Consider the following 219,554-nt stretch of genomic DNA (forward strand, 5'->3'; position numbering starts at 1 on the left):
TGAATCACGTCAGTGAGACAGACTCAGCTGGTCCGTCACAAATGTTTAGCAAATATGTGTCTCCTTTAATAGACTCAATTTATGTAACGATATTATTCTGCACTTTTCATGCCAGTAGTTTTAAAGGGACAGTTCACAGCAAAATCAAAAATAGATATTGTTCCTTTTACCTGTAGTGCTGTTTATCCATCTAGATTGTTTGGGTGCAAGTTGCTGAGTTTTGGAAATACTGGCCGTAGAGATGTCTGCTTTCTCTTGAATATAATGGAACTATATGAAATACATTTGAAAAATGCAGCACCAGTGTCTCTTTCCAGAAATCATGACCCAGTTACTCAAGATAATCCACAGACCTTGTTATGAGAGGTGTCATGGAGGAGCAGCTTTCTATCTGTTGTAGAGTCTACCAGAACAATTTCCTTTCTAGTAGAAAGAAAGTAGTTCTGGCAGATTCTATACAGCAGAAAGAAAGTAGTTCTGGTAAAGAGAGTTTTTTAAATATATTTTTTGGCGCTTTTAGCACCACATTATTTAGTGCTATTATATTTGGGAGAAGGCAGACATCTCTTCAACCGATAACTCCAACTCTTTCCAAGTCACACCAAAATAATCAAAAATGGATAAATACCACTACAGGCTAGAGGAAAAATATCTATTTTTGACTTGGGAGTGAATTGTCCCTTTAAACAACAATATTGACAATCAGACTTATGTTTCTGTCATTGCCATTTTTGGCAGAAAACACGTGTTTAAGAGACACAATTTGCCTTTGATGCATCTGATAATTTCATATTAACCTTTTACAGACAGTAAACTGCCTCTTTTCAACGATCAGTTATGACCAGCACTTAGTGAAAAAAGACTCAGACTTTGTATAATTATCCCACTCAATATCTTTCAGGCCATATCTGGGCATAAAGCTCTGGTAGTCAAACTGGGTGTATATCTTTTTCTTTCTTTTTTTGTCTCATCAGGGGTGATTACCTAATGCTTTAAGGAAAGTGGACACTTCTGCATGTTAATCCCTGCCCCCACAACCAACCTTCCTGTCGTTGTCTTTCTCTCCGTGCCTCTTTTTGGATTAACTGTCAGGAAAAATCCAGGGAGAACGACTTTCCGACATTCTTTCTTATTTCAGTGTGAGAGATTATGATGGTGCGATTTATGAGATTAAGGAAGAGTTAGTAATCCAAAGACTTCCACAACACTGCAAAGTCTAACACAAGTGTACATCCTAATGTATGTACTGACACAGAGAAACAGGGTTTTAACCAGGGCTGAGTGATATAATCAAATGACCAAATACCTTGATGAATAGTCTATATTGAAGATTGAGAGGAAATGGTAGGAAAACTTTATATAGTGACTAAAATGATCTTGGTTATGATTATTATCGAGACACTGTTAAAAAAAATGATACACACTCTGAAATCATTGCACCATCTTTTATATTGAAAATGGCATCATGTCCTTTGTAGTGTTTCCAGTGACACACAACAAACCCATGTTGGATGCTGCGCCTGCATCTGGGAGACTGTTGCTGACTTTGGTTGATGCTGAACAGTATTTACTGTGAGTTTGTTAAGGGGTTGCAGTCAAACACGGTTATCATGATAGTTACATTTTAAACAGCAATACTAATCATTGGGAATTTTACTGCTGTTTATCGTCATCCCTAATTGTAGGGATGGCTATTGGAAATTTCACAAAATATTATTATTAAGATTTTTAATAATTTATATAATCATCAGTAATGTGGATATAATGATTAAGCGGGTAAAGAAAAATAACAGAACAGCTAGAATAGTCTAAGTTCAGAAAATTACATCACTTTGCTGTAATGCAGCTTTTAAAATCAGGAAAAGACAACACTTACGTCATGTCACAAAATAACAATATCCAAAATATCTAGCGTCATATCACAATATCTATATAATACAAAATCATTCATTTTAATGAATTATTTTTAAGGACTAATACTGACTGCTTTCTTGTTTTTGTTTTGCAGTTGCACATCCATATATCAACATTCAGTACCAAAGACAATTCATGCCAACTTTTTACACATGCTTACAGGAGGTCACAGCTGGCTACTTTTATTTTATTTTATTAAAGAAATAAGGCAGAAAAACTTTCAGTTAAATTTTATACAAACAAGAAAAGGACGTTTTTTCAAGTTGAGTTTTTGGTATCATTACATTCCATTCCTCAATATGCTGCCAAACCCTGTAACTAATTATTTTCATATCAATTACTCTGAAGATAACTTTTTCAATCAGTAAAATGGCAGAAAAATGTGACAAATTACTGAGCAACAACAATCCAAAATTAGGAGATATTCAATGTACCTTGAAAAGAAGCAAAAAATCTCATCTTCCCATCATAGAAGCAATTCCTGGCTGTGATGGCTGTGGCCTGTCTCTGAGACCTATATTAACTTAAGAAATACTAACTAGAGCTGTAAACTTAATTCATCAATCAGCACTTGTCCTGTCATGCCTGCATCTGTGTTTAGAATGTAAACTCTATCCATGATGGATAGCTGCTATAATTGACAAGAAAAGACGGACATTCAATTTTAGGAAGTTTTCTTACTATTTGTTGGTGCAACATGTTAATCAACGTTAAAATAAATTGTCCTTGTAGTCGATATATACCCATTAATACGTGGTCAAGGGAATTTAAAGCCCCCATTTCAATGTTCACGTTGTTCCCCATCATTTCCATACAGACCTAACAACATTTGAATATATGAAAGGGTCTATGCCATCCTAACTTAGGATTCGTGACATCGGAAATTCTTCAGTTAGGAAGGTTTTGTAATAGTTAACTTCCTATCCTAATAGGATATGACAGGATTTCTTCCCAAATGCAGTTAGGAAACATGTTCCTTTAATACTAAAAAAATCTTAAATGCGACCCGAAGCCAAAATAAGAAAGGATTTCAGATTTAGGAAGTTTCTGTAATGAAGCCCCAGAAGCTAAAAACAGAAGCTAAAAAACAGTATATGGCACTTAAATTTGATTCATTTGTCAGTAGATTAATTGACTAGTTCTTATTAGCAGAGACACAGTTCTATAGGAATGAATATTTGCTCCACACAAATACAAGACTCAACACACTTTCTTCATCTATTTAATATTGTTTTTCTGCCTCTCCTTACATCTCCAAGTTAAAAATTATCAAATTTTGTGAAAAAATCTTTGATTTCTTAAATACATTTCTGGATTATTATATAATAAGCTATTACAATTACTGTAAATGCTTTTTCTCTCAGTGGAGTGAGCTTAGGGCAAAACATTAGGGAAATATGTGGGATAAAGCCAAACATAAAAGCTTTTTGAAAGTACTTTTTGACCCCAAGTGTTCGACTACAGATTTCTCCCTTCCTCACGCAGTATTACGGATCAGAAAAGTCTCCACTAAGAGTCACCTCTTACACCTTATTTAGAATCTACTTAAAATCAAATGTAGATGTTGCTTTGCTGCCCTTATGGCCTTACTCTCATCCCATCTCTCCCTCCCTCTCTGACTCATGTTATGAGAGCACTTAATACTGTACACTAGCCCCCCCACACCAGCGTGTCTGTGGTGACTCTCTCCACTTCTCTCCGTCCCCCAAATGCCACAGGAGATGTGTTCCTATGGAAACTGGCTTCAGTGAAAGGCCCCAGTTTTACCTGGTGACCACTAACTGGGTTGTATTGTGCGTGTCTCATCTCTGCTGTAACACACTGGTCGTACCGGCACTCTAACTCTCCCGCCCTCCGCTTCATTAGACGTTATAAAATCTTTGCACCAAAAGGGAGACGCCGTCGATGATGGATTGTTGGCTTGTTGCACCTTCCTTTTATAGACACGGCTCGAAGGTGGAGGAACTTATTTCACAGCTGGGTTGTAGGTTGGAAGCCACGGACATCTGTGTGAAGACAGACAAAACACTGACATATAATTCTCCAATATCCATATATATCTGTATGAGTCTCATTGCAGAGAAACAACAATATATTATCTCTTAATTATATGCAGTTATTTTAAATATAGTCCATTTCTTTAAATGGTAATGAAATGCAGAGATTCAGATTTCATTCTGGATACTTTATGTCACTGTGAGATGTGCTGCATGAGGCGTTTTAGAGTGATGGTTTAAAGACAATCTGATGAGGAAAAAACTTGAGTTTATGTTTTGAAGAACAGGACAAGTACACCTAATACTAAACCATGTTGATGCCAGCGTAGTGGATTCATCAGAAAACTTGCTGATGACTATGCCACTGATGTAAAAAACAGCTACAACTACAACTTCAGCCTGGATTTGCTATCTGCTTTGTATGACAGGTATTATGATGGAAAGATTAGTGACAGGATTTTCTCAGTATTTCTGGACAAACAGTTTTATGTAATCACATAAAAGAAGACTTAAGATTGTCCTACAGGTTGAGGTGGAGTTGCTGAGTGTCTGCCTTGTCAAAAAAAGGGAAAGTCGTTGCTTCGACTGACCAGTTCGTTTTTGTTACACCATGTGAGCATTTCAATAAAACCCGTCATAGTAGAGTGTATTGTTTACAGTGAGCGTGTGAGTGCTGGATGGATGACTGATCGAGAGCATGTTGCTTAACTATGTAACCTACATTACCTGCCTTATCAGTAATTACACCACTTACACCCACAGACAGCATTACAAGTCTGTTGTCAAGAGCGGGGTCAGACAGAATCACTGCTCCTCAAGACATTTCACAGAATCAAATGAGGATGAAGTCTAAATCCACATCTAAAGCTCACTCAAAGAAAACACACACAAAGCCTGAGTAGAAACACAGGCCTGCATGTTTAAATATAAAGAGATGAAACGTGATTATAAAGAAAAGTTAAAGAAAGTGTGTGTTTTGAGTTTTGTTGAAGTCTGTTCTCTGTGCTTTTTAACTGCAACAAGTGACATAAATAAAGATGGATGCTGCTGCTCCACATCCTCCCAGTGTACAGAGAGTAAACATACAGCTATACATACAGTTATCAGGCATACAGGTATCACTTTAAGAGAATGAACCGTGGCATTGAGGATTAAACCTCCACTTTAGAGTTTCATGTGTACTCTGATTTGATTATGGTGATCTTACATGAAGTGACACAGGCTGATTCTGCTACTCTCTGTCTCTCCTGCAGTGGTCTTCTCAGTGGTCCAAGCACCACCTCCATGGTGGAGATAGACCTGATCTTTGGGAGCAGGACAGAGCCTGGCCTCCCACGCAGGCCCCACATCAGTGATCACTGGTGCCATGGGAACAAACAGATCTAACAGGTGAGGAGTTTTATCTGGGAGCAGCCGCTCGTACACGTCGAGGACTCCACTTGGGCTGTAGCGCAATTAATTTTTCATTTTATTAGTTGGTTCTGGTGAGTATTATTATTATGCCTGCTCTTGACCCACTGGCAGATGCAGACATAAAATACAGTGCCTTTCAAAATGAACATATTCACTGGGAAAAATAAGAAAACTACTGCTGGTGTCTGTTTCTCTTCATTCTTCATGAATTTGTTGTACTGATTGGGATGGCAGCTCTTAAGATGGGTGATAAATGTGTAGCATCGAAGGATTGTGATTTGGCTCCTCCACACATGACCAACACTGAGCAACTCCACAGACATACTCATGTCACATGTAAATAATTAAAGAGTCGTCTTATCAGCCTCGAAGATCATCAGAAATGTTTATTTTGGCCTGACACAATATTTCATTTTAAAGTCTATATCAGCCAAAAGCGATGCATATTATTGTGAATCCCTAATTATATCTTTGCCACAAACTTAAAAAAAAAAAGTTGACTTGATTTGAAAAGACAAGTAATTTTGTAATGATACAAAAAAATCTTTTCTGGTGAAATAAAGTTGATATTTATTCAGTTGATGATGATGGGAAGTCTAATAACTAACTAATGTTATTTAGGCACATTCATTAAGATCATCATATAACTCATCTTTTCAAGCAAAAAGACTCTGAATAATTGAATATTTATGTTAATGAGAAAAGATTAGCTGATTCCACTAAATTCGCGTATGATTTTTTTTTACAGCACATAGATCATTGTGTATTATAGAAGTTCCCACATGAGAAAGAAATAAGAAATAAGGGTGTCAAAGATTGAATTCATAGCACCTTTTATCATTTTGATTATATATTTGTTTATTTTCACTTGATTTACACAAATTTGTCTGGAAACTGTGACTGTTTTAAAAATGGTTCTGAATGGACTGTTTTCATATTTTATCTTAATTATTAGTTCCTTTGATTTGGACAGGAGTGTCTTGTGATGACTCTGCTTTACAGAAATATTTTATCCCTTTGCAACGTTGTCTTGTCCGGAAGTCTCAACACAGGCTTACGGGCTGTAAGAATGGGCCTGTTAATTTGGTGAAGTAGTCTGGGTGAGTCAGACGCAGCTCAGGGATATTTACAGTGAGCAGATCCTTAAAAAGGCCAAGGCCATCCTACACTGTCCTGACGAGCACAAAGAGCTCTTCCCTTCAGACAGCTGCAACATGAGTACAGGAAGACTGAAAGCAGTCTTACTCTATTAAAGTTCATTAATATGAATATTATGTCACTTTAACACAGTATTTTAATGATATCCCACTTCATTTTTGGTATGGCCTTTGGTTTGTTTAACTGCTTTTTAGGTCTCCAGGCTTCTCATAGTTATTTTACAGCTGTGGTTGTCCCAGCTGTCTAACTGTCTTCTTAAAACTTTTGTGGCACAATAAAAGTGACTTCATGGACAAATCTTAGGCACTGCAAGAACCCAAACACCTAAAAATTTAATAACAGATTGTTCTGTCATAAAAGGAGCAAACTTCCACCCAAAAACATCTGATCTCTCTATGACCAGCGGGCTAATGAATGATTACAAGACAGCGTTAACGACCATTTACATATAATCAGTAACATATATGTTGGCCAATCTCAAAATGGGTTGTCTGACTGACACTGACTCAGATATAATCCTATAATCTGTGATGACAGCAATCCTTCTCACATAGCTAAACTGAACTCACCTTCCCAGGTGGTAATCCTCCATGTAAAGGAGAGAGACAGGTTAGGATCACTGATACACTCAAGAGTTCAGTCAGTTTCAGTAGACTGATACAGATTTTATAGTCCTAGAGATTGCTTGTGTTTTGGGGTTAAATTGGTCTTTCATCATAGTATTCAACAACAAATTTCCCCTTTAACTACATGACTGGCTGTTTCTTATACCATTCGCATCCTTGCGTTCCTAATGAGTCATGCATTATCTTCCTATCTCTCTGACTACGAGAGGGTGCGATTTAAAATGGTACACTGGAAAGAACACCAGGATCAATAAGATTACTGACTCTAATAGCTGTCTTCCTGCTCTTTGTTCCTCTTTTCCATGTTATGCACACCACAATCTGAATTATTCCAAAACCAATCATGCACTTCAATTCTTCACAAATATTTAAGGGGTTTCTTAAAGTTGTCATCCACTCAGACAAATAAATTGGAAGCCAATCCTGGCCCAGTCTACAACTTGTACAAGTTTGATGTAGAAACCTGAAACGATGAGTGCCCATACACTATGAAAAAAACAGAAAAACTTTGGAAGTGAACACAATTTGCATATTTGTAGAATCTCAAATTTTTAATAAAGTAGAGAGAGAGTAGATCCTTTTTAAGGATTTGAATGTGGAAATTGTACTTAATTGCTGTAAGGAAATAGCAAAAACACATTATTTGTATATATGTTAATACATGTATGGGGATGATCTCTCAGTGAAACACAACCTCTGTCATGTCAGCAGTGGAAGACAAGACTGGCAGATGTCTAGTAAAAGGCCAGCATTGCCTGTGCAAATCAGCCTTAATCAAGCATGCACTTTATATAACCATATTCATTTTTAAACTTTGGAAAAAAAGTATCTCATAATCTTATTTAAATGTAATTGTGTCACTGTCACCAAACTCTTTTACCAATATTTTTATCCTCATCTTCCTCTCTCTGTTAACCTGACAGGTACAGCATTGTGTCAGACATTTTACCAGAAGACGAACAACAGAAAATCTCTAGCTTAAGACTCCATAACGGCCACAGTTCTCCCAACGTAAAGCTGCACTCAACCTGCAACACAGAGACAGAAGACAGGAGGAGGTCAAGAGCCTCTGCTGCTGTGCCCAGCACAAGGGGACAAGAAGGCATGAACAACTACAACGGGAAGATCTTGACAAGGGGCTCCAACCAAGTACGGAGCCGCTTTGTAAAGAAAAATGGACAATGTAATGTTTTATTCACTAACATGGAAGAAAAGAGGCAGCGCTACCTAGCTGACATCTTCACCACCTGCGTGGACATCCGCTGGAGATACCTGCTGCTTATTTTCTGCACGAGCTTCATGGTCTCATGGCTTTTCTTTGGCATTATCTTTTACACTGTCTCCCTGGCACATGGCGACTTTGCGGAGCACCCAATGATGAAGGGTGATGTGCTGGCAGTGGGAGGGCTGCATGGACCCACCTCTGCACACACAGCTGGAGGGCAGACACAAAGGATGCCCTGCATACTTCATGTCCAGGGCTTTCTGGGGGCACTTCTGTTCTCCATGGAGACCCAGACCACCATTGGTTATGGTTGGCGTTGTGTTACAGAGGAGTGCCCTGTTGCTGTGTTAACAGTGGTTGTCCAGTCCATCGTGGGCTGCATCATTGACTCCTTCATGATCGGCACCATCATGGCCAAGATGGCACGTCCAAAGAAGAGGAACCAGACCCTTGTGTTCTCCAAAAATGCTGTCATTGCCATGCGCGATGGCAAGCTGTGCCTCATGTGGAGGGTGGGCAACCTGCGGAAGAGCCACATCGTGGAGGCTCACGTCCGTGCCCAGCTGATACGTTCATATGTCACAGCTGAGGGTGAGTTCATCCCCTTAGAGCAGATGGACCTCAATGTGGGCTACGATGAGGGCACAGACAGGCTGTTTCTAGTATCCCCTCTGGTTATAGTCCATGAGATAGATAAAGATAGCCCCTTGTATACGTTAAGCCGAGCTGATCTGGAGAAAGATGACTTTGAGATAGTTGTGATCTTGGAGGGAATGGTGGAGGCCACAGCCATGACCACCCAGTTCCGTAGCTCCTACCTTGCCAGAGAGGTCTTCTGGGGTCACAGGTTTGAGCCTGTGATCTATGAGGACCGGGACCGCTACAAGGTAGACTATGCTCGCTTCCACAATACCTACGAGGTGCCGTCAACTCCCCATCTCAGCGCCAAAGAGCTCGATGAAGCCGCAAGCCGGGCCTCTTCCCCTGCTTCTCCCGTCTCCGCATGTAGAACCACACAAGACTTGATTCCCAGGTCGCTGAGCGCCTTCTGTTACGAGAATGAGGTAGCACTGAGCTGTGGAGAGGAAGAGGACGACATCTTCGACGCCTCTCAGACTGTAGGGAAGGAGAGGGCAGAGGAGAGGAGGACTTCGGTTTCTAAAGATTTCCAAAATATGTTCCAGGACAATGCAACCATGACATCAGGCAGTCACAGTGTCATGTGTGTTCTGGACATGGACAATAACCAGATGGAGTTTGACATCCTACAGACTGCCATCCCTCTTGATCCAGTGACCTATAAGAGTGAGCAAGAGATCTAACAAGAGCGGGCAGAGCGGACTGTCACGTGTTCAACTTTGGATTGCATGTACAGAAATGTAAACCCCCTTTGCCTTGCCAGTGTTCTTTTATATTTCGATGTTTGTTTTTTCTTCTCATTGAGATTATAAATGAAGGAAAAGAAGAAACGTTTTTTCCCAAATAACTTTTGGCACATACAACTGCATTCCTTGAAGAGCCATAAAGATCAGCCCAACCAGACTGATTCTGCAGGAGGACAAAGAGTCTCCAACAAAGCACTGACAGGCTTTTGGCTCCCTTTTATTATGATTTCATAACCAAAGGAAAGCACAATAGCAGAAAAAAATCCAGAAACTTGAGTCATGTGTTAGTCTGTATGTACATTTTGCATAGTTAAAAATTAACTTTATCTAAGAATTTCTTTTTTTTTCTGTGAATGTAAACAAGAGATTCTATGACAGCAATAGCAGTTTTGATGTAACTCTCTTCCTTTTTGAAGAAGACTGAGCTCAAGACTTACATGGCCAGTTTTTAAGATGTACTGTTTTATCAAAGTGTGGTGGATTTATGCTCGATAATCTCCATGTTGTTCATGGATTTAAATGCTCGTCATGCCTGCAATAGTTCCCTACAAAGTCTGCTCTTTGCACTTCTGTGAGACTGCCTATTTTCTTAAATCCCTTCCTGTAAAATGTGAAAAATCTCCCTTTATTTATGCGCTTTAGTGTACATTAGTGATAATCTACTGTTGTTGATTTTGCTGTGTAGTATACCAACAAGACCATTCCAAGTGCAATCACTAAGTGTAGCAGCAAATTTAGGAGGACATCACTACATTTTAAATCTTACGTCAAAACATAGCTTTTTCTTATGAAAACAAAGCTGATTTTAAAGGAATATATTGAAAACAAAACAGAATGTTTAACTTAGCAGTAGCCTAACAAAGTTTTATTTGATACTTGAAACTAAATAGCGGCTTAACTATTATAAGTTATTAATGCTGGAAATACAAAGCAAAGTATATATTTTGTTCCATTTATGGATCACTTTACAACTCTGCAAGACTTTACAATAAGGGTCCATTAATTAACATTAACATTAGTAATGCAGTAAAAAGCATTACCTAACAGTAAATAAGACTATGATAAGATTAAGTAACTGTTGACAAATTTCTCTTGTTCACATTTATTAAAGCTTTACATGTTAATTAGATTACTAACTAATATTAATATATTGTCAATAAAAATGTTACAATGTGTATCATGAAATTCACAGATAAACCATTTCATCAAGAGAAAAATGTTTTTAGAAATGTTTATTTAAGGGTAATGATTGTTCACTCACTTGTCCATCCTCAAACTTGTGACTTATATTTGGTTGAGGTTGAGATCAATGGACACAATCCATCCATCTAGATTTAAAGTTTGCTTGTTCCTTTATCTTCATGTAGATGTTTATTGATTTATAGCCTAACCTATCATTTTCTGCATGTTATATAAGCTTTACTTAACCGTAATTAACCATGTATTAATGCATAATAAGCACTACTTAACTATTATTAACCACATATTAATGTTTTTTGTTGCCCTTAATGTGAAGTTAAAAACATGTATTCCTTAAGTAACACTTCATGAATACATAAAGATGCTGAGTCAGCATTACCTAACCATAATTAACAATGTATTAGAGCTGAATAAGTGTTACTTAACCATACTTACCGCATTACTAATGTTAATTAATGGACCGTTATTGTAAAGTGTCACCAAAACATTTTTCTCAATTTGTTTCTTGTGGAGGCTGCAGCCAGTGATAACAGAAACAATACTGAGAAGTGGCTTTAATTCATGTTTGTGCTGTTGTTGTTCGCCAAAGGTCTGGAGTTGAAAAGTAAAACAGAGAGCGCCTCTGATCTATGATTTGCAAACTGGGGTGCATGCAGCCTAAGTGTACTCATTGTCTTCGATGACAGACACTGTAGAGCACAGCAGGAGACAAAGGGATGGAGGTTGAGGAGCGTCTGGAGATGTGCAATAAGTGATTGGTTTGGGACAGTGAGGATAAAGTTAAGTGTAACTGTATGTCAGGTAAAATACATGACATTTAAAAAACAAAAAACAACTTTTCCTCCTTTTTGTGGGGACAGCAAGACAGCAGGTTCAGCATACCGGGAGAAGCAGGTGGAGTTAAAGAGAGAAAGTAGAGAAAGTATATCGAATTGATTTTGACATACCTGTAACTGAAGTTCATTGAGTGTGTTATCAAATGTGGCAAATTTCTCCCATCTGGTGCTTCAAGCAAACTGAAATAACAAATGTTTAAATACCATTTAGTCATGATGTGGACAGCAACAATTGACCCTTCCTATGTGCACCGATAACAGTTGAGTTATTGGTCAACTCTCTCCTTTTTGTGTAAAAGCGACATATATGGTCAGATTTTAAATTAGCTAATGCCAGCACAACTCTAGCTAACTGGCTAGCTAATGTTAGCAAAATGCTATCTAACTAGCTAACTAATGATTGATGTAGATTAGCTAGCTACTTAGCTAGCAAGGTAGCTAGCATTTTGCTAACATTTTGCTAACATTTGCTAACTTGAGGTGTGAATATATATCTCTTTTACAGGTACCTCAGACAACTCACCATCTTCAAAATGTGGTTTTTGTTCAACATAGATATGAACCTCTGTATGCACAGGAAACAGAAAACACAAACCCAAGTACCAGACTTGCTCAACTGTCACTGGAGCACAGAGTGAAAAGGGGCGGGACTTAGGAACAGTCAATTGGGATGTTAAATTAAATTGTGAGTATACCTGCTGCACTTGATGATAGTGCAACTCTCATTCTTGAAACATTTTTTTTTCATTTGTGAATCTGTTTCTGCTGATTATATTGCTTAAACAGGCGTTTTTGTATCAGTATGGCTGAGTGTGTGTGTGAGAGAGAAACTGACTGAAGAGATTATGTACATCTGAGCAACAAGCGTTCACTAGTATTAGAATTTAAATGTTAAGTATTTTCATTGCAAAACTTGCTAAATATCAAGGAACATGTGTAACCATTTTATTGACATACACTGCCAGCCAAAACAAAAATATTATATTGCATTTATTGTCCAGTCTAAAGCAATGTATTAATACTATAAATAACTGTATATGTGCATGTAACCTGCAAGTAACCCAGCTAACTCCAATTAGGCCCCTGTGACAGACAGCTGCATGAATGTGTACAATACAAAAATATAAAATTTGATGGTTATAACAGTACACTAAATTTACCAGAACATTTTCAATTGAGTTCTGGCCAGATTCCAGATGTTTAACTGTTCAAAGACACCTTAGTTTTCTTTGTATTTTCCTTGTATGGAGTGCACCAAACACTTTACGGGTCGAGTGTGTAAGATTTATATGGATTTTCTGGTAGAATGTGGCATAAATGTAATATAATAACAACGAGTATGTCGTGATTATGTTATTTGATCCCAAAATGCTCAGCAACTGAGCTAAAGTAGCCTAATATTGGTGCTATTACATAACTTCAGACTACACCAAACACATAAAAAAAAAGGTTTGCCCAGAGGCATTTGTTAGTTTGTGACTTTGGGAAAATGTGAAAAACAGTCAAATTCCTCAATACTGTATATCTGAATCTTTAACCAAATCACTCACATTTAGGCTATTACTATAAATGTGGCCTCCTTTTGATAACTAATGTAATAACAGATGTAACATTTTTTCATTTCCTTTTCACTGCCCCCTGCAAACTGCTTGTAGCAACCCTGTCGAGGCCAATCTCCCACTTTGAAAACCACAGTCCTACATGCTAAGGGGAGAGTGGGATGAGGTGTTTGCAATCTGTAAGCTCACCACTAAATCCTGCATACTGGTCCTTTAATGTTTATTTCTATTCTCCTGAAAATTCCCTTCAAATTCTACGTGTTCTTTTGAAATGTCTGTATGCCCTGAGCTCTGGTATTGTGCATACTGGCTCACTGAGATAAATGGAACTGAGCCATCATTAATGTCATTAGTTCCACCTGTGCTGCTCCTGATAGGAGGACCTATGGAGGGCTCTCAGACTCTAATTAGGACTTGTAATGAGCGCTTTATGGTGTTAAAACATGGAGATGATTTTAGTATTAAAAGTAACAATTAAACAACGCAATTTGTTTTCTGGTGACTGGTGAGTGAGTCACAAAGTGAGTGAGTCATAAAGCTGTTATAGTTACACTTGAGCTGAAAGTCGCTCTCATTTTATGATCTCACTTTAGGTTATTCATCATGAAGTTAAACTGTTTAAGAACAACCCAAAAATGTGGAAAAAATACAGTGTTTGAAGGTATTTGGCTGGCAGTGTATGGCTGTCTGTAACACTGGTTTTGAATTGTGTATTGAATTCATATTTCAACAGAAGTGCAGAAGGGGAGCCAACTTGAATACAGGAAAACTAACCACTGTAAATGCCATTTTGTGTAACAGTCAAAGTATTTTGTTTCCTTTGCTTCCTGCTTAATATTGCCTAAATCTAATGATTTTCCATCCCCTGCTTGGAGTTAGCAAACTATTGAACTAATTGAAATAAGCTGAAAAGAAAAAAATTCTCAAGTACAAAGCACTTTATTCTACCTTGTATACATTTTGATGTTGCAAATAAATATTTATACAAATAAAATGGTTTCTCCTTTTCGAAACTTGATCCTGGTAGAACATAATGCCAGACTGCAGACTGAACCTTAGAGGGAAAGTGTTTCTTTTCTTTTGCAAGTGTGTATGAGTGTTGAAGCTCCATAGCTGCTACATAGCTCTGCAGCCATGACTGTCACAGAGGGCCTCAGCAGAAAACACTGAGGCGTGTGTTCCCTCTAGTGGTGAACTGTAGGAGCAGCAGAGACGTTCCAACCTGGATCATGAAACCTAAATTCAAGAATGTTTTGAGAAAAAAGACAATAAGATGCACTGTGAAATAAAATTTAATAAAATGAAACACACAACTGAGAAAACTCATAATTTTAAGGCAATGGCTTCACTAAATTAATCAAACTCCTATGTTTTGAAATGAACTAAAACAAGTTTTGCCAAGCTATGATATATTTAATTTACTTCTCTTCTTTAGATTAATTTGAATCTTTCAGTTTTAGAAACTGCAAAAAAAAAAAAATTCACAGTGAGTTGTGAACCTGATTTGTCATTATTTGGGATTGCACTTGAAAATACTGAATTATTAAACTTTATTCACTTTCACTTTAAAGAATTTACTCAACAATTTTTTAAATACATTTTTTTGCTTCTAAAACTCACAGATTCATTTTTTTAAAAAGAAGAAAAGTAAATCATCTCAACAAAACATTATTGGGAAAGTTTGCAAAGTTTTTTTCATAGTTTGATTTTTTTTTTTTTTTTTTAACAGTGAACGTTATTGTCTTGTTCTCAAAACATTCTTCAGACTGTATGATCCAGGTTGGAACAGCTCTGCCGCTCCTACACTTCACCACCAGAGGGAACACATGCTTCAGTGTTTTCATCTGAAAACATCTGTGACAGATCTCATGGCTCTGTAACTTCTTTTTTTTTTTAGTTTATTTCAAAGCTTTGAGGAAAGGGTTAAAGTTTGATTCAAAACTCAAAAAATAATGAAGACAGTTGCCTTGAAATTTTGAGTTTTCAGCTCACAGTATGAGGACAAAGGGCTGACTTCAAGGGCGCAGCTCTCATTACAACTTAGTGGGCGACAGCGGTGTCCATTCTTACCACAGGTGTTTTATGGTAGGGCCACATGGACTCTTGGATTGACTTCGATCTACAGATACAATCGGCACACATCATTTACTTAACATCATTAACTAACCTGTGATGCAGTGTTTGATATATTAATTATTTCAAAAGTGGAGTATTCTTCTATTAAATACATTTTAAATTACATAATTTATTTAGAAATTAATTTTTAGGGGGCCCTTTAATAAGTGCATGTGTGACTGGAGGGCACTGCAGTGTGTGTGACTGCTCACAAGAGACAGCTTAATGTTGCTGCCCTTGATGAATTCACAACAAATTCTGGCTGATGTTGGAGTCATGAAAAAAATACCTCTCTTCATATCAAACCAGTTGATAATCGTGCACACGAGATAATCTGAACCCTGAATGTATTCAGATTATGTTGGTGAAACAATGTGAGTTTGACTGGTCCTGGTGTTTAGATTTACAGCATAATTCTAAGATGTTTTTCAGATCCATCAAAAAATACTGACTGAAAAAAAAATCAAAATTTCAAACGAGGGAACAGAACTAATGGTTTCTGCAAATATCACAACTTGCCACAAATCACGATGTCAGTGACTGATGAGTCTTCAAAAGGCTCTAAAGTCAGCGATGAGTCACAGTCAGGCGTCTCTTCTGATTTGTTGCTCAGATGGATCATCTGCACTGAGATGGAGGAAAATCAGCTGATATTGTGAATGGAGGCTGATGATTACCTTTATATGTTAACTAAGCATTTTAATCCCTATGAGGGGAACGTTAAATACTGTGCTCATCTTTCAGTCTTTGTGATCTAAAGTTATGATTTTTAAGGAGGTATTTGTGAAAACATCACACCTGGTGCCAGTGAGCTATTGCGTGCACTTTGACATCACATTTCTGTTCAAGCTAACTGCATCACAGCCACAGTTACAGTTACTTCATATATTGTACAACTTTCAAACATCAGACTGACTTTACTTATTTCAGTCGTACTTTATTTTCTAGTGCAATAATGAGTAATAGCAAGCCATACTTTGTGTCAAATTAGTCAAAAACTAGAAATAATATCTTTTATCTTTTATATATCATCTTTTTTATTAGACGGTAGGTATTAGACTCTTTATTAGACCCTTATTCTAATAAGGGTCTAATAAAGAGACACAGGGGTGTCAAACGTACGGCCCGCGGGCCAAAGCCGGCCCACCAGAGGGTCCAGTCCGGCCTGCGGGATGACTTTGCAAAGTGTGAAAATTACAGATGCATCTCCTTAATTAATCAAAGAGAGCCTTGATTCAAACTGCTGCATGCTTGCTCCAAGCCGGGGTATCCATCTCATGCCTTGCCTCAAACCGGGGTATCTTTCTTGTTAGTGTGTTAGTGTTAGCTCTTCCTGTTAGTGTAGGCTGATAGCCTATCTATCCTTCCACGCATTCGTCTCATGCAGCAGCACTCCACGTGCACTGCCTTGCCTTCGTATCAATATGTCTGCTGGAAAAAGGAGCAAAAGTATTAATTTGCAATTAATATGACATTGCAAATCTATAGGGTGCTCCTTGAAATTAAGGAAATAGGATTTCAACCTATTTAATATACAGTCTGTGGCTCCACATCAACATTTGCGCCGTAATTCTCATTTTTGGACATGCAATTGCTACATATTGCGCCTCAGAATTCTGACTTTATTCTCATAACTCAAATAAATTTTCCCATGTGGCCCTAATCTTCCTCCAGACAGAGCAGCTTGTGGGGAAACAGCTCACTGCATGAACTCTGACACTGGGCATTGTGGGGATATCAAGTCTACATTTTGACAGGAAACAGCCACAGTTGTTTTCTCGGGGGTACGTTCCTTACATCAGTTTCAAGTATCTCAGTTTTTTCAGTCATTACATATTCCTCCTCCATAATTAAATCATGTCTGTCCAGATTTTAATTAAGTTAAAATCAGCCTAATAAGAGACTTCCCCTTTCGGGCATCATGGTTGTCCTGTCTTGACGTTCCTTCAATTATATATCCTCTAACTCTGTCTGTCTGTTGCTGTTCCCATGCGCAAGAACCCTGACAGCAAAACAGCCCACCCATCAGACCTCTGAACCTCAGGAGAACTGCAGAGGCATTTCTGTCAATGGAGAAAAGATGAAAAGAGGGAAATGAGGAGCAAGGGGCAAGCTGCTCAGTAAGCGCAGGCCTCCAGGCCATCGGCTTTTCATTAGCCAGTCAGTGAGTGAGTGAATGAGCGTGATCGGTGGGATGGTAAAACAGGAGAAGCCATGCTGGGCCACGTCGGCTATTAGGGTGATTTGGTGACTCCTATTGTGCATTGTCTCCGAAGTGAGCAACCGAGGTTCAACAGTGAGCCTTTGTGTGGGACGTTTAAATGCCTGTTAGCATGCTAATTATAGGATGTGTGTGTCTGTGTGTGCCCATGTGTGTCCATTATCATCTCATCCTCTCCATCTCTCTCCTGGGACTTACACCACCTACAACTCCTCTTCCTCTGTCGCTTCTTTTCTATCATTCCCCAGGGCACTGATACACCACTGATCTTTGTTACTGCTGTCTATGACCCCCTTTCACGCTCCTTCCTGTTGTCCTCACTCCTGTTTTTATTACGAAATCTGAGTGCTTGCAGTGTCTTATTTGGTCCCTTTTGTTTGTTAATCAGCTGCTTCTGATTCTGCTGTGCTTGGATCAGTTTCACTTTCACACTGAGGCTCTCTCACATTTAGCTGCGGGAAAATTCATTTCAGACATGAAAACTCCTCCTGCAAACTCTTCAGCCACCTTAAGCCTGAGCTTCATTTTTACTTGTCTCCATGTTGCTGGATTAGGGGTGTACAGTTACAGATTCACCAAACATTTCTGGCCAAAGAGAGCCATCGAGGGGAGCAGAATGAGGCTGGCAACCTGCTTTCCAAGAGGTAGATACAACAACATGAAAATCTGTCAAATACGTTACTGGCACGCTCAACTCAAACAATGGCAACAGCGATGGGTGTCGACACCGAAATGTCACAAACTATCAAATAAAATCATCAGTATTCACTTCTAAGTTGGCCTATTTAACACTTTTAGGCTGGGTTACACCAACAAAGATTCATTTAATCTAAGATCTAATCAGAGTTTAGACTAGGTTTAAAATGAATAAATCCAGATTTAATGAAGCAGAGCTCTGTTGCACAATTAAAAACTAATCACAGCTTAAGTTTCGTGATGTAAACCGAAAATAAAGAGTTTAATCAACATGATGCATGTTTACACAAATTTAAAAATAGCCAGCTGCTCTGTATTTCTTAGCAAAATGTTGCAATGTTTGCGAACTAGTAAGTAAGTAAGTTTGTTTGTTTGTTTGTTTTTATTTGTATATTGATTATGTTGTTTTGAAGGAGGTATACGTGTTTGTATGTTTCATATTTTACAATATGAGGAGTTGACATATACATATGTATACATTTCTCGTTGTCACACTGAGGGGTAAATGTTCACTGACCTGGTTGTTGCAAGAACACAGTATGATATTTCTTATATTTACTATTTTTCTGTGTTTGGTGTTTGATTTTGTTGTTTAGACAATAAGTATCAACTGGATCTTAATCACCAGCAGGTGTTTAATTATGGTTACTCCCACAAATGTCTTAGAAATGCAGAAAAAAGCCTAACACTGAAACATGTCTGCTGACAACTTAATTTGCTATTTAATTCTTTATATTTCACAAGTTTCTTTTATTGTATTTTGATTGTATTCTGGACTGAGAAGACATCCAACAACACACACATACAAATTTATGCCAGACGAAATTCAAATATCTTGATTTAAAAAAAACAAAAAAAACACTTACTTACCACTTGTCTATTTTAAAAACTGGGGTAAAATCATTCCACTACCTGAAATACAAGCTCCACAGTCATCCAGCCATCTAATTAAATTAATCTTATTGTTGAAGTGTATTTTCAGATCGAACATTTTTCACCAGTGAGCTGTGCTTAATAGTCTCTTTCTCTTAACAATGAATACATTAGACCTGTGAACTGAGAGGCCAGTTAGCAAAAGTTGTATGAAAGCATTCCTCATCTTAAATCTCGATCTCTTCTACTGCAGTAACATTAGACTGATTATTCATACCCATATGGAAAAAAAAATAATTTCTCATTGCTTCCAATAGTGAAGGTTTACGTTTTCGATGTATTGTATGTCTTATACATGAAAGAGGCCACTTTTGCATTTTGGTCAAATAAGATCAGTACAAGAATATTTTTGTTTCTGAAATTCAAAGATTCATTTTTTTAAAGACGAAAAGTAAATTATCTCAACAAAATATTATAGGTTGAGAAGCTATTTTTCAAAACTTAAGAGTCTGAGTTTGATTCAAAACTCAAAAAAATTAGTGAAGAGAGTTGCCTGAAATTTTCATTTTTACACATAACTACTAAGAACATCGTATGTGGATTTACTGTCATGTACAGTCCACATCCCGATCAGATGTTAAATCACACTTTTGGTATGTGGACCAAAGGAATCAACAGGCTCTACTGTAACTTGATGTTGGTTAAATAGAATTATCTCAAGTAATCAAGAGGAAATACAACTGAACACAACACTGCAGTAACAAGCATCTCTCACTGACCACAACAAGGGTGGCTTTGTCTGTTGAGCCTGATTATTTGAACCCTTTTACACTGATGTTATTTCTTATCTGGATGCTCTGGACTGCATGCGAACAATAGGCTTATCGATGATGACATGATTGACAACCAATGAAAAACCAATCAGTCTTCTGCAGTGTAAATGTCTGCACCCCCTCTGCATCATGCTGCAGTGTTTTCATGTTGGTATTTATTTATGTATGAGTGCGTGTCCTTCACTTAGCAGGTAGGGCTCTGATTTAAAAGATCATTTGTTGGTGTCATAACTTTTCTCACTTTAACTGAAATTAACTCATATTATCATATGTTTGTCCATTTTAATGGCTATTAGTCTGAAAACTTTTGAATTTATGATGTTTGTAAATGATCATGTGTGAGAAGATAATTTATCATAGTTATTAAAAGTACTTTGTTGTCATGTCCACAGGGCAATAACCTTAAGATCTGTTATACTATATATGAAGTGTAGCAATTCTTTCTTGACCTTTAGGAAGAGATATGGCACTTCCTTAGGCCACCACCTCCTTCCATATGCACCCAGAACCAGAGATGAATTTTCATCATCAATGGCTTTCATAGGCAATAAAGGTTGTGAATCTTTGACTCTTGATTTGTCGTCTACAAAATGTTTGATATTTTTGTGTGTGATTGACAAGTGTTTTCTTGTGTCCATCTATGAAAGGTTCATACAGCTTTTTAAGAGTGAAATTCAAGCACTTTTCAAGCACTTTCAAAGTATCTAAACCTAAATATTCCCAGACTCTTGAAGCCTTTATCATTACATCTAAATTGTTACTATTAATGTGATTATAAATTCCTTAATGCCAACAGCAATGAGAGTATATTAGGAATCTAACAATATATCGAGCCATATATATGCAATATATATGGAGCCATAGACTGTATATTAAATAGATTAAATCCCTATTTAATATGCTACCTATGGTTGAAGCGAGTCCCCCCATCCAGACGCAGAGAAGCTCATGCTGCAGGCTGCAGAAACACTGCAAGAGCACAAGATGAGCGCAATATTGGAAACTGACAACAAGCAACAACAAGCCCTACATTGTAAATTGATCAGCTGTTTATAACTGTCAGTTGTCTGTCAGTGTAAAGTTCAGTCTGTTATGGTGAAAACAAAAGCCCGCTGCTCTGAAAATACTCACTTTAAAGTTGGAGTTCTGTGACTGCCTGTTTCACTGCCTCCAGACTCTATTAACATATTATTCAATTTAACCGTTATAAACATCTACTCCTTCTAAAAGACTTTTATTAATGATTTTTTACAACTCATAAACGGACACAAACTCATTCTGCAAACATTCAGCTTCAGTTTGAAGTCTAATTAATGTGAAATGAGCAAACAAAAACAGCTATTAGTGTCTGGAATGGAAATTTCAAAGGAGAACACCGCGGCTAGTGTTGTTGTCTCCAATAGCATATCATCATAATTTTATGATAAATGACAGGAAATATATTATGAATTTCACCTTTAATACAACAGTAAATATCGTATTGTGGGCTTTTTATCATGGCATTATCATACCTTGAGTTTTTTGTATGATTACATATTAACTTTGATTGTATGTTTTAATCACGATGATTTACAACTCACTAATTTCAAGAGTAAGGGGGATCAACAGTGGACTTATCTAGTTATGAATGTCAAATATGACACCAGTGATGACATTTCCTTACAAATATCAAAACATTTTTGTTTGATATGAGTGATTGATTGATGAAACACCAGATTATGTTAAAAATCAAGCATCTTCAATAGAATATATATAGTATATTCAAATTCAAGCTTATTTCTAACATTGAAAACATTTCAAATTTTCCATTCTCAAAATTCTCTTGCATAACTTTGTATGAAGCATACTAATAGGAACCAAAGGGACATGTGACTCTGTGTGTGTGCGTGTGTGTGTGTTTGTCTGTATAAAGTTGAACAGACACCACACATGTGCAGATCCACATTTCTGCATGTAGTTTGTGTTTCTGCCTGTTTGCTGTAGTTGAGTGTGTATTTGTGTGCATGTGGACCCATGTTTTTATTCAAGTATGTACTTCAGTGTGTGTGTGTGTGTGTGTGTGTGTGTGTGTGTGTGTGTGTGTGTGTGTGTGTGTGTGTGTGTGTGTCTGTGTGTGAGCAGCTGTGGGCCCTGTGTTTGAACTCTAGCTCACATGGGCAGAGTGAGGGAGGGCCGCAGGGTGAGGAGGCGATGGGAGAGGGGACTGATGCCCGACAAACTCGCCATCTCCCTCTCCCCTTTCATCTCCCTCTCCCAGCATCAAACAACAAACTCTTTCATTCAGGCATCTTTGCGGCCAGCCACCCCCAGACCCTCGAGGCCCCCACCCGTTCACGCTGCTTAATTCAATGTTCCGAGAAAAACTCATGATTGGAAAGTGACTTTTTATCCTCGTCGTTTTTCCATATCTCCTCCTAAGAAGCATCACCCCGCTTCCTGTTCTCCCCGACTCTGTTTTTCCCTCACACATCAAAACAGCTTCTGTCCTGTAAACACAAAGGAAGTAACAGCCAGGTCAGTCCACTCTCAGATACACTGTGATGGAGAAAAGCATTCAGTGATTGAATCCACTAAGCATTCAATTATTGATACAATCAAGATGCCAGACCGTCACTGGAAAATGATATTACAGTGCTTATTGTAGTACTTAAAATGTAACGCTGGTCTTTTTTGAAGGACCAGTATTCACTCATATACTGCAAAAATAAACTAGTTTTTTAATTAAAAACAGTTAGTGTCCAGGCTGCCTTACAATTTTAAGTTTACTGAATTTGAAAAGACAAGTTGAGGTGATTACTGTATGTAATGATTCAAAACAAATAAATTTTTCCAGCCAACTTGATATTAATTCAGTTGTTCTTGAGAAAATGTTTTGTAAGCTGAAGATATTAGGTTGAACTTTTCAGTTACATTGATTAACGTTACAATCAAATTTGATTTCCTCGGTTTGAAGAGTCACTTCTTCATTTCACGCAAAAAAAAATTAAAAAAAACAAACTCACAACTGCAGTGATGGAGCAACTTTGTTTTAGCATCGGCACAAAGACAATATGTGAAACTACTGCGAGTGAAGGGGATAGTGACCGGATTAAATGCTAACCTTCATCATGGTTCAGTGTTTTCACTGTTGTCAAAATAAACAACCACAACTGATATCAAAGTGTATTTGAAAGACTACTGAGTTGATTGAACTCTGTACAGTTCATTCATTCAACTCATCATTTCAAGTCAAAAGACTCAGAGGTAGAAGAAGAGATGTTTATAAAACTAACAAACACCTACTAACATCTGGCTTTTGTCTTTCATGGGAAAGGGTACAACTGTCATTCACTCACAGGTCAAATGACTCTGCAATAGTCACGGGTTTTTTTCATCTCCACCTCCGATCAATAGCAATGGAAACATGACACCTGGGTGGACATGCTAACTTTTGCCCTCTTTGGTGGAGGCAATAGAGGCTTGTTGCATTCATGGGTAATTCTGATTCTTTCTATCTTTTTTAATACACATGTCCTCATCTTGAGTCAAGCAGCTGTAAAACAGTGGATAAACAAATGGTTTCCTATAGATTCTTCATAATAAAAGTTTCAATTTAAAAGCTTTTATTATGAATCAGCAAAATGAGGAAATGTTTGGGTTTCATCAGCAGTAACTTAACTTTGTTGAAAGTGAGCATGAAACAGTAAAATAAGGCAGAAGCATGAAAACACAAACAGCAATACATCAGAGAAACTAAACTTAAAACCACAGAGACTCAGTCAGAAGCTACAAAGTACAGAGTTGACCACAAAAACACTTTTAAAAACGCTGTTCTCTCTGCTGTCTCTGCTTTCAGCTGCACACGAGCTGAATCACAGCTTTCCAGCGCACATAAACACAGAAAAAAAAGCAGAAAGGCAAATGGTTCTATCAGCAATGGATTAAGGACCAATCGCCTATTTGAAACTGGTTTAGCTGTGTTTAAATCTCTATATATGTGGAAATTTTGGTGTTAAAAACTGTATATGGTTTGAAGTATTCTGAAAATAAATAATAGAAATTTTAAGTTTAAATACGTTGATCAGATAAAACTTTTATATTTACATTAAGCTAATGAGAAATGATGAGTTGATTCCACTAAATTCCTGAGTGATAAGGATGTGAATGACTCAGATCAGCTCTGCATTTGCACAATGACATAAATCAGATGTACCCAACCACTACTGCACGTGTACGACTTGTCAGAGTAGCTGTTTCAAAACAGTGATTATATCAATACTAACTTAAATATTATGTAAACAAAGTAATCATACTCTCCAAGACACATAACCAAAAGAAGTACAATGCAGGCAAAATGACACAATATTTACCATCCAAGTCCATCGCTCAGGATTCTACTTCTTCAAAACAACTCATAAGATACAAGATACAAAGATAAAAAGAACCATTGTCAAACCTTCTGCTGAATGGCAATGACCTCAGTTAGAAATTTGTTCACTCTTTGGAAAAAGCTCTTTCATGAACACAATCTTGGCTGTAAAGAGGCCATTAATACTCATTTACCGGCTTATTAGGTACAGCTATCTAAAAGTACTGCAATCTTATACAACAGTTGTGTAACACTTTCAAGAAAAGTTATAATGTTCAATTGATAGGAAAGCATCATATTCTATTATGTAATAAATTGTTTTGTGTGTAAAGCTTTATTTGAATGGGTATTACAGACTGTAAAGCTCACAGTGGTGGCTCTAACATTCACAATCTTGGCAGTGCCTCACTCCTTCTAACTCCCAGATAATCCAAAAAATGGGCAAAGAGGCAGAGCTGAGGCAACTGAATGAAGCGGCCACCTAGCAGCTAGCCACCGAAGCAACTAACCCTTCGCTAAGCCCTGCCCTCCTTAGTTACTGTTGCTAAGTCTGCCAAACTTTCCATTCTCGCACTGCATTTATGTAGTTTACGGTGATAACGGTGGCAAATATAACATTGAAATCGGGTGTAACTGTTGAAACACGACGTCTTTAAATCCTTAGAGACATAAAGCAGCTTCTCATTTCTAGTTTACGATGGTGGATATAGCCGACTAAAATAACTCACAAGCAGATTTTATAAGTGTAGCTGGCAGATGTGAGAAACTGCTAATTCCTCAACGTGGCCGAAAAGTCCATTTCAATGTTAACATCTCACACGTTTTAAAACAAGAACCCTGTGAAAATGTAAATGTAAAGTTACCTGAGAGCTGTGCACATGGTGTAATGCTAAAAGACTGAGGCTAAAGCTAGCTTACATCCCAACAAACATTGGTTTGACAGTTTAATCCATTCACCACATGTGTGCTCTTGTGTTTCATGTTTTTGAGACTACAGAAAAGACGTCACCGTTCAGACTCATGAAACACCTAGTATCGCTCCTCTCTGAGTCTCCTGCACACCTTCAACATGAAGAGAAATGGAAAGCTTGTCAGCTCTAGTTACAGTTGCTAAGCTATGATTGGACAGTTGCTGGACTTAAGTTCTTGAGCAAATGTACTTTTTCCAGCACTATTTTCAAGTAACTGAAATGCATATTATTGTGCTCAGCTACCAGGAAGTCAAGCTAAATTAGATATTTAAAGAGAATTTTGTTTTGTGTCCGGGAGGGAAAACAGCCTGTGAGGGATTCATTAAAATCGAACATTTTTAGAGAGGCACATCATTGCTGTGTGATGATGTCCCAAACAGCAACCAGCCAGACATGCAGAAGAAACATCCTAACAAAGGATGCCCTTGTTCCCAGCTGAATTCTTGAACATCATTTTCTGCATTTTCCTGCAAATGACTCAATCTCCACGTCCCTCGCCTCTCATTCCGTCCAATTATCATTTTTCAAGCATGTCCCCTCATCCTACAGAGATGGGTTGTTTGGGAGTTTCCAAAACTGAGTATGAAATCTGTCAATATGTGTAGAGATGTGCCAAAAAAAACATACACATTCAAACTGCATGAAGAGAGGTGGACACAAAAAATGTGACTGATTTTGCCCGGAGAGGAAGACAGGAGACCGAGGGACACAAGGCAGCACTGAGGATTTTCTTTCTCTTGTTCTTTTCATTTGCCTTTGTCGCCTTCACAACTGCAGCAAGACTCAGCAACCCCGCAGCTTTAAGGGACAGTGTTTTAGACAGTGATTTAAAAGGGTGCGATGGTTGTCAGTGCATTACTTGCTGTGCCTGCAATTAAATGTGTGTCAAAAAAAAAGTAATCATTGTAAACCTGGATTGATGGTGCAAAAGGTTAAAGGTCACATCTAGCAGAGGTATCTCAACAGAGTATTCACGCCCAGCCAACTACTGTGCGCAGGAGACTCAACTCATGTGCAGGAGAGCAGAGAAAAGTCTGTTTTTAAAAGTCTCTGTGTGTTGAGCTCTCACTACTTTTGTAGCTTCTCACTGAATCTCTGTGGTTTGAAGTTTAGTTTCTCTCCTGCAAACTTTCAGATGTCTGCTTTTATTTACTGTTTTGTGTTCAGTATTCAGGTGTGTAGATGAAAACCCAAAATTTTCTGATTTTGCTACTTCATAATAAAAGCTTTTTAAGTAACAGGGGACTTTAATTGTGAAGAATTTATAGTAATTAAAGTGTTTATACACCGTTCAGTCGTGTTCAGACTAAATACGAGCACTTCATCTGAATACATACCGTCAAGCAAGTGCAAACTCTGTTCTGCTGTGCTGTGCTGAATCACCAAGTTAAAGGGGAAGTTCACCCAAAAATGTCCAGTCATTATCTATTCACAATCATGCTGATTGAAGGTCGGCTTTAGTTTTTCAGTCCACAAACTCTGCTGGGGTTTTACAGGAAAGGAGCATTACAGAATCTCCCAAACAAATGAAGTGAATGGTAACCAGTTTATCGGGCTGATAGGGCTACCAGATGATAGATTTAGCAAAAAAAAAGTAATCTACAAATCAATTCTTATTCATGTAAAATGTATCTTTCCATAAACTTACTGACACAGTAACACAACAAATGCATTTCTAACAAAACACTGTGACTCCAAAGTATGATAAACAATAAATGTGCATCACATGAACGCTGCTGCCTTTTGAGAGTGAAAACAGGAAATATGAGCCAGGTTCTCAAAAACAAGTAAAGGGATGATTGCAGAATACCGGCAGGGATCAGCCACAGGTAACTAAACTCATTCTCTCTCTCTCTCTCTCTCTCTCTCTCTCTCTCTCTCTCTCTCTCTCTCTCTCTCTCTCTCTCTCTCTCTCTCTCTCTCTCTCTCTCTCTCTCTCTCTCTCTCTCTCTCTCTCTCTCTCTCTCTCTCTCTCTCTCTCTCTGGCTCACCTGGGACCCTTACCCTAATACCCCCTCCAACACCAGCACTCTTCCCCAGCACAACCCCCATATATCAATTTCCTTTAGATGTTCCCCCTCACACAATTGAAGTAACTAGATTCTTTCCTTTGGCCGGCCAGTGAAGATATGAAGCAGAGCACACAATGGGCTATTCATTAAGGTAGCAACACACACGCATGCATGCGCACACACACAGGCACACGCACACACACACAGGCACATGCAAATACATTCACATACCCACATATAGCACACTCATACTCACACAACATCCCACTTCAGTCCCCAGCTGCAGTGAAAACCCGTCCAAGTTCTTGCCAACCCCTCACACACACACGTGCACATGCATGCACACATGCACACATGCACGTACATACAAATACACGCATGCACAAGCATCCCCCTACCCCTCCTCCCTAACCAGTAACTCAGAAAAAGACAAGACGAACACAAAAGAGTAGGAACTTTGGTGGTATGAGCACAAAGGCAGGATTCACAGACATTTAAGAGGGGGGACCTATTTAAATGTAACACAGCTGCATGAATTTATTAAGAAAGATGGATGAGGAGAAAAGATCAGGAGGATCTTGTTGAGGGTGGACTTATTTTTATTACCCTTTTGAAGATTCCCTGACATTTTAATAGGGGATGTTACTGATATTTATCACTTTTATGTTTTTCAATGCACAATTGCTGGAATTTAGAGATCTCAGATTCAGACAATGTGGAGAAACCTCTGCATGTGTGGAACAAGGCTAAACACCAACACTGAATGCTTGTGACCTTTGACCCCTCAGGCAACACTGCCTTAAAAACTGACGTGATTCTATACAAGATATTGCTACATGGTGCACTTTGTGCATGTTACAAACTAAAAGAGTTTGGGCACTACACAGGTCTGGCTGCAGTCCACACCTCTCCCAAAATGTGTGCGTAAAATAGTGCAAAATACAACAGCAGGAACTTTGGACTGTTGAGCACCTTTAGTCGTATTTCAAGAAACAACAGGAAAGAAATTCACTTTCAAAACTCAACTCAGCAATTAATGTACTCAGTTTCCAAATGTTTACTGTTGTACTCATCATAGTCAGGATGAGTGTATATTAACCAAAAAAACAACTGGGTTTATCAGCTGGAACATTAAATATCTTGTCTTTGTTCTGTGTTCAGTTGAATAAAGATAAAAACAGATTTGCAAATCACTGCATTCTTACTTGTGTTTAACACAGCATCCCAACTTTTTTGGAATTTGGGTTTTAGTATATAAATTAAAGATGCTGGGTACTTGCTTTTCATTTTGTATTAGAGTAGGCTACTTTTAAAATGGAGGAGCTGTCTGGTGCTTAAAAAGAACAAGGGCTTTGGATTCTTTAGCAAGATCCTACCAGCTCTGACTGTGTCGTTCTGTGGCTGACTCTGACCTCCCTGTAGGGTCAGAAAGTAAATGGGAGTCCATCAATATTTCATTATTACTGGCATTATTCCAGAGGAACTCAAGCCTGAATGCTGCTTTTATCACAAAATATAAGACAGAGTTGATTACATTTGTAATAACTTAATAACTGCAATAACTGTAGCCCACCGGATCCCTCTACATGGTTGACTGATCCACTTCAATGGGGGGGGATACTGACACACCTGCTCTGTCCTGCACAGGTGCAAGCAAGAGGAGAGAAAGAGTGAAGGCCGAGAGAAAATAAGATTCTGTGAGTAAGCTGGGATGTAAACAGTTTTCAAATGATACAGTGACTCAGGACGCGTGTTGCATCGACCTACGCACACACTGTGTGTTGAAATCTTTGTTTACTTCTCTTACTAACTCTTACTTCACTGACTAATATCATTACCAGGTCAGTTGGACATATTCCTGTGTCTTGTGAATCAGCAGGAATGTGTTTGTTTGAAAAAGAAAACAGGCTAAAGGGCACTCAGTTAAACACAGTTAAATATACTTAAATTTTAATTTCTGGATTTTTTATTTTCTTCTTACACACACGATATTTAAGTTCTGCCACTAGTGCTCACTCTCACATCAAAACAATAACAAAAGACGCATTTCAATATTAAATTGAAAATCAATTAAAATGAGCTTTCAGTTTCAATAATCCAAATCAACAGCAGAATCAGAGATGCCCACCTACAAGAAATACTTCAAAGATGACACACCGTAGCTTACAGGCTGTTATATCACCATATGGATGTAAATGACATTTGTCAGGGCAGCCTGTTGTCTTCATTGTTAAACAACCATCATTACCAGTGAAAATCTATCTAATGTGACTTAAGCAGAAATCATGATAGAGTAATGTATTTAAGTTTTATTCACGTTACGTTTTGTTTGCGACTTCCTTCGTCAATCTCTGACTTGTCTGACCATAATAGAACTAGATATGGCCTCACCTCTCAGCCTTGCTTCCTGTTCTTCATGGGAGTTTTATATTTGTAAAACTTTCCTAGAGCCAATAAAAGTCATCAAAATCAGTGGCGTCATCACAACATCTATGGGCCCAACAGGAACTCTTGGGTGAGGCCAGTGGCAGAAACATTACTGCACATATTCTGTCGTCTGCATACTGCAGAAGTAAACCTGGAAGATAGAAAACTTTTTTGTTGTATGTGTCAGGAGAGCAATTCTCCCTGGACTGAAGTGGCATCATCTTGGCATCTGGTATCTTGTGCATCACACATCCATGTATCTGCTGTTTATCAATAAGTTATAGTAACTAGTGGCTGGTGGGAAACACACCATTACCTTGAATAAATTACAGATTTCTCTGGGTTTGACCATTGTTTGAAAAATTTGGCATAATGTAAGCACATAACTCAAAAAACAATATAACATGTTTTTAGTGTTTTTAGACATTTTAATGTGGACATTTTATATAGTATGGCTTTAAACTTAAAACACCCTACCAGCTGCAACACAGTCTCACTGAAAAAAATGATATTTAAAAAATGTTCACTGAAAAGAGCTCTTACAAACTTACATTTAATCATGATAAAGAGCTTTTTTCCTCATCTCACAGACTCTCTCCTGGCTATTCTAAAAGTTTCACATGTGAACAGCCAACTCAGACTTTGTGCATCATCCATATTCACAAGATCAACACATGCTGTTATATTACTGAACACAGTGCTGCACAACTCCCAGTAAAGAGGGCAGGAGAAAACAAAGTGAAACTCATTTTCGGTATAGGCAACACCGCCCGCTACAAAACCCCCCTCTTTTCTTCTTCCAGACCGACATATCATCCAGTTTCAACTGTAAGTGGTGAAATATCAGATCTCAGCTGGGAACATAAGGATCTTTGTTTTTTGAATACATTATATACAACATCATTCTCAACGTCATCTTCATATTTAATCATCCTAAATGTACAGTGTTGTTGTTTTATTCAATATATCAGTAGCCCACTGCTCTCTAAACTGAGTAAGCACAGATTCTCTGAACATACGATGCTGACATTTTCAATGCTAAGAAATGCATCACCAGTCCCAAAGTTATAAAACAATGTGCACACATCTCCTGACCAAGAGTCAGACATTTGTTTATCCCATATAAACATCTGTCACTATTCACATGCCTCATCCAAGTGCCTTTATTTATAACAGACTGATAGCGGATGCTACCTCTCTATATTTATCTTGTTTATTCATCTTATTTTTATCTTGTTCTCTATTGCTGCGGGTCTCTGGAAATTACCAAACCTAATTTTGCTGTATGCCAACTAGGACAAATAAAGTGTCTTTTGTCTAGTTGGATTTTAACGTTAATAAATCAAAGCCAATTAATTTCTAATAATACAGCTATTTTATGTTCTTATCGAGCTGTGCCATTCCTCTGGCATTTTTTCATCTAAATCCAGTGTGTCCCACAAATCCTTTTATACATGTTGTATATTTGTGTATTGGTTACTTCTTGTTTATACGTCACCCAGCAGTGGTGTGTGTGCGCAGCTCCGAGGTGCCTGGCCCTGCACTCCAGGGGTGGTGCCCCCAGACCTTATGGTCACAGGACCACATGGCTTCTGCTTTGAAGCTGCCATCAGCCTGCTGACTTTTAAAGGCAGAATCAGCAGGATTTGTCTGAGCTGTTTGTTACTGGACCAGAAGATCTCAGGATGTCAAGTACCAATGTTTTGGATTGGTGAAATGTCCTGAGCACAGCAAAATTACGAGGAAAAATAAGGAAATACAAGCATACGACGGTCTCTGTAGATGAAACACCCATAATTGGTGGTAGTGTGTCATAAGTGATGATTAAAAGGGATTTCTTGGCAATTGCTGCATATTATACCTTTAACTGTCACCATGCATGTGTTCTTCACAACAAACTACACCACCTCTCTGTCACATGCTAGGACAGGTTTGTGTCATTCTGACTGCCTGCTTGTGTGTTCATGATAATTATCTTCATATTTCTTTCTTTCTTTCTTTCTTTCTTTCTTTACAGAGTTAGCCTCAGCCGTGGTTTGTATGAGTACAGTGAAACCAAATCATTTCTTGTGCGTAAAGGAGATCCATTATTGTTTTGAGCTTTCTCTCTCTCTCTCTCTCTCTCTCTATGTATACATATATATATATATATATATATGTATATACATATATATATATATATATATATACAGTTCTGTTATCACTTCACTATAAATTCACTATGATTGTACTGCATCAATCACATAACATCTCAAAGTGGCACTCTTACTAAAAGTAACCTTGTACCCATCAAAGTTTATTCATACCACAATCTAAAAGGTTATGCATTGCTCAGTGGTGCAGGTCACACAGTGACTGATTATTATCTCTTAAAAATCTACCAAAAGTCTTAGGTTACCATTTTACTGAGATCAGTTTATTTTAATTTAGGGTTTTGGAAGTTACTTCATTTTTGAAAAATGGAAAGCTATTTCGATAAAATGTAATTAGAATTTTTAAAGCACAACTGAACATTTTATTATGAAGAAGCAAACGTTTCAGCCAGCTGCAAGACAGGACTATATATTTTCTTCGATGTTATAATTAAGCCTAACGGAAAAAATAATAGGGCAGGCTGAGAAAAAAAAAACTTTGGTATTATACCATACACATTCATAATATTTTGGCTCATTAATGTTTAAAATTTTACTTTTCAATGTCAGCCTTTTCTAAAATATAGAAAACAGCACTGAAGCGGCAGCATCTACATGAAATTACACAATTAATATTTTTGTAGCAATTTCATTTAGATCTTTTCATTTAAATCAATGTCTCTCAACCTGAAAAAGTCTGCAAATTGTTTTTTCCGGACATTTTTTGTAAATTATGAAACATGAATAAATTGTCTTCTGTTTTCTAAAGACAGACCGCTAGGAAGGTTTCTCACTGATAGTTTTAAGAAATAACTTTCTTTCTTTTTTCAACTAGAAAATACCGTTTTGATGCATTTTGTCACAGCGCCGGACATCTAAATTATACGGTCACTGTTAGATAAATTCCGGCTTCATTCTCTCAAATATTTTGAAACTTGTGTTACATTAATTTGGTCTCATCTAAACGTCATCGTTTCACATAGTACTGTCAGTTTGTCGGGCCTGTTCATTTCCCTTCATCATTTGTGCCCAAACACTCACACACACACACGCCAAAACAAACACTCACGTCAAACCGAGGCCGGGCCGCAAGTCCTCCGCTCCACAGCGGGAGAGAAATCCCCGGAGTGGCTCTGTTAAGGTCCCCGGTTTGAAGCTCCAGGAGGCGGGCAGTCCCACCACAGCTCCCCGGGCTGAGTCCCCGCGCTCCTGGAGCATTTTTCTCTACATGTCAGAGTTTGTTGAGACGCGGACAAAGAGTGGCAGAAAAGGGGAAGACACAAGCTTTTTCATTCCTTTCTTTTCTTTTTTCATATGCACAGAACTGCTTTTTGTTCCCCACTTTTTTTTTCCATTTCAGGGAGAAGGGGGTGCTCGTTTTGATCACATGATTACAATTCACCTGAGATAAAACAAAGGACGCAAAGAAAGGAGGGCAGAGGAGGGATGAAAGAGGCACAGGATAAGACAGAGAGATGCACTCATGGTTAGGATTCCCTTATCACAGTCAACATTAATGGATGAGGGGGGGGAAAAGTGGTGATTTTTGCACTGGGTGCCAGTGTCGCATGGCGGGGATACAAGGGGTCATTGTTGGGAAGAACAGCGCTGGTGTTTGTATCCGCGCGGCCCGTGGTGTCTTCTCTCCTCTCTCCTCTCTGCGTTTTCTGCTGTTTGGTTTTAAATGATAAAACTCACGAACTGTTCACAACACACAGTCTTTTTAAGAGCCTTTGAATGTTGTCTACACCTGTGATGAGATGGATGAATGTATAAGCGTGCAGGGGAAATTGGGGCAGGTTGAGACCAGGGTAAAATGAACCACCCCTTGTAGGGCTATTCCACCAAATCAGTCCTTCCACAGGACATCTACTGACCACTGCATTGTTTTTGTGTGGCTGGCTATTTCTATTTTATTTCAATCAAGAAGAAGTGCAGAGGCATTTCAAGTTAAAGTTAAAAGGCATTTTACACAAATGTAAAAAAATGTTCCATACATCAGATGTATCATTTATCATCATCCTTAGTGAAAAGTGTAGAATACATTACATTATAAAGGAAAGTGTCCTGAACTTTGTTATAATTTCAACTTGAGGACACATCATGAAAAACTGATAAAAAAAAAAAAAAAAAAAAAAAACTACCTATAACACTGAAAAAAAAAAGGATTTTAACCCATCCCCACTTCTAACACTTTCCTGTGAAATAAAACTTTTGTTGTTATTAAGACATTTAAAACTATATATGTTGGTTAAAATACACGTCTTGGTTGGTTGGTAGGTTTTCACTCAGTCCTGCCGCCCTGACAACAATAAATAGCATCATTTGAGACTCCTGAAAGGCACGGGGAGACCAAAAGTAAATTTTCTTGCTCTATATTCTATATTTCAGTTCATAATGCGAGTGTGACCATGAATGTCAATCTCAACGTTCAGTCCTGTTACCTAAATCATTTAGATGTATGGTTTTAGTAAACTGCTTGACCATGATTAATGTTCTCATGCTATTAGTACTGATACCATATGGTTACATGTCATGTATTTGCTAATGATATGTTAAAAACTGTTCAGTCTCTCAGTCCTGTTATGTAAAATAATCCTCATTTAGAGACCATATAAAAATAAATAAAATGGCCTGAGATTGACCATTATAAGATTTGAATAGTTAAACATGTGCATTATTAGATATGTTTTGAAAAAAGATGATGAATGAAGTTACAACATGCAAATGGAACTGGTTCAGTGGAATGGCCCAAACACAAAGGTAATCATGTGACCACAATTTGAGGAAGTGTAGTTCACGTTACGAAATCCAGAGCACAAAAAAAGACTTTTGTTATGTCAAATGATTCATTATCTTGTATCTTAATTAAATAGATGTTTTAGACATTAAAATGTTAATTTATGTCAGTGTAAGCTACAAAACAGACTTAGCATAACTGCTTATCTGAGCCACTGTTCTCTTAAAATGGAGGTTGTGGGTAAAATGTGCCAGTGATGGTGGGGAAAGTTGAATCAGTGGCTCAATTTACTTCCAGAGTTTACAAGTAAGTATGCACAGAATAACCTGTGTGTCTAGGTATCTTTTTCTAATATTTCATGGATTAGATCAAGGTAGCAAGACAGTATAAGGGAAAGACAAACAGAGGCTCACCTTGGAAGAGAGCAGAAAGGCAAGTGTCTGAGGGAAGGTCCATTCAGTCTGTGGCAAAGGACCACAAGATAAACAGAAGGACACTGAAGAGGTGCATCAACAAAACAAGCAGAGTTAGCAAGCCCTTCCTGGACCGAGCATCCATGCTCGCTTTACCCACCTTGGAACAAGCTGTGCCATAGGACTAACTTTTCTGATCTGTCCTTGTTCTAAAAACATTAACAAATATACTTTTATTTTGCAGTTAAATTATGAAATGCAAAAAAACAGCTCAGATTCCCCTGTATCCCCAACAAAATCAGTATAAAACTAAATTGCACCTTCAGCTGTGCATGAATTCATGCTTTCAATCATACCCTTTTAAAGAGCAATTTAGCAGCGTGATTTAGGATGATGTGTAATTAATTTGAGTCTCGGCAATTCCTGATGCAAATTCAGTAACTTTGACCTCCATAAATGACACAACAAATGTTCTTTTATGTTTGTGAGGGATGGTTTTCCCCCTTTTCTGCTCTCAAGAAAAGATCAGGCCTCTGATAAGGCTTAATTTGTGGATCTGTTAGTGACAAAGTGGTGCTGCCTCCAAGCATGTTCTCAAATCTGAAATGCAACTGCGTCAGATTCATCAAATATCAGACTCGTGATGAGCTGTCCATGAAACTCCTGCAGCAGTTCATGTTAAGATCCAATTTGTACTCATGTGCTGGATTATTGCCCAGTTTGAATTTTAATAGGCCCACAGTAATGTTTCTCCTTTAGTTACTAGAGGATGTGTGTAAATCAAATGTTTTTTTTTGTTTTCTGAAATATTTCAAATGTCATTAAACACAACAAGGCCCGTGTAATGAGGTGAATCATACACCTGTAAAATACAGAATATTAGTATTAGGGCTGGGCAGTCAATATATTGATATGGTGATATGAGACAAGACATTGTCTTAGATTTTAGATATTGTGGTATGACATGAGCATTGTCTTTTTCTGTTTTTAAAGGCTGAGTTACAGTGAAATGATGCAATCATCTGAATTTTCCAGCCGTTCTGTTATTTGTCTTTACCACCTCAGTCATTATATCTACATTACTGAGGATTATTTAGCAAAAATCTCATGAAAATATATGAAAAACATATGGTATTTGATTTTGTTCATATCTCCCAGCCCTACTGTTGCCACATTTTTTAACTATACCATCAAAATCATGGAGCTGACTTTTTCTGAATAATAACAAGCAACTTTGGACAGAAGAAATATCAGTTTCCATTGCAATATTTGTGCTTTCCCAAATAATGTCTTCAGATTCCGATGCATCTCTAGACAGACAGACAGACAGACAGACAGACAGACAGATAGACAGATAGATAGATAGATAGATAGATAGACAGATAGACAGATAGACAGATAGATAGATAGATAGATAGATAGATAGATAGATAGATAGATAGTAGAAGTGCACAGAGACATCATTATTTGTATCTGTTCAACCAACAAAATTATCTGTATCGGTATTTGGATAGAAGACCAGAGGTCAGTGTGGTTTATAACAGAAATCATGTTAAATCAGACAAATGTTTTATTTTCTAGCCTAATATTGTCACTGGCAATGCAACTGTTCTGCCTACAAACCATCAAGATAAATTAATACAGGCAAATAATTAATTATGGTATATATACCCACATTTATATAAAAATATAATTCAGTTGAAGGGAATAATCTTGGTGCATTAAATAGGTGATTGATTACAATGCTGAGGTAACCATGGAGCTGACTTTTCCAAAATGATGACAACTTGGGGTTGAAGAAATATTTCCATCACTTTAGCTGTTGTACCCAAATAAACTGGGATTCAGGTGCATCCCTAATAGAAAGATGGATGGATAGATGGATGGATGGAGGAACTGTTACTTCAACCAATCACAGACATCCGAGCTCGCATCTGTGCTGTTTTGCTGCTCCTTTAAGACTTGTCCCCCCCAGTATCTTTTTTTTCTTTTTTTTTCTCTCAGCCTCATACAAGGAGCTCTTTAAGCCCCGGTACCGACACACAGAGCAGGCATTCATACTCGGGCAGCGAGCGAGGGGGCAGGGGAGCGAGGCGAGCGTCACTTTGGAAACTCGGGAACTCACGGATTCTCGTGCTAAACCGGCGACCTCCTTTTCTCATTACTGAAGTAAGACGCTTAGCATTTCCAACTCTTTCTCCTCTCTGCTGCTGCTGGCTGCTCTCACTCTGCGATGTGACCGGTTCTTCTCATTGGAATCATAGAAAAGAACCGCGACTCAGATTTACGGAGATATAGTCTTAAATTGTAGTTTTCTAAAAATCGTTAACGATTATTTTCACATTTTTTTCAGGATTCCTGAGCTCGGACTGATTCTATATTAATCTGAAACTTTAATAATGTAACATTTGGGGCATTTCAGCTGTCCAGGTTTATATGTAGAACCACCTGCTCTTAAAACGTATATTTTCAGCTCCAAAAACAGTTTGGTATAAGCCTTAGGAATATTTTCTGACAGTTTTTTAAAAGGGTGATGATCATAAACATCATAATCAATGACATGGCGAATCTTTTAATAATAGTATTGTGTCGGTGCAACAGGTGTTTCTGCTTTGAATTGATTTCTGGGCCTCATTTTTATAATCATCATCATTTGTTTGGACAGCGTTTCTCGACACGGAATTCAAAATTCAAGCTTTTTCTGTTCGACTAACAACTTTTCATTGGAAGAAAAGTGAATTAGTTAAGAAAGGAAAGTTTTAAGGTAGTAAGAGACTATGACACAACTTCACGCACATTATTGAAAGAGTATTTTAACATCGGCGTGGTTTTTAGTGTAGATGAAAAAATGTTTTTACAAAAGTACATTTATTTTTCTGTTACGATTAGTGCTCTCATGTGAACTACATGTTGTGCCGGTTGTCCTGTATTTTGCTACTGTAAAACTAACTGAAAAAATAGTTTCCAAACAGGCAAATGAGGGCCAACTTACTGGCAAGTCAAGCAGCGATAATGAGTTCACACAGCCCAAATGTATTAAACGCGCTCAGTAACAGCCATGATTTGAGGGTGTGTCGAAAACAATTTATATATTATTAGATAATAAATCAAATTGTCTTTGCTTCTGTAGGTTTTTGGCGAGTATGACCATTGAATAGACGGTCTGTCTGTCTGTCTGAGCTCATTATTCGCTTATTTATTTTATTGTTTTTACCTCATTTGAGACGCTTTCTGCTTAAATAAAACTGTTAGGTGACAAAATAGATTTATCATCGCATCTTAAATTTTATTAGAGTGACACTATAAGCAAGAACGTTGCGTGCAAACAGGTAACACGTGCGCAACGAGGCATTTGATGTGCCTTACGCACGATGTTTACGCATTGTGTCTCTGCAGCGGGGACGCTTTCGAGCTTTGGAGACGTGATGAGGGTCTGTGAAGTGGCTTTGCAGACCAGGTGGCAGGCGAATGTCATTATTAATGTGCCTCGGACAGATGGTAACGCTGAAAGTGGACCCTGACGTCCACTCTGATGTTAATTAAAAGCTGCTTTTCGGTCAAACCTTTATTAAGAGCCGCGCGACCAGTCATCTGTAATTTAACGCTGCACTCAGCCAACAGACACAAATGCCATTTAAAAATGATTGATTTGTTCAAGAACAATAGATGATCAACAAAAGTCTAAGTAGAAATTCACAGGTCCATATTTTATCAGAAAGGCATAAATCTTGGTTAACGTTTAAAAAGTGGCGAACCCTTTTCAAATGTAAAGGCGAGGTAACCTGAGTATTAAGCAAGGGTGAAAGTACCTAATAACAACTAATCAAGTACTGTCATTATTTGGGTACTAGTAGAATCATCATAGTACAATCATTCAAGCGATTAATTTTACTTACTATGCATTACACTATGTGATCTTTTTAGTCACTTTTAAAAATCATAATTAAGTGCCAAGTACAATTTAAATTAATATGCAAACCTTTCATCTGCATTTTTAAGTCTATCCGATCGCAACTGCAAATGAGAACCAGTAAACACATCGAAACATCGAAAAACAACAACAAACAAACAACAAACTAAGCAGCAGGCAAAGGTTTTTAAGAGATGAAAGTGACCCACGGAGCGGAGCAGCGCAAGATTTGGGAGTCATTTAGAGTGAAGATTTGGAGAAACACAAACTTTTGATTGAAAGCTCGATTAAGTCTAAGAGACACACTCTGAGTAGATTTTAAGAAGCATACTTTGTACTTCTGTTTAAGTCTTTTTAACACCAGTATTTTTACTTGCACTTGACCATTATTTTAGTGATGGAACAGTAGTTGCACTTGAGTACAGATTTTACTTTCTCCACCCTTGTGTTAAGTTGGTATATCCCCCCACTTAACCTATGAACACACAGTTTGTTAAATTAACAAGCTGTTTCATAATACCACTTGACGTGAGCGAGATCACTAATTTTCCTGCAACATGACACTGAGGAAGAAAACAGAGCAGCGGGCTGTGCGCTACTGGTTCACAGGAAGTTCGCTGATTTAGGACGTAAAGTTGGAGGCAGGGTGTTGATTTAATGGACAAAAAAAGGACACATTTTGCTCCCGCCGATAGACCTGACCCTGTTCGACAAACAGACTGTGTCTAATTCACACACGCGTACCGGCACGACGCACGCACGCGGGGTTTATATTTCCAGCGCCGGGCCATGTTTATCCAAGTAGTGCAGAGTATAAATCCGAGGTCTGTGCTGCTGCGGCCTCATATCGTTCCAACACTTTCTCTCCGGGGACCTTGGAATAACTGCAAAACCTTAAACAGTAGCTCGTTTGGCGGAGGGGGGGGCGAGGTCCAGGCCTAAAGAGAGGCACTGCGCTAGGAGCCGCAAGGAGGTCCCTATCATACATATATATATATCTTTATCATGAAAATGACTTTATGTAGATTGCAAACTCACCTTACAGGAACAGTTCACAAAACCTGAAAAGAGATACTCAATTTTCCATAAAATGTAATGGAACCAAATGGCACAAGTTATGTGGTGCTCCAAGCGCCAAAACCAGTGTCTCTTCCTAAAAATCGTGACCCGGTTGCTCAAATTCATCCACAGATCTTGTTGTGAGCAGTTTCAGGTATGAACTAGTTTCGATAGATTCTACTGCAGAAAGAAAGTAGTTCCTACATGAAACTGCTCACAACAAGGTCTGTGGATTATCCTAAGTAATCTGGTCATGGTTTTGAGGAAAAGTCACTGATTTTGGATTTGTGAAATAATTTTTTTTTTCCAGGCGCTTTAAGTACCACAAGACTTGTGCCATTTAGTCACATTATAGTGGGGAGAAGGCAGAAATCTCTATGGCTGCCATCTCTGAAACTCTGCAACTCACACCAAAAAAAAAAAAAATCTAGATGGATTAACAGCACAGAAATCCATCTTGAATTTGGAGAGGATTGTGTATTATCATGGTAACGCTGGACCTTTTGATAAATACTGAATAGGTGCGAGATTATTTTAGCTCACCTGTGTTTCTCACAAAAAATTTGACGAATATGAAGTCATTTTATTCCTGCCTCCCTGAAATTGCCTTTAACATTAAATGAATCACTTGATGAACATCATGTCTGTGTGTTACTGATTGTGGAGTGAAAGGTGCAGAGAATATGGGGACAAAAGGACTATTTCACTGAGGAAACTTGGAGCAAGACAATCCTTTCAGGACCAGTCTTATAGGTTTTATGGCCCCACTTCACAATAAGCATACCCTTATGAATAACTTATAATTTATTAATTAGGTTGTAAACACCTTTATAAAGGAGCCTTGTTGTTAAATGTAGAATACATTAGGGCTGCAACTAGATTATTTTCATTTCATTATTTTAACTTTATCAGTGATCAAATTAGTTCAATAGATCAATGCACAAATTAGTTGGTGATTACTAATAATAATTAATAAGAATTCATAACCGATTACTGTGAAGTGTAAAATACAGACAATTAATTAACGAATTACGTCATACTAACACCCGTGATAATCATTTGAAAGGCTGCTGATAGTATGCAAAAATGATAAACAATATTATTGCCAATTCATTAAGGTTTGAGTCTGGAAATGTGGTAGGCCTGTGTTAATTAGACATGCCAAGTGATTTTTATTTTACTTTTATAACTAATATATGCTGACGGTGGTAAAATGCTAGAAATTAATTAATCTGATGAAGCTGCTGCTGATGGGAGAGACAAAGTAAGGGAAGAAAGCCATGACTTCTGAGGCTTAACAACAGAGATAAATATGGGCACAGTTTTTTGGCAAGCAACTGGTCATTGTGTATTTTACCAATACTGACTGACACTCTCCTCGTCTTCAGGTCCTCGCTGTTGGATTTGAGTCGTGGGACAGACGGAGGAGAGAGTGAAGGGGAAGTCAGAAGGGAAGTGAGACTGGGTGTGTTTGGCGCAGACAGCTGTGCATTAGCAGGTAAACTGGGGTCCAAGGTGCGCACTGAGCCGCCTATGATACCAACAACGCGGATGGAAAGAACTTTAATGTGGAACCCTCACAGAGTTTTGCAACGGAGGCTGAGAGTAGAGACAGACTGGCAGTTTATATTATAACTTAGAGGAGGGCCAGAGGACACATCAGATCAATCAGCCGACACTCCGTCACTGTAGGGACAAACAGCAACAAGGACCCAACAGGTAGAGCTCAGCGTTTAGGTACAGGTCAAACACCATCCGCGCACCTGGAGGCTTGTGTGTGTAGGAAGATGTCCAGAGAGGAGAGCTTATCGGAGGTTGAGCTCAGTCCTGGGATGTCGGACGACAGTCGCTCCCTGTCACCGGGCCATTCCTCTGGTGCGCCTGGCGGGGGGGACTCGCCTCTGCACGGGCAGCAGCAGCCGCAGCTGGCGGGGCTGGACGACTCGGCGGCGGGCTGCTCGTCAGTCAAATCCGACGATGAGGACGAGCGCTTCCCCGCAGGGATCCGTGAGGCGGTGAGCCAGGTGCTCAACTGCTATGACTGGACCCTCGTGCCAATGCCGGTGCGCGTGAACTCCGGAAGCAAGACCAAGCCGCACGTAAAGAGGCCCATGAACGCATTCATGGTGTGGGCGCAGGCGGCGCGGAGGAAACTGGCCGACCAACACCCCCACCTGCACAACGCGGAGCTCAGCAAGACCCTGGGGAAGCTTTGGAGGTAAGAGAGCCACTTCAAATAGAAAAATAGACACAATATGTTATTTATTAGGGAATATTAGACCCTTTATTAGACTCTTATTAGATTTCATTAGATGGCAATTTGGTACACATTATAAAAGAACTATACTGTACACTAAAGTTAAATGTGTCCCTAATTACCCTCTAATAAAGCCTATTAAGGGTCTAATAAAGAGTCCACTATACTGTCTTCAAAAGAACATTAAATGTAGTGTTTGCCTGACTGCTTCAGGGCTCGTTGTCAAATCACTTCAATGTGCTCATGATGATGCTCATATTCACAGCATAGGAGCTGTGACATGTCGAGACAGCAGGGAGTATGACTGATTTATTTTAACAAAGTAGTGCTAAATAAAAATGTTCACAATAAACCTTCAGCTTCTATCTGGGGAAATGTTGCTGCTATAGATAAGAGCCAAGTCTGGATAGAATAAAACAACTTTGTTTTCTAAAGGCTGACTTGCAGTTTCATTTACATCCTGCACTCAAATTCCCCATCATTTTTTATTTTATTATTATTTTTTTGAATCCTCACTACTTCAGACGACCTATAAGAGCACATATGCTGATATTAAGAAACAAGAGTGGCAAAGAATGTAACTTGTAAGTGGATTTTATAGATGAAAATGTATATTATTGTGCACATCCAGACACGTCTACATCTAGTATCTTTTTAGGTTTGCCTCATAATTAAAGTACTTGCCTTTTGTCAGACCATGCAGACCGGTTTTGTTTGCTTGTTTGTCTTTTTTTTCTTATGAACAAGAACATAACTGTGACCTTATTTGGGAGAAAATGTCCAAAGACAACATTTCTTTACATGAGCTGATCTGTGGTATTATGTAGGGCCAAAAATATATATTTATAAGCCATATTGCCTCATAAATAATATTGTTTTGGCCTGTTGTGACATGCAACATGTAGACACATTCTCTTCAAAATAATAAACCATACATTCAAAAATCAGATATCACAATATTTTCGACCAAATACCTTAACATCCATATTGTGACAATAGGAATGACTATTGGTGCTTTCACCACATTTTAACACATTCAGATTTTTGATAAATAATCATCAGAAATGTGGATATAATGACTAAGTGGCTCATAGAACAGTGAGACCAGTCTGGTGAGTTCAGAAAATTACACCAATTTACTGTAATGCAGCCTGTAAAACCAGGAAAAGATAACACTTATTCCATATCACAATATAATGATATCCAAAATGTAAGACGATATCACAATGTCAATATATTGCTCAGCACTAATATTATGCTTTTTGCCAAACTGTATTTGCTGTAAATGAGTTGTTGTGAATATGAATGTGACACGTTTTAGGAGACATGGTTGCCCTAAATCTCTGCCACTTTGTCTCACTGCCCACTCTGGGATAAAACTCACCAGCTGAGAAGCACTTGTATGTGGTTACTTTGTGTGTCATGGTCACATGTTCCCTAATCCATGCTAATTTCATACACTGTTTAATCACTGGCCATGCAGCTGGAGTAAATGGCTCCTGAAGGAATCAGAGGGTGTTTTCACAACCTTTAAGCCTATATTTAAAGTACAAGTTTCCAAATTTAAATATATTGTGAGATTTTCTCTGTTACTTCAATTAGAATTTTATATTTTATATTGCCCCTACTCCTGTTGCCTAATATATTTGATTGTTCATTAATTTATGTAAATTGTGCTTTGAGATTGGTAATATCGCTGGGCCAGAGTAAAGTGATTTTTATGGTCAGCCCCCTAAAAACCGTCTACTATGTCTGATAGCTAGTTGTAAAAATTACTGCCTCTTGATCACAGAACCCCGGTAATTCTTTAAGTTTAAAGTTCTGTAAAATCATCCATCCAGTATCTGTGTTCTCACACAGAATATTCACTATTTGCTGACAAGAAAGTCAGAGAGGTTAAATTCATTAACCTTGTGCTGACTGAACATTAATTAGATGAAGATTTGACCTTGGGCTCAGGCATGATTGGTTAATTGGCCCAGAAATACGATGAACAGCAAGTCTGAGGAAGGTCAGGGATTTCTCATGGCATTCCTGCCAGGAGCTCAGCTTCATGTTTGAAGACAGGATGCATGTTTGGCCTGTATTATTTCATTACTGTCCAGCAGCCATAAGCCCCTCGCAGGCATGACATTAGATGCAGCTGCACAGATGTAGTGAATGAAGCATAGTATATTAATATGCACTGAAAATGGATCACACTTGTTACTGGAAAGTATGTTGCCGAGCATATCACTGTTATCTGTGAAAGATAATTTTGATCCATGTGTGTGTTGACATTCTTTTATGCCCATTAATCCAGATTCCTGACTTCTTCCAGAATATTATGGCCATGATGGGGCCTAACATCATCACACATGAATGAAATTGGACTCATTGAATTCACAAGAGTCTCAGCTTTCCAATCAGACGCAATGTATGCAATTCCAATACTGTCCAATGCTGAGGAGACTCTTGGGTATCCATTGAATCCATTTTTATGTGGATATCTTGAGGTGAGACGTCAAGCAACTGCTCTGAAAATGGCCGTGCAAGTTTTTCTTCCATGGTCAATATTTACCACTCAATTCTGTAGCTTCATATGATGCCAGTATCATCACTGCAGCTTTAAAACTGAGCCAGCTACACCTCTGAAAGAGAGCAATACTGGCCAAGGATGTGAACGTCCCCATGGAGTTGAAGAGGTTGTGCAATTTTTAGTATTCACTATTTAGTAGCCACTGTTAACACATGCTCAAAATGCTCTCAGACAACTATCATTTCCCTGTGTCAAAAGAAAAACTACAAAAAATTTCACATTTTCACACATCATCGTGTAGAATATATACCACCACAAAAAAGAGTGAACTAATTCTGATAGGGCTGAGAGATTTCTTCTGTTCTTCATAACTTAGAGGGATGATTCATGTCATTATCTACTCACCCTCATGCCCATTAAAGGTCAGGTTTAGTTTTTTAGTCCTCAAAACACTGCTGGAGTTTCACAAGAAAACAGCATTGCATAATTTCCCAAACAATGCAAGTGAATGGTGACCAGTTTTCAAATGGAAAAAAACAATCAAAAAAACAACCATAAAACGCCTCCATTCTGCTCATCTGGTTTACTCAAAGTCAACTGAAGCCCAACATGCCAATTTGACTTGAAAGATGTCATTTACACCATGTTTTTATCCTAAGTCTTCTCTGTAGATCCTTAGCTTAGAGCCTCATTGATATGTGCTTGCACACCGTCTGAACTACGTACAAGTGGTGTGACTGTGTCCACACACAAGTAAAAGGCACGTAAGGGCTTTAGAAGACTTGGATTATGTCTGCAATGATGTTTTCCTGTTAAACTCCAGCAGTGTTTTATGGACTAAAAAACTAAACTCGCCCTTCAGTCGGCAAGAGGCTGAGTGTCTGACTGAAATTTTATTTCTGGCTGAACTACTAACAAACTACCAACGCATTTTCTTTTTATCCAAGGCTTCTTAATGAGAGTGACAAGCGACCATTTATCGAGGAGGCAGAGAGGCTGAGGAAGCAGCACAAGAAGGACTATCCCGACTACAAATACCAGCCACGGCGTCGCAAGAACGGAAAGCCGAGTTCTGGATCAGGAAGTGAGGCTGACGGCCATTCGGAGGGTGAGGTCAGCCACAGCCAATCCCACTACAAAGGCCTCCACCTGGAAGTGGTCCACAGTGGGGGAGCTCGGTCCCCTTTGGCAGAGGGGCACCACCCTCATGCTGCAGGTGGGCTGCCGGCTCCCGCCCACTACTCCACTAACTCCCTGTCCCGCTATTAGATTAGTCTGGTTACAACTGGACAGTGTGTCACACCAACCTGTCCTCATTCCAGGTCGTTAAATACAGACGCTGCTTTGTCATGTCCCTCGGCGTCTCATACTGATGCACAAAGTACCTTTTACCATCTGTTTTGAGACACTGTTAGAAAGTCTTTTTAACACTATGGTTAGGTTTAGGAACCAAAAATGCTGGTTAGGTGTAAACTAAGTGAGGTAAGCCATGTAACATGCAATCTTGTAAAACTAGATACTGTTGACAATGTTACCTTTTAGTTTAACACAGGACATGACCTCTGGTCTCCTGGGAAAGAGTGCTGTGTTTGTTACCTTCTCCTTTGTACTATGTCACCTGACACAGATGGGTTTACACTGACATTACTTGAAAACACAGCGCATCTCATATGGACACTACCCTTATATGTCTGTATGAGACACCAACAGCCATAACAAGACATATTTTGACAACCTGGGAATGAGAACGGGCTAGTCACAGAAAAAGATAATTGCTTGGATCTGCCAAGAAAACTACTTGAACTACCTGTTTTGTTCTGTTTGTACAGGTCAGACTCACAGTCCTCCCACACCTCCCACGACTCCTAAGACTGAACCTCAGTCTGGTAAGGCAGGGGACGGAAAACGCGAAGGTGTTGGGAATGGGGGCTCACGTGGCGCAATCGGAGCAGAGGGAGGCTCAGGTGCTCCAGGATCTGGGAAACCTCACATTGACTTTGGTAATGTGGACATTGGTGAGATGAGCCACGAGGTGATGGTCAACATGGAACCTTTTGATGTCAATGAATTTGACCAGTACCTTCCCCCCAATGGGCACCCGGGGGTCGGGCAGGGTGCCGGGGCAGTAGCAGCTGCAACAGCTTCCCCAGCCTCTCCGTACACTTATGGCATCTCCTCAGCTCTGGCAGCGGCCAGTGGACATTCAGCAGCCTGGCTATCCAAGCAGCAGCAGCAGCCGCAGCAACATCATGGCTCCCCTCTGGGCTCAGATCCCTCCAAGGCCCAGATCAAGAGCGAGGCTGGAGGTGCTGGGGGTCACTTTGCAGAGGCAGCCTCAGCTGGTTCCCATGTCACCTACACTTCCCTCAGCCTCCCTCACTACAGCTCTGCTTTCCCCTCACTTGCCTCCAGGGCTCAGTTTGCTGAATATGCTGACCACCAGACCTCAGGGTCATACTATGCCCACTCCAGCCAAGCCTCGGGGTTGTACTCTGCCTTCTCTTACATGGGGCCCTCCCAAAGGCCCCTGTACACTGCCATCACTGACCCAGCCAACGTGCCACAGTCACACAGCCCCACGCACTGGGAACAGCCTGTCTACACTACACTGTCGCGACCATGACAGACAACGAGACCAGAGGTCACAGGTGCAGGTCCAGCCCCCATGCCAGACCCAAGGAGCAGCAGCAACGTCAGCAGTGTTGGTGGTCGCATTGGTGAAAGTGGTCTGGGCCAGGGGGAGTGGGCAGGCACTGGGGGAGTCGGCTGGGGAAGCAGGAGGGGAGAAACCCCATTCTGCTCTCACCCAGAGGCAGAAGTGCTGTCACAGCTCAAAGATGGGCTTGGAGCATGGCACTTTTAAAGCATGGTTGATTATTTGGGGCACACAGTGTTGTAGTGAAAGAATGTATTTGGTAGCACAGAGGAAAATTACCCATACACCACCACAGCAGAGCGCCAGGTTAGATTTACAGCAGCAAAACCTCTGGTGTTCATAAGTGGTAAAGGATCATGACCCTGTCATTTTGGTGACCCCATGGGTGTGTTCCAATACCCACAGTACCATACTATTTAGTATGCCAGAAAAAGATTCAGTATATCCCAGTACATAGTATGTCAAATCCAGTATGCCAAAATACCAGGATGTCCTACTGCATCTGGTCGCAGTTTGCAGTATGCAAGACAGAATGTTTTTCTGACCCACAATCCTCTGCACAGCGGAAGATGCGTTGACTGAGTTGCCAAAAGAGCACAGACAGATGGCAGCTTGTTAGCTGCATTCCAAGTCAAAGTCTTTTTAGTTCAAATTTTGTGCTACAAACTGTGATGGATGTATGAGCAAGAGAGTCAATGCGCACCGTTACGACAAAGTAGTATGTCCCAATTGTTGACATACTGCATGCAGCAGTACACATTTTATATGTGCAACAGCAGTATGTACCGATGAAAAGAAAAAGTATGTGATTTGGAACGTAGCTCATGTGTATCAGAGGAGGCACACTGTACTCTACATCCCCTCCCAAAAGCCACAAGGGGTCACTGAGAGGGAGCCAGATTCATTCTATATGAAATGGGGTTTGTTTTGGACCAGAAGAATGGAGTGCCAAATTACTTGGCTGTGGCCCATTCACTTCTCAGGCAAGACTGACCTTTTATCAAACAGATGTTAATTTTGTATTGTTTTTGAAAATCACACATACTGATAACGTTCTGTTGGTTTCTGAGGCACATTTGTGCCCATTTAATTACAACAATAATTATGCTGTGCTGTTCACTTAAAATGCCTTCTGTACACACAAAGAATGTGTGTGAAAGACAAATGCCATAAAATCAAGTTGAGGTTTTGTTGAATTAAATGTATATTTAGTCGAAAAAAAAAAAATTTCATGATGACTGACTATTATCAGGATAGTTTATACCATGTACTTGAAATTACAAATGTGTGTATATTTATGCATGCAGATTTGAGATATTTGTGAAACGACCAAAGTTTTGAGACCAAAACTTGTAAAGAAGAAACAGACTGTAAAGCTGTTTCTCCCAACGTGACACTCAAAACTACCTTACATTTTGTTGCAAATGAGTTATCTCTTAGCTTTTTCCAATGTGAGTTATTGTAAAGTACTTAAAAACGTATTGATGTCAAAAGCTACTTTTGCCTTTGTCACAATGGCACTGATGAGTGTGATGTTCTTCATTAGTGTTTGACGTATTTCATCACAAACATTCATGACATATTTATATTTGGATAATTGATTTTCATTGACCATGCTCGCAATGTCTTGTAGAGCACATGATAGAAGCTTTTTTGTTTTAACAATTTACTGTATTAATGCTGTTGAATGCTTTTTGCCATTATTATCTCCACTGAAAGTCTGCACCACTGCCTTTTCTTTTCCTTAATGTGTCATTCAAATTGTGTAAATAGAACAGTATTCAATGTGAATGGTCAGATCTTTCGATTGTAGTTGTGTAACTTTTGGAAAATATTCTGGGACATTTTCAAAGTGGGAGATGCCAATGCTGAGAAACAGTTGCCAGAGATCGAGCGAGCAAAACCTCCAGGAGATAAAAAGTTTTAACACAGCTTAACATTAAATATAAAATGTGCCTCTTCCTTTATAACTGATACTCACACATGAACGAGAACAACCTGTATTTTTTTCTTCAATCATGTTTCTTTCCTCTTTTTACTATTAATCAATGCTTTTTTCATGTTGTGTCTTTTTCTCATTTCTTTGGTCTTTATGGTTTACTGTGTTTTCACATGTCAATTCTTTTCCTTAACTCCTGAACAGACCTGTACTTAAAGTATGTTATTCTCCATCCGGGTAAGTGAAAAAAAAAAAAGAAATTGATTTTCATTTGTGTTGTTTTTATGTATATCACTTAAATATTCTTTATCTGTTCTATTCTTTTAAATATTCTTTATCACTACTGGACGCAGGTCCAAACCATATGCATGCAGCACTGCTTGTTTTTAATTCTTGGCCCATTGAAGCTTAAAGGCCATTTTTATTTAACCATTTACCTCCAGCATTCATTTTACATCCTTGTTGCTTTGTGTGAAATATCTGTAATTTTGCTATGAATTTTACATTTCTTATTTATATTTGCTTTATGTTTTTGTGCGCTGTTATTGGTTTCTCTCTATTATGAAGAAAACTTTTGACTGTTACTGCCATTTTAATATTTCATAGTCTTGTCATACTTGTTTAACTGTTGCCAACACAACACAGCAACACAACTTCTAAATGACAGCAGGAGCGAAAGCCTGAACATGTGATGATGACTAATGATCTTTTACTCTCACTTGAAATAAAGCTGTATTATTCCTGCCTTAATACAAGTCTACCTTTTGAAGTATTTTTAGAGTGGAAATAATGAGTAATTATCAGTTCAGCTAATGGATAATTCACTTTAGCTGGCTGCAGCAATTTACAACCCTTCCAAAAAAAAAACTGGGACACTGTGTAAAATGTAAATAAATACAGAATGCAATGATTTCTAAAAACTTTTCGACCTGTATTCAAGTGATTACAGTACATAGACAAGATATTTTTCATATACTTTTGGAACTTTTTAACATAGGACAGGTGAAGATACAAGGCAAGGGAAGAGAGAGTGGGGAGACAACATGCAGCAAAGACCCACAGGTGGGAGTCAAACCCACAGCCACTGCAGAGGACTCACAACTCTGACACGAGGCGCACACTCCAACTGCCTCTGGGGCAGCCCCACAGACAAGATAGTCAATAATTTAATATTCAGACAGACAAATTTTTGTTGTTTTTTGCAAACATACAGTCATTCTGAACTTGATGCCTGTGATATGTTTGAAAAAACATGTGGGACAGGGTAATGTTTACCACTGAAATACACGATCTTGTCTTTTAACAATACTCAGTAAGCGTTTGGAAACTGAGGACACTAATTGTTGAAGTTCTGAAAGTGAAATTCTTTTCCAGTCTTGCTTGATATATGACAAGATCACAGGCATTAGATGTTGGTTTTCAGCCTTGCCTCTTTGGGGAGAGATTTCTCCAGATTCTTTTAATGTTATGGATCATAGATGGCAAAATACCTAAATTTCCTGCAGTTTTGTGTTGAGAAACATTGTTAAAATCACTGAATATCTGCCAAATAACGGTGAACCTAATCCCACCTCTGCTTGTGAGGGACTTCAGTGTTTTTCAAGGATGTCCCTTTCATACCTAATCATGAAACTATCACCTGTTAACCTGTGCAATGTTCCAAACAGGTGAGTTTCCAAGTCTTTTGTTTTGTTTGCGTCATTAAATATAATCTCTTTGTATTGAGTTCAATTGAATACAAGTCAAAAAAGCTTTTGAATATCATTGCATTCTGTTTTTATTTATGTTTTCCACAGCATTCCAACTTTTGTGTAGTGGGGGTTGTACAGCCGACCATTAGCAGTGGCAGTCTGAACATGAGTGACGGGGCCTTGCATGTGCAGGCAGTGTCGATGTGTTACAACAGTAGCAGAAGTGTGGAGAGCCACTTTCATGTCCTGCAGTTTGTAGCTGATTTCCTTGAACTTGAACTAACCCAGCCCCAGATGGGGGTACGATTGGTTATGCATGCCTATATGCATATTTCAAGTTTGTTATAGTGTGCGTGTATGTGTGTGCGTGTGCGTGTCTCTGTGTGTTGCAGGTTAAGCCTGACTCCTAATTCCCTCTCTTTAATCGGCTGTGTGATACTTTGGAAAGACAAAGAGGGCCATTGAAGGGGAGCTCTGGGAGGAGGGAAGCAGGGCAATGAGTGAGCCTTACCCATAACTGCCTGGCCTGTAGCTTCACCAGGATACAAAGGGACTCTCATACTCTCTCTGCACATAGACCCTGCCACCCCCTGCAACCCACCCTCCTCCTCCCGTCCCCCACACTCACCCCATCCACTGAAAAAAAGCTGTAATGGGATTAAAACATTCCAAAAGTTAAGAGAGTTAACCAGAAAAAAAATATAGGTAGTTATTTATCTGTTAGACTTTTAAAAGAAGAGCAATTCCTTCTACTCTAGATGTCGTTGCTCTTCTTTTAAAGGGACAGTTCACCCCTAAAATCAAAATACACATTTTTGATTTTATTTCTGTTGTTTTGTATCCATGTACATAGTTTTGCTGTGAATTGCTGAGTTTTGGAGGTGTTGTCTGTTGTTGCTTGAAGTACTCCACTTGTGGTGCCCAAAGCGCCAAAAAAAATGCATTTGTAAACAATTCTACAGTAATGAAGCTTTCCAGAAATCAAGATAATCCACAGAAAATGTTGTGAGCAGTTTCATGTGGGAACTTCTTTCTTTCTACAGTAGAATCTACTGGAACTACTTTCTGTCTACTAGAAAGAGTTCTATTTGTACTCTGTTGCTTATTTTAATCATTTATTGTTTTGTCTGTTTGTATGGTACTGACCTGAGCAAAATGAATTCCTTTGTGGATGATAAAGCAATATCACATGAGAGGGAGTGCTGTTGTACTGAAAATCAGCACAGCTGTGATTCAGTTGTAGGCACAAGGCTGCAGGACCAGTGCCGATGATCACAGCTGTTATGATAATTAGTACTACAGCACGACCTCGAGTGTGATATCGTATTTATACAACAGTTTCACAAGTGCCATTTATTAGTTAACAGTAATATATGACAACAGATTAAAAGTGAATCTAAAAATAGTTATGCAACTGGATTGAAACTGGAATGTGTCAAGCAACACAAACATTTTCCTGCATTAGTATTAGCTTGCTAGCTACGCTGTGCAGGTCGACATGTTACTGCAGATGAGCTCTCATTCAGTCGTAAAAATGCATCCATAATACAGCCTCAACGGACTGAATGTCCATGTTTATATTTTTGAGACTCACCCTGGTATGGACCAAACAAATGGACCAAGACCGCTTGAAACGGTAGGACTCGACCTGCCTCCAAATGGACTTGGTGCAGTTCGCTTGTGGCCTGAAGGCAAATCACAGGATTTTATGATAGCGGATATTTGACATTAGCATGATTTATAAAGCTTAACTGCAAATACATCCATCTGCTGATCATGAAATCTGTTCAGGAAGCACTCTTACAATCAATCTGTATAATCCATGTATATATTTAGCAAATCATTTTGTAACAATGGTAACATGTATGTATGTAAGTGTGGTTACAAAGCTAATCTAAATATGCTCAAGATTTTACATTTGGTGAACATCGGATTGAAGTAACAAAAGGTTGAGAACCTCTGATGTAGGGTGACTTGTTCGAGAGAAGATCTGCAAAATAACACACAAGATTCTAAGAATTAAATAACACTATCTGATTTAACATAATTCACCATCCCTTGATGCAATAATCCAATCAAGAAATTCAGTCAACAGATGTGAGGAATGATATACTACTGAGCCCAGATGCCATGTAATCACATGGGTTAATGGGGAATAGTCAGAATTGTCGGATGCACAACAGGTAAAACATTATGAACTGTACAGAAACGAGCGAAAGAATAAGTCAAAACATTTTAGTCATACTCTCAGCTGGGTTGAGGACGACCTGATGGTGGCCTCACTGCGGCTTGTGCTGCTGAGTGTCACATGGGCTGCCCTGTCCCCACCCTGAGGCGCTGTCTCCTCAACTCAAAAGACTCACAGACGAAAGCAGTTTTACACAAATTAATATCATGACTGTGGCAATACAAAATTATAGACACCAGTACAAACTGGCTTCTCCCTGATGATGTTAAAATGTGTGTGAGACTGTCATGAATATGACAGCTCACACACACACCTTGCTTTGCTTTCACATGCAGGAAGACCTGCTACTTCATCTCTTTGTATTGTGGTTGTTTTAGTCCCCATCTGCATTTTTATTATGTAGTATATTGCACACTGAACATATAATCCACTCATCCACAGGCTGGAGTATCATCATACAACGTCTCCTACAACAAAGCTGTTAGTCCTCTCATTCTGAAAAACTTAGAGCCCCGTCAATCTTCCAGCATGCACTGACCCTCTTTCTGCCTGGGCAACAACCCATTTTCACTAAACAATAGAGTGGCTGCTTTGTGAGTATGTGTTTGTATGGGGGAAGGGTACAGAGAGCATAATCACATCACGACAGTCACAACATGGTTACACACGACTGCAGGAGTAAACCTGCTTTATCTCTTTAAGACAGCTCCTGAACTTTTAAGCAGACGAGAATCTGTCAGGCTTCCAAACAAGTTATCACAGGCATGGTGGAAAAATAACTGAATAACGACACGCAAAGACCACTTTGGGACTTTCCCTATTGCTTAAATTCAATTTTCCAGTGTTTGATGTGATGGATGTACTATGGGGTTTCACAGAATAGTCGAGAAATCAATTATCAAAACCAGTGGTCGACCCTGTGCATCACTGTAGACAGAATTACAGACATTTAGAAAAGGAAAGGCCCCCACTATCCTGTCAAGAGAGCAGTCGCATTGTTACTACAATCAAACAGTATCTCCAGCTCAGACAAGCATGCTGGGGGGGGGGGGGGGGGGTTTGTCCAATCAGATCGCAGCTCATTTGTAATTTGTGTATTTGATCATCGTTATTGGGTTGGATTGAATTAGAGATGTCACAAAAACAGAAGACATTTGATAAAATACTAAGCACGTAAATCATGGTAAGGGTCACTGAACATTATCTGGTTTATCTGCTCCAAACCAAATTTCAGGCAGGACAACAAAGACTGAAAGTGTTCGATGAGCACCTGAAATATTTTTTGTAGAACCTCTGTACTTTCAATACCATAATTAATCTACTACTAAAACTAAAGCTATATCAACAGCTCTGACAGTTAATAAAAGTACTGATCATTGTGAGCTTTACCAAACTGGTACTAGGTACTAAGTTGCTGCATTGTGTTGTAGTCAGTCTAACTCAGCTCTGCATCTGGTGTGAGACATCAGGAGACAACAAACAAATACAATAATGGGATTGTTTGATCTTAAATATTAAACAATTTGTGGCACTTGTGTAGATGAAACACCAGATTAAATCAAGCATTTTTCAATAAGCATATTGAGATTCAAATGAATCCTAACCTTGAAAAGATAACGGTTAAAATTAACCCAGGAAGCAGTGACGGATATGTCAGTTGAAGGGATGTACAGTATGATGGGACGAATAAGGCTGTTAGTGACAGAGAATGCTGCTCTTTGTGTGACAGCCTTTCAGGTTTTACAGGGGAAGAGAAGTATTAGCCAAAGAGAGGCAAAATTTATGTAGAAATGAGGATAAATCTGATCCCATTCATGTATATTTTAAACTAAAAGAGCTTCTTCATTCTGTCTCTGGTAGGGGGATTTCATGTTTCCAGTTTACATATCATTCCAACATTTCAGTAATTGTATAATTGAACAATGTTCCAAGTATGTGTTGTTCAAACTCTTTCAAATGTTACCAAAGCATTTACAACTAAAATGCAGTTTTAGTTATTAAATGCAGCAAAACTCATTTAATTAATAAGTTAAGATAATAAGTCAGTTAATTTAAAAATAAAGAATTTCAAAAACAGATGAGCTATGGGTTAGTTATTTTTTTTTATTTTATTTTTTATTTTTTTTTAAGTTAGTAATTTTACCTGATAATAAATAAAATAAAAATAGATAATGTTATTATTAATGTTTGTTTATTAACTTGCTCCTGGCTGCCTGTCATTTTGTAATGTCAGAAGTGCCCCCCAGGAAAATAAAGTTGAGTATCCCAGCTGTAGGTTCATGGAAAGTAAATAACACTCTTGCAATTCCTTCACTGTACCTGGACTTCCCACTTCTCAGGTGTTAAGTGGCTTACTGTTTAATTATACCGTTAAATCCCTGTGACAGCGATATTAACCCGTGGTAAGCCAACTTCAACCTCATAAACTTTGCCAATAGTGTTATTATAAGTGTTATGAATGAGACGTGGTAATTTATACAAAAGAGTTTATTAATATCTATAAAACAGTTCTTTCACACTAATCACCTCTCTCCTTCAAAAACAACAAATGGAATAATTACAACACAGGATTATTTTGTAAAACAAAGTAAATGTTTGACTTAAGTTACATTTCCCCCTTGTGGCTCTAAGTTATAATGCAGCTGATAAAATAAGAAATACTGCAGATTCTAACTTTGAATTTTACTTTTGTTGTGTGACATCCAACGACACCATGAGACTGACAAAGTAAGATGTCAGGTCACACATTTATAACATTGTTTTGATTTGGATGTGTCTTCTAGTGTCAGTAAAGTACAAGTCATGTATTCATTATTTCACCCAATGTGATGGGTGTCTGTGATTCAAACTGAGGTATGGACAGGTGGGTGATGGTTGTATCCGTCTCAGGAGTCCTCTGGGTTTGTGTAGCTGACTGACCTGAGCTGCCGGTTGGTGTGAACCAGGATTGTTTTGTCAGTGCATAGTAGACAAGTTTAATCAGTTATGATGAGTTCGTCACAGCCCCAGTCCTCATAACTGCCATCAGGAAGGTATCTGCGGATGATGATGGGGATCTTTCTGCTCCTGTTGGAGGGCACAAACAAAATTCACAGTAAGACACTGGGAAATACAGAGAAGCTCTACATCACAGAATACTGACCCACTCCTTAAATAATGACAAAAAGAAAGTAGGGATGCAGTCGTAACATAAATTTACAAAGCATTAATGATTATATAAACTATAATATTGTTACTTACTTAAGCTCTTTCATTGCTATTTGTAAGGGATCAGTTTCTCCCTCAAGCTCTACCATGACTGGGGCACACATCCTGTTGGAAACAGAGACAGATTCAGTAAATGCTGAATTACAGTGAATCCACAAGTGGCTAACAAATAAAGATGCCTCAAACCATCCAAACTCTCCTACAATATACAGTAGTCTTTACATTAAAGGTATTGACTACAGCCACTCAGACAAATCCCACGCTCCATCCTTACCTCACTCCTGCAAAAAGCAAGTATCTGTAAGCTTCATTAACTGATTGATATAGAATTGATTTCACTTCAATCTAGTGATTCTACTCTAACTAGATTTACAAGTCAGTCTCTCAATATTTCAGTTGAGACTGTGGAGGATCTTACAGCTTTTCTTATCAAAACTAGGTAGAAACAGTTAGAGAGTTTAGAATAAACCTGCAGTGCAAAAAAAAAACAATCCAAAGTCTGAGTTCGAGTGACTACCTTGCATTTAGAATCGATCATCGTTAGTTCAGTTTTTGGCCAAATCAAAATGAAATGCATTTTACTGATTGAATATTATCCAAGATAAATAGGATAGGCTGATCAATTTCCTAATCTTTCTAATCAGCTGTGTGAAACAGACTTGAAAGTCAAGCAGGATCAAGTTTAAAACATCTAAGTGTCTGCTCTTGCTTTATTATTCTTTTAGTGTGTGGATGATCTGCTGTGTGAGGCAAACAGGAGAAAATACTTTCTGCATCACAAAACTGACTCTGTAATACTATAATACAGTTTTGTTTGATGGCATTACTAACGTACAGCTCAGTAACTCTGCATATATAACGTCTTCCCTCCAACTTTGTGACTTTCAACTCAACATACCTCGCTAACTCATTAGTCTGGCTTCGTAGCACACCCGTCAGATCTGAAGGGTAGATTCACACATATGACAATACTCACGCGATCTGTAGAGCTCGTGTCCCAAGCACTCTGGCCCTCTCATATTTGGTCATGTAGGGCGTTGTGATCCTCTTCTGGTTTGCCTGCTGCCCCTCACCTGCAGGCAGGATCTGCACATTCTCCTGATCCTCCTGATCACAGGAGCAAACAGGTTTAAACTCATCAAATCACCAAATTACAAGAACACATGGAAGAGATTGGGCACGCTAGAAACAAATAAGATTACTTTGCAAATGGCTTGATAAATTACCAGTTAAAGTCTATTTTAACCATTTTAAAGCCAATTATCTAATAACTAAACAGTGAACTTACATCTTCTACGTTTTCCAAGTCATCTAATCCCTCATCTTCTTCGGCATCATCAAAATCTCCGTCGTCGAAGCTACAAATGTGACATTAAGACAGTTATCACAAAGAAAACCGATCCACAATAAACATATAATGGCCAGTTCTGCTGCTAACTATCTGGCTAAACGTTAGTTAGCCACACCGCTAACGTTAGCCCACGTTGTGTTGTGTTAAAAGTTACAGGCAATACGCAGCTTAAGCTAAAGTGTCAAAGCTGTGTGTCGTTACTTACTTATCTTCGTTGTCGGACATGTTTTATTTTGAAGCTCGTATGAGTGAGTATTTAGTATTACAGATTTTCAGAATCCTTTTTTCTCAACATGAACCCACATGAATGATGGAACGTTACGATAGTTCGACTTCCGTCTTACTTAGTTGGTGCGTCGGGAAATGTTCCGGGTGGATAAGAGGAAGGCTTGTTCTTCGTTCCGCTTGTGGCGGTTTAATAAATAGAAGTTGAAAAGTTTCACCCACACGTCACGCCACGATTTGTATCTATTATTAACAATGATGAGAGAAGTAATAAAATAAAAAAAAAAAGGCCCCAAGCTGAATTTTAGTGAAATCTCTTGTTTTTTCCCCAGCATAAATTATACTCATTTGCCCCTGTTTCACTCCATATTTTCCCCCTGGTCATCCATGACCCCCTCCAGTGGCTCTATGCCCCACCATTTTTTTTTTTTTTTTTGAAAATAGCACATGAAGAGAGATTGCACCCTGCATCATTTTTTCAGCTCTATGAGGATTTCTAAACTCTGCTCTCCAGTGTTTCTACCTCAAAAGCATAACATTAGAGCAAAAACAATTAAAATTCTCATGGAAATAACATCTATACTGTATGAATGTTCTTATTCAATCAACTCATGACAAGTTGTTTTACTAACTACTTTCTTCAGCATAGTTGATAACTAACATTTCAAAAACAGTTGCATAATCAGAAAGCATACAATTCTTCCCCATGGACAGGACATAAAACTTTGCAAAATAAATATTTATTGCATACTTCTGCTAATACAAGTTTGTAATACAATAAAAAAAACATAAATACTGTTTGCATATGGAAGACAGAGCAAGTAATGAAATACGAGAAACGCATGTGATGACAACACTGAATCATTTGTACTGAGAAAATTACTCATTTTGTCTATGCTACTGAGATGCTCTTCAACATGAAATCAATAACTATGTACTATGATCATCAGTATCATCTCAAAGTATAAATAAGTGTGTTGTCTATACATATTTCTGCAGTCATTATTGTACATCAGCTCTTTTTGTCCATAGAGTCTTTGGTGCTCTCTGCTTTATGGTTCAGCATCTTAAAAACTTTGGTGGGCTTGAACTTTCCTTTTGACTTCTTCAGCTCTTTTAGTCCTTCTTTCTGTAGCTCTGTGGAGAGATGTCACAGTTACTATTTTCAGTCCTTTTTGTAAGCAAGCATGAGTGTTTTTCTAGGCAGAGATAGGAGTAAGACTTGGACAGGAGAAGACACATAGTAGTATGAAAAAGGCTATTTTTTTAAGGGTGACTTTTTGATATAAAAAGTAATTTTCTCACCTTTGTTCTTCATCATGGTTTCCAAGAGCATATCTTCTTCTCTTTCCCTGTTCAGAAAAGCAAAATTGCATTTACAGTTTAACACAAAAATCTATAAATGTGAAAGCACCATGTGTTGTTGTTTCTTTTCTGTGCACCTCTGTCTGTCCTGGTCCAAGCAGCTGATGATCTGGTTCCTCTGTTCGATGATGGCGATCAGCTCATCCATCAGCTGCTGCTCTTGACTTCGGTCCTCCTGACTCCAGTCACTCTCTGAATGTGAAGATGACGGTGTGTAACATGTTAATAAAACAAAGCACCTCAGTTCACTCCTCTGCACTGCGTCGCATTCACCACATCCAGGACACTAAACCCAGTGTCTTTTCTGATTTATTTGACATTTCCTTTATATTCAAATGCGTTTCAGACCGGAAGGTAAAACTCACAGTTTGTGATTGCTTAATGTCCCGCAGTTAAAGTTAATAGTTAGTATGAGATTAATACAATATGAGGGTGTGGAAATATTTCAAAATCATTAAATGTCAATATTAACTCAACTTGACACTTTGAAGGCAAAACAAACGCATTGCAAATATTAATATATTATTAATATATTATAATATTATTAAATATTAAATTCAAATATAAAACATTAGCCTGGTTTAAAGTGACTTCCAGTATAAACCACACACACCTCTGGTCCTCTCTCCAAGTACAGATACAGATACTGATGTTTCTGTGCATCTATGATATACTTAAGAGATGAACAATAAATATCAGGGCACGTAAATCATTGGCCCATAATGGGAATTTTTTTTATTATTTATCATTTATTATTTCTGCAATAAAATATATCTGATTTGACAGATTATATAAAACATTTAAAGGGACAGTTCACTCCAAATTCAAAAATACATGTTTTTTTCTTACCTGTAGTGTTATATAACCATCTAGACCGTTTTACGGCGAGTTGCTGAGGTTTGGAGATATGAGCCATGGAGATGTGCACTCTACAGGTTATGAACTTTTTTTTAAAATCCAAAAATATGAAATTATAGGTTGGCTGAAAAAAATACATATCATGCAACTCTAATATATGTTGTGTATGTCTGATTTTAATTATGGATCTCTTTAAACCCACATCAGAAAAGTGATATGGTTAGGGGTGAAACTAGAAATATTGGGCCTATTGATTATGTTTTTAGCCCCCCAGGTTTCCTAAAAGGAATAACTGGTTATCACTGAGATACATAACTGTTATTAGGTGACACAGTGATGCACACTTTAACACACTGACCTGGTTTGTTAAGGAGGCATCTGATCTCATACTCCACATCTGCCTGTCTCTCCTCTAACTTCTGCTGCTTTGTCCTGAGAAAAGGCATAACACAAAATGTCAGTAAAATTCAGGAAACGTGCCATCACAACACTGAATGGATATGGAGTAAACTACAGTGGAAACACATACAACAAAATCATTGTCCGGGTCCATTCTACTTACAGATAAACCAGCTCTGTTTCTCTGCGCACCAGAACATGTCTCTCATGGATGAGAGAGAACCACTCCATTAGCATTTGCTCCTGATCTTTATCTGAAAAAAAAAAAAAAAAAAAGACATACCAGAGATATAAACATCCCTGTTATACTGTTAGTATAGTATTTGTGCACGTTGCATTCACAGAGACTGATTTTGTGACAGTAAATCATGTTATCTAGAACCAGTAGGAACAATTTGGTGAACCATTCTTGCAGTCTCTCAGATTCCTCTCCACTTCGACTCCTCGCTGTTCTATTTCCTCCAGATGTTTATCCAGTTCTCTCATCTCCAGTTGCAGGTCTTCTGTAGAAACGTTCTGGTCTGTCTGCACCTGTCAAGTAATAATTTACATGTAATCCCTTACAATTGAACCCGATGAGGGCTAAAACCTAAAGGGACAGTTCAGCCTAGAATTAAAAGTACATATCTTTACTCAAGATTATCAACAGACCTTGGTGTGCGTAGTTTCATGGAGGAACAACTTTCTTTCTACGGTATAATCTAACAGAACTACTTTTTTATCCTAAAAAGTGTATTATCTTGAGTAACTGTGTCATGATTTCTGGAAAGAGATACTGTTGCAGAGTTTTTTGAATGTACTTTTCTTTTTTTTTTTTAATTGTTAAAAATTTGTTATTTTGGGGTGAACTGTCCCTTTAACAATGCATCTAATAATCCAATCCATTAATCTACTAAAGTTAAAGATGATGACATGGAGGCAAACACAAAAGTTATTCAGATTTAAAACTTAATGACTATTGGTGCACTGCTTTCACAAAACATTAACACAATGAGATTTTTGATAAACAATCATCAGTAATGATCTAGGGATGGACAGATTTATAAAGAAGGTTTCTTTGTTTTGCTGGCACAAAAGGGGAAATAAATAACAACAAAACAAAATAAACAACACACATACAAAAAAACATAACACATTAGTATAAGAATCAGCCAAATTGTTATTTTAGACATCATTATTGGCTCAGAATTTCACCTTCATCTCTGCATCCATAGGAAAGGCAAATAACAGAATAGCTGGATCAATCAGAAAATTACATCGCTTTACTGTAATGCAGCTTTTAAAACCAGAAGATGCCAAAAAGAAGAACTATAAACACACAAATAGATTAAACATTATTTTAGTTATTCTTTTTATCATTAGTTGCCTTTTGAGATCTAAATCCAGTCATTGTACCTTCCTCTTGATGAGTGGGAAGCCATGTCCAGGAGCAGCGGCCCGTCTAGATGGCAGGGCCTGACAAGTTTTTGATCTGGGCATTACAGGTTTGCGATCAAAGGGGTTCTCTTTGCAGGCCAGCTAGAAATTGAAAGAAAATGGAAAATCACAACAGATGATGACGTGATGGTTAACCTAGTGTGATATGTTTATGTAGCATTAGCACCCATAAAAACATGCTTTTCAGAGGAGTGAAGTTAGATTTCATTATTTTTAGTTAACCATTATATTTATTCTTACCTTACTTTGACATGACGCGACCTGATTACATTCATCTGCCTCTCTAATGTCAACAGCCACAAAGGAGCTTTGACAGTGGGCGGATGCGATAGCTGGCACAGAGAGACTCCTATTTAAAATGTAGCTCTGTGCTTCATCTGAAGTGGCATGTGGCCCTGCTGCTGCTGCTGCCACTGCTGCCTCGGTCACATCGGGTAGTGAACCTCCTGTGTTTCCAGTTTCTTTCAACTCTGATATGCCGATTTGACCAGTTTCTCCAACTGGTTCACTTGAAGTGTCCACTGTGTTAGTAACTCCACCCAGATTGTCTCCATTCCCTGAATGGGTAGCTGCCACTGAGGGTTGAGTTTGGTCTGCAGGCTCTGGTTTAGTGCCCTCTTCATCTTCATCCTCTCCGAACGGATTGGGAGCAGGCACTTTGGGTCTGTAGCCACACCTATATAGGTTAGAGACAGATTTGGATCGAGGGATGGGCACTGGAGGTGGAGCAGGAGGCAGCTGCGTCCAGGGTCCAGGATGGACAATGGCCATCCATGGATGGTTGGTTATTACTTTTGGGCTGCTGCTGGCTGGGCTGGTGCAACGAGGAGAAAGACAAAAGATGACTCCAAAAGTGAGGAAGAACTTCTGAGGAAATCAGTCATTATTTCTAATTATTATATTTATCATTCTGGGACTGTGTAACTCTTAACAGTTCATTCATCCAATCAGGCCTTTCTGTAAGAGCTGCTCAACTGTGGAAGAACCTCCAACGGAAATTAGAAACTGCCACCTAGCGTACTTTCATGCAGTCTCAATGCCTTTCTCTTGCAAAGTCAAATCTAACATACATTATTAATTTTATTATCAGTGTGGTTACTACTCGCTAACTTAATTTGTCCCTTGTCCTATGCTTGTTGCAAGATGACCAGCTTTGCATGGCTTGGTTTTTCTTCATCCCTATCAAGACCTATAATCCATAATTTATGAGTAATTTACTTAATTCATGCAATAGTGACCTACTAATAAAACAATGTAACACATCCACTGTGCAATAATAATTCAGTTGTGCATTACTCTGTATACTGCATCAACAAAGCATTTAGACTGTACACTTCAAAAAATAATCTTATTTATAATATTCTTGCATTTTAATACACTTTTATAGACCCATTTTTTCCTCTTTATTATTTCCACCAAGCAAAAGTGATCACTTGCACATGTATGTGTGACCACAACTAATCTCAAATACTACTGGACCAATCAGCATAATTTTATACACATCCATGACTGTATGCTCAGGGACCTCTGGGATTCAAAATTTTTGAAAAACATTTTTTATGGCTCCACACCAGCAACAGCCTTGGCCAAACGTTTTCAGTTCCTTCCATTCTTCTGAATGAGATTTCTCAAGAATGCCTGCAGGGAATTTCTTCAAATTTGGCACAAATGTCCACATGGACCCAAGGATGAATCGATTATAATTTGGAGCTCAAAGGTCACTGTAATTACATCATGAAACATTTTATTAACATCATCATCCTGATTGTCAAAAAGGGTTATAATATCAGTGCTGCTTATATGGCTACATGTATGGAATAGTGGACACTGATCCTTTAATTGGTTCATCCTTGAGTCCAAGTGAGTTCATGTGTGTCAAGGTTGAAGAGGTTCCATCAAGGCATTCATGAGATATCACACTCACAAGAATGGGATGGATGGACAGACATATGAACAGACATATGGACGCACAGACAACCTACAAACAGAAAGCCTCTGGCCACAGCTGTTGCCGGTGCAGAGGCATAAAAAGGTAAAAATGAAATAGATGTTTGAAAATATAACATATTCAAAAGAAATAAAAGTGAGATCTTTGTGCCAAAGAGAAGCAGAGAGCAGACTGTACACTTACATGTGAGATGAACTGGGTGGCCATTTGTTCTGGCTGGATGACTTGCCTGTGAGCAATATATATAAAAAAATAAAAATGTCTTAAAAGAGAAGAGATGGTCATGGACTTACCATCAGCATACATACTAAGAAATAAATAACTCACAGTGAAATGTTATAGTGTGAATTTACCTGCAGCAGTGGGGCTGTTGGTTGCCTGAGAAGTTTTGGTCCTGGGTGCAGGAACAGGGACGACCGAGGAGCTTAACATTCGCCTTGGGGCTGGAACTGGCCGACTATTTCCTTCTGTCCCTTGTTTACACGGTGAAGAGAGCTCAGATGACTCCTGCTGCGTCGTGCTGTCGGCCAGGACGGGTGCAGCTCCAGCTTTTCCAGTTCTTTCGATGCTCCTGTCATTAACAGTGGGTGGGTGAACATAAGGAGGAGGTGCTGGCTTCTTTGCCATGCTTGTCAGTCCAACAGTGGTGTCTCTGTGGTCTCTGTCTTTTACCTCTCCACTCCTCTCCTGCCTGTCTTTCCCCTCCATCTCCACAATTTTACAAACCAGTTTGTCCTGTGACTCTGTTTTCTTAGTATAATGAGGGACGCTGGTAACAGCCAATCCACCCAGAGAAATATAACCTGCCTGAAACGTACATTTGGGGTGATTCTCACTAGACCCAATCTGCTGATTAAGATCGACACGAGGACTTTCACTGTCTGTTGAGTGGTGAGTGCAGATCAAGGAGCAAGCATCACTTCCCTGTGTGTAAGACCCTGGTAAAAGAGCGCTGCGGCACACTTTGCACCTGAAAGACAAAAAATGTGTTCCTGTAAAGTCATCCTTAACACATGTTAACAAAAAAGATATGTCTAAAAAACTAAAAAAAACAATTCTCAAGCTGTGTGACCAAGTGCAGATAATCACATGTGAGTAGAGACATCAAATATGATCACAGCGGTCACTTGAAACACATTTGAAACGCATTCTTATGAGTGAACTGCAGTCTTAACCAGATCTACACACAGTCTGGACGAATCCACATCTGCACCCTGATAGAAGCAAAACTAACATTTTACTTCATAATAACCATCAATAATACATGGTAAACTGCTGGTTAATTACACTTTTGTTAATAGTTATTTCACTGTTAAAAACTGACATTGTTTGAAATATTTTCTATGTGTGCAATAATAAAAGTTTACTAATGTAATCAGGACTGTTATTGTCTCCTATCAGCTATGATGCAAATAACATTTACACAAACTAATGATAAAATCACATAAATGACAGCATTACTAATATTTAACATTAACTATTATGATTTCATTATTAATTAATAGTGAAATAACTAACCTTAAGTTAATGGTCAGTTTACCATTTATTAATAAAGTGTTCCCTGCTGTTACCTGAAACAGCTGCGATGGTAGACCTTTCCATCAATCAAATGTCTCTGTATGAGGTGGACAGGCTTAAAACACGAGTGACACACCGTTCGCGGCCTTGTGTTGGACAAACGATCTTGTCTCCTGGTTTCGAGATCAGTCGAACTCTGAAAAGAGAAGAGAAACCAGCAACTAAGACCCTACAGCTGAGTTGAGACAGAGCAGGAGAAAGCAGAGCATATGTGCATTAAAACGACGGAGAGTAATTACCTTACTTGATTTCAGACCATCAGGAGCTTTACGCTTTGTGAAGTTGTTTAAGACAGCGACATGTGATGACCTCAAACTGGCAAGACCTGCTGCTAAGTCAAGAGAAGACATGCAAATGGAGCAGAATTTGGATGAAAGATGAAAGTGTGTTTTGAGTAGAGGAGTGGTGTGGGCTGTCTGAAGATTTCATTCAAATGATGTGACGAGTAAAGAAGAGTCGTGCACCCAAAACACTCTGTCTCTACAGATCCCAGAACACCACATATAAACCTAGGAACCTCTTAGTGTCCTTCAATAATCATGTTTCTCCCCCCTTTTTCTGCGAACAAAAAAAGAACGAAGCTAGCTTTAAAGCTGGAGGTATGTTTCAAAGAGTGACAAACTGAATAAATGTATTGCTTGAATTCCTTATTGTATGCAACAAAGCATGGCCTCCTACATGTAAATGTACATTTATGGATATGGAATTTTGACATCATTGTAACTGTTATTATTATAATAGTATCCACGTGTCCGTCTGTGCACCATCTTCCAGGAGACCAAACAATATTTTCTTCCAAAGCATGATAAATACCTCATCAATATTTCAAGCAACAAAAACACAGAGATTCTGACAGAAATTCTTCTCAAGTGGGCAAAAACAAATGCACAACAGATTCTGGACATTCATAACAGAAATTACAATTCACATCAATCTCTCTCTCTCTCTCTCTCTCTCTCTCTCTCTCTCTCTCTCTCTCTCTCTCTCTCTCTCACTCTTTACATAGTCTTAAAATGTATAGAATTCATGACTGTAAAAGAAATATCCTTAACTTTACTTGTGAGTATTAGGTGAGTATTGATTAGGTAAAAGCCAAGCCATCTTCCAATTAAACCATCAACATATTGATTCCAATATGAAATCATATATGGTAATGGTGTAATATTACTTTAGGTATTGCATTTGCATTTTATATTCTGTCAGAAACTATTCAAAAGTAAAATAACTGATCTGATTTGTGTTTGTATAACATTCTGTATAAAATAGTTAGAAGCAAGAAATCCTGACTGGGGAATTCAGACATATTTAAAGGTGTAACAGTTAATCAAATAATCAATTACTTGTCAATTAATTGCCAGCTATGTTGATAATTAATTAATTGGTATGAGACATTTTTTAAGAGAAAAAAAAAGTCTAATTCTCTGATCCAAGCCTCTTAAATGTGCATGTTTTCTGGTTTCTTTACTCTTCTATGACAGTAAACTGAATGTCTTTGGGTTTGGTGGCAAAACAAGACATTTGAGGACGTCATCTTGGGTTTTGGGAAACATTGATGGATGTTTTTCACAATCTTCTGATACTTTATAGAACAAATACCAAATCAATTAATCAAGAAAATAATCAACACATTATTTGACAATGAAAATAATCATTAGTTGCAGCCATTTTACAGGGATTCCATCAAGAATCAATAATATATACACTATTCCAAATGAGGTCGGCCTTTGATCATCATGTACCTTGATAAATTGGCTCTGAGCAAGACCATTAAACTCTGCTTTCTGATTTGCTGTGAATGAACATGAATAACAGCATCCGATAAAGAGATATAGAACAGGGAAGAGAGATTCTACTCAACACACCATAAGACTTCCTGTTGAAGAAGTAGTAGTACTGGGAAAGGTAGGTGATGACGCTCAAACAATCAGGCACCTTAGTGGACGCCAAGTCATATGGGTCCAGCAGTGCAGGGATGCCCAACTTCATCTCTGCTGTCTCAAACGCCTATAGACAAGAAAGATAGAGAATGAAGGTAGACCACCGTAAAGAAAGAGTTGCACAAAAACAAATTACCCACAAGTTGTGTTAAATAGTGTTTTGTGTTAGTAAATAAATCACAAACACAGTTTAGAGTGGCTTCTGTGCAAACATAGGAGGAAACTCACCAGTTTGTTATTTTGATAAACATTATCTTTGGAGAGGGAGCTGAAATCTCTGGAGCAATATGAGGGAAAATGGAGAGACTGATTTTACTGATAATGAAAAAACAAAAATCAAACAAACACAACAGTTGCTTAGACCAGTTGTTAACCAGACACTCGACAGACTTAAGCTGTGTTTCCACTGCAGGAACTTTCCAAAGGGACTGGGAACCTTAGAATGAACTTAAGCCAAGTTTCTATCTATCTAATCTGCAGCCCCAAACCAATTTGTTTTCTGATGTTTGTGTTGTGCCATAAAACCAACATGGAGTTACAGAAGAAAGCATGAAACATCAGTTGTTGTATGCAACAATGATGTGTAAAAACAGAAGTCACGTTTTCATGTCAGCAAACTAATTTCCCTAATCTTTGCAGGTCTTTAGACGATGGTGGAAACCTTTTAGTTCCTTGAACAGCAGTTCCTGGGACTAAAAGTTCCAGACACTCTGGGTGGAAATGCAGCTATACAGTATTGCACAAACAAAATGCAGCTTTCAAGATCAGAAATTAGATGTGATGATTCCAGTTGTACCGCTGTATGTAAGAGGTAAAAACAAACCAACTAATCCCATTAAAGTGGACAAGAAAAGGTTAAGGCAGAGAGAGAGAGAGGGAGATTAAGCAAAGGATTAGTCCAAGACACAGTGTGCAGTCCTGTTCTGCTCCAGATTAGACTGCACGTTAGTCAATCTGGCGCATCCCCAGTCAAGAAGACAATTGACCATGTGTTTAGAATGAAATAATGAATGAAATGTCCTTATCATGCACGTGCAGATTAGGCCAGCATCTCACTGTCCTTGTCCAACTGGTTGAGCCTGACTGTGCACGGCCAACACAACTGTATGAAACTATCTACTCTACTTACATCAAGTCAGGTCGGTGCTTGTGGATGATGGCACAAAACGCAAGTCCATCTTTGAATGAGGCTGACATGTCCTTTATTTCCACATTTGGGTAATTGGCGCATGTTAGGAGGCACCACTCTCGCAAAGCCTTCGGTGATGCCATTTCTGGTGTGAGACTTGACATGTGGGCTGGGTGATCATGGCACTTTATAAGTTACAGGAGATCAAATAAAGTTGGGCAGGTTTGCCTCTGTGGAGGAAACAGGAAGCGAGCATCTATTATTCGTGCGACTACCTGTTTCTTTGCAGAAAAGCTGCGGCCAGACTTGTGCATCAAGTTTGTGAAGCAGCAGGAAGGAAGTTATTTCCCTCACTGTTATGTCGCTTTGTCAGAAACCAATGTGTCTGCGCACTTCAAGAGATTTTACAGCCATAACTTAAGCCTCAGTCTGTTTCTTTCGCTCACAGCAACACAACAAACACTTTCCCACGCAAACCACCGACGAGCTTCTGAATGTAGTGAACTGTCGTCCAAACAGCTGCAGTGTCCCGATCACAATGGTCGACTTGATAGAAGCCACAGGTGTAAAGTTAAGTATAAAATCCCGTTACTTGCCGTAGAGTCCAGCTTGTTGTGCTCCACATTGAGTGAAATGCACAATAGCTGCCGCTAGAGGGAGACATAGAGCTGCTGCTTCTCTATAATTAGGAAAGGGAGGTTTCTGGTTACAAGTTTATTTCTCAGATGTAGACATACTTTTTTCTCTTTACTGCATGACAGTCAGATATAATACGTGATTTATTTTTCATTAAAACAGGCATTGGGTCATTCCAATCCTTCCTCCCATTTCTTGCCATTTTGACCAATAAACAAATATCCTTTTAAACAAAATAAAAATTTAAATTTTTTTTATTTTTATATCAACATATTCAGTTTCAGGTTTCAATGTTATATTGTAACGTGGATTAGACTGGACAGCACATCCATTTTTTTTTTTTTTTTTTTTAATTTCATGAAGCTTTTTTATGAATTGCCAGTAAAGTAAGCTATTGTATAAAAGCTACTTCCGGTCAAACAGGAAAATAAAACAATTGCAGCTTACCAATAACTTATCGAGTTTGATCTGAGAGACGAAATGCTGTTTAATTTAAAAAATCGTAATACAACTATGACAGAGATTGTGTTTTGTCTCATTGTTTCTTTATAGGTATATGTTTATGCGTTGAAGGCGACGCTAACCAAATGATCTAATTGAAGAGTGAAAATAAGTTACTTCCGGTATCATTCTGTTTTTGCACTTGACGCACCTCTCTGGTGGTAGAATTAATGTACTAGAATGGTTATTCCCATTCAAACTTCAACTTTATAATCGCTCATTTGTGGCTAGAATGCAATATTTGATGATGTTGTCACGAATACTCAAAAATAATCAGTATTAATTAGCAACTGTGAAGAAGACGCTAGATTAAAAAATAATGTTTTCTCATGGTAATTTCATTAATTTCAATTAACACATGCACATGCAGTATTTGAGGCATGAAATAAAAATAAGGCGGGGCGTTTACATGGTGTACATAACGTTAAATATTCCAGAAATGTCTAGAAATCGATCGTTTTCATTTGTCGTTTCTATCCACTCCAGTTCTACGTCTCTTCTGCCTGTACGTGCCTGTGTGCGTCCCTCGCGAGACCGACGCACCACATAAATCTCGCAGTGATGGCTGCGCCGCCCGATGCTGAGAGTTTGGAGTCTCGTATCAGTGAGTATTTTAAACTTATCCTACCGAGCCAGTGTTGTCTGGAGACCCGGACACTCGCAAATTATTACCCGCGAGTTGCTGTCGATGACATGACAGCTCGTCACAGCAGTGCGTGTCCCAGCAGAGGGGACTGAGACCCCGCCGTCACAACCAGGATGCTAACCTAGCTCCGGAGCTGCTGTGCTTGCCAGCTGTCAACACACAACACAGCCAGGCATAGCATTAGCTTCACGGCACCATAGCCCAACCAGGAAACGTTAGTGGGCGACAAGATCATGAGGCCCCCATTTTTAGTCACAGAGGTAAAATTATGATTTTAGGAAAGCTGTGGCCTCATGAAGAAAGTTCTAGACGAAGCAGCGACACAGTGCGACTAGCGACAGCAAGCTAGCTAACATGACAGTGCTAGCACCTGCCCTGTATATGTCTGAGCACGGTGGTATGCTGGCGTTATGTGGCAGAGACTCAACACATTTTAATCATTGAGTTCTTGGGAAGCCTTTAGGCCTTCTTGGGCTTTCTTAGGTGCATAACATTATGTGAAAAACTCTAAGCATTTTATTCGAGATCTCTAGCCATTATGTGAAGATATTTTTTGAGCATGAATATTGATGCTTCTCTTATTATTTCTTAATCTAAATGCGAAAATTAACAACATGCCATTTGCCAGTTTATTAGCAAATCCTAACTAAAAACAATACATCACTAAAATTGGGCAATAAGGTCACACTATTTAGTCTGATGTAAAGAAGTGCTAAAGGGACAGTTGACCCCAAAATTAAAAATACAGGTTTTTCCTCTTACCTGTAATGCAATTTATCCGTCTAAATTGTTTTGGTGAGAGTTGCTGAGTTTTGGAGATTTTGGAATAGAGATGTCTGTCTTCTCATGAATATAATGCAACTAGGACTGCAAGCAACTTTTATTTTTGTAAATGATTAGTTTTTTGATCATTTTCTTGATTATTCAATTAGTTTTTTGGGCTATGAAATATCAGAATCTTGTGAAAAATGTTAGTGATTCCCAAAGCTCAAGATGACATCCTCAAATGTCTTGTTTTGTCCATAAACCAAATATAATTATATTACTGTCATAAAGGAGTAAAGAAACCAGAAAATATTCACATGAAGCTTAAATTAGAGAATTGTGACTCTCTTTTAAAATCAACTGATTAGTCAATTATGAAAATAGTTTGTGCTTAATGTATTGACCGATTGATAATTGATTAACCTGTGCTGTCACCAGTATTAGCCTCTCATCCATGAGTAGATGCATACTAAATTCTGCATTGTAATACGGTTGGTAGAAAGAAAATAGCTTCTACATGAAGCTGCTGACAACAAGGTCTGTGAGTAATCTTGACTGCCAGACAATACCAATTGCATTTTTCCCCCAATCAAAGCTTTATTTCCACAGCAACATAATCTGTCAATAATGCATAACCTATGAAACATATAAACATGTTGAGGCCTACATATTAAAGACATATAAATGAATATCAGATAACACACTCAGTCATGAAAGTGATCTCTATCTATATTTGATAGCAGATGGATTCAGTTTACCATGACTGGTCAAATTCTTAATGACTGATTCATTGACAGTTGATTAATTGTATTTGCTAACATTTCAGACAGAGCCACAAACCCACTCAACAGAGACACAGACTGGAGCAGCATCCATGCCTTCTGTGACCAGCTCAACAATGATTTGGAAGGGTAAGAGGACTTTGTTTTGTGCTTCATACTCTGTCTTCTTGTTGATGTTGATTCAAGTTTATTAATCCTAGCTGTGGCAGCGGAGTTGCATAATAATGAGAAATTAAACAGATTTATCACATTTCACAAGTCTTTCTCAATTATTTACATTTTTATGGGTGTAATCTGATATAAATTATACCAGTGTGAATTTAGCATTAAATGCTGTAAACACTAAAAAACACAATACTATAACAGTAAAATAAATATTAATATCTTGCTCAGCACTACTTGAAACACACTTAGCAATGTTTGCATTTGCTCATTTTCCCTAAACTGCTGTGTGCAGTCCTCTGGACGTTCATCATTGTTTGCAACTTGTGTTACAGACCTCAGCTGGCCACCAGGCTCTTGGCCCACAAGATCCAGTCTCCACAGGAGTGGGAAGCCATGCAGGCCCTGCTGGTGAGTCCAGATCTGAACTAGGTTCTCTTGTCGGCTGCCCTCTTCACTGATGCTGATTTTCAGTGCAAAATTATTTGTGTCAGCAGTTTTTTCTACTCATATACAGGGTTGTTACGGGTGCTGGAAATCCTTAAAAGCACAGAACACTACAGAACAGTTTTAATGTAATGTTTTCAAGGGTTCGAAAAGGCTTGGATTTTGTATAAACTGCTTGAAACTGCTTGAAGGGGGAACTGCATTACTTTCATAATAAATCACCCTCTGACTAAATGATAACCTTTTTAAATTAAGAAATAAAAGATGTCAGAGAGAGTCAGTTGCATTTTCCCTTTGTGCAAAATAAAGACAACTCTGCTTGAGTCTCGCTTGCCACTCTACACATTTGACTACATTTGTGGTGTTTTCACATCTGCTTCATTTGGTCCAGTTAAAACAGACCGTGGTTTGTTTGCCCCTTCAGTGCAGTTTGTTTGGACTGATGTGAAAGCTGTCAATCGAACCCGGGTGTGGACCAAAGAGCTGGACTGAGTCCACCTGAAAAGGTGGGTCTCGGTGCAGTTCCAAACAAACTCTGGTGTGGTTCATTTGTGATGTGAAAGCAAATAAACCAACCACAGGATTTAATGAGAGCAGATGTGACTTTAGCACGATTTCAAAAGCTTGATAAATAATAGATCCATCTGCTGATAATTAAGTCTGTTCAGGAGGTGATCGTATAATTCATATGTGTATAACCTGTATTTATGAAATTCGTTCAGTAACAGTTAAGTACTGTAGCGCAGGGAATTTTCCCTGATTAACAGGCCAAAAGCTGTGCAGATTGCTGTGCTTGTATCCTGCTCTGTGTGCTTTGTCAGATTAAAAAGTGTGTGACAGTGATCCTACACTAATACAGCTGTATGTCACACACATGAAAAAGTCATGTGAAAGGCAAATGAGCTCCCTCCCTCCCTCTTTGAATGATGGAAAATAAAAAAAACGGTAATGTCTTCTTTTTCTTTTCTTTTCCTCAAAACACTTCTGCAAACTCAAAATATAAAGATATATGGTCGGTCTGGCAGACATAGTGCTGCAGTGCACTCTCTGCATGGACATGACGCACATACGAGTCACAGCAGGTCAACAAGATGTGCATAAGTGTGCAGTGTGCTGTAGGCTACAAGACGCCTCCTTTTCATCCTGTTTCTGTCTGTCAGTCATTATTCACCACATGCCACAATTTGCTTATAATTGGATATTTCTTTGTGAGCTTAAATATACATATCTGAAGCATTAAAGTGCTGTGTAAATCTCTGACAGTCATGGGAATTTGATTTTCCCACACAGGTCCTGATGACGCACTGATGAGGCAGGATGACAGTTGCCAAAAACTGTCCAATCACAGAGATACCTGTCAGTCTGTAAAACTGTGTAATTACTTGTCTTGGTTCATTTGTAAAGAGTCAATGTGAACAGTTTGGTCCACACCAAATAAACCCAAACTATGGATGTGAAAGCACCCCTAGTGTGATCTGTCAGTCTTTGTCAGTCTTTGTTGATTTGTGCCCTCTGGATCAGTGAGTGGGAAGTTGCAGACAATAACATGCTGGGAAGTTGTTGTTTCAATGAGTGTTGGTTTGCCATCACGAAATTCCCTTTTCTTCTGTAGAATGTCATCACAAAGTATAATTTTGGAGCATATAGAAATATTTCTTTTATTACAGCTGTAAGGTGTTGGAAAAGCTTGAAAATGCTTGAAAAGTACTTAAATCTGACTTTGGAAACGGTGAAGGTACCTTCAGTATACATTTATTCACACTGAAGATGTTTTGCTGCTATAAGGTTACAACTCTGGGCAGACTTGAGGCAAAATTTTATAAGGGCTTCCAAAAAAAACTGTTATGCATCAAACGGTAAATCAGAAGTATGTCATAGATGCAGTTTTCAAATGAGTTTGTACCTGATTGTATTCACAGGAATATACAGAAATGTAACAAAAAGAAACAGTCCTTTAAATCTACTGCCACCTTGACTGTGTTTCATAATGTATAGTATAGTATAGTTTAGTATAGTTTGAAGTGGTATGCATTTAAGAGCATGGTGTTCCTGTTTTCAGATTTTGTTTTATTTTTGGCATTGTATTTCTTCTCTAGGTTCTGGAGACATGCATGAAAAACTGCGGGAAAAGGTTTCATAGTGAAGTGGGCAAGTTCCGTTTCCTCAACGAACTCATCAAAGTAGTTTCTCCAAAGGTAAGACTTTACGAGTATATTTCTGAGTGTATCTATGTTTTTCATACAGTGTTTTTTTTTTTCTAATAACTTCTTTGTTATCCTCACTTCCCCCACTCAGTACCTGGGCTCAAGGTCACCAGAGCCAGTAAAAAAGAAGGTTTTGGAGTTGATCTATAGCTGGACTTTGGGATTACCCGATGAGGCCAAGATCTCAGATGCCTATCAGATGCTGAAGAAACAAGGTGAGAGGCTATCTGCCATCACGTGAATGTAAACTATAACTTCTAGAGTTATTGTAAGACAGTAAAAGTTGCAGCCTAAGTTCATTTTAAGGGCTAAAACAACTTATAACTAAAGTGATTAAGTAATCATTGGATGCAGTTAATACCTTGTCTTGTTCATATTCTTTTTATAAATCAGGTATTATTAAACAAGACCCAGAGCTGCCACCTGACAAACTATTGAATCTTCCTCCACCTCGACCCAAGAATGCCATTTTTGAAGACGAGGAGAAGTCAAAAGTAAGAACTTGTCAGTTAAAATAATCAGTTATTTGAAAGGATGCTTTCCAACATGAGCATGTCCTGAGCCAGTTTCTCACTGACTGTGCACGCTCATTATTGTGCTCGCCTCTCCTTTGGGCTTTATGAACCCTGTTCACTCCTTTCCTCCCATGTGAACTCTGGCTGTCTGCTTTGTCAGATGTTGTCTCGGCTGTTGAATAGCTCGCACCCCGAGGACCTTAAAGCCGCCAACAAGCTCATCAAGGAAATGGTCCAAGAGGTAAACGTCTTTCCTTCTCCTTTCTCCTCCTTTTATAAATCACACTTTTCAGTTATACATTAACTGCACCACCACATTTAAGTGCTGCGGATTAAGTCTTGTGCGTGTGTGTCTGATTTAAAAAAAAAGAAAAAAAAAAAAAGGAAAAGACAGTAAAATACCAGAGTGCTGAACTCAAGGCAGGAGCATTAACTGAATGAGGAATTGGTTTGGTTGCCTGGGGGGGTTGTGTGTCACTGGCAGAGTGATTCAGCAAGAATTCAGAGAAAATTTGACCTGATTTCTGGGGTTATCGGAGCTGCTCTTTGCTCTTATCCTCAGACTTTTCTAATGGCCTCTCCCTGACCTTGCTGAACTGCCGCATTCTTGCTTTTAGCTACATGTTTGTGTTTCCACTTACAGTTTATTAACTTTTCAGCATTATCATAGGTTCATGAAGACACCTGTCATAAAAGCACTGAATTATTTTGATGTTTAAATAAAACATCAAAACCAAGCAAACCACAAAATTTAAAATAGATTTACAAAATAGTCTTGAGCTAAAATGTTTGTCACAAATCTGATACTGATATGTGATTTTAGCTTTGATCTCCACTCGCCAACAAATCATGAATATCGCAGACAAACCCCCTCTGATCAGTGGGAAATTGTGGCATGCCCCCAGAGAGCGAGGATAGCGATGTGTGAACCGTTCAGAGACATGATCCATAGCCCTATCAGAGCTCACTAGTGTCTTGCCTATATCGAGACAGATATTAAGCAGGTTTAATATCTGGCCGTGTCTGAGAACAGACACAGCACACTGACTGTGAGGTGCAGACGCGGGCTGAGAGATGAGTGCAGCAAAAAGTAATCATAAAGCCACAGTCGCTGTAAAGTTCTAAAGTAGCTAAAATGAGCTCCACCTCCAGCAGGTCTGACTGAGCAAAACAACAGTAACATGCTGCACACTGACACTAAAGTATTATTAGTCTATTGTTACTTCCTGTGTGTTTTCATGACAAAAGGGGGGGGATTCTTCTTGGTGAAAAATCTTGTAGTTGGTGGCTTCCTGTCTCTGATCAGTCATGTAGTCAGCAGAGCACGGCAACTCCAAGACTCGTGATTACAGGGCAGAGAGTGGTGTAGTGTGAATGGTAATGTGACAACATTGAAAGTCTAGTAGTGTGGCCAAGGCATTTCAGTCACTGAATTAGACTTGAGCAGCTTTCTGGTAAAGTCAAGACAGAATTAGTGTCTGAGCTAGAAAACACAATCCAAAAGTGCAGTGAGCCTCTGATACCGGTTCATTTACACAGTACTCTGAAGATGTCAGTTGTGCACTTCTCTATGAACAAATAGATAGCAGCCATTGTGGGGAACATCTTTCTTTTGCATGTATGATCATTTCATACATGTGCACATGTTTGTGCTCACTGTGTTATTTGTGCCGTTCCTGAATTTGTCTCCTCTTTGTTTTAGGATCAGAAGCGAGCAGAGAAAGTGTCAAAGCGAGTGAACGCTATTCAGGAGGTGAAGGAGAGTGTTTCTCTGCTGACTCAGCTTCTGCAGGACTATGACAGCAACGCCAGCAATCAGAGCAACGCTGAACTCATACAGGTGAGCTGGAAGACAAATGAGTTTTCAATGTATACACAACTATAAAGAAGTGATAAATCAGACAGAAATTTTATTTCAAGTCTGTAAAGCTTCTACAAGGAAGTCTCATATTGTGTTGATGTCGGAGCCCCCTGTGGACAAAAGAGGTAGTGTTTCCACTGCTGCAATCACAAAATATAACAAGTTTGCTTATGTAGGTCATATAGAGGCATCAGTGATAAATTGAGACTGTTTCATAACCAGTTAGAAACTCTTTGTAGTATGTTTCATGTAGTGTATTTTGTGTGGTCAGGACCTGTACCAGCGCTGTGAGAAAATGAGACCAACACTGTTCAGACTGGCAAGTGATACCGAGGACAACGATGAGGCTCTGGGTGAGTGTTATTTTTATTTATCTGCCATTAAATATCATGTAAATCGATAAAGAATTAAATGATCCTTCCTTGTGTATCTGCTGCAGAAATATTTTTAGTTCTATTAGTCCTCGTCAGGAAGAGTGAAAAACAATCCCACAAATGTTGACTACTCAGGTGTCTTTTTTCCTCTGTTGTAGAGAACAATGAACTCAGGCCTCCTTTTTCTTTGAACGTTTTGCCTGACAATAGAACACCAGAGACACGCCCTAAATATAGAAAACATGGGAGCTAATATTTGAAAGCTGATACCAACCAGTGTTACTACACAGCATACTGCTCTTCACATACAAATTAAGTGATGCACTTCAAACAAAAAGAACTTAAACTTCAGCACTGTGTGTGCTCTGCAGGAGTGGATATGATAGAAATGGGATAGTTCCGATTTTTTTGAAGTGGCGTGGTATGCGGTACTTATCTATAGTCAGTGTATTACCTACAGTAGATGGCGGTCGCCACACCCCCAATTTGGAGAAGCAGCTGGAGTCCTGTGTAGACAGGGCAAGCAACAAAACATTTTTTTCCACCTATAAAATTTATTTCAGTTTAACTATTCGCTATATTTTGCCTTGCTGTCAGACAGCCTTTTCAGATGGAAAACATTCTGCGTCTGTCCCGTCACTTCAGCTGACACATTTTTTGTGCTCTGATCCACCAGCTTGTAAACTGTGTTGTTTAAGCAGATATATCAGTTCTTAATGATCAACACTGAAAACAATAAGGAGCATTGTCTTACGTCTGTCCACAGCGGAGATCCTGCAGGCCAACGACAGCCTGACTCATGTCATCAACCTATACAAACAGCAGGTGAAGGGGGAGATAGTAAACGGCAACAACACATTAAACACACAGAAACAAACGGGATCAGGTAAGTGAAGCATTGAGCACAGAAATGTGTGAAGTGTTTAATAGATTGGCATCAGAATCAGCAGTCTGCAGAAACCTTTAAAGACTCTGGAGTGGCTTGTTTTTTTAAATGGCCTGAATCTGTGTTTCACAGGAGGAGGGACGGCGCTGTTAGATCTGTCAGGACTGGACACATCACCACAGTCGCCTCCGTCCTTCCCAGAGTTTCCCACTCCAACAGACAGCCTCAACGCCCCCTCACAAGAGATGGGGATCAGTCTCCTCGACGACGAGCTCATGTCACTCGGTAACAGCATGTTAGACACCCCACGCACATACACCAATAGGATGGACTGGTTTAAAACTGAAGCAAAGAAAACTTGTGAAAACGGTCTGAAGGTGTTTAATTTTATTCCTAAATGGCACTGCCACTCTGTGCATCTCACAGGTTTGAGTGAAGGAACTCACACCTCCAACCCTCCCTCACAACCTGAGGACTCCACAGCCTGGGACTCCTTCCAGGTGAGCAGAGAAAGGACTGATTTATTTTGATATTTGTGACACTTAGTATGATTTACACAAACGTCATTTGTCAAACTCAGACAACTTAAGTTGAAATTCATGATAATGGGCATCATTGCTCTTAATACTGCTCCAGTACACTCAACGAGTCCTCTGCACCACCGTTTTTCTCCCACACTCTCACTTTCTTCTTAAGTCCTCTGACAGCATAGACGCAGACATCCCAGCAGCACCCAGTCTCCTTCTCAGTCCAGACCCACCCTCCCACTCCCAGCCCCTGTCGTCTGGCTCCACCCCCGGGAACTCAGCCCTGGACGAGCTGGATCTGCTGGGAAAGACGCTGCTGCAGCAGTCGCTGCCTCCAGAGGGCCTGCAGGTCAAATGGTATTTAACTCTTCTAACACTGTCACGTTACTGTTAAAGCTGTGAGAAAAGTCCTCAAGATAGCCCTTGTCTTTTGTAAGTTTTAGTTTGATATACTTGTCTGCTTGGTGCACATGTTTACTGAAGTAGATTAGTAAAGTAGCTGTTGCTGTCACTGTCTAGTTGTGTTTTTGTTTACTCTGGGTTGCCTGCATGCCCCGAAAAGGCCCCATGTTCATTTTCACAAAAGTTGTAAATTTAGTTTTAGTCTTACTGAAAATTGCACTTGTAGTCACATTTTAGTCTTTTGTTTTGTTTCAGCAATGATTAAGTCAGTGGAACTGAAACTTAAAAAAAAAAAAAAAGATTTTATTTTAAATTCATCATCGTTGTAGGCCTAAAATGCAACAAAAATGCAGAGATGACTTTTTCAGTTTTATGCTTTTAGGGACAAGCAGCAGTCCAAACCAACTCTGCGAGATCTCCAGAGCAAGTCTGGGTCCAACATCGCCCCAAACCCCATCCCAGCCTTCTCTGCAGAACCTCCTGCTCCTCTCCTCAACTCTCAACCCAGCGTTGGAGCCACTTTGCTGGATATGTCGCCGACTCACACTGAGCCTCCTCCTGCAGAAGTCACCCTGACTGATGTTTTTGTACCGCTAGAATCCATTAAGCCCAGTGAGTGAACATGCTGACTTTATGTTTCCGCCCACCTGGAGGTACAGATTTGATGATTTGATGTGCTCTCCTCCTCTCTTCACCTTTCTGTCCCTTGCCTCTACAGGTAGTCTGTTACCTGTGACTGTGTTTGATGGACACAGTCTGCGGGTTCTCTTTCACTTTGCTCGTGACTCGCCTCCGTCTCGTCCTGATGTGTTGGTGGTGATCATCTCCATGTTGTCGTCCGCTCCCGTCCCCGTCACCAACATCAGCTTTCAGACCACGGCTCCTAAGGTCAGCAGTGACAAGTCGATTAGGTCACTCTCAGTTTGTAAACCACTGCAGCTGGTTTTCTGACTCAGAAAATAAATAATAGTTTGTTTTTGTGTATCAACTACAGTCTATGGCAGTGAAGCTGCAGCCCCCATCAGGAACAGAGCTCCCAGCTTTCAACCCCATCCTTCCTCCCGCTGCTGTCACACAGATTCTGTTGCTGGCAAACCCAAACAAGGTAAGCCGAGACGTTTAACTGTCCAGACATTGGGAGGGTCCCTTTTAAAATAAATCTTTTACTTTCTCCTTATGTCTAAACCATTGACATGCAGTATATAAAGGTGGACAACTTGACAGCTCCCTAAAATTTTAGTCAAAACACCTCTATCGCCCCTGATGGCTGGCTGCAGTACAGGTCATAAAACCCGCCCCCTCCATGTTAGCAGAGGGGACATGGGCCAAACTAAAACATCTAAGTACACATCAAATTATTTTTTTTCCAAAAGATGGTTTCTGTCATTTTAGATAGTCACACTGATGTTTGTTCAAGTGTTAATTTTTTGATTTGTTTGGTTTTTATTAGTTTTTTGATGCCATAAAAAAGACTATGACTCTGCCTCAAAATTATTTTTGTACAGTGGGAGAAAATGGAGACCCTTTGTCCATGTTTATACACACTCTGGCGGGAATATTTATCTTAATTTGCTCAGGGGCCACTTCTGCAAAATGACAGGAGGCTGGAGAAACACTCATTTAGGTCCAGCTGACTTCTTTATTATATTAATTTTGGATTCTAATAGCTTTGATTAACAAGTTGCAATTTACTGTTTGTTTGTATTTTACCATGAGCCTCTTCTTCAGCTTAAAACAGTGCGTGCATGATGATAGTAATTTTACAATTAAAATGTCTGAACACTTTTGTTTATTTTGCCATTGAGCAGTTATGCAACTAATGTCAGATGCCCCAGATCATGTTTTAAAAAATATGGAATGGAATTTCCTGCAGTAATGCATATGATCACACATGTTTTTTCCACCATTTACTCTTTTGGTTATCCTACTTTGTGCACAACAAAGTGACTGTTACGTGTGTTGTTTTTTTAGGAGAAAGTACAGCTGCAGTACACATTGACCTTCACCATGGGAGAGCAAGAGCACAGTGAGAGCGGCAGTCTAGAACAGTTTCCCCCTCCGGAGACATGGGGGAACCTATAGCATTTGAACACCGACACAACATGACGGACTCTCTCTGCTTTCAGACTCTGCTTCCTCCCTAAACCGACTCTCTGACTCAACACGCTGCATAAGCCTGTTTTCCTTTGATAATCACATTGTACTTTCTTTGATCGATATTGATTGCTTTCCTCGGATTACGTTCATGCTCAGTCAGTGTAATGTGTGTATGCTTTGCTTTAAATGAGTCACGTGTGTTTAGGTCTAGTCTGCTTTATGTGGCTGCTTTAAAACGAACCTGCAACTGCTTCTCCCAAAGCTGTTGCAGTCAGTCTCATCTTGTTTTTAACAGACAGTGCTATGAAGGAAGAAAACAACATCAGATGTGTGCATATTAGCTCATTTGGTGTGCTCGATTTTTCTTTTCACCCAAAGTCAGTTTAAATCCGTTATCGGTTGCATTTACCTTCACCTCTGCATGCTCTGCCAACACAGGACACAATGCTTGCAAAATCCAGCACACCAACAGAGAAAGGACATAAGCATTACATAGATGTAGCTCATCTTAGTTTGCAAGAGGAAGCTATATTTAATCAACTTTTTGTGGTGTCCAGTTTGTGACGGATGAGTATCACTTATTAATTTCTTTCACGACTGAGTCCACTTTTTGATTTGCACAGAGAATGGTTTTCTGACCGTACTGTTTTCCTGTCTTTTCTCCATCTTGTGTAAAGAACAGAATTTTACTGTGACATCAGACTTGTGTATCTGCCATATGTGCCTATTTTGCAGTTCTAACATTTAAATTCTTGTGCGTTTGGATGGATTTGTCTAACTCATCTGTTACATGTCAGTCAGATAAGGTCTGCAGTTTGAGATGCAGATCAGCTACATTATAACTTTAAATTCTTAATATATTCATAGCATTTTCAGTAGGGTATAAGTTAATTTTGAAAAAATCTTTTCTGTAGCTTGTGTTTTAATTTCAGCATTTGATTAAAAATGAATATCAAAAACTTGAGCACATGCAAACTGAGCTGCACCCAGGGTGCCCTCGGCACAGTGTCTGTCTCAAACATGTCAAACTTGTTTCTACGGTCTGCAGTGCATGTCTTGCCATGCTGAACACTTCCTCCTCCCCACAGGCTCTCGATCACATTCCTCTGCACTCATCTCCAATACGACTGCTCTGTAAATACCAATGATGGCAGTTCTGTTATGTACATTTGACTTGTGCAATGTGCAAGAGCATAACACTGGTAAAATATTCCTAATGGGTAATAAAGTTTTTTTTTTCTTGGTGACCTGATGGCACATTTGTGTTGAAGATGACTTCACTTTCACCACATGAAAATTCCCCCTCAAGCTAATATTCACCTCCACAATTTTAGTGTCAGTGATTCAAACAGCACACAGTGATACATTGAAGAGCTTTATTAAACAAACTGTAAAAAGGGAATTGCTATTTGCTAGGAAAATCTGCAAAGACTTGACCACACTGCTAAATACGGTAAGCTACGGTGGGTCTCAAGATTTGTCAGTAAACACAAACTTGTGAAAGAAAAGTTCATTTACATGCACGTGATTTAAACTGCTGCCACGGCCACACAAAGCCCCTGCACAGTTGCCTCTGTAAGGCCTAAAATAATAATCTATGTAATGAAATCAAACATTTCAAGATGTTCTGAAGAAGGAAAAAAAACCTTAATACAAAAACAGTTTAGCTCAAGATACACAAGATTTTTTCTTTAGTCAGTTCAAACACAAAAATATAGATATTGAACCTATAACAGAAACATAAATGTTATATACAAAAAATGTACTTCAGCACCTACCTTTTGACACACCTAAAGGGAAAAGCAGATACTCTATAAATCCTCTGAAGCAGCTCACAGAGGATCACAATACAAAAACAGCACGTTTGTACAAAATCTTTCTGTCAAACTAAACAATGAATGCTGATTCATTTGACTTAAGAGCTGACCATTTAAAAAAACAAGCTCCAGTCCAAATCTTGCAGAAATGAAGAATTCTAAAAGCACAATGCACTCATGTCGTGACCAAAACAAGCTTGGTGGGCAACTGGCAGGGACCAAACCCCTGCAGAATCATCATGTCTCACTAATGTTGAGACGGTGTACAGTGTGTGTTGTGCTGTGTGTGTGACTGATGCATAGATCACATTACTTTCTGCCTGATGGAGGCGCAAACTGGAACGGCGAGTGCCCCATCAGGCCCATCATGGGCTGGGGAGGGTTGAACTGCTGGGCCATTAGAGGCTGGGGACCAGATGATGGCGTTTGGTTCTGCCCCACTCCGCCGGCCCCCGACCCAGAACTGGCCCTGGAGCCGCTGTACTGACTGCTGCTGCTGCTGCTGCTGTTGTTGTTATTCTGGTACTGGCTGTATGAGTTGGAGCTGGAGCCATAGCTGCGTCCTCCGTCCCTGCTACTGCGATCTCTGTAAGAGGAGGAGGACGTGGAGGAACGCTCCCCATCCCGGCCGCTTCCACCGCGGTTATCTCTGCTGTCACGGCTGTAGCTGCTGCTGCTGCTGCCACGGCCGTCCTTGGCACCACCGCCCCCACCCACAGAACGCATTCGCCTGTCACACTCGTCCTGGTACATCAGGTTGGGATTGTTAGAATTGGAGCCACCACGGAAACGAGGACGGCCACCTGGAAGTAAAGGAGGAGAGAGGGAGGAAAAATTACCATCAAACTACAAGGCTGGCCCGTCACGCTGGAAACTTTATGGCCAATGGTTATAAAACTCAGAGTGATGAACGTCACCCCATCCATGCTGTGAGAGACGGAGGCTTTTGAGGATGGCGCTTTTAATATCTGATCATGATACTATCACCTGTCAAATGTTCACAACAGGTGTTTTTCTGAGCACTCAACAACTTTCAGAGTCATTTGTCACCTCTGTCTCAGCTTTTTTGGAAACGTGTTGCAGGCATCCAACTCAGTATCAGTTTAAACATTACATAACTTGTCTTTGTATTGTATTGAACTGAATACAAAGTTATTTACAAATCATATGTGTATGTCTGTATATAATTTGTATTTGAACTTTGGTCATAATAGTGGTAGTGGGAGGGCTTAATATTTTGAGATGGTACACTGTAAAAAAAAAAATTTGCAAAATACCTCTCAAACGCAGTCAAGTGTTTTTAATGTTATGTCAGACTGTTTTGTCTCATCTTTCACAACATGCTCATGCTAGAGTCATGAAGACAGACAAATGCTAGGATTCTGACAAACCAGATCATCTCTTTACAAAGTCAAAACGGATTCCCTCACCTCCTCCGCCTCCTCCACGTCCAGTGTCAACCAGCTGCAGCAGTTTGGGATTGATTGCCTGTCGGGCCTCCTCCAGCACCCGGATCAGCTCGCGGGCCTGGCGGAGGTTCCCTGGAGTGAAGAAGGTGTAGGCAGTGCCTTTATTGGTGCTGCGGGCCGTACGACCGATGCGATGGATGTAGTCCTCTGAGGAGTTGGGATAGTCATAGTTGATAACAAACTTGACATCCTCCACATCTTGACATTTGAGGCGGTGGTAGGGTCGGATTATGGGATGTATTACAGGGACGGAAAAGATAAAAACTGAGTCAGAACAAAACCGACACTGGTTGACAAATGAATCAATCAAGCTACACCATTCATGAATTTTAGGTTTTGTGCTTCTGGAACTGGGAACATTCAAACAGACAATACCTGTGAGACACCCATCACTTACCTGACAAATTATCAACTATTTGTACACAATTAAAAAATTAATTTACTTACCATGCCAATTACAAAAAAGAGCTCAATAATTTAGTATAGTAATAATAAAGTATTTGCACACATGCAAATAAGTTAAGTGCAGCCAAAGCTACAGATCTGAATTAAGTGATGAAAAAAGTTAGTGGTTTGCTGAATAATTTGGACAACATTAAGTGAAATTTGTGAAGGGAAAAACAAATTGTCGACACAAACTAAAATTAAATCCCTTAAATTATCCCTAGCAGATGATCCTTGTATAAAAGACAGATTCAGCAGCTAAATGGATTGCATTGCTTATTGATGGCTTAAGTATAAAATCAAATGAGATCAAGTTAAATTCTTTTAAGAAAAAAAATCTGTTCGAAACATATCAGAAGTCTGTTTCTCATTACAATTGACAAAGGGCTCAGAAAACACTGCTGATTAGAGGCAAAAACAAGTCTGGTTTTGGCAGCAAAATGATGAAGGCTGGTGGAGGAAAAAATGGGGAAGGCGTACGGGGTTGAGGTACAGTACTTACCCTGTATCAGAGATTTTTGTGGTGGCTTACAAAGTTACCCCTCTGCCCCCCTTACCCACCACCAGTCCTGGGAGGTCTGCAGGGGTAGGAGGAGAGCGCACAGGACAAAAGCAGTCCCGTCTCCTACCTCGCCACTCCTCCACACCACTCCCAAAGCTGGAAACTGGGCCAGAGATCCAGCTGGACTATGCTGGGATGCGGTCCTAGCCTAGTCTTATCTGTGTCTCTTCATGTCATCCAGCCTTTTTATGACCTGGAGACGTCACTGCTGGGTTTATGCGGTTCCTAGCACAAAGTAACGGGTAGAGAGGCGTTAACTGGATTCTCTCATGTGAACTACTGTATAGGGCTGTCCCCCACTAAGATTTTCTTTCAACTGAATCAGATTTGGCCATTCAATATTCAACAATTTGTTCTTTCTTTCACTTCAGTGCGCCACGCTAAATTCCTTTATTAGCCTACATGAATATGTTTTAGCAGTGCTCTTCATCATCTATAATGTGAAAGCATGAGACCTCCACACCGTCAGAGAAGGTTATAGTGTGCGTCCTCCTAAAGTTCAGTTAAAATATCAGTGAACCTTGAAGCATGTCTCTCTCAGCCGCTGTCCAGTATCACCTGCCCTGCTCTCTCTACACTCCTTCACACCATGAATTCAGGGTTTATTTTGACCAAACCAAGCCACCCTTTATTTTGACCTCCACCTTCTGGTTAAACAAAACCCATCTTGATATTTGAAAGGTCTCACACTGTAGTGATCCTTTCCATAATGTTGTCAGATACTTGTAATAACAATCCGAGCCTGTCGGTGCTCTGGTGAAGTTGCTGACAATGCATCACCTGCACTGTGTATCTATCACTCTTCTCTGCTTCTATCACTGTAAATTTTGTGGTTTGTAGTAAATTTACTACAAAAAAAATGTTAAATTGCAATGCACTGATGCAGCTAAAAAAACACGAGTTGAAGCTTATTTACCAACCACTCATGTTGCCATGAGGATTTTTTTAACTCGTCATTCCAGTGTTCTCCCTTTGCATGTTTGTGAGCTTCTGTTTTATCCTGTTACTGTAATGTACACCGACTGACCAAAACAACTTCTCTACTAGAAGAATCTCAGTCAACTGAGGGGTCTCTGACTGACGATTTGAATCTTAGACTTTCAGGGGGCAGCCCTAGTTAAGTTCAGGGATCATTAGTCCTTGTAAGAACTCTCACATTAATGAGTGACTAAAAATTCAATTCTTATTGTGACGTACCGCAGTGGAAGTGGTAGATTTTCTTTGATTGGTGTGGCTTGTTCTAGTTCACTTCCAATGGCAGTGATACCAATGAGCCCAGCTTTTCAGGGTAGTAACAAGAAACAGACACTAAGGGGAGGCGGTGTGGATGTATTCTGTAAGAGAGATCTGACAGTGGGCTCAGCCAGTGAATATTAGTCCTGACAGTTTGTGCTAGTCCTTATGGTGAGATCTAGCAAGTCGTCAAGAGCTGGTGGGTTATTTATGGATTTGACTAGTGGTCATGTATGTATGTACACAGAAAAAAGTGTTAAAACAACTGGAGTTTGAAAGCAGGACACAGATTTGGGGATAGGGGGCAAAGGGACAAAAAGGACAGGGGTTGGAAATGGCTCAAAGAAAACAAGATAAACAGAGATAAGGACAGCAGGGAGAAGGGTAAGAGAGAAGAAAGATTAATGAAAGAAAGGAGGAAGGAAACATTGAAGAAATGAGCAACAGAGGGAGAGAAGGTCAGAGCAGGAAAAACAGAGGTGGTGTGTGAGGAAGGCAGAGAAAATGAGTCAAAGTGAAAGAAAGGACAGAAAGGGAGGGAAATCGATTATAGAGAGGTGGCTCCTCCAGGCCAGGACTCCTGCCAGCCAGGACCAGACATGACGTCCGCAGAGGGAGAGGCCGGCCGGCAACAGCCAGTGGTGGGGGGTGTCAGGGGCTGGCATCAGGGGGCAGTTCAGAGGGGAGCCTCCAGCATAGCCGTCCATGCCCGGCTTTGGCTGCTTTCCACCCTCACTTCCTGGCAGGTGTCTCTTTCTCTGTCTTCTTGTGACGCACCACTGTTTCTCAGCTTCACAAAACTATCATCGATCAATCTGTATGACAAATTTAGGCTAAAATTTTGCCATTTGTTGTTGGGAATGGAAATGTATCTCCTCAAGGACTGTGCAGGAAAGTTTTCTTAATCCCATCAGAATAAATTCTTTGTTAAAAAAGTCTCTGAGTTAATTTAATCAGCAAATGGTGTGGTGCGTCACTGTGACGATGGCATGGCCGTGGGGAGCCCACCCTCCTCCATACCCCCCTCTTCGCCCTCTCACCTGACAGCCGCCCCCGACACTACGATCAAATTTGGAAGCCCAGCAGCACCCCGCGCTCATGCCCCCCCCCTCACACCTGTCGCCCAGGCAGCCAGTGTCCTGGAAGGGGGGGAGTTTTGTTTGTGGGCTCTGTTCTAGGTTTTCAGTGGAGATGGCTGTGTGGGACTGATTAATCAGGCCGTCTCTCTCCCCAAGTCAGCTTTCGATTTGTCATGCCTAGGTCCGGCTGCAGGCTCCCGAGGGCCTGTGTGCTTCTAGTTGCCGGAGGAGAGACTTGGAAACAACAAACAAAAACAAAATGAAAAGAAAACAAATGAACATAGAATTAGGTTAAAGGTTGATTGCCATCCTGTAAGGGGTTGCTTCACGAGCCTGACCCCTTACATCGTCACACTTTATTCAACATCATTCCTATGTTCAGTGTCTTTCTGTGTTATTCAATAGAGCAAAGTGGCCTAAATCTTCACAGGAAACCCTGCTTCACATATGATATACTCCTTAGATACATATTTTATCTGAGAAGCATCATACACTGCTAATCTGTATGTGTTTGTGGTTGACTTTTGATCCTAAATCCATTGTAGCTGGACATGCAGTGAAGAGTCTGATCATTCTAGAGTGACCAGTGCTGTTGTTATTACGTCATTATACTATTGATACTATCCTACACATCAAATGGTCAAATATCTTGTGTATGGGTGTGTGTGTGTGTGTGTGCTTATACTGAGGACACAATTAGCTTTGCACTTGAGCACACAGGACATACCCAAACCACGCGAAGCCACATCAGTTGCGATAAGGATGGGAGCTTTGCCGCTACGAAACTCTGCAACACGAGACAAAACAATAGATGATTAGGAGCTGAACATCTTCAAAAAAGACAACAACAAAGAAAAGAAAAGCTTATATATGTAACTGTTTTACAAAAGTCACTGTTTTTGTTGTACCTGATAACACCCAGTCTCTCTCTGGCTGGCTCTTGTCACCATGAATACACATCGCTGGCCACCTGTCAATTGACAATCAATATCACTATGAGTTTTTTTTATTTTTTTTTTTTATTATCCACTGAAACTTGGAAATGCAATCCTTGTTCCCACAGACTTCTTGGATGAACATGGCCACGCATGAGATCTTGCATCATAAAAAAGGCATAAAATAACAGACCAAACTGTACAGAACCCTATTAAATCAATTGAGCCAGTTAAGTTGCAAAAAAAGTATTTTGTGGTGTGTGCAGGAGTGTATTCACATCAGATACATGCACTCACCCATCACGTCTCATCCTGCGCGTGAGATCGTCACATCGTTTCTTGGTCTCCACAAATATGATGGTCTTGTTCTCTTTCTCAGCCATAATCTCCTCCATCAGCTGGATCAACCTGAGGACAGAAAACACATATTAATTAACACATACAGAATATTTACATGTATTTTTTTCTTTCAAGTTTTACCAGTATATAATATATGTTGACCTCACAGTTTTTGCTTTAAAAAACAAAGGCCACAACTGTGAATTTAAGCTGCGGAGATGAAATACAGAAACATGTAGAAAGCAAGAGGAATAAAGAAAAGAATGTCAAAAAGAAAAAGCATCCAAACCAATACAAATAAAATAACATGTAATAAACCAAAGCAGGACAAGAAAAATGTGCATCCATAAAGCCTCTTACTTGTGGTCTTTCTCACTTTCCATACAGACGTCAACTATCTGAAGGATGTTGTGATTGGCGCTGAGTTCCAGCGCTCCAACATTGATTTGGACATAGTCTTTCAGGAAGTCCTCTGCCAGCTGGCGAACCTCTTTGGGCCAGGTAGCGCTCCACATCAGGGTCTGTCTGTCAGGCTGGGCGGGGAGAACACCAGATAAAGAAAAACAAGTAATTGCAAACATTGAAATGACTGCTTAATTTAATGAAAACTCTATGCTTTTTTTTTTTTTTTACAAAAACATATATAATTTTATTAGCTTTACCCTGATCTGGTCCACAATCTTGCGAATCTGTGGTTCAAAACCCATGTCCAGCATGCGGTCTGCTTCATCCAGGACTAAATATGTGCAGCGTCGCAGGTTGGTCTTTCCAGCCTCAAGAAAGTCAATCAGACGACCCGGAGTGGCGATGCAGATCTCAACACCTAAGCGAGACACATGTAGTATGTTTGATTCAACTCACATAATAATAATTACAGACTAATCCAAGGTAGATCTGAATGGGAAAACAATTCTTCACCTGACTCGGACAATAAAAACAAATTAATTAATTAGCAATGTGACATGAAAACTAGGGGTGTCATGATTCTTTAAATCCATGATTCAATATGATTTTTAATGTTAAGGTCACGATTCCATTTGATTTTTCTATTTAAACATATTTGTATTTTGCACTGACAGCTATACCATTGTTAAGATTATTGAGTCTTGGTTAGTAAAAATCAGCATGTCATTGGTTTTATGTCCTGACAGCTGTCATTCATATTTTCAATATCAATTTCATATGTTCTTCAAAAAAAACAGCCTTCAGGTTATCAAAGTGTGACAATGGATGCTAATCTCTGTTGCGTCATCTCTTAAGTGTTATTTTCTTTGTCCACATGCCAGATGCCACAGGTTTGGCGGAAGTGCAAAAAAAAAAATACTGGGAGAATCAGCTGATTCTGCCTTTTCATTCCATTCTTGAAAGTGAAAGCTCATTTTGATAGATTTTTTATTTAATTTTGAAAGCACTAATGCAAACAGTAAATATCCCTCACCTCTCTCTAGGTCTCGGATTTGAGGTCCCTTAGGGGCACCACCGTAGACACAAGTGCTTTTGATGCGGGATGACTTTCCATAGTCGTATGCCACCTGCTGGACCTGCTGCGCCAGTTCTCTTGTAGGGGCCAGAACCAAACACTACAGAATACACAAATAATGCCATAAAAATCCACTGCTTGCTGTTTTGGACAATTCAGTGTTGTGTTAAAGTTGCTTTAATATCTTTATTGTAAACTCTGATATCCCAAAGCAGACTAGTCTAGTGTATTCCTGTTCTCCTCACGTACAATGGGTCCATCTCCACGCTCCAAGTAGGGCTGATGATTGATGTGCACAATGGCAGGCAGAAGATACTGAAGACAGAAAAGGGGGACAGGTCAGGGGATTACCTGTATCCTTCATCAGTACGCATTCATCTTTGAAAGTAAAGGGGTAGAGGAGGACATGCGTCTCACCGATAAGGTCTTCCCAGAGCCAGTTTGAGCAATGCCCACCATGTCTCTACCGCTGAGGGCCAGGGGGAAACCCTGTGCCTGAATGGCTGTGGGCTCCTTGAAATTCTGCTGCATCAGGACATCCATTACATATTCTAGATGGAGAGGCAGAAAAAATACTCTGGATATTTCTGAAGTAACATATTTAGTTTTGTATTTGTCATTGTAATGTAGTTCCACAGCTTTGCTTACGGGGATACTGGGCCTGATGGAAGTTGGTGATGGGCTTTGGACAGCCTGAGCCTCGAACAGTGATTTCTTTCTTCCTGCGATACTCCTCAACATCATACTGAAAGGAAAAAACAATAGGAGAGTGTGAAACCAACACAGACTAAACACCAGCCTCATGTATAGGGATACATGTTACTGAAATCTTTTTTGGCCAATATCAGTAACCAATAGTTACATGCCTCTAATTATCGGTACAGATAACAATTTATTTTGCATTTTTGTATTTTAAAAAGATATTCATATAACCTGTAGCTTATGCACCGCTGAGGACAAGAAAGGCAAAGATGTAGTGAGCAAAGATAGATGATTTAATATTCTACAGCTCTGACTGACATCAGTAACTGACATCATGTCAGTGACAACAAAAACAATAAAAACAGCTCTGACTCTTCAAATGTTCATTTATTCTTTATAGCAAAGTACATCAAAAAGCTTTATAAACATAATTTCCTATTAGATATATATCTTGCATCATTGTAATAATACTTTTACTACACTCTACAATCTTTCTTTTCACACCAAAACCGGTTAACGTGAGTATCAGGCAAGACTTTGGTATTTCATTTCTACCTGGCTCATTCGCTGCACTTCTGGATGCTCAGTATAAAAGTTCTTCTCAAATTTAGGAAGTTCATCCAGGTCCCATCTCTTCTTTCGTAAACGGTCCCCGGGGTTTCCAAACTTTCTGCCCGGTGGTGGGCCCCCTCTGCTGGACCCGAACCGAGGGCTGCTACAAAATGACCAGACAAACATATGTAGACACGTGTGTTTCTTGTGACTGTTAATAGCAATAAACTCATCAAAGTTCTTTTCAATGTTAACTACCGTCAGAATAACGGTTAAGGCTAACATTAGCTAGTATGCTAACAAATTTTAGCTGCTTACCCCCTGTCACGGCCACGGTCTCTATCTCTGTCTCCGTACGAACCTCTCATTTTGTGGACACACCTTCTTCTATGAGCGGTGAAGCAGTTATTTTATGTTTCCTTTAATCAATGGGCCCTTGTCTCGGAGAGGTTTCCTAGCTTTTGCTTATCGTCACCGTGTCTCAGGCCTTGCTTGAAATACCGTGGCTATATCCAACGCTCCCTCTATTTCAGCCAGATGCTAACGTTATCTCGGAACGTTGACTGGGTGAAGAAACTGTCACTTCCTTACACGCTTGTGAAAAGTCAAATATCAGTTCAGGTGAATAAGTTCAATCGACAAAATAACAAGTTGCAGCAAGTGGCGCTGTGTTGTTGTTGTTAGCATAGTGCTCAGCCGGCGAACGGAAGCTACTGTCACTGGCTAGCTCCTGAGGAAGCCCCGCCCCCAAAGTATGATTGACGTTCTCATGGTCTAATGGCACATGTCCATAGGATCCGTAATTTCCATTCATTGGCTTAAAATCATTTGGAGCACTTTAGCTTGCAAAACAACCGGCTAACAAACATTTTCCAGGCAAAGGTGCATTTCTAATAGTTTGTAATGAGGTAACTGCTCAGCAAATGTAAATGTGTTACGTTACTCTTGCTATTCTACCACCCAATTTCCAAAAAAGTTGTGACCCTGTGTAAAACATAAATAAAAACAGAATGCAATGATTTGTATAATATTTTTGATATATATTCAATCAAATACAGTACAAAAACAAGATATATAATGTTCAAACATATTTATTGTTATTTATAAATATACACTTATTCTGAATTTGATGGCTGCAACACACCTTTTTGGACCACACCACAGGTAAACAGGTTAATTGCAACAGCTGATAGTATGATAGGGCATGACAGAGGCATTCTTGGGTGGCTCGGAAGGTCACAACCAAGGATTGGGTGAGGTTCACCATTTTGTGAAAAACTGCCAAACAAATAGTCCAACAGTTTAAGAACGTATGTCAATGCAAAACTGCAAGGAATTTAGGGATTTCACCATGAAATCATTAAAAGATTCAGAGAATCTGGAGAAATCTGCACATAAGAGGCAAGGCTGAAAACCAACATTGAATGCCTGTGACCTTTGACCCCTAAAGTGGCATATATAAAGTTTATATGTTTATATAAAGGATAATACTATATGGGCTCTGGAACACATTGAAAAAACTATCAGTAACCAGCACTAAATTCAAAAGCCAGCATGTGTCATGGTATGGGGATGTGATAGTGCCCATGGCATTGCTAACTGTCACATCTGTGAAGGCCTCATTAATGCTGATACAGATCCAGACGGGTTTTGGAGCTACATATGCTGCCATCCAGACATGTCTTTTTCAGAGACAACCCTGCTTCTTTCAGCAAGACAATGCAAAGACACATTCTGCATGTGTCACAACAGCATGGCCTTTTAGTTAAAGAGTTCAGGTATTAGACTGGCCTGCCTGCAGTCCAGACCTGTCTCCCATTGAAAATGTGTGGCGCATTATGAAGTGCAGCGACCCTGGACTGTTGAGCACATGATTTTGTGTATCAAGCAACAATAAGAAAGAATTTTACTTACAAAGCTTAAACAATTGGTGTCCTCAGTTCCCAAATGTTTACTGGGTGTTGTGATGTAAACATGCAGGCATCAAATTCAGAATGAGTGTATATTTATAAAAAACAATAGTTTATTAGTTTGAACCTACTGCATTCAAGTGATTATGCACTGAAAATGTTTTTGCAAATAATTGGATTTACATTTTATTTGTCCTACACAACTTAAAATAAAATGCAAAAGTACTCTGCAGGCAAATGACACCTGTTATACTATTAGATTATTTCAGTTATTGATCTTTTAACATATAAAAAGCATTTTAATGTAGTAAATGAAGATGGAAGCGATCTTTACTATTTCATATAGTGTTGACTAGTTTGACACTTAAATGTTCATCATATGTTACAAGCAGATTTTAGGTTTACAAAATGCCTGCAGTCACTGTTTGCTGTAACTGTAAATATAAGTGCAGGACTTTCTTAAATGCAGTTCTACCACAGCTGACTACAGGGATTTCTATTTCTGTGGATGATTCTTGCTATTTTTGTATTCATTTCATAAACATAGATCTACGTACAGTGTCACACAATAAGAAATATTGTTGTAATGATTATGTCTACAAGCTTATACAAACCTGGCAGAAATGTCTCATTTGCATTTGTCTTTTATTTCCTTTTCAACACCAATAGGAACCAATATAGCATCAAAACATGAGATAATATTACCAATATACAAATTAAAAAGTATACAACAAAAATAAAACCAGAGAATATATGAAAATTAAAATATTAAACTAAAGCACTATACCAAGCAATGCCATTACAGTCATCATCATGAATGTTTTGCAGTGCCTAGTTTAAATCTATTTACAACATTCTTTCCTTTCTGGTATAATATTTCCTCATTTAATATATTCAGCTTTGTGATTACCATCCAGCTTTTAAATCACACAGTATCAAAACATATCATTTGAAAGTGTTTCGAATCAAGATGCTTGAATCTGAGTATAGCTTATAGCTTGAGTATAAGGCAGTGAATTTCACTTTTTAAATACCACTAAGTTAATGCTGCATTAATAAGACAGTTTCACCCAACCTTGCCTTTAACTGAAGCACTGCCGGATCTGTGGAAAGACGGATACAAAAGAGATGTGTGTGTGTAGGAGGTGGTCAGTAGGGATATGTGTTAGCAGTCACAGCTGGAAACCAACTTTGCAACAATTCAACAAACACTTTCCTTATTCTGCTAAGTGAACATGGTTTTCTCATTAGGACGTTGACTGTGCTCTGTTGAGGATGCACATCAACTTGGCTGCTTTCTTCATCCTGACTACATTCTTTACTCACATGTTGTGTTTGTTAACCTGAAGTCAATAGGCTTGAGTCAGTCTATAAAATCTCTCCACAAGAGGAAAATGATGATCGCACATTTAGAGGCAGCACTGGGCCTAACATCACCTGTCAAAAGGATCTACTCAGCTTCTATGCAGCTGTGCTCCGGCCTTACACATTTACGATCACGACCACAAGCAACTTCCATACTGGCTCTGCTTAAATGCATATTTAACATTGGCCAACAATGTATGAACAATTAAAAACAATTCCTATGTCTTTTATGAGACAGCAGGAACCAGAGGATGAAAGGCTGGCCTGAAGACTTTGAGTCACTTCAGGTTTTTTCTACCATGCATCACAGTCTTCTGGTATAGTGTGCTATGCAAGGGATAATGTAAAAAAAGCGGGTCAATATTGTGAAATAAACTCATCCTGAAGGGGTTTATTTCACAATAATGACCTGCCCACTGTACATTATCATAATTATCACACAGTTACTTACCAAAAATATAAATTTTCAAATTATTTAATGGTCCTCCACAGTCTACGATCAGAACTGCACCCAAAGCATCAATCTGTTATTCATAGCAACGATCTGCTATAGAGAACAAAGCCCTGTAATAAGTAAGGTATAATGTACACTGAGCAGGTCATTATTGTGAAATTAACCCTGACAGAGTGATTCAGGACAAATACTTGATTCTGATTGGTCAATTAGAGCATTTTAAGGTTAGTTATTTCTGTATAGCAGATCATTACTATGAAAACAGACCACTGCTAGAGATCATAGAATCTGGAGGAGCAATAAAACCCTTTTTAAATCCATAAATAATTTTTCAAATGAATATTTTGAGTTAAACTATAGATTTTTTGGGTAAGTAACTATGTCATGAGATTATGTACTGCAAGCAGGTTGGTATTGTGAAAGAAACCTGTATCACCCTGTCAGGGTTTATTTCACAATAATGACCTGTTCACTGTACATGATCCCTTACATATTCCCCAACAGTGCCTGAACTTTCTATCATTTTACACCAACCTTTAATGCCAAATAATTCCTTATTTCAGGTCTAAGTCCAGTCAGATTTAAAGCCTTGTTTGCACTCCTCACTCACTACAATAGTGGTGAGGCCATTAAAAACAATACCAGCACAGTCAGGCCTGTTCTGTGCTACGTGTAATGCCCTTAATTATGGGATTACAATCCACAGCACATCATAGCTGGGCCCGCTCTGCAGGGAAGTGTTGCTTCTTCAGTAATCTGTAATCTGTGTGGGTGTTGTCCTTCCATCAGTCTCTCTTCCCACACACAAATCTCTCCTACAGCTGTTCCCTCAGTGTTCCACAAACAGTAACGTTGCACGAGGAGCCCAAGTCAGGCCGACAGCTGGACTCGTACAGTTAATCTTTTGAGTCACTTGTTCATATGAACCCACAACAAAATGAAAACAAACACAGAATATTTAGAACATTTCTGGAATAACAATTTTCCAACAAACTAGTCTTTAAACAAGTTATACCTTCAAAGTCATACAACAATATTTAAATAAAAAAAATATTTGCGATTAAATTCTTATATATTAAAATGAAGCCGGCAATTCAAAGGCTCCTTAGTTTTTCTTGACTAGAAATCAATTCTAAAATCTTAAGACAGTGTGTCTTGTTAAGTGGAGCACAGAGTGCTGCTCCCTCTATTTGGCAATGTTCTGTTAAGAGGCAGAGTTGGCAGAGGGGTGAGGAGGAGTCTGTACTGAGAATCGATATAAAAACTAAAAGATGATGGAGGCCATGAGTTTGAGATGAAGATGGCACTTATTTGCTCTAGGATACACCTTGTAACTGCCATATTTTTTTGCTGTGGTGTTTAAAGTGCAGCATAGCAGGCATGGTTATTTGTACCAATCTATATTCAATGGATGAATATAGATGTGGTATTTCTGTCAGTAATGGCCTCTAAAACATCCACACAATTGACAACTTGACCAGTTAATAAACCAAATGTCTAAACATCCCGATTCCTCTTCTCCACAACTACATTTGTAACGTCTCCATCCTCTTCTTGCTCCCTCTTTTCCTACTGTACCAATTATTCCCTCGTTCTCCTTGTAAAGACACTCAGTCCCTTCCATAAGTCTGACATGAATCAGATATTTTCACTGTTGTCTAAATGTGAAAAAAAAAGAAGAAAACGCAACCTGATCTTCCATGTTTAGGTAGCAACAAAAGATCTGATTTGTCTGACATAGCTGATAGAAATTCAGTATGGGCTACAGGGGTAAAGTGAGCCTCAGAGTGTGTGTTTCGGTCTCAGAACTCGTCATCAGAGCTGAGCAGCAGGGTCTTTTCGTTATCCCCGCGGGTACTGAGGTTACTGTGGCTGCGGGAGAGGGGTGGCCCCCCGCTTCGCTCCAGCGTGGACTGCTGGGTGTACTGCTGATAAGCTGGGGAGAAGTTGTGGATTGCATCCTGGACCATGTCCCCTGGATTCATGGTCTCCTTCAAGCTGCTGGAGATGCTCTTCATTGGGGCACAGCGACCTGTAGGTGGGGTAGGATTGTTAAAATATTAATAAAAAGACACAGGAATACAGGAAGGAAGATATGAAATTTTGCAAAATTTAACTAACAGGATGGAATAAAAAAAACTGTTTTTCTGTTGGGAGAAAGAAGGATAAAAGGAATGCCTGAGTAGCAACTTAGGCTTTTGATCAGACTGCACAGAAACCAGATTTCTTTCTTAAATCATATTTTTAAGATGTGTACTGTCCACACTGTTACTTGCAAGTGGCCAGATTGGATTGCATGTGTTGCTCTGGTAACGGTGTAGGTGTCAGTAACTTTGTATGCTGGTGATGCGGCCTTCCAATGTAGAAGAATGAGAAATGGAGATCCATTGTGTAGCTCTCCAAGCAATCGCTCTGTCAAATCTGATGCAGGTCCATCATTCAGATTTGACGGTGTCGTTGTGTGTTGCCTTGCAAGGGACATATAAGACACTTTGCCTGGGAGGCTGGACTAAGACAAACCTATAGAAATCAAATTGGAACTGAATTTCAGACATGTCAAAATGGGGCTTGGATCCAATTAGCAAAAATCACATTTCATGTGTTTTTGCTGTAAAGACTCATTAACATCAATCTGTATATGCCAGGAAATGGATTTGGGCTGACAGTCTGAACAAGGCCATAGACTAAACAATTTTGTGCCAGGAGAAATAAAAAGACAATATGTTCACTTGCAGCCATGATTTTAAATGCAGAAAGTAAAATTATGCTGAACTGAAAATGATAAAACAATGGACATTAAACCACAATCAAACACAAAAAAGCAATCAAACAACACTATAATGGGAGTAAACATAGAGAACTGTTGTAGATACAGACGAAACACAGCTAACATCAGACCTACCGTACTGTCCATAGATTGGAAATGAGCCTTTAGTGCAGCACAGAGAAGAAGAGAGAAGAAAGGAGACAAGGGGAGACAAGGAGAGAAAAGGAACACAAGAAAGTCAAGATGAAAATGAAGGAATAGAGAACAAAGCAGAAGAAAAGTGAAAGACTCAATATAGTAAGAGAGTGTCAAAGATAGGAATCAAAGTAAAAAGGCTGGGACATGAAGAACAAAGTCAGATCAGTTCTGTAAGACAACAGAAATCAGTCTGTATTGAGACTCATTTCAAAACACACTATAACATAGAGGCTCTCTTTCTCTAGACATTTTGCTTTATTTTCTCAAATCTCAAACCCATCAGAATTACAAACTTCTCTTACCATATGAGTCCAGTCTTTTATCCATGTAAACCTTGTAAGTAAAGGCATGGCGCAAAGCAACAGCAGCAAAGAACATCTCGATGCAGATGATGAAGTTTTGGTAACCGGCAGCAACTGTTCCCTCGCCCACAGAGAAGTCAGCTGAGCTGATCTGAGGAATGGCTCCACACTTCTCCAGAATGGCCAGCAGCATCCCTGAATCACACAAAGAGAAACAGAGTGAGAAAACAGAAATCGTAAACTGAGAACAGGCACAAAGTGAGTGCATTTTAAAAAGCTGGCTGGAGACTCAGAAAATGAACAAAGACCTGTTACAAAAAGTACAAAAGCTGGCATATTAACAGTCATGATCCACAAAAGGGTGATGGAAGCTGATGTGAACTTAAATCTGATTTTACTTCTGGCAGTGTGATTCAGCATCAGAGAAATCACACCACTTTAGACTTTATATAATCAAACTACTACAAAATTTCAAATGAAAATGCTTGAGATCACTGAAATATAATTTAAAATGGGTTTTCTTTCCTCTATTATGTTTGTTTCAATATCAACCAGCTATGTGGTCATGTTCATGCACATGAACCGTGCAAACATCATTAGTGAATAGTTAGGAACTAAACTGTGATGACAGTAAGCCACTGCCTTACTGTGAAGGAAAAAAATAATGACTTAGCACAAAGGGTTTGTATGTGTCTGTGTGTTAACAAGCTCAGACGGTGGTTTTCTTACCTTGCCAAAAGGAGAGAAAGATGACCGACTTGACCATGAAGAACTTGAGCACGGGGTTGTACGGGACAAGCAGTTCACGTGTGGCAAAGTAGAAGAGGAAGAGAGCGTAGAGCGACAGACTGACAGAGATGTTGTAGATAATGGTCACATACAGGTAGCCACTAGCCACGCTGGAGGACAGAAACAGAAAAAAAGAATTTTAGCTATAAAACACACAGCAAATGTCTGAGTGGAGAAACAAAGGAATTAAAAGGATTAAAATGCCGCATCAAAAAGGTGAAACTGATTTATTATCAACCTGAAGCTGCATAAGGAAACTTTATGTTTGCAAATTTTATTCAAAACCCTTTAGACTGGGTTGCACAAACACGATTAATTTGATCTAAGATAAGCTATAATTAAACAGGTTTAAATTGACTAAACCCAGATTTAGCAAGAAAAGTTAGCTAGCCAACACTGTTTGATTAACTTTTTTTGGCAGAACTAATACTGGATCACATTTTAAACTGGAGTTAAATATTTTAGTGTAATATAAATAAATATAATCTATATAACAAAATGCATATAATAAACTTAATAAAATAATAAATAAATTTAATATAGGTTTACAGCTCAAACTTAACTGAGGTGATAAGAGAGGTTTAACTTCAGTCTTTCTTCATTTAATAGTTTAAATTGTGTTGCACCAGACTTTTAAAGTTAAACCATGATTTAACAAGGCTTAAAAATTAATCCTTGTTCATGCAGACCGGTGCGGTGTCTTAGTTCTGGGGAAGATGCAGCTCTTTCTTGTGAAGGGTGAGTATATTTTTACATAAATATGGAGTCATTAAATTTGTAAGTTCATCAAAAGATGTAGATTTGGACTATAGTACAGCTCGCTTGATGTTTTTTTTAATACTGGCTCCCATTACAGATTCTACAGTAATGGCCTGAAAACAACACAGAAGAGATAACTAGTGACTTGAATTTATATATTTTGATCATATTTATATCTTCTGATCACTCATTACAGATGTGAATTATATGTATTCAGATAGTACGTTCAACCATTCCTGTTCAGACATTCGAGTCAGAAATCACTGCTCAGGAGGATGACCATCCTGTGAATGAACGTGTGGTAAGTTGTTGTGGAAACATACTTGAAGTCTCCGTCTCTGTATTTCCCAAAGGCCTGAAGAATGACAGTGATCACTGCCATCAGCGGTTTCACCACACAGAACTGGAGAGTTGCCTGAGAAAGCAAGAGTGAGAGAGAGAGAGAGTTAGAGGAGGGGAAGTAAACATGGCTGGAGAAGAACCAGGTCAGTAGATTGCTGCAGGAATAAGTCCTAAAACCAAGAAATAAGTTTTTTAATGTTTTTTTGGTTAGATGTCCAAAGTAAGGTCTGTGGTCAACACCAAGAGATTTTCACTTTTTGTTCTGCAACATTAAATGTATCAGTAAATACCACACTCATGAATTATGAAGCTTTTACATGTCTTAAAAAAGGCAGTTGTTAACAAGTGGCTAATGGAGATTAGAGTGGTTGGTGGGAACATTAAATGTCCTCATGCCAAACACTAGAGTTGAAGTCACATGACTGTGGTATTGTTTGTTTATACAGTAGCTTGACATTTGTTTTTTACTTCTTGGGATTGCATTTGTGCTTCAAACTCATAAAAGGAGTGTTAATTTGTGAAGATTATCTTGCTCAACAAAACATGTCAGCATCATAAACTTTTGTTCACCTCAGAGCTTATTTTCTAAACAAATTCAAAATCAAATAGAAATTTGTTTTTTGCTACTATAGTTTGTTGTCCTCATAAATTCCATTTACAAATTTTCTAAACTAAGTATGAAGTTTGTGACAGGGAGAAATTCTCAGTGGTAAACACATTAAAAAGACATGACAGTTACTGTGTTCAGATTCCTACAGTAAGTAATTAAAATAAGTTTAAATTCTCTGCAAGAACATTTTTGTACCATATTAAAATTAATATCTTATTGAATTTGTTTTACATGATAAAACATGCATTAACACTGGTATGACAATATCAGTCTACAGTATTTGTGCGTTTATCAATATAACGCAACACTAAAATGTAACTATAAGACACTTTGACTGGTACCTGTTTGCAAAACCTGAGGAAACCAATGGAGTACGTCTTGCCCCACAGACAACAGGTCCCATACACACAGCTTGACCTAAAGTGAACATTCATACAGGTCAGAAGTGGTAAGTAGTAAAGTATATAGGCTACTTTAACATGAAATTACACAAGTAAATATTCATACCAGAAAGAGAACACAATAATAATAATAATAATAATAATAATAATAATCATAATAATAATAATAATAATAATAATAATAAAAAGAAATAGAAAGATGAGAGCAAACAGGACTTACTCGATGGGTTTTCCTCTGATCTCAGCCATAATGGCACTCTCTCCTCCCAGATACTCATAACACAGACTCAGGAAGTTGTAGATGACAAAGGCTGCAGAGTGTCACACAGAAAAAAACTTAACTTGTTTTTCAGGATAACCACTGGCATTGGTAAAATCATTCCCAGTTTCCGATAAACAACTATAAATAATTTGTATTCTGCAACTGGAGTGAGTGCTTGACGTATCAGATAAATAGACTTGCCCATTTGTTAGGATTTGTGTACTTTTCCTCAAAGTACACATCATATCATCACCAATCAAGAAACATCAGTGAATGCCAGAGTCTTTGTGAAAACTACTTAAGTGGGTTTTAGGAACAAATTTATTCTTAACAACAGTTGGAGAATGAGACCCATTTTGTATCAGACATGGTTTTGGTTGTTTCTACCAGCCTCCTAAATAATCCTCGGTGGTGTTTTTTCAGGTCTTCCTGATATCTCAGTGGAGAAAATCATAACTTCAAAATTTCTAAACACCATCGTATATACCTGATACCACCCAGGCCTACTCCAAAAACATACCGATGCCTATAGGCAAAGCAACAGTCAGTTGGTTGTCAACACTGTGTTTAACTCTCATAATTACAGTTTTGTTTTGCTGATGCAGTTTCAGAATGGCTGAGCTTGCCATTTCAGGGATGAAAGGTGGGTCATCCCATCAGCAGGCTTAGAAATGACTGGTTAATGTTGTGGGTGAGGTATAAGCCTAAGTATAATTGTAAGCTATAGTGCTCTAGTGCCGGGAGCAGAAATGGATCAGTGTGATAATGGGACGCCTATGGAGGCGTAGAAAGCAAACACTGAAGAAAGCTCACGGTCACACTGCCACACAATAGTGTCAAATAAGACTTTACAGAGACAATACAGATCTTACACAAGAAAGCTGCACATATTTCAGGCTCGGATAGTCACTCATGTAATGTCTTACATAACTAACACAAAACATCAAGTTAGAATATGATTTTAATGTTTATTAACAGTATTCTTCCACAGTATCATGGGTCTAAATGCAAAGCTACACCGGTGCTACACAGGTGTGTCTCCAATCCCTTTCTTTTCTATCCACTGGTCAGCTCTGATATGTAATCAACCTAATTAAAGAAGCCACCTACACTGGTTGCTTTTACAGATTTCTAATGTTTTATTTATGCATACTTGTTGCTTGTTTCATTCCTCAACTCTGCATGAACGCCCTGAGAATTAGATGCATTATAGGCTGGTAAGATAAAGAACAAGCTTAGGATTCATCTGCTCGCAAGTGAGATGCCTTTTAAAAGTCTTCACAAGGATTTGCTCGTTTTCATACAGTTGCTAGGTAACAGGTTTCCCCCTCCCCTGCAATCCCGAGAGGCCATGGAGACATGAGAACAAAGATGGCAACCTTTGTAAATGAAGACATTGCAAAGGCCATCTGCCACTGAGGTATCACAACACATAAATTCTCACACCCTTATTCCTACTGGGAGTCAAAAGACACATTAGAACACAAAACACTCGGTCCCACCGCTGTGGTGAACATTGGCCTGCTGTATAAATGCCAAATATGGCAGCATATAATCCAGCCGGCAGCAGAAAATGCAAGTGTACCAGTAGACTGCACTGTGTTCTTCTATCCACTCACCTTCGTAGCAGTCTCGGACTGTGTCAAAGTACACATAATACTCCTCGTTGGTGAAGAAAAGGAGGCTGAGCCAGGAGTCGAAGGCATAGATGGGGACAATGAAGAGGATCCGAACTATGTGTCTCTGTTCATTTGGAGAACTGTAGTAACGAAGGTGCATGTAGATCTAAAAAGAAATAAAGAAAAGAGGTGGAGTCACCAAATAAATAAAGTACTAATGTCCATTCTACAGCAGAATTTATATTATTCCCAGTGGTCCACATTAACCATGGCCCTATGGTCCGTGGTCACCACAGATGCCATGTAGATGCTTCCTTGTGGCCCGCAAGTTTTATCTGCATACTTCTCACAATACAAGGTTACAGTTCAACAAACACTCTACAAAAATAGCAAAGAGCAATCGTCACTGACTAGCTTCTGATATTTAGGGGCTAGTGTAATCTGGGTTTACTAAAGCTTACTCAGAATGCTTACGGGATCATTACAGAAGCACCAGAAACACATAAGGTGAACTACGAGAAAACCAAAATGCAACAAAAATTTAGGAGTGACTGGAGGCAGGAGTTTAAGTGTCTAGAATATGAAACATCTAAGGACATGATATACTGTGGGGTGTGCCACCAGTTTCCTCAACTAGCTGTGAAGGCTAGCTCATTTTTCAATGGAAACAAAGAATTTAAAAAAAACACACAGACACACACATCACAATTAATGGGAAAAATGTCACAGTTCTGTGAATTGCCATTTCTGTATTGTTTTTACAAAAGTTGACAATTGGGTCGACAAAAATGTTCTTTGGCCACCACACTTAGGGGCTTAAGGACCCATGGGGCTTAAAAATATTAGCATCTATCCCCAGATTCCTATCAATCTTTTTATGATTCTGTCACAGATTTGGTGCACAAATGAGTCACTCTTGGAGCCTAAAACTGACATCAGTCATCACACACTCAGTTTCAGTTGGTAATAATTGTGTCCATATGTGTGGATGTTGACTGAAGTACAACCATATTTTGTGCATCAGCATTAGAACAACCACAGGTTTTAACTTTTGAATTGTCTAACACATCAGCCTTTCATAAGTTGCTAAGGGAGCAGCTGGAACATTTTTTTTGTATGGCATCATACTGAATCATCTGAACTCTGGATTTGCACATGAGTTACTCATGGTACAAGTACTGCATAAGCTAAAAGTGAGATTAAATCATCAATGGTGGGAAAGGAAGACAAGAAAATACACTGGAACACAGGCATGGTTGCACATACATATTTACAGGAGAACACCTGCAAATTCACAGTAAAAGCTTCCTAAAACGTTTGTGTCTGTTAATGAATAGCAGATAAGATCATATACATTTATAACTGTGTGAAATATGCACAATGTCCCAAGAATTAGGTCATGTGCATTCAGAACTGTTATACCATAGATGTAAATGTTTGAAAAAGCAATCTTCGTCACATTTTTGTCACATTTAAAAAAAAGAAAAAGACACTGAGTGGAAGATTCATTAGCCTCATTGTCAAACCACAAGCCATGATGTGGTGGATAAATGGGTTAGCTGCATAATTGCTGCCTCATGAAACCTGCATGTGCGCTCTCATCAGGCTGTCTGTACAGGTCAGAATACAGCCAGTATACATTTGCTTAGGCTGTATACTGGAGTACTGTGTGTTTGAAAGGTGTGGTGTGTGTGCAGTGTGCAATGACACATAGGCTTGTTTTGGGTAACTGATACTGGGCTTTTATCACTCCTATTGAGTGCTCCAGACAGCAGGAAGAACAGGGTGGGCCTGTGTCACTGGCACCTCTGTCTGCTCCATCCGGCTCTGTTCCACTTACACAATGCCCCCCCTATCACCTTTCCGGCCCTGTAAACAGACACACACCTTTGGTAAAATAACAAACAGTGGGTGACAACAAACCAAGCGAGACTCCACTCATAGGGCTTGTTGCTAGGTGACCTTCCTCCCCCTCTCTGCACACACACACACACACGCACACACACTCTCACACCCATCCCCTGCTCTTTGATGTCATAGTTGAGCCAGGAGCACCTGTTGCCAGAGTGACAGAGGGATCTTCTTTAACGGTGTATTTGAAGAACAGCGGTAATACCACAGATCTCACTTACATACAAGGGACACTGCACTGTAACATGAGGGCTAATGAACTGACACAAACAAGGCAAAGAGCACTTATGCACTGCACTGCAGTTATCTGCATCACTAACACTCAACACCTCCAATCTACAGAGATTTTCAGCACTATTCTGAATTGCAATAACACAGCAAACTAAAACATTCAAAACTCATTGCTCATTTTTTCATTTTCCTCACATCATTTACTCCTGATTAATATTTTCTAAACCTAATGTACATCCTTATACAGGCTACAGACAAGCAGTGGTTAAGGCAGCACACACTGAGGTCTTGCTCTATATCTCATTTCCACTGCATGGCTCAGCTCAGCTCGCTTAAAAGGCTTGGTTTTCAGAGTGTAGACAGTGGATCACTGATTAATCAGAGAGAATTGACACTTGCATGACAAGGAGGAGTCATATCATCGTCTGTGCTTTGAAGTAGGATTTCCCTCTCCTTTTTTTCCAGCAGTCTTTTATCTTGCAGCAATCAACCTTTTCTCAAACAAAGTTTGTCTCCATACTGTGACAAACAGCTGCATGCAGAGAATCGAGAACACCAGCCAAGAACCCCTCCACTGTTACTGTGTTTGTGTCACGTTAAAGATGATGTCACGACAGTTTAATTTGGTGTCCACCATGACTGAAAAACAAAACTGAGAGGAGTACCAAATGTGAGTTGAATTGGGCCAAGTGGTTCCATGCAGTGGAAAAATTGTGTGTGTTTAAAGCGGCACAGTCAACGTCAGTCAATTAACAATTGTTACATGTCGAAAAAAAAAAAAAAAAAAAAAAAAAAATATACAATCAATATATAATAGGCACACATTTAAAAGGCACTCCTTATATCATTTGTTATTAATGCTTTATGCTTGTAACTATCTCAGGGGGATGGCTTGAGCAGATCTTAGGTAAAAAATCATACTTTTTCTTTTGGTAAATCATTAAAATGGTATAGTCAATCCAGCTTTTGTCATTCATAAGAAATTGATTAGTAAAAAACTGTATTTTTGTGTCATTAGCTGTTAACTAGTGTAAGTGCTCAGCATTTAACCAGTGTACAACAAGCAGTGTTGCTGAAGCCATCTTCTTCCCACAGGGAGTGAAACTTTCTAAATCCATGTGTTTGGTGTGTGAACATGCACACACAGAGCCTTAGAGTAACAGGGGCTCATGGAAAAATGCTCCTGGATGTGAATGTGTGTAGTGTTTTTTTTTCTTTTGCTGAAAGGGGCTGTTTGTACTCAACAACCCTACCTTTAATACATGACGGTTAAAGAAAAAGGGAGAGCAGTGTATAGACTTGATTATAGATTCAGGTTTTATCCCAGTAACCTAGCTCCTTAGCAAGAAAGCAGATGCTACCACTTATTTGCACCCTGGATTAGGGCGCTGCACTTATCCAAAGCGACACATACTGAGTGTTAGCAGATAGGGATACTTAGGCCACATTTGAAATGATAATAATAATAACAGCATTGCACCATTGCAACTAAGTGTCAGACGACATATGGCTCCAGAAAAAATATAGTTTAAACTCATGAAAGTATCATCATTCTTATTTCCTCCTGGATCATATATTTTACCCTCTCACCAGTACTTAGACAGTACACATACAAAATAAATGGTTGTGGAGACAGAAAATGAAATCTTTAAGTTTCACATTTAGTTTCAACCCTCTCACCACTAGATCATCTACAACCTCGAACTGCCAGGCTCTCCTTACCTGGTGACATGTGATGAGAAGAGCTGTCCAAACAAAAAAGCCTGATATAGTTTGGGCAGTGGAGGTCATGAGGAAAAAGGGCTCTTCTGGTGTGACCACTGGCGTATCCGGTACCCAGGAGGAGTTGGATCCTTGTGGGGCCACAGTGGCTGGAGGCCCTGGGGCAACGCCGACAGGAGAGTCATTCCCCAGCCTCTCTGAGAGGGTGATGTCTCGCCGCCAAAGTTGACTCATCTGGACGACAAAAGGATGTCAATGAGACTTAATCAATGAAGATGGTCTTTAGATAATACAAACTAATTTAGTCTGTACATTTTAAATGTAGTAGCATATGGTCAGCAACACTCAGCTGCACAGTAGGGTTGCACAATGTGTTACAAAAAAAATAAACATACTGTAGTTTTCCTGACAGATATTGTCACTGTGATATGATACATGATTTGTGAAAATGGTAGTTTTTGTATTGCAACTTATAATTTCACTAAAAAAATAAAATAAAATCAGGATGATGTGACATTTGTTGGGGTCTGTAGTAAACAAACTTACATTTGGGGAACAAGATTTATGGGCCAGGACATCTCTGCAGCACTACAGTACTTCATTATAATGCTGTTTTCTCACACATTTTTCCCTTACAAAAACACTGCAGCTTGCACTTACTGCAATTTCAATAAAATTTGGATTAATTTTGCAGCTCAACTGCACATCTTTTTCACATTCCAGGTTACAGAGCCTGAATGAAACACTGACATGTGTAAATGTATCGCAACAGGCCCACACAGTCTAAGACCTAAATCTGAAGCCAACATCTGCTGATGTTAAACAGAAAAAGATACAGAGCAGAGCAAAGTAGGACACTGCACGGATCTACAGTACAAAAGAGATTGTGTGGATAGACAGACAGATGAAGCGAGATCAAAACAGAGGGAGCAAAAAGGGGAGGCATAAGGTAGGTGGGTGAGGAGAGGCTGATAAAGACTGTAAAAACCACACACGCCAACACATTGGGGAGGGGAGGCTGATTCACTCAAACACAGCGAATCAGTGTGACAGCAATGAGCTGAGGGCTGCTGACCCAATTTCTCCCCTTCTTTTACTCTGTGCTTTGCTGGGAGCAGGGCAAAGTGTAGCGTAACTAGAAATGGCGTTAAATACGAACATATTTCTTTAGCGTAATGGAACACCTTCCCACAAATCAGCACCAAAGTTCAGGCTGAACAGACAAACGCCTGTGTGCCAGGTAGATGCAGCAATAAGAGTTTCACGACATAAAACTGAAAAAGAGTAAAATTATAATGTAACCTTGTCCAAGTGTATACTGTCAAAAATGGATAAAGATGTTCTTGTTTCCATTTTGCAAATCTTTGTTAGGCCTACAGGCCTCCTCACCAGCATTGTAGCTGGGAAAGACGGGAGACAGATATACTTTTTTCCCATTTTTCACTACAGCCAATATCTCCAAAACTTGGCAACTCACACCTAAACATTCTAAATTGCTAAATAGCAGTACAGGTACGAGGAAAAATATGTACTTTTTATTTTGAGGCGAAGGGTCCCTTTCATTATCATAGTCACATAGTCACTAGTTTTTCTCAACACTCATTGTCAAAAAACTAAGACAAACATGCAGCACGTCAAACTCCAAAACCAACTCAATTGTCTTTTTTGGGTTTGTATCAGTCCTAATATTTAGACTGCATTTGTGCCACATCAGCAGAATGGGAATATATCAAATCAATTGGAAATTCCCCACAACTAAAAACATAAATACTGATATACAAAAAGCAAAAATAAGACAAGTGGTATCAGTGTATTGCATAATTATGCAGCACCAATTTGGACAAATGAAAACAAGACAGACCAAACCAGAGCTTGCAACATCAAAAGCATCCAGAAAGATGCTCTGTGCGCCACCACCCTCATGATCAAATCACTGCAGATCTCTGAGTCCTGTCATCTCACCAACTACGTCAGTGTCTTGGTGTGGATTCCAGGAAGGTGATAATCTAATCATTCACAGTGAAAACTAATTTCATAATGACTGTCCAACCCCGTGTGCACTGGCTAAATATAGGTTGGTGCTCAGTGTGGTCATGGATGACTCATACTGCTTGCAAAAGCCTCAATCAGCATGTGGCAATGCAGTAACTAGGAACACATCAGCATGTCTCACACACACACAAGAATATGTTTAAAGGGAAAATTTCATGTGGATGTCCAGTGAGTGTTGATGGTAAAAGTAGTCAGTTGAAGCAATATATTCCTCAGTGTTTGATATCTTGACTGAGAAAGCTGAGTTCTCTTGCTGCAGCATCTGTTGTTCTTCCTTATATCCAGTGATGTCACTGATATAAGGATAAACAACAGGTTATATCAGCTCAGATTTCTAATCTCCACCTCTGAGTAGCCAGAGGGCATGCTATATGAGTATTTTCGTCACCTAATGCTGTGTTTTGGTTGATAAAGTAACAGCTATAGGATAGGGTGGTGACACAAGACAGAAAGGGGCATGGGTGTCAGAAGCTTATGCACAATGCATGCTGGTACATGTAAGCACTGCCAACACAGCTCCTCAAGCAGGAGAACTAAGCTTTCTTGGTCTGTATAGGACACACAGAGGAATTTATTGCTTCAATTTACCACAATTTAGCATTACAACTAAAGATTATTTTCACTGTTGATTAATCTGTCAATTATTTTCTTGATTAGTTGTTTAGTCTATAAAATGTCAGAAAACAGTGAAAAATAATGACATCCTCAAATGCCTTGTTTTGTCCCCAACCCAAACAAAATCAGTTTACGGTCTAAACTTTACTGTAAAGGACTATTAAGAACTAAAAAAAACAGAATATATATATTTAAGAGGCAGAAATAAGAGAATTTTGACTTTTTTCAGAAAAAAATACTCCAACCATTTAATCAATTATCAAAATAGTTGGTGATGAATTTACAAATCAATTAATTGGTGCAGCTCTACTACAGTTACTATCAAATTGTGAGGAAAGCTAATTTAGGACAATACAGGAAAAACTGGCCAACATTTTTAAACTGGTGTGATCAAGGGCTTTATCATTTATTATTTCAACTTATTTATTACAAATAACTTACTTAGTAAAACTTCTGACAATGATTTCTGATAGAACCAACAGTTCACTTTGATCTTTCATATTAACAACGCATTTCAATGTGATCAACAAGTAGATTACTCAATGACTTAATGTCAGTGTCCAAACAGATATGATGTACTATATATATATATTTATACTGAAGGGAAGGTCTTTAGCAAAACCAACAAAATCCATCTAATTCAAACAGATAGTATCTATCATGGTATCTATTTGCCATTCTGCCTAGCAATAAGAAGAGTAGTCTGAATGATTGTCATATTAACAAAAAGTAAATAAAAATACCTACAGATGACCTGAGGAAAATTAATATGGAGGAATGATTGTAAGCTAGTGAGCACTAGCCTGCACCTATAACAACAAAGCTCGATGGTTCCCAGTGGGCCACAGACCAGAGAGAGGCAACTCATCAATCCTGCTGACTGCACCCGCGGGTAGGTTTCAAAACATGCATTGTACTTCGACCTCAATCGAATCAGCAGTCTTTGTGACAGGCCATCATAAGTCCTAAGGCGAGATGAGCCGTCTGAAACATACTGTGAAGCATCCGGCCATTGAGGTTGTGTTCAATCAGAGGCACTGAAGACCGCAGGGCTACTTAGCAGTGACCACAACTACAACAAATGCCACAAAGACCCACGGAGCAGGTCTCACAGGTTTTAGCCTTCAAAACAGTATTCACATAGTCGTGCTGCACTTTAGACAAAACGATGACATCATATTTAAAGGAAATCCAGCAAGGTTAAAATTTACCTCAGTGTTACTGATTCTGATTGTATTACAACACTCTGCGAGTTGAGTACAACACACTAAACTGAAGGACGGTAGCTGTTGTTCAGTGCTCATGACTCCATCCTGCTGCTTTACTTACCTCCTCTGCAGTTGTTTGATCTGCGCTGGTTTCAATCAAAGCATCAGTTTAGCTCATCATCTCAAGTCGACTGCAAACCATTTGGAGTACAAAAAGTTAATTGGCCAGGCGCTATCGTTTACACGACACTGCTAGCCAACATTAGCCAGCCTTCCTAACGGTAGCCTGGCGCTAGCTTACCGTTTCTTCTCCTCCCGTAAAGTAAAAACAAAGCAGGCGAATACAACAGACTTTTAAGAAGCGACTTTTACAGTATTACGCCACAATGTCTATAAAAACAGCTGGTTTATCTCGCCATTTCCTGTCCAAAGCTGCTGAAGTGGACACCGTTATTTCATCCACATCACCATCGACAGTTCACTGTACCAACAGCAGGCAGCTGCCAGCAAAAACTCCGCTCTCCACGCATGCGCAGTCACGCTTTCCTCTTTCTCCGGGTCTATTCCATTGAACATGATGTAACTTTGTATAGGCTGGACTTTACTGCATGTGCTGTTCTGTCAAAAAAAACACACCCCCTTAAAAACTTATACAGCAAAGGAAAGATGAGCAAGAAAAGTCAGTAAAAAGTTGTGAGCAACGTTATTCATTTTTATTACTTCATAAAATATACACAAATACTGTTGTAAATAAAGTGTGTTAAAGAACTGTACAAGATATCAGTACACAATACATAAAGTGAAATACCCATCACCTCAACCTCTTCTATACCATTCCCAACCCAACAGTTACAATACCACTGGGTCATGGTGGCCTGTACAAAGGTAATTACACACACAGTACACTGCTATTTACACATCCCTGCAATTGCATCAGTTGTTTTCTTTTGAATGACATCATCAAGGTTGCTGGAGGTTAAAATCCAAAAGTGACATCAAACTATTAGCATATAATTTTTGCAGAAGGAATAGTGAAAGCCCTATGTATGACATGAGGTGGACAAACTTAAAACATAGGAACAGAAGCACAAAGTGACAAGAAATAAATTGAACATGCTACTTCTAATAAGTTACAGGAAGATGAAATGAAACAAATAAGAATAAAATGACAGTTACTTTAGACAAATTAAAAAAATGACATAAATAGTAGAGATAAAAACAATCTGCACACAAAAACAAAATGGATCTTGTATTCTCAGCAGGGATTCACTGCATCTCACTCACGCATATGCTCTCAAACACAAACACACACACACACACACACACACACAATATGTTGGATGACCCAGCTGGCAGAGTAACATTAGCCAATCCCACAGTTTAGTACTTTAAATACCTAAATTCCTGAACCCAGCCCCAATTTATGTCATTAGTATGTTTTTTTCTACTTTACACCTTAAAACAAATAACCACATTTTGGCTTTACATCAAAATAAAAAAATATTTACAGTGAAGTAAACATTTAAAAAAAGAAAAAAAAAAGGATCATTGGATGTCCCATCCCTGTAAGAGTCATCCCTAACAGAGCTGGCCCACTGCCCTATGACTTCCAATAACAAAAGCATAAAAAAGGTAACATTAAGAACTATCATAAAAATTGCAGCCACTATTTGTTAGCCAAAATGGGCAGCTGTGGTCTCTGGTCAAATACACTGAGAATTTCCTGAGGAGCTTTCCCTCAAGATTTGGGAGTGTGTCTTTGCAATATCTATGGTCATTCTTCACCTTACCCGCTCATATTGAAACCAAAGAAAACACGCAAGTCAAAACAGGCAAAAAAAAGAGGAGTGGTGGAGGTTTTGGTAGCCGAGTTTTGAGGGAGAGTAAATCATCACGACATGGGTGAAGGGCAAGCAACAACCAATTGCTACTTCACCAGAAACATTACTCTACAACAGCTAAAACATCACTTACTTATCCTTTTTTCAAAAGTTGCCTTTTTTGTCCACTGCCCTCTCACCTACATCTCCCCATTTCTTCGTCTTCCAGCTGTTATTTCTCTCAAAAAAAGCAAAGAAATGAAACTCATAACAAGCTCCAATTTAAGATGTTTGCATGAAAGATAAAAGAGGCGACATTTACTGAAAAGTTGTTTTTGTGGTGTTAAAACGGAAAAATCTTTTACTAAGCGTATATCAGTCACAAAGCTGACCAATGACAAGAAACATGCGTGTGTCCCTGATACCTTTTTGCTTCTTTGATGCCAACAGTTCCTCACATTTGTCAGACAGAAGGTACTGAGGGAATGTTTTGAGGAGGGGTATGAGTAACCATGGAGCAACAGTGGCGTAGGACTGTCATTTATTTGCTTTTTGTACTGTGGTGGTGGTGGTCCACGGTTCAGCAAGAAGGTTCATGAGAGCATGTTGGATACTCTGATGTACCTCTCTGGATCCTTTTAAGATTTACTGTCCTTTTCCAAAGACCCATGTGTCCATTGGCAATCGTCTGTTCATAAGACAAGGTAAAAACAAAAGGAAAATAATCCGGAGCGATGAATATACTATGCAGCCCTGCAACAACAAATGGAGTGATGGTCATTAGAGAGATTCATGTATTGGTCAGTGGTGTATTTCTGCAGTCAGCCTGTGAATAAATGACACATTAAACCTCACCTGTCAGTTTCATGTGCATGCAGAGCCAACGAATTCTACTTCCCCATGTGCTCAAATGGCACGCTGACCTGCAAAAGAAAGAGAATCGAGATTAGGAGGAGGAATTACAGTGTAGCTCTCACATACAGCAAGATTATCATGAATTGTTTGACCACACCTCCAAAAAAATGATACTGCATTTCACTATGGACTGATTTAGACCAGTAATATCCAAATTAAAAGTTGTTGTCCGTAAGAGATGTGGAGTTCGTCCTTGTTTCAAAAGCCATGTGCTGGAGTACACAGTCAACACAACAAAAATGTTTTAAAAATACCTGCATACTGCAATGTACAGTATGTGCAATATAGCCATGCAAGAAACACTACATTTGATAAGCTTGTATTACGCATTTTTTGTGACCACATCAAAGAAATGCTGAATGAATGCTAAGGTTTTTATTTTATTTTAGGTGCTGTTGTATTGGTTTGGATTTTATTGCAAATGAGCTCCTGGCATTTTATCACCTTCTTATTTACTGTGCATAAATCATGGATAAAAGAAGGACTGGGTGATAGTTTACAATTATCACTTTTAGCGCTGGAAAAAAAATAATATAACGACAATGACTATTGCATCGCAGTATAGATACTCTGGTACCAGCAGCACTTTCTCGTTATTTCTTCTCTCCAACAGTGAATTGACATACACCATGGCAAAACCCACATAGCCCTGTCTCCTCTCTCTTGCTCACAGTGGTGTCTTCCTCTCATCACTTGTCTTATTTTCTATGTCTGTTGTCATGTTACAGCCTATATTTATCCTTTAATAAAAATCTAAAATTTTATGCCCTCAATGTTGAGTAAATTTTTCCAGTTGGTATTGAAAATCATATTGAATACTGATATTTTTACAGAACTGTATCAAAATAAGATATTCCAGTATTGTGACAATACAAATCCCTTAAAGTCTATATTCATATTGTTACAATATTTTCATATCACGTATCGTGGCTCACACTGAACACCACATGAGATCTAGGTAAAATTAAACACTTCAATGAATACTGACACAAAATTAAAAAGACAATGCTGTGATGACTGCCGCAATGTTGATTCAGTCCCTATCACCCATGCCTAGATGGAGTCGGTCTTTGCTAGTCTCACAAAGCCCGACCTCAGCGCTGGAGAAACTCCTGGCTCCACACATACACATTTTGCTATAAGGGAAAACACGCCCTGCCTTGTTTGCATTTCTTTGAACCAATCACAAACGTCTTGGGGCTGCACCATGCCCAGGATACAGCAACAGTGTTGTACATCGGGATTTGAGCTCTTGTCTTACAATGACTACATCTCCGCAAAAGAAAAGGTAACAGCTGTTAGCTTGTTTAGTGTCCCGGGTGCTGATTTGTAATTTTCAGCATGTATGTTGCAAGTAGGACGTTGTCCTTGTTTCCCAGGGACTTCTAAAACATAGATGGTGGATGCCACAATGCTTGAAGCAAGCAACAAATAGCAACTTAGACTTATACCTGCAGTGTGTGTCTGGTGAGCCAAACCAGTCTTTGCCGACCAAACTTTACACCTACAGTTGAATCACATCACTCAAAAAGATGACCAGGGTCCCAAGAACTAAAGGCTCAAGGAGCTTTCACTCAACTACTCAACTCAACTCAACTATTTTCTGGAAGTCCTGCTGTATGTAAAATGTTAAAATGGTGGATCATCCCCTCATTCCACTTCAACACACAGCATTCTCATTGTTTTTTTTCAAACATTGTGTCACATGTTTGACCAAAAGAGCTGTGAAAGAGCTTTCACCTGTGATGTGGAAATTCTGGACTGGTCATGACGGGCTGTGAGGTCAGAGGACGATACGTTGGCAGGAGCCCCACGGTGGAGCCGCATGCTCACTTTCCTCTCCCTCTCTGCACGAGAAATTGCTCGAGGCGATGTGTTCCCTGAAATTGGGTATATAATTCAGACTTGACGACATTTGATGCAGCCTCATCTTAGCATTATTCAGTTATTAACAGACATAGCAGGAGTTCAAGACTTGAGCAATTTAGCAGTACACTCACCAGACTGCTGGACCCGTGAGGCAGGGTTAGAGATGGCCTGCTCCGGCCCGTTCCTGACTCTGTTGGCAGCTCCAGGGTTGGGACCAGGGGGGAGACCCCGTGATGCAGACCCCCTGGGGGCTCCTCCGATCCGCTCATCCCTCTCATCCCCTGTCCTCCTCTCCCGATCCCCATCTTCAGCTGTCCGACTGGCACCCTGATAGACGAGATCAGCCACTTTAAAGCTTTTCCATCAATAAAAAGTAGCTTTGAATTAGCTGTATATGTGATGAGAGAGTTGAGTGGCACCAAAACAAACATCAATATTTCAGTCTCAAACACAATGTAAACTTACAAATTTGAGCATGTTCCAATCGAAGACGTAATCATAGGAGAAACCCTGACGGTGGAAAAGATTCCTGAAGAGCTGTCGTAGGTAGGAGTAGTCTGGCTTGTCATCAAAACGGAGTGAACGGCAAAAATTCAGGTACGTGGAGAACTCAGCTGTAGAAGAAAAAATTAGCAAAATGTTAACGAGGAGAAAATCAATACAACATTAATAGCAGGAAAATCACACAATCACTGACATAGTGTTGAGCTTCAACTATAGAGATTAAATAATGTTTGCATTGTTAGTGTTCATTCCCATACTGAGATGTGCCAATACTGCGTGATGATTTCAGAACAGCAGAACAAAGTTGCTGCCCCAATACACAGAGACACCAAAGACACACTTACAAGGGTATCCTTTGCAAAGAACTTCGATGGGTGTGGACATTTTCTTCTCACTGATTCGTTCATACTTTTGTCTCTTGGTAGCAGCCTTGAGGCCTTGCCAGGGGAGGGAGCCCAGGTTGAAGTACATGAGGACATAGCCAAGAGACTCCAGGTCATCACGTCTGGACTGCTCTGCAGACAGAAAGTGCAAAAGAGCACACAAGAGTTACAAAACTGAATGATGGACGCCTAATGCTAATAATCTAGTTAATCTAGGCCCTATTTACAGGCTTGAAGTAATTAACTACTGCCTTCTTTAATCACCTGTGACCAGTCACAGCTCATTGTGGCTTGTAGTAGCATAATGCAACTTTCACTTTAAGATTCAATCCATTATTTTTCATCAGATGCCACAGGCATGTAGTGTAGCCATACTTTCAAACAATTTGGACGATTTAATGCAGGTATCATGTGAATGGTGAAGTTCTGATACTACTTGGTACTGGGTTATTTTGGTTGATACCTTAAAAGGAGAAATCTAGTATATTTACTGTAACAAAATTATAAAATGACCATGATATGTCAGAGATCAAGGAAACATGTTAAGCTGAATACCTGCTTCTCTGACAGCGCTATAGCCATGGTGTCTTCCTTTGAAATTTCTACTTCGGCCCAGAATAACTGTTTTCGTTTGCCCCTAATTACAGTTCAAATTCATGCAGAATGTTTGCCGAATGAGCAAATATCTGCTTATGAGTCTTAGGAAACCATAGAGCTTATGTTAAATAGGATTTCAACAAATTTACTGTACAGTCTATGGCTTTAATTCGCTATTTGGAAGCGCACACTCACACACACACACACACACTCAAAGATGGAGGGGCTGTGTAATACATATGGATACCCATTTGTCAAAATAATGAAATAATAGTAATGTAATGTGAGTTCTGGTTTTTGTTTTTCAATCAAGTGTGGGCAGTTTCAATGCCTAGAATGATTTCCCTGACCTGATAACCCAACAAAATAAGGTGTTCATGTGGCACTTCTAGAGAAACTTGTGTAGCCTGTTAATCAGACAACCACTCAAAGTGTGGTTCTTTTGTGTATTCAAAGACAACAAAATCCTTTCCTGAACAACTTGTTTGTATGTGTTTTTTACAGTAGAAACAAGGTAAAGATATCACAACATTTACATTCTACCAATACTGATTGATTGAGCTCCACATTCAATGCATACTTCTAAAGTTAAAACTACAAGGGGAAAAAAAAAAACTTAATTGTCCTATCAGTACTACTTAAACATTTGTCCATCTAATAGATATCCATCGACAAGTCAATGATATCTCACTAAAATACAGACATAAATAACTTGTTGGGGCTGCAACCAACTGCTAATACACTGCAGTGATATGGGAATGTGTTTAAATGGTTAGCCATATAAAAATGCTCCGCAACACCACAACAGGGCTGTTTTCCATCCCAGATGGCATTTCCTTCTTTTTCTCTTTTTTCTTTCTCATGAGCCCTCTGCCCTCATATCCTCTGTATGAGCTGATAGGGTGTGTATAAACAAAAAGACGATGCAGAGAGGAGGCGCCTCAAGGGGATGGGGGTGACAGTGAGGAACAAACTGTTTATGGAATGTAGAGTTAGAATTGGCAGCTTCCTGGCTGAAAAAAACTAAGCACCACTAAGAAGTCCAGTTTTACAAACCACCAAGTTATTCGGAGATATTACATTCGGACACAGGCACCAAAGCATGGTGAGAAGGGATGTGACTCATTATAAAAGACTGCAAAGGGAAAATCTGACCCATAGTAACGGTACTTTTCACCTCCAGACTAGGGATGAATGTCATGTGGAGGAGATAGCATCATAAACCTGCTGAATCACATTTAACAGGGTGTTTAGTGAGGGTGTGATCCGTTGAAGCAGAATTTTCATAAGCCACACAACTAGGGCTACCTGTCACTGGCAGCACCATCATCATAAACAATGCGATTCTTATCAAAACCATGGAGGAAGACACTCTGGTGGTGTCAATCGTAGTGCATGCAGATGCTACGACTGGTAGCTCCTTTGAATTTCACTACATTTTTGTTTAAATCTGTTATTTTGGTGATTTTATTGCTGAAGCTGTTATGAACTATGGCACTCACAGGCACTGGAAAAGGAAGCCTGGGTTGTGGATTAAAGAGAAGCAGACCATTAAATGATCAACAATACACACAGCATCATTCAAACACCCAGTGCAACAGGCACCCCAGGAAAAGAGGAGAGCTGAGAGAAGCGCCATGCTAACCCAGCTTGGTTGCTCTTGACTAATGTCAGGCCAGGAAAATGAAACTGACAAAAAGGGACTAAGGCCGGCCAAGCAACGGGAAATCAGACACCAACTTGTGGCTGCATATTACCTGCTCCACCACAACATCCAATGAGCTGTTGCACTTGATAGGCAAACTGTCAGTAGCCAAACACACAGGACCGGCAAGGTGGACTCTATGGCTGAACGATTTGGAAAAAAAACACCTAATGGGATTATTTTAACTGTTGCTGAAATTGTGATACGATTTACAAGACTGTAAGGAATGATCATTTTTGCATCATTATTTTCATTTTCATTGAAAAATATATATAAATGATCATGGTGTGTTTTTTTTGCAATGATCTGTATCAAATAAACATTTTTTTAAGTCTGTAGAATATGGTTTGTAGACTGGGACATCTCTGACACGTCATAAAGTTTAATTCAGAATTGTATTTTGATATGTTTTGCCTTTAAAAAGTATTGCACCTCCTGCGATTTGGATATTGCATTGCACTACTCCATATTGCAATTGCAATTTATTGTTCAGTCCCAGTAGACTTAATGATGCTTTGTACAGGAGCTGCTGATGGACAACGTTTTCCTGATGTCAAACTTTTTATGTTAAAGTGTCGATCATGTTGCCTTTGTTGTCTTGTTGTTGCTTTTTATATTCAACCAGATGAAAAAGTGTGTGTATGAATAAAATTGCATACATTGTTTTATATTTCATCCATTCACAAATAAATAAATCAACAAAATAAATCTTAAAATAAATTCACAAATAAATTAACTTGATAACTTGAAGTAGCATAATTTGTTCAAGTATTATTTTTTCTTGCTACAAAAGAAATATAAATGTCAGATTTTCTTTCTATTTTAACTAAGTTTATTGGGATAAGAGGCTAGATGGGCCTGCTGCATGATAAAAGCCCTAGATTTGAACTGAACGCATTGCGAACCTGCTGAACTTCAGTCTGCTGTAGTCAGGATTATCACACTTTTAGACACTTTGACCTCTCTGACATGGCAGTGATACACAAAAAATAAACATGAATCACAACAACTCTGATAGGGGCTTTCTAGAAAGCATCATCACGCGGGACTATAACAGAACTGCCTGACTGGAATGTGTGTGTGAATAACCAGGCCAAGAGGTCAACAACCAACAGCAGTATTGTTTTGTGAAGATGCAACCCAATGTTGTGCATAACAAGTGACTAATCTGGTTTGGAAAGCAGGGTTGTCCGCATGCTCCAAGGGTGCCTTACCAATTCCAAGATGTGTGTTGATGGAGGCATAGCGTGCTGTGCCAGTCAGGTTCTTATTCTCCCTGTAAGGGATGTGCTGATGTGTGCGGGCATCACGGTACTTTTTGGCCAGGCCGAAGTCAATGATGTACACCAGGTTACCCTTTTTGCCAAGCCCCATTAGGAAGTTATCAGGCTTGACATCCCGATGGATGAAGTTCTTGGAATGGATGTACTCGATGCGACTGATCTTTAAAAAAAAAAAAAAAAAAAAAAAGAGTGGAAAATTGTTAGGTTCTGCAGCAAAGACACAGATAAGATACATTAAGGTGTGTCATGGTGACATGAATTCGTGGCTACAAGGTCATATTCTGCATGCTGTCAGCCCAGCACTTTCTCTGTGTTGTTTTTTAAAGAAAGTTTTAGTCTCTGGCCAGTAGGTGCACTCAATACATCAATACCTGGTGCAAACTAAAGCAAATAGGAAGACAAGGAAGGACGACAGGATATATGAAGACAGCACACAGGAAGGTGATGACCCCAGGCTATAACTGGAGAGTCAAACATCCATATAGAGGACTGACACAGCAACTTGGCTGCAGTTAGAACAAAAGGTGATATGAGTTGTGCTTGAGAGAGAGAGCTTTGTATGAAATGAAATATCTAGGCCAGCACAGTCTAAGAAGAGGCCAGAATCACAAAGTACACTGGATGCTCAAGAGTAGTGAAGACCAAAACATCTACAATCTTTAAAGAAGCCTTAGGGGAATCATGGGCAATGTTTATAAGTAGAGAATGCACCAACAAGTAAACGTCAAGTAGGTCATGCACATGACCGAGTGGGATCATAAATATTATGTCTCTGTAATCTACTTGTAAACAGAGCTGTTTCACATAGTGGGGTCTTAATTGAAGGGACAGTGAAACTATCCTAATTCTAATACTCCTGACTTAACATGAGGGTTTGTGTCATACCATCTGGTCTGCCAAAAGCAAGACAGTCTTTAGGCTGAACTTCCGGGAGCAAAAGTTGAAGAGGTCCTCCAGACTGGGACCAAGCAGCTCCATTACCATCACGTTGTAGTCTCCCTCTGCACCACACCACTTTATCGATGGTATACCCACTACAATACACACATACACAGAGTCAGCATTAAGTCTGTTCATCACATTATTACTGGCACAACTATAATTCATATCACTTGCCACATAATCTTGCATCAAATAAAAATATTTTTTTAACCTAGTCTTACACAAGATAATCCATTTCTTGAATATGCCTTTACTCATCTATGTAGGTCAACCTAGCATAGCTTTAGATGACTCTTTCGAAAAGATAAAAGTCCTTCAATCAAACTCCTACTGTTAAAATACTTCATTGAACATCTTTCCAGCAGGCTTAGAAGGCTATTCACATGTATAATATCGGCAGAGACAAAACATGTGATAAGAATGCTTGAAGCATGTCAAAGCTATATTCACTCCTTACCTCCTCCTTGCATCATCTTGTAGAACTTGCTTTCAATATGCAACTGTGGGTGTTTGGTCTTCACACATTCCAGCTTGATGGCTACCTCCTCACCAGTGGCAATGTTGGCACCTGAGGAGACACACGAAAATATGACAGCTGTAAGAGCCATGGCAATTGCACCAGTACGAGGCCAGTGATGGATGAATATGAAGGAAAATCAGGTTCAGTGCCCAGATAAGGGGGAAGAGTAATTGTACAGTATGAAGACAGAGACTGACCAGAAACTGATGTGGGGGAAAAAAGTGTGCTTTTACACTTACCGAGGTAAATGTCGCCGAAAGAACCACTCCCTATCTTTCGCCCGAGCCGGTACTTATTCCCCACTCTCAGCTCCATGGTTGCGAGTCGTCACTGCCACCAACACACAAATAGAAATGATTATAAGACACCAAAGGATACATGGATACTAGCTCATCTGATGCACTTTTTTTCCCTCAACACTGACTCTGAAACACTACAGGATGAATTACTGTACAGCTCTACCAAATATAACATATATGTAGGACTATTTCCTTGATTTTCCAAGAGTGGCAGAATGAGGGATAGTATCATCAGTCAGTCAGCTGCTCACATGATGATCCTTCAGTCCCAGAAACGCTGAGCTGACCACGTGTTTGTGTGAGAATGTTGCCTGAGCAGGGCTAGTTTGATCAGCAAACAGCTGTCTGGCCTCCAGAGATACATGATTAGGACTGGGAGGGGAGGTGGTCGAAGTGAGATCAGCAAAAGCAGGGAAGGGAGGAGAAAGAACAGCAAAACAAGGGCTACAGAAACCAGAATCCACTGCTGCATGTGTACTAAGACTTGCCACACATGAAGTGAAATGAAGTGAATCTTATGAGCTGAACTGCACGTGATGCTGGAGCAGGATCATCATTTATTTAGTACTCGCTCTACCACGCCACATTGTGCAGCCACCGCAAAAGCAAGACTAAGCTCTACACTGTTCTGAGTTAGCACTGCCATGGGAGGGAAGGCATGAGCAGCCGTGGAGCGCTGGCTGGCTTTATCTGTGTCAAGGCCCTCAGACATTTCTGTGCAATGAACTTCAGAAGGAAAAGTGCTGCAGAGGATATATCAGCACACAACAGCTTTTATCAAAGAGATCTGCTTCCTCACCACTAATTTGGGAACACAGCGTTAACAAAACTTGTGCCCTTAATAGCAACAGTGGACCTTCGTTTCAAATGTAGCACTGCTGCATCTTCAAAAACACCTCCAGTCATATGACAACATGGTGTTATATGAAATAGAGCGCATCATCTTTACTGATTCCTCCCTCAGTCCACATCCCCTATAGAAATCATGAAAAAGTCTCATGACAACTCAGAGAAACTGCAAAACAAAGACTTCTCAGACAGCCCAAGTTTCGTGGACAAGCCAACTCAAGCAAGCAGAACAGTCATCGATTCTGCAGGACTAATCTTCTGCATTCTGTCTGCCTCCATCCAGAGCCTCCTTCATAACAATATCAATTATCCCAGAAGTTATTCTGCTTGATTGTAAGCAGTAGGATTAAAAGAGAGCTGCTGACACCACCTTCGTTCTAAAACTTCTTTAACAGTGATGACGGCTTACATACCATCATTGCGTATCATCTAAGCCTTGTTAAAGGCATCTTCACGTCAAGTAAAAAGATCAAATGAACCAACGTGCTGTAAGAGATGTATGTCCTTAGACCTCCCTGTAAACTGTAACTGATGGGAGGACAGCCTGCCATAGTGGATGTGATGGGGGTAGATGGATTTGGGTTAATAAAGGGTTAGGTTTCATTACACCAAGAGGGTGGCTCATGTGCTGTAGCCAGGGGACCCGATTTAGGAAGCAACATTAATCACAAGGCTACACAGTAAGTGCCATTGATTAATTACTTGGTACAGGAACAGTGACACCCAATTTTAAATCACACAGTTTCCATATGGTTTTTATTTGCATATACCCACATGTGTTCTCAGGAGCTTAGCAAGGGGGGACTTGGTATTGAAAAAATATGTAGAGTGAAAATTTAGCAATAGTGCTGGGCGATATGAACAAAATCACATCACATTATTTTTGTAGGGATTAGCATTGCAACGATACTGATACCAGTATTGGTATTGAGCTCCGATACTGCCTAGAATGCTGGTATTGGCAAGAACAAGTATCTATGCACTGATCTGATACCACATAATTTAATTTAATTAATCTTCAAATGGAAAGCTGTTACATCCCAGCACCGTCTCAAGAGCCATTTCTCCCCCCAAGATGGCCTATGGCACTTAGTCTCTGTATGTATTTGTCCATGTTTTACAATGGGTTTAACCTGAGCCAGGTCATACAACAATGACAGCAATCATATCACATCCATTAACGGTTTGCAGAGTAAAGCAAGCCTGCAACTAACCCAACCATTCTTTTCATTATCGATTAATTTGTTAATAATTTTCTCGATTGATCTAACGATTAGATGTTTGGTCCAAAAAAATGTCAGAAAATTGTGAAAAACATTGATCACTGTCTCTCAATGCCCAAAGCGATGTCCTCAAATGTCTTGTTTTGTCCACAGTCCAAAGATACTAACTTTTATATTTTAGAAGCAGAAATAAGAGATTTAGGATATTTTTTCTTAAAAAAAAAAAAAAAAACTCAAAATGATTGATCGATTACCAAAATAGTTGGTGATTAATTTAGCAGTCAATAAATAATCAAAATAACATTGCAGTGTACAGCTGCTAAAAGACTGAGATAGATACACGTACACACACACACACACGAATCTGGTTGGTGTTCAGTATTGGCCAATACTCCAGTTCAGTATCAGGAAGGAAAAAAAATTGTGTCAGCGCACCTTTCCATCATTTTGATAAATAATCATAAGTATGGTAGATATAATGACTAAGTGGGTGACTAACAGCTGTAACAGTCTGTTAAGTTCAGAAAATGACATCACTTCACTGTACTGCAGCCTTTAAAACCAAGAAAAGACAACAAGTTATGCCATATCACAATATTTAACATGATATCGAGTCCCAAATCACAATATCAATACAATACTGATTGGCCAAGCCTACTTAGCAGCAATATGAAAAACACATTCCTTATTATAGGTTTGCCTGCGTGATGTGTCACCAGTGGAATTAGCCCATCACACTGCACCATGTGCTGTTATAATAGTAAAAATCTTGAAGACAGTGAATTGGTTAAAATGTCACAGTACATATTTGCTGCTTTGGGGAAGTCTTAGTGGCAACTGTGGTGGCAGGATGTCCTGAGGAGGTGTTAAACTGTGGTTAAACCATCCATATACATTACTGTACTCACCTAAACACAAAGTGTGAAATATTTTTATTATCCGTTTATATAATGTAAGTAAGATCCAGTTATGTAGAAAATGCACCGCATGCAAAGAGGCAAAATAAGTCCTCTTTGAGAGAGAAAACAAGTGTCAAGAGAGCCAAAGCCAGAGACTTGAGTCACATGAAAAACAGAGCACTGCTACGCCTCTCACACTCAGCCAGCTGTCACTCCACAATCAGCTCCTGTGTTACAAACTCGACACTAGCTGTAATATAACCAGACCTCACAAAATATAAGAATACAGCTTAATAATCTAACGGCAATGGAAGATGTCAGGCTACGGTGCTCTTTCCTGGTTGCAATTTGATGAGAAGCAATTCAGTTGTGATTTACGCTACAAGGGCAAAGTATTTGAAAGAACTAACGTAATATTATACGTTACATCTCATAAAATTCACCAACAGCTACATTTTAAAACAGACATTTGTTTTTAATTTTCAGCCGCTGTAAGTACGGGTATCTGCCGAAGCCGTTTACGTTTGTTAGTTGAATGTTAGCTGCTAAGAGTAAGCTAACGTTAGTGGAAATACGTTAACAGAACCGTGAAACGTCCTGCACCATGATTACTGTCGAAATTCAAACAAGCTGGAAATGAATATATCGCACTTAGCCACATTTTGTATCATACTTTTAACCGCACCCATTTATGTACTGGACTAGCCTGTAAAGATAGCCATCCCTAGTACTACTCGCCCCCTCCCCCTCTCCTGTAAGCCGTGAATACTAGACTCTGATTCGGCCGAATCAGGCCCCTTTTCCCCCTTGGTTTCTCCGGTTCTCCGACCCGCTACTCACCCGATATTGGGTTCGTCCGAGAGCTGGTTCGGTGGAGGTTCTGATCCGATGGTTGTCAGTCGGACAGGAGCCTGGGCAGAGGAGGATGGGAGCGGATTCTGGCGGCTCTCATTCCCCCAGCTCTTAGATCTGTCGTCGGTTGCACTCCCTGTTGATAGTCCCTAAGAAGCTCCAGCAGCAGCAGCAGCAGCACCAGTGCGAGAGGCCGTCCTCCACTCGAGTCTGTCTCCCCCTCTCGTTACTTAACAACGCGACCGTTCGTTCACAACGTCGATGATGTCATTCTCTGGATGTCAGGGCAAACGTCACACCTTCTTCTGTACATTTGACCATTCATTGATTATCCCGCTTCTTTCTTTTGTAGGTTTTAAAGAATCATATGTTCTAGCTGTTCTATTTTTATTATTTACTCTCTTAGTCATTATATCAATAAAGGCTGGGTGATATGATTTGTAAATAATATCGATTCGATATACCGTGTATATATATACATATATAGACATTTTCTCTAAAATAACACTGGAAATTCTCAGATAGTGCAAACACATGATGATCTTGTAGAATATGATGCATTGCCTGTAGTAAAATGCATCATACACATTAATGCAGCACTAATATTAATCCAAAAAATTAACCCTATAATAGTAAAACACTGACAGTAGGGCTGGACAAAATAAAATATTGCAATATTTTTGACCAAATGCCTTAATATCAGTATTGCAGCAATATTGTAGGGATGACTAATAATGTTCTCACAAAATATTAACACAATTTTTGATAAATAATCATCAGTAATGTGGATATAATGACTAAGCACATGAAGGAAATAATGGCACAGCTAGAATGGTCTGGTAAGTTAAGAAAATTACATCACTTTACTGTAATGCAGCCTTTAATACCACAACACTTATGTAATATAGCAATATCCAAATCTAAGATGATATCTAGTTTCATATAAAAAATATTGATACATTGTCCAGCTCTAATATCCACATTAGTGTTGAAAATCTATCAAAAAATCTATCATTAATATTTTGTGAAAGTATGAGTTGTCATCCCTGCAGTATGGTAAGCATCAAATTTCCCTCACCTGAACTACATCTGCACACATCCGTGTCAAAGTTTGTAGCCAGATACATCTGGGAGTTTCCAGTGTCCTACAAATTGCAGTTATGTACAGTGAGCTCAACCTAGTTATTAGGACACATTTCAGAATGGCCCTGTCACAAAGAGTTAGGAAATCCATTAAACCTGGCTTTAAATTTATGGTCTATAATATTTTTATTGGCAACACTATACCCACTTAGCACAATGAAAACCAATAACTGCATCAGAGGGTAAATAATTTCATACAGTAAGCAGTGGCTTACTGTAGGATGACGCGGGTGTTAAATAGGATTGGTTTGTGGATGGTAATGAGAGGGTGACAGATGGACATGCTGGCTTGTTTTTTCTGTGGCCCTGTCCATGAACAGCTCGTAGGCCCTTCCCTTGATGTCACTTCTTTATCATACTCACCACTAACATGCACCCAGCATTAGTGTTCACATTATGGCATAAGGGTAGTTTTAAACTAGAGTTAGTTAAGAAATTTTTTTTTAACCAACACTCAGGAACCTAAATTCATTCACACACAAAATACATTTCGAAAGGACCACAAGGACATATTTAGAAGCCAATACTTTCATCTTTATTAATCTTGTTCTCATTTGTTTAAATAAATTTTTCCTTTGTAAAATCTCATAACGAAAACACTGAACAGGAGTGTTAAAGCCTGTCTTAATTTAAAACGAATACACAACAACAGAACATTAAAAACGTACGGTAACTCTTACTCTGCATCTGTAAACAACCCGTCCCACCCCTCCCTCCCACTCCACACAGTTTGATAAGATTTGGCATGTCCATTTTCTCAACGCATATGCCTTCAGCTCTTTGTGTCATTAAAATGTTCTTTTTTATTATTGCAGGTCGGACAATAAAAAAGACAAGTCTGCTAAAAAAAAAAACAACTTCAAATGAGAGAAAAAGAAAGCATTAGTGCCAATATTTCTTAACACACAGTCAGCAGTATACCGAATGCACTCAATACATTTTTGTATAGACCTTCTGTATAGTAAGCAGCCTTGCCCACATTATGACAGGCAGTAACATGCACACACACATTATCCTCACATTCACACACACGCACACACAACAACTGGTGGTTTAATCCACTTACTTGGTCTCAGTCTCACTCATACTCATGTCCATATAGTGTGTATGATACTGCGCACAGTATTGACACATGGAGAAATGCAACATAGCCTCAAACTGCCAGCAATTTAACATTTATCACTGCAACAGTAACAAACATGTTCAAGAGAGAATAACAGAGAGAGAGTGCGTGAGATACAACAGTAGGAGGTCAGCATTTTGAAAACAGAACAATGACATTTTTCAATATTTTCACTGTTCAAAAAATTAAAACCATACAAACAAACAGAAAAAAAAAAAAACTAATTTAACATACACAGTAAGATACAGTTCTGTTTTCAATCAGAGCTGTTTGCATGTGTTTGGATTCTGTCTCCATTTTTTAAGGGGACGTGAATACAAACTGCACTTAAACCTCACATCATTTAGTAGTTTTAAGTTCTCTTATACGATGAAGGTAATGCTGTTTACAGTGCCCATCTGTCTGAAGGCTTGTCTGTATTTGGTGTGTGCATGTGTATGTAAATCTGTTGAAAAGTCCCCTATTTACTAAGCACATTGCAATCCAGTCAAGTCTTTCAGACCAACTGACTTTTCATTCTTTTTCAGGTTTCAAGTCTAAGCAGTTGAAATCTTCATCTGTGGAAAAAGGCTGTATACACATCTAACAGTCCCTGCATTTGTTTATATAATAGCTTAAGTCTGGCCACGAGAATGTGTGTAAGCATGTCTCACATTTCTGCTTTGTGTGTGCACATTAATATGCATACCATGTATATGTATGCATGTGTGTATATGTGTATTACATTAATATGCATACCATGTAAATGTATGTGTGTGGGTGTGTGTGCTATAGTAAGTACATATGTATCCCAGTGTATGTTGTATCAGTGTGTCCAAACCTACACGTACAAATGGAGGGGGCTCATCAGATAGAATCAGCCCCTCCCCCCAGCAGGTCGCCAGGCAACAATGCGGCAGGGCTGTCCATTTGGTGCCTTTCCTCCATTTGCGGTGCCCCCCACAGGCTGCTGCTGGGGTATCCTGCAGTCATGCCACCCCAGAGCCCAGACCTCCCAGACTCTACTCCACTGACACCTCCTCCCTCCCCTGCCCCGTTGGTGCTCCACTGGGAAAATATCCCCAGCCCGGGTCCCTGGGCTGAAGAAGCTTCTGAAGAACTGCCTGTACCATCAAGACTCTGCCAGGCAGAGCCAGAGGACCTCACGCTACCTAGAACCGCTGCTCCGCTTTCCCCTCCTCCTCCGCCCCCATTTCCATTTCCACCTGTAGTTGTGCCCGCTGGTGCCCGCTCATTCCCCGGGGAGCTACCTCCACTGCTGGCCACAGCTGTGCCCGTTCCAGATGAACCCTGCGTCCCGCTGGCGGCTGCCCCTCCTGAGCTGGCCCCCTCTGTCCCTCCGGCCTGGGAATGTGCAAAATAGCGAGCGACTTCTTCCTCACTCACAAACTCCGCCAGGATTGTGGTGTTGCCCAGAACACACCTGAAGGGGAGTTAACAATACACAGCTCTTTAGATGAACAGGAGCACGTTCAGTGTAAAGTACAAGTGTGTTAGTGAGGTTACAGGTTAACCTACATGTGCAGTGCACCCTGGGCCTTGGCTGCTTCCTGCCGGCTGCTGTAGCGAATCAGAGCGCTGCCCTGGGTTAGGCCAAGGTGGAAGGTCAGCAGGGGGCCATGCTGCATGCAGATAGTCCTCAGCGTGGAGCCATCAATCTACAAAGTAAGATGTATAAAGATTATATGTAAAAGATCGTGTGTGTGATGTGACAATGCTACAGTGATTGTCCACAATCCTGAGTAACCAAGAGAAAGGTCAGGAAATCTCAGAGGTTATACAGCAATGGTTATGTCTATGCAGAAATATGTATAAATAAGTAATGTTTTGAGACCGTATACCGCCACTTTATTGTTCTGTAATTCTGTCACACTTACAGTAACATACACAAGTTGTGCAAGCCTGCAAATGAGCACTGAGTAGGACCAAATTGATTAATGTAAAAAAAAATCCATTACTAATACAAAAAGTTTGTCTAGACTTTTAATTAAACATTTAAAATTCCATGCTTTTCTCTGAGCAGTGTCATGCAAGTGTCATTTGTGCAAACCCTAATTGATTAAATGGCTCATCCAACTTCACAATCCAATTACAGCTGGGTCATGCATCACTCCGTCTAATTTGCATAAGACAGACTGAAGGGGAATGCAGATGAATGAGCAGAGCCATTTAATGCTTTTGAAATCAAACCCTGACCAATCTGTTGGGGCATCTGTTTTACTGTATAGCTATGATCATTTCTGCTGTGATGACAGGTTGTAAGAAATGTTTAATTCTACATTACCTGCACAGCATTCTCAAATTGCATCTTTTCCCCCTACTGTTCAGTGCTATCTCAGTTTATAGACAGGATTACTGGTGGTGACCTTGTTAAAGGAGAAAACTGTTATATATTTGCTATACTGAATCATAAAATCACCACGATATGTCATAAGAGAGATTAAAGAAACAAGTTTAAATACTCACTTCTCTGACAACAACACCTACAGTGGCAGTGTCCCCCTTTGAAATTTCAATTTCGGACCAGAATGACCGTTATTGTTTGCCAATTTCACATTAATTAGAGTCAAAATGAATGCTGAATGTTCGCCGAATGATTAAGTGTCTGTTTATGAGTCATGAGAAATCATTAATAATCTTGTAAAATCCACAGATCTTTTTACCAGTTAAACTGAGCAATATGTTAATGGAGTCTGGCAGGCAGTAGGACAGTCACTGAACTCAAGAGTCCTGAGTGTGTATTTTGAGAGCAGTGGGCTTTTTTTCAGGTTAACAGGCTTAACATTAGATTGACAGACAATTGACAAAATTATGAACAGCTCATTTACTAATAGTGCAGGACTTCGCTGGTTATTGCTACAGTGTTGCACTCGTCTTCCTATAAAACCCCAGAAAATTGTCTCTGACAGAAACTGAGACTCTGAGAAGTAAATTATAAACTACAGACTGTTCCTCCCTCTTTTTCTCACTCTTTACCTGAGGAGTCAGGTTGCTCAGCAGCAACCAGCAGCTGCCTCTGGAGGCAACACCGTCACTCCAAGCTGAGCCTATTAAAAAAACCCCAAACAAGGGAGAGAAGAGACAAACAAAAAAGAACCAAGGATGAAACAGTTAGAAGGGATATCATAGTTGATGACAAATACAAAGATTAAGCTGAAGATAACCTTATTTACTAAAAGCCAACTTTTGTACTAGCTTTCATGATACTATAGTAAGACTTGAGTCGTCATATCAAAGTCAAGAACATCTTAACAAATGGTTATGAAATGATTTGAATCTTGAATCTTTTCCCTGTAAACAGTACCTGGCCCAAATCTTGACTCTTGATTGATCCCGCTCCCTCCCCAGCTCCTGGCCAACCGTGGGCCTCCACTTCCCCATGGGGAGGGTGAGGCCTGCTTCTGATTGGTTAAGCCGGGAGGGGGGCGTGGCAGCTGTGAGCTGTTGCGATTGGTTTTCCACAACTTGTTTTGTCCGATGGGCTCTGGGGGCCAACTGGGTTTGTACTCCGAGTACTTTCCTGCAGAGGAAATGGGGCGGTGGGTGAAAGAGGGGGAAAAGGAGTTTTGATAAACAGACCACAGAAACAGGAGCAGAGGGGACACAGTACAGCTTGCTCCTCTGGCATCTTTGTAGAAAAGGCCTATCCAGTAAAATATAATGCAAACACAATGACAGCAACAGAAACAAAGAAACTCAAAAGCTAAAAAGAACTAAGGATTCAAAAGTCAAAATGCAAAAGGAAAACAAAGATTATATGAAAATCAAATCAATATATACCTGTGCTATGTGCATTGCTGAGGGGACTGTCTGAGGCACTGTAGGGCCAGGCACCAGGTGAAGGCAGCGAGGTGTTGAGGGTGGGGTTTGGCCCTACAAAACATTAAAAATGTTATCTGAGAGCAACACATGCTGTTGTAAACAAGACAAGGTAACTACGGTACAGCTGCACTGCAGACAGAGTTCGTGAGAAAATACTGTTTGTCAAAACTTTGCGCTGAGAATTACTGTCCAAAAATGGCACTGAGGCATGTTGCCAACAACTTGGCAATGTGACTCAGAAAAAAATAAAATAAAATATTGGCTGCAACTGCTTTCGCTAAAGGCCTCGATTTGTGCGTCTCTGTTGGGGATGACAATGAAGAGTCGGTTGGTGAGTGAAACACAATCTGATAAAAGCGGCATTGGATTCATTATCTGTCAAGTTCAGCCTTACATCCAGTAATAGGATTTTAACTCAGTTAGTTCAGTTGATGCTCATCACACTGTAGAAGCCAAACTGGAAATCTAATTTTCAGCTGCCACTTCCAGTTATTTAGGAATAGTCTGCCTGAAATCTCAGTGACTGCTATGGAGTAATAATTCAGACAAAAGAACTGTAGATCATTATTCACCATATAAAATTCCCACCACTTCATAGTGATAACAGTTAGTGAATAGATTTAATGCTCAGTTCTAAGCTGTGGACTTGAGAGGGAGCTCATTACAATATGCTCTATTAACAACCACAAACCTAACCCTACTTTAGATGGTTATATCTCATATATAGATGTTAATATTTTAAAAAAGTCTTTCAGCTTCATGCTCTTGCCGGGCAAAAGTGACTAATCACATTACAATTGTAAGCCCCTGTAATCTATTCACTGCTTTTATTTGGGACCAATTTGGAGCTCATGCTATGATTGTCATGATATTTCAGATCAAGTGCCGATGCAAAAAACAACAGCTATGCTCCTCAAAATACCTGGCAAATCAAAAATACCTATGTTGTCTCGCAGTAACTGGTGGTCAGAGTCATTGAGGCCCGGGGGTCCCGGAGAGCCAAGAACACTACCCGGGGTCATGTAGGGGTCAGACTCCGGGTCTCCACTACTCTGGATTCCCTTCCAGGGCACACCGGGTTGAAACTCTGTCAACAGGCAACAGAAAACTTATTAATCGATTGAAAGTATATGGTATATTGCCATAGATATTTAAATCAAAGACTTGAAGAAAGTAAACAAAATTATGTGGTTGTGACTGTGCTTACTGTAGTAGATTTGTTTATTAAAGGAAAATATGACAATAAGAATAAAAGAAATAAGAATCCTCTTATCTTTAAGCTAACATTTGTACGTATTGTATGGTTATAAAATTAGTAGCACATGAATGTCACTAATTTGTTCTTCTTTACTTTAGGTTAGGTACTAAACTGAAAACAGGACAATAGCTTCTGAAATATAGAAGTACTGATTCAGAATGCATTCACACACTTAACAAATGGAGATCTGTTTATTGTTCTATACTGTCTACTCCGTCTCTACTCCTAATTCCTCACCCTTTGGTAACTTGCTGTAGAGAAAGGACAAACTCACCTGGAGGCCAGCTGGATGTGGCAGGTTTGTTCCCCATTTTACTCCCAGGGGTCCGGTGCCAGTTGTCTGCAGAGCCTTGAGGGGGAATTCCCAAACCATCACCGCCCAGCATTTCATACTGGGAGTAAGGGGATCCTCCTCGCACCTTTATAGCACTGGGTAAAGGGCCTTGGGAACAGCACACAAAAGAGAAATAAGGTCAAACAGATTGACATGAATATGCCTCCACTTGCTTTTGATTCACAGTGGTTTACTGAGATACACCGTGAAAGAGGCTGATTACCAGTGCAATTACAACCAGATTGACAACAGCCTGGGAGGTGTGCTTTCCCAAAGTGTGAATTTAGTCTTTGCAATAATGATGTTAAGAACCATCTGTTAACCTACCATTCTTGTGAAGGGTTGTGTCAGGGGGAGATGGAGCTGGGGAGTGTCCCTCCATCATCCATTTGAAGCGGGACTGCTGTCCTCCTGTGTCTTTCATCCCTCCCATCATGGGACTAAGCTCCAGTCCTGACAGGTTACCACCAGGGGCAAGCCCTAACAAGTGGAAAAACACAAACATTTTACTAATGTGCAGTTCAACACAGCCTTCGGCTGTGCTGGAAAGTGTATTTTTTCCCCAGAGTTTGTGTTTAGTATCACTGGGATTGCACCAAGGGTAGGGAGGACCGTTGTTATAGCAATGAGGACTACAAAGGTAACGTGTCTGTGTTTACACAAATTATACAGATAAAATTAGATGGTTCTTATTGGCTGACACAGTCAAACACACAGATTAGGAACAGGATAGTGAGACTATTATTGCAGGTGTGGTGGGCTGTTTGCCATCGCCTTAGGACACACTTGAACCTAAATGTCAGTCTCCTTTGATTTGATGACTCAGTGCACACTAAGATAGTGTTCTGCAGAGCTATTTTGGCAGCCTAACAAACACTGCTTCAAGTAACGTAAAACTTCTAAACTTACTTACAGTTATTTATTATTTGCTAGTACAGTTATTACAGTTATTATTTATTTGCCTAAATATGCATTTGATTTTTCCAACGAATGTTCACACCTTCTGTTGCCAATGGAAAAAAATCTAAAATTTAACGTTTTTTCTAAAATCTGCTAAATATTTCTTTCAGCCCTGTTTTCAGTAATTTTAGGTTGTTTTAATGTATTGTATACTTATTTTTGCTCAAAAACAACATGTGTCATCCTAAATGAACATCATCATTACAAACAAGACAACACTTTCTGCATAATTTCTCAGATTTTCTTTCTGGATCACCACAGAAAACTAAAAAAAAACAAACTGTGATTCCATTTGTGCCTGCTTATCAATCTGACTGCATCACGTCTAACTGACAAACATTTTGCATGTTGGACTCACCAGAGTACATCCCTTGTGTTTTGGCATGAAGGTCTGATAAGGGCCCCCCCATTCCGGGATGTGGAAGGGGGTCTACCATGGGTTGTTTGGATAGGCCTCCTCCCAGGTGAGAGGGGGAAAGTTTGGAGCTCCCTCCTCCTGCTGCTGCTCCTCCAACTCCACCTTGCTGATGCTGTCGCTGCTGCTGCAGAATAGCCATAATCCTTGCCAGCTGAGAAGGACAAGATCAGAATAACTGCTAAATACAGTGTGAATGGTCACAAATTGTCTTCATAATTGATTGAGGAGTACACTGCAGTCACATTAGTGAGAGTGGTAGACCTCGAATAGGTAAGACCTTCATACTTGTGTGTGTAGCTATCACCTAAATCTCAACATAAGTTGCAACTAGATAGCACCTTGCTGCTGTATGCCTCTGCCAACCAATCAAATCACATTTCACACTCATGTCCTTACTCATCTATAATACATAATTGAGGGTATTTCTTTGTGAAATTGAAATTATCACTGCATTTACATGTATGATTCCAGTGAATAATTTCAAGTGAGAAACATGCTGCCTTCACTAATAGACTATTTTTATGGAAGAGTACAGAGAACTGACAGAAAGCTCTGAGAAAGGGACGGATGGATGGACATCCAGAAAACACAATGCCATCTGCCAGGGTTGTCACCAGCACGGGGGGCATAAAACCAACTTCTAAAGAGTTCTGACCATTTACCAGTTGATACAGTCTGCAGTGTGGTGGAACCGGTGTTCTTTGCAACCGAGAAAAGAAATGCAACAGTAATGGATGAAGTCCTGATGACACTGCTTGATATGGTATAGATCATGACCATGCTCACCTGCTGTGGGTCTGGCTGTTGCCTGAGAGGCTGAGGCTGAGGGAACTTCCTCTGATTCTGCAGAAGCTGCTGCTGCTGCTGCTGCTGTTGTTGTTGTAGCAGGAGCTGACAAGCCTGTGGGTTGGTGGGCAGAGAGGGTCAGAGATGCAGGTTAAAAAAACAGAAAAAAAGAATACACAGGCTAGTGCTCCCATACAGACACTGCAAGTACATTATGATATTCAAATAAAGAGTCAATGAAATATGTATTTCAATATGATGAATCAATCCATCAATCAATATTCTAACATTCTGTCATGTACCAGATGGAACTGCTGCATGTGGGGGTAAATGTTGCTCAGCATTGCAAGCTGCTGTGGGGAAATCTGAGGAGGGAACACTCCTCCGCCAACACCACCGACCCCTCCGACACTTCCGACGCCACCCACACCTCCTACTCCTCCAACCACTCCACCCACACTGCCACCAGGAGAGGGCATCTGCTTCAGCATAGGACCCGGCACCTGCATGTCACAGTTACATACAATATGATATAGACACTTGAAGGAGTAATATGAGAAACAGGGACACTGCATTAATCAAGCTCTATGAAGTCCACATTTATGAATTAATAAACAAATCCAAGTACACAGTTTTAAATAAGTCCTTGCAGACCATCAACTCTTAGTTACATGCATAGGAACAGAAAGTATTGGCTGAGGAGAATTCCATTTTTGCCACTTCTCTCTAAATGGCACCTCATGATGTCAAGATGCAACAAGTGTGGGGCATTATTACTGACTAAGGTCAGATGAATTAAAGAACCAACAATTAGATAAGGTGTCTGATAAATAGAGAACCGAGGAATGCTGGGAAACTAAGTTAAAGCTACTACAAGGAATTCTGAACTTCTTATGAAACAGTCTCAATTTATTATTCATGCATATATTGGACTGACAAAAGCAAACAGGTAGATTGGCTATTTTATATAGTTATCCTTAATGCCTGCCACCGGGGCAGATTCTCTGTGGAATCAGATGAAATGAGCCTGTGTTTACAATTTCCCAACCAAAGTCACAGTGAGAAGTACATTAGCCAGTTTAAAAAGAGGCAGGAGATTTTTAGATACTTTTATTTTTAAAGTTATATTTTGTGGTTAGTGTGTTGGAAAAATTGTCCACAAGGGGCTCCAACATCAACAAAATATGAAAGTTTCTTATAGTAGTTTTAATATACAGTATACATGAAATAAAATGTAGTTTGTTATTTCATAATGTCTAAACATTATGTGAATGGTCTATTAAAACTACCCTCTGGCCTAAAAGCTATAGCCACTGCCAATATTTATTCACAAGGCGATCAGGCAATCAATAATTCCACTTGAAACCTAGCAAGCCCCAAAAAATCAATTACTAATGAAAATCATAGAACCAAGAAAAACTTTTGTTTGTGTGAAGTCAACATTGGTAGGACTCAGGAGACTACATCTCTCTTAAATATAATATTTATCATAACTAATAACATCAGTGACAGAGGACAGCAGACCTGAGCAGACAGGAACTGATGAGGCACTTGGGCACGTAACCCCTGGGAGGGGTTCACTGGATGCATGCCAGGCTGGTGCATCCCCCGAGGCGGAGGCATCCCTCCGCCACTGCCAACAAACACTCCATGGCCACCCATCTGGAGTGAAATGGAAAGCATACAATAACAGCAATGTATTTGTAGTGAAGTTTTCTCATTTCATAATCTCCCTTTATGAAAAATCTGTAATATATTCACTGTAATAAATGATAAAGTGGCCATAATATGTCAGAGATGAAGAAAACATGCTAAGTTGAAAAACTTCTTTTTCTTCTCTGACAACAACGCTATAGCTGTAGTTTCCCCCTTTGAAATGTCTTTTTCTTTAATAGGATTTCAATCTATTTAATACAACGTTAAAATACAGTACTTTAATACAACTTGCAACTACTCATATTTGGATGTGCAAGTCTAACATATTGCTCCTTTAAAGTCCTCAAGTTAGCGCTACACACACTTGTCTTAGAATATAACACAAATAATACAAATTGACTGCTAACTGACTTCATTAGCACTATAAACAGGTTCATACCTTTTCACCATAGGGCCCCATGTCAACAGGACCCATGTCTTTGGAACTAGGTATGCGGTAACCTCCACCTCTTCCTCCCCTCCGCATCTCTCCATTATAGTCAGTTATTCCTCTCTTGTCTCCTTCCATCTTTTTGTCAACACTTGGGTCATCACCCTAAGAAACAACAAAGTTATTTAGTGACCTCACACTTGTTCATAGGATCCTTACAGAGCCCTCATTGATAATCCATCAATCATAATAACATTATCAAGTCAGATGACACAAGTTTTTGTCTTCAGAAAAAAAAAAACAGATATAAGTAAAACAGTAAAAACACAATTAACTTGCTGTTTCAATAGTTAACAATTTTAAGAATATTTTTTAGTGAATAAACATCTTACCAGAAGACCCATGTTCGAAAACTGGCGTGACACTGGGTTCATCCAGCTGTCCCCTCCTCCACTCTTTGGGAAAGAAATTCAAACATTACTCTCAGTGAAAAAAGGGGAATTTAAAAAGTGCAAATCGTTGTCTATAAAGGAACGTCACTAAACAAAATGTGACATGCTTTGTCTTAAACAATGAATTAGAGATGCCATGGAAACATACCTTGATATTGCCTCTCTTTCCTCCATGAGTCTGACCCCAGCCTCCAGAGTTGAAGGAGGAGCTGCTTCCCTGGGAGCCAGTGCTGTTCCAGACCCCTCCGCCACCATCATCCTCCTCATCCCAGCTGGGGTGACGGGAAGCTGCAACAGAGCCATCTCCCTTCCCACCCCAGCTTTCCATTGACTTGGTGCCTGCAGTAAAATCAAAGCAGACGGTTATGATAATATTAGCATTTCTCTAGATTTCAAATTGAAAGATGAGATGATATTACTTGATTTGAGACTACCAGAGCAGATGCATTTTTTCTTGGGATTTATTTGCATATGAATAGTATTTTTCAAACATCTGTGCAGCCATTGCAAGTTTTTACATCAACAATGGAATTTCACTGAAATATGTTGAGGATTTTTTTTTAATCACAAGGTTGATTTTTCTGAAGTTTTGCTTCTGACATGTACACATCTGACCAATCAAACTGCATGTTGCTGGCAACATCATATCCAAAACATGCAACATAGCAGACTGCTTATTTCACCAAACTCCATCTTTTATATATGATAAAAAGGGGAAAACTACGATGAAAATCATTATTTATTGAATACAATAAAGTCATTGGGTTTCACTAACATGTGCGTAAAAATGTTCTTACTGTGTGCACAAAAAGCCACCGTTTGATTCATGAAACGTGCGCACTAGCTAAGTTTGTTCTTACCACCATGCATATGTTAGTGAATCAGAATCATTCTAAACTAACAGGCTCGTACCCGCTATCTGCAATCTCCATACTGACACCCCCCTTTTTATCTCGGAAATACGTTTGCATTGACGGTTATCATGTAGGAAGCCGTGAAATCGTTGTAACTTCACATTCAGCCAGAATCAGGAGTTGCTGCGGTGTGTGGGGGTGTTTATTTGTGTTTAGAGTTTAACTGCTGTGAAAAAAACATCAGGAAATAACGTTTTATTTCTCTGATTTAACTGCTTTCTACCTGCGCTGAACTCTGCCTCTCACAGACACACACCACTGCACTACCCATATCCGAGGAAGAGGACAGGAAAGACACTTTTGCGACTCATAATAATAACTCCTTTTGCTGCAATAACTGAAGCAGTGCATTTTGTGTTGTGCCCCAGGAGAAACGGACTGTGTCTCAGATGAAAAATAAATGGTGTGACATTAAAGTTTATGCGTTAAAAAGAAAAACAGCCCAGAAGAAAAATACAGAAACAGGTGGAGAAGAAGGAGCACCTGATCTGTCAGTCCAAGATAAGAGACTCACTGCAATTATTGGAAATATCGAAGTGGGATGAAAAATCAGGGTGAAAGTGATAACATCCAGAAAGGACTTTTACCAGTAATGATGATGATAGTAAGAATAAGAATAAGAATAAAAAGAAGAATATGAAGAAGAGGAGGAAGAAGAAAAACACAATACATTCATAGAATATGACAAAAGTTCTTCCCATAAAAACATGACGTTTATGATAAAATCCTAAGAACAAGGAAATTAAAATCAAATAAATCAACCATAAAACACTTCCAAGACTTCTATTAGTTTTTTTTTAATGAATGCAGTTTTAATATGCTTTATATTTAGTTAAAAGGCGTTTCAACAAATGAGCTTCAGTAAAACGATGGCGTGTAGATAAAGCTTCAACAGACTATAGGAATGTTTTTGTTAAAACTTACAATCAGGCAACTCCCCCTCCTGTCAGGAGTATGAATGAAGCATATGCACACTTCACACAGCTGGAACTGTTTACAAATCATACAATAGATTTTATCTACGCCTAGAAGCTGCTCTGGGTCAACTGGCTCTTTGAAATTAATTATTTGTTTCTTCAAACTCAGTGACATCCTGAAATACATCAAGAAGCAGCTGTGATACAGTTTCAGCTCCTGAATCTCGCAGTGACACTGCTATTAAGTGTATCCAGATATGCTGTTTTTTTTCTTCTGTTTATTAAGTAAAAGGAGCAATAGGTCATGTTCACTTAATGTTGATTGCATCATTGTTACCGCAGTGCAATTTATTTTTAAAAGCTTAATCATTTATTCGCAAATTCATGTCATGCTTGATGTGTATAGACAGGTTAGTTTTTTTGAAATTTTGCCTCCGTAATATTCACAAAGTTGTGTCGTTTATTTGTGTCACTATTGTGTAAAAGCCTTTAGCATCATGTCTCAGAATGATAGAGTCTCAGCAACTAAGAACTCAAATATTGTAATGATTATAGTAGTTACGAGTACTACAGTAGTAGTAGCAGTAATAGTAGTTATACATTTTTCCCCCTATTCTTACCAGGTTTAGCAGGGTTGGGTGAAGGGTTGCCCCAGCCAGAAGCTTTGCCGGGTTCATCTGGATCACCCCAACCTGTTGCTGCATCTGACGCCTGGCCCCAAGCAGCTGTGCCATTATCCACAGTTTGTGCTCCTCCTCCCCACATACCTGGACCTGGAGATTGATGAGATCAAAAGACATCCTTCAGAATGTGCCAAAGAGAAATGGCTAAGTTAAATGTTTAATTCTGAGTCAAGGAAAAAAAAAATTAAAAATTAACTGTGAAATTGCTAATACTCATGTAAACTGATGGCAGAACGAAAAATACTTTAACCCCTTGACCTGGTAACTGCATCTTCGTGCAACCAATCTTCTTTTATAAAAAGTCTACAAACCCCATATTTGGCTGTCAATAGTGTCTAATGCCAATTATATCCACCGAGTGAAAATGTAAAAACATGCTGTCATCTGAAAGCTAAGGAAAAACAGAAGTTGATGGGCAGGAAAATGCTCTTCAGTCATGACTTCAAGTGGCATTAAAAGCTGAAGTAAGGAAAAAAACTTATTGGACTGCATGTTACAGAACCCTCACAATTATATTTTTATGAATAGCAGAAATGCGACATTAACATTTACCTCCGTTTAATCCGTAAAAATGTGTGTGACCGACTGGTTGAGTTGCCGTTTTAGGGTAAACTTCTGTTATTATTCATACATTTTTTCTTTTGAAAACCATTATTTCTGTTGTTAGCCATCCACTGACAAGCCCATGATAGCTTTGGTTTAGTCTGTTGAACAATCAGTGGCTGTGCCTTTGACTTGTCGACCCATCAGAGGTTGTGTGGGCATGTGTGTGGCAAATCTGATCTCAAACTCATTGCATCACAGAACAGAGATTAGATAGAGAATCAGCCCATTCCCCTGTCCATAGATCTATGAACACCCCAAAATAATGAGTAGAACAGCATAAATCTAACAAAAAAAGAAGCAGAATCTCCTTTTTGTTTTTGAATAGTACTGTAAAGTTCTGTGAGATTAAAATCAAAAATGTATTATTATTTGTATTAATTTAGTTTTGTTATTTGTTTATCACTTTACTTTTATTTTTAGATTATTTCTATTACATTGACTTCTACTTTTTACAATGCATTTATGGCGTGCATTATAATAAGTCTGTTTTCTTTAAATAAACTGAGTGAATATTTAATATTGTTGACATATTCTATCAATAAAGATTCATAAGAAAAAACTTTAAATTTAGTTGCACAGCTGAAAAAAATCTTATGCTTGTTAGCTACACAGCTACCATAGAATAGCTAGAATTACCCTAACTGAGCAAGTCAACCGGCTGTATTTCTTGGTGTGCCTATTAAATGGATAAGGACTCTTCAACTCTTAATGCTCAGTCTATTTGTGGCTTGTCAAATGCACACTTATTTTACTGCTACACCTTCTGCTTACCTACTGCAGCATTGCCAGAGTTCGTGTCCCTACTGTGCTGCATCCCCTGCTGCATCCCCTGCTGCCTTCTAGGTGGTTGTTGCTGCATGGGTGGTGGGGCCTGCTGACTGTGGCTTTGGTCAGGCATAGCACTGTTTTTGTCCCACAAATTCACATTCTTGCTGTTGTAGCGGGTTGGGTCTCCCCACGCTGAAGTGCCATCATCAATTTCCATTTTGCGACTGATGGACTGAGGGGAAGGTTCTTCCCAGCCACTGGGCTCCAGGGGGTCACCTCCACCCCCAGAGATTTGGGGGATCGGGCCGGAGGTCCAGCCCGAACTTTGGTTCTGATTCTTGGATGGTGGAACTCCACCTCCAACATTGGACCTGTTCCACCCTCCTTGCATGGGACCTCCTTGTGGCTGCGGGCCCTGTGATTGGTGCTGCTGTTGATTTGGGGCTTTCATTGGTGCCACTTGGCTGTTTGGTATCTGTGCTGCTGCTGCCGTGTGGGGTTTGGAACTCCCCCAGTCCTGGTGGGATTTGCTTCCACCCACATCTCCTCCTCCCCATCCTCCTCGCTGAGATCCCCCTTCTTCCAAATTACCCCAGGAGGATCCCTCATCAGAGTTGCTTCCACCTCTGCTTCGACCATCGCTACTCCCACCTCCAGGCACAGAGTCTCTCTGTCCCCATTCTCCTCCCCAACCACCTGCCTCCCCTCTTCCAGTCCCCTTCCATCCTCCCGTCCTGCCCTGTTTATCTTCTGGACCATCTCCCCACCCACTACCCTGTTCTCCAAAGTCTCTCCAGTTCCCTCCTCTACCTCTGCGATCCCCCCATTGTTGTTCTTCTGTCCCCCATCCTTTGCCCTGCTTTTCGGGTGGAAGATCACCCCAGCCTCCAGCTGCCTTCCCCTGGTTGCCTTCCATATCTTCTTCTGGTGTTTCTGGCTTCCTTAGAGTGCTACCAGGCACGTGAGGACCACAGGTGGACTGTGTAGCACTGCCATCCCAGCCTTCCCTCACTGCAGCAGGGCCAGAGTTCAGGCTGTGACCTCCAGCAGATAGATCATTACTTATCGAACTGGTGTTAGACGGGTACCCAGGGCCGCGACTAGTGGTAGTGTTCATGCTTGCTGATGAGAATGCAGAGGAAGATGAAGCACTTCTTTCATTTCTATTTCCTACTCCTCTTGTGTTGTCCAGGTCCCAGGCCACATTCTGTCGGATCTGGGTCTGCCCCCATCCCGTGTTCGACAGTACCCTGGGGTCCAGGTCAGATCGATTGAGCATGCTGAGTAAGGCCACTTCAGCATTGGAGGTCTGGTGGGATTTCTGGTGTGCAGACGAGGCTCCCTCCTGCTTTTGTCCGCTATCACTCCCTCCTCCGCCGCTTCCAGCTATGGATCCTCCTCCGCTAGAAGATGAGGGTCCTCCGCCTCCAGTGCCTCCACCCTGCACACCCCACTCCCCAACTGCACCATCCCCACTTTCCATCCCTTTCTGATTGTCCCAAGCTTTTGTCATAGTTGCAAACTTTGGTGAGGCAGAGTCCTGCAAGACGCCGCCACCAACACCTACACTGCCGCCACTACTGCTGCTGTTGCTGCTCCCGTCTCCTCCTCTTCCACCTCCTATTGCTAAGTTACCGGAACTTACACCTCCCGCTGTGCCACCCCACTCTGCTTCTGAACTGCCTCCTTCCCACGCTCCCTGAGATACCACTGGGGTATTTGAGCCACCATCGTTTCCCCTGCCCCAGCCTGCTTTGTCACCCTGGCTACCAAAGCCCCATACGTTCCCTTCCTGCCCCTGAGCTACAGTCCCTCCTCCACTCCATCCATCTGCCTGTGAGGCATCTGCACTGAGGTCAGAGGACACTGGAGGCATGGATCTCCAAGAAGAAGAGGCAGCAGAGGAGGAAGTGGAAGAGCCAGAAAGATTGCCACTCCCTTCTCCTTCGACACTAGCGACCCCACAGTCCCTGTCATCGCCACTACCTTCTTGATTTGGTCCTGCTCCTCGCGCTCCTCCGCCTGAACCCGACTCTGGCCCAAGGCTTCCTAAGTGCTGCTGCTGTTCTCCGCTCCTGGCTCCCACAGCTGTCTCAGTGTGCTGCTGATGGAGACCAGTTTGATTCACAGATGAAATAGAGGGAGTGGTGATGAGGGTGGTGCTGGCAGAAAACGAGGAGGCTGAAGTGATGGACGAATGAATTGGAAGGCTGTCGCTATCCGTAGTTGAAGTCCCACCCTGCACCAGGGCGGGCCAGGCGGAGGGGTTCACATTGGGGTTGAAATTGGCACCAGGGACACTACTGCTGCCACCCACAGGGCTCTCCTGAGGCCCAGGAAGAAGATGGGAGACTTTGGAATTGTAAAATGCTGCTGATCCTAGCCCTGCTTCCACCTGAGAGGAGGTGGAAGAGCCCCAAACACCACCACTTGACTGAACACATTCATTAAGCGAGGAAGAGGAGGAAAGAGGAGAAGAACGAGGTGAGGAAGGATTGTCCATGTTCCCTGCTCCTCCTCCTGCCGCTCCACCCTTCTGCTGGATGTTTCTCTCACTCCATGAGGCACTACTGTTGTTGTTGTTACTGGGGCAGTCTTGCTCCTGCACCCCTCCTCCTCCTGCTGCCCCATCAGAACTCAATTTGGCCCCGCCTAGGATGCTAGGCCAGTCCCCCAGGTCAGTCCCATCCACAATCACCTTCCCGCAGCCCTGAGAAGAGGACGGGCTGCCAGAGCCTGCCCCCCATGTGGAATTTGCATAAGTTGAAGTAGTAGTAGTAGAAGAAGATGACAGAGCAGCGACACATGATGAGGATGAGGAGGAGTTGGGGGGTGAAGCAGAGGATGAACCCAGGTTGGAATCTGTGTGGACAAAATTGAGACCATTCATTTAATTGACAACTGAATCATTAGAATAAAATGAACATAACTGGTGGCTCCATTACTAAAAATAACTAGTCACTGCACTGAACACATATCATTGTCATGGACAACTTTTATAATGTCAACTGATAGATTGTATACTGATGTAAAACCCTTTCAGTGGCAGTTAGTGAATGCATATACGATATCAGAGGCCAATGTCTCATTTAAGACGACATTCAAAATGTGAAAATAAAAATTTCAGGACCAATACAAAATGTAGTTCACAAAACAGCTAATTTTGCCATTTAGTCCATTTATAAAGACTGTAGGTGTAGTAGATCCCTTTTTTGATTGACAGCTCCCTCAGGAGTATCAGCATGGAAGCTAAGCAATGCACGGTTGTGGAGCAGTGTTTGTGTCACTGCATGACTCTGGTGCATTAACACATTAGTTCGAATCTGAACTAACATCATTTGCTGTGGATCGAGGCAGTAGAGGACCAGCAACCCTGTGTTCTGCAAGGTAAAATTATTGTTCTTGTCAAATGAGTCTGGAGTGATGTAACGGTTTCAGTCCCCATTATTGAGTTGGCTCAGACTCAAAGAGTCAGATTAAGCAAGAGCAGAGAGAGAGAGAGATTTCATTGTATACATTTGGTGGGACAACTCAAGTGGATTGTTTATGGCTGGTTCGTGTAATTAATTTCAGAATTGCATAATAAATGTCCCAGCATATGCATGCCAAATTTAAATCCAATATCAAGAACACAGATGACAATATTTTGAATCTAGATCAAAATAAATCAAGATACATTTTTAGAGGCTATTAAATATGTACATAAGACCGTAAATTACTTAGAAGGCTAATGTGGATTTGGGTTACCGATGGATTTAACAAAGAAGATCACAAATTTTTTGGTATGCAGCACTCACTGGACTAAATGTCAAACTTGATAATGTTATGGTATTCTAAGACATGAACCCACCTGCGCCTCCAGCTGTGTTTGCATTGGGGTTATCTGTTCCCTGGGAGGAAAGAGGTGGGGTGGCTACCCAGCCACTGCCTCCTCCAGGCCCTCCTGCACCCCCCTCCCCTCCTCCTCCCCCCAGCAGCATGGAGGACAGCGGCGGCTGGCCCCTCTTCAGTAGCACTTTATGGTCCTGCTGGCAGCGAAATCTTGGTGGAACCTCTCTGGACATGTATCGCTGCTGCTGGGAGGTCTGGCTTCCAGAGGGGGAGGAGGAGGGCTGTCCGTTGGCCACAGCAGTCCGCTGCTTTGCATTGTTCCCGCCACCAGGAGGAACTTGTGCAGAAACCCCGGCTGCACCAGGACTGGGGGATGAGGGGGCAACAGGGCCAGGACTGGGGGAGACTGAGCCTGGGGTGGTGAGCGGCTGGGAACAGGAGGGCTTGGCTGATTCTGGCACTGAAATACACAAATAATGAAAGGTGTGACTCACTGGTACAAGTACGATAAAAAGAGACAGAGGGTATGGGTATGTTACTCAACTCAACTCCAAGAAAAGTTTAAGAAAATGTGTTAAGTCTCCAAGTGTGAGCATACATGTGCAAAGGAAGAGGATGACAAAAACAAAAGCAGAAAAAAAAACATACCTTTGATTTTCTGTTCTGGCACCTAAAATAGAAAGAATAGGTGAGTCAGATACAAAGCAGAAGAGACACCACTACCTACATGAATCCATGCAGACCACAAGAGTAATCCTACTAGGCTTTATTCTTGCTGTTCCAACTGAGAAATATACTAGCAACACAGTGTTTGAGATAATGACATTGGATATTTACCTTACAACTTCCAAACATGAAAAAAAATCCTTCCTTAAGGTCTAAATCATCAGTTACTTAATAAAATTGTCATCATTTATGCACACTTGAAGAATTTAATGCCACAGCTCTGAATGAACTAAATCTAACTGACATCACAATTACAGCAAAAATAAATAACAGTTCTAAAAATATACATGTATATAACAATTAAAGTGACCAACATTTTCTATGGTTATCATTATCATGGCTTTGTTAATGTAGTTAAAATGTTTGAAAAGTCCTAATACACACACTGAAATCATTTCACCTAGTTTTAAATAGAAAACCTTCCAACAATTTAAAACAGCATCATGTTCTTTGCCATGTCAATGTTTTCACTGATGCAAAACAAACCCATGTTGCTGCTGTGCCTGTGCCTGGAATACTGTTGCTCACTTTGGTTGATGTTGGACAATATTTACCATGAGTTTCTCAAAGCATGGTAATCACACAGTTTTATCACAATAATTAAAATATCAAACAGTAATACTAATCGTCTGGAAATGTATCATGGTATTTCATGAAACTGTTCCACAGGATCTAACACTTCAAATGTTATTTTGTCCTATATTTAAGTGCTTAAAGAAAAATACACTGGCTTTTACAGAAAAACTTCCCTAGAATTCAAATTAAATGCTTTGACACTCTGTCAAATCAGAATTACTCTAGCTCATACTTATCTGCAAGAATTTCATCATCGGAATGATAAATAATAATATAAGTTTGCCATTACTGGCCCATAATTTATCAGCTTTGATACTGATCGTGCATCCCTACAAGCATAGAGACAAAGTCAGCTGTGAATTATGCATTTACCTTCTGAGAGGTTTCCCTTTTCTTTTTATCTTCTTTCTTCTTTTTCTTGTCTTCCATGAACTACTGTTCCCTTTCCTGATTCTCCTGTCTGTGAGGAGAAACATATACATTCAATAATTAATATTACATATACATCAAGCCACACTGAAAAAAAATAATGCTCACAAATGCATACCTCTTCCTTACATACATATAGAATTGGATTCAAAATTAATAACATGCATGTCATCAGATCACTGCCAAATATTCTCCTCCACAGCCAATGTCGTAAGGACTGTAACGTTAACCAGGGACAGACAGCTTGACAACAGCCCTTGGTAGCCTAGCTTCTCACTGCATAATTCATTAACCAGCAAACGATTGCAATTCCAACCAACAGACAACACAGGCAGCAGCAAAACAAACAAGTGACTTCAAACTCTTAAACATATCTGGAAAAGTCTAGATTTCTGCACTGCAGCATGATTCACAGAGGAGCAGCTTTAATGTGAGCATACGACTGCATCTGTCAAGCACCATCAAGGCTCTGGCTGACCTCTCACCCGGCTCCCACCCTGCCAAAAGTAAACTTAAGTGATATGCAAATACAAAACACATACACAAGTCACGCGAGCCAGTTTTTGTGGCAAAACATACAACAGAGGAGCCGAGAAAACCCGGTTTCATGTGGGAAGGTAATGGAACCTCAAATACCAGAGTGCTGTAAATACGACTGGGCCCAGTGTTTCTGTTAGCTAAGCTGCACATAATTAGCACCATGTCACACAGCGCTAATGTTAGCTAACTGGAACCATTCACTGTACTGTATATAAATGCACCAACCTGCAATATCTATACATCGTTATCTAATAATCAGTCCATGTAACATACGAGAACCCCTACAAGGCAGATGTTTGCAGTTGCATGAGGAGCAAACAACCTGGATGTCATGTAAATAACAGACCAGTGAGTAATAGCTGTGCAGCTACCAGAGACCACCAGAAGAGCTTCACTCAAGAGAACAACCAGCTAATGCTATCCGACGTTAACGCTGCTGGTGAGCGCTGTGCCATGACCTGAAGAGCCCGGCCGGGGGCTCGCAGCGGTCGGCTGTCCCAGAGCAAGGTGTCTCTGTCGCTCCGTGCGACCAATCTAACCTCTACGCAGTTGACTGCAGACAACAGCAGGCACGTAATGTTAGCTAACGACGTGACACTTATTTTCAAACGCAATGCATTTCATTTGCAGTATGAACCGTTATAATTCGTCACTTTACGGCGGGCATTAAACACTACAAACAAGTCAAACGGCGAGAAGCTGGTTTATCAGCACTAACGTCGACAGGGCCAAATCAAACGACGAACTTCAGTGACGTTTCTTCAGCATTGCAACGAAGCTCTTCTAAAACTGAAACCCAAATGTTATCGGATGTGTAAAGGCGAAAATAACTAACGTTATCAATCAGCACATACGTAACGAAAACTACTAAAACCCGTAACGTTAACGTTAAATACTAACCTCGGGAATCACATAGGACATAAAGTGCTTCTGTGCAAAAATTCTTGCAGACCTACCGCTAGCAGGCTAGCAAGGTAGCTAGCCTAGCGAGCTAGTTCTTCGAGGCTTCCAAGGCTAAATTGAATAAGAAATGACATCACCGAAAGGCGAAATGTTAAACGTAGAAAAATTGAGGAAAGGCGAGTATCCTTTTTGAGCGGCTATAGTTCTCAAGCTGTAAACAAAACATGCATAACCCCTTGATGACTGTCAGACGCTGTATGATCGGTTAGTTTACTATCGGCCATTTTGCTTCTGTGTGGAGGTTTAGCCAGCATATGATATCACCGAGCTGGTTGTTGATCAGAGAGGGGAGGAGGAGCAGACGGCGTACCGACACCGTCCACCAGAGGGCGCCGGGTCACTGGAAACATGACGTCATACGCGCTGGGTGTAAATAAGTAAACAAATGGGTCAAACATGTCAAACATCTTAACTGTTGTTTAAAATTAGCAATATATATGTAGTTTTTTCACTGTATTGGGGAAAAATATTTATTCATAAACAGACGTGTTTAGGTTCACAACCCTCTTTCCCTCTTTTTTGAGTTTTTAAGTCGATGCTTAATTCACAAACACAAACAACACTTTTAGAATATTACAAAATCACATTTGATGAAACCCCCTGAAGTCAAATTATTAGATTTTTTTTCTAATCCGTTTAAAGATTTCTACTTAGTTTTGTATTATTTAATTCTCAGCTTATTTAGAATATGTATTTGTCTCTCAATACATTGATTTATTTTGTCTTGATCCCTTATTTTTTAATATGTATTTGATATTCTTGTTGTTATTAGCCCTGTGTATACTTATACGTAATATGTACATTTTATCTTGAAAAAACAAATGGGTCAAAACTGACACTTCTCTGAGCTGCAAATTTAAAGCTACACCTTGAGCACAACAAACCTATGAAATACTTTGGCTTTATTCCAAGTATGAACATTGTAATAAATAATTATGTGCATTGTATTCATTTTGATTTGTGAAGAATACTGTGGTGTTTTTGTATCTTAAGTTACAGACAGTTAAAAGTTGATTTCCTGATTGTCCAAAACAGATGTAGACTTTCACAATATTTTAATTATTGATTAATTACAAAATTTGATTTAGCAGGATGTTGAATTTTCTTCCTGTGGCTGCTCCAAGTAATTTGCCTGTAAAAACACATAATTTTTGCCACTCTTAATGAAAACATGTTGTATAAAGGGGATTAATAAAAACACAGTCGCGCATGTCTTTTCCATTACATTGTCTATATTATTATCTACTTATTTTTGAGTCAGATTATTACTTATCTCAATCACTCTGACTACTGCACTGATGTTTAAATGTCTGCTCTTTATATATTTGGTAACAAACACAAGTTTTTGTGAATCTGAGCACACATGGAGCAATAATCAATTATTTGTCTATCAATTTATTTTTTAACAGGCTACAAAAGAGAGAGAAAAAAGATTTGTCAGAATAAAAGATTACTGAACTACAGCTTCTGTTGTACAACATAGTGTGAATAAAAATGCAGCACTTGGTGACTTTGAGTCATACATAGCCCACCTACAAGATATCAGGGATTTATAGTTTTCCTCTTTAATAATAAAAACAGTGTTCATATAACAACAGTAGTATCGGTTTGATATTTTTAAGTATGACCTGTATAATTGGTTTACATTTTCAAGATTATGTCAGCCCAAAAAGAAAGACACAGTCTTTATTGCAAATACAACAACTGATGTTATCATAACTGAATGATAAGTGAAATATGATTCCCCATGAATAGATATGGAAGCACAGTTATACAGTATAATAACACTGTTAGCATGCTAAGTTGTTGGAATGGAAAAAGTAACATGACATAATTCCTGTTGATGAAATGAAAACAGGTGAGTCTATATAGACTCTCCTTACGGGGGTCAAATCAATTTTTCCCCACTTTTCTATTATTGTTGCCAGTCCAGCTTGGCTATTTGAATGAGAATTATGAAGTTCCTATTTGCATGCATGAATCTGGCCTCCTTTGAGACTCTAAGTAGGTCTGAAGTTTATCTTGGTCCACTCACTTAGAGTAGTAGAATAATTTAACACTAAATGTTAATCCTCTATAGAAACACAGCTATCATTTGAGTCGTGAATGTAGTCATTCTACAGTCTCTCTCTCTCTCCGTCTCCCTTACTGAAGCCTATCTAGTTCTACCCATGCTACCGCCTTCTGCTGGCTGTGGATGGCGTTGCATATGGCTGCCAACAGCTCATCAGTGCAGCTCCAGGCACTTGGCTCCAGGGTGTAGTAAAGCAGGGGCAGCGTCTCCAGCTGCAGCTCCTCGGCCTGGCACACCTCCTCCATTATGCTGTCCTCTCCACAGCGTGGAAAAAACTTCCTATTTCAAGTGTTGGAGGAAAAAATATTAAAATAAACACTGTAAATTGCTTATTTATCCTATAAGAAGCAAAGCGAATGGATGTGCACATACCTCAGCTTCTTGTGCTTTTTGTTCTTAGGGCGGATATGGATGACGATAGGGTAAACCCCCTGTCTTATTAAGCCCTCGACGCTGGGCAGCCCCAGCTCCAGTAGACAGTGCTTGTCCTGAGACAGACACAAAGGGAAAGATTTGGATAATATGCGACTATAAACATTCATTATTATCACCGTGAACATGTTCTGTTTCCACAAAATATACAGGTGATACACTAATAAATATATATTTGGTAATTCATTTCACCCTCAAACACCCATAAAGGAGCAAAATGTGGCACAGTTCAATAATATAGAGTGTGACTATGTGTTTGCCAGGCAGAGGAAGAGCAATAAGATTATAGACAACAGTGATGCGTGTTTGTGTGATAATGTTTTTCCTTACCTGGCTGATGACATCTTGTATTGACTGCAGCCGTATGCCCAGAGCCTGCTCTGGACCGCAGGAGTCCAACAGGAACACTCTCTTGTCTCGTCTCTCTGAAGCCGGGATGGGCTCTGCAAACCACAGGGCAAAGAGGAGACTGCGATGGTCAACTGAAGAATCGCCTTTTTGTTCATTTGCGTTTAGGGCACGGCACGTGCCTGGCTAAGTGTGTTTGCTGTGCACATACCTGGTGGGCAGGTGTTGAACTTCAAGCCAGACTCCGCTGGCTGCAGCAGCCTCTCTATGAGACCACGGGAGAGCAGAGACGGGGAGAAGATGACCGGCCGTTTAGTCTGAACCTGCACCGGCTGCACAACACTGTACGGGATCAAGTGTTCCTCGTGACCTGAAGGACAAAGGCACACATCAATGTAGAGGGAACACACTCACAGACTCAGTGGTGGAAGAACTACTCACATCTTTTACTTAGAGCTACTACAAGGAACCTTTGTATGGTGTCAGTTTTGGAAGTCCCTGTGGACAAAAGCAGTAGCAAAAATAAAATTATCTGAATAAAAATCTCTTCCTGCTTCTTTCCAATTGGCTCATGTATGAGTCATCATGACTCTGCTTGGAAAAATATAAACACAGACACATTTTATCTGATTTTAAGGAGGTAAATGCCATTTGTAGGCATTAAGAATATCTATACAGAAATAGTCAATCTTCCTGCTGATGGTGTCACTTACTTATGTAGGTCTTATAGAGGCATCAGTACTACACTGAGACTGCTTCATAACCAGTTAAAAACTCCTTCTAGTTGCTTTAAGTAGAAATAGTATCACCACAGTTTATATAGAGTAGATTAACCTATAACCATACATCATGTTTTATTAGTTGATTTATATTTTCTATTAATAATCCAAATTTGCAAAGTAACTAGAAAGTAATGTTATCAAATAAATGTACTGTAAACCAGTACACAATGTAAATACTCAAGTACAAGTATCTCAAATTTATGATTAACTCAATTTACTTGAATGTACTTAGTTACTTTGTACCACTACACAGATTGTCAAAGAAAACCAATATTTTAATGTGATTTATGTTGATCTTACGTTTGCTCAGTGTGTAAAGGACCTGCTGTGTGGAACCAATCCCACGGGAACAAGGATCCACTGCCTTGACCAATCGTACACGTCCAGGTGCTTTCTTCAAGAACTACAGGAAAATGAGGAAAATTAAAATCTAACAGCTGTGTCACCAGTCGTGTAATTGTTTAGTGAAACACACTGACAGAAACAGAGTTGACCGTTCATATCATTTAAAAATGAGCAGTCTTACCACCTTCTTCTTGAAGTCCTTTTGCTCCAGGGCCATTTTTCGTAACCTTACAAGTAACAACTGCTGTGCCCTGAGATGGAAAATGGTACAATCCAGGTTATTTACAGTCCTATTTCTGTATAATAAAAATATGCCATTCAGAGCTATTATGAAAAAAAAAAAAAAGTCCTCATTGCCCTGAAATAATATAGCAGTAAAATGAAGGTCTAGTTGGCGGACCTGTTGTAGTTGGGCATGGTTCCTGCCTGCAGGGGCTTGGCTGTGTGTGGGTCCACCAGGGAACAGCGCCACTGGTATTTTCCATTGTACCTTGTGTCTGTGACATGAATAATGTCATCACAGGACACACCGAGAGACGGTGGGTCACCATGAGGCTCCATGTTGAGATTGACGCGCACATAGAAGGAGTCAGCACCCGTAAAATTAGGTGCTGAGAGCTGTGAGCACAACTTGGAGTACGCTGAGGACAGAAAACAGACGACGGGACAGCTTAGTCTCACCTTTCTGAGACATGGTTGGACATAGCTTTACGTGTGTCACGGGGAGAGGTTTGAATACAGTCAGACTCACCCTCCGGGTTGCTCTGGTGTTTGAGTGTCGAGGGCTCAGTCCACCACTGCAGAGAGAAGTGGGCGACCTCAGCGGTGCACTGAGCCAGCAGCACACTGCCCCCACCAAACAGAACCCGCTCCAGCTGGACAACATGAACGCAAAAACAGCACGTTATGTTCCAGCCTTCCTAATGTTCATCTCTTTTCCCCAAATTTGCAAAAATTCACACAAGTGCAGGCAGAAATGTAACGTGATTTTGTCCTAACATACATATTTTTTGGCATAAAATAGATCAAGTAAACATCATTTAAAGAAATTTCAGAGAAATAAGTTTTTTAGGGTACCTTAACCATCACCTGAAAGCAATACAATATCATTATGGTAAGGAATGAAAAAAGAGAATTATTGTTTAAAATTTCAATCTATTTTTTACATTAGCAATGGAAAATATGCAAATGCCTCATTGTGGAACAGCCAATAGGAATGCACATGTTAAAGACTGTCAGCATATTTCAGCAAACTTTAAATCAATAATCTATCAAACCAAACTATCATAACCTTCCTTAAAACAAGATAGTGAGTCACCTTTAAAGTGTTGTGTTATATTTAAATGCTTGTTTTCTGGTTCTGACATGCAGTGCGTTGTCACAATTTGTTGCATTGCTTGCATGTTTGGCTCACTGCTTATGAGTTAGAATAAAATAAAATGGTTATCAATGTATTTTACACCCCATTTGTATTGACTGAACAGTATAGAAACATAAATACGCAATATCAAAAATGTCATGGTGGGAATTCATTATGGTTCCGTTTTACTTCAAGGCAACATTTACATTTTAACACTTTTCCATGACTTAATTATCAAATTAAGCATATTAAACAATTAAATTAAACTTTACTCATCTATTAATGTGAATCCAATATTTCCAAGATTGTAAAATGACAGAAAAAGACATTTTCAGACAATTTTTGTGGAGAGAGATAATGGAGCCAAACTATGTGAGGAAGGCTGCAAAAAAAGATTTAACATGACCTCCATGGAGTCACGTGACAAACACTGCTATTAATACCCTGAAGGCTCTGTCTCTTAAAGTACTGCACCATAATTGAAGATGTAATTGAGTATGTTACCTAGAAGCAACACTGTACCCAGGAAGGATAAGCATTAGCTGAAGCCCACATTCTTATTATTAAGCACTTATTTGCATATACACTCATGATTTATTCACATTATATCCAGACAGACACAAACCTCCAGCAGCTCACTGCCCTCCTTCAGGCCACACTGTTCAGCCGGGGAACCGGCTCTCACATGGCTGACAAAGATCCCTGTTCGGTTTCCTCCAACTATCGTTAAATCATCAGCTAGACTGGATTTTCTGTTCTTTGGCGAGGTGGGGGGGCTTGACGATGGGGAGCGGGGGGGTATCCTGAGGAAAAGCAGGGTTGGACGATGGACAGCAACAAATAAGTATGCTGTGATTTGTTCAGCAGAGAAGTACAACTCAAAGAGTCCGCCCACTTTCATAATCAAAAGGTTAAATTTTCTGCTTGCTCTGCACTCTAAAACATTATTTTTTACATGTAACATCATGTATGTAATGTAATTATTTGCACTTTATTTTTTTTCCAAAATCATTTATGACTAAATCTGCAAGAAAAAGTGTCATAAAAGATCCATGTGCAAATACTCACAACATAGCCTTGTAAAATAAATCCCCTAAAATGATCTACATAAACACCATTTTTTGCACATTTGTACATCACACTTCTCCCCACCTGTTTCATAGATTTAATATATATATCAGTGATTTAACAATATTTTGAGGGGCTTTCATTGACAGGTGTCAAACTGTGAGGTTGTACCTGGGAACGCTGGGATCAGGTTGGGGCGAGGATACTGCCGGCAGGTTGACCAGGTCAGGGGGGAAGAGATGGGAGTGTAGGGAGTTACAGGAATCCCACAAAGACGGTTCACTCTGCTCACCTGGAAACACCAGAGAGCATGACAATCATAGACAATCATTAAGAAGTTAATTTGTTGTTTTTTTTTCTGTATGACGTATAAATTAAGGCTTCACTATGTTTGAAGAGAAGGCTGACACAGTTGTTTGTGTATAAAATGACAGAATCAAATATATGGTACCTGTAATGTTATCATTCTCATCACTGCCCCAGGAGTCCAAGTCAAACCTTTTAAAAGAAGAAAAAAAAGGGAAGTTGTTCAAATGAAGCAAAGGTGAAGAAATGAGTTAGAACAGGCTGAAAATATGTATCGGCAGGGTTATGTTGAACTGATCAACTCACTCTGTGTTAAATCGTCGGTTGATGGAGTTCATACATGGAGGAAAGGGGAATGTGGAGAGGCGATTTATTTCCTTTTCATTGTCATCTGCCTGTGAGTAGAGATGTAAATAAAACACACTGATTCTGCCTGCATTTTTTCATACCTGTGCTTGTTAAATGTGAAATATGTAATACTCCTGCGTTCAAAAATAGGTTCTGCTGTCCAAATTTAAAAAAGCAAGTTGGAGCAGGTTGTTTGCTCCTGCCCACTCCTTCCTCGAAGCTCAGGCAGGCAACGATAAGTCCTACACTGTAAGCTGATCAGATGTTTATAATTTGTCAGCTGCCAAACTTACCCGTTTGGTGAACATTTGGCATTAATTTTAGTTCCATGTTAAGCGAATAAATGTGAAATAGGCAGTGTGCAGAAGGCTAAAACAAAAACATTCCACTCCAGAATGGAAATTTCAAATTCGCATTCACAACATGTTGTCGGAGAAGCTAGTATTTCAATTTAGATGGCATGGATGTGGTCATTTTATTATTTAGTACAGTAAATATATGACATATATTCCTTTAATGCTGTGATACTCACTGATGAGAGGAGGTTCTCCTCTGAGGTGGAACGAGAATCTGTGAAGGGGCAGAAAGAAAATTTAAATACATAAATGACTATCTGAAATGAATGAAGCACTTGATTATGAGTATTTTCCTATGAAAAACTTAAGAATCATCTTCCGTGTGTCAGTGCATTCAGCTCACCCTCTGAGTTTTCATTGGCTTGGCCTTTAGAGGGCGCCTGTGGCACAGAAAAGAAAAAAAGAAAGAACTGAATAGAGGACAGCCTCACAGCTGGTGAGAGGTATTGTGCAGGTACTAACAAGTTAAGAGTTGCATAAGAACCAGTGCCTCACACTCTACGCAATAATAAGATCCTTGTCCAACAGCTACATTCCTCACATAGTATAATAATAACGGGAGAAAGCATGCTGTTACAGTCTGCAGAACAGTTGTGTCTTGTGAAAATGACCCCTTACAGTACACAAAGAAGAGGTTACACTACGTAAACAGCGGCTGCAACTGCTACGATTGACAACAGCTGCAGATTTTTTATGATAAGGACCACTGATTCTGATTTAAATCACGGCTGTGGCGACTGTGATTCCACTGTTATTGTGAGCGTTTCGTGCCAGTTCTGACCTTTCGCAGCAGCAGACGTGTGCTGCTGGTGCGGGGTCTCAGGTCCAGGCCGAGGGAACAGCAGGGGCCGTAGCACTGGTCCTCGCTGCACAGGGACAGGTGGGACTGCGGGAGCAGACACAGGGATGTATAAAATGTGGTTCTGTGGTTGCAGTGGGACAGACAGTGGTGCACTCCTGTGTTAACTCACACAGCTCAGACAGGGGCTGCTCTGCTCCATTTGCTCCCGGCTCCTCTCCCTCTCCCTCTCCAGCTCCCTCTGCTGCTGCTCCAGGTCGGCCTGCAGCTCTGCAATGCGTTTACGCAGGCGGTTCTTGTCCAGCAGACAGTCAGTGTACTCCAACTGCAGGCTGTCTCGACTGTGCAGAGCCTGGTGATAAGATGAAAACATAAAGCAAATACAAGTTTGTATGGTGTAAAAGACTAGTCAGGGATGGTATGGGTGGATGGTAATATGAGGGAAATTAAATCTACACCAGGCCACACACTGGCAGACTCAACTGCAACACAACTAACTTCAAATGTGCCTTGATATGGAAGACCACAAGCGTCACAGAATTAGTAATGAAGCATTGATTTAATTAATAACTGTTATAACAATAATCATTAATAGTTAGAAGTTAAGTACATCATTTGAAAATACATGAAAAAAACAATGGAAATTTTAAAATCTATTTGGAAATGCAGTTTAAAAAGAGAAATAATAACAGGATTCACAAATAAAATTAAAATGACAGATTTTAATCGGGCATTCAAAATGTCAGTTTGCATTTTCACTTCTCCACTGTTTTTCTTTTTCCTATTATCTAATCGATTTGCTGATTCATTTAACTTTTCTATGCAGCCTGTGTGACACTCTTGAAATTGAATTGTAAGAGAATGTGTGCACTGGATGAGTCGAGATCTCTTTTTTAAAGCTGATTCTTCAATTTCAACTCCTTCCTCTACCACCTTCTCCTTCACATCCATGTTACATGTCTATATATGATATGCCAGGTGACAGCCAATCAGACAGCTTGTTCAGTCCCATGGCTAATTTGCATTGTTTTACCTCGTTTAACCAGCCCAAAGTGTCACAGAAAGTCCAAAATCAATCAGTCAATCAATCCCTAGAAACTTATGTCAGGCCAAATCAAATGTATTGAAGTTTGGGCATCAGGCCCAACTTTATTGAATAATTTGTTATTTATTAATGAAATGCTTTATTACTATTTATGAGACTGCTGCGGTCATTCGTACCTTGATACATGCTGTAAGACAGTTGCTGGGCACATGTTGCAACACATGTGACCCATGAGTCCTCCACTCACACTGACCTGGTCTCTCTCCTTTTCCAGTTCCATGATCTGGTTGAAATAGGACACAGCCCTCTTCTGCTCAGTCTCCCAGTCCAGCTGCAGAGTTCTCACCTTCAGCTGTAGCTGCTCACACTGCGACTCCAGCTACAAACACAGTTTACCGTTATAACCTCGACGCAAAGGCAGAGAAGAAATCAAACTTTTTGGGACTGCTGTTCACCTTGTCCCTGTGCTCCTCAGCGCTCTGCAGCTCCCCCTGTAGTCTGGTAATGATGTCACAGAGCTCCTGCCTCTGCTCTGCAGACTCCCTGCGGTCCTGCTGCAGGATATCCATCAGAGCCTAAGGTAAACAACAGAGAGAACCGTTTTAGGAAATAAAACCACTACACCTCAGTAGAAAAAGGCGACAAAATCTCGTAGGACAAACTGTGGAAGAAGCAGCATGGCTGATTGTGACACAAAAAGAGACATAAACAAAGGAGCTTTAAAAGGAGATTTAAAACATACTATGACTCCAGTGACAGGAACAGAGTCCCTCATCTGAGTTCCTTTATTCTCAGCTTTGTGAGGCTCAGTATGGTGCAGCGGCTTCTCTGGTAAAGTGGGTGGAGAACCGTTTACTCCCTTCAAGTGCAAACTGTTTCTTTTTGCTGGTGTTGTATTTCCTGGTGTGTTGAGTTTCTCTGCCTCTGTCAGCCTGGACCTCAGCTCCTCCACCTGTATGGTGAACAAACAAAGCAGCCATGAGGACAAACCCTGACATTTTCAAGGATGTAGGATTCGACTCTTTTACTAGGCATTTCTTATGCAGCTGTAAAACATCTTTAAAGGGACAGTTGACCCCCAAATCGAAAAAAAAACAACATATTTATCCCCTGGCCCGTAGCGCTGTCTATCCTTCTAGATTATTTTTAAGTGACCTGCAGAATTCTGGAGATATCGGCCATATAGATGTCTCTCTACTCTCCAGTATAATGGGACTAAATGGACTGAAAAACACATTTGAAAATTTCAAACACAAACGACACACTTTCCAAAAATCATGACCCAGTTACTCAAGATAATCCACAGACCTGGTTGTGAACAGTGTCATGTAGGAACTACTTTCTTCCTGCAGTAGAATCTAACAGAATTATTTCAGGATCTTCAGGACTTTCTTTCTTTCTTTTTAATAGAAAGAAAGTAGTTCCTCTTTTCTCATGATTTCTGGAAAGAGACATTGCTGTTGAGTTTTTCAAAAGTATTTTTGTGATACTTTAAGCACCACAAGCCATCTAATTCCATTACATTGTAGACAACTCACACCAAAAGAGTACAGATGATAAACAGCACTACGGGCCAGAGAGAGAGAAAAAAAAGTGTTTTTAATTTGGGGGTGAACTGTCCCTTTAAAATGCAAATGAACTGTTTACCTACACTAATGATTATACGTGTAATCTTATAAGATAAAATATATGCTGTTTGTACTATAAATACCAATAATGTGTCAGTGCAGGGCTACTATGTAAGATATGTGGTGTTTTATTACAGGAATCAGAGCTAAATAAGACATAAACCAAACTGTTTACTGTACACAATTACAAGACCTATTACATACCTATATTAGCAGACACACTGCACATAAGTGAACACACACATAGTGGAAATAATGCAGTTCTTATTATGGTCACCATCTTTTAGGGGGAAGAAAACCACAAATATTTCCAGGTCTTTGCAGCCAAATGGTTGGTACCTCAGTGCTGCAGTCGACATGTTGTGACAGCACACAAACTAAATCAAAGTGAGGCTGATAACATCTACACAGCTGGTCTGAACTGCTCACTTCAGTTCTTATGCTGCAGATACGTGCCAGCTGAAGCACGGCCTTGGGCAGTGCTGTTTGCTGCCTTATCACCGTGCCAAATGAAACATTTATTTTTCTTACCCTCACAAAACATATAAAAATAGCTCTGACTGCACATCAGATACGGCATATTTTGCAATAAATTGTATCTCTAGCAAACAGACCCGTGTAAGAAATAAAATCTTCTGGCCAGAAACGGCACCTTAAAGTTTAAAGCGACATCCAATTGGGGGGGAAGTTGGGGGACTTGTGACAAGAAAATCACTTTTCCTATCAAATCCACCATTACTTCAGCAGCTGCTTGTATGTATGACTCATCTGCACTTCACTCTAAACACTGAAGGGCCCCCAGCTGCTTCTGCTTCTGCTTCACTGGAGTTTCTCAGAAAAAGACTGTGGCCTCGTTAGACAACTCATAAATCATTATGTCTGGAAGTTCATTAAGTTTATAGACCTGACTGGGGTGAAAAAAAATGTTTAGTCTCTTTAACACTTAAAGAGAGTTAATTAAAGATAATATAAAACATGCTGGAATTCACTGTTATGACCTACCTGCCTCAGTAGCTCTCTCTCCCGGTTGGAGGCCTTGCCTTGCTCCTCCAGGGCCCTGGAGTACTTCACAGCCTGCTCCAGGTGCCTGTCCTTCAGCTTGCCCAGCTCTCGACTGGCTGACTCCCAGTCCTGACGCAGCCTGGAGATCACAAATCATCCAGTGCACACATTCTCTTACAATTCAATTTCAATTTAACCACCTTTACTGGTATGACACTTTGTTGCCAAAGCAAAAAGTCATATTGTGCACAATATAGTTTTCAGTAAAACATTATTCAGTCATGGATTCGTTCACTCACTGAGGCTTCATGAGACAATATCATTATTATAAATCAGTAGATTTACACAGCAGATTCCCCCTCTCAAGTGGAAGCCTAGTCTCTTAATAGCTGGAGATCTTTGCCTTAAGAAACTGATGAATTGACTAAAATGTCAAAAAACAGCAGTTAAGCGTCTAGAGGCTTGTTTAAAGTTATGATTTATGTCCCTCATCTGTTTAGTGTCAGTTTGTCAAAAGATTTTACAACTGGATGCTGAAATTAAAACTTTTAAAAAAACTACCCCATATAACCAGTCAAAAAAAAAAAAAAAAAAACTAAATAAAATAAAAAATATCTAAACAAAAATCTACTTCTTTTAACTGGCTAACATATGACTCACTGTAACTGTGCCTGGGAAAATGTAAACACAAGCTTCTTTCATCTTATTTCAAGGAGAACCGACCCAGTGGAACGACTACACAGACATCGCTAATCTTCTTGCGGATGGTCTTGTTTGCTTATGTATCATATAGAGGCATCAGTATTATGTTGAGACTCTGTTAAGCCACTCCTTGTAGCTTTAAGCTATCAGTGAAAGAAATTACCTGGCTGTCAGTGAAAGTTTCTTCCATGAGTCATTGCTTACCTTACATGAATTTAGTGAACATCGTTCTCTGAGACAAAATTTTCTTTTCACAGCCTGATAACGGAATTGCAGGATATAAATATAGAGGAAAGACTCAGCTAACAGCAAAAGCGAGACAAACCTCTCTAGCTGCAGCCTGTCGTGACGTAACTCCTGAGCTTTACGTTCAGCGCGACTGCGTTCCTCCTCTGCCATCCGGCAGCGCTGAGACAGGCGACGTTCACACATACGGCTGTTTCGAAGCTGCTCCCTCAGTTTACGCACCTCCAGAAGCAGAAACTGGGTCAAACCTTCTGGACCCTCCTCATCTGGGGAGTAAAGATAGGGTCATAGGTCATGGAGGCTAAAGTCGCACGCAAATTAGAGAAGATGTACACTGACTCATACTGTAGTATACGGTATTAGTCAAATAAAAACATGCAGTTTCCAATACATCCAATGCAATAATAATTTGAGTTTTCTTAATATGGGTACACTAGTAAAAATGAATAGTAATGTTAAGTTTGACAAACTTAAGATAGCACTTTGAGTGAGCGTCTTAATGTAAAACACTACAAATGGACCCAGCAAATTAGCAGCTGTTTGCTTTAGTTTTTTTAAGTTTTCTCCACATTTCCTTTTCACAGTGCATGCACTTGTCACGTTCATAAATATCTGAGTGCACTGAAACCTGTGCATACTTTACTATTTTGTGCTAAATTCTTTGCATGCATATTGTGTGAAAAGGTCAAACTCTACCAAGAGAAACCAACTTTCGTTTTAAGACTTTCTCTAAAGGTCCCATACTGACCCTACATCCTCTGGTGTTCATTTTAAAGCCCATCAGTGCCAAACGTCTGAAAGCTTTTCATTATATTCTGCTTGTTTAACACTCCCAACATACCTTTAGATACTCTTGGACATCATAAAAAGAAAGAACTGTGTGCTTAGCTGTGCAGAGATTACTTATCCACTAGATAACACTGAACACTTGAGTTTGTGGCTCTGAATTGAGTTGTGACCCACTTTTAAAGTGCTTCTGCCTCAAGTCTGACTGTTCACCATGTAACTTTCAATTATAAACCTCTGTGACGTCGTTTCAAGGATACATGTTAATAGCTCTTAATGTGTTTACTATGTGCCAGTAAAGAGCCTTTTTACACAACCTCACATGTAGATGCCCAGACAAAACAAGTGGGGCCGAGTCACTTTTTGAAAGTCAGATCAAAGTCTCAAGACTACACTTTGAAGTATAACTGTGAGTTCTGGGCCTGAAATCTTTGTGACCAAATTCAATGTCTCAAATGTAAACCACTCACAGAGTAAGTCAGCTTTTCTAACCATTAAAATCATTACATGTATTCACTGAAATACTTAAATAATGCAAATTTTGGTTGATTGATTTTATTTAAGTCGGTGTAAGGATCTGAAACATCTAACCCAACTCTGTGACAGCTGGACCGTCATAGACATTCGGACAGTCATCCTCGACATGCACAGAAATACCTGCTTACCCAGTATGAGGGAGCATCGCTGTGTGGCCTGTTCACCAGTGAGCTGTGTGTATTGCTCTGGGTGGTAAAACTCCAGTGATTCCATGAAGGCTTGAAGACCTCGCTGGCCCTGACCACGCAGGATGTCCAGTAAACGACCTGTAGAGGACAGGAGAAAAAAAGGTCTGAGAAATTTCACCATATTCACTTGGCAGCCATTGTCTTCTGACGTCAACATGTGAAAAGTCGTCCTCATTTCACTACTGCCCAATTGATCAGCAACTGAAAAGACAACGGATGCAAAAAATCCGGAGGGAAATCACGAAATATTTCATGCAAAAATAACATTTTACACAACCCACTGGCTACCATGAGACAACAGCTAATATTTATTCAAACACTTCCTAGTTAACATTACAGACTTCATTTCCTCCACACAAAACACACACTGTAAAGCTGAATGTAACTTTTCTGTTGAATGTAATCTGTATGAAACATGTGAACGTTATGTACACATTTATGTGTTATGTTTAATACACATTACATTCAACACAAAAGTTACAAACACTTTTGCAGTGTGTGTTTTTTTGTGACAGTAATGATGTTGGTAACATTAGCTAGGAAGTGTTTGAATGCTAACGTTAGCTGTTGTTTAACAGTAGCCATGGGTTATCAAATATCTTATTTAAGCTCGAAATATGGCCAGTATCAGTTGCTGATCAATCAGGAAGTTGTCAGATTCCCTTCCACAACTTACGACTGCTTCGCACCCTGAGCGTGATGTCAGAGGAATAAGTCACCATATGAATATGGTGGCTTATTCCTAACACACTTTCTTCAACAGTGACAATGTTAAAAACCAACCAACCAAATAAACAAAGCAATAACCTGACGCCAGCTCATGTCAACGTTCTGGTACTGTAAACTATGGCAGCTGAAAATACTACCTCTTTGATGTGAGCCTCATTCACCCCTGTAGTTACACAAGTATTTCAAACATGACCACGATGAATGACTGGCTCCGGGATGAGCTAACGCACTGGCAACGAAACCACAGTGATATAAACCGAACGCTCAGGTGCTTGTCTTCATCCCGTCTTTACTTGCGATGTCTCCCCTTCATCTTTATCTTCTTTCGCTCCTCATTCGTCTCTGCTGGCCTTGCACTCCCCTTTACTTAGAGTTGTCTTTCATCTCACTCCCTCCTTCATGCCTGCCTGTTTCTCTCACTGCAACATTAATCTTTACCCACCTGTTCCTCTCTGACAACCTGCTGCACAATCAGTCACACATAATGTTTCCACTGTGGGGGTTTTACAGACACTCGCTTTTTCCCAACGTCATTGCTACCCATTTACAAAACAGCTTGTACAATTTTAGATTAGTTTCTGTTTATCTTAATAATGAAGTCATTGTATGATGTTTTTCTGTATGTTTTCCCAGTTTGCCACTATTTATTATTAATTGCAACATACCCTACCCATACATGGATGTAGTGAAATCTATCACTGCATTACTTTGATACAAGGAAAACTTTTAAAAGAAAGCGTTGTTACAGTTAAGTCTTAAATTGATAAAGAATGTAATTTTTCTATGATTTCTAGGCAGATTTCTGGCAGTGGGCATGATGCAATCTTCAGAAAATGAAAGTGACTTTACAAACGTGTATTAGATTCAGATTTCAGTGAGTTAGGACTCTGAGAAATACCCTAATTGCCGCCATGAGCTGCGTGTCACAGCCACTGCTGCTGTTGACCGTATCCATAAGCGAGACAAACTACTACTACAGATACCCAACCTGTCCCTTTCAACTCATGCCTCATAGTATCTTCACCTCAACTGTGATGGAATATCTATCAATAAAGATTTAAATCTCTAAGTTAATTTTCATGATGCACTTTCAACTATGTTTAAAGCCTCTATGAGGAACTGTCATATTGTGTGTTTTGGGGGGTTTTGGAGGACAAAAGCAGTGGTGTTTCCATCATATCAACCACAAAAGATAACATCAAAAATAACATTATCTAAATAAAAAGTACCTCCTTCTTTTTAACTGGTTATCACAGTACTCACTGTAACTTTGACTGGGAAAATGTAAACACAGGCTAAGTTCATCTGAGTTGGATGGCTGTTCATAAGCTGATTTGCTGATGTTTGCACATGAAATGTTCCTCCTCTCACCAGCCTTGCTGATGCGCAGTGGGTACTGCGTGGAGTTGAGCACCTCGTCTTCATCCTGTTCATCGATGACCTTGCACTGGCGCAGATACGGGGTGAGTTTGGCCGGGTTGAGGATGCGCGTGAGCTTGTGCCGTACCCCCTCCACGCGATCCCAGAGCTCCTCGCAGCGCTCCTCTGACCAGGCGGGGGAGGGCTGCACCTCCTCCTGCGCTATGTCCCCCTCCTCTGCCCAAATTGTGACACCTGCAAGAGACCGAACATTTACAAGCACTTCAGGAAGTTTGAGTGCTGTAAAAAGCGCTATACACCAGCATTTTGTGCCCTTTATCTTGAAATCTTGCAATAATTAAGTGATTCCAGAAATGTTTTGAGCATGTCTGCTCTCTCTCACCACCACACTTCAACCCTTAGGGCCAGATTTACAGACATACCTAATGTCCAGTCTTAGACAAAATACTATTTCCCATGAAGAATTCCATGTGAGTTTGTTTTCGTCTGACTACTGTTATCTGTGTCTCTTCAACTCTCAGCAATCAAAAGAGTGTCATTACAGTATCTTACTACTATGACTTCTAAACAATCTCAGTCTGATAAGAAGACGATAAGACATCAGAAGCAAACATATGCTATGAAGCACCTTTGTGAAATATTAAAACTTCTCTTATTTCAGCTTTAATTAAAATCCTCTGTTCAACACTGAATGAATATATAATGCAAGTCATTCTTAATGGTGCATAAAGGATTTGTGGGTTTATCTGCTGCATAGTGAAGGAATGATAGATGAGATTACTGGAAATCTTCCAAGGAATGCCAAGGGGGATTTACTCCCGACAAAATCGAAGCCTGACAGATGAACATTTCACTTGAAGCCATGCGGTCAGCAGGTATGGTGTTAAATCTCACATAAGATGACGCCATGATCAAACGAAAGCCATGTGGACAGTTAATAAAACAGCAGCAGTGAGTTTAAACACTGTTTAATTCCTGTAGAGCAAAGGGGCTGCTGTTAAGGGCCATAAATTATGGTGGGGAGGACACTTAGTGGGTCAGTTTCTCAGAGTGTAGGAATGAAAATACCGGCGTGACTCATACTGCACACCTAAAAACACACCAGGGGACCGCAGACAAAAGCTTTTTCAGCCCCATTCACTTCACAATGAGGAGGAGACAAGGAAAGAAAGTGAGTAAACCTGCCACTACGGGAGTTTGTTAAAAACAGCCAGATACTTACACTAACTGTAAGTTATTTTCTCAGTTATCTAGTATATGTAATACTAATAACAACAGAATGGTTGGAGGGAAAGCTTTTACCAGCGTTCCAAATCCAGTGAGAAAATGCTGAACAATGTGCACTATAACAACACAAATCTACAGGCAAAACGCCATGACTCAGTTGATTTAACAAATGCAGTGAGTCCATTATAATCACAGAGAGGTCCCCACTCACCAGTTTCTTTCCTGTCTCGCTGCTGTGTGAAATTCATTTTATTTAAAAAAAAACCCAAATTCTTCTGGGTTTTTGGCTACGGATCTCATCCCAGGCTCCAATAACTTGCGATGGTCATCTGTCATACTTCATACGCTTCACAGAATAAATTATACGCTGTAAAAATGAAAAAGTTGAGAAAATTTGAGGCAAAAAGTTCTACCAAGTAGTTTTGATGTGTTAATTTAGGCTGCATTTCTTCTTTGGATAAACTTAAATATTTGAGTTTTAGAAACGCCCCAAATTGTGTTTCAGAAACAAGTTTGAAATTCATTGAAGTGAAAGTAAATAATGGTTAATAAGTTAATATTTTCATCAACAAAATAATGTCAAATTAGGTTTGCAGCTCACTGAGAACAATTTTTGAAATACATTTTGGTTTTTTTTTGGGGGGGGGGGGGGTATTAAAACTCATCTGAAATGTTCTTCCTTAATTATCTCAACTTCGTTTAGTTTATTTCAAAGATTTAAGAGTTTGATTCAGTTGTTTTGAATTTATGAGTTTTAGCAACTTTTTTAAAGCAAACTATAGATTAAGCAATCATTAAAATTGCCCTATAAGTGTTAATCCTCAGTGCCTCACTGTTTCCATCCAAGTTATTTACTCATAATAAGGATGAAGTGCGTGTCGCTCTGTGCAGCTGATCTGACCTAGTATCTGTGCTGGCAGGCAGGCTCAGGCAGGTCTGGATGCTCTGGAATCTCTGTCATTACCCACAAACAGTGTATTGAGACATTGTTCTCATGTGATTACCACTTAACTCCTCCTCCTGGCACTCAAGGTAACAGAAAACACTCGCCTGTTCCCACCATCACCTTTTTTTTTCTTTTTTTTTTTAGAAAATGATCAACAGCACCCAAACTAAGTGAGACAGTAACAGAAAGCAGGTGATCAGTACTGCAGAATGAACTGCTGCTGTCCTCTCTGGGAAAATCAAGAAAAAACAAATAATGACAAGATACAACACACGTGTTATCAACTGATAAGACAACAAACTGTATCGACATTAATTTTGTTTTCTTCCTTTTTTTGTTCTCAGATATTTTATCTCTGAAAAGCCATGATGTTGCATGAAAATTTGGAAAGCTGCGTGTCCAGCTTCAATAAATATTAGATGCAATTTTGTATTATAGCCGGTTGAAAACATACTATTTTAGATTATTGTGTCATCTCTTGTGAGAAAACTGCTTTAGGGGGAATCAAGTCAACTGAGAACTGATGCAAAAAACTGAAGGTAACTTGAATCAGTAGTTCAAGTCCCATTAATCTCCATTCAGCCATACATAAAATCACATTTCACGGACTGGATGTCACTATGCTGTGTATGAAGAAGAAAAAGACCAACAGATCTACATGTCAGTCAATTCTACACAATGTGGTAGATTATTCTACAAAATAAGAGAATTAAAAATGCAGTTATTAAACTCGTGCTTCAGAGAAAGCAGTCTGTTTCTGCTGATCGATTGTCAGTCATTTCATTGAGAAACTGCGCCCTAATCGCTGGGATCTTAAATGCGGACTTACCACTCATGTCTCGAACCTGCTTGAATCTGTTTTTGAAGATGAGGTCAAGTAAAGCGGAGTGATAATATTCAAGCCCTCTACATCCTTTCCGGGTCCGCAGACGGAGTCAGTCAGGAGTGAAACTGAGCGGTGAGGTCAGACACACTGGGTGCCGCAAGTCTTCCTTTACGCACACCTTTGGCACTTTGCTCACTCAGCTCCTCCACCCTCGGTCAATCACAAGCAGCCAATCGGCAGCCAAGAAGAACAACCAGAAGTCCCGCTTATCACCAAATCAGAGCGAATTTCCTCTGACGACAGCTTTTACTGGTCAGGAGAGTTTCTGCACAGAGAAACCTACTAATAATGTCTGTGTAGGAAAGCCCTGGACCACTAGATGGCGCTTTCAGCCAATGCTTGCTCACTGATTAAGAGACAAAATATCTTTAATATAGCAAAAATACTTTCAGATGTAAGTAAAAGTATTCTCATTCGGCTCTCAAAGGAGTATTTGGTTAAACTGAGTTCTGTCATTAAGGCTTGTCACAGAAATATGACAAATACTGTATGACTCATTAGTGCTGTGAGTCAGAGTGACTTTCCAGGTGCTTCACTGGAATGAAGAGCTAAAATATAAGTTGTAAAACTACAGGAGAGACAGTTTTGTGTTGTGGGACTTTGTGCCTGGGAGGAGAGGGGGTTAGTCAGCACTGCTGCCTGGGGAATCCTGACTGATCCACCTCACAAAAACACAATGACAAAGAGTTTCATGTTTTTTTTAATGCTTGTAGATGTATGTCTGTGTTGCCTCTAGTACTACACACAGACTGACTGTAATAATTGGGTATTAAATAAGTGGGAAAGATGACTCATACTGTGTGATCTACTTCCAGATAACCCATGCAGGGGCGCCGCCAGGGGGGGAAAGTTAGGACGATTCTAAGGGCCTGGGCCTGACAGGGGGCCCATCAATATTATTTTAATAGTATTATCTATCTAATCTTTCAGGGGGCCCAAGATTTCTGGCGGTGCTCCTGAACCCATGAGTGCATAATAATGGGTTTTGCTTAGAAATACTGGGAAATTATACAAAGAACAAGATAAGGAGAGGTAAGTGCATCTTGCCAAAACAAAGTATTATGCATATTAGATAATGATTATAGGTTAACAGTCCAGGTGGGCAATAGGACAGTTTTGAGTCCTTAACATTTTCAGAAATGGAGCCATTGCAAAAATGCCTTGTGGCAGGCAAAGAGGCCATGGGAGCCATTTTACTTCCTGCCATAATTATGTATTTTAGATGTCTCATATCTCCTGAACCAAACATGAATGGGTGAAGTCTACCCCTGTGTTTTACAATGATACCATGAAGTTTAAACGTTTTCAGCTGTCCAGGTGAACAGTTAAAATCACAGTAGCCTATCTGAGAACTAAGCAGGGTTGCAGGTCTGTGTGACATTGAGGTATGTCGTATTTGTGTGTTTATGTTGGTGTGCATGTGACTTGTGCCGGGTCTGTATCTATATGTACTGATCTGGAGACAGTTTGGTAGTATTAAGGTGGAAATAAATGATCTAATTTCAATGATGGAAGTGTATTTATAGATGTTAATGTAATTTGCATACAAAATAGGCCCTCCCAAACAGTGGACAAACAGTTCATCATTAACATCAAATATAAAAAGATCTAAACATAAATCTTCTGCTTCATTTTAATTGACTTAAGTACTACTCACTGCAACCTGGAAAGATGTAAACACAGGCTTGTTTCATCTGATTTCAAGGAGAATCCAACCTGGTGGCAGCCATGATGAATAACTATATAGAAACAGCCAATCAGATGGTCTTGTTTTCTTATAGAGGTCATTTGGAAACATCAGGATGAAACTAAGACTGTTTCATCACCATTTAAAACTGCTTCTAGTACTTTTTAAAATAGTGGCCATGACCCCATTTCTGTAAAAATGTCCAGGGCCCCAAGTGTAGCAAGTTTCATGCTTTTATGAAAAAGTGCAAGTTATAAGATGAACTAGTCGCACACTCATAGTGACAATGCAAAACATAATATTTGTCATTATTTCCAGCATCTCAACATGATAATCTTCTTTTCAGTTTTAGGCTGTCATGTCTTGTCTTTTTTGCATTGTGGCTACGACTGTGTGATTATTTTCTATATATTCATGGAACCTCTCTAATACTGGTGTGGTTCTGGTTACTCATCCGTTAATGAAAAAGTGAACATTGTTCTCACATATTACCTGGACAATAACAGCAGGTGAAAGACTTTCTGAGCATTAAATGGAAAGAAAAGGGGACTTCCTGTTTGTGTCACAATTCAAACTATGTACATTCTCAAGCCTAGGTTATCAAACTGTTGTACATGTATGTGGTGCACGAGCTTCCCCCTGCAAACAAATGTCAGAAATATATTATTCAAAATGAAATACATTAATTTAAAACATATAATACTATCAAAATGCTGCAAAATTTTTAAATAAAAATACTTCTATCAGATCACTGAAATGTTTCAGTATCAGCCTGCTACAGTCGTGATCGTGTTGAAAACAAAGTGGAAAACCTTGAACCAAGCACAAGTGTCAGTCGTGGCTACTTAATAAGCATCAATAAAGTGTTCATTAAGTGTGTTCACACCACATGGCGCAAAACAGTAAGGTGGTACATGGAGAGCTCAAGATTTTCTGAGGTTGTACACAGTGTGAAAAGTTTATTCTAATGGTACATGATGTAGTCAAAATTCTTGGTTGTATAGAAATAATATTTATACATACATGCCAATTCTGAGGGGGGCTGGGTAACTGAATGTGGGACAGGGCCAGGTGGGGGGGTGTGGTGTAAAATATGTCCTTCAGTGTCAGTATGAAGGCAGACAGGAAATATGGGGTGCCTGGCAAAGGAATGTGTCTTTTTCTTGGCATGTGGACAGGAAATGTCAGGCTGTCCTCCGTCTCCGGGCCTCCCCTGAATAAACAGGCCTTCTGTTTGGGGTCTTGGTACTGTTGCTTAGAGATAGTGCAGGTTAATGTAGACAGAGGATGTAAAGGAGATATTATATTATGGATTCATATCTACCCATACACTACAGGAAGTGTAGTTAGGTGAGGATGTTCTCTGACTAAAATGTGCATAGCAGAAATACACACAGACTTTTGTCAGCCCTCGGCCACACTTGCAGCAAGCTGTACAAAAATAGCAATGATGACAGCATTTCACTTTGCACACTCACTGAAAGATCTGTAGCTGTATACATTTCAGAACAGCTTACAAAATAAGTTGAGCAATGTTGATAATCTATTATCTTTCTATTATTGTTCTGTTTATCTGGTAATTGATTTAAATGGGAGAAGTCTGGGATTAGAAATAGAGTAGGCCATATAAATATTTATTTCCCTTTGCCTCAGTTTTTGGAACCATCTTTGGTTATGATTCTCAAACTCACACCTCCTCCCTCTCTTCTCTTGTCTGTGATTCTTTCATCGCTTCCTCTTGCCCACCGTTTTCTTCTCTGTTGTCTTCCTTTTTTTTCTCCTTCTTTTTGTGACACTGTTTGTCATTTACTCTCTGCCCCCTTCCTCAGACCAGACCAATCCATCCTCTAAAAGTCCGTCCAGGCCTCGGTCTGGGGAGGGGAGGGAGGGACGGAGGGAGGCCTGGCTGCAGTGGATGAGCATTCCTGTTGTCTCTGAGGTGACAGCGGCACAGAAGAGCCATTGACAGCAGTGCTGGACCCCACAGTTTGCTCATGCTGGAATGTGTGATATTGTGACAGTTCAGTCACACAGAAACAGACTGTGCAGAATTCCTTAAGGAAACCCTACACTTTATTTTTTTAAATCTCTTTCATTCTCCAGACAACAAGTGAGTGAACAGGTGTTGCTTCAATATTTTTTTGAAAAGACAAGACAAGGCAAAGGGAGATACTCAAACCATGGCCACAGAAATGACTGACTTATTCTGACACAGAGGAGAGCTGTTGTGCTGCTTCTGCACTCTGTGGAAGAAGGAAGTTTCTTGTGGCCTTTCTTTCACTCTCTTCTTCCAAACATGTAGGACGACACAATACACGGTGGGTCGTGTTTGTTCATTTAGGGCAATTGTAGCAACATGACAGTGCAATATGGTGGAATACACTGTAGATATAAAGGGCTCATTCTGAGTTAATGAAAACACAACGATTCTTATACACTAATGGATGAAAATTACACTCCATTTCTGCCATATTCTGCCAATAAATCCCTGTAAAGTTTACATACTGGACAATACAATCAGACAACTGAACTGGTTCACTTACAACTTCATTAGGAGTGTCATAAGTTTGATACTGAACTGTAAACAATAAAAAATAAGTATACTGCACTCTGCTACACTTTATAACAACATTATGGGATTCTATATCTACAGGTGGGGAGATTAATGACAGTTACACATGTATTACACAGGGCATAAAACCAGAAATATATTGATCTTAACAAATCAAGAATCATCAATGGCCCCAAAAAAGTTTAAATAGAAAAAAGTCAAATCAAATTGTGACCTTAAAATCAAGAGTCAAAAAGAATTGTTGTTTTGGGGACTTGTGACACCCCTAAACGTCATGAATAACTACTAACTAACAATGCTTAAACAGTATCAGTGTCTGTGGGTTTTATTTCTATGTCTGTTCCACTCTGATCCTGCTCGGCACACAACAGGCCCGGCTCTTCACCCAGCAGCTGACCCCCCGTGGCTCCATCTATGACTCAAGCCTGGCAACTGCACAGAATCGCCTCTTTGTGTCCGCGAAGAATGTGTCTTTTCTGACTTTTTTTTTTTGGAAAACAGAGGCAGAGAAAGAGTGGGGTGGGGGCATGAGTAATTGAGACAGATTTAAATCTTGACATGTGATTTATCGCAGGACACTGTGACAGTGGCTTTCACCATTGATTAGGCTGCTGGCACTCAAGATACCTTTGATGTCCCATGACAAAAATGAGATTATAAGTGAGAAATGAGTATCAGACACCAGTCAAACGAACATATTTCTAGCCTCCACTTGGAAAGAGGAGGATATATTTTCACGGGTGCTGTGCTGATAAATTTTCCTTGACCAAGAAAGCCACTTGTGGTCTCTGAAGTCTGTCCTCTCATTCTCAGCTCTGTAACTCTGTCATATATGGCAGCACCAGTGTAGCTTAATGAGGTCTTGTAAACATCCCAGAGTAATACCATGCAATTTCCTGTTTAACATGGAATCAACATCAATAACACCAGAGGGCCGGAGTGAAGGAAGGAATTCTTATTGAAGCAAACAAAAAGCTTGGAAAAACAATGAGTGGGACAAAAATATTGGAAAAATTAAACCAGAGGCCACTTTAAGGGAATATTTGTTTATCACTGAATGAACTTGGAAAACTTGTTGATTTAATTTTCATGACCTGCTGCGTGAAGGGAAGAGTTTTTTGTTTTCTCTGACAAAAAGAAACCTCATATGGAGACGATGTGGCTGGCTGATCTCTCTTGATACAAATCAGACCTCACACAACCTCTTCTGGACAAACTTGGTGGGGCTGGGAAAAGTCATCATTAAACCTGGAATAATCAAGAAGTAAGTGAATGAAATTTGACATTTTTAAATCATTATACTTGGTATATCATCTCTTGGTTCAGGTGTCTCTAGCCGATATAATGAAAGAAGTGGAGAAATGTTTGGTTTACCACTTTCAACCAGACACTACTTTTAAGGAGAGGAGCAAGAGGAGGGTTGGGCATCAGCAGCACTGGAGCCATAATATTGTCTCATCTAACTCTGTGAATTAAAAGATTATTTCCACCAAACCACAGTTGGTGATTTTCAGAACAGTGGAAAGACAAGCTAAGATGTTTTGGGGGGGGCATTGTTATTTTATTTTTCTGTAGCGTTTGAAGAAAGTGTGTTGTACGATGAGTTACCAAGGCAATTAAAGTGTAAAGAATTTTGAAAAATGCTGAAAAGTGGGCAAATAATCTGAGAGAGTATTTCCTAGCTTGACATTTTGTGAGTTTATTCATTTTATTAGAATAAAAAAAAAAACAAATAGAGCTGAGCCTGTTGGCATCAACAGCCTGAGACCTGAGCTACACTGTCAGACCTGTTGAGGCAGGAAGTGGTATTACAATACAAGAAGGCCTAGATGGTTAGCATGCTAACTTAAGTGGATACCTCTGCAGCATATTACACAGACGTCTTTGGCACAACGTCAAAACTGTTACTTCTTTACATTGGCCATATCTTACATATTGCACCTTTAAACTGTGTAGAGTAAAAATATAAATCATAAATGTATACATTAGGACTACAAAAACATTGTCGCCCAAGTAACACCCGCAGTATAATGCATTTATAGCCAGTTTATTGACTCATTATACTGCTTAGAGTGTCTTTTTCGACATAGTTGCAGACAAATGCACACACACACACACGATTTTGTGGTGCCAGTGAAAACTGACGCCCTGCCCTGGCCTGCTCCCCTTCCTGTCACTCTCCTTCCAGAGCAGTGAGGTTTGAGTTGACGTTTGAATTACAGGGTGTTACATTGCTGTCTAAATCTGAGCTCCACCACACATTTGAACTGCAGACATAGACAGCTTTACCAATGGCTGCACATCAATTTCCAGATACACAAATGGTTTAAAAATGCAACGACTGCTAACCGCATGCTAAAAGTTGCCTCAGAACAGGAACAGGGTTACATATAGTAATAGGTCAGTCACGATAAGCACAACACTTTTGGCATCAACAGTCGGCATGTCTGTCTGAGTATATATTTAAGTTCACATCTCAGCCTACTGTACCGTAAGAGTATGTAATGTTGCTGCTTATTTTGCACTATCTGTCTAAACAGACTGGAGATGACATCCAGGGTCACTGTTTTCTGCGCGCCTGACCTTCTGCCAGATCACATTTCCCTGGTTTTAGGGATTCCCTTTTTAACAGACATCAACATAACAAAGACCAGGAACAAAACCAGTCCTCCTGGGAATGACGGCAATAAAGAGAGTGGCAGTGTGGTAAAACACTTTAAGTTCTATTTCAGGCTCTTCCCAACAATGTTTGTCTGTATTCTCACAAACAGAATATTTTGGCACCATGTCTTTGTTTTCTGAGAGACCATTATTCCAAAACCCCAATATCCCCTTGGACTGAAAGCCCGTTTGTCTGATATATTCTGTTATCTCGAAAACAAACACCCATTTCTCCGACGGCCCCAGACATTTTTTGGACTACTGGGGTTTTGGAATAATGTAAGATTGGAACAATGGGCAGTCTCTATATTTTCAGGGTCATCCGACAGACAGATATTTATAAAAGCATACAGGAATTTAGAGATGTGAGTTCTTCATTAAGGTTACAGGAAGCCATTTGGTTTCCTAATAAACCCCCTGACAGCATTTGGTCTCTGTTTCCTTCTCTATCTCTATCAGCATCTGTGTGCGTGCTCTAACCATAAATACAGTGCGTCTGGAAATACAATGGCTGGTTTCAATGCTCACCAGCTCTCCCAGACATCATCTGTCCCTCCACCACTCTGACACACAGGGATGAGAGATTAACCCTTGCTGAGCCCCTGTGACTCAGTCAAAACTACTAAATTCTCCTCACTGGTCACTGTGGTCTACAAACATGATTACTGCATACGACTCTGACATGCCACCGAAAAATGTGAGTAGATGACTCGCACATCTCTGTAGAGAAACGTGATGCATTACTATCTGCAACTGTTTACCATGGAGAGTATGTTTTTTTTTTCCAATTTGGGAATTTTCTGTACTATATTGTGCATACATTTTAATTTCAGAATTCAAACACTCAAAGTGACATACAGTAAACATAGTGTAAACAATTGTAAACAAAGTATTTTCAATCTACAAGCTCATTGCAAGGTGCAACTCCTACACATTGCTCCTTTAAAATGGTCTAACAAAGTTTCCTGAAAGGTTTAAAGCTCTTTGTACTGGCTGATGCACGTTTTCAACTCAGATTCACAACAATCATGCATCAAACATACATTGTTCAATATGTTCAGTTTGTTGCAAACAACACTTGCATGTATTTGAGCTCCTGAAAAACATTTTTCAAGTTAACTTTTTGGTGCTCCACTACAATTATATTAAACTTATCTGGGATATTCATTAATGTTCTGTTAATTAATCTCTGAGATGTGTCCAGCTTTTATTAACTTAACGTCAATTGTCTGATGATTGGTTACATAAATACAGGAATACTGCACTGTCTACATGTGAAACGGTCCAGTTTGGACATACATTTAGTTTGGCGAGCAGTTTGGAACATACTTTAACTTCAGTACCTGAGAAATGGAGTTTTGCTACGATACAGGGTGTGAGTATGTGATACTCAGTGGACAGACTTAGGTGGGTTATTCATTTAAGAACTAGTTTCAAAAGTCAACAAGGAAACAACCACTGCGGGGCTGTCATGGGATGCCATGTTCTGTCCTGAACATTTTCTGAAAAACATCTGACTCCTAAATTTAGACCAGGTTTCTAAAAACAAAGATGAAGAGTCACTGTTCAGTGACAGTCAGAACTAAGTGTTTCAATATGTGTCTGTGTGTTTCTTGTCTGTTTTTTTTATTGTAGCCTAGAAAGCACTGAGGACAGACATTACAATGCTCTATTGTCTGTGGGCCAACACTCGGCTTCCTGACGGGTCAGAATCCACGGAAACAGGAGCACAATCCAAACAGAGACGCAGGAGTTGACTTCTTTCATGTAGCCCTTAACCCAACAATCCATATATCAACCTCATCAACCCCCCACCACCCCCCCACTTCAACTGAAGAGTCCCACTTCCCAAACGATGTTCTCCAAATGCACATCTGGGTTTTATGAGAACAGAAGTCTAACCTGGATCTGTCCTCCAGAGCAGGAGCCAGATCCACAAACCCAAAAAAAGGCCAATGGACACCCACCATGACGAGCTCTGCTCTGGATGAATTGGAATCACCTTTGCACTGATTCGTACCTGACTTTTTTAAATGTGTTTTTACTGGATGAGCTGTTGAGTACTAAATGAGTATCGGTGTCTGAAAAGAGTTCAAGCTTCTTGGCTGCCTCTCTGATTTGTGAGAAAGTCATTTCCTGCGAAGAAAACCTTTTTCTGTCTCAGAGGCTTCTCATCCTGTTTGACTTGCACTCCTTCCTCTCTGCCTCCCTCTCTTTCCTCCTTCCATGCCAGAGAGCTTCATGTTTGCCCACTTTTATCCATGTTTCTGTCTTATGTCTGTCTATCACTTAGTTGTGCATTCCTACCAAGGCTGCATAATTCATCAAAATCACAATGTGATGAACTGCAAAAAATCTAAATATCAGATGCTGCAATGCGTGAAAAAAGCAGCATTAATCAAGTACTGTACTGCTGCAGAGACGCCTACAAATCTTGTTCTCCAGATATAAGAAAACATGTTTATTTGGTACAGACCACTAATTCCCACTAATCATATTGTTATCACAATATCTGTCAAAATAATCACCTTTTTAATGACATCACACAACCCTAATTCCTACCATAACTTAAATGTATAATAATGATTTTATTTTTATTGCTTTTTCCCAGTTATTTAGTGGTATTAAGAGGTTTGTAGCTGCTAAATACTTTGATAGCTGAAGATGTATTTAGGTACTTTGTAACTTTTTTTTTAAAGAAATCAATGCAGAGGAAATAAGGTTATGTAGTTTTTGTCTTTGGAAATAAAATACAATTTCACACAATTTTTTTGACAGAAAAAACAACATTTTCAACATGACAGTTTATGGTGTCAGATTTCATGTCATTTCTCTCCCTCTGTCTTGTGATTTTCTTTTCCACGCCCTCAACATTCACTGCTCATCAGAGAGCATCTGATTCTTTGCAGCTGCTGTCAACAGGAGCTAGTCGCCCTCCCACACTCACAGCAAAGTTGATCCCTCCCCAATTTCTCATGTCTGTTTTCAAGGTCAACTCCATCTTCCATCAATTTTCCACTACATTATCTGACTCTTTTTTAACAATGTGGCCTGATATCCTGATAAATGAAAACTGTATGTATGGTAATTCACACAACATACACACTCACCAGCCTCTGAATCAGAATCAGAATCTGTATCAGCTTTATTGGCCAAGTATTGTGTATTGTGTTCACATAGAAGTAATCTGACTGTTTTTCTCAATTTTTCCAGTGCCATTTCCATCTCAATGTACTTATACAGGAGTAGAATATATATAACAACTAAAAACAAGGACAACAAAGCTGAATAAATAAAGGTGAAGAGTACATGTACACAACAATGTGAACAAATTGGTGTATAAGTGCAAATAAATAAATGCTGAGTGGATATACAAAGAGTGGATGTACAGTATATGCATGTATACATGTCTATAGACAGTGTAGGCAGTGTGCAGGATTTATATTGACAGTGACAGTGCATGATATATGTTAAAAACAGGGCGGTGCCTTTAAGGTAAAAATATAATCTATAATGGAAGTGGATGTCTAGGTGTTGTTTTGTGGTTTGGTCTTCTATTTCTGTTTTAAACCACTGAACACCTGATACACACAGAAAGGCTGAACTCAGCAACACCAAACTGTCAAACTGCTGTTGCCTTCAAACGCTGTTCTGAAAATCATATCGAAAGGTTAAACATGTCCTTTGAGAAATGGCTAATGTCTTACCCTGCTGCACACACGCGCATACACGCTCACACACTCGCACACTATTGTTGCATGTCCAACTGAAAGTTGGTGATGAGTGTATTTTTATCAGGAGTGAGGTGAAGAGGGTCACACAGAGAAGAAAGGTTGATGACACCCATGGGAACCCTGAAGAGATCATGTTTACAGAGCTGAGTAAAGGTCAGGGATAATATCTGTGTGTGTGTGTGTGTGTGTGTGTGTGTGTGTGTGTGTGTGTGTGTGTGTGTGTGTTTCCTACATATGTCAACTCATGTTTTCAATTGAATATCCAAGTCATTGTAGCCTATGCTCAATTTAAAGGGACAGTTCACCCTATAATCAAAAGTACATAGAATTTACCTGTAGAGGTAATAATCCATCAAGGCTGTATAGTGTGAGTTACCATGTTTAGAAGATACCAGCCCTTGAAATGTCTGCCTTTTCATGAATATAATGGAACTAAATGGCACTCAGGTTGTGGTGTTCATAATGCCAAAAAATGTATTGCAAAAACTCTGCAGCGATGTATCTTTCCATAAATAATAACCCACTTACTCAAGATAATCCACAGACCTTGCTGTGAGAAGTTTCATGTAGTAATTTCTTTGCTTCTTGTAGAAAGAAGTTGTTCTAGTAGATTCTAACATAGAAAGAAAATATTTCCTACTTGAAACTGCTCACAACTGTCTGTGGACTCCAGTAACTCGTGATTTCTGTAAAGAGATATTTGAGTTGAATTTTTCAGATGTATTTTTTTTTTTGGTGCTATGAGAACTACAAGCCAGTTGCCATTCAGCCTCTTTTGAAGAGAAGGCAGACATCTACAGCTGATATCTCAAAAACTTGGCAACTCACACCAAAACTATCAAGATGGATAAACAGCACTACAGATAAGAGGGGAAAAAATGCATTTTAAATGTTGGGGTGAACTGTTCCTTTAAAGTTGGTTTACATGTCAAATATGTCTAAAGCAGGGATCTCTTATATATATATATATATATATATATATATATATATATATATATATATATATATATATATATATATATATATATTTAGATTGTTTGTTTGTTTTAATAACAGGTTGTTTTATATTTGCTAATAATATGTTGGTACAGGGGAAAAAAAATAACTGTGGGCCCCTTAAGGGTCACAGACCCCCTGTTGAAGACCCAGAGTCGGTACTGACAGAGAGAGAGGATCCAAGGTGCTGATGAGTTCAAGCGTCAGGAGACTCCTCACAGACACAGTGAAAAAATTTAGAAATCATAAACATGCTGATATAAACCTAACCATATTTAGGCAGGAGCACAAGCAGAGCTGACAGTCAGGACAGAGTGTGAAGAGACACAGTGGTTTAGTCTCTTGTCCAGGTCTTTCCTCATTATGCTGGCTCCTTTGAGGACCTCACACTAAGTTGTATTTGTGTTGCTATTTCTAGTTTTACATTTATTTTAATAGTTTTGTTCAAATTGAAAGTTTACATGATTTGATGCCTAATGAGAGTCATGCCCACCTCATCCACACACTTCAGGCATCTACTCTTTCTTGATTCGGATTAGGGTTGCAGCTTCATACAATTTCCAGTATTTATCGTCGACTCTTCTGGAGTCCACCCACCTCCTCCTTCTCCTCCCCCTCCCTCTCGTCTTCTTCTCCATCTCCTTCCAGTCCACTCGTGTGCAGCAGCAGCAGCAGCAGCAGCTCAGAGTTGCTGTGCTGCGCTGATGCAAAGTTCATGTCCAAGCGGAAACACAACTTACGTTGCAGACCGCAAACCGAGGAGCATGACAGAGAAAATATGTGGTGAAGTCGTCTCTGTGTGAAGGACTGCGCTCTGACTTTATTTTAAGGTAAGAATTTTGTAAATCACTTTGGTTGTTGTATGTTGTAACGCACTGAAAACGGATAACAGTCATGTGAAGTCAGCACCAATAAATAAATTACAACATTGGCTAAATTTAATCCAGTCTTGTTGGCTTCCTATGAAATTACGTTAGAGTTTATCTCTGTGCGTAAACAGTGAGAGGAGCCAGAGGCGCACAGTGCCGCTTCACCTCACCTCATGTCCACATGCGTCTGACGGATCCGCTGTGGTCACATACTGTATCTCGTTATAGTCTGCTGTTTATGATTCTGCAAACATGTAGTCTGCACTTGTTGAAAAAAAGAGTTGGTTAAATGATTCGTTATGTCTGTTGGCATTAAGCTTCTGGAGGGACTTGATCGCAGTTATAATAGCTAGGTGTGAAAACCTGCCAATTAGCAGCACTTTGTCAGCTTTAAATAAGTGAGACAACTATCAGAGCTCCAAAAAGGCCAAATAATCACTGTCCACAATGCAGGTGCACCAGTCAAAGGGCTGCTTTATTATTAAGTAAACATATGTCAAGAGGAAGAGTCTCAAAAATCTTGACAACACATAGAAAACAAACTGCACTTTCATGAGTGGCCAACTTTTCCAAATGCTGCAATTTAATATTCAGCTCGATTCAATCCAGCCTTGCATTAATGTTGAGACAAAGTCTTTTTTCATCAGTGCATACATGTTAGCCTCTACCCCCTTCTGTCGCAATACTTTCCTTAAGTTCAGTGATGATTTGTGTTTTTAGGATTCAAGAACATTTATTATCATCACACAATCTAGGGTTGTTCAACTATTTGTAGAATTGTCGTTTCCTCATAATACACACAATATACAACAGCTTGTCTTTCTGAGTGGGATCTGCCCCTCAGATGCAACAGCCCGAGCCAGGATGCTGTAGAGCAAATCTTTTTGTATGATTACAACAATTTCTGGTCTTCTGTTGTTTGATTTCAGACTTTGTTGTCTGATTGCATGTTCAAAAGATGGCGGCTGTTGCTCTTTAATCCAGGAGTGTGTTTTGGCAATTAATGAAAAATTAAAAGAGAAAGTAGGGAAATCTGAAAGAGTTACTGGCCGCTGCATCCAACATGTGCAGCAGCATTTTAGGTCGTAATATTGATGGAACTTAGTATTGAAATATGAAGCTCTGTATTATATGTCACACAACGTCACACAGCATTTCATCTAGGGGTCAAACACTATGTGATTTTCAATGGCTGGTGACAGATTTGGAGAGCAGGGCAACTAATGGCCAATATATAATGTGGAAATCAAGACAAATGAAAGTCATGCACAATTCAATTATTCCATGCACATTGCAATTTAATATACATGGTTATCTTAGCCAGTAACATGACTGATTAAGCCAGCAGTCTCAAAGTCAGATTGGTTTGGGGTCACTGATGGTACTGTCATTTCATAGGGCGGCCCTGCAAGAAAAGCCTATGAAAATGTGTTCTTATGTTTTCATTACATATTTTTGTCATAGTTAACATAAAAATGCAAACAAGTTTCTATACATTTTATAGAAATTAGTTAAACCCAGCCTCTCTTCTATCGCTTCAAATTGGTCATTAATACCCTTGATGAAAATGGCTCACTGTCAGTTTTGTTGGTACTTTTGTGAAAAACCACCAGTATGCAGTGAAAACTTTTATCTTAGACATGTAACTGATCATAAGTTAAACTGGAAATTGTTGAACAATCTATTCTTTTCTGGACATTTTGTTTCAGTTGTATTCAGTTGAAGAGATAGTTTAAATTGAAACAACATAAAAACAAAACTTTTAAAGAACGCCACCAGATTGAGAGAGTTCTATCTTTAGTTACGTCCTACGGACAACAATGAGCTCTTATATAAACACCTCATTTAGAACTGAAACTGCGTTTGGTGGAACAATCAAAATCAATTGGTCACTCTGTTTCTCCACTGGAACCACAGAACAACTGTCCTAGAGCTGTGCCAGATCTCAGATGAGTGGGTTGGCAGTCTGTCAGGGAGTTGGCGTCATGTTTAGAGAGGCTGTCCTTCAACCATCTGAACATCTGGCCTGCTGAAGTGACCCTAAGCAAGTAGGACACAGCAGCAGTGTAGGTCTTCAGTGGACACTCACCTTTGTCTTTTCTGGAGAACGACGAGCAAAAACTGAAACACTAAAAATGCAGTTTACAGCATATGTGCATAATAATGGGTTTACTGGGTGAATTCAACAGTGGAGATTATTACACCATGAAAGCAGCTTGAAAATGTTTTGAAGAGGTGAAGGTCATGATGTTGTGATCTACAGGACAAAATGAAGAATCATAAAAATCTAAAGTACTAGAGCGAGGTGGAAATGGAAGTCACTGAGTTTACCCTGCCACACATCAATAACACAGACTTCTTAAACAAGACTTTTAGACTTAAAGGGCCACTTTAACTGTGCCTCTGTTTATGTTTGCTATGTGGAAGTTTGGAGAGGCAACATTTCCTTGTGCTCTTTGTTCAACATGTCTATTGAAATGGAATGAGATGTGTTTGCACTTCTCTGTTCCTTGGCCTCATTTCCCCCGTGTTCCATACACACACACAAAAAAAAGACATCATGAAAGTAGTGAATGATGGCGTGGGATAAACCTGACCATAGAGATTGATTTGCTTGCTTAGCCTCCTGATGTTTTGTTTTCTTTGAAGTCTTTGTGCACTGTAAAAGAAGTCACTGAACTGTAGTTGAAGAGGTGAATTCTTATCTCAAATGTCTCTTGTGAGTTTTTCTTTTCTTTGACGCAGTGGTGCATTCAGGAAAATGTTAGAGGGTGTGAACAGGAAGTTCTTTTAACAATTCGCAGTGCTCGGATATGACACATACATACGTCACATCACACATATCTGTGGTCACGCAATCAGATAATGTCATGGAGCCATGTAATCACATTCAGAGACACTTGAGTGTATGCAGTGCAGACACACCACAGCAGAGGTGTGGCCTCGAGTCACAAATTTGATGATTTTGGACTGGACATGACAGAATACAAAAAACCTTGCAACTCGACTTGGACTTTAACACCATTGACTCGAGATGTCGCTTGGACTTTAGCCTGCACAAATCCAAAATATGTTATGTAAGAAATGTGCGAGGAATCAATTCATTCCTCTTCATTTTCTGAATCAACTAATCAGCTAACAGCAACGATGCTCTTCATTTCCAGAAAGCCCTAAATGGAAACTTACCATCATCATCATCATCTAATAGTCATTACTCATCTTGTGCGAGTGATTGGCTAATGCCTGAAGTCCTACGTGCAGACACTGACTTTTGGAGAATTGCTTTTAGTTTTTGTGCCACACACACATTAACACTAAACACAGTTGTACCTATAGGCCAATTTAAAACCATGACTTCTCTGCTCTTGAATTTAACTGTTTTTAACTGTGTTCTGCTGATGCCTTTTCATTTATGTTTTTGTCTATTTGTTTTTCTTGTTAATTATATATACAGCACCACTCAAAAGTGTGGACACGCTTCCTATTCAGTGGTTTTTTTTTTGTTTTGTTTTTTATAAGATTTGGTTTAGATTATACCAACAGTGGGTACTTCTTCTACTCAACATCAGTGTAAACGAGGGCACTCCCTCCATGATTCCTCAAGATTTAATAAAGGTTGACGGAATGAATAAAAGTCAAAGGACTTGGGACTTTACTCGGGACTTGTCTGCCTTGACTTGGCACTTAAGTACAAAGGCTTGAGACTTACTTCTGACTTGCAAAGCAGTGACTTGGTCCCACCTCTGTTTTACAGACACCCTGACCATAAGGGCCTGGCAGGCCTTGGAGTGTATTGCCACGTTGCAGCAGTAGATCCTTGTAAACTGAGCGCATGTTGTATTTTGGAGCCATGCGTAATGGTCAGGGTGTTCTGACCTCAACCACAGTTTGCTGGTGCTGCGCTGTAAAAGGACCGTGGGCCTCCGGTCCAGTGGAGGAAACAACTTAAGAGTTGACCCACTGCAGCGCAGCCCTGTTTGTGTGCGCATAAGTCCATGAAGACAAATCTCTTTCTGAGCCTCTGTGATTGAACGGTCCATCAAATGTCATCAGAGCCCGTTACTGCAATTTGTGGCTCTGTGGTACCAGATGTTTGACTAACACAGTAACTTTGCTTGCAGCAGGGAGAGTAATAGAGAAGGGAAACATGTTTGACAGTGTGTGTGTGTGTGTGTGTGTGTGACAGAGAGAAAAACAGAGAGACAAAAGACAGCAAGATTTATTTAAAAAACACTGCTAAAATAGAAGTCCGGGGGAAAAAACACATAAAGACAGGAGGTGAAAATGTGTTTCTCATCAGTGTCTTCAGATCCTTTATTTGATGGCCATAATAGATGGCGTCCGGTCTGCTCTCCCCATCGCACGCTGTTCCCATTACACTTTCCCACCCCCCAGTCTGTCTCTGTCTCTGCAATCAGTCAGGCAGCTCACGCAAAACAGGCTTGTTTATGGATGTCTGCAGGTACAATTTACAGATAAATGTTTAGGAGATCTAAATGTCTTTCTGTGTGCTTCTAATGAGGTCAATTTCCTGAATATAGTTCCTATAGTGAATTTCTGTGCTGGTATTGCACTTTGTTGCACATGAACAGATCTGAATTGAGCTGTGCTCACTGCTCACAAAGCCATGAATGAAAAGGAAAACAATATAATACTGAGGTAAGAAAAATTGGCAGAGAAAACAGAGGTGCAGATTGCAGATCCCTGCCAGGCAAAGAGATGGTGAAGCACCTACTGCAATTTCACCACAACTGTCAGATGCAACCAGCAGAGATTTGTAAAGTTTTTCCAACATTAACATGACCCCCACATAGATTGTCCCAAACTGAAAAAGATTTCAAACTGAAGGACTTGTTGATCACTCGAAGTCAGTTCAGAAGATGAAAATTGAATCTAAAGGTATTCATCAATCTGGGAACTAAACGTTACACTCAGCCTAGCAGTTTCTGATATGGCTTTATTTTATCCAAACTTGGTGTTGACAGAGACAGTGGATGTCCTCTGCTAATGTTTATCTGTCTCTCACCTTCTCGTGCCCCGCAGGCCCTAATCTCTCCCTTAAGCTAAATGTTAGTGAGCTGTGGGATCAGAGGCGGTCAGGCAAAGACTAAAATCCATCCTACCTCCCTCCTCCTCTTTATGAATGGTCAGTCCCCTAAGTTGATTACTCCTTCTGTCACACCCATGCCTTCATCATATCTCGCCTCCCTCCGTATTTCTGGGTTACAGACAGTGAATGTTGGCCACCCCTGAACATTTATCCATGCTGAAAAACTGGGATTAGTTAAAGATTTAGGGAAGGTAATCTTAGCTCAGGCCAGTGCCCAGCATGAGTGCCACCATCACCACCTTGCTCGAGTTCTTATATCACAGGTCCAGATGGGCCTGGCAGCAGCATCAGCTAGTATCTCCTGTGACATTAATCCAACACTGGCTGCGGTTTGGAGAGGTCACGTGTTTGGAGCTTATCGGTACTTCCTTTGCCCTGGAGTCATTGCTTCTGCAGACAGGAAGAAGGTGCTCGGAGTGTATCCAGGAAAAACAGTTGTAGGAAACGTTTAAGTCTCAGGAGAAGTGAATTTATGGTATTAATGTTGTGTATGCCACTATATCAGATGGGGGCTCTTGTTTTTATGTCACACGTCATGTCACATTAAATTGTTGTTAATTTTTCATTAAGTTAAATGGGTTCTCCAGCATAGATATATGAGGGCTGATATTTCATGCCACGTTTAGTGGGGACAACAAACATGACCCAGCGGGGGATGGGGATGTGGGGTTCATGAGTCAGTTCTCTCATGGCGAGTCAAAGAAACAAACGGGATTGTTTTTGCTCCTCACTTCAAAGTGAGCTGCAACTGTGTTCTCTACTATCTGTCCCATTATCCCGTTCTTCTGTTGCCTGTTGTCAGAACATTTCAGAGTGACATAGACACTGAGCGTCCCCATAAGCACAGAAATAGCTGCCAGTGTCTTGCTTGAGGTGTACGGCGCGAGGAGAGACAGAGATGCTGTGCTGCTGCTAGAGGAGCACTGACTGAGATTACAACGTGCATGAGAATGAATTACAAAATAATAGATTTGTGTATATGTCTGAATAACTTACTAGATTTGTCACTAGTCATTTAATTCATATATATAGTCTTAAATATTTTAGCGGTGAAAAAACACCCGTGGTTAAGAGGTAAGTAGTGGACCAAACCAATGTGAGGCATAATGAGGGGGAGGAGGTAATCTTTCAATTTGCAAACACATTGTTTCGCTGCTATAATTAGCACAGAGACTTTGTCACATGAATCTCACAAACATTGACCAGACACTGACAGACAAGAGTTGTCATATTTTAATTTTTTTAATCAAAATTATTGCCAGAGACAGGTGCCCCTATAGCTCAGTTGGTAGGGTGTGCGCACCATGTGCTGAGGCTATCAGTCCTCTGCAGCGGCTGCCGGTTCGATTCCCTCCTTGTTGTGTGTCATCCCCCCTTTCCTGTCATATCTTCAGCTGTCCTATCTGAATAAAGGCAAAAAGCCCACAAAATGATCTTAGAAAAAAATCTATATATATACATTGCCAGGGACAATTCAATAATCCCTGAATATTGGTAGGGACATACCCAATTCAACACCCTTATAAATATCAAATCAAGAAACTCACTGCTTATCCATTGCACAACTTTAAAGAAATGATTATATTTATTATCAATTAATCAGTCAATTGTTTTACTAATTACACCGTAAAAATTAAAATAAAAAAATATTTTAACTTAAAAAAGTTAGTGTCCAGACTGCGATAAAAGTTTGAGTTGACTGAACTGACAAAGACAAGTTGAGGTAATTTTGTAATGATTCAAAACAAATTTTTTAGTCAAACAAACGTGATAATGATTCAGTTGCAGCTGAGCAAACATGTTCAATAACCTTAAGTTATTAAGTTGACCCACTTCCAGCATTGGCACAAAGATTACATGTGAAACTGCTGCCAGTGAGTTTAATTTAATGAGTTGATTGAACGCTGTACAGTACATTCATTCAACTCATCATTTCATGTCAAAAGACTCCAAGTAAGAAGATCTCTTGTTTACAAGTTATGAAGTATTCTGAAAATAAGTGGACAGTTAAATTAACTAGAGTAAATAAAACTTAAGATAACAAGAAAAGATTACTTCCATGACATTTCTGTATTATTATTTTTTTACAGTGTAAAAGATGATTTTTTAGTCAATAAGATGACAAGAAAAAGTAAAAGATCCCATGGACATTTTCTCAGTTCAAGGCCTTCAAGTGACGATGAAAACTATAGAAAAGCACCTAATCCTCACACTGGGGAAGCTGGAATCAGAAAATATTTAGCAATTGTGCTCAGTAAATAACTCAAATAATCAATTGATTGTCAAATCATCTAATCTTGCTAAAACCATACGATTACAATCTGTGTGACTGTAGCAAAGTGCTGTTGACTCAGGAGAGAATAAATCAAAGTGCTTGTACTGAAAGACTCTTCAAAGTACCCAGTGCACTCAGGTTTTATTTGGGGAGTTCAGTCCATGAACAAATTCTTGAGAACCTGCTGAATCCTCAGTCAACAGAGAAAAAGAAAAACATGCCCAGAATCATACGATCCAAAGTTTTAGTTGCCTGACACATGTGCATCTGAATTGTTAGTCTTTTCTCCAGTGTGTAACTCACATCTCTCTCCTTTTCTCCCTGTAGGGTCTCTCAGCGGGCCTTGTGGGATCTGAATAAAAACACAGAAGCCCACCTACCCAGAAACCATCGGAAGACTTAAGTGGATTGAAGAAGGCAGAGAGCAAGTGAGGGAGTCGGAGAGGGAGGGAAGACAGAAGGGATTAGCAGCTAATCCAGTGCATGGACAATCCGGGAGGAGCCTTATCTTTCTTCCAGGATGATGCAGACAAAACACTTGCTGGATTACGGCACCTTACTTTATTGGCCTTTTTGAGAAAGAATCAGCCTCCTTCATCCTTTGCTGTGGTAACCTCTCAAAGGTCTGGTGTCTTGGGTGCAGAGGGGCCAGGGAACAGAGGACAAAGAAGCGGGGCGACAGGCCCGGTGACAGGATGTCCCATGGACAGTGTGGTGCCACACATGGATAAACCTCTTTAGTGGGAGACGGTGCATGGCAGTGGACCCCCCGCTCTCTCTGCTTGGAGTTTGAGGAAGATGAGTGTAGAAGAACTTATTGGATGAGACACACAGGATCCTCTCAGAAGCTGGGAGCTATTGAACACACAAGAGAAAAGGACTCACTACCAGTAAGCAATAAAGTGGAGGCACTGCTGCTTTCATATTCAGCTGTGTTTTGTGACTTGCTTTTTTTTTTAAAGTGCAGGATTACAGAAATTTAAGGATGGTCTCTGAAGCTCATAGGAGAAGCAGGAGAAATGTAGTTCATGATCAGAAATGAGTAAATGAAAGGGTGAAAAGTGCATGCAGTGTAGGTGGGATGCAAAATTAAGGTTAAAAACCACAGAGAAGTGTAACGCTCAGACATAAACATAATCCTTGCAGGCTAACCTGAAACCTAACTGTTGGTGAGAAGGTAGGGTCAGGCCATATGTCGATGTATTGATATATCGATGTGATGACAAGATATCGTCTTAGATCTCAGATATTATTGTATTGTGACATGGCATAAGTGTTGTCTTTTCCTGGTTTGAGAGGCTGCACTACAGTAAGGTGATACCATTTTCAGAACTTACCAGATTGTTCAAGCTGTTCTATTATTTGCTTTTAGCCACTTAGTCATCATATCCACATTATTGATGATTACTGATCAAAAATCTCATTTTGTTAATATTTTGTGGAAGCCACAATAGTCATCTCTACAATATTGTCACAATATCAATATCAAGGTATTTGGTCAAATTTGTGTTATATTTGATTTTGTCCATATTGTCCTGCCCGAAAGCATGATATTCTAAAAGATTCATATGTTTGCACTATTTGAGAATTATATTATATTATTATATGTATATCATGATATATATATAGTATATGGTGGAATAGCCTAAAAATATTCAGATATTATTTATATGCCATATTGCCCAGTGCTGTGGTAAGGGTCACCACAGTGTGGTGGAAATAGACCTATAAAAGTGATAAATTATTTATGAATTTCATCAAGTGTGCTGGTGCTACATGCTGTCCAGTCTGACTGAGCTTTTAAAATCGTTCCTACCTGCTATCTAAAAGCTTGGGTAAAAGGCAAATTAAGATTACATTGGTTTTACAAGGCTTCCTGAGGTGATCCTCTTAGTGTTGCAAGCAAAACGTAAGTTGTGACTGACAACAAGACAGTTGTCTAAGTCTAAAAGGATATAAAGTGAACACAGTGTAAACATCTGTCTGTTTCTTTTGCTTTTGTCACACAAACCAGCTGAGTTGTTTGGCTGAATGTATTTACAGTTGCGGCTGGACTTTGTATTTCTAAACTATCATTCACCGAACCAGATCTGAGCCCCAAACTCAAACCACATAAGCTGTGGTAAGCAGAGGAAACAAATTATGACCTTGTAATTCATCGTCTTTGTTATTTTGTCATGACTGAAAGCCGCAGTTGTGCAGGAGAAGTGATCTGAGCATTTGGTCACTTTGGACAGATGTGCAGTACTAGCTTTGAGGGCGAGAGAGAAAGAGAAGATGTGGACGGGTACTTGACTGACTCTGCATCCATACTGACATCTTTCAGTGTCGATCCAAAAGGGAAAGCGAGGGCAGACGGTGGATGAATAGTTGGCTCTGGCCGTGTGGAGAATGGATTATAGACACATTCTCTGACGACTGAACAACCACATTTTTGTGTTTTCTGTTCTCACTGTCCTGGCATTTAATTTTTTTTTTCTCTCTGGTTTTACAGTGGACCCTAAACTGGAATTTAAACTTGACTGACATGTTACCAGAGCTCAGAGACGCTCATTTGAATTAAAGAGACATTACACAACTTTTCTGCCACCATGAGTCTGGGAAAACTGCCAGGGATTAAAGGCCTTGTGTCCGGCTCTCAGGGGAAGCGTCGTTTCAAGAGCGAGCTCTCTGTGGATATGATCAGCCCACCGCTCGGTGACTTCCGACATACTATGCATGTTGGACGTGGCGGGGACGTGTTTGGTGACACTTCCTTCCTTAGCAACTACGGTGGCACCAGGGAGCCAGGAAGTCCGGACTCGGCAAACAGCTCCAAGACAACTGGGTTCTTCACACGCACCTTTCGGCATGTGCGGAAGAACTCCGTGCCGCGTCCGCGAGGGGGCTCCCGTGACTTGTCATCCCCCCCACCAGACATCTCACCCATCATCAAGAACGCCATCTCCCTGCCCCAGCTGAACATCGACTCTCCCAATGGGTGCCTCCAGAGGGTGCTGTTCCCCAGCTCCATCAGCTCAACAGATGACTCCCTCTGCACATATGGCGAGATAATATAGATAATCACCTCCAGCATGGGACGGAGGTTTATGTAAAGCATCTTAGCAGCAAGATCATCTTCATTAAAAGTGAGCTGAGAAAATTTAATGGCTTTAGAAAAGTGAAGTGAGGAGGGATCACACTCAAATCTGGTGATGTAAGGTAAATAGACAATAAGGCGTCAGCGTCAACAACAGTGGTGCAGATTCATTTACACCAAATCAACTTCAACTGTGTGTGTGTGTGTGTGTGTGTGTGTGTGTGTGTGTGTGTGTGTGTGTGTGTGTGTGTGTCTGTGTTTACATGTATTACTCATGTTATTCACAAGTCACGTTGTTGGGCTCACCTTCCTTTTGAAGTCAAAGTCAAGTTCCTATGACATAAATCATTAAAGTTTAGAGTGAAGACTTGGGTTAGAGTGAGGGTGAGGTTAGGTTTAGGTTAAAAGAAAAATATGTAATATATTTAGTCTTTGACAGCAACAATACAGCCAACATGTTCTCCTTCTCCAGATATGTTTTCATATAAGTTGCTCTTCTTCAAATAATAATTTGTATGTTAAGTCTTTGAAATGACATCTACTCCTCCTTAATTAAAATTCCATAAATTAATGAACTTAAACTTTTTGTGATTTTAAAGGACCAGAGTGTAGAATTTAGCGGCATCCAGCATTTAGCTTGTGGATTTCCAACACCTCATCTCGCTGTAGCAGGTACTTTATTAAAAGCAAGAAACAAATAGTTCTATAAAATGTTTGTTTTCACTTATATGAATTTAATGCAAACCGCCATAAAAGCACAAAAACAAGTACAGCCTGGCTCATATATAAGCTGTCCTATCCTTTGAGCATGCTATGACTGATACACAAACAACCAATCACTTAACAGGTGTGTTGTTCAGTAAAGTAAATTTAAGTTAGATGACTAATAGAGGGTAAGGGGCTCTGACATCTGGAGGGAGGGAGCTGCTCCTTTGTGTCAAAAGGAGCTGTCTCAGGTGGAGGTGGAAAGTGTTGCTAAAGAGAGGGGCCACCATTGACGGAAGGATAACTATCAGAACATCACTGATTGCAAATGTCAGGAATAGCATCCCAACTAAGACCTGTAATACAACAAACAAAATTAATATAAAATTATTTATTATAGAAAAACAGATGAAACTTGGTGAGATCATATTCATTAGTTCGAGCTGTTGGGTTGTTTAAATTACAGTAAACTCAGAAGCAAAAAGTTTCTCAAGCATCCTGCAACCCAGGCAGAATGATCAGTGACCTAGTTTTGGGCTGAGACTGGGTGGTAGAGCGGCACTGCATTAGTCATCAGGAATTAGGAATAAAAAACAAAATGGTGGTGTACTATATCCTTACAGTTGCAGTTCTCGCTGTTCACTCCCTGGCAGAACAAACTGCATAAAGAGCTGCTGAGCTGACTTGGCGCAAACAGGGCTATAAATGTCAGTGAACATACAAACAGAAAGGGTGAGGTTGCCCTCTCCCTTTCAACATCGTTCCCACATTCCTCCAAGACAACCAGCAAACTGGCGGCCTTCCTCTGAGTCATCTGGAATCACCTAGGCAACACCTGTACACAATTAAGTCTCTAAACACAAACACACACAGCTGGTTTAGGGAGAAAGAAAGATACTTAGTGGGCATTTCCTGTCATCTCTGCGTGCATGTGTCACCACCTGAATGCACAGCATAAACACACCATTCATTATATCTGCTAACCAATCAGAGCTTATCAGGCAGCAGCGTGCAGCGCCTGGACTGGAAATCCCCTCTCTGTCTGCAGATCCCTTACCCAATTCATAAGGAATTTGCCCCAAACGAGTGATGTGGAGCTGGCACAGAGAGTCAGTGAACTGAAGGATGATGGGAGCCTTTTGTCATTAGTGGGTTTCTCAGTTTGTTACCCATGTCATTATTTCCATCCATTTTTTCATATTCTCTAAGTTGTTCTTCACACAAGTTTTTCACCCGCAATTTTTGTTAGTATCCACTCCTTTAGACATTGGAGACCAATGGAGAAAAAATCAGTCAGTCAGTATTCCAGAACTAGGTAGGTGGAATTGTAGGTTCCAGTTGATTATTGATTAGACAACAAAAACAGCTCTTCTGAAAAAGCTCAAAATTTAGATTTTAATATTACAAAGAAAAACAAGTCATTTCAAAATAAAATTAACTTCTCTTTTATTCTTTACAAATAACTTAAGCAACACAGTAAAAGCTTGTGGCCTATACTGGGTCCTATACTGGACTCCCATCATATAACACGGCATGGCAATTTCATTTTTAACATCATACTGCTCTTATACCTGCCCAACTTTTACTGTCTAACAGATCGCAGAACACTGAGTCCATTCAGGAGACAGAAAACTCAGTCTGTCCTACAGGGAAGTTTCAGCAGTGGGTTACTGGCTTGTTACATACTGCCACCCTGTGGTGAAATAATTTAATTGCTAGACTTAAAGTAACTGTTGAACAGCTCATACTTCAGACTTCATGTATTTCCTCCCTGTCAAAGAGAAACTCCATGAGTCCATACAGACTAAATTATGTGTTTGTACTTGTAAAAAACGATTTTACCGTCCAAATCATTAATACAGGCTCATGTCAGTTTGGTTTCAGTTTGGATTTCCTTTCAAGTCATGTCAAAGGTCTCCAATTTGAAAAATGATTCCTGGATGAAAATTAAACTTCATTTTTTAAACAGTTTGGATTTGAGTTTCTAACTGAATAAATATATATTGAACAAATCCAATGATATTTATAACAATGTTAAACTAATGTGTTCACTTATTTTAAAATTCTTAATGAAAAGATGTTGAATCTCTCCTCAGCCTGCCCCCTTTCTACTCCTCCATCATTCAACCTCCCCACCTCCTCCTGCTAATGGTATATTTTTAAATGAATATTTTGTACAAAATAAACAAATAAAATATTGTCCATGGCTCTCCGTTAGTACTACTAGTAATTCAGCAGTATAGTCTCTTCAGTTTTACTGACTTGGATCAGTTCATGAGATCTACCGTGTATGAAATTAAGTATCTAGGGCACAAAGCCTGCATGCATATGTACTTGGTTTTGCTGCACCTGAGCTCTACAAAATATAAATGTGCTAAACCTGCAAGTTACATTTTAATAATATAAATAAATTCCTTTACAGCCAAGAAAGTTGGTGCCAATGATAAATTTTCAAGAACAACAAAGTGGCAGTTCACTTCAGATATTCCTGAGCTGCTCAGCATTTCTGATCAGTCGGTCATACTGGTTTTGACAAATTTGTTTTGAACGCCTGGTCAGTGTGTGGCAGTGTATGGGATGATGTACTAATGGCCAGTATGCTGGCTTATGTGCAACTATACAATCAAAACCCATCCATTTACAATAACCAGCTTTTTAGCTGTCCACTGTAGTGACCACATGAAAGAGCAGGGGTTAAATTAAAAATACTTCTCCTACACATGACTGTTAAACATTTCCTGTAACATACCTACATTGAGGTTATTCTTGTGGGATTTTATGCTGTCAGTTACATTTTTTAAAGGTAAGACTGATTTGAATTTCTTCCTCTGTCTGTTTGCAGGTGTACAGTCAGGATTTGTCACTCTGCCCCGCTTCTCTCGCCTGGACAGACAGTTTCAGGATGAAGACGTCAGGAAAGGGCCTGACATCACACTGACACGCTCAGACTCCCTCACCTCCTTCACCGTAGACCTCGGCCCCTCCCTTATGACTGAGGTACTGAGTTTGATCGACAACCCCAGCTGCCTTCAGATGTCCAACCACAGCCACGCAGCAGGTGAGGAAGAGGAGGAAGAGGAGGGTGTCAGCTCTCTGACAGAGACGCCTGTGCAGACCCCTGAGGTGACATCACCCAACTCTTCCACGGGTAGTGGGTCACTCAGCAGGAACATGAACAGCAGGGAGCGCTGTTGTGACTCCAACTGGACAGAGCAAGAGGAGGAGAGGAGGTCTCCTCAGAGAGCCGAGCCTGCAATGGAGGCAGAAAGGTTTCAGAGGGCAGCTGACGTGCTCTCTCGTCATTATGGTGGAGGGTCCTTCACAAAGGGAACGAGGATGAGGAACAACGCCACCTCGCCTGCTCTTTCCCACAGCCACAAAACACCATATGCCTTTTCTGAAGAGGAGGAAGAGATCAAAGTCTAAATGAAAAAGAGCAGAAACTTTATTGATCCAATAAAACCATAAAAACTTTCCAGTGACCTTAGTTCACTTAAAGTCAGAGAGGCTGAACATTTTGTGATATTCTGTTTTTCTTCCATAGAAACATTCTTCCTCTCGTCACAAGCATCTACATTAACCACCAGTCTGTGTCCAGTTTCTGCAGGATGGATGCTTGATGCTGATCTTGACCCTGAACCTCCTCTCTGCACTATGATATCTGTATATGTTTTTCTACTGGTTATTTAAAATATTCTGAAGATATAAGTCTCTGAATGAGTGTGACACCACAAAATAGACTCTTGTCAAGACAAACTATTCATAATGACTTTTTTTTTCATAAATAACAGGATATAAAAGTAATAGAATAGAATAGAATTTGTCCCACCTACATTAATTATACACATAACAGTTGAATGAATATACTGGAGAAAAATGAATTTTGAATGGACTTTGATTTTTCTATTTTTTCACATTGTACATAGTCACTCACTACATCACCATGATGTTCAACAGCAAAATGTATTTTACATAAATTAAGATGTTCAGCTTCAATGATCTAAGGCGTCAAGCTGAACCTGAACTTTAAAGAACACTTTTATAACAACTATAATAAAAACTCTGTACAATGTACTAACTGTAAGATAAGATAGTTGTACAATTACAGCTGATAGGCCTCTGACATCTATGTGACGAATGCACCTGTAACGTGTTTATAAGATTGCATATCAAGCTTTTATCATTCTTAGTTATTTTTTCTAATATGATATGGCTTTTGTACTAAAGGCTTGATTTACAACAGACATATCATTTAATGACATTTCTGCTTTCATTTTTTTAAACATTGTAAATTCAAATCGGATTCTCTCACCATCTGTTCAGTTTTGTAAATAAACAGCCTAAATTGTTTTAGCCCAAAACAAAAATCAAATAAATTTATACTCTCAAAATCTGACTCCTGATAATAAATTGCAATAATTTGATTTGATAAATGTCTGTTTATAGAATCGCACAAGACTCAGTAGTCTCATTTTCCTGAGGGTCAACGTCAGGCTGAAACAACAAGACACTTCTAATCTGCACAGTTCTCTCATTTGTGTTTTCCTAATGCAAAGCTGTATGTGGTTCCCTGAGATCTGGATCTTTTTTGAGAAATCATTATTTTTGTCTTTTTCGGGTTTACTGCCAGGGCCCAGGTCTGGCAGTACTGCTCCAGCAGGTCCAGGTTCTGCTGTAAGCCCTGTTTTGTAGGAGACAACAGAACCAGGTAGTCTGCGTACAGCAGGAACTTGATTTTGGAGTCATGTAGTGTGAAACCAGCTGCTGTTGACTTCTCCAGGATCGATGCCAGTTCATTAATATAGATGTTAAATAGAGTTTGACCCATACAACAGCCCTGGCTTGCTTCTGAGAGAAAAATGTTGTCCTTCTGTTGCCAATTTTTATACTGCACTTACTGTTTGTGTACATTGACTGAATTTTGTCACGTTTTACCCCTTACACCGGATTTTGTTCTTGTTTTGGTTGACATGTTTGTCAGTTAAGGTATGTAGGTTGTAAATATGATCAGAAGTGTGGTGTTCTGGTAGAAATCCAATCAGACTTTTTGTCAGGACAGTGTGTTTTTCATTACATCGAATTATGCCTCCTCATCTCCCCTCTCCTCCGTCAACCCAGAAGTCATTTCCCGCCCACCATCATCTCACCTGTCACCATCTTCCAATTGCTTAAATGCACCTGGAGGAGACGAGGAGCGAGGAGAGAGGAGGCTCCTGGAGGAGCACAGTGAGGATACACCGGTGTATCCTACCCAGAAGTCTTTTATCAAGAGGTGTGATGTTGATTGAACAGTTTTTGAGACTGTCCCACACAGGGAAATCAAAGTCCAGTGACTGACATAAGTTTCTGCAGCAGTTTAATGATTCTGATGTAAGTATTTATGTTCTTTGGTGTCACAAAGAGCTCATGAAGAAATAACTGATTATAAGCACTATTAGTATTACTAGACCACAAGTTGCTACATGTTATGAATAATGACACAAACAGGTGGACACAGGACAAAAAGGAGGCGTACGGTACAGTGATGATTAAGAGATTATTACTGTGGGATCAATATCACACACATTTTAAAAGACTAATGTGGTGGCATGCTTTGTACTGTCATGTGGGGATCTATAGATAATAAAATAAACAATTATATGGTGAGATGCAGTATTAGGACACAATATAATAACACTTTATAACAGGATCATTTTATGGCAAAGACTTGTGGCTTCACACACAGCAACAGTTTGTCTTTTGTTTTTCGTGTTTATTATTTCACAATAAAATCAACACACAATCTCACAAAGCTTGGTGTGTATTATTGTGCAGATAGTAAATAAATAGCCTAAGTAAACAAATAACACTGATCCGTAGCCTATGTAAATCATAAGATTTAACAGGAATATTAAATGACGATAGAAATCAACATCCATAAGAATAATAATCAGCCACTTAAAACAGTTCACAAAGGAACGAGGAACGCGTATTTCTCAACTTCGTAATATGCAATGAAACTTTTCAATTTATTTGAGAAATATGATCTAAAACAAAAGCCCTAGCTAACTTTTTTATTTTACCATATTTTATTTTATTTATTATTTCTGAAATATTATATTCCCATGTAAACTCTCTCTTTTGCAGTATTCCTGTGCACCTGCTCCTTTGAAACGTTAAAAAAATGTAAGCCATGTTGTTTGTACATGATTTTGTTAAATAAAGTTTATATATATATATTTAAAAAAAAAAAAAAATCAACTTCGTCTTCTTCCTTTCCTCGCATCTTTCATATCCTCGCTGGGAGGAGCTAAGCAGCGAGGACAAGAAGCGAGTGGACGAGAAGACTTCACCAGAACGCCCACAGAGACGAACAGGAAACCAACACAAGGAATGAGGAAAAAGCACCAAATATGACAGAAGGTATGATTTACAATCACAAAGTTACCTGAAACACTGAAGTTGCAAATGCTTTTCATTGGTACAAAAAACTACCAAATTGCAAGTGTGTGTGAAAGAGTGTTGTGCTACTGTGTTTGCTTAATTCAGCCGTATCAGTATTGTAATACTGTTACAATAGTACTGTACTGTTATTGTTATTACTGTTACTATGCCCCATGTTATTTAGTAAGCACGTCTGTTAGGTTTAGATAATAATATTAAATAATAGTATTTGTTACGGAAATGATACGAGGGTGGCTTAAAGTTTCAGTTTCACTTTTGTACATGTCGTTGTGATTGCTCGCCGGCTCTGGTGTGGACCTTAAAAGTTCATCTGCACTGCAGTTAGATAAACGCTACGTCCCTAGTCCTTCGTCCTGCACGACACATATCTGAGTATCCCCTGTTGGCGGTGGCTAACAGTATTTTCATATCAGTAGGCCATAGCCTTACGACTCTAAGTCAGGTTTAAGTCAAGCCATAGGACTGTCTTACTGTCTCACTTTACTTTTTGCAGGCGCTGATCTCCTGGACTCATCACATCACTCATGCTCTTGAGGAGGAGGTAGGAGGGGTTTGTGAGAGGCGGATGTACACCTTATGGTTATTTAACGCAGGACAAACACCAGGGAGCGCTATGATGCTACAAAGGTGAGTTCATTTAACGTTGTTATAATTGTGTCAAGACGTGTAGCAGTTTGTTTTGTCAAATTAGGTTCAAGTTTAGGTTTGGCCTTGCTTCAAAAAAATGTAGAGCTTTTATTGAATGTGTCTTATTTCCAGTGGTGGAAGTAATTAATTACAAATACTCAAATTAGTGTAATTAAGTAGTTTTTTGGGGGTACTTGTACTTTTATGAGTAGATTTTCAAGTCTGTACGTTTACTTGTACTTAAGTATTCATTATGCCATGTAATCTACGTAGTTACTTTTAAAATCATAGTTGAGTACTGAGTACAATTTGAATTAATATCCAGACCTTTAATCTTAATTTTTGTAGCCAGTAAAGTGATTTGGTAGCAACAAAAACAAAACAAAACAAAAAAGTATGTTAATGACTGATCTTTAATTGATTTTTCATAAGAATTTAACCAGTTAAAAATGTATTCATGGATATTTAATCAATAGTCGTGGCCGTAATTGCACCTTTGTTTTGTCTGCTGGAGACATTTGCTGAATAAGGAAATAAAAATTTGAAATGAGAGAAAAAAAGACAAAAAAAATCAAAATGAGGGCAAAAAACCACAAAATTTAGAGCCCTAGTCTGGAGAGGTGATGGTGACATAATCGGTTAAAAGTAACTAATACGCTGAGTAGTTTTTTTGATGAATACTTTGTACTTTTACTTAATTATTTTTCTAACACTAGTACTTTTACTTGTAATTCAGTAATATTTTAGCAATGTAGTAGTACTTGTACTTGAGTACAGATTTTCAGTACTCTTTCCACCACTGCTTATTTCACAAATTTAAGTTAAAAATTCAAGAGTTGTCATGGCTACTTGACAACGATCGATAAGCACAGATTTGATAACCACAGTCATAATTTAACAACAACAACAGCAACAATAATAATAATAACAATAATGATGATAATGATAGGGACAGATTTGGTTTGGAACTGGCTCTAAGTCACAAAATAGCAGTTATAAGTCAGAGTATTTGCTTTACATTTTCATTAGGGCTACATTTAAAAATGTTTGTTCTTGCAGAATACAAAGACAGCCCTCCACCACCTTTCCTTTAAGAATATGGACTTTATTTTACATTACACTAATAAGAATAACAAGCCTTACTTTATTAGAGGGCCATTTGGGAGACATTTGAGCAGAACTGTATTGTGTTTCTGGTCTAGTGGTTAGCATTTTCACCTCACAGCTAGAGGGTCATGGATTTGAGTCTCAGTACGGGCATGGCCTTGGATGCTCTGGTTTCCTCAACAATGAAAAGCATGTATGCTAGGTCAGTTCACCTGTCATCACCCCTATCCAAGGTGCTGTCTACAACTGGAGTTGGTCCCTGGCTGCTGTACACTGGCTGCCTACTGCTCCTAGTACTAGCATTGGTTAAACTCAGGGACAGATTCTGACTGTACAGTTGTACTCTGTATTGTTGTATAATGTGACAATAAAGTTTGCCCTTAACTTTAAACTAAAGTGTATTATTTTCCACTGTTAGACCCTTATTAGATTTATTAGAGGGTAATTAGGGACACATTAGCTATGGTGAACTCATATGTCTGCTACTTCCCCATTTAAATACAATATGTATATTTTGTCTATGGGTGACTGCACAAATTTATAAGGTAGATAGGAAGGTAGCTCTTATTTATCCAAATGGGGACATATCAGTCACACAGCAGCAGAAATATGAGAGGAAAGGAAAGAAACACTAGTAAATAAGGGGATAAAATCTAGACAATGCAATAATAAAGCACAGTATGGTAAAGAATAAAGATAATAGCAATACCAATACTAGTATTGGCATGAGAATGGGTATATCAATAAGTATAGAAATTTAGACAAAATTATATAAAGTGTAAGAAGTAGAAAGAAAGTGTAGAACAGTGCAGATGGTGTAAAATACAGTGAAATTCAATAAAGAGTGTGAAATGTGCAACAATATAATGAGCATATGAACAGGCAGAGTAAACATGAATAGTTGTGATTGTGGTTGTGTAAAATAGTACAAACAGGATCCATATGAGATGTATAAATAATGGTGCAGCTAGACAAAGTCAATGAATAATTACAAAATGTATACAAACTGTGCAAGACAGCGACCAGTGTGTGGAGCAATAAAGTAGTCTGCACTCCATGATCGGTGACCATACCAGAGTTGGCCTCAGGCACCAACTGAGTCATTACTGCAGGTGGTAGTATGGTTGTGCAGGAGGATAGTTGTAAGTATAAAAGAACATCTTTGGAGGATGAGACAGCTGCTACACATGACTTTTAGGATATTCATCAACACATCATCTCCTCTCAGCCACCTCCTCCAGGCTGTCAATATGTTTTCCTACAACAGAGCCCACCTTCCTGATTAGTTAATTGAATTTATTAGCATTACAAGCCATAAAACTGCCCCACCAACGTACCACACTTAGGAAGAGTGCACTGACCACATAGACCATGGGTAGCAGCTGCTTGCACTGTCCGAATGATCTGAGCATCCTCAGGAAGTACAGTCTTTTCTGACCATTTCTTCTCAGGGCTTCACAGTTGTGTGACCAGTCTGGTTTGTTGTTGAGGTGCACCCCAAAAAAACTTGAAGGACTCCACCACCTCCACCTCCTCACATTGGACGTTGATATATAAGGCTAAACTCAGTGCCTTTAACTGGCTCAATTGAAATAAGCCAGTACCAAGTAGTATTGAACTTCTCCAGTCAAACAATACCTGCACTCAATCCTTTTGATACACAAAATACTATTTATATGGTTTTTCATGCAGCCAATCACTGCAAACATTCTTCATAAAGACGAATCGTTGCTTTGGTATTGAATTAAGTACTCAGTCTCACTGTAAGAGTACTGGTATTGGTACTTTTATCATAATTTTTTATATGATACTCAGCCCTAATGATAGGTGTCAGTGCCTTCCTGTTCATGGAAAATCCATGACGAGTTCTTTTTTTGTGACTGATGTTAAGCTGTAGGTGATTGATGTTACAAAGCCAACAATTCTCTCCACCAGACCAGTTTTCTTTTCTGACCGCGAGTCTTGAGGTCCCCAGCAGAATAAGAGAATTTCTAGGCAGTGCCCATCTCCATTTCTTAGATGACATCATTCTTATACCAACAAACATATATATCAACAGACTGCAAAGTTACATGACATGTTTGAAATGGACCCTTCAAGATTGTCCCTCTGAGAGAGGCAGGGAAAGAAGGAAAGTGCAGTTTGAAAATTTAACAAACACAATCTTTATTAGATAGTAGATATACCCTAATTAGACATCAAACCGTATACTAATAAGACATAACAAGTCATACTCTGTATCAAAATAGAAAACTAGAAATAATATGTTTTTATTAGACAGTATTAGACCCTTTATTGTTCCCTTTATGACTTTATCAGATGGTAAACATCAGGCTCACTGTCAAGGTCATCAGTGGGTACACTGAAGGTGTTGACAAAAGGAGACTGTTGTGGCTCCTGGTTTGTGATTATTTTGTCCATTTTCAATCAGCTGAAAGTCAGAGGGAAGCAGGAAGCATGACAATCAGGGCATTGTTTACTGGTATTTGTTTGAAAAGGGATACTCATGTAACCATCATTGTCAACAACGCATATATGAAATGTTTCTCTTGAATGTATGCATCAAATAAATGCCTTAGTTTAACTAATAATTATACATTTGCTTTAAATGTAACCACTAAATGCTAACCACTAAATTTCTCCCATGACCGCAGACATAGTGCTGCTTAAAGACATAAAAATAAACTGCTTTAAACTGATATTTCTCAGCCACATGGCAAAAAAGTCATGTAGTGATTTGCTCTCTAAATAAATGATGACCTGAATCTTGCTAGCCAGCATCTCCGCAACTTGTTGGTTTATTGGTCCAGTATTAATGAGACCTAATCACTCTTTTTTTAACCATAATTATAACCAAAGATCTGTCAAAATAAATCTGGACCTGAGCCACAATCAAGGTACTTAATTCTGAAACCAGTGTGGTTCAGTCTCTTGGGGTTTTTTTGTTTGAGGTTGACTGAAAGCCTAGCCCACATACATGTACTATTTACTAACTTGGAAGAATATGAGAAAATAAATTATATTCAAGTAATAATGAATTTATTCATCATTTAGGAAAAGATGCCAAGCTGAACTCTTACCTTGAAAATGAGACAGAGAGTCTGTCTCAAGGAACAAAGGAAGATGGATCATGAGGCGTCCCTTGATCACAGTTGACCATGGTTGTCACATCCTACAGGTCTTCCATTCTGGGACAGTGTCTCTTGTGAATGTGGCAGTCTCGATCACAAAGGTGGATCATCGACTCCTTTGAACAAGACCTATACAGAGCTTTACATTACAGAAGGACGCAGTGGGGAGGAGGACATTTTAAACCTTTATCAAGCAAGAAAACTCACCCAAGAGAATTCTGACCAAGGGAGCTGGAAAAACTGCTGCTGTGCAAAAATTCACTCAGGACTTGGCAGCAGGATAAGCCAACCAAACTATACTTTATACTTCTATTCAAAACTGAATTTTGTAAAAGACAAGAGTTAGAATTGTTAGGTTCAGAGTTTGGCCAGGACCCCAGACGCAGAGAGCGAGATAAAGCAGTTCTCAAAGAGTTTATTGTTTCACAAAAAAGCAAAAAACAACGGAAGGCGAGGGCAGGTGCTGGACGCGGTCGGCTGGCTGGCGCAGCGGGGTCGGCAGGAGGGGAACCGTGCTGGCGTAGGAGAGCACTGGTGGACACAGGCTTCAACAGGGAAACGTGAAAGGCCGGGTGAACATTAAGGGCTGCGGGCAATTTGAGTCTCATCACACTGGGATTGATTACCTTCTCAATTTCAAAAGGACCGATGTACCTGGGGGCTAGCTTCCTGCTCTCCGTCTGCAGAGGGAGGTCGCGTGAGGAAAGCCACACCTTTTGACCCGGCTGATAGTGGGGGGCAGGAGCGCGACGTCTGTCCGCCAATCGTTGATTGCGAGCCGCAGTCCGCGTGAGAGCCGCCCTTGCCTCCCGCCAGACCCGCCGTGCCCGCCGGAGGTGCTCCTGAACGGACGGAACTGCCACTTCGGTCTCCTGGATGGGGAAGAGGGGAGGTTGGAAACCCACAGAGGCCATAAAGGGGGACATACCTGTGGCTGAGCTGACCAGAGAGTTGTGGGCGTATTCCACCCAGGGAAGATGGGTGGACCAGGAGGCGGGATGTCTAGCGGTGACGCACCGGAGAGCTGACTCGAGGTCCTGGTTGGCCCGCTCCGTCTGGCCGTTGGTTTGGGGGTGGTATCCAGACGAGAGGCTGGCTGAAGCTCCCAGAGCGTGGCAGAAGGCCCTCCAGACCTGGGAGGAGAACTGGGGACCCCGGTCCGAAACTATGTCCTGAGGTATACCATGAAGTCTGAACACTTGTTGGACGAGGAGGTTGGCCGTCTCTAGGGCTGAGGGGAGTTTGGGCAGAGGAACAAAATGCACAGCTTTGGAAAAACGATCAATAATGGTAAGAATTACTGTGTTACCCTCTGACGGTGGGAGTCCAGTGACGAAGTCCACTGCAACATGAGACCAAGGGCGATGGGGGATGGGTAGTGGACGTAGGAGGCCAGCAGGAGTCTGGTGGGAGGATTTGTTGCGGGCACAGACGGAGCAGGCGGAAACATACTCCTTGGTGTCAGACGTTATGGAGGGCCACCAGAAACTGCGTCGGAGCAAGGAGAGGGTGCGATGAAACCCAGGATGACAGGCGACTTTGGAAGCATGTCCCCACTGGAGCACAGGAGTTCTGGCGGCGGGTGGAACAAACATCCGGTTGGGAGGGCAGCTCTCGGGAATGGGTTGATCTTGTTGAGCCTCCTGCACGACTTGCTCAATCTCCCACCTGGCCGCCCCCACCACGCAGGAGGAAGGGAGGATGGTCTCCACAGGTGTGTCTTCCACCGGTGGAGTAAACAGTCTGGATAAGGCGTCGGGCTTAACATTCCTGGAACCAGGGCGGTAGGTGAGGGAGAACCGGAACCGACCCAAGAACAGGGCCCACCGAGCCTGCCGGGAGTTTAGTCGACGTGCAGACCGTAGATAGGAGAGGTTCTTGTGGTCAGTCCATACCGTAAAAGGGTGCGTGGAACCTTCCAACCAATGCCTCCACTCCTGGAGAGCCAAGACCACAGCGAGGAGCTCCCTGTTGCCCACGTCGTAATTTTTCTCTGCTGGGGTGAGCCGACGAGAGAAGAAGGCACAGGGGTGCATTTTGTGGTCAACTGGGGAGCGTTGAGAGAGGACAGCCCCTACCCCAGAGTCAGAGGCGTCGACTTCGACCACGAACGGTAATGCAGGATCTGGATGGGAAAGCACAGGTGCAGAGGTAAACAGGCACTTTAATCGGTCGAAGGCAGCATCGGCTGCCTGCGACCACACAAAGGGGAGCTTGGAGGAGGTCAATTGAGTGAGTGGGGCCGCTACTTGGCTGTAATTGCGAATGAACCTCCTGTAAAAATTTGCAAACCCCAAAAACCTCTGGAGGTGTTTTCTGGTGGCGGGGACAGGCCACTCGGCCACCGCTTGAACTTTAGCCGGATCCGCCTTCAGCTGTCCCCTTTCCACCACGAACCCCAAAAAACTGACAGATGTGACATGGAATTCGCATTTCTCTGCTTTCACAAAGAGTCTATTCTCTAATAGTCTTCTTAAAACCAGCTTTACATGCTGGACATGTTCATCAAGGTCTCTGGAAAAAATCAAGATGTCGTCTAAATAAACAAACACGAACCTATTAAGCATGTCCCTTAAAACGTCATTGATCAAAGCCTGGAAAACAGCTGGTGCATTGGTCAGACCAAAGGGCATAACCAGGTACTCGAAATGTCCCAGGGGGGTGTTGAACGCCGTTTTCCACTCATCTCCTTCCTTAATCCTGATGAGGTGGTAGGCGTTACGGAGATCTAGCTTGGAGAAAATGGTTGCTTGGTGCAAGGGGCCAAAAGCGGAATCAATCAGAGGGAGTGGGTACTTATTTTTCACTGTAATGTCATTTATCCCCCTGAAGTCTATACAAGGGCGCAGGGTTTTGTCTTTCTTTTCAACAAAGAAAAAACCCGCTCCCACTGGGGAAGAGGAAGGGCGGATTAGCCCCGCAGCTAACGAGTCTGTGATGTACTGCTCCATGGACTCTCTTTCAGGCTTGGACAAATTGTACAGTTTTTGAGATGGAAATGGGGCTCCAGGGAGCAGTTCAATGGCACAGTCATAGGGACGGTGTGGGGGAAGAGAAAGCGCTTTGTCCTTGCTAAAAACCTCCTGAAGATCATGGTACATGGGGGGAATGGAGGACAAGTCAATAGGTTCGGTAGGCACAGGTGGCGAGGAGGCACTGGAGGGAATGGCAGAGTGAAGACAATGGGAATGACAGAACGTACTCCAATTGGTAATGGCCGAGGCGGACCAGTCAATATGGGGGTTGTGCAACTTTAACCAGGGGAGCCCCAGAACCAGAGGTGAAGTGGGAGAGGGAATGATTAACAGCGAAATTACTTCCTGATGATTACCAGAGAGCAGCAGGGTCACAGGGGCAGTACGGTGGGTGACACTAGCCAGTAATTGTCCACTCAGGGTGAGAACGTTCCTAGGCTCAGGGAGAGGCTCAATAGGAAGGTTCGCTTGACTACACAGTTCAGAGTCAATAAAATTGTCATCAGCTCCACTATCGACCAGTGCCTGCAGTGGTATCGTGTTATGTGGGAGTCTGAGCATACCTTGTAGTTGAACTCGGGTGGAGGGAGAGGAGGAAGAGATAGTACGGCTCACCAGCGCCCCCTCCGTGGCTGATGAGCCTCCCCTTTTGGCAGTTGAGGACAGGTGGCGAGGAAGTGGCCAGGCTGACCACAGTAGATGCATAGCCGGTGCAGTAATCGGCGCTCCCGTTCTGCGGGAGACAGTCTGGCTCGACCCAACTGCATGGACTCCTCTTCGTTAGGGACGGAGGAAAAACCCGCACGAGGAGCGGGAGCAGGCACGGGGGTGAGGTCCCGGGGAATCCCGCGTTGCGGAGTGGACACCGGAGGGTAGTTGGAAACCACAGGAGGAGGGGCGCCCTGTCTCCCTATTCTCTCCCTGCATCTCTCACGTAGCCGGTTATCGAGTCTAATGGCTAATGAGATTAATTCGTCAAGAGACTGGGTCTCGTCTCGTGCTGCCAATTCGTCCTTAATATTATCAGCTAATCCCAAGAGAAAAACACTTTGCAATGCGCGCTCATCCCAGCCGCTTTCGGCTGCCAAAATGCGGAAGTCGATAGCGTACTGGGAGACTGGCGCTGTACCCTGGCGGAGGGAAAGGAGCCGGCTGCTGGCTTCTTTCCCTTGGACCGGGTGATCAAAAACCTTGCGCATCTCATTAACAAAAGAGGAATAAGACTGAGTTACCGCCGAATTAGTGGAGATAGCCAAAGCCCAGGAGGCAGCCCGATCTGTTAACAAACTCATAATGAAGGCAATTTTCGATCTATCTGTGGCGTAAGTCTGGGATTGCTGTTCAAACACTAAAGTACACTGAAGCAAGAACTGACTACATGCCCCTAAATCTCCCGAATACCTGACCGGGGTGGGGATGTATGGTTCCCGGGAGAGGACGGGTGGAGGAGCCGGAGTCGCCAAGGAGGGAGCCGAGGAAGGAGGAAGATTCCCAGGAGGAGCCAAACTGGGGATCTGACTGACGGCCTGATCCATGCGGCTGCCGAGCTGGGATACGCTGGTCACCAGGGTCTGGAGAACGCCTTGGATCTCGTGGATGGCTTCCCCCATCTGGCCAACACGTGCTCCTTGAGAGGATAGCGCCTGCCGTAATTTATCTGTCTCCGCGGGGTCCATGATTTGGCCGGACTATTCTGTTAGGTTCAGAGTTTGGCCAGGACCCCAGACGCAGAGAGCGAGATAAAGCAGTTCTCAAAGAGTTTATTGTTTCACAAAAAAGCAAAAAACAACGGAAGGCGAGGGCAGGTGCTGGACGCGGTCGGCTGGCTGGCGCAGCGGGGTCGGCAGGAGGGGAACCGTGCTGGCGTAGGATCAGGAGCATGAGAGCTGCACCCACGGTCGGAAAAGGAACTGAAGGCTGCACAAAAACACTGTTGATTAGAGTCACGAAGGAAAAAACACCAAAAATCCACTAGAAAGCTTGCTGCGCTACATTACCGACAACGACTGAATAGTCCGGCACAGGAGTGGAGACTAGGCCAAGCTCATATACCCGGGGAAGTGCACTGATGAGAGCCAGGTGCGTCTCATTATGCTGAGCCAGCCAATGACCGCCGCCGCTGCCACACACACTGCCCTGGAAGGAAAGGGGAGGGGGGAAAAAGGGAAACAAGGAAAACCGAAACACCAAGAACACCAAAACAAATCCAAAAAACTCAACAACCATGACAAGAATGTTACAAAGCTAATAGGTTTCTGTTTTGAAGAAGTGATGGATTTGAAAAGGTGAGCAATTCACGTGTTGTGATCATCTTCAATGGACTGAACAAAAGCAAATTACTTCTGGACTTTAAGAATAATGACGTGCCACAGTGATACAAAGATAACAACAGCAGAGGTTCTTCTAAGCAGAGACAGTGTGTCAGAAATGATCTGACATCCTAAATACTTACTGTTAATTCTCTGGCTGTACAAAACTACACACACAACAGTGAATCAATGAACACCAGCTGTTTGCTGTCTTTACCCGGAGACGCATTTAGGAAAATGCGTGTAGTGATGTAAGAGCCCAGGAGTCAAGGCTTGTGTTGTGTTTTCTGGGTTTGATTTGTCTGTTTTGCAAAGACAAATCTGTATTTGATTTGCAGGTCTCTGTCTTTAGACTGAAGCCACGAAATACTTGCTGATTACTTGGTGTTCTTGAAGAGTTAACAGGATTGTTGCAGCTCCAGAGTAGAAAGACAAATGCTTTTGGCTGTGTTAGGGCAGTGGCTCTAGGAATGGTAATGTTGTTCTGTCTCACAGTCATCATGTTGATCCACGACATGGGGCCAAACTAACTATTGGATGGATTTTCCTATAGATATCCATGTGTCCCTCAGGATGAAACTTAGACTTGTGGCTCAGACTCTTTCTCTACTGCCATCATTAGGTTGACATTTTGGGGTTCTGAGTGAAATGTCCTACCTAACTGTTTCAATGGACTGCCACATCTCCTTCTTACCTGTGATTGACCTTATTGCCTGATATTGCAAGGGAGCCACAATGACAACAACTCAACTTTTTGAGACGCTAAAGAAATTGACAGATGAAGAATTCAAGGACTTCAAATGGTATCTTAAGTGTATTGAAATCCAGGACACTCGACCCATCGAAGCATGCAAGCTGCAGGGGGCAGAAAGGAGGGACACAGTGGATCTGATGGTGAAAAACTATACACTCCCTGAAGCTCTGAATGTCACCAAGAAAGTTTTAAACCAGATACCAAGGAAAGATCTGGTGCAGAGTCTGTCAGATACCAGCTCAGGACCAGAAGGTCAGTCACACTTCTTTCTTTTATTTGCATCTTCAGATAAAACGAGTGGGTTGATAACACAAAATGTAAAGGAACAACGTCTCTCAGGACAGATGCTGATTGTAATTATTTTTGTATTTTGTATTTAGAATTTTGAGAAAATTTTATTATTATTTTATTATATTTATATTTTATCAGTCATTGTTATTTAAGAGGACAGTGGTTTGACAGTGCTACTATACAGAGATACATACTCCGATTTATTTTTCTTTGAAGAATGTAATGTATTTTTAGCCCATCCAAGTATTTTTTTCAATAATTTGTTTATTAATCATTTACTTTTTTCTTTAATTTAATTGACAGTTGTAATCCAGTCATCTGTTTTGCTTGCTTGCAGTCATTTCCATGTGGTGGATTTCTTGATAGCAGTCAAAAGTACATTAAAGCAGTAGTTAAATGAATTAATATGGTTTATGTAGGGGAAATAAACAAACAGAGCTGGTGGTGCCATCATACCAACCATTATTTCACTAAAATTCAGCTTGAATCTTTTTTTATTAGTTGCTTCCCCAGTTATTGTTAATGATTGAAAATAATAATTGTTGAGTGGGGGGCCTTAACTTTTTTCAGCCTCTGAAGTGGGGATAAGCCTGAAAAGGTTTGGGAACCTCTGTGTTAAAGAGAGATTCATCTTGTGCCAATTTAAGGTGCAGGATCCTCAGAATCATATTTCTTCCATATAGGTAGGCAGTTGGACACTTCTCAAATCAACACCTATTTAGCTAACTGTATTTTCGACTGAAAACCAACCATGCTGTGAGGCCACTTTTTGCTTTGCTTAGAGACTTTCAGAAATGTTTTTCACAAGTTTAACTGATCTGTTGTGCATACAGGATTTGATCCCCATAAAGTGCCCTCTAGACTGCTCTTCAGTGGACAAAATGTGGTAAGGTGCTTCATGACTTTGAGCATGCTGGTACCCACCATATACAGCTGGTGCCCTTTTTTTTCACAATTGTCATAGTTATCACAATTGTACGTTTAATTGAAGATAGGAGCAGTTTTCATTTTTAGTTTAGACTGAAAGAAAGAGTGTGTGAAAGAGCTGATAACACTTGAAGCGGAAGAGATAACTGTCCTCTTACAAAGAAACAATTCTACTTGCATTGAGTTTGTGCATGTTGTTTGTCTTTATATTTATATTACTGGTGTTATTGTACACTGTACTGATGTGTCACTCTGTGATGTTGATCTTCATGTCCTCAATCTCATGGTTAAATGAAACAATTTGTTTCCATAGTGTCATCCAGTAATTGACCATGGTCATGCTGAACACTCAGAGAAGAATGACGACAACACAACAGTACAAAGAGAATCTCAGAGTAAGTCTGTCCCATCTACAGCTAAAGAGATAGGTAACATTATAATGAATTCTTTAATAATACAATAACATGAAACAGTCTAAACAGAACTAATTAATAACATTCAAAATTGCTTGGAGTGAACATTATTAACAGATAAAAAATGTCTCTTTAATGATGAAGTTCATTATTCTACTGCAGGTACTATAGATATGGATAACAAGGATAAGGTAAGAAACTCCTAATTTTATTTACAGAATCTTAAGGATTACTGTATATATATATATATATATATATATATATATATATATATATATATATATATATATATATATATATAAAAATATAATGCATATTTATTTGCTTATTTGCAGTGGTCAGTAGAGACTTATGAAGAAATCAACAGAAAGAGACAACATCATAGTGAAACACTCTTTGACAGACTTCACCTTCAAGACAAACGTCAACAGAAGTTTACACCAGAATATTTTCTTAAAATAGGTCCACCTGTGAAACGGGACCATGACATCTATGAGAAAGATTTAGCTCATACTTTTCTTCAGAGGTTGATGATGTTAGACTACAGAGCCAGATATATTCCTGTAAGACAAGACAGTCCTGAGGTGAGCCATTCAAAGCCTGCTCAAGTGTGTGAAACTGTCAAAACAGGTGGATTAGATGCTCTGTTTAGCACCAGTGTAAACTCTGATCAATCAAAACAGAGTCATGTTCATCCAATGGATGTTCAGATGGCTGTATTTCACTGCTCAGACAGCTTTTTTAAGCAGAACATGGTTACAAAACTATCCCAGTGTCAGTACGCCTTACCTCTGCTTGTTCCTGACCCACTCACAATGGATATTGACTGTCCTCTGTGGACTTTCAGACAAATAATGAAAACATGGAAGATAACTCAAATCAAAGATAATAAAAACACTGTCACCATGAAGAGTGTGTCCATCTGCAAAGCTGAGACACCCATGGTGTCATTTTTCCGCCTGGGTTCACTATCTCTGTCTAAATCTCAGCTGATGAACAGTTTGATCAACGACCGTCACAACACCTTCTTCCACAGAAACAGTCCAGGTAGCACCAAGTCTCGACACTTGATGGATGGAGTGGCAGAGATCGCCTGGTACTGCCCTGCTGGAAAACCTGATGATGCCTTCAATGACTGCATTGCCTTCTGTAATCTTCATGGTGACGGTCTGCTGATTGAAAAACAGCGAGACATACTGACTGAAAAGTCTTCAGTCAATGTTGTTCTTGTACCAACTCTGAAAAGAGGTGACAAAAGTGCAACACTTATTTCAGCCCTTTTCATATCTCCAAAGCCTCTCATTATTCTCATTGCTGATAGTGATTGTGGTGCAGTTCAGATGAAAAATGGAAAATACAAAGTGGGCCTGAAAGACAGAAGCCAGTCAGATGTTTCTGAGGAGCTGAGAGGAATCATTAGAAACATTTTGTCCAGACCTCATGTATCCTTCCAGTTGGAAACTATGGCTGAAGTCTCTGGAATCAGAGTGGATGAACATGAAACAGCCTGTCTAGAAGGGAAATCTGCTGCAATGAAAATAGTGGATTTGCTTCAGGGGATGGATGTTTCAAAGATCAAAGATAGATTTCTCCCTTGTCAAGACCAACTGTGGCACAATTGGTGCAAAATAAAAAAAGAGCTGAATCATCTCACAGGAAACATTGAAAGGGAAAAATGTGAAAAGGAAGCTAAACTGATGCAAATAAGAGAAAAACAATGTGCTGCTTCCTGTAGTGAACTGATGGAGTTGTTCATTGAGAGCCTCTCATCTTTGCCATCAACAGACAGAAAGTATTCCCTGAAATGGACTCAGATCCTAATAGACGCCCTCTCCACAGACGATCTTTCTTCAATTCTCCGACACTACGATGAAAAGTGGTCTGAAGTCTTGGCTTTGAAAAAGCACAACAAATCTGATCAGCTAAAAAGAAAGCAAACTGAGCTCGATCAAATATCAAGAAAACTACAGTCAGCGACTTTTGGCTTGGAGCACATGTTTCGAGAAATGGGACAGATCTATGAAGCCCATGCATCTCTGAAGAAACAACCAATGAGGGGACAGACAGACTGGTCTAAATACCCTGTGCTGGCTGCAGATCTCATGATATCTGGACACCCAATGGAGCTGATGGATGGTGACGCAGGTCATGTGCCTTTAACATGGATCTCTCGTCTTTTAGATGAAGTCATCAAGAAACTGGGCGACAAGAGAGTTTTTGTTTTGTCAGTTTTAGGCGTACAAAGCAGTGGAAAATCAACAATGCTGAACGCCATGTTTGGGTTACAGTTTGCAGTGAGTGCTGGCAGGTGCACCAAGGGTGCCTTCATGCAGCTGGTCCAAGTGTCAGAGGAGATCAAGAAAGACTTTAAGTTTGACTACATTCTGGTGGTGGAGACTGAAGGACTGCGAGCTCTTGAGTTGGCAAGTAACACAACTCTTCACCACGATAATGAACTGGCAACATTTGTTGTTGGTCTGGGAAACTTGACTTTGATCAACATATTTGGAGAGAATCCAGCAGACATGCAAGATGTTCTGCAGATTGTTGTTCAGGATTTCATGAGGATGAAGAAAGTTAAAATTTCCCCATATTGTGTGTTTGTTCATCAGAATGTTACAGATATTGCAGCTGCAGAGAAAAACATGGATGGAAAAAGACGACTGCAAGAAAAACTGGACCAGATGGCCAAACTAGCTGCCAAAGAGGAGGTTTGTGATGCTGAGTGCTTCAGTGACGTCATTGCATTTGATGTACAGAAAGATGTGAAATACTTTGCCCAACTGTGGGAAGGAAGTCCACCTATGGCTCCTCCAAATCCAGGTTACAGTGAGAGCGTCCAACAGCTGAAGAACTTCATCCTCTCCAAAGCTTCACAGTCTGCTGGGATTACTCTCTCACAGTTTGGGAGCAAAATTCAGGACCTGTGGAATGCCCTGTTGACCGAAAACTTTGTTTTCAGTTTCAAAAACACACTTGAAATTGCAGTGTACAGAAAACTTGAGGTCCAGTATGGGAACTGGACCGGGACCCTGAGGAGCAGCATGTTGACCATTGAAAACCAGCTGTATACCAGAATTGAAAATGGAGACAAGATCGAGCTCAGTTACCTTCACAAGGAGATGAGCAGAACGTATGAAGAGATCAAAAAACAAATGACAACTTACTTTGATGATGACAAAGACAAAGACATGTTGGTTCAGTGGAGAGGCCAATTTGAAATCAAAATCAAGGAGTTTCATGATGAACAAGTGAGAAGAGTTAAAAGAAAACTGGATGAAGTTATCCAGCAGAAGAATGGTTGTAAAAAGCTTGATGATCAGAAGACAGAGTTTGAGAACAAACTGCTACAGAAGAGCAAAGAGCTCGCTCATCAGTTAAAAGACAAGGCAAAAGATGAAGAGGAACTGAAAAAGCAGTTTGACGATGTTTGGAGTGTCTGGGTTAAAGAACTAACTGCAGATACAAAACCCATCAAGGACATCAACTATGAAGAAGAGCAGTTCAGAATCCTTCAAGATCTTGGTGTTGAATGGTCTCTCATTGACGAATCTAAAAAGACTGGAAACTACAAAAACTTATCAAAGATTGGTGATTACAGTCATTATGTGACTCTCACCAAGCAACGAGATCCATGTAACACAGGCCAGCAGTTTCAAGATAATGAGAGGAGAAGAGACAGAGGAGAACAGGAGAATCATTCATATATGTTTACCAAAGCAGCTGCACAAATAAAGAATTACTTTAAGAGATCTTTGCCGTATGAAGACCAGCTACTGATCAGATCCCTCATTGATGATGTTGAAAAACAGTCTCTTGATGCAATTAAAAGTAACCCTGTTGCTACAAGAGGCTACAGTCAAACTTACTTACATGAGGTGGCAAAAACTGTAAAAGACAAAGTGACAGAATTTGAATCACAGAGGAAATATGCTCTGAAGAAGGAGTTTACAGTCGATCTCTTACTGTATGTGTTTGACGGAGCAGAGAGTTGGCTTTTAAAGTCCCATGAGGAATTCAGAAAAAACAACAATGCACATGCTCATTTAGAAAGCAAGAAAGAACAATATCACAACATTTTCAGGAGCTACTGCAAAGGAAGCTCATCTGCTGTTGTGCTTGGAGAACTGATCTGTGAGAAACTGAAGACTTCCACTATTGAGGCTGCCTGTAACAAGACAGCCATTGATCTGTCTGATCAGATGAGATCCAGTTTCCCAGCATTCAGTGGAAACAGGTTGAAGTTGGAGAAACATGTGTTGAAGTCACTGGCAGAGGAAGAGGACTTTAATGGTTTTATCACCTACATCCGACACCCAAGGAAGCAAGTAGAGACTTTTATAAAAGAGGAAGTACAGAAATACATCTACACAGAGAACAAAGATAAAGCACAGAATATACTCAAGAAAAATGTTGAAGACATCAATAAGTCTGTGAGTCAAGCTTTATTTGATGCAACAAAGAAAGTCAAAACACAGAAAGGAAACACAGACATGTGGGTGAAGGAACTTTCTAGTTCGCTAGGAGATAAGCTCAAATTCACCATTAGTTCTCAAAGCTTCAGTGACATCAACAATTTTGACTTTCTAAAAGAAGAGACAGAGAAAAGTCTTAAATCCATCATGAAGGAAGTGAGCAGCGTCTCACTGGATGAGTTGAAGGAATCCAGGATGAAGCCTGATGAAATCCTCATCGATCAGCTGTGTAACTGCTGCTGGGAAACATGTCCATTCTGTGCAGCTGTTTGCACCAACACACTGGAAGATCACGAGACTGACCACAGCGTGCCTTTTCATAGATCTGCTGCAGTCAAAGGTATGCACTACAGAAACACAGTGGAACTGAGTATTGATTTCTGCACAACGGATGTTGCAAGTAATCACAGTTTTTATCCTGCTTCAGATCCAGATAGGTGCATTGCCTTTAAACAGTACCGAACTGCAGGCCCAAGGTATGAAAGATGGGAAATTCTCCCAGATAAATCTGAACTGAAATATTGGACATGGTTTGTGGGGAGATTTGAGAAGCAACTGGAAGACCACTATGAATTAAAATTTCAGGGAGATGGGAAAATTCCTGATGAATGGAAGAAAATCTCTAAAGAAGAAGCTATTAAAAGTCTGGATGAAATTATCCGTGAGTGAACCAACTCAACCACAGTCCAGCTGAAAATCATGATACTTCTCTTCAAGTGATTATTCATGAATCACATTTTATTTTGTCTGATTTTATCATAGACAGATGAATTTGTCTGTGAGTAATAAATATGGACAGCCACTGAATCAATACAAACTACAAACAATGAAAATGGTTTACAGAAATTGGAGTGCTTTAGTCACTCTAACACTTAAGAGCACACAAGAACGACAGTAACTTGGAGAATAAACAAAGATAAAGACTATAAAGACTTTTTAAACTTGTGTGCCGTCTACCAAGATTAGTGAGGCAGTGAGTAGTTAGTAAGGATTTCTGAAAAAGAAAATTGTTTCCAAGAAGTTAAAATAGAACACAATGTTGTTGTTTAAGAGAGAGAAGTCAGAAATTAACAACCTCTATATTGTAAGGAAAGAGTGGCATATTTCTTTGTTAACATATTTCTGAAAATTATATCAAACAAGTATTGTCTGTTTGTGTTTTTTTATGTGTAAGTCTTTGCATTTTCAGTTGAATTGAATGAACATATCAAAGATAATTGATGAAGAAAGCTTCATGTTTCTTAAGTATTTTGAAGTGTTCATGTGTCTTATATGTATCTAATTTTAATTAGTTATTATATCCAGTTGAGTGTGTTTTTGTTTTTATTTAGAATCTTGCTCTGTCTTTAATATCAAGATATCCAGAGATAAGATAAGATATCAGAGGTTAAAAATGTAATTCAAAAAAAGTTCACTTAAGCCTTTCATGTTATTAATGGATAAAATGTGTTATAATAAACAACTACTTCATATCTACTGAAAGACCAGGTGTCTTAATGTTTCTGAAATGACAACTGAATTTAAACCTTTAAGGACCAGTGTGTATGATTTAGGGCAGGGGTCTGCAACCTTTACCATCAAAAGAGACATTTTTGGCCAAAACAGGGCAAAAATCTGTCTGGAGCTGCAACTATTAAATGCTCTCTTTTCCCTGAAGACTTTTTTTTTTGCAGCCATAGTTTATGGAGACTCAAGAAGACGAGCCTCCATCACAGTTTAGATGAAGACACTGAACCATAGACACAGTCTTTGATGCATATTTTAGTTGATGAAATATTAACACTTTTTTAAAATTTGGTGTACAACATACTGCAGTAGATTTTTTACTTTTGTGCCCAACTAAAACTTTTACAGACTTTCTTCTGACCTTTAGTTGAGATAATTTACTATTCTTCCTTAGATAAATTTATAGTAAAAGTAAAAGTTAGAAAAACTCAAAATTTGGTCACAGTTAACTGTGGACCTGATTTGTTACTATTTTGTTGCCTTACAATTAAAGTTAAAATTAAGGTTTACACTGTAATATTTTTTTTTTCAAATATTTTAATTTTTCTACAGTTTTCATAATAGTTTAGTTTAGTTTAGTTTTCATAATTATGTTGTCATTAGTGTATATCAGCTGAAAACAAGAATCGCTGTGTTTTCATTACATCAGCTGATTATAAATACAGAGGGTGTGAGTCAGCTATATTTCACCACTTTGTTTCTACAGTAAACCAGAATGAACAAACCAAATACTGGCCTTAGATATGGCCTTTTGCAATTTGCACAAGTTTTGCAACCACAGTAGGTTTTCCTACATGCTTGGAAGAGGTGATGGAGACAAAGTGTTTGCAACCTGCAACTTCAACACACACTGGTCCTGTAAGACCTGCCATAGACCACAGTGCATTTATGTCTTAATGTGTATATATTTCATATTCAAGGGCTGTTTTCCATTTTTTCCATATCCTGTTGATGATACATCACATTTGACTGTATGAATATTATTCAACCTTTTATGACCTTTGGACAGCTATTGTCCATCTACACAATAAAGTAATAGGCACCTTCCTCTCTTTGACTGCTAAGACTAATCACCAGTGTTCAAATACAGTTGATATTGGACAGTTAATATATTGTGAATAAAATAAAGATAAAAATGATTTCTGCTTTGATCAAACTTGTGTTTACCTCAAGCACACCCAGCCCTCTTAGTTAACAAAAACAAAAAATAAAATGGAATTGGAGGATGGTTTCAATAATTGCTATAAAATCTGCAATATTTTGCTTATCACCTGGCATTTTACTATCTAATGAATCTAAATGAGTGGACATTCAGTTGTGATTGAGATTAATCATCCCTAGTCATAAACTTAATACATAATGACTGAATAAATTATGGAGAATTTATTTTCCTGTGAATATGCTGATTAACATGAGTGATGAAATGAAGAGTTCATCACAAGTCAGCCTGACTATGATGAGGAAAAATAAGGTTTGTTTGCTCCTGTATAGCTTATAAAGTCACATTTTGTATATCACCCATGGTGCACACTTTTAATGTAACTATAACATTTCCAAAGCTCCATTTAATTAGAATTGAAACCTCATGCCTATTTGGTTTTTTGTCTCACTCTTAAGAGAAAAACACACATACAGTAGCTCTAAAGATTTCAGTTGGTCAAAATAGTCATATAGTTGTCATTTTAAATAAATGTAGAATTTTGTGATAAATG

The 219,554-nt window shown here is 39.8% G+C and overlaps 12 protein-coding genes and 3 long non-coding RNA genes across 19 annotated transcripts; 7 read left to right on the forward strand and 8 right to left on the reverse strand.

The window, feature by feature from the left end:
• Positions 1-3,169: 3,169 nt before the first annotated feature.
• Positions 3,170-33,358, reverse strand: LOC146309797 (uncharacterized). Its single transcript, XR_014772410.1, has 2 exons — positions 33,011-33,358; positions 3,170-3,920 (listed from the first exon to the last, which is right to left on the reverse strand). It is a non-coding gene; the product is annotated as an uncharacterized LOC146309797 (long non-coding RNA).
• On the forward strand, positions 7,784-10,586 carry kcnj4 (potassium inwardly rectifying channel subfamily J member 4). The gene has a single exon (XM_084743786.1). The coding sequence runs from the start codon at positions 8,213-8,215 to the stop codon at positions 9,653-9,655; it is 1,443 nt and encodes a 480-aa protein (XP_084599912.1). The 5' UTR covers positions 7,784-8,212; the 3' UTR covers positions 9,656-10,586.
• A 3,591-nt stretch (positions 33,359-36,949) lies between the features above and the next one.
• sox10 (SRY-box transcription factor 10) lies at positions 36,950-49,285 on the forward strand. Of its 2 annotated transcripts, none has more exons than XM_084745111.1 (4): positions 36,950-37,263; positions 41,452-42,281; positions 45,786-45,946; positions 46,668-49,285. In XM_084745111.1, exons 2-4 carry the CDS (start codon positions 41,851-41,853, stop codon positions 47,459-47,461), a joined length of 1,386 nt encoding a protein of 461 aa, XP_084601237.1. In that variant the 5' UTR covers positions 36,950-37,263; positions 41,452-41,850; the 3' UTR covers positions 47,462-49,285. The 2 variants fall into 2 exon arrangements, with proteins under 2 accessions (XP_084601237.1, XP_084601236.1); XM_084745110.1 differs by having other exon boundaries at positions 36,951-37,263; positions 45,786-46,054.
• A 6,498-nt stretch (positions 49,286-55,783) lies between these two features.
• On the reverse strand, positions 55,784-58,234 carry polr2f (RNA polymerase II, I and III subunit F). The gene is made up of 5 exons (XM_084743887.1): positions 58,076-58,234; positions 57,808-57,877; positions 57,496-57,626; positions 56,553-56,624; positions 55,784-56,378 (listed from the first exon to the last, which is right to left on the reverse strand). Exons 1-5 carry the CDS (start codon positions 58,093-58,095, stop codon positions 56,288-56,290), a joined length of 384 nt encoding a protein of 127 aa, XP_084600013.1. The 5' UTR covers positions 58,096-58,234; the 3' UTR covers positions 55,784-56,287.
• Positions 58,235-58,813: 579 nt separating this feature from the next.
• LOC146309801 (MICAL-like protein 1) lies at positions 58,814-72,711 on the reverse strand. Its single transcript, XM_084743862.1, is given in 16 exon segments — positions 58,814-59,232; positions 59,401-59,447; positions 59,538-59,652; positions 60,677-60,750; positions 60,881-60,971; positions 61,122-61,248; positions 62,113-62,235; positions 62,395-62,968; positions 64,280-64,331; positions 64,456-65,072; positions 65,674-65,816; positions 65,920-66,008; positions 67,543-67,684; positions 67,846-67,894; positions 68,747-68,976; positions 72,576-72,711. Coding segments are annotated over 15 exon segments (2,532 nt in total). The 5' UTR covers positions 68,911-68,976; positions 72,576-72,711; the 3' UTR covers positions 58,814-59,107.
• gga1 (golgi-associated, gamma adaptin ear containing, ARF binding protein 1) lies at positions 70,237-82,798 on the forward strand. The gene is made up of 17 exons (XM_084743861.1): positions 70,237-70,487; positions 72,121-72,205; positions 72,574-72,649; positions 74,782-74,880; positions 74,981-75,104; positions 75,283-75,383; positions 75,565-75,645; positions 77,107-77,244; positions 77,537-77,618; positions 78,406-78,525; positions 78,658-78,810; positions 78,952-79,025; positions 79,222-79,409; positions 79,837-80,066; positions 80,173-80,342; positions 80,449-80,559; positions 81,426-82,798. Exons 1-17 carry the CDS (start codon positions 70,445-70,447, stop codon positions 81,534-81,536), a joined length of 1,986 nt encoding a protein of 661 aa, XP_084599987.1. The 5' UTR covers positions 70,237-70,444; the 3' UTR covers positions 81,537-82,798.
• Positions 82,799-82,913: 115 nt separating this feature from the next.
• LOC146309803 (putative ATP-dependent RNA helicase DDX17) lies at positions 82,914-92,891 on the reverse strand. Its single transcript, XM_084743863.1, has 13 exons — positions 92,482-92,891; positions 92,167-92,326; positions 91,558-91,654; positions 91,327-91,460; positions 91,159-91,224; positions 90,868-91,009; positions 90,092-90,252; positions 89,790-89,962; positions 89,388-89,498; positions 89,064-89,125; positions 88,883-88,942; positions 84,799-85,035; positions 82,914-84,171 (listed from the first exon to the last, which is right to left on the reverse strand). Exons 1-13 carry the CDS (start codon positions 92,529-92,531, stop codon positions 83,678-83,680), a joined length of 1,947 nt encoding a protein of 648 aa, XP_084599989.1. The 5' UTR covers positions 92,532-92,891; the 3' UTR covers positions 82,914-83,677.
• A 1,808-nt stretch (positions 92,892-94,699) lies between these two features.
• On the reverse strand, positions 94,700-112,236 carry LOC146309804 (transmembrane protein 184B-like). 2 transcript variants are annotated; one of them, XM_084744780.1, is made up of 10 exons: positions 111,802-112,236; positions 107,806-108,039; positions 103,942-104,107; positions 102,281-102,371; positions 102,001-102,076; positions 101,031-101,122; positions 99,889-100,058; positions 99,160-99,354; positions 98,795-98,821; positions 94,700-97,924 (listed from the first exon to the last, which is right to left on the reverse strand). In XM_084744780.1, exons 2-10 carry the CDS (start codon positions 108,037-108,039, stop codon positions 97,695-97,697), a joined length of 1,281 nt encoding a protein of 426 aa, XP_084600906.1. In that variant the 5' UTR covers positions 111,802-112,236; the 3' UTR covers positions 94,700-97,694. The 2 variants fall into 2 exon arrangements, with proteins under 2 accessions (XP_084600906.1, XP_084600907.1); XM_084744781.1 differs by lacking the exon at positions 98,795-98,821.
• Positions 112,237-112,371: 135 nt separating this feature from the next.
• Positions 112,372-126,573, reverse strand: LOC146309805 (casein kinase I). Its single transcript, XM_084744782.1, has 11 exons — positions 126,329-126,573; positions 122,458-122,548; positions 122,156-122,266; positions 121,642-121,790; positions 120,688-120,916; positions 117,133-117,303; positions 116,750-116,898; positions 116,416-116,611; positions 116,156-116,295; positions 114,356-114,423; positions 112,372-114,253 (listed from the first exon to the last, which is right to left on the reverse strand). Exons 2-10 carry the CDS (start codon positions 122,531-122,533, stop codon positions 114,391-114,393), a joined length of 1,254 nt encoding a protein of 417 aa, XP_084600908.1. The 5' UTR covers positions 122,534-122,548; positions 126,329-126,573; the 3' UTR covers positions 112,372-114,253; positions 114,356-114,390.
• A 1,422-nt stretch (positions 126,574-127,995) lies between these two features.
• LOC146309806 (trinucleotide repeat-containing gene 6B protein-like) lies at positions 127,996-149,930 on the reverse strand. Of its 2 annotated transcripts, none has more exons than XM_084743356.1 (21): positions 149,613-149,930; positions 148,116-148,203; positions 147,090-147,111; positions 146,461-146,901; positions 142,614-145,472; positions 141,174-141,326; positions 138,871-139,061; positions 138,663-138,725; positions 138,280-138,435; positions 137,709-137,846; positions 136,487-136,687; positions 136,185-136,298; positions 135,339-135,549; positions 134,348-134,500; positions 133,961-134,128; positions 133,369-133,515; positions 132,387-132,479; positions 131,911-132,126; positions 131,583-131,653; positions 130,125-130,264; positions 127,996-130,029 (listed from the first exon to the last, which is right to left on the reverse strand). In XM_084743356.1, exons 2-21 carry the CDS (start codon positions 148,170-148,172, stop codon positions 129,453-129,455), a joined length of 6,171 nt encoding a protein of 2,056 aa, XP_084599482.1. In that variant the 5' UTR covers positions 148,173-148,203; positions 149,613-149,930; the 3' UTR covers positions 127,996-129,452. The 2 variants fall into 2 exon arrangements, with proteins under 2 accessions (XP_084599482.1, XP_084599483.1); XM_084743357.1 differs by lacking the exon at positions 149,613-149,930 and adding an exon at positions 148,291-149,263.
• A 1,623-nt stretch (positions 149,931-151,553) lies between these two features.
• LOC146309807 (caspase recruitment domain-containing protein 10) lies at positions 151,554-169,474 on the reverse strand. 2 transcript variants are annotated; one of them, XM_084744988.1, is made up of 24 exons: positions 169,139-169,474; positions 166,128-166,370; positions 163,968-164,105; positions 162,596-162,782; positions 161,569-161,707; positions 159,681-159,890; positions 159,394-159,513; positions 159,192-159,317; positions 158,066-158,245; positions 157,876-157,980; positions 157,438-157,474; positions 157,271-157,308; positions 156,697-156,785; positions 156,536-156,582; positions 156,256-156,376; positions 155,642-155,819; positions 154,408-154,531; positions 154,057-154,297; positions 153,838-153,907; positions 153,612-153,714; positions 152,741-152,899; positions 152,512-152,624; positions 152,122-152,237; positions 151,554-152,028 (listed from the first exon to the last, which is right to left on the reverse strand). In XM_084744988.1, exons 1-24 carry the CDS (start codon positions 169,143-169,145, stop codon positions 151,821-151,823), a joined length of 3,099 nt encoding a protein of 1,032 aa, XP_084601114.1. In that variant the 5' UTR covers positions 169,146-169,474; the 3' UTR covers positions 151,554-151,820. The 2 variants fall into 2 exon arrangements, with proteins under 2 accessions (XP_084601114.1, XP_084601113.1); XM_084744987.1 differs by having other exon boundaries at positions 153,841-153,907; positions 156,697-156,792; positions 157,272-157,308; positions 169,139-169,169.
• A 12,022-nt stretch (positions 169,475-181,496) lies between these two features.
• cdc42ep1b (CDC42 effector protein (Rho GTPase binding) 1b) lies at positions 181,497-198,674 on the forward strand. Its single transcript, XM_084744858.1, has 4 exons — positions 181,497-181,675; positions 189,427-189,989; positions 191,594-192,144; positions 195,726-198,674. The coding sequence occupies exons 3-4, from the start codon at positions 191,691-191,693 to the stop codon at positions 196,307-196,309; spliced, it is 1,038 nt and encodes a 345-aa protein (XP_084600984.1). The 5' UTR covers positions 181,497-181,675; positions 189,427-189,989; positions 191,594-191,690; the 3' UTR covers positions 196,310-198,674.
• A 473-nt stretch (positions 198,675-199,147) lies between these two features.
• On the forward strand, positions 199,148-204,535 carry LOC146309809 (uncharacterized). Its single transcript, XR_014772386.1, has 3 exons — positions 199,148-199,285; positions 199,821-199,954; positions 204,116-204,535. It is a non-coding gene; the product is annotated as an uncharacterized LOC146309809 (long non-coding RNA).
• A 6,590-nt stretch (positions 204,536-211,125) lies between these two features.
• On the forward strand, positions 211,126-212,049 carry LOC146309810 (uncharacterized). The gene is made up of 3 exons (XR_014772419.1): positions 211,126-211,407; positions 211,762-211,876; positions 212,024-212,049. It is a non-coding gene; the product is annotated as an uncharacterized LOC146309810 (long non-coding RNA).
• Positions 212,050-212,229: 180 nt separating this feature from the next.
• Positions 212,230-217,818, forward strand: LOC146309811 (interferon-induced very large GTPase 1-like). The gene has a single exon (XM_084743876.1). It carries the CDS (start codon positions 212,392-212,394, stop codon positions 217,003-217,005), a length of 4,614 nt encoding a protein of 1,537 aa, XP_084600002.1. The 5' UTR covers positions 212,230-212,391; the 3' UTR covers positions 217,006-217,818.
• Positions 217,819-219,554: the final 1,736 nt, after the last annotated feature.

This window comes from Lutjanus erythropterus, chromosome 19, assembly GCF_056507025.1.
Source record: "Lutjanus erythropterus isolate fLutEry1 chromosome 19, fLutEry1.hap2, whole genome shotgun sequence".
NCBI lineage: Eukaryota > Metazoa > Chordata > Actinopteri > Lutjaniformes > Lutjanidae > Lutjanus > Lutjanus erythropterus.

Bases quoted from the DNA above. Each gene is read 5' to 3' on its own strand.
- kcnj4 (XM_084743786.1), top strand. From the start codon at position 8,213: ATGAACAACTACAACGGGAAGATCTTGACAAGGGGCTCCAACCAAGTA.
- sox10 (XM_084745110.1), top strand. From the start codon at position 41,851: ATGTCCAGAGAGGAGAGCTTATCGGAGGTTGAGCTCAGTCCTGGGATG. The intron at 42,282-45,785 runs GTAAGAGAGCCA...TTTTTATCCAAG, and splicing joins ACCCTGGGGAAGCTTTGGAG to GCTTCTTAATGAGAGTGACA. The intron at 46,055-46,667 runs GTGGGCTGCCGG...CTGTTTGTACAG, and splicing joins GCACCACCCTCATGCTGCAG to GTCAGACTCACAGTCCTCCC.
- polr2f (XM_084743887.1), bottom strand. From the start codon at position 58,095: ATGTCCGACAACGAAGATAA. The intron at 57,878-58,075 runs GTAAGTAACGAC...TCACATTTGTAG, and splicing joins ATGTCCGACAACGAAGATAA to CTTCGACGACGGAGATTTTG. The intron at 56,625-57,495 runs GTGAGTATTGTC...TGTTTCCAACAG, and splicing joins ACACGAGCTCTACAGATCGC to GATGTGTGCCCCAGTCATGG.
- gga1 (XM_084743861.1), top strand. From the start codon at position 70,445: ATGGCTGCGCCGCCCGATGCTGAGAGTTTGGAGTCTCGTATCA. The intron at 79,026-79,221 runs GTGAGCAGAGAA...TTTCTTCTTAAG, and splicing joins CAGCCTGGGACTCCTTCCAG to TCCTCTGACAGCATAGACGC. The intron at 80,343-80,448 runs GTCAGCAGTGAC...TATCAACTACAG, and splicing joins TTCAGACCACGGCTCCTAAG to TCTATGGCAGTGAAGCTGCA.
- LOC146309803 (XM_084743863.1), bottom strand. From the start codon at position 92,531: ATGAGAGGTTCGTACGGAGACAGAGATAGAGACCGTGGCCGTGACAGG. The intron at 91,655-92,166 runs GTAGAAATGAAA...TTTTCCTTTCAG, and splicing joins AAGTGCAGCGAATGAGCCAG to TATGATGTTGAGGAGTATCG. The intron at 90,253-90,867 runs GTGAGGGATATT...TGTCTCGCTTAG, and splicing joins AATCCGAGACCTAGAGAGAG to GTGTTGAGATCTGCATCGCC.
- LOC146309804 (XM_084744780.1), bottom strand. From the start codon at position 108,039: ATGAGTCAACTTTGGCGGCGAGACATCACCCTCTCAGAGAGGCTGGGG. The intron at 102,077-102,280 runs GTAAGTCCTGTT...TGTTCACTTTAG, and splicing joins ATCAGAGGAAAACCCATCGA to GTCAAGCTGTGTGTATGGGA. The intron at 100,059-101,030 runs GTATGTTTCCAC...TCTGTCCTCCAG, and splicing joins TACAGAGACGGAGACTTCAA to CGTGGCTAGTGGCTACCTGT.
- LOC146309805 (XM_084744782.1), bottom strand. From the start codon at position 122,533: ATGGAGCTGAGAGTGGGGAATAAGTACCGGCTCGGGCGAAAGATAGGG. The intron at 120,917-121,641 runs GTATGACACAAA...TTTTTTTTAAAG, and splicing joins TGCTTTTGGCAGACCAGATG to ATCAGTCGCATCGAGTACAT. The intron at 117,304-120,687 runs GTAAGGCACCCT...TTCTGTCTGCAG, and splicing joins CAACACACATCTTGGAATTG to AGCAGTCCAGACGTGATGAC.
- LOC146309806 (XM_084743356.1), bottom strand. From the start codon at position 148,172: ATGGAAGACAAGAAAAAGAAGAAAGAAGATAAAAAGAAAAGGGAAACC. The intron at 134,501-135,338 runs GTGAGTCCAACA...TCCACTTGTTAG, and splicing joins AACACAAGGGATGTACTCTG to GGCTTGCCCCTGGTGGTAAC. The intron at 133,516-133,960 runs GTGAGTTTGTCC...GCCTGTTGACAG, and splicing joins CACATCCAGCTGGCCTCCAG to AGTTTCAACCCGGTGTGCCC.
- LOC146309807 (XM_084744987.1), bottom strand. The intron at 155,820-156,255 runs GTACAACCTCAC...GCTTTTCCTCAG, and splicing joins CCTGATCCCAGCGTTCCCAG to GATACCCCCCCGCTCCCCAT. The intron at 152,238-152,511 runs GTAAGGAAAAAC...TGTCTGTCTCAG, and splicing joins TACAAGATGTCATCAGCCAG to GACAAGCACTGTCTACTGGA.
- cdc42ep1b (XM_084744858.1), top strand. From the start codon at position 191,691: ATGAGTCTGGGAAAACTGCCAGGGATTAAAGGCCTTGTGTCCGGCTCT. The intron at 192,145-195,725 runs GCGAGATAATAT...GTCTGTTTGCAG, and splicing joins TGACTCCCTCTGCACATATG to GTGTACAGTCAGGATTTGTC.
- LOC146309811 (XM_084743876.1), top strand. From the start codon at position 212,392: ATGATGTTAGACTACAGAGCCAGATATATTCCTGTAAGACAAGACAGT.